General features: G+C 44.1%; 7 protein-coding genes across 9 annotated transcripts in view; 2 read left to right on the forward strand and 5 right to left on the reverse strand.

The window, feature by feature from the left end:
* The window catches only part of LOC311143627 (protein TFG-like), a 58083-nt gene extending 54722 nt beyond the window's left edge, over positions 1 to 3361 (reverse strand). The window contains exon 1 of one of the 3 annotated variants that reach the window (XM_084179490.1): positions 3212 to 3361. The gene's annotated coding sequence lies outside the window, so the exon portion shown is untranslated. The remainder of the gene's footprint in view (positions 1 to 3211) is intronic. The other 2 variants (XM_084179492.1, XM_084179491.1) reach the window with 2 other exon arrangements.
* A 273-nt stretch (positions 3362 to 3634) lies between these two features.
* On the reverse strand, positions 3635 to 6692 carry LOC311143317 (protein jagunal homolog 1-A-like). The gene is made up of 3 exons (XM_084179147.1): positions 6561 to 6692; positions 5566 to 5663; positions 3635 to 5327 (listed from the first exon to the last, which is right to left on the reverse strand). The coding sequence occupies exons 2-3, from the start codon at positions 5652 to 5654 to the stop codon at positions 4865 to 4867; spliced, it is 552 nt and encodes a 183-aa protein (XP_084035273.1). The 5' UTR covers positions 5655 to 5663; positions 6561 to 6692; the 3' UTR covers positions 3635 to 4864.
* A 2233-nt stretch (positions 6693 to 8925) lies between these two features.
* LOC311143463 (uncharacterized protein) lies at positions 8926 to 11360 on the reverse strand (the record flags this gene model as incomplete). Its single annotated transcript, XM_084179280.1, has 2 exons — positions 8926 to 10868; positions 11051 to 11360. The coding sequence occupies 2 exons, from the start codon at positions 11358 to 11360 to the stop codon at positions 8926 to 8928; spliced, it is 2253 nt and encodes a 750-aa protein (XP_084035406.1).
* Positions 11361 to 120763: 109403 nt separating this feature from the next.
* Positions 120764 to 162600, forward strand: LOC311143939 (discoidin, CUB and LCCL domain-containing protein 2-like). The gene is made up of 13 exons (XM_084179834.1): positions 120764 to 121078; positions 123235 to 123459; positions 126765 to 126902; positions 134733 to 134857; positions 152520 to 152653; positions 152752 to 152792; positions 152962 to 153302; positions 154637 to 154784; positions 160066 to 160191; positions 160282 to 160375; positions 160736 to 160785; positions 160859 to 160993; positions 161513 to 162600. Exons 1-13 carry the CDS (start codon positions 120973 to 120975, stop codon positions 161929 to 161931), a joined length of 2082 nt encoding a protein of 693 aa, XP_084035960.1. The 5' UTR covers positions 120764 to 120972; the 3' UTR covers positions 161932 to 162600.
* A 6804-nt stretch (positions 162601 to 169404) lies between these two features.
* Positions 169405 to 175067, reverse strand: LOC311143940 (cell cycle control protein 50A-like). The gene is made up of 8 exons (XM_084179835.1): positions 174969 to 175067; positions 174434 to 174646; positions 171602 to 171718; positions 171351 to 171458; positions 171143 to 171233; positions 170827 to 170979; positions 170380 to 170592; positions 169405 to 169959 (listed from the first exon to the last, which is right to left on the reverse strand). The coding sequence occupies exons 1-8, from the start codon at positions 175008 to 175010 to the stop codon at positions 169772 to 169774; spliced, it is 1125 nt and encodes a 374-aa protein (XP_084035961.1). The 5' UTR covers positions 175011 to 175067; the 3' UTR covers positions 169405 to 169771.
* A 96-nt stretch (positions 175068 to 175163) lies between these two features.
* Positions 175164 to 235203, reverse strand: LOC311144153 (protein CMSS1-like). The gene is made up of 10 exons (XM_084180148.1): positions 235117 to 235203; positions 178834 to 178982; positions 178655 to 178732; positions 178402 to 178540; positions 176775 to 176834; positions 176342 to 176444; positions 176159 to 176219; positions 175964 to 176051; positions 175733 to 175821; positions 175164 to 175588 (listed from the first exon to the last, which is right to left on the reverse strand). Exons 1-10 carry the CDS (start codon positions 235163 to 235165, stop codon positions 175505 to 175507), a joined length of 900 nt encoding a protein of 299 aa, XP_084036274.1. The 5' UTR covers positions 235166 to 235203; the 3' UTR covers positions 175164 to 175504.
* Positions 216991 to 219884, forward strand: LOC311144152 (filamin A-interacting protein 1-like). The gene has a single exon (XM_084180147.1). The coding sequence runs from the start codon at positions 217307 to 217309 to the stop codon at positions 219791 to 219793; it is 2487 nt and encodes an 828-aa protein (XP_084036273.1). The 5' UTR covers positions 216991 to 217306; the 3' UTR covers positions 219794 to 219884.
* Positions 235204 to 288358: the final 53155 nt, after the last annotated feature.

The raw sequence follows: 288358 nt of genomic DNA on the forward strand, positions 1-288358 counted from the left end.
AGGCTGTTGACCCAAGTTAAACAATTTAAAGGCAATGCTACCAAATACTAATTGAGTGTATGTAAACTTCTGACCCACTAGGAATGTGATGAAAGAAATAAAAGCTGAAATAAATAATTCTCTCTACTATTATTCTGACATTTCACATTCTTAAAATAAAGTGGTGATTCTAACTGACCTAAGACAGGGAATTTTTACTAGGATTAAATGTCAGGAATTGTGAAAAACGAAGTTTAAATGTATTTGGCAAAGGTGTATGTAAACTTCCGACTTCAACTGTATCTCCCCAATGAGACTTTGGCCTACATAGGCCAAGTACTGTAACTTTCATTGAAAGAATTAGTTAGTAGAATGTGTTGAGTGGATCATGATTCATGACACACTACTGGTTAATATCATCAGAATAAAATAAGCACCAGCTGAACTGATTAGTTGAACAATCTCTTCCCTATCCAGTCCACACCCAGATAGGCCTATTTATCAGCAAATAGTTACAATATATAGATTAAATCACTTCAAATGCAACTACTTCATTTGATTTTTTATTGGACTTGTTGGTATTGCCTTTGGCTAGCAAACAAGCTAGCTAAATTAGCTACCAGCAAATAGCATAGCATAATTGTTTGATAAAATCAATTTTTATATTCAAATGTGGAAACTGGGTCCTACAGTTTGAACCCCTGTGGTCTCTGGCTCCACACCCACCCCGCCCGGCCTTCAACACCATAGTGCCCTCTAAGCTCACCACTAAGCTAAGGATCCTGGGACTAAACACCTCCCTCTGCAACTGGATCCTGGACTTCCTGACGGGCCGCCCCCAGGTGGTAAGGGTAGGTAACAACACATCTGCCACACTGATCCTCAACACGGGGGCCCCTCAGGGGTGCGTGCTCAGTCCCCTCCTGTACTCTCTGTTCACCCATGACTGCATGGCCAGGCACGACTCCAACACCATCATTAAGTTTGCCGACGACACAACAGTGGTAGGCCTGATCACCGAAAACGATGAGACAGCCTATAGGGAGGAGGTCAGAGACCTGGCCGTGTGGTGCCAGGACAACAACCTCTCCCTCAACGTGACCAAGACAAAGGAGATGATTGTGGACTACAGGAAAAAAAGAGGACTGAGCACGCCCCCATTCTCATCGACGGGGCTGTAGTGGAACAGGTTGAGAGCTTCAAGTTCCTTGGTGTCCACATCACCAACGAACTATCATGGTCCAAACACACCAAGACAGTCGTGAAGAGGGCACGACAAAGCCTATTCCCCCTCAGGAAACTGAAAAGATTTGGCATGGGTCCTCAGATCCTCAAAAAATTCTACAGCTGCACCATCGAGAGCATCCTGACTGGTTGCATCACCGCCTGGTATGGCAACTGCTTGGCCTCCGACCGCAAGGCACTACAGAGGGTAGTGCGTACGGCCCAGTACATCACTGGGGACAAGCTTCCTGCCATCCAGGACCTCTATACCAGGCGGTGTCAGAGGAAGGCCCTCAAAATTGTCAAAGACTCCAGCCACCCTAGTCATAGACTGTTCTCTCTGCTACCGCACGGCAAGCGGTACCGGAGTGCCAAGTCTAGGTCCAAAAGACTTCTCAACAGCTTCTACCCCCAAGCCATAAGACTCCTGAACAGCTAATCATGGCTACCTGGGCTATTTGCACTGCCCCCCCACCCCATCCTTTTTACGCTGCTGCTACTCTGTTAATTATTTATGCATTTAACTCTACCCACATGTACATATTACTTCAACTACCTCAACTAGCCGGTGCCCCCGCACATTGACTCTGCACCGGTACCCCCCTGTATATATAGCCTCCCTACTGTTATTTTATTTTACTTCTGCTCTTTTTTTTCTCAACACTTTTTTTGTTGTTATTTTAACTTTTTTTGTTAAAAATAAATGCACTGTTGGTTAAGGGCTGTAAGTAAGCATTTCACTGTAATGTCTGCACCTGTTGTATTCGGCGCATGTGACCAATAAAATTTGATTTGATTTGATTTGATTTTAGATGTGTGAAAGTTAGTGTATAAGCTAACGATCCATCATGTATGACATTCCTGGGAGTGTGTAAACTTACATTTTGTATTACCATGTCATTTTTGTATGTTCTCTATAGTTATGTACTTGAAAATGTATCAAATTGACCAATTCGGCACATTTGGGCAGACTTGATACAAAATAGTCCAGTATTGCAACGCTTCACTGGATCAATCTGAAACTTTGCACACACACTGCTGCCATCTAGTGGCCATAATCTAAATTGCGGCTAAACTGCAATATTATATTGTGGCCTCTCTCTTTTATTTAAAAGATGATGGAACAAAAAAATAAATAGAAAACGCATGTTTTTTGTTTGTATTATCTTTTACCAGATCTAATGTGTTATATTCTCCTACATTAATTTCACATTTCCACAAACTTCAAAGTGTTTCCTTTCAAATGGTATCAAGAATATGCATATCCTTGCTTCATGTCCTGAGCTACAGGCAGTTAGATTTGTGTGTGTCATTTTAGGCGTAAATTGAAAAAAAGGGTCCGATCCTTAACAGGTTAACTAACTTGCTGACTAATGAAAGGGCGAGGTTCAGGATTGCAGCTTGTTATCTTCTTGGCAGTGATTCATGACATGTCACGATAGCTAGCTAACGTACCTACCTAGCGTGGTAATTTGACAGCTCGTTAGTTTGCGGTTATGCCAATAACTAACTACCTGGCTCAAAATCCGTTGCACTGGCTATATTGTTAGCTAACCTAACTAGATAATTATATCGTTGCTAGAGTTGTCAAAACGAATGTAACTCGCTAACTAGCTAGTAAGAAAGCCAAGTTGGATCATAAACACAGCCCATTTTCCTGTACTTGACAGGATGTAGAGCCATGCCAAATACAGACCAACTCAAAACTCCCATTCATGGTTAAGAATGTTAACTTCCTGCAAAATACTTCTCACAGTTTAGCGTTCTAACCGGCATCAGAGAATGAATGTTCATCGACTTAATTTAACACAAAACCCAAGATCATTGCACCAATACCATCATGTATGCAATTTAAGAGAGATCTTTCTGAAAATTAAACAAATGTGGCTTTAAAAACACAACAAACTCAATGCTAGCATCAATCGTTAGGTAGCATTGAGAATCTGATTCAGGTTGTCAACGTCATCAACATTAGGAATATCGAAACAGACAGGTATATGTATCCCACCTGTAACTGGACGACTTAATCCCGCTGTCGTGTCGGTGTTTCTCGCAAGACCTTGTCAGCCAAAATGTTTAACCAGGGCTGGCAAACACAGAATCTCAGCCTCACATCAGGAAGTCTGCCCGCTTGTCGACGTAAACCTGCACGTGTCATACTGCAGAACGCGCAGTCGTAGTGACAACTATTTGACTGTGATATTATTTCTGCATAGGGGCAGGTTGAGAAATTGAGTTTTAAATGAAAGATGTGACTGTGTTACGTGGTTTCCTCTATACTGTCTTTTGCAGGACGTGTTTTGCTTAATTTTAAAGGTTACTGTGACACATAAGTGATTATGTGGCGTGACTGTAATGAAACTACTCATCAAGCACATCACAAGGTCTGTAACAATCAAGACAACTAAGGACACAATCAAGACAACAATGATTTAATTTCCCTTTTTATTGGTGGTAAAAACATAATCATATAAAGTTAGGGGGCAATGGGTCAAGCATATAGGACATTTAAGAAGTATATGAATGATGAGCACCAGGGTTGGGGTCAATTCAGGAAGTACACTGAAATTCAAATTCTCTTCAATGCTTATCAATGATAATTTGGAATTGATATTTGGTTTACTTTCTGAATTCACTGGAATTGAAATGTTATTGACCACAACCCCGATGAGCACTAGTTTGGCCACATTACAGGGGCAAATCAAGAACCCTTGATAGCTGTCAAGACACAGTGTAACCTGTCAGGCCAATTTAGCGCAATGATGCATCAATTTTTTTGCCATTGAAGCACACCATCCCATGTCTCTCAGTCTCAAGCTTTGGACAGTGCTTGTGCGCATGCCTTACAGGGCTTTCAATATTTGACACACTTGTCACCGGATGTCAATTTACTGAAACCGTGGCAACAAACCTGTCCAGCCCTCATTCCTCCTCTGTTAAGACAAAGAGTTAGTAGAGCGATCCTCCGTCATGCTCCAGTCTCACACACAAGGGCTTGGTTCATACACACGTCTAAATGCTTCACAACAGCAGTAAACATTGCGGTCTCAGAAGGAGCTGCAGTCTCTATCGTTTATTCTCTGAGGCCAGATAAACAAAGTAGAGTTGCTAATGCTAACTGGCTGGCAAAGTTCAGGCTAGATCCAGTAAGATCTAGGACCTGAGATAAAGAGGCTAGTTGATATGGCAACAACGCAAGGTAGTAACACCCCACAATGTTCATGATTCGCCATGAGAAGATAGATGAGATGGAAAGGAAAAACAGCATGGATCCAGAGTAGTGGAACGAGGCTGTGTGTGCGTCACAGCCAGGATCTGAACCCTGGTCTCCCACAGGAGAAACCAACATCTTGACCATTAGACCAAGAGGATATTCCTTCAACACGAGACTACGCGCCCGAATAATGTCCGCTATATGTGTGTAATATAATTATGTGTGTATGTGAGAGAAAATGTACAGGCCTGAGTGTCTTTGAAATGGGAAAGTATGCGTGTTTTGGCAAGAAAATGTGTGTTGGATAGACAATCTGGAAAGCTATAATAGACAGTGATTACATGAGGTAATAAATAAATAACTGAATATACTACTATATGCATCCTAAAGACAGAGAGAAAAACAAAAACACTTTCCCCCAGCCTCAAAACCCACAATACATCCTCATCACTTCTTCTTCTTCTCCTGTGTGGAGTCGAACCATGCGTCCAGCAGCTTCTTGCTGTAGTAGATCTGCCAGGCGTGCACCTGCACCGCCACCACCATCACCAGGTACATGACGGTGACCGCTGCCCAGCCGAAGATGAAGCGGTAAGCCTTGCCGTGGCGGTACAGCTGCTGGGCCTCGCCGAGCATCTCCATGGAGCCATAGAAGAGTGGAGCGATGGAGAACAGGCCTGAGCTGATCATGGAGATCACCAGGTAGCTTATGTTGTTCTTGGGCAGCGACAGGCTGCCGGTGACCAGTGGAAAGAGACTGATCAGGTAGGGGTATTCCCATCTGTAGGGCTCGGACACTGTGTCGCTTGGCACCAGGTCGAGTTTGCTGACGATCACCTGGGCTGCCACCAGGAGCCAGAGCAGCAGGTGGACGAAGTTGAGTTTCCGGATCTCAGACTTTAGTGAGGCGCTGGAGACACAAGGAAAAGGGGGAGAGGGAGTTGAGACAGTATGGTTAATGACCTGAGAGGATTGGATAACTATAAACAAACAATATGGTAATAGACAAGCAGGCAGGCACACTCAGACAGACAGACAGGCAAGTACAGACAGAGAAGCGCAGACAAGCGCAGACAGACAAGCGTACAGACAGATAGACAGACACAGGCATACAGACAGCCAGCCAGCAGACAGGCATGATTGATTACCTCATCTGGTAGTGCGAGGCCACCTTCTCTCTGTGTTTGAAGTCACTCCCATCAGTACCTGCAGCTCGAGGGCCCACACGAGACGTCATGGTAACAACCTGCTTACCCGAAAACCACGCAACAATAATTAGTATTATTTGACTTGGTGTCAATTTTCTAATTTATTTTGCCCACAACTGATTCATTAATAATGAGCATATGTGTTCTTTACATGCATTTCATCCATGACAATGACAAAGAGTTGATACATGCAGACAGACACACTGATGTAATGATCAGGCTTCTATTTCTACACTTAAACAATTGAATATTAGAAGCTCCTCTATTATTTAAGTTGTTTTATCAACCTTATTATAAACTGGGTCATTCGAGCCCTGAATACTGATTGTCTGACAGCCGTGGTATATCAGACCATATACCATGGGTATGACAAAACATTTATTTTTGTTGCTCTAATTACGTTGGTAACCAGTTTATAATAGCAATAAGGCACCTAGGGGGTTTGTGGTATACGGCCAAGGGATGTGTCCAAGCACTCGCGCTTAAGAACAGCCCTTTGCCGTGGTATATTGGCCATATACCACACCTCCTCGGGCCTTATTGCTTAAATATAACATCAATAGATGTAAATAGTAGCTAGCTACATATTTCTCTGCTTCTGGCAGCAGGGACGGCTTTGCTAGCTATTTAACTAGCCTAGCTTTCACAAGCAGTTGGTAACGTTAGCTAGCTAAATTCAGCAGATTCATTCATTGTCCTCTTGGAAAGGAGGTTACCGAGATCACACTATAGCTGCATACAATGTATTTGTATGCAAACATTTCAGCTATTTATTGGTTCATCCATGTTTCATCCATATTTCACCTGCTAATAAATTGTAATGCTAACGTACGTTAGCAGTCGCTTGCTAACTGGCTAGCCTATTGAAAATTGTCTTGAAAGCAGTAATTTACGGTACAGTAGTTTAAAAATAACAATTAATTGAGGATTCTTACCGTTTGTTACTGAGACGCTGAATGAACTTAGCTAGCTAGCTACTACAGTATCTAAATATGCCTAAATGCCGAGATGAATAGAAGGTGGGTGAATAGAGGACAAGACACACGCGTTGTGCGCTCTGCGCACGCGCATCACATCAGTCGCAGCATCCCTTTTTCTCGCAGCATCCTTGGTGAGACTTCTCGAGACTGGTCCATTGATTATTTTGGCTGCTTCATTTGCCATCACAGAAACATAATTGTTGGTAAGACACTAAAAACATTTCATTTTGTGTTTTGAAAGCACCTCTTAAAACGAAGAAATACAAGAATGCATTTGATTAAAATTAAATCATCATTCTGTTTTGCCACACCCTCAAGTGGTACCCTATAGAAGTGCCTAAAAATGTGTGATACAAGAAACTATAGGATGAATCCTATTTACTTTATTCATCCATGTCTTGAGCATATGAGGCCATTTAATAATCATGGTCAGAGTCAAGTTAGAGTATCTGTCTGTCTTTGGCAGCACGGTATTCTCAGCTCTTCTCAATATGGCATATCAGTCAACTGCAATATGATCAAGACAGAGCCAGAGCATATTTACTTGACATCCGGGGCAAGGAAAATTACTTTATTGAATTTGGACTGGTGAACTGGACTAATCTGGTGTGCACTTATCAGTGTCACACAATAAAATAATACCTGTCTTGATATATGTTGAAAGAAGAATAACACATTACCTTTTAGTTAAATCATCTTTATTTAAAAAACAACATCTACAGTATAACAATAAAAACATAAAAACTCAGGGTTTTGTTTGGTTATACTGAATGTTTTGCACCATGGTCTGAAATAAAGAAAGAAAACAGAATTTATACCTGGAGTCAAGGGAGGGGTAGAAGGGTAGGGGAGGGGTAGAAAGGAAGGGCAGAGTAGAGGGGTGAGGTATAGGGACATATGGGTGGGTGAGAGGTGAGGGAGGGGGCATGCAGGAAGAAATTTTCACCCTCTCTCTTTTGACATTCTATTCTTTGTCTATATTCTTTGTGCTCCACAAGGAAACCTTATTTCATAAGTCTCCTCACTAACTTGTAACCACAACCACCTCCTCCTGGTTTGGTTTGGGCATTATTCTCGCTGACTGACATCAAAGTATTTATTAATCTTCAATCTTCACCTCCACATAGAGTACCTTTAACCCAATTACTTAAATTCTGTACTGCTGAGCCCAGAGGGACTAGGCACACACACATTTCACCCCCAAGTCATTCATTCAATCATCTTATTCAAAAGTTATTCAAAAGAATCACAATTGATTATCAGTTGATACCCTACTTACATAACCGTATAGGCCATCTAAATGAGTGTCTAGGTCTTGGTCAAACGTTTTTCATACCTCTATAAGTTTAGCGCTACTGCTTTATTCAGCTGACAACAGACACATACAGCAAGAAAGGGGTTTGTAATGAGAGCAGTGGTTTTCATATTTGTGGGCAAATCAGTGTCTGTTGGAGCATTACTCGTTACGTGCCAGAAGAGGCATCGCTTTGAACCAATACACCCATAATGCATTATATTGCCATCCATTTCATGCAACAAAATCACCCCTATAAACATCACAGATGATGCTTGTCTGCAAAAGTAACAACAACAAGAAATAATCAAACAAATTAAACGAAAACAAAACAACAAAGTTATGTAACAAACTAAAATGTGACATAAATGATAGCACCACTTTATTTGAATCTTGAACTCTCTCTATTGGTTTTCAATTGCCATTTTATAAGTACCCTAATACAAAAGTTCAGGTGCCAATATAGGTATTCAATTTATTTTATTTTGTTTTCTTTTTAAAGTTATCCAATTTACATTCTTTGCCACAGTTTCATTTATGGCAGCTGCCAGTTTGCAAAGGAACATGTAGGAGCTGGGGAAAACACAATACAAAATATATACCTCAGATGTCCCACTCTTTCTTCTACAGTCTCCACATCAGTCTGTGCTGTACTTTAAATCAAACCAATACATATGACCACATTTCACAATAAATGAACCCAGTTGCTGTAATGGCATCTTTTAATGCGGTGTTGTTGTGACAAGTCCTCAGAGCAGTAGATAGATACAGAAATCTTTGTTCTCCAACATAAATTGCTATTAAAAACGGTATATATGTACCCTCACAAACACTCCTCTCTCAGAATTTCCCGGGGACGGTCCGAATTGTCCAACCCATCACTGTCGATCTCAACAGCGTCAATCTCAATAGATAGTTGATGTTTTTAAAACAACATATCAATTTAAAGAATTCTATAATCAATGTTTACATTTCTCCAACACTCTCTCTTTTTGACCGTCTCTTCCTCTCTAAAGTTTGGTGTTCTTACATGGGGTACAACAAGTATCCAGAGAAGGAGGAGTGGACGTATTGGCCAGCGTATAGTCCTGCGGCCTGGTCTGAGGGTAGCTGGAGGTACACAGTGTCCCCGGGCTGTAGAGGTAACACTGCGCTCCCCGACGCCTGATCCAGGAAGCCCTTTTTATACTCGTCATACGTGTACATCACAGGCTCATCGTTCCTCATCAGCGCCACCCACACGTTGGCCCCTTTGCAGCTGATGTGGTAGGCAAAGTAGTAGATCCCGGGCATGTCACAGGTGAACACGCCTGTCTGGGGGTTATAGTTCTGACGGCCGTTGTACAGGATCTTGTCGAACACCACAGGCGTGCCCACAGGTGGGAAGGGCGTGGTCACCAGAGCCGTGAACGCGGGCATCTCCAGGCCGTTGGGGCCCATCACCTCTTCGCCGTTTCCTCCATATTTGCCCTTCTTGCCATAGCCGGCGGTCTTGACTCCGTCCAGCCCAGGAGGAATACCCATCTCAGGGAGGACTGCTCCCATATCGGTGGGTCCGGGAGGGCCTGGGGGACCAGGTGGACCTGGCTGGCCTGGGTTTCCCGGTGGTCCTTCAGGACCTTCTTTACCTGGAGGTCCAAGAGGACCAGGGACACCTGGGTTTCCCTTACCATCAACGCCGAGAAGACCAGGTGGTCCGCTGTCACCTTTAGTTCCAGGGGCACCAGGAGGTCCGATCGGCCCACCTGCACCTCCCAGACCTGGAATGCCTTTTGGACCTTGGGGACCCTTCTCACCTGGAAGTCCTCCCTCTCCCTTTGGCCCAGGTAGGCCTGGAATGCCAGGGCCGCCTGGTAACCCTTTGTGTCCGCCTTCCCCTTGGGGTCCTACAGGCCCGGGGGGACCCCTTGGCCCTGGCTCTCCTCCATCTCCAGGGAAGCCATTCTGACCAGGCAGTCCAGGAGGACCAGGCTTCCCTTGCCCACCAGACAACCCCTTATGCCCTCCCTCTCCAGCCTCGCCTTTTGGCCCTGGTTGGCCCAGACCTCCAGGGGGTCCCATAGGACCAGGAGGACCAGCTGGTCCAATTGGTCCAGGCTGTCCTAGCATACCAGGCAGTCCTCCATGGCCTTTGTCTCCCTTTGGTCCTGGGCCTCCGGGCATCCCACCCATCCCCTTATCTCCCTTTGGTCCTGGGAATCCTGGTTTTCCGAATCCTGGCAATCCAGGTTTCCCCGGCAAACCTGGAGGGCCTGGATGCCCTTTTCCACCGGGCATCCCTGGTTGTCCCGGCAGACCGTTCTGGCCAGGTTTACCCTGGCCGGGCAGCCCTGGTGGACCGGGCTCTCCGCCCTCTCCTGCTGGTCCAGCCAGCCCCTGCTCTCCAGGGGGGCCTGGTTTCCCTGGTACTCCTGGTGGCCCTGACATGCCATTCATTCCAGGCTTGCCCACACCAGGCATCCCTCCCTGGCCTGGAGGTCCAGGAGGTCCTGCTAGTCCTTTGTGGCCTGGCTGTCCTGGCTGTCCGATCCCCTTGTCACCCTTGGGTCCTGGTAATCCTGGTAGTCCTGGCAGGCCCTTGTGTCCTGGGTCTCCTCTGGGTCCTGGTTGTCCTGGAAACCCCCCAGCCCCTGGTTTTCCTATCCCTGGAAGACCTGGAGGACCAGGGGACCCCTGAGGCCCTGGCTGCCCCATTGGACCCTCTCCGCCGCTGGGGCCCAGCTCTCCAGGTAGTCCTGGCTCTCCCATGCCGCCTGGCTTGCCTGGTATTCCCGTGAGTCCTGGTTTTCCTACTGCAGGGAATCCTGGGGGACCAGCGGGGCCTGGTTTTCCTTCACTTCCTGGCTGTCCTTCCCCGGGAGGTCCTGGAGGCCCAAAGGGACCCTCAGGTCCGGGAGGCCCAGCTGGGCCCTGCTCTCCTGGCAGACCTCCAGGGAGACCTCCCACTGCCCCACTGGGGATGGTCTGACCTGTGGGGGATGAAATGTCCATTCAGTCTAAACATTCCAAGATGGCAGTGTGTGTGTGTGTGTCCTAACTAGAGTTGGGTTAGGTAATGAACATTGAAGATTGACATGATCTTAATATAATCAACATACTACTGGCCTACTTTTGACCAGAGCCACATGTAATTTGAGCGCTTCGGTCTCACCTTTGTCCTGTCCACCGTTGACTACTCCACCTTTGTGGGGGTTCGCCTTGCCCATGTGCATGGACATCTGGGGGATCTCTTTTCTGTACTGGGGGTACTGCATGTGGGGTATCTCTTTTCCCGGCCAATGCTGCTGAGGTTGCTGCTCCTTACCCCCTATGCCCATGTGGGACAGGTGTGGCATGGCCTGGTGCTGCTGAGGGTGCTGCTTGTGTCTGTAGTACGCCCCCGCGTGGACAAGAGGTAGTACTGTAAACTGAAGCAGAGCCACGAGGAGAGGGAGGGCGGCGGAGAAGGGAGGCACGGCCATGGCCTAGGGAAGACACCAGAGGAGAAGTCTGTTAGACAATCAGTTAGTTGATCAATTGATCACAAAGTCAATCATTTAATCAAGTGAATCAAATGCACAATGCAAACAATCAAACATTCAGACATGGCAATAAAATCCATAGGCCTATGACTGGTACTATGAAAGTGGATTCATACCCTGGTAGACCTTTGCATTGCTCTGCCTCCACCTGCTGGACACTAAAGTGTAATGCAACCAACATGCATTTTGTGGTTATGAACCACCACCAGTCACTCAACCAATGTGCCATCGTTTTTAAACAATAGAAAATGTAAAATGAATTTATATTGCAGGATGTTCTTTTTAAACATGCTCAATCTTACAACAACACTGCTGACTGACTACGCTTGACCTTGGCTTTCAAACAGCAAAGGGAGCAACATCAGAAAGTGACAAATAGCAATTTTACTCAATCTAGGGAGGCAGGAGCAAGTCTTGGCTGGGCCAACTGTTATCTAGCCCTTTGATGTTAGCTAGGCCTCCTGTAGCTCAGTTGGTAGAGCATGGCGCTTGCAACGCCAGGGTTGTGGGTTCGATTCCCACGGGGGGGCCAGTATGGAAAATGTATGTACTCACTAAGTGTAAGTCGCTCTGGATAAGAGCGTCTGCTAAATAACTAAAATGTAAATGTAGCCCTGACCTTCTACTGCGAACCCTCACACATCTTCCTATGAGGGTGCTCCATCACAGGAGGTTGGTGGCACCTTAATTGGGGAGGATGTGGTAATGGCTGGAGCGGAATAGGAAGAATGGTATCAAACACATGGTTTCCATGTGTTTGATGCAATTCCATTCCAGCCATTATTATGAGCTGTCCACCCCTCAGCAGCCTCTGCTGTGCTCCATTAAGACCCAGCTACAGTATGACATAGAGTATCAGGCCTAAAACTGGGAGATCGTGTATCTTGGCTTGGGCCCTCTTTCGTGTTACTGTAGTCGATTAAGTTTCAACCTATTTAAACCCATTTATAAATTCCATGCTAATGTTTGGGTTTGACTCTAATAGTGAGGATTGTGTGAGAAGTAATACTGACTGATTGGTATGAAGGTTATTATAGCTTTGTGTTTTATATACGTTTTTTTTAAATTCCGTTTAGTTTTCAGACCTGATTTGCTAGTTCTTATTTAGTAGTAGTTGTATAAAAATGCTACTATTTAGTTTTTATATTATATTTTATATATAGTTTGGAATTTTGAACTTCAGATGAACTTGTGGATACCATTTTTATGTATCTACGTCCAGTATGAACGAATTTAAAGCTAGTTTTGCAAGCCAATGCTAACTAGCATTAGCACAAAGCAATTGTGCGAATGCTAGTTAGCAGCTTCCTTCAAACTGCACATAGATGCATAAAAATGGTATTGACAAGTTCATCTGACTCTGGGGAAGTAGATAAAGAGCCTCATGGCCAAAAGTTAATCTAAATGTGACTTAGATTTAAAAGGAATAGAGCCGAGACAGGTGCAAAAAATGTTGTCGAAAGAAACTCTCTCGCCCATGTTTACATTTTAGTCATTTAGCAGACGCTCTTATCCAGAGCAACTTACAGTTAGTGAGTGCATACATTTTCATACTGGCCCCCCTTGAGAAATGAACCCACAACCCTGGCATTGCAAGCGCCATGCTCTACCAACTGAGCTACAGGGGGACTACATTACACCAATCCAATGCTTTTTAACTTTAGTAGTACATGTAAGAAGAATCAAGTTAGCTACCTAGATTTTATCCTCTGTTAGCTAGTGATTGCGATGCACAAGGTAGTCTTATTTGAAACAACACCATCCACATATTAACTCGCCAGATTCAATAGCTTGAAAACTCCCAAAAGCTTAAAACCCCATTGAAACCCCCATTGAAAACCAGATTACATTTTTGCCCAAAGTTTAGAAAAAAACTAAAACTGAACATAATTCATGGTGGTTTTTATTTTTTATTTTAGTTAGTTTTGAAGTCAAAGATAACAATTTCAGTATAGTTTTAGTTTTTCAAACGGGTTTGTTAATTGTTTTATTTCAGTTTACTAAATTGTTTTTTCATGATTCGTTTTTGTTGAAGTTTTAGTTTACTATAATAACCTTGATGCAGTCTCAGAAATATGTTGTTAGAGTGTTATAGTCACTTACTCTAATTTGAATGTTTGATTTCTCTCTCTCTCTCTCTCTCTCTCTCTCACACACACTTTCTCCCTCTCGCTCACTGAATCCCTCTGTCAAATCAAATCAAATCAAATCAAATTGTATTGGTCACATGCGCCGAATACAACAGGTGCAGACATTACAGTGAAATGCTTACTTACAGCCCTTAACCAACAGTGCATTTATTTTAAAAATAAAACAACAACAAAAAAAAGTGTTGAGAAAAAAAAGAGCAGAAGTAAAATAAAGTGACAGTAGGGAGGCTATATATACAGGGGGGTACCGTTGCAGAGTCAATGTGCGGGGGCACCGGCTAGTTGAGGTAGTTGAGGTAATATGTACATGTGGGTAGAGTTAAAGTGACTATGCATAAATACTTAACAGAGTAGCAGCAGCGTAAAAAGGATGGGGTGGGGGGGCAGTGCAAATAGTCCGGGTAGCCATGATTAGCTGTTCAGGAGTCTTATGGCTTGGGGGTAGAAGCTGTTGAGAAGTCTTTTGGACCTAGACTTGGCACTCCGGTACCGCTTGCCGTGCGGTAGCAGAGAGAACAGTCTATGACTAGGGTGGCTGGAGTCTTTGACAATTTTGAGGGCCTTCCTCTGACACCGCCTGGTATAGAGGTATATCCTGGATGGCAGGAAGCTTTGCCCCAGTGATGTACTGGGCCGTACGCACTACCCTCTGTAGTGCCTTGCGGTCGGAGGCCAAGCAGTTGCCATACCAGGCGGTGATGCAACCAGTCAGGATGCTCTCGATGGTGCAGCTGTAGAATTTTTTGAGGATCTGAGGACCCATTCCTCACTGTCTATCCCTCACTCTGTCCGTCTTTCATCCAGAATGTAGAGCTCTGATGGCCCACATCCAGTTAGTCTGATCTGTACTGAAGGCTAAACACCAGTATATTAGAGACCCGCCCTCCAAACCTAAACAGGTGCCTGGTGAGGCAGTCCCTGGGTTTTGGTCGCTGTTTACTTTGTTTGTTTGTTCACTTTTGGATCACAACAAAAATGTGGATTTCTTTCTCCCAGAATGAACTAATGTACAGTTGACGTCAGAAGTTTACATACACTTAGGTTGGAGTCATTAAAACTCGTTTTTCAACCACTCCACAATTTTTTAACAAACTATAGTTTTGGCAAGTCGGTTAGGACATCTACTTTGTGCATGACACAAGTAATTTTTCCAACAATTGTTTACAGACAGATTATTTCACTTAGAATTCACTGTATCACAATTCCAGTGGGTCAGAAGTTTAAATACACTAAGTTGACTGTGCCTTTAAACAGCTTAGAAAATTCCAGAAAATGATGTCATGGCTTTAGAAGCTTCTGATAGGCTAATTGACATCATTTGAGTCAATTGGAGGTGTACCTGTGGATGTATTTCAAAGCCTACTTTCAAACTCAGTGCCTCTTTGCTTGACATCATGGGAAAATCAAAAGAAATCAGCCAAGACCTCAGAAAAATTATTGTAGATCTCCACAACTCTGGTTCATCCTTGGGAGCAATTTCCAAATGCCTGAAGGTACCACGTTCATCTGTGCAAAAAATAGTACGCAAGTATAAACACCATGGGACCACGCAGCCGTCATACCGCTCAGGAAGGAGACGCGTTCTGTCTCCTAGAGATGAGCGTACTTTGGTGCGAAAAGTGCAAATCAATCCCAGAACAATAGCAAAGGACCTTGTGAAGATGCTGGAGGAAACAGGTACAAAAGTATCTATATCCACAGTAAAACGAGTCCTATATCGACATAACCTGAAAGGCTGCTCAGCAAGGAAGAAGCCACTGCTCCAAAATCGCCATAAAAAAGCCAGACTACGGTTTGCAACTGCATATGAGGAAAAATATCTTACTTTTTGGAGAAATGTCCTCTGGTCTGAAATAAATCATTCTCTCTACTATTATTCTGACATTTCATGTTCTTAAAATATAGTGGTGATCCTAACTGACCTAAAACAGGGAATTTTTACTAGGATTAAATGTCAGGTATTGTGAAAAACTGAGTTTAAATGTATTTGGCTAAGGTGAATGTAAACTTCCGACTTCAACTGTATGTACACTTTGTTTGAACTCCACTGTCGGTATTCTGTCTCTAAAAATGGTCTATCACTAGCAGCACCATATCACCAAGTAAAATGTACTTGGCGAATAAATGTGATTCTGATTCTGAGAGCTGGTCTGGACAATATACAGTGGCAAGAAAAAGTATGTGAACCCATTGGAATTACCTGGATGTCTGCATAAGTTGGTCATAGAAGTTGATCTGATCTTCATCTAAGTCACAACAATAGACACACACAGTCTGCTTAAACTAATAACACACAAACAATTATATGTTTTCATGTCTTTATTGAACACACTGTGTAAACATTCACAGTGCAGGGTGGGAAAAGTATGTGAACCCTTGGATTTAATAACTGGTTGACCCTCCTTTGACAGCAATAACCTCAACCAAACGTTTTCTGTAGTTGCGGATCAGACCTGCACAACGGTCAGGAGGAATTTTGGACCATTCCTCTTTACAAAACAGTTTCAGTTCAGCAATATTCTTGGGATGTCTGGTGTGAACCGCTCTCTTGAGGTCATGCCACAGCATCTCAATCGGGTTGAGGTCAGGACTCTAACTGGGCCACTCCAGAAGGTGTATTTTCTTCGGTTGAAGCCATTCTGTTGTTGACTTACTTCTGTGTTTTGGGTTGTTGTCCTGTTGCATCACCTAACTTCTGTTGAGCTTCAATTGGCGGACAGATAGCCTTACATTCTCCTGCAAAATGTCTTGATAAACTTGGGAATTCATTTTTCCGTCGATGATACAAAGCTGTCCAGGCCCTGAGGCAGCACCAAACCATGATGCTTCCTCCACCATACTTTACAGTTTGGATGAGGTTTTGATGTTGGTGTGTTGTGCCTTTTTTTCTCCACACATAGTGTTGTGTGTTCCTTCCAAACAACTCAACTTTAGATTCATCTGATCACAGAATATTTTGCCAGTCGTGCTGTGGAACATCCAGGTGCTCTTTTGCGAACTTCAGACGTGCAGCAATGGGTTTTTTTGGACAGCAGTGGCTTCTTCCGTGGTGTCCTCCCATGAACACCTTTCTTGTTTAGTGTTTTACGTATCGTAGACTCGTCAACAGAAATGTTAGCATGATCCAGAGATTTCTGTAAGTCTTTAGCTGACACTCTAGGATTCTTCTAAACCTCATTGAGCATTCTGCACTGTGCTCTTGCAGTCATCTTTGCAGGACGGCCACTCCTAGGGAGAGTAGCAACAGTGCTGAACTTTCTCCATTTATAGACAATTTGTCGTACCATGGACTGATGAACATCAAGGCTTTTAGAGACACTTTTCTAACCCTTTCCAGCTTTATGCAAGTCAACAATTCTTAATCTTAGGTCTTCTGAGATCTCTTTTGTTCGAGGCATGTTTCACATCAGGCAATGCTTCTTGTGAATAGCAAACTCACATTTTGTGAGTGTTTTTTACAGGGCAGGGCAGCTCTAACCAACATCTCCAATCTCGTCTCATTGATTGGACTCCAGGTTAGCTGACTCCTGACTCCAATTAGCTTTTGGAGAAGTCATTAGCCTAGGGGTTCACATACTTTTTCCAACCTACACTGTGAATGTTTGAATGATGTATTCAATATAGACACGAAAAATACAATAATTTGTGTGTTATTAGTTTAAGCAGACTGTGTTTGTCTATTGTTGTGACTTAGATGAAGATCAGATCAAAATGTATGACACATTTCTGCAGAAATCCAGGTAATTCCAAAGGGTTCATATACTTTTTCTTCCCACTGTATGCAGTAGGAATGACTTATCATTGTTGGCTTGGCCACTTAGGGAGTCAGTTCAATCCAATCAGTTTTGACAGCTGACCTTTGTGAATGAGAAATATTCACGTACTGATGGAAGGATGGAGAGGCTATTATTCATTTTCAATGGTATTTGTCTATCTCACCCTGTTCACCAATTGATGTGTGTGTGTGTGTGTGTGTGTTTGGACACATGTGTCTCTCTCTCCCTCTCTCTCCCTCTCTCTCTCTCTCTCTCTCTCTCTCTCTCTCTAACTCTCAGTCCTTCTCCCCAGGTATTTTACCTGTGTGTGTGTGTGTGATGTTATATTTAGCCCAGACCCTGTGTGTCAGTGGGAGGAGGATTGTGACATTTTTCAGACTAGGGTGAATGGGTCTGTAGGAGTCTACCCAGGCTGGATCGAACACACCTGCACTAACACCCCTCAGCCACAAGGGGAAGACACAGGATATGGCATGGCTCTTTCGCTTTAGCCTGGTTTCAGCAATACCCCAGCAATAGCCCACATTCAAGGTTGTTTCTGTATATTCCAGTGTTGGGAAGTAGTGAGCAACATTAGTAGTGAACTACTAATTCAACTAGTAATTTAGCTACATTTTGCAGTAGCTTGGTGGTAGTTGAACTAAATTCTAATCTAGGTAGTGTTTTCAATAGTTAATTACTTTTTAGCCATGTAGCGGTGTAGCTAATTACTGGAACTACACACTACTTTTTTTGTAAAACAAAATCAGACCACATTCCTAATTCTCACTTGAAACATCATTTTTGTGTTTGATAGGCTGAATTACACATTCTGTTAACATATACAATCATTTCGGACCCCACTGTATGAACACAAAGCGATCTGTTCTTGCAATTTCTAGTCTATAAACCCTATTCACAAGGGATTCGTTTTACTGGGGGATATAGGGTTATTTAAGCCTAATTACGTGCATGACTGTGTCCTATCCGAATCTGCCATGTCGGTCATTTTTACATAGCAGGAGAGTAATAATTCCAGCCGGAAGAACACACTGTTTTTCGTTTACAGTGAGGGGGAAAAAAGTATTTGATCCCCTGCTGATTTTGTACGTTTGCCCACTGACAAAGAGATGATCAGTCTATCATTTTAATGGTAGGTTTATTTGAACAGTGAGAGACAGAATAACAACAATAAAATCCAGAAAAACGCATGTCAAAAATGTTATAAATTGATTTGCATTTTAATGAGGGAAATAAGTATTTGACCCCTCTGCAAAACATGACTCAGTACTTGGTGGCAAAACCCTTGTTGGCAATCACAGAGGTCAAACGTTTCTTGTAGTTGGCCACCAGGTTTGCACACATCTCAGGAGGGATTTTGTTCCACTCCTCTTTGCAGATCTTCTCCAAGTCATTAAGGTTTCGAGGCTGATGTTTGGCAATTCGAACCTTCAGCTCCCTCCACAGATTTTCTATGGGATTAAGGTCTGGAGACTGGCTAGCCCACTCCAGGACCTTAATGTGCTTCTTCTTGAGCGACTCCTTTTTTGCCTTGGCCGTGTGTTTTGGGTTATTGTCATGCTAGAATACCCATCCACGACCCAGTTTCAATGCCCTGGCTAAGGGAAGGAGGTTCTCACCCAAGATTTGACGGTACATGGCCCCGTTAATCGTCCCTTTGATGTGGTAAAGTTGTCCTGTCCCTTTAGCAGAAAAACACCCCCAAAGCATAATGTTTCCACCTCCATGTTTGACAGTGGGGATGATGTTCTTGGGGTCATAGGCAGCATTCCTCCTCCTCCAAACACGGCGAGTTGAGTTGATGCCAAAGAGCTCGATTTTGGTCTCATCTGACCACAACACTTTCACCCAGTTCTCCTCTGAATCATTCAGATGTTCATTGGCAAACTTCAGACAGCCCTGTATATGTGCTTTCTTGAGCAGGGGGACCTTGCGGGCACTGCAGGATTTTAGTCCTTCACGGCGTAGTGTGTTACCAATTGTTTTCTTGGTGACTATGGTCCCAGCTGCCTTGAGATCATTGACAAGATTCTCCCGTGTAGTTCTGGGCTGATTCCTCACCGTTCTCATGATCATTGCAACTCCACGAGGTGAGATCTTGCATGGAGCCCCAGGCCGAGGGAGATTGACAGTTATTTTGTGTTTCTTCCATTTGCGAATAATCGCACCAACTATTGTCACCTTCAGGTCTTGTAGCCCATTCCAGCCTTGTGTAGGTCTACAATCTTGTCCCTGACATCCTTGGAGAGCTCTTTGGTCTTGGCAATGGTGAATAATTTGGAATCTGAATGATTGATTGCTTCTGTGGACAGGTGTCTTTTATACAGGTAACAAACTGAGATTAGGAGCACTCCCTTTAAGAGTGTGCTCCTAATCTCAGCTCGTTACCTGTATAAAAGACACCTGGGAGCCAGAAATCTTTCTCATTGAGAGGGGGTCAAATACTTATTTCCCTCATTAAAATGCAAATCAATTTATAACATTTTTGACATGCGTTATTCTGTCTCTCACTGTTCAAATAAACCTACCATTAAAATTATAGACTGATCATTTATTTGTCAGTGGGCAAACGTACAAAATCAGCAGGGGATCAAATACTTTTTTCCCTCACTGTAACTCCAAGGTCCTCTGAGAATATAGTCCAGTGTGAATCAACATCCCTGTGTTTAGAGAGAAATGTCTGAGTTTGACAGGTGTTGTTCGTTGTTTGAGCAAGAAAACAATAACTGAGTCGATAAATTGATGCTTAAAACGAAGTGCTGCACATAGCCTATATACACTTAGCTAATTTTCTCCCAACATCGGACACCCCCTAACTTCGGACACTCTCTAGCGGTTGGAGGACTAAATCACCTCGAGTTCAACATTTAAATGGACTGGAAAATAATGGTAAGTTTTGCGACTAAAGACACCCTTCTAGCTAGCCGATTTTCAGTGCAATTTTTGTAAGTTAAGTTTGGTTTTGAGAGTTTTCAAAAAAGTTATATACATACATATTTTGTGGGACACGCTGTATATTGTAAAATTCGACTGCGCGACAGACCACACCTAATTTAATATCCAACTTTTTACCTCTGAAATATAGCTAACAGACTTTCTAATGTTGCTGGCTTAGTTGCTAAATGTTGATAGAACTGCTAAGTAAGCAAAAAGGAAAGAAATTGTAAGCATTAGATAATACATATCACGAAAACAGCTGAATGTTGTCAAGCTTGACCTTTTCAGAATTGGAGTCCTTTGACGGCGGCGTTTTAAACAATCTGCAAAAATTTATTTTGAACTTTGAACCATTATCTTTTTGACACCTATCACTGTTGGCTATGTTTAATCTTACAACAGCTACATATAGGCAGTATTTAGTCTGTTACAATCTATGCATCAATATTAAACTAATTGGGACACTAATTTTAATGACCGATAACATCAAACAACTTTCATCACTTTTCAATGCCTTAGCTTTGAAATGTAAATGTTTATACATATTCAGATCGAGTTATCTTTCTAAAATGAATATAGTATGCCAAGTTATTTAGCTACATGTATTTACCACCACAGCATGGAGAAAGTCAAGAGGAAGCAGTGGAGTGAAGTGGACATGTTCCATGCCATGGAGGACTGCGGGGCAGGGATGGCTATCCGCCAGGCTGCCAAGGTTAGGCATCTTTTGTTTTTAGGAGATTACCATGTGTATGTGAATTTTATCTGCTAGTAACAGTTTTCTTTTCTTATCTACCAAGGTGCATGGTGTACCTCAGCAGACCCTGGCGGACAGGCTGAGCGGCCGGGTGACCCATGGTTGTCGCAGTGGACCACCCACATTGCTTGACAATTGTCTGGTGCAGTACTGTATCTACTGCGCCAGCCATGGGTTCCCCTTTACCAGACAGAGGCTGATGAAATACTTCAACAAAATACGCAGGTATTTGGTGTTCTATGTGTTTATGTATGTAGAATGCTGGACTGACTGTTCTCAATGTGTGTGATGTAAATGTGGATGTGTATGGTGATGCCAAAACAAAAATGTTCATCCTGGATGGACAATTACATATTCTCTTCTATTGTAGGTTTCGGCACCCAGGGGAAACAATCCCACCACTGGGGAAGAGGTGGTGGGAAATGTTCAGGAGGAGGCACAAGAACCTGAGCATGAGGAGGCCGGACACCCTGGACAGGGGGAGAGCTGAGTGTGCCACACGTCCGATGATGGACACCTTCTTCACTTCTTATGAGAAGCACTTGGAGGAGAGTGGGTTGAGGGAGAAACCCAGACAAATCTATAACTGCGATGAGTCTGGGGACCAAGGAGCACATCACAGTGCTGGCCTGCTTCAATGCAGCTGGGGTGGATGTCCCCCCATTTATCATCTACCCCAAGTGTTTCCCCGGTGGCCACTGCACACTGGGAGGCCCCCCCCCCCAAGCCTTGTATGGACGGTCAAACAGTGGCTACATTGACAGGGACCTGTTCAGGAAGTGGTTTTAGCACTTCATTAAGCATGCAGTGAAGGAGCGCCCTCTCTTTCTCCTCTTCGATGGGCACAAGAGCCACATGGACCCAGAGGTGCTCGCGGTGGCACTAAGGGAAGGGGTTATACTTCTTTATCTTTCACCACACTGCACCCATGTCCTGCAGCCGTGGGACGTGGCATACTTTGGCCCTTTAAAGAATTTGCCAGAGTATTCCGCTACCCGTACCAGCGCTGCAAGGACATGCGCTATGTGGTGGAAGGGTTTAAGAAGTGTGGCCTCTTCCCTTTTGACCCTTCAGCCATTGAAGGGTCCCGTTTAATGCCATCTCGGTCCCTTCCGGGTCCCACCACCGCCTCTCCTGGAACCAGCAGCACTGTGCCGTCCATCAGCACCTCCTCCCAAGTGACCACAGGAGGACCCTCAGCCCCTGCTCCAGTCCAAGCCCCTGCTCCAGTCCCAGCCCTAGCTCTAGAAGAGCACCCCCCTAATAGAGGGGGGGCTGATAGCGAAGGACCTGGGGCACATCCTTACTGTCCTTAAGTATCGGCTAGATACTCCCTGTGGTCGCCACATGCCTCACCGGGGAGGAATACACGCGCCAGTGACAGGAGAGGGGTGAGAAGGAGAGGGCCGAGGCAGAGGAGAAAGAGCGTTGGGCAGCCCTCAGAACACAGAGGGCACAGGAGAGGGCTGCCATGGATGTGACCATTGACGCCATCGCCTCTGCTGGACCCCCTGCTGGAACCACTCCTGACAGCTGCATCACCACTGCCTGTGCCTCCCAGTGTGCAACACCTGTAGGAGCCGCCGGAGTCCCCAGCTGCAGAAGAAGGCTACGTGCCTACTCTCCCGGCCACACCATCGTCGGCCTCTCAACCCCACCATTACAAACACCAGCTCCTCCAAGCCATCGTCGGCGGTTTTGTCCACCACCACCATGATGCACACCACCCCCCCTGTCTGTCACCACCAACACGGCCTCCTCTGGACCAACTGCCTCCTCCGTCTCCCCTGGTCACAACACCATAGCAGCCTCGTCTGGTGTCCCTGCTCCCTGCAATTTGAATACAGCCACCTCCACAGGTAAACACATGTTAAATTACAAAAAAAATGACTGTTATCTGTTTTATAAAACAGCAATGTAAAAAAAAAAATCTCTCTTTACATACAGTGGGGAAAAAAAGTATTTAGTCAGCCACCAATTGTGCAAGTTCTCCCACTTAAAAAGATGAGAGAGGCCTGTAATTTTCATCGTAGGTACACGTCAACTATGACAGACAAATTGAGGGGAAAAAATCCAGAAAATCACATTGTAGGATTTTTAATGAATTTATTTGCAAATGATGGTGGAAAATAAGTATTTGGTCACCTACAAACAAGCAAGATTTCTGGCTCTCACAGACCTGTAACTTCTTCTTTAAGAGGCTCCTCTGTCCTCCACTCGTTACCTGTATTAATGGCACCTGTTTGAACTTGTTATCAGTATAAAAGACACCTGTCCACAACCTCAAACAGTCACACTCCAAACTCCACTATGGCCAAGACCAAAGAGCTGTCAAAGGACACCAGAAACAAAATTGTAGACCTGCACCAGGCTGGGAAGACTGAATCTGCAATAGGTAAGCAGCTTGGTTTGAAGAAATCAACTGTGGGAGCAATTATTAGGAAATGGAAGACATACAAGACCACTGATAATCTCCCTCGATCTGGGGCTCCACGCAAGATCTCACCCTGTGGGGTCAAAATGATCACAGAACCACACGGGGGGACCTAGTGAATGACCTGCAGAGAGCTGGGACCAAAGTAACAAAGCCTACCATCAGTAACACACTACGCCGCCAGGGACTCAAATCCTGCAGTGCCAGACGTGTCCCCCTGCTTAAGCCAGTACATGTCCAGTCCCGTCTGAAGTTTGCTAGAGTGCATTTGGATGATCCAGAAGAGGATTGGGAGAATGTCATGTCATATGGTCAGATGAAACCAAAATAGAACTTGTCGTGTTTGGAGGACAAAGAATGCTGAGTTGCATCCAAAGAACACCATACCTACTGTGAAGCATGGGGGTGGAAACATCATGCTTTGGGGCTGTTTTTCTGCAATGGGACCAGGACGACTGATACGTGTAAAGGAAATAATGAATGGAGCCATGTATCGTGAGATTTTGAGTGAAAACCTCCTTCCATCAGCAAGGGCATTGAAGATGAAACGTGGCTGGGGCTTTCAGCATGACAATGATCCCAAACACACCGCCCAGGCAACGAAGGAGTGGCTTCGTAAGAAGCATTTCAAGGTCCTGGAGTGGCCTAGCCAGTCTCCAGATTTCAACCCCATAGAAAATCTTTGGAGGGAGTTGAAAGTCTGTGTTGCCCAGCGACAGCCCCAAAACATCACTGCTCTAGAGGAGATCTGCATGGAGGAATGGGCCAAAATGCCAGCAACAGTGTGTGAAAACCTTGTGAAGACTTACAGAAAACATTTGACCTGTGTCATTGCCAACAAAGGGTATATAACAAAGTATTGAGAAACTTTTGTTATTGACTAAATACTTATTTTCCACCATAATTTGCAAATAAATTCATTAAAAATCCTACAATGTGATTTTCTGGATTTTTTTTCCTCAATTTGTCTGTCATAGTTGACGTGTACCTATGATGAAAATTACAGGCCTCTCTCATCTTTTTAAGTGGGAGAACTTGCACAATTGGTGGCTGACTAAATACTTTTTTTCCCCACTGTATTTATTGACCCCATCTTGTGTATTTCTTCCTTTACTTTCCAAGTGCATCTCTGCAACACAAACTCCAACAGTGTTTTCATTGTTTATGTCAATGCACATTACTGAAATTAAAGTTTTATTTGATGTAAATTATTAATACTCATATTTTAGTATTCAACTGTTATCTACTTTCTCAAAACATAAGATTAATCTGTAAAACAAATGATGAGACATTATTTGGTTACAACACTGGTTGGTAAATAACCATTTTTTAAGAGTCCACAGGAGGGCGCACCGGACTACGCAATGAAAAGTTGATAGGCAAGTCATTATTTTTTACCGGAAGGCTAGCCAACTAGTCAACTATCTAGTAAACACTTCGGGTACGTGGTTGGTGTCTCTTTTTTGAACAAACGGATATATCTTGTAATTGAACAAAATAGTAAGGTGGCCAATAACTGGGGGCCGTATGCCGATAATACGGGACGTATTTTTTTGCTAAACCGCTTATCAAAAAACTGATAATAGTAGTATTTCCACTGAAATGTCAAACTTGCTAATTGCTAACCCGTTAGCTAACATCTTTACGACACCAATAATCACATAACATTGATGGCTTGATCACAAGATAACACTGTTGAAGGTAATATATTTCTTAAACGCTGTTGAATATGCCGATAATATGGGGTTCCACGCTAGTGTACAAAACATTAACAACACCTGCTCTTTCCATGACATAGACTGACCAGGTGAATCCAGGTGAAAGCTATGATCCCTTATTGATGCCACTTGTTAAATCCACTTCAATCAGTGTAAATGAAGGGAAGGAGACAAGTTAAAGAAGGATTTTTAAGCCTTGAGACAATTTAGACATGGATTGTGTATGTGTGCCATTCATGAATGGGCAAGACAAAAGATTGACTATAAGAGCCTTTGAACAGGGTATGGTAGTAGGTGCCAGGTGCACCGGTTTTGTCAAGAACTGCAATGCTGCTGGGTTTTTCATGCTCAACAGTTTCCTGAGTGTATCAGGAATGGTCCACCACCCAAAGGATATCCGGCCAACTTGGCACAACTGTGGGAAGCATTGGAGTCAACATGGGCCAGCATCCCTGTAGAACACTTTCGACACCTTGTAGACTCCATGCCCAGACGAATTGAGGCTGTTCTGAGGGCAAAAGTGGAAGGGGGTGGAGAGTGCAACTCTATATTAGGAAGGTCTTAATGATTTGTACATATGAAGGACCTACATGTATCAACTTTCACAGTGAATGCTTTTGTTTATACGTTTTGTGCCGATGAATTGAACATCGCCAAATGCTTCAGTAAAAAAACATTGCGCCTATTTGATGCAACGCTTGCTGTTAATAGATCGCAAAGCAGCATTACAACTGAGCTAAACTTTTGGAGTTCACTTTCTCATCCATAGCCTAAAAACGCATCGCAAGTGCGCTGTTTAGCTCACATCTGCAGGCTGCGGGGCAATTAGAACGTCTTCTACTGTGGATCGCTAAAATACCCTAATGATTATGATCACACTTTATTATGGCAACATTATACTAAAGATGGTTTGGTATGGTTTAGAAACTTGGGAGCCAAGCTCGAGTTATTAGTGTAGCCTGTTATCACCTGGATATGTTGAAATATCTTCACACCTAAAATAAAAACCTGTAGGCTTCCTTCATAATTGTCAAAAAATTTATAATTACAGGGGGCAGTTTTGAAAAAACACACCGTCCGAATCGTCCTCTGGAACAACAGACATTCTGCTGTAAAAATTACATGACCACGTTCTCTAGTAATACTAGTCCCGTGCAAATAGCTATTTCAGATTTAGGCCTACATATTATAATTTTTCCGAAGTAGTTTGGATGTACTGAACTACTTTTTCAAAGTAACTTTAGTTAAAGGTGCAATATGCAGAAATCGTTCCGCCATTTCCTTGTTGCTAAATGTTTTATAGTGTGCCTAATTTCAGTTTATGTGACAAAACAAGCAAGTATAGTGTAGAGAATCATTGTACCATCTAAACCGCTGTGAAATATATTTTCAATAATCAAAAATATGTATTATCAGCTGTTTGAAGCTGGTGTACAAAATCAAAAGTAAAAGAACGGGAAGCATAGAAATAGCGTACATAGAACAGATATACCTCTTCTTAGACTTACTTTCAATAAGAACGACAGATCTATAACGACAGATCTATCTCACATTTCTATGTGAATTTGGTCAGGTCACCCAAAAAGTTAGGTATTGCAGCTTTAAGTAAACTATATATTTCTTAAGGGTAGCTTTAGTGTAGCTAAACTTCTTCCAGTGTGAAGTAATTGCCCAGCTTGGTCTCATAGACTAGACGTAACATAGTAAATGTAAATCTGGGGAACTAAAATGTTTATGATAGGTTACGTTTGTTATGGTTACGTAAGACAGAAGGCTACTTAAGGCAAAACCGAAAGTAGGGTGGTTGGATGGTTGGGCGTATAATGCGAATGTCTAGCAACCCAAAGGTTGCGTGTTCAAATCTCATCACTAACAACTTTAGATAATTAGCAACTTTGCAACTACTTAGCTTGTTAGCTAACCTAACTCCTAACCCTAACCCCTACCCTAGCTAACGTTAACCACCTAGCTAATGTTAGCCACCTAGCTAACGTTAGCCACAACAAATTGGAATTCGTAACATACAGTATCATACGTTTTGTAAATTTGTAACAAATCATACGAAATGGATGATGGACATCCACAAATTAATACATAGCATACAAAGCGTAACATAGCATACTATTTGGAGTATCCCAGAATTACGTTTACTGTGTTACGTCCACCCTGAGTCCAGGTTGCAGCGCCCACTGTGCACACACCAGGGGTTGGAACCGGTTCAGGGAACAGAACAGAAAACTGGAAAATAACAAACATTTTCAAGGAAAATAATCAGAACATGGAACGAAAGTGATCTATACTGTTACGGAACTATTTACCTTTACTTCAACAGGGAAGTCATATTGAGACCAAAGTCTCTTTCACAAATGAGCCCCGCACAATACAAAAACAAGCACATACAACAGGCAAGTATATATAAACATAAATATAGACAATATACACATCAAATACACATTAAGTCAATTAAAACAAACACATTTTTCATTATAAAAATCCTCTGTCAGCTGTCTGAATTGCCCTAAGGACTTCAAAGCATACAATCGAAAGGTATTTTGGAGATTAAAGGCCGATTTACCTAACTCTGTAGACACAAAAGAAGTCTCCAAAGTTAGCCAACCCTGTTAACTTTTTTTTTTATCTAACAGTGGCATTAGGTAAGTCAGAAGCTTGTGGAGCAGGGCTTTGTAAACAAAAAGAGCGTAATGATGTGATCTACTTAACTTTAAAGAGGTCCAGCCAACCTTTTGGTAAAGAATGCAGTGTATAGTAATAAAACTGTCTCCTGTGATAAAGCGAAGGGCGCTATGATAAACGGCCTCCAGGGGTTTAAGAGTAGTAGCAGCTGCACTTTGATAAATAGTATCACCATAATCAACAACAGGTAGAAAGGTTGACTGCACAATCTGCTTCCTGCTGACTAGAGAGAGGCAAGATCTGTTTCTATAAAAAAAAAAACATGCTTTTAAAATAACAGAACCATTATTTTAAAGGCATGGGAACCGGTTAATAATGTTATTTTACGTTCAGGATTTTTTTTCTCCAGTCCCACAAAAAAACGCAACAAAGTGCCTATGCAAAGCCCTCCCTCTGTCAATCAGAATTTCTTCCAGTGTCTGCCTGACACCTGAAAATCTTTGCCAGTGTGTGTGTGTGTAGGCTACCTGCCCCTCCCCCTCCAAAGCATAGCTATAGCCTACTGAGGTTACAAGCGTGATTAAGAAGATAGGGAGAGAGATTTTTAATTAGAGAAGAATGGATTAACTTTTAAATGCTAGTTAGGGATACTATAGTTATTACATTTCACATTGGATTTATTATCTACAAAAAGGTAAGACGTGTTTTTAATTCTGGTTCCGCTCCGCTCCGCACACACAAGCTTGTTAGCAAGTTAGCTTCTCTGGTCCAACATTAAGCCAACTCTGAAGTTCAAAGACATTCAAAGTTCCTCCATAGAAGCCTCTCCTCCATAGGTATAATTCTGTGGGCCTAATTCAGATAATGAATGTCATCACAAGATGCCCAGCGCTTCAAGCCAAGCCTTTTCTTCCTCCTCCCTCTCTCCCTCTCTCCCTCTCTCCCCACCCGAAAAATGGCAGTTGCATCTGGTGCCCTACGTGTCTTCTTCTTCTTCTTCTTCTTCTTCTTCTTCTTCTTCTTCTTCTTCTTCTTCTTCTTCTTCTTCTTCTTCTTCTTCTTCTTCTTCTTCTTCTTCTTCTTCTTCTTCTTCTTCTTCTTCTTCTATGGTATTATGGCGGTCCGCAAACAACGTTAGAGGTGCATGCCGCCACCTACTTGATGGGGTGAGTTCATACTTTCTGAAGAGAAATACAAAATACACTGCTCAAAAAAATATAGGGAACACTTAAACAACACAATGTAACTCCAAGTCAATCACACTTCTGTGAAATCAAACTGTCCACTTAGGAAGCAACACTGATTGACAATACATTTCACATGCTGTTGTGCAAATGGAATAGACAACAGGTGGAAATTATAGGCAATTAGCAAGACACCCCCAATAAAGGAGTGGTTCTGCAGGTGGTGACCACAGACCACTTTTCAGTTCCTATGCTTCCTGGCTGATGTTTTGGTCACTTTTGAATGCTGGCGGTGCTTTCACTCTAGTGGTAGCATGAGACGGAGTCTACAACCCACACAAGTGGCTCAGGTAGTGCAGCTCATCCAGGATGGCACATCAATGCGAGCTGTGGCAAGAAGGTTTGCTGTGTCTGTCAGCGTAGTGTCCAGAGCATGGAGGCGCTACCAGGAGACAGGCCAGTACATCAGGAGACGTGGAGGAGGCCGTAGGAGGGTAACAACCCAGCAGCAGGACCGCTACCTCCGCCTTTGTGCAAGGAGGAGCAGGAGGAGCACTGCCAGAGCCCTGCAAAATGACCTCCAGCAGGCCACAAATGTGCATGTGTCTGCTCAAACGGTCAGAAACAGACTCCATGAGGGTGGTATGAGGGCCCAATGTCCACAGGTGGGGGTTGTGCTTACAGCCGAACACCGTGCAGGACGTTTGGCATTTGCCAGAGAACACCAAGATTGGCAAATTCGCCACTGGCGCCCTGTGCTCTTCACAGATGAAAGCAGGTTCACACTGAGCACATGTGACAGACGTGACAGAGTCTGGAGATGCCGTGGAGAACGTTCTGCTGCCTGCAACATCCTCCAGCATGACCGGTTTGGCGGTGGGTCAGTCATGGTGTGGGGTGGCATTTCTTTGGGGGGCCGCACAGCCCTCTATGTGCTCGCCAGAGGTAGCCTGACTGCCATTAGGTACCGAGATGAGATCCTCAGACCCCTTGTGAGACCATATGCTGGTGCGGTTGGCCCTGGGTTCCTCCTAATGCAAGACAATGCTAGACCTCATGTGGCTGGAGTGTGTCAGCAGTTCCTGCAAGAGGAAGGCATTGATGCTATGGACTGGCCCGCCCATTCCCCAGACCTGAATCCAATTGAGCACATCTGGGACATCATGTCTCGCTCCATCCACCAACGCCACGTTGCACCACAGACTGTGCAGGAGTTGGCGGATGCTTTAGTCCAGGTCTGGGAGGAGATCCCTCAGGAGACCATCCGCCACCTCATCAGGAGCATGCCCAGGCATTGTAGGGAGGTCATACAGGCACGTGGAGGCCACACACACTACTGAGCCTCATTTTGACTTGTTTTAAGGACATTACATCAAAGTTGGATCAGCCTGTAGTGTGGTTTTCCACTTTAATTTTGAGTGTGACTCCAAATCCAGACCTCCATGGGTTGACACATTTGATTTCCATTGATAATTTTTGTGTGATTTTGTTGTCAGCACATTTAACTATGTAAAGAAAAAAGTATTTAATAAGATTAGTTCATTCATTCAGATCTAGGATGTGTTATTTTAGTGTTCCCTTTATTTTTTTGAGCAGTGTAATTGCTGCTTTCTGAGGTTCTCTGGGGTTTACAGTAGGTTTCCTGCCAAGCCTTTGAACCGCAGCAGCTTCATTTATTTACATACCATTTTACAATAGCTAGGCTAGTACTTCAAAGTATTGAATGACTTGATAAGGCAACTCGGAATGGATATCCCTGGTCAGTTCACATGGTTGGGAAAAACTCCTAAGCTAACATAGGTCCTTTTAGGTCCTCCGAGGTTGTGCTGCAATGGTGACATGGTAAACAGGAGTCAACACGGATAGGGACAGGCTACATGGGAAATGTTGGACTATTCTTCCTCAGGGAAGTCCAACAATTCCCAGACTTTTTACAGCAGTGAGTGTGACCCTAGAAGTCCACCAAAAAGAGTGTCCACCTGATCCGTGTGTTTGTGTGTGTGGTGCATTGATGAAGGAGTGCGTGTGTTAGCATGTATCAGGTTGTGTACTGCGTGTCACTCATTGGTCATTTTACAGCAGTGAGAGGTATTTTTCTCACCTCAAAGCTAAGTGGAAATAGGAACACTTCCGTGCCCACAACCTCCGACCCCATCACTCTCTGATCTTGAGTTGCTTTCTTTCCTACAGGTATCTGTTTGAGGCTGCTGTGTGTACATGAGAGGAACAAGAATGCGTCTGTGTGTGTTTTTTTCCTTCTCATTTTCACTCACATCCAGGACCCAGAAGTGCCGTCCAGCAAGCAGAGCTCTGGTCCAACAGACAGAAGAGTGGCCCAATGAGTCTGTCCTCCAGACAAGTCTTCTAGTCTTATACTGTGTTCCCCTCTTAAGGCCAGTAACACAGACAGATGTTTGGGTTTTCTTTGACTTAGTTTAGTTTATTAATTCGACCATTAAAGCACACATAAAACTTGAAAAAGCCATACATGCACATGAGTAAAATCATAGAGGATAACATGCAATAAAGTCTGGGACTTATTTCCATTGTGGTCCTCTGATGCGGCTAGTGTAGGACTCTGTGTGTGTTTCTCTGTCTGTTTCTATTTGAGCTTTAAACAAAGGCAGTCCTGATCCTGTCTAGTTGGGCCAGAGGTACGGGATTCCACTCTGTGGTTGGGTTTGGGTCAGGCCGACTGGTTCTGGGAGAGGTGGTAATGCTATATTTTGCACTCCTATTTCAACACTCTAAGAAAAAAGGCTTCCAAAATAGTTCTTCGGCTGTCCCCATAGGAGAACCCTTTTTGGTTCCAGGTAAAACCCTTTTTGGTTCCATGTCGAACCCTTTCTGGAAAGGGTTCTACATGGAACCCAAAATGGTTCTACCTGGAACCAGAAAGGGTTCTTCAAAGGGTTCTCCTATTGGGACAGCCGAAGAACCCTTTTAGGTTCTAGATAGCACCTTTTTTTCTAAGAGTGAACTGGTATATAGTATTAACTAAGAGATTGTGGGTTCTAGCCCCATGCCTCTATACACCAACACCAGCCCCACTCCAAGCCCTAGCCCCAGCTCCAGCCATATACCTATGCCTCAGGAGGCTGGAGGGGGTGGATGGCTCATAATAATGTCTGGAATGGAGTAAATGTAATGGTATTGAACACATGGAAACCATGTGTGTGATGTATTTGATACCATTCCATTTATTCTATTCCTGCTATTACTATGACCCCTCCTCCCCAATTAAGGTGCCACCAGCCGCCTGTGACCTATACCCATATCCCATCTCCTCTCTCCCAGTTCCAGTTGCAGCCCCTTTCCCCCACAACCATTACTCAGCCCCAGCCTCAGCCTCAGGCCCAGACCTAGCCCTACACCAGACCCAGCTCTATACCCCAGCTCTATACCCCAGCTCTATACCCCAGCTCTATACCCCAGCTCTATACACTAGCTCTATACCCCAGCTCTATACCCCAGCTCTATACCCAGCTCTATACACTAGCTCTATACCCCAGCTCTATACACTAGCTCTATACCCCAGCTCTATACCCCAGTTCTATACACTAGCTCTATACCCCAGCTCTATACCCCAGCTCTATAACCCAGCACTATACCCCAGCTCTATACCCCAGCTCTATACACTAGCTCTATACCCCAGCTCTATACCCCAGCTCTATACACTAGCTCTATACCCCAGCTCTATACACTAGCTATATACCCCAGCTCTATACCCCAGCTCTATACCCCAGCTCTATACCCCAGCTCTATACCCCAGCTCTATACACTAGCTCTATACCCCAGCTCTATACCCCAGCTCTATACCCCAGCTCTATACCACAGTTCTATACACTAGCTCTATACCCCAGTTCTATACCCCAGCTCTATACCCCAGCTCTATACACTAGCTCTATACCCCAGCTCTATACCCCAGCTCTATACCCAGCTCTATACACTAGCTCTATACCCCAGCTCTATACCCCAGCTCTATACCCAGCTCTATACACTAGCTCTATACCCCAGCTCTATACACTAGCTCTATACCCCAGCTCTATACCCCAGCTCTATACCCCAGCTCTATACCCCAGTTCTATACACGAGCTCTATACCCCAGCTCTAAACCCCAGCTCTATACCCCAGCAATATACCACAGCTCTATACCCCAGCTCTATACCCCAGCTCTATACCCCAGTTCTATACACTAGCTCTATACCCCAGCTCTATACCCCAGCTCTATACCCCAGCTCTATACACTAGCTCTATACCCCAGCTCTATACCCCAGCTCTATACCCCAGCTCTATACCCCAGTTCTATACACTAGCTCTATACCCCAGTTCTATACCCCAGCTCTATAACCCAGCTCTATACACTAGCTCTATACCCCAGCTCTATACCCCAGCTCTATACCCCAGCTCTATACACTAGCTCTATACCCCAGCTCTATACCCCAGCTCTATACCCAGCTCTATACACTAGCTCTATACCCCAGCTCTATACACTATCTCTATACCCCAGCTCTATACCCCAGCTCTATACCCCAGCTCTATACCCCAGTTCTATACACTAGCTCTATACCCCAGCTCTAAACCCCAACTCTATACCCCAGCAATATACCACAGCTCTATACCCCAGCTCTATACCCCAGCTCTATACCCCAGTTCTATACACTAGCTCTATACCCCAGCTCTATACCCCAGCTCTATACCCCAGCACTATACCCAGCTCTATACCCCAGCTCTATACCCCAGCTCTATACCCCAGTTCTATACACTAGCTCTATACCCCAGTTCTATACCCCAGCTCAATACCCCAGCTCTATACCCCAGCTCTATACACTAGCTCTATACCCCAGCTCTATACCCCAGCTCTATACCCAGCTCTATACACTAGCTCTACACCCCAGCTCTATACACTAGCTCTATACCCCAGCTCTATATCCCAGCTCTATACCCCAGCTCTATACCCCAGTTCTATACACTAGCTCTATACCCCAGCTCTAAACCCCAGCTCTATACCCCAGCAATATACCACAGCTCTATACCCCAGCTCTATACCCCAGCTCTATACCCCAGTTCTATACACTAGCTCTATACCCCAGCTCTATACCCCAGCTCTATACCCCAGCACTATACCCAGCTCTATACCCCAGCTCTATACCCCAGTTCTATACACTAGCTCTATACCCCAGCTCTATACCCCAGCTCTATACCCCAGCTCTATACCCCAGTTCTATACACTAGCTCTATACCCCAGTTCTATACCCCAGCTCTATACCCCAGCTCTATACACTAGCTCTATACCCCAGCTCTATACCCCAGCTCTATACCCAGCTCTATACACTAGCTCTATACCCCAGCTCTATACACTAGCTCTATACCCCAGCTCTATACCCCAGCTCTATACCCCAGCTCTATACCCCAGCTCTATACACTAGCTCTATACCCCAGCTCTATACCCCAGCTCTATACACTAGCTCTATACCCCAGCTCTATACCCCAGCTCTATACACTAGCTCTATACCCCAGTTCTATACACTAGCTCTATACCCCAGCTCTATACCCCAGCTCTATACCCCAGCTCTATACACTAGCTCTATACCCCAGCTCTATACCCCAGCTCTATACACTAGCTCTATACCCCAGCTCTATACCCCAGCTCTATACCCCAGCTCTATACACTAGCTCTATACCCCAGCTCTATACCCCAGCTCTATACACTAGCTCTATACCCCAGCTCTATACACTAGCTCTATACCCCAGCTCTATACACTAGCTCTATACCCCAGCTCTATACCCCAGCACTATACCCCAGCTCTATACACTAGCTCTATACCCCAGCTCTATACCCCAACACTATACCCCAGCTCTATACACTAGCTCTATACCCCAGCTCTATACACTAGCTCTATACACCAGCTCTATACCCCAGCTCTATACCCCAGCTCTATACACTAGCTCTATACCCCAGCTCTATACACTAGCTCTATACCCCAGCTCTATACCCCAGCTCTATACACTAGCTCTATACCCCAGCTCTATACCCCAGCTCTATACCCCAGTTCTATACCCCAGCTCTATACCCCAGCTCTATACCCCAGCTCTATACACTAGCTCTATACCCCAGCTCTATACCCCAGCTCTATACACTAGCTCTATACCCCAGCTCTATACACTAGCTCTATACCCCAGCTCTATACACTAGCTCTATACCCCAGCTCTATACCCCAGCACTATACCCCAGCTCTATACACTAGCTCTATACCCCAGCTCTATACCCCAGCACTATACCCCAGCTCTATACACTAGCTCTATACCCCAGCTCTATACACTAGCTCTATACCCCAGCTCTATACCCCAGCTCTATACCCCAGCTCTATACACTAGCTCTATACCCCAGCTGTATACACTAGCTCTATACCCCAGCTCTATACCCCAGCTCTATACCCCAGCTCTATACCCCAGCTCTATACCCCAGCTCTATACACTAGCTTGCCTATGATGGATGACAACTGAGTTGACCCTTGACCTTTTCTCAGGCGGCTGGCGATTCTAACACGGCTGTGCCGATTATAAATGGTCATGTATCTTATGTTCAGTTTTGGCCATCCATGCCTGGCCTGGGTCGCTCTGCATATGTATTTTATGATACAGTTACATTTAAGCCATTTAGCAGACTCTTGTATACAGAGTGATTTGGAATGTGTAGTCAAGGAAGAAAGCTGAAACTGCAACATAATACCATCCTTATTGTAGCTTTCCAGGACCAGGGTTGGGAGAAATGCAGAGGTGCTGATACATTCTACAGGCTCACTTTAACTGTCACACACACTTACGTCACCAAATTGCAACTCAGAGAGTAAATAGATTCAGCAAACGTTTTTAAGAGCGTGAAAGTGTTTGGGGGTTTTGTGGGGTGGGTGCAAACTTTCGCTGGCTGTCTAAGCGACAGGCTGAGCTCTCGTTGCCTCATACTAACATCAAATCAACTGTACAAGAACAGCTAGAGTACATACTATCTGAGAGAAAGCATTAAAACGACCCAAAGTGATACATATTTCTAGAGTATATAGGCAGTCTGTAACTTAAACCATAGTGTATGTTTGTGTGTATATCTGCAAACTGTATGTGTGCATATTTGTGCGTGTGTGTGTACGCGTGCGTGTGTGTATGCCCGCGTGTGTGTGTGTACGTGTGTGTGTATGTACACATGGGTGTTTGTACGCGTATTCGCACACGTGTGTGTGTGTGTGTGTCATGGGCCATACTCAGAAGGGTGGGAAAAATGTTGACAGAACATAACAGATACAGAACATGATTTCTGTTTAGTGTCAGACACGCCCTGTTGTCATAGAGACACCATGACAAGTCAGAGTTTGGACACAAATAGAACAATGAGACAGATATTTCACCGGATGTATAAATGTGAAGCATCCGCTTGGCGTTTCCACTCACTACCAAATATGGAACGAGATGGATTTTGGCTGACATTCTGCAAATGTTCTCATCAATTAAACATTTGATTTCAGTACAGTTTTTTGTTCCCAAAACTAAAATATGTTATGAACAGAGTAGACTAAGTTTTGTAGACTTTACCCTTGACAAAAGTTTTTTTAAATGGCGTTGTTTAGAAGAAGTGCAGAAGCGAATTGAGTTATTGCACATGCGCACTTCATAGAGCAAGCGTTCCCTAACGGAAATATGCAGATGCATGCTAGAACGCGCCAATAGGATCTCGCTAGCTCGTGCTTGGCTCTTCTCACCTCCTTGCTTGTTCTGCCCACTAAGACTAATTTGTGCCCATTGGAAATGACAGGCTGTGGTCTATCTTGGTTTAGTTGTAAAAAATCTTTGGTTTGGATGAGCAGCAAAGGTAACCAGGAACAGATAGGATTTCACAGAGTTCCCCCTAGCTGTCAGACACTTGTAGACCTACATCATGTGACTCCTGCTGTATTCAGGAAGGTGTAGGGTAGGCAACCTCAAGACATGATGCAGCTTGGTACCAAAAAGTATAGGCTACACTATGCAAGAGACCCGTCATTCACTGGCATTGTATTTAGCTACAGGATCCACTGAAAAATGACTTTTCAAACTGCTTCTATGAAATCAATGTAAAGAAATGTCAGTTTGGGTTAGAGTAACCTCGGACACCCAGGCTTCGCTCGCGTAGTCGAGTCAACGAGACGTGATTTCGAAGGATGGCCCCGCCCCTCATGACTATAGGGTTTGGAAGGAAGTGCCCCCCTCTCCACCAGACTTACAGGGTTTGGTCACACTAACCTGCTATTAGCTTGTTATTAGACTACAGCCCCCTCAGTTTGTCACTGTCTGAATGATTCCGTGGTGGGTTCAGGGTGGAAAAGTTTTCATGAGATCCTCCTCACCATCACAGAGGATCACACACACACACATACACACACACACACGCGCATGCATGCACACACAGACACACACACACACACACACACACACACACACACAAAGGTTCAATAGGGGGTGCTTATATTAGTTCTGTTTCATAGATGGACAGTGTGTGGTGTGAAATGGAAATGTGTTTTTTGCATATCCCACTCGCCCTGAGACACACGCTGATGCTTTTCTGTTTGATTTCTCACAGCAAATGCTCAAATACAGACTTTTACAGTATATCATCACTGCATGACAACCAAGCAGAATTATTTCAACAGAAAGGGCACTAAAGCAACATTTAGACTTTCATAGTTAAGCCACCACCTTCCCAAACCCCCCTCTGCTCCCCATGGCTAAAAAAGCTGCATGGTGTTACTTCACACACACCACACACACACACACACACACACACACGTGCGCGCACAGTGTTGGCATGCAGGTATGCATACTGTACTTTACTGTAGTAGCTCATTAAATTCAGTCACTCAGTCACCGGCTCACTCACTCAGTCTGTGGTCCTGCCCGTTAACCACATGTGGTTGGCCACACACCACAGAGCTTTCAGCTGCCCTGCCTTCCCCAGACTGACAAAAAAATGATCAAATCTATTCGAAGCTGTCTGATGTGTGCGTGTGTGTGTGTGTACGTAGGTGCCTGTGTGCATGCGTTCATGCATGTGTTTCCCCCCGACTGCTTCCAGATGTCCTCCTTCCTTACGTTCTCCATATACAAACCTGTTAGTAGGCATCAGTTGTGTCTTATGACTGTATATGTAGCAGTTCTAAGAGAAATACCACTCAACAACAGGAGGCCATCAGGAGTTCAGTACAGTTAGCATCAGTTCCACCAAGTCCTACTCTGATCCAGTGTCTCTTTAACCTTTTACTGCAGTGGGCTAAATCAGGGTGTTTCTTGGTAGTCTAAAACAAATCTACTTTGAAACAAAAGTATAAACCTGACACACATTGTTATGGGCTTAACAAAAAGAAGACGCCTGTACCATGTCAGATATAGAGTTAAAATGAATTATATTTTTAATTTGCATCCCAATACTACACTTTATATACATCACAGAAGACTGAAATATAACAAAACCGTTTGACATAGAAACACCAGATTTTCAACGTTTATTTGTAAATAATGTTGATTAATTATGAAATTATGGAAATGATGAGTAACATTCCACCCATGAGGCCACTAGAGGGGGATTTGGTCATTTGACTGCAGGAAAGGGTTACCAGGGTTGTTCAGGTTGCATCAGTTACATAAGTCAGAATGGGGCTAGACAGTAGGAGTAGTGACACGTTTTCCAAAGAGAATGGAAGATGGCTGTTTAGAACTGGGATGCTTTTATTTCAGTAAACATAGACAGAGTTGCTCTCTCTTCCACATAAGATGTGTTTCTGTTGTTTAAAAAGGACAAAACAATCTGTAACAATGACACAGTACTGTCTGACATGCACAAGCTGTGTTTAACAAAGAATGCAAAAAGTATAAGCTATTGCAATATGAACTTTGTTGGTGTGTAGTCAAAACATACATGATATAATTGTTTGCGATGTCCACAGCTGTAATAACAGAACTGACCAGTGGGGAAAGAAGAGAGCAAGGAGAGGAGAAGAAGAGAGAGGAGAGGGAGGAGAAGGAGAGAGAGGAGAGGGAGGAGAAGGAGAAGGAGAGAGAGGAGAGGGAGGAGAAGGAGAAGAAGAGAGAGGAGAGGGAGGAGAAGGAGAAGAAGAGAGAGGAGAGGGAGGAGAAGGAGAAGAAGAGAGAGGAGAGGGAGGAGAGGGAGAAGAAGAGAGAGGAGATGGAGGAGAAGGAGAAGGAGAGAGAGGAGAGGGAGGAGAAGGAGAAGAAGAGAGAGGAGAGGGAGGAGAAGGAGAAGAAGAGAGAGGAGAGGGAGGAGAAGAAGAGAGAGGAGAGGGAGGAGAAGGAGGGGGGGGGGGCAGTATGAAAAAATAAAAATATATAATGTATGCACTCACTAACTGTAAGTCGCTCTGGATAAGAGCGTCTGCTAAATGACTAAAATGTAATGTAAAATGAGAAGGAGAAGGAGAGAGAGGAGAGGGAGGAGAAGGAGAAGAAGAGAGAGGAGAGGGAGGAGAAGGAGAAGAAGAGAGAGGAGAGGGAGGAGAAGGAGAAGAAGAGAGAGGAGAGGGAGGAGAATGAGAAGGAGAGAGAGGAGAGTGAGGAGAAGGAGAAGAAGAGAGAGGAGAGGGAGGAGAAGGAGAAGAAGAGAGAGGAGAGGGAGGAGAAGGAGAAGGAGAAGAAGAGAGAGGAGAGGGAGGAGAATGAGAAGGAGAGAGAGGAGAGCGAGGAGAAGGGGAAGAAGAGAGAGGAGAGGGAGGAGGGGGAAGTGTGTGTTAGTGAGTGTGTAGCATTTTATAGATGTCCATTTATAAATGGTCCCCCATTGCACAAGTGTTTGCGCGTGCACACGCACAGATGTGCGCACACACACACACAAGCACACACACGTGCACACACACACACACACACACACACACAAGCACACACACGTGCACACACACACAAGAGCCAAGTACAAAGCTGAGCACTATAAAACACTCTCTTTCTTCCTCCAGAAAGAGACAGAAATATCTCCATCTACTCCTCCTCCTCTTCCTCTACCTCTAGACACATCTGTCCGTTCTCCTCCCTCCTTCCTTTTGTCTTCCACTCTTCCTCCACAGACATCTTGCTCTTCCCTGTCTCCTGTTCTTCCTCTCTGTCTAAATGAGGGGACACATCTATTCTCCTCCCCTCCCTTCCTTCTTCTCATCCCTCTCTTTTCCTTAGAAAGAGGGGAAGAAAGGGAGAGCAGCAGAGACAGGGTGAGAGGGAAAAGCAGAGGAAGAGAGAGGGGGCTGGTGTGGGAGGTGAGAAAGGGTATGAGTACAGGCATGAGGCACATAGCATGAATCCCTGTCTGTACAACCCTTACTCTGGCAACACTGTGTGATCCTACTGGATGTTGAAAACACTAACCAAGAAACAACTGTCCTACTGAGCATGTCAAAAAAAACACTGGGCCTTCTGATTCCGCTCCCCACCACACACACACACACACACACACACACACACACACACACACACACACACACACACTGGCCCCGTTAGACACAGCTGTGCCGCTAAACAACCAAACTATGTTTACAGATTCTCTCACTCCCTTTGTCTGTCTCTCACTCTCACTTTCTCCTCTGAATGCAGTGAAGTCCTTGTTTAAATATCTCTTAACACTAGAGGTGTATGGTTGCACAAACATGCTCTTTACCTAACGCACACACACACACACCCACACACATACACACACACACACACATACACACACATACACATACACACACACACACACACACACACACACACGTGATCTGATCTGCAGTGATGTGTCGGAGGGGTCATCATTTTAGAACGCTCTTTGACCTTTCTGTTCTTAGTCAGCCATTCTGACCCTGTACCATCTGTGTCCACTTGGAGGGAAGTAGAGGGGGAATCATTGTTTGAGGTTCTCAAGGTACGCTAGAATGTGTTTTTAGTTGATTTGTTAAACGATAGGTGGGTATATACCGTTGCACAGCGAGGTGTCCCACAGGGCAAAAACTGGTTGAATCAACGTTGTTTCCACGTCATTTCAACCCCAAAATGCTATGTGATGACGTTTAATCAACGTGGAAAACTGATTGGATTTGCAAATCCAATGATATGGTGACTTTATTGTTGATTTCACATTGAATTCACGTTAGTCGACAACTCAACCAAATGTAAATCAAAACTAGACGTTGAACTGACGTCTGTACCCAGTGGGGTGTGTGTGTGAGCCAGAGGAAAGGAAACTGCCCTGGTGTCAACAGAAGTAAGTAGAGAGAAGTTCAGAATGAGAGGAGCTGTGGAAAATACGCCCTGACCAAAAGAGACACTGAAACCATCCTTATGATATAAACATCAATGGAACTGATACCAATCAGGTAGCACTGTTTACTGTGATGTTTCTGTTACTATTTCAAGCACCTTTTGGAACAACGTGGACTGTGAAGAGACACAAAGGAACACACACGCATACTCGCATACTAAATTGTAATTATTTTGCACTATGGCCTATTTATTGCCTTACCTCCATAACTTACTACATTTGCACACACTGTATATAGATTTTCTATTGTGTTATTGACTGTACGTTTTGTTTATTCCATTTGTAACTCTGTGTTGTTGTTGTTTTTATCGCACTGCTTTGTTTATCTTGGCCAGGTCGCAGTTGTAAATGAGAACTTGTTCTCAACTGGCTTACCTGGTTAAATAAAGGTTAAATAAATAAAATAAACACACACTCTTCACAAACATACATTAATATTGTTGTATGGTAGTATTGTACATTTTGTGCTGTGGATATGTAGTGGTAAGGTCATGTTATGTGATGTACTGTTTGTTTATCCTGGACTTCCTGACGGGCCGCCCCCAGGTGGTAAGGGTAGGTAACAACACATCTGCCACACTGATCCTCAACACGGGGGCCCCTCAGGGGTGCGTGCTCAGTCCCCTCCTGTACTCTCTGTTCACCCATGACTGCATGGCCAGGCACGACTCCAACACCATCATTAAGTTTGCCGACGACACAACAGTGGTAGGCCTGATCACCGACAACGATGAGACAGCCTATAGGGAGGAGGTCAGAGATCTGGCCGTGTGGTGCCAGGACAACAACCTCTCCCTCAACGTGACCAAGACAAAGGAGATGATTGTGGACTACAGGAAAAAAAAGAGGACTGAGCACGCCCCCATTCTCATCGACGGGGCTGTAGTGGAACAGGTTGAGAGCTTCAAGTTCCTTGGTGTCCACATCACCAACGAACTATCATGGTCCAAACACACCAAGACAGTCGTGAAGAGGGCACGACAAAGCCTATTCCCCCTCAGGAGACTAAAAAGATTTGGCATGGGTCCTCAGATCCTCAAAAAATTCTACAGCTGCACCATCGAGAGCATCCTGACTGGTTGCATCACCGCCTGGTATGGCAACTGCTTGGCCTCTGACCGCAAGGCACTACAGAGGGTAGTGCGTACGGCCCAGTACATCACTGGGGCAAAGCTCCCTGCCATCCAGGACCTCTATACCAGGCGGTGTCAGAGGAAGGCCCTCAAAATTGTCAAAGACTCCAGCCACCCTAGTCATAGACTGTTCTCTCTGCTACCGCACGGCAAGCGGTACCGGAGTGCCAAGTCTAGGTCCAAAAGACTTCTCAACAGCTTCTACCCCCAAGCCATAAGACTCCTGAACAGCTAATCATGGCTACCCGGACTATTTGCACTGCCCCCCCACCCCATCCTTTTTACGCTGCTGCTACTCTGTTAAGTATTTATGCATAGTCACTTTAACTCTACCCACATGTACATATTACCTCAACTACCTCAACTAGCCGGTGCCCCCGCACATTGACTCTGCAACGGTACCCCCCTGTATATATAGCCTCCCTACTGTCACTTTATTTTACTGTATATATAGCCTCCCTACTGTCACTTTATTTTACTTCTGCTCTTTTTTTCTCAACACTTTTTTGTTGTTGTTGTTTTATTCTTACTTTTTTTGTTTAAAATAAATGCACTGTTGGTTAAGGGCTGTAAGTAAGCATTTCACTGCAATGTCTGCACCTGTTGTATTCGGCGCATGTGACCAATAAAATTTGATTTGATTTGATTTGATTTATTGTGTGATGTGCCTTAATGTGTCTGCGCCCCAGGAAGAGTAGCTGCTGCCTTGGCAACAGCTAATGGGGTTCCTTAATAAATACAGATAAATACAAAATGAAGTCCTGTAAAAAGGCTTGTGGTGCCCCCGAGGCACTACCAGTTAGACTAGACAGCGGTCTGGCCACATGACAGGTCAAAGTGGAACATTTCTCCTGGCCGTTTTATTTATTTATATGATGAAGCCATTGTGTGCTTGTGACTGTACAAGCTGAATCTAATCAATTTTGCTCCATGTATTTATGGTTGTTTGTAATTTTGCCTTTTAATCATTATGTGTGTTATTGTTTTTACCATGGAGGACCACTTTGGAAACAAGCATTTTAATTGAAACTTTCAAGTGATATCCTCTGGGTCCACATTGTACATTCTGTTGTATATGTCTGTTACCCAAAATAAATTACATTCAATTCAATTCAGCCATGCAGAAACATATCTGATTCTAATTAACTGATCAGTCTCTAATATTTTTTGTTGTTGTTGATCAGGTGAGCTACTGCTTGGCTGGAGCAAAAGCCAGCACCCACACTGGCCCTCATAGGATAAGATTTCCTGGTCTACATCCACAGAGGCACTTTCAATAACCTGTCTTTCAACCAGATTTCAGCATTAAAAATAATGTTCATGGCTAGCCATCATCTCACACAGCACAAGAGTGAGAGACATTATACCATCCCATATTTTTAGTGACAGCGAATCAGGACTATTCTACTTAGTACAGCGGCTTGCGAAAGTATTCACCTCCCTTGGCATTTTTCCTATTTTGTTGCCTTACAACCTGGAATTAAAATAGACTTTTGGGGGGTTTGTATCATTTGATTTACACAACATGCCTACCACTTTGAAGATGCAAAATATATTCCTTCAATTCTGACCAGTTTCCCAGTCCCTGCCGATGAAAAACATCCCCACAGCATGATGCTGCCACCACCATGCTTCACTGTGGGGATGGTGTTCTCGGGGTGATGAGAGGTGTTGGGGTTGCGCCAGACATAGAGTTTTCCTTGATGGCCAAAAAGCTCAATTTTAATCTCATCTGACCAGAGTGCCTTCTTCCATATGTTTGTGGAGTCTCCCACATGCCTTTTGGTGAACACCAAACGTGTTTGCTTATTTTTTTCTTTGAGGAATGGCTTTTTTCTGGCTACTCTTCCGTAACACCCAGCTCTGTTGAGTGGACGGCTTAAAGTGGTCCTATGGACAGATACTCCAATCTCCGCTTTGGAGCTTTGCAGCTCCTTCAGGGTTATCTTTGGTCTCTTTGTTGCCTCTCTGATTAATGCCCTCCTTGCCTGGTCCATGAGTTTTGGTGAGCGACCCTCTCTTGGCAGGTTTGTTGTGGTGCCATATTCTTTCCATTTTTTTAAATAATGGATTTAATGGTGCTCCGTGGGATGTTCAAAGTTTCTGATATTATTTTATAACACAACCCTGATCTGTACTTCTCCACAACTTTTTGTCCCTGACCTGTTTGGAGAGCTCCTTGGTCTTCATGGTGCCGCTTGCTTGGTGGTGCCCCTTGCTTAGTGGTGTTGCAGACTCTGGGGGCTTTCAGAACAGAACAGGTCATGTGACACTTAGATTGCACACAGGTGGACTTTATTTAACTAATTATGTGACTTCTGAAGGTAATTGGTTGCACCAGATCTTATTTAGGGGCTTCATCGCAAAGGGGGTGAATACATATGCACGCACCACTTTTCCGTTATTATATTATTTATTCATTTCACTTTACCAATTTGGACAATTTTGTGTATGTCCATTACATGAAATCCAAATAAAAATCCATTTAAATTACAGGTTGTAATGCAACAAAATAGGAAAATCGCCAAGGGGGATGAATACTTTTGCAAGGCACTGTACATGTATATATATTCTGTAATGTTGCCTCACTGAATAAGAGCATAACTGGACATTCACTTTGATTGACAGATCAATGGACCAATGAGCTTTCCAGTGAGAGAACACCATCCATTTCAACCAATGACCTGTCATTATTCCAGGGAGCCAGTGACAGTGTTTGCCCTGGGCTCTTTTCTCACCAAACTGCTGCACCTGCCCCCATCACACATACCTGACAGTTTGGCTTCCTCTCTGCCATACACACGTCTCACAGCCTACACACACACACACACACACATGCACGTTCACTCACACACACACATACACACACACATTCTCTTGCATGCACACACACACACAAGTGTGCAAACACAACCACACATGCCTTCCACACAAGCATTCTTTCACAGATACACACATTCCATTTCACTGGGGATGGCAACTTTTTGCAGAAGAGGAGAATTGGACAATCCCACTAGGGGTCACTGTCACTACATACTCTGGGACACGCGCTACCCGCTGCCCAGGCTTCCCCCGGCCCACACCATGTCCACCAATAATACTATGATCTACTTCACTGTTCAAAGCTTTGGTAACATCCTCTGTCTGAAACATGTACTGTATGACAACAAAGCATATTTGAATTTAATGTAAAATGGATCACAGAAATCTCAGTGACCTGTGCTTGTCAAGCAGCCACTGTGAACACAGACAACACTTAAAGATACTTCAGCTTCACAAAGAAAACCAACCCTAATTGTTCAAACAGTCTATTGGGCCTGGCTGACTGATTCCCTTTTACTAAAAAATTCTAAGAGACCCAATAACCTCCAAAAACAACTAACATTGAAGTGGACCAAAATGTATTGGTGCTACCCTAAAACGATTTACTTTCATTGAAATACAAAGGAAGACTTAGATCTTACTGGACTATATAAAGTGCCTTCAGAAATTATTCACACCCCTTGACTTTTTTCACATTTTGTTGTGTTCATTTTTTGTCACTGGCCTACACACAATACCAAAATAGAATTATGTTTTTAGACATTTTTTAAAATTAATTTAAAATGAAAAGGTGAAATGTCTTTTATTTTATTTTATTGATTTTTTCACCTTTATTTAAGCAGGTAGGCTAGTTGAGAACAAGTTCTCATTTACAACTGCGACCTGGATAAAAACAACAACAACACAGAGTTACACATGGGATAAACAACACATACAGTCAATAACACAATAAGTCAATAAGTATTCAACCCGTTTGTCATGGCAAGCCTAAATAAGTTCAGGAGTAAAAATATGCTTAATAAGTTGCATAATAAGTTGCATGGACTCGAGCAGTACATTTCAATCACAGATTCAACCACAAAGACCAAGGAGAGTTTCCAATGCCTCGCAAAGAAGGGCACCTATCGGTAGATGGGTAAAAATAAAAAAGCAGACATTGAATCTCACTTTGAGTATGGTGAAGTTATTAATTACACTTTGGATGGAGTATCAATAGACCTAGTCAACACAAAGATACAGGCGTCCTTCCTAACTCAGTTGCTGGAGAGGAAGGAAACCGCTCAGGGATTTCACCATGAGGCCTATGGTGACTTTAAAACAGTTAGAGTTTAATTAATGGCTGCGATAGGAGAAAACTGAGGATGGATCAACAACCTTGTAGTTACTCCACAATACTAACATAAAGGACAGAGTGAAAAGAAGGAAGCTTGTACAGAATAAACATATTCCAAAACATGCATCTTGTTTGCAATAAGGCACTAAAGTAAAACTGCAAATAATGTGGCAAAGAAATTAACTTTATGTCCTGAATGCAAAGCGTTATGAGTACCACTCTTCATGTTTTCAAGCATGGTGGTGGCTGCATCATGTTATGGGTATGCTTGTCATCGGCAAGGACCAGGGAATTTTTCAGGATAAAAAGTAAAGGAATAAAGCTAAGCATAGGCAAAATCCTTGAGAAAAACCTGGTTCAGTCTGCTTTCCAACAGACACTGGGAGACAAATTCACCTTTCACCAGGACAATAACATAAAACACAAGGCTAAATATTCAATGCAGTTGCTTACCAAGACGACATTGAATGTTCCTGAGTGGCCTGGTTACAGTTTTGATTTAAATCAGCTTGAAAATCTATGGCAAGACTTGAAAATGGCTGTCTAGCAATGATCAACAACCAACTTGACAGAGCTTGAAGAATTTTTAAAGGATAAAGTGCAAATATTGTACAATCCAGGTGTGCAAAGCTCTTAGAGTCTTACCCAGAATGATTCACAGCTGTAATCACTGCCAATGGTGATTCTAACATGCATTGACTTATGTAAATGAAATATTTCTGTATTTCATTTTGTATAAATTTGCTAAAAACATGTTTTCACTTTGTTATTATGGGGTATTGTATGTAGAAGGGTGAGATTTTTTTAAATCCATTTTGAATTCAGGCTGCAACACAACAAAATGTGGAATAAGTCAAGGGTATTAATAATTTCTGAAGGCACTGTACAAGCATGTAAAACCAGTCCATGATATGAAAAACACACTGCGAAAATATTCTGGATATCATCACAGAGCAACAAAAATAAACCACAAGGAACACAACTTCTATACAAAGACTTCCGACTACAACTCTGGTTCTGATCATTCCAGAATACACTCAAAGGCAGTCAACCTGTCCCTAAATGACCAGTGCTTATTGAACAAATACAAACACATTGTATATACAGCCACATAAACCAAGTGCCAAAATGTGTACCATCAGATCAGATGTTACCCTGAATTTAACTACACGTTTTTTGTTTTACATGCATCTAAAAAGCTTCATTTATTACAGCATTCATCCACTGTAATAAACAGGATATTCCTCCATTCTTATAATCTGAAATTCTGAAAAAGATGCTAATGCTGGAGAACTGGAAGGTGCCTTACCTTTGTCTGTGAGTGGCCGTATAAAGGGGGAATAATCACTGCAGTCAGACAGACGGAGAGACAGACAGAACCCTGGGTTATGAGCTCTGAACAGCATCACACGGCATGGACCTGTCTTATATCTACTACTGGGAGGAGTCAGGGGGAGAAGAGTGCAGAGAGAGAGAGAGAGAGAGAGGGCAAGAGAGAGAGAGAGAGAGAGAGAGAGAGAGAGAGAGAGAGAGAGAGAGAGAGAGAGACGGGGAAGCGGGCAAGAGAGAGAGAATGGGGAAAGAGAGAGAGAGAGAGAGAGAGAGAGAGAGAGTGAGAGAGAGAGAGAGAGAGAGAGAGAGAGAGAGAGAGAGAGAGAGAGAGAGAGAGAGAGAGAGAGAGAGAGAGAGAGAGGAAGAGAGACAGAGAGAGAGAGAGAGAGAGAGAGAGAGAGAGAGAGAGAGAGAGAGAGAGAGAGAGAGAGAGAGAGAGAGAGAGGGGGGGGGGGAAAGAAAGTGAGAAAAGGGTAGAGAATAATGGGTGGAAGAGTACAGACTCAATAAGAGCAGTAGGGATTGAAAGAATGTAAGAATTCTCCTATACTGTACAGCCATGACCAGACAATGACAGCAAAAGCTGCCATCTGGGGAAGTGTGTTGGCGGATCCCAGTCACCTGTGTGTTGTGTGTCTAGGGGATGGGGGGGGATTACTAGCTGTGAATTAGCTGTTCCTAGCCACCTGGTCCAGCACACACTGTGGGTCAGCTGCTGAGTCAGGGGCTTCCACAATAGGCCATCACTAGACTTTATCACCCGTCAAACACACATGCACAGACACACACACACACACACACACACACACACACACACACACACACAGACACACGAGTCGGGAGTCCTAAAAGCAAGAACATGACATGTTCTTCCAGGCCAGTTCTGACACCTGTCCTCAACCCTCCACCCCACCTAACTCACTCACTTTGTGGTCTCCAGAGAGGGTCTGTACGTACAAACCACCATTTGTCCACCCCTCCACTACCAGAGCATGTACTCTTTCTTTCAGGGTCTTAGTGAATGGACAGAGACCAGCAGTGTGTCTCTCCCGTGGGTGGCTGAATGCAGTAAGTGTGCGTGACGTGGGTCGTTGAATGCAGTAAGGGTGTGTATGGGGGGACCAAGGTGACAGAGGGGAGTGAAAGGGTGGATGTCCCGTCCTGTCTTCCACAGGCAAGCATCAGCTCTGCCAGCCTTGGCCAACTCTCCTCTGAGGGGACTGTGTGTGTCTGAGAGAGGGGTGAATGTTACCTTAGACATCACCAGCCATGTCCAGCCAGTCACTACTGATGACTAATGACTAATGAATAATGACTAATTATTAATGAGTAATGACTAATGATGAATGATTAAGTACTAATAACTTATGATTAATGACTAATGATTAATGACTAATGACTGATGATTAATGACTAGTGATTAATGATGTATGGGTAAAGTCAAGTAGATAAAAACTGCTGAGTAGCCTCATGTAGCATGTGTTTCTCAACTGCTGTCCAAAGCATTGCACTTTTTTTTGTCTTAGCTCAGCACTAACATGCCTGTGCATTCCTGTGGGACGCTAGGACTGGAGTCAACCACTTAAACACTCTTCTAGTGTGCTTTGTTTTCAGTAGGTGGAGTTGAACTGTTTTATTGGCAAGGATTCCCTGTCATTCTCTGAAAGTGGGCTGTGGGCATTCAGCCTGATAGAGCTCTACTGTACACACACACTTTGAGTGGCAGTGTGAAAGGTACATATTAGTCAGGCTGTAATGAGACCGTGTGTTTGTCCCTGGCCTTCAATTCTCTTCCTGTTCCTTTAATGAAGCCTCAATAAGCCTCAGTCACCTCCCACTGTGTGTGTGTTTGTGTGTGTGTTTGTGTTTGTATGTGTGTGTGTTCCCACTCTAAATAGTGCAAACACCCATCTTTTCTCCATTGTCTGCCAGTAAAAGACCTGTATCTGTAGCAATCCCTGAATCTCTGGTTTATTTAGGACCTGACGCCAAGCCACACAGTCCACACTCATCATGACCACTTCCTATTAGCATTGGCTCACGGACGCACCTCATCACCATCTAGACCCAATTACCAGAGAGATAGAGGGAGAGAGAGAGAGAGAGAGAGAGAGAGAGAGAGAGAGAGAGAGAGAGAGAGAGAGAGAGAGAGAGAGAGAGAACCAGGAAAATACTAAAACCAGCCGACTAAAGGCATGGTGTCCAGTGGGTGTGAGTGGAGGGATATGAAGGACATTACAGGAGGTTTCAGCACCTTATTATCACATTACAGAGCTGGGCCGGTGCTGTGTGTCTCCCACATGGCTACAGACAGACAGACAGACAGACAGACATACATAAAGGGGATTAGAAGCATGTGTGACCTGAAGGAAAATCAGGCAGCCCAGTAACAGTTACTGTACTCTAGACTGGGTGATGGTCTTGCTTTAATCACCCCCCACACACAGCTTAACTTTGCAAAACTCCCACATTGCCACATTCTTCCTTACTTTCCCTTTCACCGTGTGGCAAAACTGGAATTCCATGGGTAAACAAAGGAGCCAACACTACTGTCACACCATCCCAGGGGGACAGAGAGGCACCCAGAGGGTCTAGGCTGGGCCATGTTGGTTTCTCAGCCCTTGGCACAGTGAAAACATGGGTCTGACTTCAAAGAGAGGGCTCCTTCAGAACAGTTCAAATACACAGTGACAAGATTTAATCACCCTCAACTCAGACCACCACAGTCTCAAGCAAGGCTTAAAACAAGGTAGTCAATGGTGTAGCTCACCATCCCTAATCCTGAGTCTGGAGAGCTTTAACAGTGGTCACCAACCTTGGACCTGGGGAACTTTAACAGTGGTCACCAACCTTGGACCTGGGGAACTTTAACAGTGGTCACCAACCTTGGTCCTGGGGAACTTTAACAGTGGTCACAACCCTGGTCCTGTAGAACTTTAACAGTGGTCACAACCCTGGTCCTGGATAACTTTAACAGTGGTCACAATCCTGGTCCTGTAGAACTTTAACAGTGGTCACCAACCCTGGTCCTGGAGAACTTTGACAGTGGTCATCAACCCTGGTCCTGGAGAACTTTGACAGTGGTCATCAACCCTGGTCCTGGAGAACTTTAACAGTGGTCATCAACCCTGGTCCTGGAGAACTTTAACAGTGGTCACCAACCCTGGTCCTGTAGAACTTTAACAGTGGTCACCAACCCTGGTCCTGTAGAACTTTAACAGTGGTCACAACCCTGATCCTGGATAACTTTAACAGTGGTCAACAACCTTGTTTCTGGAGAGCTAAAACAGTGGTCACCAACCCTGGTTCTGGAGAACTTTAACAGTGGTCACGAACCCTGGTCCTGTAGAACATTAACAGTGGTCAACAACCCTGGTCCTGGAGAACTTTAACAGTGGTCACAACCCTGGTCCTGGATAACTTTAACAGTGGTCAACAACCTTGTTCCTGGAGAGCTAAAACAGTGGTCATCAACCCTGGTCCTGGAGAACTTTAACAGTGGTCACGAACCCTGGTCCTGTAGAACTTTAACAGTGGTCAACAACCCTGGTCCTGGAGAGCTACATGGTATGCTGGCTTTTTTTTTTTTTAAATCAGGTTCTTGATGAGAAATTAAGAAAAAAAAAGTGTTTGTTAGTATTTCAAACTATTTGAAACTATTTGAAGTCGTGCTCCCTGTTTTTGCTTGGCTGCAAATGAAGGTTTGCACACCATATTGCTCTCCAGAACCAGGAGAGGGACAAGGGTAAGTTGGTCGGATGAATCTGGGATTCACTAAATCTATCTGACCATACTCGTGAGGGTGTCTCATCCTGGGCTTGACGAGACCTTTCCGCCCTGTCCCTCCCCTGGTTCTCCGCCTGCTTCTTAGGGGCACGTCGTCACACTTCACATCCCACACCTGCTACACCCAGGGCGGGTAGGAACAACTACCCCACGCCCCTACCCCCAACCCTCGGACAGCCAGTAAATCAGTCAAGGTAGAAATGTAAGAGACCCCAGCGGCATGTTAAAAGTGCCACTCTCAACACCAGCAAGGCCCAACATTTGTTTGACTGTTTATGTAAAAACAACCCTGTTACCTGCTCAGTGGGGGCTCACATGACTTCTACATTCCCTCCTCCCAGAACACACACACACACATCAGAGTTGGTGTCCATTTTATTTCAATTCCAGTCAATTCAGAAAGTGGGGTGGGGTAGGACATTATCTTGAGGTCAAAATCCCATAACCTCAGCTTATCTTAAAAATGTGTGTGTTTGTGTGTGAAGTACAGTAATTTCACAGTCACTTAGTTTATACAGCTATGCTACTACCCTCCTAAACCTAAATGCATAATGGATCCATTACTACAGACTCCGATGATTCAGGTTCTCTTAAAGACACCCTCCTCACCCCAGTCAGCTAATAGTCCCATGCCCAGACTATGGAGGAAAGGGAACTAGGTGTCACTATTCCATAACCTTAGTTTGTATCTCCAAATCGTGGAAACGAGTACCACAAACTACAGTATAAGTGAAGTGTGTACTGTGTATTTCCCAGCATGCTCTATTGCAGGTAGATTTTAAAAATGGTTTGTTTCAATATCTATGTGTTTGATTGATTAATGAATCTTATGCTACTCAAATACAAATAACACAAATACAAATAACATAACTATTCCAATCTGTTATTTGGATTTATTGCACCCTTTACTGAAATGGTTGTTCCAGTTTAGATATTTAAGGTAGTCTCATATCTTAATCTTCCCAACCCTGGCAGTCATTCTGAATGCAGGTTGCAGGTGAATAAAAATATATATATATTGGATATCCCAACTCTGGCTGGATTCCAATAGGAATTACACATCCCTTTGCAAGCCAGCCTGATGTGGCCTGTAAATTATGAGTTTCAGGCCTCTGTATTAGGGTCAAACTAAGCCCTCAAAAGAAGGCCTTATGAAATATGTATTATATTGTCTTAAATAATTTAATTTTAAGGACAACATATTCACTTAAGATGTCACTTGGTGAAGGCCACAGGACTGAAAATGAAAGAATGCAACAACCATGTCTCTGTCACTAGCAAACACAGTCATGGGTGGTACTGGTATCTAAAACATCCACTCGAAAGGTCCTGGAGGGCCAAAACATTTCTTCAAAGAACCATCCTATTTATGGTTCTTCAGAGACCCCAAAATGGTTACCCTATGGCATCACTCTCAAGACCCTTATTTGATTCCAACTTTGGGAGTTTACTGTGAATGTACAGGCTGTCCACACACACCCCCGTACACAGCTGGCCCATACACAAAGACCAGGCTTCACACTGCAGTGTCGCAGTAAAGTCCCCCTTCACACACACATGCGCACACAAGCAAGCACATAGGCACACACACACACACTATTCATGCCACTTGACAGGACCCGTCCCATAATCCCTTGCCTCAATCAACAGACTGTAACATTCCTGCTTCTCGCCCAGGGCTGCCAACAGATGACATCACCATCACTGGGGGGTTTACAAGGTTTAGGACTGCGGGGTACAGGGGGCTTGGTAGGGTGACCCCCAGTTCAAAAGAGTGCCTCTCCCATGGGTGGACATCAAAACAGCAGTGTATCCAACTGACAGGTTTTATAGGCCTAAGAACATAAACAGAATAAATCAACTTTGTGAATGACTTGACCCCTGAATGACTTGACCCCATGCTTGTAAATGAAGGTATGTGTGTGTGTGTGTGTGCATCAAATCTAATTTCATTTGACACATGCGCCGAATACAGCAGGTGTAGACCTTACCGTAAAATGCTTACTTACGAGCCCTTAACCAACAATGCAGAGATTTTAAAAAGAAAGCCTCTTGCGGTCGGATGCCGAGCAGTTGCCATACGAAGCGGTGATGCAACTAGTCAGCTGTATAACTTTTTGAGGATCTGAGCCCATGCCAAGTCTTTTCAGCTTCCTGAGGGGGAATAGGCATCGTTGTGCCTTCTTCACGACTGTCTTGGTGTGTTTGGACCATGATAGGTCCTTAGTGATGTGGACACCAAGGAACTTGAAGCTCTCGACCCACTCCACTACAGCCTCGTCGATGTGAATGGGGACATGCTCGGCCCTCCTTTTACTGTAGTCCACAATCAGCTCCTTTTTCTTGCTCACGTTAAGGGAGTGGTTGTTGTCCTGGCACCACACGGCCAGGTCTCTGACCTCCTTCCTATAGGCTGTCTCATCGTCATCGGTGATCAGGCCTGCCACCGTCGTGTGTCGTCTGCAAACGTAATGATGGTGTTGGAGTGGTGCTTGGCCAGGCAGTCGTGGGTGAACAGGGAGTGTGTGAGATTAGGCATAGGGGGGCATTTTAATGATGGTGTTGGAGTGGTGCTTGGCCAGGCAGTCGTGGGTGAACAGGGAGTGTGTGAGATTAGGCATAGGGGGGCATTTTAATGATGGTGTTGGAGTGGTGCTTGGCCAGGCAGTCGTGGGTGAACAGGGAGTGTGTGAGATTAGGCATAGGGGGGCATTTTAATGATGGTGTTGGAGTGGTGCTTGGCCAGGCAGTCGTGGGTGAACAGGGAGTGTGTGAGATTAGGCATAGGGGGGCATTTTAATGATGGTGTTGGAGTGGTGCAGAACAGAGAGGACAGGATGGGACTAAACCCCTGAGGATCAGCGTGGTGGATGTGCTGTTACCTACCCTCACCACCTGGGGGAGGCCCGTCAGGAAGTCCAGGATCCAGTTGCAGTGGGAAGTGTTCTGTCCCAGGGTCCTTAGCTTACTGATGAGGTCGGAGGGCACTGTGGAATTTCATGGCTACAGATGTGAACGAAACGGGGCAGTAGTCATTTAGGCAGGTTACCTTGGCGTTCTTGGGCACAGGGACTATGGTGGTCTGCTTGAAACATGTAGGTATTACAGACTGGGTCAGGGAGAGGTTGAAGATGTCAGTGAAGACACTTACTAGCTGGTCAGCGCATGCTCGGAGTACGCGTCCTGGTAATCCGTCTGGCCCTGCAGCCTTGTGAAATGTAACCTGTTTAAAGGTCTTACTCACATCGGCTACGGAGAGTGCTAGCGAAACAGTCCTGTAGCTTAGCATTCGCTTGATCGGACCACTTCCGTACTGAGAGCGTCACTGATACTTCCTGTTAGAGTTTTTGCTTGTAAGCAGGAATCAGGAGGATAGAGTTATGGATCGATTTGCCAAATGGAGGGCGAGGAAGAGCTTTGTACGCGTCTCTGTGTGTGGAGTAAAGGTGATGTAGACTTTTTTGTTGTTGCTGTTGTACATGTGATATGCTAGTTGAAATTAGGTCAAACCGATTTCAGTTTTCCTACATTAAAGTCCCTGGATGAGAATTTTCTTGTTTGCTTATGGCCTTATTCGGCTTGTGTGTGTGTGTGTGTGTGTGTGTGTGTGTGTGTGTGTGTGTGTGTGTGTGTGTGTGTGTGTGTGTGTGTGTGTGTGTGTGTGTGTGTGTGTGAGCGCGTGCATTGTCATTTGCGACCCCTATGGCCATTTCCAGTCAGGACAAACCTACTTGAGAAGGTAAACTAATTGTATATGAGCCCAAAACACGCCCCATTGCACCATTGTGTGGTACCATCTTCACTCTGACAATGGAAAATGAGTGTACAAAACATTAGGAATACCTGCTCTTTCCATGACATAGACTTACCAGCAATGTTCCCTCCCTGGGACTGCCGTGCAGAAGAAATATCAGCCCGTGCAGAGAAGCACGAGATTGAACTTCACTCAACTTTCTAGAGTTTTTCACCTTAGTTAACCCTATCAACGTTTCCCTTTACTGTGGGAATTGTGATTGAATCAACACCATATTAGCCACTTTGAATGCAACACACTGAAACAAAACGAACTATGCAAGACTTAGTATGCAAAACTAACAATGCAAGAGATTTTGTTGTGGGCAGAACGCATCGGAGTAGGATTCTATTGCATTGACACAACCGTACTCTACACAGACCGGCGCAGCATAACCAATCAGCGCTGCAGTAGGCCTATATGCAAATAGACCATTGCCATATATGGATCTGTGCCATTTACTTTGAACTGGACTGTGTTTACAGCATGAGCGGTCGTGAGTAGATGTGCTTGTTTTCAGATCAAAGTGAGAGCTGCATGTAGCCACGTGTGAACATTTGTTCATATCATCATATTTATTAGTATTATTATATCCTTTGCTAGTATCCATTTTATTTTGTAAAGTGATTTCTTGCATCAAACAACACAACAACATTTTCAGTCACCTCCTTGTCTGAAGGACAAGTGGATAAACAGGTTAATGTCAAGACATAATTAACTACATTGAACACCACACATTGGCTGCTACTGTAGGCTATTTCCATGTTCAAATGTTATGGGATGCAATATCTCCATTGTTTTTGATGGTAGGCCACTCTGGTAGGCCTACATTATGATCAAATAACCACAGTAGCCTACTTGACCACTGTCTGAAACTGTAACTTAAAGTGGGTACAGCCTCAGTGTTCACAGTAAACACACACTGGAAGTTGAACTGAATTTTCACAATGTTCAAGTTTGTGCTCAGCAGACCTGAAATTTGCTCAATGTTGAGGGAACATTGCTGACCAGGTGAATCGAGGTGAAATCAGTGATCCCTTATTGATGTCACTTGTTAAATCCACTTCAATCAGTGTAGATGAAGGGGAGGAGACAGGTTAAAGAAGGATTTTTAAGCCATGAGACAATTGAGACATGGATTGTGTATTTGTGCCATTCAGAGGGTGAATGGGCAAGACAAAATACTGAAGTGCCTTTGAATGGGGTATGGTAGTATGTGCCAGGTGCGCCGGTTTGTGTCAAGAACTGCAACACTGCTGAGTTTTTCATGCGGGAAGCATTGGAGTCGACATGGGCAGGCATACGTGTGGAACGCTTTTGACACCATGTAGAGTCCATGCCCTAACGAATTGAGGCCGTCCTGAAGGCAAAAAGGGGTACAACTCCATATTAGGACGCTGTTCCTAATGTTTTGTACACTCAGTGTATGTATGTCTGTGAGTGACCCAAAAGCACCCTCTCCACCATTTCACCATTTTGTGATAAAACCTTTCCCCAGCCCACTAGCCTTCTGACATCCAGAGCATCATATAGATGATGAGAGGAAAGAAATAAAGACAGAGGGAGGAGACGGGATGTCTGGGACTGGGATAAATATGGCTGAGAAGCAGGCTGACCCTCAGAGAGTAAACACTAGCACCTTCACTGGCTGCATTAAACACCAGGCTACCCAGGCCTATCAGCCCAGCCCTGTTCAACACCTAGTGTTACTGGGCCTCTGTCCAACAGGGGGACCAATCAGAGGCCAGGGAACAGGAGTAGCATTGGGATTGGGACAAGAGTAGTACAGGGTAAAGGGAGAGAGAGGTGATGGGTTAGTGTTGTGATTGAGACTAGTGTTAAGATTGTACCAGAGTGTGGACATGCTAGGGTTAGGGTTCTGGTTGAGGCTAGGGTTAGGGTTAGTGTTGTGGCTGAGGTTAGGGTTAGGGTTGTAGTTGAGACTAAGGTTAAGGTTGATCCAGGATGTGGACAAGCTAGGGTTAGGGTTCTGGTTGAGGCTAGGGTTAGGGTTGAACTGGGATGTGGACAAGCTAGGGTTAGGGTTCTGGTTGAGGCTAGGGTTAGGGTTAGGGTTGAACTGGGATGTGGACAAGCTAGGGTTAGGGTTCTGGTTGAGACTAAGGTTAAGGTTGATCCAGGATGTGGACAAGCTAGGGTTAGGGTTCTGGTTGAGGCTAGGGTTAGGGTTGAACTGGGATGTGGACAAGCTAGGGTTAGGGTTCTGGTTGAGGCTAGGGTTAGGGTTGAACTGGGATGTGGACAAGCTAGGGTTAGGGTTCTGGTTGAGGCTAGGGTTAAGGTTGATCCAGGATGTGGACAAGCTAGGGTTAGGGTTCTGGTTGAGGCTAGGGTTAGGGTTGAACTGGGATGTGGACAAGCTAGGGTTAGGGTTCTGGTTGAGGCTAGGGTTAGGGTTGAACTGGGATGTGGACATGAAGCTAGGGTTAGGGTTAGGGTTGTGGTTGAGGCTAGGGTTAGGGTTGAACTGGGATATGGACATAAAGCTAGGGTTAGGGTTAGGGTTGTGGCTGAGGTTAGGGTTAGGGTTGTGGCTGAGGTTAGGGTTAGGGTTGTGGCTGAGGTTAGGGTTAGGGTTAGGGTTGTGGCTGAGGTTAGGGTTAGGGTTAGGGTTAGGGTTGTGGCTGAGGTTAGGGTTAGGGTTAGGGTTGTGGCTGAGGTTAGGGTTAGAGTTAGGGTTAGGGTTAGGGTTAGGGTTGTGGCTGAGGTTAGGGTTAGGGTTAGGGTTAGGGTTGTGGCTGAGGTTAGGGTTAGGGTTAGGGTTAGGGTTAGGGTTAGGGTTAGGGTTAGGGTTGTGGCTGAGGTTAGGGTTAGGGTTAGGGTTAGGGTTGTGGCTGAGGTTAGGGTTAGGGTTAGGGTTAGGGTTATGATTATGAGGAGAGAATAGGGAGAGCAGAGGGGCTACAGAGGTGAGGGTTGGGAGTGTGTGGGGACAGGACATGGTGTGTGTGGGGGGAAGGGAAGCAATGTGACGAGTGGTGGACAAGCTCCATTTAGTGAAAAGAGACCCCCTTTCTACAAAACCAAAGCACCAGCATTATTACCCCACACCATATCTCCCTGTTCTCCTCTCTTTCCATCTCCCCCTCTCCACCCGATCTGATTTTCTGTCTGTCTTTCTCTCGCACGCACGCACACACATACACACACACACACACACACACACACACACACACACACACACACCATGTGGAATTATATTATATTACATTACATTGTATTGTTTGAGCACGACTCACTCAGTGTAGGTCAGTGGTACTGTGTGTGTTCTGCACGGTTCTATGGGCAATTTCCTCTAGGGTGAACCTGAACCATCTAACCCCTTCTCTCTCAGCGGCCTTGAAGTCCACAGTACTGTTGCCTTTCTTTCTTCCCTGGAACAGAAGCCATGGTACCAGCCATCAGAGCATCGCCAGCAGCTGACCGGTCTGAACCCACATACCTGAATTCTTTGGTCAGTAGACATGATTCATGTTCTTGAGTGAGATCTTGTGTTTCCATCTTATCTTCTTGTTTTGTCTGCCTGATATACAGGAAGCTCATCTGACCGCAGCATCAGCCAGAAGCACATGTTGTGGCATCTTTCCCCTCTAAATCTCATTCACCCCCAGATTTTGGTAATGTATGGTTTTGTTGTTCAGCTGCAGAAATTCAGTTTTGGCTTTATTCAAACCTTCCATACCCATCCCTGGAATTCTGCAGCCTTTTCTTGTCAAATGCTCTTCTCTCCTCCGCTCTCAGTCTGTTTTTGCTCAGCCTCGGTCCATACACACGCGCACACACACAAACACTGACGTCACAGGACTATACCTAAGTGTTTGCCCTGTCCAGGTGATTCACAGCTTTCATAGCCTCCTGCCAATTCTTGCGTTTTGACGCTATGTGAGAATCGATTTCACCTCTCTCAATGGACCATATTTTCTTTGTCTGGCGACAGATCTCACATAATTATGTCATGATTATGGACTGTTTGAACGGGTATATTTCTCTTCTTGTGTCAGAGTGAGGAGACTTTTACAGGGCTTTTTATGAGTTTTATATTCCTCACAGGTTTCTGGCACTTGCTAACCATGGCCTGGCTGGAAGTAAGGTCAAGACTACTGTAGGGGGAGGCAGGGAGAAATCTATTAGTTAGGAGGTAGAAAGCTATCAGTTAGGAGGGAGAAAGCTATGCGTTAGGAGGTAGAAGGAAATCAGTCAATTTCACATGCCTGGAAATAAAGATATGCATCTCCTCTGTGGAGATGGGAGAACCTTCCAGAAGGACAACCATCTCTGCAGCACTCCACCAATCAGGCCTTTATGGTAGAGTGGGCAGAGGGAAGCCACTCCTCAGTAAAAGGCACATAACAGCGCCCTTGGAGTTTGCCAAAAGGCACCTAAAGGACTCTCGGACCATGAGAAACAAGATTCTCTGGTCTGATGAAACCAAGATTGAACTCTTTCGCTTGAATGCCAAGCGTCACGTCTGGAGGAAACCTTTCACCATCACCTACGGTGAAGCATGTTGGTGGCAGCATCATGCTGTGGGGATGTTTTTCAGAGGCAGGGACTGGGAGACTGGTCAGGATCGAGGGAAAGATGAACGGAGCAAAGTACAGAGAGATCCTTGATGAAAACCTGCTCCAGAGTGCTCAGGACCTCAGACTGGGGAAAAGGTTCACCTTCCAACAGGACAACGACCCTAAGCACACAGCCAAGACAACACAGAAGTGGCTTCGGGACAAGTCTTTGAATGTCCTTGAGTTGCCAAGCCAGAGCCCGGAATTGAACCGGATCGAACATCTCTGGAGAGACCTGAAAATAGCTGTGCACCTGACAGAGCTTGAGAGGATCTGCAGAGAAGAATGGGAGAAACTCCCCAAATACAGGTGTGCCAAGCTTGTAGCGTCATACCCAAGAAGACTCGAGGCTGTAATCGCTGCCAAAGGTGCTTCAACAAAGTACTGAGTAAAGAGTCTGAATACTTATGTAAATGTGAAATTTCCGTTTTTTATTTTTGATAAATAAGCAAACTGTTTTGCTTTGTCATTATGGTGTTCTGTGTGTAGATTGATGAGGGGAAAACAATTTAATCCATTTTAGAATAAGGCTGTAAAGTAACAAAATGTAGAAAAAATCAAGGGGTCTTAATACTTTCCGAATGCACTGTATATACAAAAGTATGTGGACAGCCCTTCAAATTAGTGGATTCGGCTATTTCAGTCACACCCGTTGCTGACAGGTATATGAAATCGAACACACAGCCATGCAATCTCCATAGACAAACATAGGCAGTAGAATGGCCTTACTGAAGAGCTCAGTGACTTTCAACTTGGCACCGTCATAGTATGCCACCTTTTCAACAAGTCAGTTAGTCACATTTCTGCCCTGCTAGAGCTTCCCCAGTCAACTGTAGGTGCTGTTATTGTGAAGTGGAAACATCTAGGAGCAACAACGACTCAGCCGCAAAGTGGTATGTCACACAAGCTCACAGAAGGACTGCCGAGTGCTGAAGCGCGTAGCGCGTAAAAATCGTCTTTCCTCGGTTGCGACACTCACTACCGAGTTCCAAACTGCCTCTGGAAGCAACGTCAGGACAATAACTGTTCGTCGGGAGCTTCATGGAATAGGTTTCCATGGCCGAGCAGCTGCACGCAAGCCTAAGATCCCCATGCGCAATGCCAAGCGTCGGCTGGAGTGGTGTAAAGCTAGCCGCCTTTGGAATCACGCTTCACCAAATTGCAGTCCGACGGACAAATCTGGATTTGGCGGATGCCAGGAGAACGCTACCTGCCCCAATGCATAGTGCCAACTGTAAAGTATGGTGGAGGAGGAATAATGGTCTGGGGCTGTTTTTCATGGTTCAGGCTATGCCACTTTGTTCCAGTGAAGGGAAATCTTAACTCTACAACATACAATGACATTCTAGACGATTCTGTGCTTCCAACTTTATGGCAACAGTTTGGGGAAGACCCTTTCCTGTTTCAGCATGACAATGCCCCCGTGCACAAAGAGAGGTCCATATAGAAATAGTTTGTCGAGATTGGTGTGGAAGAACTTGACTGGCCTGCACAGAGCCCTGACCTCAACCCCATCGAACACCTTTGGGATGAATTGGAACGCCGACTGCGAGCCAGGCCTAATCGCCCAACATCAGTGCCCGACCTCACTAATGCTCTTGTGGCTGAATGGAAGCATGTCCTCACAGCAATGTACCAACATCTAGTGGAAAGCCTTCCCAGAAGAGTGGAGGCTGTTATAGCAGCAAAGGGTGACCAACTCCATATTAATGCCCATGATTTTGGATTGAGATGTTCGACAAGCAGGTGTCCACATACTTTTAGTCATGTAGTGTACCTTAAAAAAAAAAAGTAGGGGAGTGGATCAGAAAACCAGTCAGTATCTTGTGTGACCACTATTTGCCTCATGCAGCGTGACACATCTCTTTCGCATATAGTTCATCAGGCTGTTGATTGTGGCCTGTGGAATGTTGTCCCACTTCTCTTCAATGGCTGTGTGAAGTTGCTGGATATTGGTGGGAACTGGAACATGCTGTTGTTCACATCGATCAAGAGCATCCCAAACATGGGTGACATGTCTGGTGAGTATGCAGGCCATGGAAGAACTTTGAAATGTTCAGCTTCTAAAAATTGTGAACAGATCTCATCACAGTATCTCTGTGCATTCAAATTGCCATTTGTAAAATACAATTGTGTTTGTTGTCCATAGCTTATGCCTGCCCATACCATAACCCCACTGCCACCATGGGGCACTCTGTTCACAACATTGATATCAGCAAAACGCTAGCCCACACGACGCCATACTGTCTGCCATCTGCCCGGCACAGTTGAAACCGGGATTCATCCGTAAAGAGCACACTTCTCCAGCGTGCCAGTGGCCATCGAAGGTGAGCATTTGCCCACTGAAGTTGGTTATGACGCCAAACTGCATGCAGGCCAAGACCCTGGTGAGGACGACGAGCACTCAGATGAGCTTACCTGAGACGGTTTCTGGGGCGACAGGTAGCTTAGTGGTTAAGAGCGTTGTGCCAGTTACCGAAAGGTTGCTGGTTCTAATCCCAGAGCCAACTAGGTGAAAAATCTGTCGCTGTGCCCTTGAGCAAGGCACTTAACCCGAATTGCTCCTGTAAGTCGCTCTGGATAAGACCGTCTGCTAAATGAAAAATAAAAAATAAAAAATATTCGATTGTGCAAACCCACAGTTTCATCAACTGTCCAGGTGGCTGGTCTCAGACTATCCCGCAGGTGAGGAAGCCGGATGTGTAGGTCCTGGGTTGGTGTGGTTACACGTGGTCTGCGGTTGTGAGTCCAGTTGGACGTACTGCCAAATTCTCTAAAACGACATTGAAGGCGGCTTATGGTAGAGAAATTAACATTACATTCTCTGGCAACAGCTCTGGTGGACATTACTGCAGTCAGCATGCCAATTCCATGCTCCCTCAAAACTTGAGACATCTGTGGCATTGTGTTGTGTGACAAAACTGCACATTTAAGAGTGGTCTTTTATTGTCCCAAGCACAAGGTGCAACTGTGTAATGATGATGCTGTTTAATCAGCTTCTTGATAAGCCACACCTGTCAGGTATATGGATTATCTTGGCAAAGTAGAAATGCTCACTAACAGGGATATAAACAAATTTGCGCACCAAATTTTAGAGAAATACGCTTTTTGTGCGTATGGAACATTTCTGGGATCTTTTATTTCAGCTCATGAAACATGGGACCAACACTATTCATGTTGCGTTTATATTTTTATTCATTATATACAATCACAGTCAGTATTGGCCCAATCGAGAGATCCCAGCAGAGGGAGCTGTGGGGCAAACATGAAGATCAAATAAAGATACAATATATGTACACACAAATACATTATGTACCGAAATGTTTGCACATTTATTGAAACTCAAATACATAAATATCTAATTTACATAAGTATTCACACCCCTTTGCTATGACACTCCAAATTGAGCTCAGGTGCATCCAATTTCCTTAAGATGCCACTACAACTTGATTGGAGTCCACCTGGGGCCAATTCAATTGTTTGGACATGAAACACACCTGTCTGTATAAAGTCCCAGAGTTGCCATGAATGTCAGAGCAGAAACTATACCAAGAAGTGCAAGGAACTGTCCGTAGATCTCCGAGATAGAATTGTGATGAGGCATTTATTTGGGGAAGGGTATAAAACAATTTCTAGAGTGTTGAAAGTTTCCAAGAGCACAGTGGTCTCCATCATTGGGAAAATATGGAACTACCCAGACTCTGCCTAGAGCTGGCCATCCGACCAAACTGAGCAACCGGGCAAGAAGGACCTTGGTCAGGGAGGTGACCAAGAACCCAATGACCACTCTGACTGAACTACAGAGTTCCTTTGCTGAGATGGGTGAACCTGCCAGTAAGACAACAGTCTTTACAGCACTTCACCAATCTGGGCTACATGGGAGAGTGGCCACTCCTGAGAAAAAGGAACATGACAGCACTCCTTGAATTTGCAAAAAGGCACTTGAAAGATTCTGTGGTCTGATGAGACAACATTTTACTCTTTGGCCTGAATGTCTGGAGAAAACCAGGCACAACTCATCACCCGTCTAACACCATCTCTACCGTGAAGCATGGTGGTGGCAGCACCATGCTATGGGGATGCTTTTCAGCGGCAGGGACTGGGAGACCGGTAAGGATAGAGGGAACAATGAATTAATGGCGCTAAATACAAGCAAAGCTTTGATGAGAACCTGCTTCACAGTGCAAACTACCTTAGACGGGGGTGAAGATTTACATCCCAACAGGGCAATGACCCCAAAGCACTCAGCTAAAGTAATGCTCAGCATATGTGGAAACTCCTTCAAGACTGTTGGAAAAGCATTCCAGGTGAAGCTGGTTGAGAGAATGCCAAGAGTGTGCAAAGCTGTCATCAAGGCAAAAGGTGGCTGTTTGAAGAATCTCAAATATAAAATATCTTTCTTGGTTACTACATGATTCCATATGTGTTATTTCATAGTTGTGATGTCTTCACTATTATTCTACAATGTAACAATAAAGAAAAACTCTTGAATGAGTAGGTGTGTCCAAACTTTTGACTGGTAGTGTATATACTGTATTTTTCTACTGTATTTATTCAGTGCCACTCCGACATAGCTCGTCCTAATATTTATATATTTCTTAATTCCATTCTTTTACTTTTAGATTTGTATATTGTTGTGAATCGTTAGATACAACTGCACTGTTGGTGCTAGGAACACAACCATTTCGCTACACCCACAATAACATCTGCTAAATATGTGTATGTGATCAATAACATTTGATTTGAACTTAACAAAGCTTGAGAGAATCTGCAAGGAAGAATGGGAGTAAGTCCCCAAATCCAGATGTGCAAAGCTGATGCAGGCATACCCAATATGACTCAAAGCTGTAATCGTCGCCAAAGGCACTTTTACAAAGTATTGACTCATGGGTGTTAATACTTATGTCAATGAGATATGTCTGTATTTAATATTCAATAAATTTACAAACATTTCTAACAAAATTATGGAGTATTGTGTGTAATCTATTTTGAATTCAGGCTGTAACACAACAAAATGTTGAATATGTCAAGGGGTAAGAATACTTTCCGAAGACACTGTAGCTGAGACAGACTGACAGACAGACAGACAGATCCACACAGGCACACACAAAATCAGTCTCTACCTATTATGGTAGAGTAGCGGTTGTATTGTGATTAAACTGAGTCTTTTAGATGAGGGATGTGGTGATGAGTCTGAGCGAGAACACTGTGAACAAGTAACACAGGATATGACCAGACCATGACCATAGGATATGACCTAACACACATCACTGCAGCTAGTACCTGGGTGGTCAGGGGTTAACTGAGATGCCAGGCTGGGCTCCAGATGGAGTCCCATCTCTATGTATAGGGAGTGTTGGGTTTACATTTAGTCATAGTAACTCATTGGGTGTCATGCTAAGTACACACACACACACACACGTTTGTTTTTACTATCCTTTTTGGGACCAAAGAATTGATTCCCATTCTAAGTCATATTTTCCCTAACCCATAACCCTAACTCCTAACCCTAACCCTAATTCTAACCCTAACTGTAATTGTAACGCTAAACCTAACCCCTAAGCCTTTTCCTTGTCTGAATTTTCCTTGTTTTACTATCCTTGTGAGGACTTCTGGTCCCCATAAGGAGGAGGACTTCTGGTCCCCACGAGGATAGTAAAACCAAACACACACACACACACAAACAGAGAAACACACACTCAGAGTAACTAGGCGAAACGGGAAGGTAGTGGGCCATAAACATGGCTTCTATTAGCTGGGGGATTGTGGGTAGTGGATTCTGCAGTGAGGTGCAGCTATGTAAGGAATGCGCATGGTGCTCAGTGTTGACCTGAGACAAACAGAGAGCATGCTGGGATTCCTCCCGCTATGGAAGATGGGGAACTCTAATGATTGTTCTTTGTCTCCTTTCCCTTGTTAAGGCAGCGGCTCAATCGTATTTGTCAGGAAGCTGAGTGGCAACATTTACTGGGATGTTTTGAAAGCGTAAAATGCGGATATGTTACTGAAAACTAGCATTTTGCCAGGGATATAATAAATGTTTTGCACCGATCTGCCAACTCGACCCCTCTCAACCCCCAAAAAACAAATGTGTGTGGTAGCTGGGAAAGCATCCATCTTACCAACAACAAGTTATGGATGATGAAAATGCATTTTGGTGTTAAATAATATATTTACATATTTATTCATATTTATTTGCCTAACTGGATTATTGGATGACTTTGGACATGTGGCTATAAACACTAACCAAGACCCATCAACAAAATAATTAAGGAGCATGTTCTGCTCATAATCCTTTGAGATCGTTTATACACTCCAATAATACATTTAAGGGGCAAGGTAGGAACTAAGAAGTGTGTCACATGGTGGTCAATAAACATAACGACACATTAATTAGCTTAATTCACATCACTATTCATTTACAACTAGAAGTCATGCGTTTCATTTCCCTGCCCGCAAACCCCCTCAGTAAATATTTTACATCAACCACACAAAGGTGCTACATAATAGGGTTGGGTTAAATGCTGAAGACACATTTTGGATGAATTCATGGACGTTTGCTACACAACCCAAATAACTTTATAATGTACAGTAGAACTATAGGCAACTGCATGGTTCTCTCTCTCTCTCCTCTCTCTCTCTCTCTCTCTCTCTCTCTCTCTCTCTCTCTCTCTCTCTCTCTCTCTCTCTCTCTCTCTCTCTCTCTCTCTCTCTCTCTCTCTCTCTCTCTCTCTCTCTCTCTCTGTCTCTCTCTCTCTCTCTCTCTCTCTCTCTCTCTCTCTCTCTCTCTCTCACACTCGCTCTCTCTCTCTTGCACTCTCTCTCTGTGTCTCCCCCCTCTCTCTCTCTCTCTCTCTCTCTCTCTCTCTCTCTCTCTCTCTCTCTCTCTCTCTCTCTCTCTCTCTCTCTCGCTCTCTCTCTCTCTCTCTCTCTCCTTTCTCCTCTCTCAACTCTCTCTCTCTCTCTCTCTCTCTCTCTCTGTATCTCTCTCCTCTCTCTCTCCTCTCTCTCTCTCGCTCTCGCTCTCGCTCTCGCTCTCTCTCTCTCTCTCATCTCTCTCGCTCTCTCTCTCATCTCTCGTCTCTCGTCTCTCTCTCTCTCTCTCTCTCTCTCTCTCTCTCTCTCTCTCTCTCTCTCTCTCTCTCTCTCTCTCTCTCTCTCTCTCTCTCTCTCTCCCTCTTTCTCTCTCAGGTGGCATTGATTAAGATGAGTTCTCTCTCTCTCCATATTGACCCAGAGATGAAATGATGGACTGGTATGCTCTCTGGTTCTGATCTACAGTAAACAGTGTGAGTGGTGGCCTGTTTGGAACCATATCTGGATTATTTGTGTCTGTCTAAATGTGACAACTCCAAGACAACAGACTCCTCTACCTTCCCTCAGTTCCATCTGATGTAAGTGTAACAGCGTTTCCACTTGACATTGCAGAAATTTGTATTCAATGTTTATGGTTGGTTCAAGTCAATAAGGTGTTATGTCATTGGCTACGCTTGCATATAGGGGGAGATCTCCCCTGCTCCTCTATGCTACTCCATCATGTGACCAGTGGTGTTGTCACACCCTGATCTGTTTTACCTGTCTTGTGCTTGTCTCCAACCCCCACCAGGTGTCTCCCATTTTCCCCATTATCCCCTGTGTATTTATACCTGCGTTTTCTGTTTGTCTGTTGCCAGTTCATCTTGTTTTGTCAGGTCGTCCCAGGGTGTTTCCTGTTTTTCCCTGCTCTCTAGTCTTTTGTTTCAAGCCTTTCCGGTTCTGACCTGTCTGCCTGCCCTGACCCTGACCCTGAGTCTGTCTGCCGTCCTGTACCTGTCGGACTCTGACCTGGTTACGACCCTCTGCCTGTCCTCAACCTGCCCTTTGCCTGCCCGCTGTGTTAAAATGAATTATCTGAGAACTGAACCATCCGCCTCCTGTGTCTGCATCTGGGTCATATACTGAGTTGTTATAGGTGTAAAGTATTTAAGTAAAAATACTTTAAAGTACTACTTAACTAATTTTTTTGTGTATTTGTACTTTACTTTACTATTTATATTTTTGACAACTTTTACTTTTACTTCATTACATTCCTAAATAAAATAACGTACTTTTTACTCCATACATTTTCCCTGACACCCAAAAGTACTCATTACATTTTGAATGCTTAAGAGGACAGGAAAATGGTCCAGTTCACACACTTATCAAGATAACACCCCTGGTCATATTGCCTCTGATCGGGCTGACTTACTAAATCAAATGCTTAGTTTGTAAATGATGTCAGAGTGTTGGAGTGTGCCCCTGGCTATCGGTAAATAAAAAAAACACAAAACTTGTGCCGTCTGGTTTGCTTAATATAAGACATTGAAAATTATTCATACATTTACTTCTGATACTTAAGTATATTTAAAACCAAATACTTTTATGCATTTACTCAAGTAGTATTTTACTGGGTGACTTTTACTTGAGTCATTTTCTATTAAGTTATCTTTATTTTCACTCAAGTATGACAATTGGCTACTTTTTCCACCACTGCACGTGACCTTGAGCAACCATGACGAACTCATGTCCGCTACATTGTAACAGGTGGGAAATTCACCTGTGTCTACCGCGGGAGAAACCAACGTCTTGACCGTTAGACCAAGAGGAAAAACACTGATTTTGAAGTCACAGGCGGGGCTACCTCATCACGTGACCATGAGTAACCATGACCGACTCGTGTCCGCTACATAAGGGAAGACGATTGTGTGTGTAGCATGTGTTTGCAAATTTCTCTGTGTCTCTCTGTGTACATTTATCTGTGTCTGTATATACAGGTATGTGCATAAGTATCTGTCTCTGTCTGTCTGTCCGTCCCTCCCTCCTTTTGTCTGTCTTTGATCCACAGCCATGTTCTTTCCTCCAGTAGCCTGCACTATAGCAGTGGTTCTGGGCTGCATCCTTGAAGCCTTGACGAGTGTGACTGCTGTTTGTTTGGACTGGAGAGCCCAGGTTCGGTAGCAGCAAATTAACCAATTTAGGAAAACACCCGAAGCGGCCAGCCTCACATGAGTGGAGTCATCATAGGCAAACAGTCTGGTCTGCATCTGAGTGACACTGGGACACTTTGTGTATCCGCTGCCATGCCTGTCTGTGACATATAGGACGGCTACCCCGGTAGTGCTCCAACCATAACACTAAGCACACTGCGACAGAGTGTTTTTTCTACTCCACACAGGAGCACTGGAAGAGGAACCGTAGTCATTGCTCAAAGCATGGCCCAGCTAGCCACTTCTACTTAGTTTCCTCTGGGGAAGTGGAAAGTTTACTGCACCTTTGAGAACAGGCCTATGCATGGCAGACTACTGGAAGGAGTAGGTTCCCTACACTGAGGGCAGACAAAGGGCTTTCTTCAATCCAAATTGGTCACCCACTGTCACGCCCTGACTCAGGGGACTCTTATATGTTGAGTCAGGGTGTGTATATTCCTTGTTGTGCTTTTTCTATGTTGTCGATCTAGCATGTGTGGATCTATGTTGGCCGGTGTGGTTCCCAATCAGAGGCAGCTGTCGCTCGTTGTCTCTGATTGGGGACCATACTTAGGCAGCCTATTGGCACTGTCTAGTTGTGGGATCTTGTTCCGTGTAAGGTATGTTGTGTGTTCTACCTTGGACTTCACGTTTCGTTTCGGTTGTTGTTTTGTCGGTTGTTGATTCAGTGTAAATAAACATGTACGTATATCACGCTGTGCCTTGGTCTGACCCGTCATTCAATGAGCGTGACAGAAGATCCCAACAAACAAGGACCAAGCAACGTGCCGAGAAGGAGCAAACGCCTGGGACTCAACAGGAGGTAACATTAGTAGATGTCCTCCTCGGTTGGGGGAGAATTACAGAGGAGGAGGCCGTCCGTTATTGGAAGGCGATGAAGGAGGAAGCCCGGGTAGGAGAGGAGAAACGGCACCAACAGTGCTGACAACGGAGACCCGAGAGGCAACCCCAAGAAAAATATTTGGGGGCACACGGTGTGGACGATGAGGCAGCAGGAGGCCGTGAAAGGGCGGATCTGCAGGTTAGGAGAGGAGGCCACCATGTTACGGGGGCTGTTGGCTCAGAGGGAGCAGGAGTTATTCGGTCAGAGGGAGGCGCTACAGGAGGCTAAAAGGGAGAAGGAAAAAGTAGAGGCACAGCGAGAGGAGCTGGTTAGGCAGCAGAAGGAGCGGGGGTTAATAAAGGAACCCAGTCCTGCTCCTCGCACCAAGCAAGTGGTGCGTGTCGCCAGTCCAGTCCGGCCCGTTCCTGCTCCCTGCACCAAGCCAGTGGTGCGTGTTCCCAGTCCGGCCCGGCCCGTTCCTGCTCCTCGCACCAAGCGTGTGGTGCGCGTCGCCAGTCCGGCCCGGCCCGTTCCTGCTCCTCGCACCAAGCCTGTGGTGCCCGTCGCCAGTCCGGCCCGGCCCGTTCCTGCACCTCACACCAAGCTAGTGGTGCGCGTCGCCAGTCCGGCCCGGCCCGTTCCTGCTCCTCGCACCAAGCCTGTGGTGCGCATCACCAGTCCGGCCAGGCCCGTTCCTGCTCCTCGCACCAAGCCTGTGGTGCGCGTCGCCAGCCCGGCCCGGCCTATTCCTGCTCCTCGCACCAAGTTAGTGGTGCGTGTGTCCAGTCCGGCACGGCCCGTGCCCGTTCCACCGGTGCCTGGTCCGGTACCGGTCAGCGGCTCCACTCCGGAGCCAGAGCAGTCCGCTCCACCGGGGTCTAGTCCAGCTCCGGTCAGCTGCTCCACTCCGGAGCCAGAGCAGTCTGCTCCACCGGTGCCTGATCCAGCTCCGGTCAGCTGCGCCACTCCGGAGCCAGAGCAGTCCGCTCCACCGGGGTCAAGTCCAGCCCCGGTCAGCGGCTCCACTCCGGATCAGAGGCAGCTGTCGCTCGTTGTCTCTGATTGGGGACCATACTTAGGCAGCCTATTGGCACTGTCTAGTTGTGGGATCTTGTTCCTTGTAAGGTATGTTGTGGGTTCTACCTTGGACTTCACGTTTCGGTTGTTGTTTTGTCGGTTGTTGATTCAGTGTAAATAAACACGTACGTATATCACGCTGCGCCTTGGTCTGACCCGTCATTCAACGAACGTGACACCCACTTTATGAGAGGGATAAGTAATGCAGATGTCGTTCTCTGGTCAAACTGATTTTCAACTAATTTTCATCGAAAGGTAACCGCTTTTATTAGTGATACATTAGCTATTCTTATCTACTGTTTTTCAAAATACCTTGATAGCTAAAAACACATTAAACCACTAATTTATCTACATTCTGCACCGAGCACTGACATTGCTTTTCCAGTCTAGTTTTTCATACCCCTGTCTCCATGTAGCTTTATTAGAAAGGAAACAAAACATTTTCTCCCACTGAATTCACTGAAAGGCACCTCTGGCCAACAGGTGTGGCAACTTTGATACATTAGTGTTAAGACTGGGGTGAAGAGTTTGCTTGTAGCAACTATTTCACAGATTTCCGGCTCTAACTAGTGGCTGCATTACTTCCTGAGCTCTGTATCCACGTGAGTTGGTCTACAGTGTTCTAAAATATTATTAGTAGAAATGGTCGGAAGTTGGGGAGAAAAGGTCAGTTGATAGATTTGCTTAGGTAAACTCTTACTATTGTACATTTGGACCAGGAAGGACATTTTGAAGATAAATGCTTGTCATGTTGCCTTGGAGAATGTGACATACTGTAGCTTCATGACACAAGCTAACCAGTGACACAAGTATGTGTGTGTGTGTGTGTGTGTGTGTGTGTGTGTGTGTGTGTGTGTGTGTGTGTGTGTGTGTGTGTGTGTGTGTGTGTGTGTGTGTGTGTGTGTGTGTGTGTGTGTGTTTAGCCCTGGCTAACTGACAGTGCTAAATATAGTCTTTGTGATACAGAACGGTGAAATTCCTCCAATGTCCGCTGCTTCCATCTCTTAACAGTGTGAGAACACTGTGATCTTTGTGTGAAGGTGTACTGTGTGCGCTTTACAGTATGTGTCTAATGTGTATGTGAGCACACAGCATGCGTGAGACGGTTTTACACCCTTCGTGTACTTTGTGGGAGACCTAGTAATAAAACCACACACACACACACACACACACACACACACACACACACAGTCTACATTCCCTAGGCCCCCATGAAGTCATCTTCTGCCTGTATCAACCCCCTAGAAGTTGAACTCTGACCCCAGTACAGTTAAACCTTCTCTTTACACCGTTAAATACTACTACTGTAAAAAAAAAAAAAACTGACGTCTCAACGACCCCATAAACTGCCAGAGCAGCACAGTTTCAATGAATTATAGCAAAACTGTGCTTCTGAGTGGAAAAGCCTGACATTGCAGTAATTTAGCATGGTATGATTTATACAGTATCTAATGTCTCTCTATGGGTTTAATCCATGTCTATCCCTATAGCTATAATGAGACTGAGTTTGACAGCGTATTTGTGTTTTTGCCAGTTTATTCAGTAGGTGAAGGCTTGATTGAGTTATACTGGTCAAAGGTCACTTGCCTGGTGAGTAGCCTATCCTGACACTTTAACACCTGGATCTTAGATGACTAGACATTAGCTCAGTTGATTAACACAGTACAATTCTGTTAAGTCCATCATATTCCGCACATCTTCTGTCTGTGGTAGGCATTCAACTTAAGCCCCGTTTATACCTGGTGCTAACATGCGTCCTTTGACCTGATCTTGTCCTGATCAGTTTACAATCAGTTTTTAATAGTCTACACCTGTCTCAAAAAGTAGGCACAATCAGAATGTGGACATAATCTGGACACAGGATGCATGTTAGCATCAGGTATAAACAGGGCTTTAGACAACCCATTTTTTTTCAACAAAAAAATACAGAATAAGTCAAATGTTCACACGTTTTATTCCCTGGCCTTCTGAGACAAAATCCCAAATCTCCATTTCACTTTAAATGCTCCTGTTTACGGTAGAAATGAAACCTTTTATTCAGTATTTAGGTAATATATGCATTCGTTCTTTGGGGTTTACATGGGGACTCATGCAGGGTGGAAAGAGTTTACATGGGGACTCATGCAGGGTGGAAATGAAAATACACAGCACCTGGAGCAGGAATGTAAGAGGGGATCCCAGAGAGGATCCTGGAAAGACAGTTACACCCCCACCCCCAGGGGTTCAGAGGGTACACAGTTACACACCCACCCCCAGGGATTCAGAGGGTACACAGTGACACATCCACCCCCAGGGGTTCAGAGGGTACACAGTTACACACCCACCCCCAGGGGTTCAGAGGGTACACAGTTACACATCCAGCCACCGGGGTTCAGAGGGTACACAGTTACACCCCCACCCCCAGGGGTTCAGAGGGTACACAGTGACACATCCACCCCCAGGGGTTCAGAGGGTACACAGTTACACACCCACCCCCAGGGGTTCAGAGGGTACACAGTTACACATCCAGCCACCGGGGTTCAGAGGGTACACAGTTAGATACCCAGACTAAGGTTCAGAGGGTACACAGTTACACAACTACACAGCTACATCATAGCCTCACAGGTCCTAAACTGGCAGCTTCATTAAATAGTACCCGCAAAACACCAGTCTCAACGTCAACAGTGAAGAGGCGACTCCAGGATGCTGACCTTCAGAGTTGCAAAGAAAAAGCCATATCTCAGACTGGCCAATAAAAATAAAAGATTAAGATGGGCAAAAGAACACTGAACTTTTTCTTTGCAACTCTGCCTAGAAGGTCAGCATTCCGGAGTCGCCTCTTCACTGTTGACGTTGAGACTGGTGTTTTGCGGGTACTATTTAATGAAGCTGCCAGTTGAGGACCTGTGAGGCATCTGTTTCTCAAACTAGACACTCTAATGTATTTGTCCTCTTGCTCAGTTGTGCACCGGGGCCTCCCACTTCTCTTTCTATTCTGGTTAGAGCCAGTTTGCGCTGTTCTGTGAAGGGAGTAGTACACAGCGTTGTACGAGATCTTCAGTTTCTTGGCAATTTCTCGCATGGAATAGCCTTCATTTTTCAGAACAAGAATAGACTGATGAGTTTCAGAAGAAAATTCTTTGTTTCTGGCCATTTTGAGCCTGTAATCGAACCCACAATTTCTGATGCTCCAGATACTCAACTAGTCTCAAGAAGGCCAGTTTTATTGCTTCTTTAATCAGCACAACAGTTTTCAGCTGTGCTAACATAATTGCATAAGGGTTTTCTAATGATCAATTAGCCTTTTAAAATGATAAACTTGGATTAGCAAACACAACGTGCCATTGGAACACAGGACTGATGGTTGCTGATAATGGGCCTCTGTACGCCTATGTAGATATTCCATTACAAATCAGCAATTTCCAGCTACAATAGCCATTTACAACATTAACAATGTATACACTGTATTTCTCATCAATTGAATGTTATTTTAATGGACAAAAAAATTGCTTTTCTTTCGAAAACAAGGACATTTCTATGTGACGCCAAACTTTTGAACGGTAGTGTATAACAACAAAAAAAGATTGGCAGGTGGGAACACATACAGTGGATATGTGAAAGGGACATGTGGCAGCGCTGACACAGACTGAGTAAACAGAACAGAGTAACATTCCTCCCCCAGCCGGCACAGGGCAAATACGCCACCCAGGGGAGGGGTCAGAGGTCACACCGGAAGTATACCGGACCAGAGGCTCCCGGTCTGCTGACGTTTATAAGACAAACGCTTCATACTGGAGAGAGAGAGAGAGAGAGAGGAGAGAGAGAGAGAGAGAGAGAGAGAGAGAGAGAGAGAGAGAGAGAGAGAGAGAGAGAGAGAGAGAGAGAGAGAGAGAGAGAGAGAGAGAGAGAGAGAGAGAGAGAGAGAGAGAGAGAGTGAGTTAGAGTTGAGTGGATCCATCTTTGATAGATGTATCACTGTGCTTCCTACTGTTACAAACCAGTGGCATGTCAAAGTGTGTCTCAGTATTTACTACACCCTACTACTGCTTTACTTCACACTGAATGTCTGGAGGACACACTGTTAGATTGGACACACAATGTCTGGGTCATGTTGTATCTCTACTGTTAAATGTTAAATCACATACACACAATGTCTAGGGACCAATGTGTGTGTGTAAGTCACAATGTGTGTGTGTAAGTCACAATGTGTGTGTATAAGTCACAATGTGTGTGTATAAGTCACAATGTGTGTGTATAAGTCACAATGTGTGTGTATAAGTCACAATGTGTGTGTATAAGTCACAATGTGTGTGTAAAACCTGTGTGATCAAACACACTGTCTGGAGAAACAGAACACATCATATGAGAGAGAGAGCGAGAGAGAGAGACAGACAGAGAGAGAGAGAGTCTGAGTCAGCAAACACCAGAGGTGGGACAAAGTCATTGTTATGCAAGTCACAAGTAAGTCTCAAGTCTTTGCCCTCGAGTCCCGAGTCAAGTCGAGTCAAAGATGAGGCAAGTCCCAAGTCGAGTCAAAAGTCAAAGCCATCAAGTCTCAAGTCGAGTCCAAAGTCCTACCATTTTAGTTTCGAGTCATTTCAAGTCCTCTTACCACAGAAATAAAATGTATACAAATCATGTATGTCTGTAAGATTTGTATTTATTTAAACCTTTTTATACAATAACATTAATCAAATACAGCAAAAAACATAACATTTAATTTTCACAAAAAAAATGCTTGTATTTGAACAGCATATTGCACTAGAACAATAGAGAGAGAGAGAGAGAGAGAGAGAGAGAGAGAGAGAGAGAGAGAGAGAGAGAGAGAGAGAGAGAGAGAGAGAGAGAGAGAGAGAGAGAGAGAGAGAGAGAGAGAGAGAGAGAGAGAGAGAGAGAGAGAGAGAGAGAGAGAGAGAGAGAGAGAGAGAGAGAGAGAGAGAGAGAGAGAGAGAGAAAATGGTTTACGGGGAAGGACAAACACCAAAGCTCTGGAAGTAAAAACAGTGTGGGAACCTGCACTGCAAATGAACAGATCTTACTCCATGTGAAACTCCTACCACAGGAGAGAGAGAGCTGTGTGGACAGGTGATGAGCAGAGAGTGAGTGTGTGTGCGCGCATGCGTGCTGTGGACAGGTGGAGGGAGGCCCCTATACTGCATTGCATTTGCAAAAGATCAAATTGGCCAAAAGTCTGTCAGTCATTTGTGCACGATGGGGACGCAGAATGATGCCACCATGGCTGAAAACTCGCTCCACTGGAGCACTAGAAGCAGGCACTGCCAAGACTCGGATGGCTACTTGAAAGAGTGAAGGAAGAGTCTTACTGTTCAGTGCCCAGAACAAAAGGGCATTCTGTCCTTCTGCCATGTCAATGTAGTGACTTAGCTGTACTGCTGGTGGGGTCCCAACATCCCTTTTCTGCCTCTTATGGTATGCAGCAAACAGCCCTTCTCCTTCCATGTCCTCTAGTTCTTCTTCAGCAGGCACCGGCACAGGCTGCTCTGTCTCTGCAGCATCTTGCAGGATCAATTCTAAAAATAAAAATAAAAACGTGTCACAACAGCAGAAACAAAAGAGCCCTTATTTCTGATGTTGATGATACTGTTCAAGACTGAAATTTTTTATTATTGTTAAAGTCAGATTAATATCACATTAGATCCTATATCAGATTAAGATCAAATTATTGTACGTTGCATTTAAGTTGCATTGCAAGTCAATAATATTTACCTTTAACTCGTTGTGCCACCTCTGCCTTGATGTCACGGTTGACCAGCACATGGGGCTCAATCCACAGCAGACAAAAGGCTGGATCCAAGGCAGCTGCTTTCAGGTAGACTGTGTCTGAAAAGGGGGCAGTGATCCCTTCTTGAGACTGGGCCATTTTTACATTAATGAAGATCCCAAGAAATCTTTTTTTCAGGGATGCCTGCAGACCTCTGACCAGGCCACTCAGGAAACGAACTTGAGGCTTCAGCTTCTCAAGATGGTGATTGAGGGACAAGATGGATGGAACAACTGCACTGATTGTAATGACTTTCTCCCCCTGTGTCAAATCAGTTGCTTCTCCGAACGGTTTTAAGATGTCCACCAACTCCTTCAGCAGATTCCACTCTCGTGGTGTGAATGACAGTTCTTTATGCCCGGCCTTCTCAAGAACTGCGCAGAGCTTTTGCTGATCACAATGAAGGACTGCTTTTACCTGCCGCAGTGTGGAATTCCACCTCGTGCTCACTGCAGCAGGGATGCCTCTGTGCTCCCCAAATTCACCATCGAAGATGTCTTTAAACGTTGTGCTTGTGTGGAGCAGGGAGCTAAGTTTTGATAACTTGGAGAGAGAAGGACATGCCGCTTTTCAATCAATCAATCAATTTTATTTTATATAGCCCTTCTTACATCAGCTAATATCTCGAAGTGCTGTACAGAAACCCAGCCTAAAACCCCAAACAGCTAGTAATGCAGGTGTAGAAGCTTTTGTTTCTTTCAAACCGTCTCCCACAACCAGCTGCAATGTGTGTGCAAAACACTGCAGGCGCTGTTTCTTTGCCATAGCAGCATCGACGGTTTGCTGGTCTTCTTGGGTTAAGTCATGCCATAGCTCAGGATCATCAAGATTATCTCCAGCATCTTCATCTTCCTCCTGTTCGCTGGGGAAGCAGACTGTAAATGCCTTGCGCATGTTAGCAGCATTGTCACTAATTATATAGTCCAATTTAGCTTTGATGTTGTATTCATCACATATTGCCTCAAATTGGTCACAGATTCGCTCTGCTGTGTGAGAGCCTTTGAAGTGGTTGCAGGCCAAGAGATTAGTCTTTAGCTGTACCCTCTCTGCATCTCGCTCCATCCAGTGCACAGTGACACCAAGGAATCCCCTCATCTTTCGATCAGACCAAATGTCCACAGTGACTGAAACATGGTCAGTGTTGCTCAATTGAGTTTTTAACTTTGACCGTCTCTCCTCAGCAAGGCTCTCTGTTTTTGTGGTCAGCGTTCGGCGACATACTGGGGTATACTTGCTGTCCAGCACAGCCAGAAAGTGACGAAAGCTCTTATTTTCCACAATAGACAGAGGGAAATTGCAATCAATAATCAAGTCAGACAGTATCGCATTGGAGATGGCCTTCTGCTGTGGGTGGGTCAGGCTGTAACGCCCTACACGAGTGTCAAGGAATTGTGAGATTGAAGGCTGTTGTGGTTCATCTACGATGATTTTGTTCATCTGGTATTCTTCATACCTGTAACAGAGAAGAATATGAAACAGATGTCAGAAAATCCTTTACAGCCACACATGTTGTATTTGAAACTACTCTTTACTCATATCAATGTTGTTGTGTTAATATTCATTGCCTATTGTACACTACGGTTTACGATAATACATTTCAGTGTCAGTGTATGCAATATTAAGAATATTTTCACTGCTTCAAAATTCATAAGAAAGCCCTTTCCCTCAAGAAACTGAAGTCATATGCTTTATAGCAGTGGTTTTCAAAGTGGGGACGGGGACCCTTGGGTGCCGCGAGGGGGTTCTAGGGGGGCCATGGCAAGTTGGCATGAAAAGTATAGAAAAACAAAATAATTGAATAAATTAAATAACTAAAGTAAACCAAATTAAACCAAAAATAAGCTAAACAATATTCCCATTAGTTAAGAACTGCACTATAATAATCTATTGCATCTCTGAACATTACTACTATAATCGTTATTATTTTATTATATACTGTATATATCCCAGTGGTGCGCTGCCTCACAGACCTACTGTAGACTACGGTAGCACTCTGTCCATGCGCTGTCTGCTGTTTGGGCATGATATGAAAAGGGAAGGCTAATGGTGGATCTACTGTGACTGTGTTATCATTTTCCTCTTTACAATGTATACGTCTTACTATGTTTCCTGTTGTACTTGGATGGGTTTAGGGATGCACCAACTACATCCGAGTTGTGAAAGGGGGTGCATTTCATTGTTTAATTGTGATATTTTGTCTTCAGCGACAGTTCAGCTTAGTTGTGATTAACCAAAATTACATAAACGACCTCAATGAGGCAGCACACCAGCAACTCTGAAACTGAATTCTAAAACGCTTAACGTGAAAAACGCTTAACGTTGCTTAATGCTTAATATACTAAGACAGTAATATTATAAGACCAAACTCTGCAAATATCATATTAATAAAGCATACTATGTACAAAACATCAGATGAGCCCAGAATACATAGTAGCCTACATAAGACATGTTAAGCCTTTTCTTATAATGGTTTTCTATGGGAGGAAAACACTTAACGTGTTGTTAAACGTGTTTGCGTTCATATTCTGGCCTCATCTGATGTTTTGTACATTTAGTATACTTTATTAATATGATATTTATAGTTTGGTCTTTTAATATTACTGTCTCAGTATATTAAGACACGTTAAGCCTTTTCTTATAATAGTTTTCTATGGGAGGAAAACGCAACGTGTTATTAAACGTGTTTGCGTTCATATTCTGGGCTCATCTGATGTTTTGTACATAGTATACTTTATTAATATGATATTTACAGAGTTTGGTCTTTTAATAACACTGTCTTAGTACATTAAAGAACGTTAAGCGTTTTTCACGAAAGCGTTTTAGAATGTCCATATAATAGCAGTTCAAAAATCCATATTTTTGTAAGCATGAACCAGCAAGGGAGACGTGCGTTTGTCTCGTTGATACAGTAAATATGCAGCAGCTAGCTAGTAAGTTACGGTACATCCGATAAGGTGCGTAGCATTCGTTCAAAACTTACCTTTCTTTGTGCAACTTCAGGTGTCGAACAAAGTTGGACGTTGTGGCAGCTCCGTCTGTAATCTTCGATCCGCATGTTTTGCAGATTGCAACTCGTTTTTTGTCGACTACCTCGTAATTTTTATAGCCAAACCAAACTATCTTCGGTATCATTTTGACAACTGGCGCGTTGTTGCTTGATGTGCTTTATTGGTTGTCTTGCAATGTGCCTGCTTAGATGCTGTCGAATCAAAACAACGTGGGACTACAGTGATTGGATAACGTGCAGGCAGCGCGCGCTCTCTGTATGCATACAGGTGGATGGTGCACATTTTTTTCACAGATGCAGATAAACGGAGAGCGGCGCGGCCGTGTGAAAAAATTTTTCCCCAGTTTTCATGGGAAGTAGCAAGTCTTCTCGAGTCATAAGGCGCAAGTCCAAGTGAAGTCACGAGTCATTGATGTTAAAGTCCAAGTCGAGTTGCAAGTCTTTGTACATTTTGTCGAGTCGAGTCTGAAGTCATCAAATTCATGACTCGAGTCTGACTCGAGTCCAAGTCACATGACTCGAGTCCACACCTCTGGCAAACACTAACTTCAGGCAGTAGGATCTGTCCATCCATACTGTCACCTATGATGTCATTCTGTCTGATATTTTACAGGGAAAAGTCATCAACAACAAACTTCACCATAATAGGAGCTTCCATCAAATAAAGAACATGCATGATACCAATTGAATGAACCATGACGTGTGTGTGTGCACCAGTGGAGGCTGCTCAGAGGAGGAAGGGGAGGACCATCCTCCTCAGTGAATAATAAAAATAAAAAAACATTTTAAAAGTTATCCTTTTTAGATAAAACTATACTAAATATAATCACGTCACCAACTAATTGATTAAAACACACTATTTTGCAAAGGAGGTCTACAGTAGCCTCAACAACACTCTGTAGGGTAGCACCATGGTGTAGCCGGAGGACAGCTAGCTTCCGTCCTCCTCTGAGTACATTTACTTCAATACAAAACCTAGGAGGCTCATGGTTCTCACCCCCTTACATAGACTTACACAGTAATTATGACAACTTCCGGAGGACGTCCTCCAACCTATCAGAGCTCTTGCAGCATGAACTGACATGTTGTCCACCCAATCAAAGGATCAGAGAATTAATCTAGTACTGAATGTAGCATAAGCTACAGCTAGCTATCACTGCAGTGCATAAAATGCGGTGAGTAGTTGACTCAAAGAGAGAGAAGGAAAATAGTTGAACAGTTCTGAACAAATTAATTTATTCCTAAATGAAGGAGAAGCAAGAGAGAAATAGAGAGAGATTTCGTAATTTTTTTTCAGTTTCACTTACTTAGATAGCAAATGCAGCTAGCTAGTTTAGCCTACTGAAACATCCTGCTCAAACAGAGGGATGCTATGTTAGCTAGCTGGCTATGACTTTCCAACACAACACTGGAACTCTTCCAAGTCAAGTTAAGCTTTTGGTTTCACTAATTTATTGCCACCAGGGCCCGCCGGTGTAACTGCTTACTGACTGTACACTGTAACGTTACTGCATGATTGTAGCGGGTTTACTAAGGCATTAGTTCTATTAGCTATGCTGACTATGACGTTACTTTAGCTAATATGGTGACAACGATGTAGGCTGTGTGTAGCAGTTTGGCTTGGAAAGGTTTTTTCGCCTGGTCACATACAGCTGATGTGTTGTGCATTGAAGTCCACAAGTGAAGGGAAAAGGTGAAAGGAGGAGAGCGCATAACGTAGATGCAAGAAGGAATACAACGTGGCTGCTATGAAACTGTGAACTGTGTTTACGCGTGATCAGGGGTGTATTCATTCCGCCGATTCTGTTGAAAAACGTTTCTTAAACAGAAGCAAATGGAACAAAACGGGGATAAACATACCTGAATTTGTCCAATAAAAACTATTGTTTGCACCCGCTATCAGCTAGATGCAGGCAAGAGTGTGCAAATTTGTACATCAAATTTGTCTCTCAACCTGTGTGCACCTATGTTGTAAACTTTCATTCATAGGCTAGGTTGTAGCAACCTCATGATGGGTAAAGGGAAAATTTGAGAATCATGTAGTAGCCTAAACCTATCGCTGTTACATTGAACTGGGTGAATGGAATATGAATGACAGTCATCAAATATGCTGTAATAGAAATAAGACCATGCTCATGAAAAGAAAATGGTCCTCCCTCATCTGAAAAGGCACTGACCGCCACTGGTGTGCGCATATGTATACCTGTGTGTGTGTGTGGCCTGGAAACGTTTGGGAAGATGGTCCAGTCTTTCATCACCTTTCCTTGCCACCTTTCCTCTATTTGTTGGTGTCTCAGTAAACTATTTATAAAACCTTCTAGATAACAAGAACACACTTCTCTCCAAAATAAACCTGTCTGATAGATAACAAGGATACACACTTCTCTCCAAAATAAACCTGTCACGCCCTGGCTCTGGGGACTCTCGTATGTTGAGCCAGGGTGTTAATTTCTAGGTTTTGTAATTCTATGTTGGCCAGGGTGGCTCCCAATCAGAGACGGCTGTAGCTCGTTGTCTCTGATTGGGAGCCATACTTAGGTAGCCGTTAGGCATTCATTTGGTGTGGTTTCTTGTTCCGTGTTGGTTGGTGTATGTAACCAGGGACGTCACGTTATCGTTTTGTTCGTGTGATAATTATTTAATAAATATGTTCGCATTCCACGCTGCGCCTTGGTCCTCTGTTCCCGACGATCGTGACAAAACCTGTCTGCTAGGCAACAAGGATACACTCTTCTCTCCAAAATAAACGTGTCTGCTAGGCAACAAGGATACACTCTTCTCTCCAAAATAAACCACTGTAAAATATTCATATATATTAGCTAACTTACATTTAAACATAAGCCCACAAACATATGGATTTCTTATACATGGAGTAAAATGTTACAATGGAGCCTGTTTGTGTATGTGTTCGCGCCCATACGTGCGTGTACATGTGTGCGCATATGTGTGTGTGCATTTCATAAGGCGCAAATGTCACAATGTGCTATATGAATACACGTGGAGATCAGGGGTTGTATTTTATACAGAACTGGTGAGAAAATAAAGCTTCAGCCTGAGCAGGTCTGAACTAAACCACTAGAGTATCAGTGAAGAAATATAGTGGGCATATTTCCTCAGTTTTTCTGACAATGTAACCAGACCATGAGTTATAACTAGGGCAGAATGTGACCATGAGTTATAACTAGGGCAGAATGTGACCATGAGTTATAACTAGGTTAAAATGTGACCATGAGTTATAACTAGGTTAAAATGTGACCATGAGTTATTACTAGGGCAGAATGTGACCAGACCATGAGTTATAACTAGGGCAGAATGTGACCATGAGTTATAACTAGGTTAAAATGTGACCATGAGTTATAACTAGGTTAAAATGTGACCATGAGTTATTACTAGGGCAGAATGTGACCAGACCATGAGTTATAACTAGGGCAGAAGGTATTTTCTGGTCAGGGCCTTATGGTCAGGAAAATCTCCTGGGCCTACATACCAACTGAGAAGTGGGGTGAGTAGACCTATTCAAGTAGACATTTTGGGACAGTTTCCTTTTGAATCAGTCACATTAGTAATTGATGTTAACCAGTGAAAGAAAGAAGAACACATTTTAAGAGTTTGTAGTTGGACGACGTCGCTGACATGCATTGGTTTTAGCGAGCAAACCATGTGTTTGTTGCTCTGCTAATATTAACTATTCTAATCATGCCTTTTGTCAATGAATGTTACCACTACATACTACACGTTTTGTTAATTACATCGCTATTTCTATTCTAAGAAATGTTTAGAATTTACCTGTTAATCCTCATTACTGAAGAGGTGAATTGTTTGTTCCTCTGCCATGCTCAGGTAGGGGATTGAATTGCAGAAACAGAGCTGCTTCTCTGGGAATGCCAATAATGCTGGGACCTAGTTGGGTACCGTGCTGAAATAAAACATCACAGACCAGCATATGCTGGTGACTAGTGCTGGTTTTGCTGGTGACCAGCCTTCGTTGTGTTCAGGACACTTTCATGCTGGTTTGCTGGTTACCAGTTTATGCTGGTATACTGGTATGCTGGTGATGCTGGCCAGCATAAGCTGGTGACCAGCGTACCAGCATATCAGCATAAACTGTTCACCAGAGTACCAGCATATGCTGGTCACCAGAAAAAACAGTATCAAAGTGCTTAGTTATTTAAGACAATACATTACATACAGTGTCTTCACAAAATACTCTATCAAAGTGGAAGAAAAATGTTAACATTTGTAAAAATGTATCAAAAATAAAAACCGTAATATATCTTGATTAGATAAGTATTCAACTCCCTGAGTCAATACAGGTTAATCACCTTTGGCAGCGATTACAGCTGTGAGTCTTTCTGGGTAAATCTCTAAGAGCTTTCCACACCTGGATTGTGCAACATTTTCCCATTATTATTTTAAAAATTCTTAAAGTTCTGTCAAATTGGTCATTGATCATTGCTGGACAAACATTTCCGGGTCTTGCCTTAGATTTTCAAGCAGATTTAAGTCAAAACTGTAACTCAGCCACTGTCTTCTTTCTAAGAAACTCCAGTGTAGATTTGGCCTTGTGTTTTAGGTTATTGTCCTGCTGAAAGGTGAATTAATCTCCCAGTGTCTCTGGTTTTCCTTTAGGATTTTATGTATGCTTAGCTCCATTCCGTTTCTTTATTAACCTGAAAAACTCCCCAGTCCTTAACGATTACAAGCATATCCATAACATGATGCAGCCACCACTATGTGTTATATTAGTTTTGCCCCAAACATAACACTTTATATTCAGGACAAAAAGTGTTTTACTTTGCCACGTTTTTTGCAGTATTACTTTAGTGCCTTGATGCAAACGGGATGCATGTTTTGGAATATTTTTTATTCTGTACAGGCTTCTTTATTTTCACTATGTCAGTTAGGTTAGTATTGTGGAGTAACTACAATGTTGTTGATCCAGCCTCAGTTTTCTCCTATCACAGCCATTAAACTCTGTAACCGTTTTAAACTGTAACTGTTTTGAAATCCCTGAGCGGTTCCCTTCCTCTCCGGCAACTGAGTTAGGAAGGACGCCTGTATCTTTGTAGCGACTGGGTGTATTGATACACCATCCAAAGTGCAATTAATAACTTTACAATGCTCAAATAGATATTCAATGCCCCCCTGGTTCTACCTTCCCACGGGGGCACATCTACCCTCTCTCACATGCAGAGACCGAAGCCATGGAGGTCTACATCCAGGAGGCGCTGGCCCAAGGATTCCTCCGTCCGTCCACCTCTCCGGCCTCTTCCAGCTTCTTTTTAATGAAGAAGGACAGAGGTCTCCGCCCCTGTATCGATTACCGGACACTGAATAAGACTACGGTTAAATTCAGTTATCCCCTGCCTCTCATACCCACTGTGATCGAACAGATGCACGGTGCAAAGTACTTTACCAAGGGCAACATGTCTCTCATGTCAGGTCCGTTTTGGAGAGGCTGATAGGGCATCACCTGTCCGTCAAGGCGGAGAAGTGTATTTTCTTCCAGCAGGCGGTCTCCTTCCTGGGCTATCGGATATCCACCGCGGGAGTGAAGATGGAAGAACAGAGGGTCAGTGCAGTACGGTCGTGGCCTGTTCCCTCCAACATCAAGGCGGTGCAGCGCTTCCTAGGTTTTGCCAACTATTTCAGGCGCTTCATTAGGGTTTTCAGCACAGTGGTGGCCCCTCTCACCTCCCTGCTGAAGAGTGGTCCTCGATAGCTGCGTTGGACTGGGGAGGCCAACAAAGCCTTTCGTGCGCTCAAGGAACGGTTTACGAACGCACCGGTTCTGGCTCGCCCTGACCCGTCTCTGCCCTTCATCGTGGAGGTGGACGCCTCCGAGGTTGGAGTAGGGGCTGTTCTCTCCCAACGTACTAGATCGCCGCCTAAACTCCATCCATGCACCTTCTACTCACGGAAGCTGTCTCCCGCGGAGCGGAATTATGACGTGGGGGATCGTGAGTTGTTGGCCGTCAAGAAGGCGCTGAAGGCATGGCGGCACTGGCTGGAGGGTGCTCAACACCCATTCCTTGTCTGGACGGACCACCGGAGCCTAGAGTACATTCGAGCAGCGAAGAGGCTGAACCCGTGTCAGGCCAAGTGGGCCCTATTCTTCACAGGTTTTACTTTACCCTCTCCTACCGGACGGGATCTAAAAATGTTAAGGCTGATACGTTGTCCCGGGTGCATGACACAAAGGATTGGAGGGAGGAAGTTCACCCATTATTCCCCTGTCAAGCATTGTGGCTTCTGTCGTGTGGAATGTGGACACGGACATCCGTTGAGCCCTGCGACAGGAGCCCTCACCTGCTCACTGTCCCGAGGGGCGTATCTACATGCCCTCTGATGGGCGGGACCGTCTCCTCACCTGGGCACACACAGCACCTGTGTCGGGGCACCCGAGTATAGCCCGTACTATCGACTGTCTCTCTGCCAAGTACTGGTGGCCCACCTTGGCCCGGGACGTCCGGGTTTATGTCTCTTCCTGCACCACCTGCGCACAGAGCAAGACACCGAGACACATCCCCTATGGCAAACTCCACCCGCTGCCGGTTCCAAAACAACCCTGGTCCCATCTCTCCATGGACTTTGTCACAGACCTTCCCCCATCGGAGGGGCACACCACCGTCCTGGTCGTTGTGGGCAAGTTTTCCAAAGCCTGTCGTTTGATTCCTCTGCCTGGTCTCCCTACGGCCATGCAGACCGCGGAGGCTCTCTTCTCTCACATCTTCCGGCACTTCGGGATCCCGGAGGACATCGTGTCTGACTGTGGTCCTCAGTTCACCTCCCGTGTCTGGAAGGCCTTCATGGAACGACTGGGGGTCATGTTCAGCCTCACCTCCGGGTACTGTCCCCAATCAAATGGGCAGGTGGAAAGAGTAAATCAGGAACTGGGTAGGTACTTTCGTAGTTACTGTCAGGACCGGCCGGGGGAGTGGGCTGTGTTTCTGCCTTGGGCAGAATACGCACAAAACTCCCTCCGTCAATCCTCCACTAACCTCACACCCTTTCAGCCGGCCCTGATACCCTGGCACCGGAGTCAGATCGAGGCTCCTGTGGTGGACGATTGGTTCCGGCGCGCCGAGGAGGAAATGGAACACAGCGCACACCCGTCTCCAGGGCGTCCTCCCCCGGCAGATTGCGCAGGCCGATCGTCACCGCAGTTTGGCCCCGGTCTTTCACCCCGGTGACAGGGTCTGGCTTTCTGCGAAGGACCTGCCCCTCTGCCTGCCCTACCGGAAGCTGAGCCCGCAGCTTGTGGGGCCGTTCAAAGTCCTGAGGAGAATCAATGAGGTGACGTACAGAATACAGCTCCCCGTCAATTACCATATCTCACCCTCATTTCATGTATTCTCCTCAGGCCGGTGGCAGCTGGTCCCTTGGCTAGTGTGGGGGGGTGGGGGTACTGTCACACCAGCCTTCGCTTTGGCTCCCCCTCCTGTCCAGCTCAGGCATTCGGCGTTGCCGGCCTTCTAGCGGCTGCCGAACCTGCTGCTGGCAAACGCCCTTCTCTCATCAACCCTGGACTTGTCTCGTCATCATTACCCACACCTGGTTCCAATCCCCACTCTATCACTGTATATATACTCCCTCTGTCATTTGTCTTTGTCAGTCATTGTAAATGTTGCTTGTTTTCCTGAGAGGAATCTTTCCTACTATTCCTGAGTACTTTATATTTTGCACTGTGGGTTTCGTCCCGCTTTAAGCTATGGTGTTTTAATAAATTCAGTAGTTCTAAACCTACGACAGCCTCCTGCCCTTTCCTCTCTACACTTGTAACAGATAATTGTATATGTGGGGTACAGAGATGAGGTAGTCATTCAAAAATCATGATAAACACTATTATTGCACACAGAGTGAGTCCATGCAATTTATTATGTGAGTTGTTAAGCACATTTTTACTTCTGAACTTATTTAGGATTGCCATAACAAAAGGGGTTGAATACTTTTTTATTGACTCAAGACATTTCAGCATTTCAATTGTAAAAATTTCGAAAAACATCATTCTGCTTTGACATTATGGGGTATTATGTGTAGGCCATTGACACAATATATCAGTTTAATCCATTTTAAATTCAGGCTGTAACACAACAAAATGTGGAAAAAGTCAAGGTGTGTGAATACTTTCATAAGGCCTTTGAGTGCCTAGTTTTTCCCTAATTCAGTGGCCACATCAGGCCTGCAAGTCACATTATACTGGCTTGCAAAGTGATGTTTAATTCCTAATCCAGCCAGAGAGAGGATATCCAACAATTGTAACTTTTATTCACCCACAATCTACATTCAGAATGACTGGTTAGAAAGATTAATAAATGAGACTACCTAAACCATCTAAACTGGAACAACCATTTCAGTAATGGATGCAATAAATCCAAGTAACAGATTGTTATCTTTATTTTTTTACTTTTTATTTAACACTTATTTAACCAGGTAAATTGGCTGAGAACACATTCTCATTTACAGCAACGACCTGGGGGATAGTTGCAGGGGAGAGGAAGGGGGATGAATGAGCCCATTGGAAGCTGGGGATGATTAGGTGGCCATGATGGTATAAAGGCCAGATTGGGAATTTAGCCAGGACAACTGCAATAGAGCATGCTGGGAAATATGATAATGATGCGCATGGTTTTGCCAGATAGACCATGCTGGTCAGACCAGCTTGACCAGCTAGACCAGTATAGACCAGCAGAGACCAGCTTGGTTAGCAGCATACCAGTATCACCAGCATGAGCTGGTCAGCAGCATCACCAGTTTGACCAGCTAGTCAGCCAGCTTAAGCAGCTAGACCATGCTGGTAAACCAGCATAACCAGCTAAATCATGCTGGTTGGCTAGCATAACCAGCTAGACCATGCTGGTCAGACCAGCTTGACCAGCATCAGACCAGCACTGACCAGCAGGGTAGTGCCAAGGTGGCCAAGTCCCAAGGTGGAGAAAAATGTGTACCCTGGTATATTTCTGCTTAATGTAGGGTTCTACACTATTATTGAAAGTGTGTATATTTATGGTCATTGAGATTGTATTAACCAAATATGTTGATGTGCATTTAATGCCTTTCTTTATGACCAGTAATTGCACTGGGACCATATTTTCTGCCTCCCCACTACTTCACCGCAACAGTCTCCCAAACAATTGGAAATCTCAATTGAGGGAGAATAGGGTGGAATTGAGTCCATCTCTAGTTGAACTAACTTCTAATTATGTGTCATATCAGCACTCACGTACAAGAGGTAAATCACACTGCTGTCCAACGCTTCACCTCAACTTGGACCGCCACCCCCATCCCCCTCCTTCTGCCACCCTCACCTTCATACCAGCCCCCCGATGTGTCTGTTTAGGCTACCGTTGCTACAAAAAGCACGGTAGTTTAACGGAACACATATTAAGACAGACACACATGGTTAAGCGGACAGACGGTACAGTAGACCACAGGACATGGAACCCGCAGGTCTGGATATGGTTCACACACAGATGGAACAAATATTCCTTGAGTTCCTTCCATGACCGTGAACATACTGTACCGAATAACCATGTCTGTCTAATGTTAGTGTTTCTGTCTCAACATATACAGTACGTCTCCACAACGTGTGAATGCATGACGTGTGTCTGTCTATTCACTGATGTGTGTGTGTGTGTGTGTGCAGTCTTTCCCGCACTGTGTGTTTTGCGCTTGTGTCTGTGCATCTGTATGTATAGATGTGAAGGTGTGTGTATAGATGTGTGTGTATGTGTGTGTGTGTGAATGGGCCCTTTGTCTTGTTTAGCTGTGTGTGTTCCCCTGTGCAGAAGGGAGGCCAGCTGAGACATAATGGTACCCCCCCCCCCCATTTACGGTCACCCCTGATTTTGAGGATCTGCTGCTTGTTATTCAGTTCCCTGGGAAAAAAGGCTGTCTCCCAAGGTTCCGGGCCACACGGGGGCTCCAAGGAAACAGACAAACATCTGTGCAGTGTGTGTATGTGTGTGTGTCCTCCATGTGCAGAGTTTGTTGTCTGTTTTGTGTGGCTTTCCTTCGTAGTTTGAGGGTGTTTTGCATGTCTTTCATATGCAGTGTGTTTGAGGGTCTGCGAGCCCCATTCTTTCCAGCGGACGGCGGTATGGTATGGAAGAGGTGGTTAATGGACGGAGAGCGTCAGACCACCGGCCATGGTCAACCATTAGAAGCTGGGTGGCTTCACTGAGTCTGACTCAGCAAGGAGCAGACGTTTATTTATGGAACAAAAATGGAACATACATATAGGTAGCTAGACCCCCACCCCAAAACCCTCTCACTGCACCTCTTAACCCCCAATGACTCACTGTGACGGTGGTCTGGAGTGCCTACAACCACACACACACATACACACACGTCCCAGCCTCACAGGTGTGACTCATTGCCCCTGTTAATTCATCAAGCACTGTCGTGGAAAATGTACAAATGAATAGAACACCTGGCATGTATTTAAACCCTGTTCTAGACGGCTGCCATGGGGAGGCGATGCAGTCCAGAGGTATGGTGGTTGCATGGTTTGTGAATGTGTTCCCAGGCCAGAGAGTTAGGCCACGCTGAAAAGGTGAACTTGTGAAACCATGAATTAATTTATTAAATGTTTGAAAATTGTCTGCCTCTACTTCACTCTAAAGAACCTGTCACTTTTCCACCCTGTTACACACTCACACATACACACACCAAACACACACACACAAACACACACACACATCACACTTCTATGCACCTACTGTATGATGAAAGCTACACCATCCAAAGCAATGCCCCTCTTGTTCCTGCCTCCACTGTGCTTTCTTTCAAGGAATTCTTAAGCACTCTTTTTTTCCACCAAAACCCGTTAGACTTGAATCATTAGACTTCCCTCACCTGGAGGTTAGTCGCACCTCGCCACCTCTATTCTAATGGGGTGTAGTGATACATACACTACTAATGTCAGGCCAGAGACCTACGTGCTGAAGCTCATGGCTCCAACCACTAACTAAAAATACTTAAATCAGTTATAGAACACATTGCCCTTTATGGTTGTGAGGTCTGGGGTCCGCTCACTAACCAAGAATTCACTAAATGGGACAAACACCAAATTAAGACTCTGCATGCAGAATTCTGCAAAAATATCCTCTGTGTACAACGAAAAACACCAAATATTGCATGCAGAGCACAATTAGGCCGATACCCGCTAATTATCAAAATCCAGAAAGAGCCGTTAAATTCTATAACCACTTAAAAGGAAGCGATTCCCAAACCTTCCATAACAAAGCCATCACCTACAGAGAGATGCACTTGGAGAAGAGTCCCCTAAGTAAGCTGGTCCTGGGGCTCTGTTCACAAACACAAACAGACCCCACAGAGCCCCAGGTCAACAACAACAACACAATTACACCCAACCAAATCATGAGAAAACTAAAATAGAATTACTTGACATATTGGAAAGAATTAACAAAAAAACAGAGTTAACGTACGTTTCCCATGCCAATAAAGCCCTTAAATTGAATTGAATTGAATTGAGAGAGAGAGAGAGAGATAGAGAGAGAGAGCGAGAGAGAGAGAAAAAAAAGGTTAGAGGAATCGCTGAATGTGTAGAGGTAAAAAAGGTTTGTTATTCAAGAGTCAATCTTCTGGACCAGACATCTGTAGCTTTATAAATCTTCCCTAACAGTATGTACCATATGTCCATCTGCCTGTCTGCCGGCCACGACAGCACACACTTATCAGCACACACACAAATACACACACACATAGACACATGCACACACACATACACACACACATGCTCGTACACATGAAGTTAAATTCTCCAGGTCGTCAGAGCCTGTAGCTCAGTAGATGTGACCCTCCAACTCCCTGACCCTTGACCTGGTCACTGCCAGGACCTTCCAGAAAGTCCACTCTCCCTCATACAGGTCAGTGTGGAAGAATGTCTGTGGAAGACACCAGCATTCCACCATGTCTAGCCTACTGACGCTTGTGGAACATTCTGCTCAGAACATTCTAATGTCAGAGAATACTAATGTTTCTGGGGCATTCGTCTGATTGGTCAGAGATATTTAGGTACTTTATCACCTGATTCTCATATCTGCATCCTTACCATCTCTGTCCTAATGCACTATAGGATTGAATGGTGTGGTTTAATGAAACTATTCCATTTACGTATGTAGCCCATGGCCTACATTAGGAGCTCTAATACATGTCTTTTTCTGGCACTCATCTGCTACAGTCTACAGTCGTTGAAGGCCACAGTCTTGCTGGGTTTCCTCTCTCCCTGACACTGATTAACTAAATATCATTGATGTGGCTCTCAACAAATTGACCAGTGCACCCCTGCTCTACACACACTCCCATGTCATGTGTCTAACGTATGTGTGCAGTTGGATAGGTCTTTTTTCTATTAGCTAACCACATCATATGTTATAGAAATTTGTCAGTCGATGACACCACAGTCGATGACACCACAGTCGATGACACCACAGTCGATGACGGGGCTAACAACCATGGTTGTTGCGTCGCCTCGCCTTAGCTGTGGATTGCGGCCAAACACTAATCCATCTTCACAGTGATGTCATCAAATGGGGAAACTGGCAATCAAGCAGAAGCGCTTAACAAAAGCTCAAAGCATGTGCTGACAGATCAGATTCCATTCCTTCTCACTCTTTACCCTTAAAGTCGTGACCAGGTGGGAGTAGTGGACTGATATGGTTGTCTTTTGAAGTGTGAGGCAGAGGGACGGTTCAGTGGTCTCCCTGTTGGTTAATGTCTAGACTGAGAGAGAGAGAGAGAGAGAGAGAGAGAGAGAGAGAGAGAGAGAGAGAGAGAGAGAGAGAGAGAGAGAGAGAGAGAGAGAGAGAGAGAGAGAGAGAGAGAGAGAGAGAGAGAGAGAGAGAGAGAGAGAGAGAGAGAGAGAGAGAGAGAGAGAGAGAGAGAAAATGACTGGCTCTCCCAGTTTCCAGTTTACTCATCTGAGGAGCACAGAGACACACACAGATGTCCGTCAACCTCAGACAAACTCTCAGATCCCTGTAACCACGGAGCCACATTCTCACCCTGCCAGCTGTATCAATCACAAGTGACTTACATGCCTTGGTAACCTGGATGAGTATACTGCCATTAAGGTACAGTTGAAGTCGGAAGTTTACATACACCTTAGCCAAATACATTTAAACTCAGTTTTTCACAATTCCTGACATTTAATCCTAGTACAAATTCCCTGTCTTAGGTCAGTTAGGATCACCACTTTATTTTAAGAATGTGTAATGTCAGACTAATAGTAGAGAGAAAGCTTTTATTTCTTTCATCACATTCCCAGTGGGTCAGAAGTTTACATACACTCAATTAGTATTTGGTAGCATTGCCTTTAAATTGTTTAACTTGGGTCAAACGTTTCGGGTAGCCTTCCACAAGCTTCCCACAATAGGTTGGGTGAATTTTGGCCCATTCCTCCTGACAGAGCTGGTGTAACTGAGTCAGGTTTGTAGGCCTCCTTGCTCGCACACACCAAAACTACACACACACACACACATACACACACACAGATGAATGCATACACATGCACACACACACACACACGTATACATGCACACACACACGAGCTTACGTGTCTTTTTGTCGAGCTAACTTTTTGTGGAAGGTACTACGCTGCGCACAGACCCCCTCGCGCAATTAACTTCGTCTAGATACATTGAGTGTCCTTGTAGGCCTATTTAACAACAATTGTTAACTGACAGATTATTTCACAACAATGTTGTGTCTGTTTGCTGCTTTTCATTAAGTCATGCATAGGTGTTCTTTATATAGCCTAAGGAATCTGGTAAAAAGGCAGCAAATGTCATTTAAGTTTGTCACATCACTATAGAAATGGAAACATTGTGATTTTAGAGACACAAAGTAACAATAGCCTATGATTAAAGGGTTAGGCTATACAGTACTGGGCTCTCACCTTCATCATCTTAATCATAATCATTCCAATTCAATCAAGTCACAATTATCAGCTTTGGTATTGACGTCACTGAGCAGGCTCTCCGAGTGAGGAGAGACATGGGTAGGCCTACCAACGGAAAACATTTTCATGAAATTCGGACCAAAGAAATCCAATGTTTATATAAAATGACTGCCTTAACTGCTACATTTTAATAGTCTAATAAGTCAACTTAATATAGGACAACATCACAAAATCAATTTGGTCTATGTAGTTTCATTTAGTCTCATTATGATACAGAAAATGTAAACTATTTCAAAAGAACAGAATACCATATTTTGAGTTGACTGTGTAGGCTATTATACTCACTGGCAGGGCAGAGCCCGACCTGTTTGGCAAAAAAATATATATATTTATATACAGTACCAGTCAATAGTTTGGACACACCTACTCATTCAAGGGTTTGTCTTTATTTTTACTATTTTCTACCAGTCAAAATTTAGAGAGGACCTCTGCCCTCACTCCGCCGCATAGTTACTGTTGCTACGACTAACAGGCGCGTGCAAGTAATTCTCGGGAAAAGGGGCGACAGATCAGGCAAACAGGGTGCTGAAACAAAAGCTAGCAATATGATGGCTAATGTATAGCTGGCTATGGTGAGAGACAACAATTTGTTCTGCTAACTGGCTAGCAACCCGTTTTACTGTATAATTTAGCTTGATCAACAAGTGATGTGTCTTGTCAAATTTTAAGAGGACTTGAGTATATAGCTAGTCCACTAAAGTCTGCTTGCTTACAACTGGTCATCATCTCTTCCACACAGTTTGCGCCAATCAGAGTATATCCATCCAGTGATCTCCACAGATGGATTAAGCCCACCTGCTTGCTCTGCCCCTCCAGTACTGTTACACTGTTTACCATATTTGCTTGACTCAATACTTATAAAGATACACCTTACTTCACAAGGGTGAAAATCCTTCATTCAATGCGTATTGAGGTTTTCCTTCCCACCATCAACAGGAAAAGTTTGTGTGAGGTATAAAGTAAATATCAATGTCGATATCACTAGTTCATTGATATGTCATGCCAATGTTATACCAATTACTCTGAACATGTAACCATCACAGGTGATCTTGTAACCCGAGGACCTGTGATAGAGACATTCTCTAAAGCTTACACAGTCATTCTTGTCATAAGAAATCACTGGTGTTCAAGAAACAGGTTATAATTTACATAAGGAATGTGCAACTAGGTTTCTTTGAATATGGTTTCCAACATAAGATTGCTAGACCTTTACTGAAGAGCAAGTGCATTACTGTATTGTAATTATTTTTTACAAAATACATTATTCATCTATGACTAGTGGCTGCAAACAAATTAGCACTGGTAATTATGACTGGAAAGTTTTAGCAGTATAGCAACAAGTTCCGTACAGTTTTATTTCATTGGTTCAGGGTAGTACTGCCACCATGGCGCATCGGTGTGAATGCAATGAAGTCAAAAGGAAAGGGTTCCAGTATTGGATATTTATTACACAGATAAAACAGGAACACAGAGCACATGAGGGGTTTGAATGGAGGGGTTGGAGAGGAGGCTTAGTAGTTTCAAGTGTGTAGGATGGTTGTGGTAGGTAGGAAGGTTTGTGGTTTCTGGAAGGGAGATAAAAGCGCATATTAGGATACACATAATATAAAAAGTAAATGTATGATAAAGTAGTGGCAAATATAGTGACTAATATGTAGGGAGAGTGTCAGAACTGAGCAGAACTGTAAAATAGTGGACCCAAAGTGGCCAATGTGTGAGAGTGTGATTTGAAGGAGTCAGGCGCAGGAGAATAAATCACAGAATACAGAGTTTATTCCGTAGTACACAGTTACGCTGGATAGCGTCAACAGTCCAGTGCGCAAAACAGGCGCACTGGAACAAATACAGGCACACAGGGAAAATATACCCCGGTAATACAAAGTACAGGTAGCTCCACGAGCTACACTCATCTCACATGAAACAATCACCCACAAGGACAAGGGGGCAGAGGGAACGCTTAAACACATACTAATGAGGGGAATATGAACCAGGTGTGTGTAATTGACAAGACAAGACAAATGGAATGATGAGATGAGGAGCGGCAGTGGCTAGAAGGCCGGTGACGACGAACGCCGAAGCCTGCCCGAACAAGGAGAGGAGGCAGCTTCGGAGGAAGTCGTGACACAAGGTGGGAATGAAAAGTATTCTAACTTGTAGGGGAAAAAAGCCCTCTCTGGATTTCCAACCAACGACATTGAGGCCAATGTTCAATGAAAAGAGCATTGCATTGTATTTGCAGAGAGTCTGAAATATTTATATTCTAGGATGAATAGTCTGGTCTTTAGTACTGAGAAGGATGAGCTGCTGTCTGAACTCCTATTATTAGCACAAGAGGGGAAACAAATGATATTGTTGCATTAAAGGGTCAATAAGCAGTTGCTACATCCTTTTTTTAAATTATACATTTATTTTTACATTTTTTATTTAACCTGTAGACACACTGAGACCTAGGTCTCTTTTACAAATGTGCACTGTATGTACAACATAAATATACACATTATACCCAAACTATATACAGTACCAGTCAAAAGTTTGGATACACCTACTCATTCAACGGTTTGTCTTTATTTTTACTATTTTCTACATTGAATAATAATAGTGAAGACATCAAAACTATGAAATAACACATAAGGAATCATGTAGTAACCAAAAGAAAGTATAGAACAAGAAGGCCCGCACACTCTTAAAGCTCCCAATTCACCGGTTTATTGACGTTTCCATCCTAAACGGATCTTCGTCAGGTCAAACAAACAAACTGAGTGCTCACATCCCAAAATATACACATTTCACCTCACATTGCGGACATGACGCATGGTGGGTGCAAAAACAATGTGAATCTCTAATAATTTAATAACAATGAGATGGGTACAGAAAATAATATATATTTACAAAATGACCAAGTAGGTGACCTGGAAGGCAAGACAAATCAAAGTGACATATTCATGTAAGAAATTGTCTGATATCAAACTCTTGGTTCAGACCTCTAGGAGACATGGTACACAAACGGTGAATCCAATACAATTCTCTTCTCAATAATTGATTATCAGTATCTCCCCCCTCCTAGGAGTCTTAACATGTTCGATGCCAATGTATCTCAAAGAGCTAATGTTGTGACGAGCCTCAATGAAATGCGCAGCCACAGGGTTTCACTGGTCAAGGGTCCTGATAATACTCCTGTGTTCTGCTATCCTTGTTTTCAGAGCTCATTTCATTTTTCCTACATAACATAGACCACAAATACACTTGATCAGGTATATCAATTTTTTTGTAGAACAGAATGATGCCCTTAATCTTAATGGCCTTGCCCGTAATAGGTCGATTGAACATTGTGTATTTGTTCGTAAAGTTACACTGGGTACATCCGCCACATCTATAGTTACCGTCCGGCACATTGTCTAGAAAGGTACTACGTGACACTGGTGGAAGATCAGACCTCACTACCATTTGACTGATGTTGGGGGGTGTCTGAAGTCTACCCGCGGGGGTTCTTTAAACGTCTTTTCCAGTTGTGGATCAGTGCTCAAGATGTGCCAGTGTTTTTTTAATGATTTGGTCGAACTGTTTACCAATTGTGGAGTATTGAAGGAAGCATTGAAAGCGTTGGTCAGGAGGGCGGGGAGGTTTAGGCGTGAGGCTGTCATCCTGGCTCATATTTTTATAACGTTCCCTTGCATCATGCAGCCATTCCTCTGGGTAATCCCGCTGTCTGAAACACTCATCCAGATAGTCGGCTTGTTTGTCATAGTCACTCTGTGTACTGCAAATCCTGCGTATGCGACTGTATTGGCTAATGGGGAGGCTCTTTTTTAGGGGTGTAGGGTGGAAGCTGTCCGCGTAACAGGGAATTCCTGTCCATCGGCTTCCTGTATAGATCCGTGCTAAAACCACCCCCCTCCCTCTTAATCAAAATGTCAAGAAAACTTGTTTCATGCGCATCAAAGGTGAGGGTGAATTTCAAATGTTCAGGAGTGGAATCGATGAAGTTCCTCTGCTATGCCCTGGAATAGAACGAATACATCATCAATGAAGCATTTCCAGAGTCTGATATGGCACAATAATGGATTATTAGGGCTGAAAATCACATTCTTCTCAAACAACCCCACATACAGATTGGCATAATTCGGATCCATTTTACTACCCATAGCAGTTCCCTTCTGTTGAATGAACATGTCATTTTCAAACATGAAAAAGTTCTTAGTCAGAACAATCTCAGAAAGTTCAACACTACAGTTAGTGCTAGGGAGTGTGCCAGTGGGTCGTTGACTAAGATAGTGTGCCATGGCTTCTAGGCCTCCCTGATGGGGGATATTAGTATACAGGGATTCAACATCAAAACAAGCCATAAACGTCTCCCCAACATTACAAATCACCCATTCCTCCACAAATAAATTCCCAATCAATACTTAAAATTGCCCGAACGGCACCAGAACATCAAGATGAAATGTATTTTGAATTTTGTTCCAGACATACGGTGCATTAAAACTAAAAGTAGATTTACCTAGCTCGGTGGAGACCCTAGGAACCTCAAGAGTTAACCAATCCTGTGAACGGGTTAGGCAACTCAGGTGTCTATACTTCAACAGTAAAGTTAGATAAGACAGACGTTTACGGCCATGTAAACAAAAAGGGAGTAATGTAGAGATCTACAGGCCTTTAGCGAAGTCCAGCCAACCTTTTGATACAGGATGCAGTGATGGGTATCAAAACTGTCACCTGTAACAAAGCGAAGGGCACTATGGTAGATGGCATCCAAAGGTTTAAGAGTGGTAGCAGCTGCATTTTGATGAATAATATTACCATAATCAATAACAGATAAAAAGGTTGACTGAATAATCTGCTTCCTACTGCTTATAGAAAGGCACGATCTGTTTCTGTAGAAAAAGCCTACTTTAAATCTTAGCTTCTTAACCAGCTCATCTACAGTACCAGTCAAAAGTTTGGACACACCTACTCATTCCAGGGTTTTTCTTTATTTTTACTATTTTCTACATTGTAAAATAATAGTGAAGACATCAAAACTATGAAATAACACTTATGGAATCATGTAGTAAACAAACAAGTGTTAAACAAATCAAAATATATTTTATATGTAAATCCGGAAAATGTCAAGAACTTTGAAAGTTTCTTCAAGAGCAGTTGCAAAACCCATCAAGCGCTATGATGAAACTGGCTCTCTTGAGGACCGCCACAGGAAAGGAAGACCCAGTTACCTCTGCTGCAGAGGATAAGTTCATTAGAGTTACCAGCCTCAGAAATTGCAGCCCAAATAAATGGTTCATAGTTCAAGTAACAGACACATCTCAACATCAACTGTTCAGAGGAGACTGCATGAATCAGGCCTTCTTTACGTTTTACATTTTAGTCATTTAGCAGACGCTCTTATCCAGAGTGACTTACAGGAGCAATTAGGGTTAAGTACCTTACTCTTAACCACTAAGCTACCTGCCGCCCTGTTTGAATTATATGGTTGAATTGCTGCAAAGAAACCACGTCTAAAGGACACCAATAAGAAGAAGAGACTTGCTTGGGCCAAGAAACACGAGCAATTGACATTAGACCGGTGGAAATCTGTCATTTGGTCTGATGAGTCCAAATTTGAGATTTTTGGTTCCAACCGCCGTGTCTTTGTGAGATGCAGATTAGGTGAACTGATGATCTCTGCATGTGTGGTTCCCACCGTGAAGCATGGAGGAGGAGGTGTGATGGTGTGGGGGTGCTTTACTGGTGACACTGTCTGTGATTTATTTAGAATTCAAGGCACACTTAACCAGCATGGCTACCACAGCATTCTGCAGTGATACGCCATCCCATCTGGTTTGCGCTTAGTGGGACTATCATTTCTTTTTCAACAGGACAATGACCCAACACACATCCAGGCTGTGTAAGGGCTATTTGACCAAGAAGGAGAGTCATGGAGTGCTGCATCAGATGACCTGGCCTCCTCAATCACCCAATCTCAACCCAATTAAGATGGTTTGGGATGAGTTGGACCGCAGAGTGAAGGAAAAGTAGCCAACAAGTGCTCAGCATATGTGGGAACTCCTTCAAGACTGTTGGAAAAGCATTCTAGGTGAAGCTGGTTGAGAGAATGCCAAAAGTGTGCAAAGCTGTCATCAATGCAAAGGGTGGCTACTTCGAAGAATCTAAAATCGAAAATATATTTTGATTTGTTTAACACTTTTTGGTTACTACATGATTCCATGTGTGTTATTTCATTGTTTTGATATCTTCACTATTATTCTACAATGTAGAAAATAGTTTAAAAAATAAAGAAAAACCCTTTGATTGAGTAGGTGTGTCAAAACTTTTGACCTGTACTGTATATGTTTTTTAAACATCAAATCCATATAAATCCAAAAGCCTAAGTATTTGTATGCTGGAACACGTTCGATTGGAGAACCATCAGTTCAACTGTCATACCCAATCAGCACCCAAAATATAAGCTTATTTTACTCCAATGTTTGTAAACAAAGTAAATGTAAAAATAAAATAAAAAAACTACTCTCAAAACATGGTTAAAGCTATAATTTGGATATCATGGACGGTCAGTCCTTGCATCCATAGAATTTGAGAACGGTTACATTTCTCCAGCCCCAACCCTTAGCTTTTTAAGAGTTTTGAGCGCATATGAACCCAGTCCAAAACCTAGTCTGTGGATCTTATCTTTGTTGTCAATGAGACCGCAATGGGTGAGATTCAACAGTGAGTGCAGCACATATAAATACATCTAAACTGGATCACCACAGTTCTTAGTCATCTCTCCAATGTCCTATTTACACTATATACGGATGACTGTAGGAGCAGCTGCCTTGAGATAACATACAGTGTATATCAAATACTCAGATGACAGTGTTATTCTTGATACATTGAATTCTAGGGTGGAGACAGGGGTAGATGTATGGGAGGCAACGGGAGAGAGAGGGGGGTATCTGTGAGTAGAGGGCTGTCAATTAAGGTAAAGTCAAATGTGAGTGTGTTTGTCTCTGCTTGCTTGCTCGCCTGCCTGCCTGCCTGCCTGCCCGCCTGCCTGTCAGTCAGTCAGTCAGTCAGTCAGTCAGTCAGTCAGTCAGTGAGTCACATGTTTGGGCTGTTAAGATTAAAAAATACTATTTGATCTCTTAGAGTGGGTTGCACCAACATGGTTTCAATTAATCTAGGATTAGAGCTAATTTAGGTTTAGTAAATCTAGGTTTATAATTAATCCGAGATTTGTTGCACCACTTAATTTTAAATCTGGGTCAGTAAATCTATGATTAACAGTTTTAAACTATGATTAGTGACGTTACACCAATATATGAGGTATTTCACAAGTTGAAACAAAGTAGCTAGCCTACTTGACAAAAGAGGCAACAAAGTTGCTGTTCCTTGATAAAATAATAACAATGTAGCACTACTGCAACTCCATCGTGAAAGGTTCTCATGGGTTGGCTGATTTGAAATTAAATCCGTTATTTGCCCTTTATTATTTGTTCGCTAGCCACCTGATCATGGCACGTCAAAGAGTTTCACATTTCTCCGCTTATGAAAAAAACCTCTTGTCGGAGCTGATGGAGGAATTTAGTAAAGTACTGGAGTATAAAAAGACAGACAACACGACTGTCAAAAAGAAGGAAGACACCTGGGCCGTTTATTGCGACAGATTAAATGGATCGACACGGATTAAAGAGAAGAGGGACCCAAATCGGATGAAGGTGTGCTGGAAAAATATAAAAGCCAAAAAGGATGCGGCAGAGGAGAGGCGGGGGCTATTTCAGACCGGAGGGGGGCCTCCGTCCAAGGGAATTGATCCTCTCTCCCAGAAGATATGCGAGATGATTCCCCAGCTGTTTGCCCCTCTCCTTAACCCCTATGATGACGACGGACAACTCGACCCACCAATATTTAGAAAGCATAAATAACTGGTAAATAACAATTACTATAATGCACGTTAAAAATAACGTTAATTCTACTTCACTACAATGTTACCTTTATCAGTCCCGTTACAGCATGTTGCATAACGTCACCATTCGTACCAAGGATGGGCATATCATAAGTCCCAATTAAATTGTTGTACAACATGGGCATGTAAATAGCTTACTAATAATGAGTTAATTTTCTTTTTTTCCTATCCTTTAGTTGAGCCCGCACCGTGGAGAAACAGCAGTGCCTGGATCTTGCACCAGCAGCAAAAACACCAGGCTGGCCAAGCAAACGCCCCAGAACTGACATGAACCAAGCTCATATGGATGTTTTGGAGCTGGAGAGAGAGAAAAATCTACTGCAGATTGAGGTCCTGAATTTACAAAAAGAGCTACTGCAAATTCAGAAACAGAAACTCCTTCAGGGAAACAAATGCCCACTGTGTAAAGAATGCTGATCTTTTTATTTATTAAAACAATCATGTATTAAAACAATGCTTTCCCAAGCAATTTGTTGTCCTCCAGTCTTGTCCCCACTCTTGTGTTCTGGTGCTTCCAGTTCCACCCTGTATGGTATTGAGAATAACAAAGTCTTAATAATACATTTTAATACAGATAGCCTAATTAGGAATTGTACGTGTCAATCAAAATATTATATTGGTTTTTACATGTTACCAATGTTACATTATACACACCTTAGGCAGCAAAATGGTTCTCAATCAAGGTTCTCCTCACAGCATTCCCATTTTCATTGGCAGCATGTTGCACCTGGCCATCTTCTCCATTCTCCTCAGGTAGGACCTCCTCAGCCTCCTCAGGTAGCTCGTCTTCTTGTCTCTTGCCAAAGTTATACAGAACTGCCACTGCAATAATGATTGTCAGTGTAGTGTCCATCTGTGTGCCAAGCCCCTCCTGTAGGCACGGGAATCTTGTTTTCCACACTCCAAAAACTCTCTATGAGACCTCTTGCCAGGATATGAGAGGTGTTGTATTCTCTCTCTTCAGGTGTCTGGGGGTTTAAAAGGGATGTCATAAGGTACCCATGACAGGCATACCCGTTGTCACCTAGTAGGTGGCCTTCATATGCCCCCCTTTCGAGCATTGCACACAGACGACTATTGTCAAAGATTCAATCGCCTTAGTTGATGGCATATCACTAACTAAGGCAGAAGATAAATAAAAACAAGGGCCTGCCATCAGTAGAAGGTGAGAGGTGGATTGTGACTCGGGTATCCCTCTGTAGAAGGTAAGAGGTGGATTGTGACTCAGGTATCCCTCTGTAGAAGGTAAGAGGTGGATTGGGACTCGGATATGCCTCTGTAGAAGGTGAGAGGTGGATTGTGACTCAGGTATCCCTCTGTAGAAGGTGAGAGTTGGATTGTGACTTGGGTATCCCTCTGTAGAAGGTGAGAGGTGGATTGTGACTCGGGTATCCCTCTGTAGAAGGTGAGAGGTGGATTGTGACTCGGGTATGCCTCTGTAGAAGGTGAGAGGTGGATTGTGACTCGGGTATGCCTCTGTAGAAGGTGAGAGGTGGATTGTGACTCAGGTATCCCTCTGTAGAAGGTGAGAGTTGGATTGTGACTTGGGTATCCCTCTGTAGAAGGTGAGAGGTGGATTGTGACTCGGGTATCCCTCTGTAGAAGGTGAGAGGTGGATTGTGACTCGGGTATGCCTCTGTAGAAGGTGAGAGGTGGATTGTGACTCGGGTATGCCTCTGTAGAAGGTGAGAGGTGGATTGTGACTCGGGTATGCCTCTGTAGAAGGTGAGAGGTGGATTGTGACTCGGGTATCCCTCTGTATAAGGTGAGAGGTGGATTGTGACTCGGGTATGCCTCTGTAGAAGGTGAGAGGTGGATTGTGACTCGGGTATCCCTCTGTAGAAGGTGGATTGTGACTCGGGTATCCCTCTGTATAAGGTGAGAGGTGGATTGTGACTCGGGTATCCCTCTGTAGAAGGAAAGAGGTGGATTGTGACTCGGGTATCCCTCTGTAGAAGGTGGATTGTGACTCGGGTATCCCTCTGTAGAAGGTGAGAGGTGGATTGTGACTCGGGTATGCCTCTGTAGAAGGTGAGAGGTGGATTGTGACTCAGGTGCCTCTGTAGAAGGTGAGAGGTGGATTGTGACTCGGGTATGCCTCTGTAGAAGGTGAGAGGTGGATTGTGACTCGGGTATCCCTCTGTAGAAGGTGAGAGGTGGATTGTGACTCGGGTGCCTCTGTAGAAGGTGAGAGGTGGATTGTGACTCAGGTGCCTCTGTAGAAGGTGAGAGGTGGATTGTGACTCAGGTGCCTCTGTAGAAGGTGAGAGGTGGATTGTGACTTGGGTATCCCTCTGTAGAAGGTGAGAGGTGGATTGTGACTCGGGTATCCCTCTGTAGAAGGTGAGAGGTGGATTGTGACTCAGGTATCCCTCTGTAGAAGGTGAGAGGTGGATTGTGACTCGGGTATCCCTCTGTAGAAGGTGAGAGGTGGATTGTGACTCAGGTATCCCTCTGTAGAAGGTGAGAGGTGGATTGTGACTCGGGTATCCCTCTGTAGAAGGTGAGAGGTGGATTGTGACTCGGGTGCCTCTGTAGAAGGTGAGAGGTGGATTGTGACTCGGGTATCCCTCTGTAGAAGGTGAGAGGTGGATTGTGACTCAGGTGCCTCTGTAGAAGGTGAGAGGTGGATTGTGACTCGGGTGCCTCTGTAGAAGGTGAGAGGTGGATTGTGACTCGGGTGCCTCTGTAGAAGGTGAGAGGTGGATTGTGACTCGGGTATCCCTCTGTAGAAGGTGAGAGGTGGATTGTGACTCGGGTATGCCTCTGTAGAAGGTGAGAGGTGGATTGTGACTCAGGTGCCTCTGTAGAAGGTGAGAGGTGGATTGTGACTCGGGTATGCCTCTGTAGAAGGTGAGAGGTGGATTGTGACTCAGGTGCCTCTGTAGAAGGTGAGAGGTGGATTGTGACTCGGGTGCCTCTGTAGAAGGTGAGAGGTGGATTGTGACTCGGGTATCCCTCTGTAGAAGGTGAGAGGTGGATTGTGACTCGGGTATGCCTCTGTAGAAGGTGAGAGGTGGATTGTGACTCGGGTATCCCTCTGTAGAAGGTGAGAGGTGGATTGTGACTTGGGTATCCCTCTGTAGAAGGTGAGAGGTGGATTGTGACTCAGGTGCCTCTGTAGAAGGTGAGAGGTGGATTGTGACTCGGGTATGCCTGTGTAGAAGGTGAGAGGTGGATTGTGACTCAGGTGCCTCTGTAGAAGGTGAGAGGTGGATTGTGACTCGGGTATGCCTCTGTAGAAGGTGAGAGGTGGATTGTGACTCGGGTGCCTGTGTAGAAGGTGAGAGGTGGATTGTGACTCAGGTGCCTCTGTAGAAGGTGAGAGGTGGATTGTGACTCAGGTATGCCTCTGTAGAAGGTAAGAGGTGGATTGTGACTCAGGTGCCTCTGTGATACTTTGGTGATGTTCTAGCTGGATCTTTTCTTGTTTCTTATTTGCCAATATGATTTAGATTTAGATGTATTTCTTTTTTATCTCAGAGAGCACAAGGCCTTTGAAGAGAATCGTAGGCATGACATGAAGTTGGACTAAAGGCTCATGACTCTACAAGGTTTCTGTCCTTGCCAAACACCAAACCTGCTCCCACTGTTGCTGATATCACCATCCTCCATTAGTTTTGAAAATACCGCTTACATCAGAAAAATGCGCCAAAACAATTGAAAGAATATATAACCGTAAACATCTGTATCCTGAAACTGTTTTCCAATAAAAGCTATTTACTGTATGTACTGACCGAGGGGCTTTTTAATTGTTGTTTCTGTAATGTACCTTATAATATAGGAGACCTCCTTCGCTGGAGTAGATGGACGTCACAAGGATAGGCTCCTTCCTACATGTGCTCATCGATGTTGCCCTCCAGTGGGTACACCCCCACCTGGAAGTCCTAGGACACATATACAAACAAATGCATACCAATGTAGCTCTCCAGGAGCAGGGTAAGAAAATGGAGTTGGTGAACAAGACCCAAAGACTCTCCTACTAGGAGGGCTGATCTAGGATCAGATCCCCTCTGTCCTTATAATATTGTTCATTATGATCTTACCTTTTGCAAATTCTTAGTCTGAATTGTTCTCTTGGGTCAAAGTGAACGTTGCACCAAAGTTCAAACGGATGGTTTTCTTAATGTTCTTTGAACGTTCTCTTTTGGTTGTATGAAGGTAGCGGGAAACGTTCTGGGAACGTTTTTTGAAGGATACAAAGTTAGGAACGTTCTGGAAATGTTCTCTGAAGGTTCTGTGAATGTTCTCTGAAGGTTACCAATGTTCGCTAAAGGTTCAAACGGATGCTTTTCTTAACGTTCTTTGAACGTTCTCTTTTGGATGTATGAAGGTAGCTGGGAACATTCTGGGAACGTTCTCTGAAGGTTACAAAATTGGGAACACATACACCCAGGATTACACAATTAAATATGAACAATTAACACTATTATAATTTGAGTTATCAATTTGTTTTATAAAACAGGTTCGGAGAAATCTGTAATCTGATTGGCACACACCTTTACATCCACAACTTTACATCCTCGAACCGAGGCCCGAACTCGGCGGTCCTCACTGAAGATAGATTGTAACTTCCATCAATGTAATTCTCTGCATCACTTCCAATCCCCCATATGGGTTTTTTCTCGCAAATATTTATATATATGTACACATACATACATACATACATACATACATACATACATACATACATACATACATACATACATACATACATACATACATACATACATACATACATACATACATACATACATATATACACATACATATACATATCCTTTAAAAATATATATTTCCCTTTATTACCCTCCAACCCCACCACCCCTTCCCTAATTGGAGCAAACTAGTGAACAACAATGCTTAGGCCTCTACTTCCAGCTTATACATACTATATACACTTTATGGACACAGTCAATTTTACAATAATTCTATTTAGTTTGTTTTTACTCCTGAACTTCCTCTACCCTCAACCTCTCCGATCATTTTCATGATGTCCATCCGGTTTGCTTCTATATGCCATATCTTTCTAACTGTGCTCTTTCACAAAAGCTCTCAACCTATAACCTATATACTTATTATGGACACAATATGCTTACATTATTAGTTATCTTGTTGTTATTAGCTGTTGTTAGTTGTTATTAGTCCCATCCTTCAACTCCATTCAACACCACCCATCTATCTCTTAACACCATCCATATTGGATTTCTATTTGCCATATATTTTTCAACTGTACTGTGATGTTTTACAAAAGTTCTGAACCTTTCTATTCTCATTGTTTCTACAGATTGTAAATTGAAAATAAAATGTTTTGCTAAAAGTATTATTATATTATTGATCGATTGACTATAACTTTTCAGATCACCCAGTAATGCTATCTGCAGGGTTAGCTCCAGGTAAATATTGTAATTCTTTAGCCATTCCTGGACCTGTGTCCAAAAACAAGCTACAAATGGACAGTACCAAAACAAATGATCTAATGATTCTGTCTCTTCGCAGCAAAATCTGCAGAGCTGGGAAGATTGTACCCCCCATATAAATAACATTCTATTGGTAGCAAGAATTGTATATAATAATTTAAATTGAAAGATTCAAAGTTTTGAATGCGGCGTCGTTTTGCGTATCAGTTCATAAACACTATGCCATGGGATCGGTACATCAAAAATCTCTTCCCAACTATTTTGCAATCTATATGGGATGGCTGTCAATCCTTTGGTCCTTAAATGAAACTGGTATACTTTTTTATTTATCACAGTTCTATATCGTGGAGCTCCGCCCCATAGGGGAGCTCTGCTCCTATTGGTTTACCCTCTGCCCTAAGGCAGCATCAGCCTGAGACAAAATTATGCACACACCTGCAGCCAATAGGAGTACAGGTGTCCCTATAAGAGGGGATGCCTCCCCTCAGTCTGCCTCCCTTTATCTTCAGCGACTGGACTAGACTGAAGAAGCCAAGAAGAGACGAAGAGAAGACTCAGGACGAAGAAAACGCAGTCGATTTTCCAGATCATCGACGTCGTCCTACAATGAGCACACCAAGCTTATCCATAGGGTAAGTATTTAACAAAAGCTCTTTTCAGAGCTCAATGTCGCTGTTCCCCTTGGCGGCTGTCACCCCCCCCCCGACATATGTTTCGTGGGTCGAGGGACACAGCACGCCAGGGACGGCCTCATTAATCCCCCACTATGCGCCAGCTGCGCCCTCCTTTTTTGAAGGAGTGGAAGCAGCGTTGGGCATTTTTAGGGAGGATATTCCTCTTGAGGATGTGCTATCAGTGTTAGTCTCAGCTTCTGAGGCATCATCTGAAGGCGCTGACTCAGGAGATGACAGGGCTATTGGGGAAGAAATGAATATTCTATTGGAACAATTCATTACACTGACCCAGATGTTTAACACCCCTTTTCCTATAGGAAATTGTGAGGTCATTACATCCCTGGATGATGACGCCACAGCCTCTCTGTGCTCTGAATTCTCAGGTCTCATTGAGTGGGCTGCTAAACAGCGGGAGATTAAGCTGCCCCCCATTCCCTCCAACCCGGAAGTGGATATGATGAAGGGCGGCCGTTACTCTCGCTACAGCTTGGCGTCAGACGGCGGCCTCCAGCAGCAAGGGAGCGGGCCTCGCCCCCCCCCTGCAGCGCCAGAGGTGCCGGCGAGAGAGGTCATTAAAGCGTCATCCTGGCATCACCCGAAGGGCGGCCAGAAGAGACGCCGTTTATGACAGGCGAGGGGGAGAGAACGGAAGACGGCGCAGCGCCTGCTGTGACCGAGCCCACTGTCCCCCCCCCACCCTACCGTTGAGTGTATGGAGGAGAATGTTTTTTGTTGATGTGTGTAATAAAGAGTTGGCTCTACTTGACACTGTCAAAAAAGAGCCCCTTTTCCATAATACATCCGAGAGCGTTCGACCTTCCTCACTCTCGCTCTCTCTCTTACCACTATGAGTGCAGCTCAGCCCACCATGGTGCGTTGCTGAACGCACACATAAGGCAGGTATATAAAAGGTATTAAGTGTACCTTATAAAGACCTCACTTTACAGACTCCTAGGAGTGCTGTAGTGAGTGTCTCACATAGCAGGCTGCAGTCTCAGCCAGATAATGGCATGATGACGCGACCGCTATTCGGGACGGCGCTCTGTCTCAGGCTAACGCCTCAGTCAGTGCAGTTCAGACCCGTGCTGCGTTCACGGAGGGCCTGATTACTACGGTTACGGGCGTAACCAACGTATCGGCGCCCCCGTTTCTCTCAGAACGCGCTGATAATAACCACATTGGGGATGGCGCACTATCACAGACTAAGGTCTCTGTTAGTACGACCCAGACCCATGCTGAGTTCAAGAAGGGCCCGATTACCACGGTCACGAAGGTGCCCAGTGTATCGGCGCCCCCACCTTTTTCTGAACGCGCCCAGGCTCACCACACTGAGTGTAGTTCAGCCCACCAGAGGTGCAGAGCTGAACGCACACAGGAGGTGAAAGGAGGAATAATACCTAGACGCCGTCTTGGTTTATCTCAAAGAGACCTCACATTACAGACTCCAAGGAGTACTGTAGTGAGTGCCTCTCATAGCAGGCTGCAGTCTCAGTCAGGAGACATGATGACGCAGCCGCTAGTTGGGGATGGCGCACTATCGCAGACTAAGGTCTCGGTTAGTGCGATTCAGACCCATGCTGCGTTCACGGAGGGCCCGATTACCACTGTCACGAAGGTGCCCAGTGTATCGGCGCCCCCACTTCTTTCTGAACGCGCTAATACTCACCACACTGAGCGTAGTTCAGCCCACCAGAGGTGCAGAGCTGAACGCACACAGGAGGTGAAGGGAGGAAAGATACCAAGACTCCGTCTTGGCTTATCTCAAAGAGACCTCACATTACAGACCCCAAGGAGTACTGTAGTGAGTGTCTCTCATAGCAGGCTGCAGTCTCAGTCAGGAGACATGATGACGCAGCCGCTATTTGGGGATGGCGCACTATCGCAGACTAAGGTCTCGGTTAGTGCGATTCAGACCCATGCTGCGTTCACGGAGGGCCCGATTACCACGGTCACGAAGGTGCCCAGTGTATCGGCGCCCCCACTTTCCTTTGAACGCGCTAATACTCACCACACTGAGCGTGACTCAACCCACCAGAGGTGAACACACACAGAAGGTGAAGGGTAAGACGGTATCAAGGCGCTGCCTTGTGTTACCTCATAGAGACCTCATATTACAGACTTCGAGGAGTATTGTAGTGAGTGGCTCTAATAACGGTTTGCAATCACCTACGATGACGCAATCGCTTGCTGGGGATGGTGCCCTGTCGCAGGCTGTGGCCTCGGTCAGTGCAATTCAGACCCACGTTGCGTTCACGGAGGACAGGAATACGACGGTTACAGGTTTAACTGACGTTTCTGCCCCCCCTTTTGGTTCAGAACGCACTAATGTTTCCTCTCCCTTTCTTGGGCGGCCCGCCTTGGCTGTTCCACCACCTCAGTGTTGGAGAACAGCGGCGGCAAGGGCCATAGAGGAATACAGGTCCTTCCTACTGGATGCACCACAGCTTCGTGCTCAGCCGCTTTCTCTGCATTGCTGGCAGTGGCGAAGAAGCTGCACCCTCTCACGCTGGCTAGAACAGACGTTGCAGAAGGGTTATGCTCTCCAATTCCACCGGACCCCACCCCCGTTCAGGGGAGTGGTGGAGACGATGATGAAAACGCCAGACAAAGTGGCCGCTCTGATGACAGAGATTACGGAACTTTTGGCGAAGGAGGCGGTGACAGTAGTTCCCCGGGAGCAAAGGAACAAAGGGCTATATTCGCCTTATTTCCTAGTGCCCAAAAAGACGGGGGGAGTGAGGACGATTTTGGACTTACGCATTCTCAACGAGAGCATAACCAAACGGCCCTTCCGAATGCTAACGACAAAACGTCTGCTGGAATGTGTCCAGAGAGGGGACTTTTGTACGAGCATAGACCTAAAGGACGCGTACTTTCATGTGCCGGTTCAGCCGCGTCACAGGAAGTTTCTGCGGTTCGCCTTTCAAGGGGTGGCGTACGAATACACGAGGATGCCATTTGGGTACGCCCTGGCACCTCGCACATTTTCCAAGTGTGTGGAGGCGGCATTGAAACCGTTCCGTCGTCAGGGAATACGGCTACTAGCCTACCTGGACGATCTACTGGTTCTCGCCCCGTCAGCAGAGCTGGCGATCACTCACACAACACAGACAGTGATGCATCTCACAAGTCTGGGGTTTGCTGTGAATTGGAAAAAGAGCGCGCCCTGGCCCACTCATCAGATTGTCTACCTGGGGATAAAGCTAGACACTGTGAGGATGAGGGCTCGAATTTCGGACCCCCGAAGGGTAGCCTTGTTGCTAGCCCTGAGGAAGTGTCGTCCGAATCACACGGTGACGGCGCTGTCGATCATGTCACTTTTGGGTCTCATGTCGTCAGCCCACTCTGTGGTTCCGCTGGGACTCCTGCATATGCGCAGGATGCAGCGATGGTTCGCCCAACTAAGACTAGACCCATTGCGTCAACGTCATCGGTTGGTGGTGGTTCCCCTCTCGCTCAGTGCAGATCTGAACTATTGGAGAAACCCGCGCGTTCTCACGCACGGAGTCCCGATAGGAAAGGTGTCCTCTCACATCCCAGTATTCACGGATGCGTCCCTGACGGGATGGGGAGGGACATGTCAGACCCAAGCGATAGGAGGTGTGTGGCCTCAATCAGGTCGTCATATCAACCTCTTGGAGTTGGAAACGGTTCGACTGGTTCTGACCCACTTCGCGTCTACCCTTCGGGGTCGCGATGTGCTGGTCTGGTCAGACAACCGGACCACAGTAGCTCACATAAATCGCCAGGGAGGAGTCAGGTCTCCTGCTCTCCATCGGGCGGCAGAGGAATTGTGGCTGTGGGCTCACGAGCACCTTCGCTCATTGAGAGCAGCACACATTCCGGGCTACTTGAACGTAGGAGCAGACCTCATGTCAAGAGGGGGTCCTCGAGACGACGAGTGGTGTCTGCATCCGGACATTGTTCTCCAGATATGGGAACAATTCGGGAGAGCCGAGGTGGACCTATTCGCGTCACGCGTGAATGCGCAATGTCCTCTGTGGTTCTCTCTGAGGGAACAGGACGAACCACCACTGGGAAGGGACGCCTTTGCGCACCAACCGTGGCCGAGAGTTCTCCTGTATGCATTCCCTCCGCTGTCCTGCATTCTCCCACTGCTAGCCAGGGTGAGGTCAGGGGGGCTGTCAGTGATACTGATAGCGCCCGATCGCCCGGGGGCTCCTTGGTTTGCGGAGATGAGTCAGATGTTGATTGCGCCACCTTGGCCAATTCCACATCGACGGGACGCGTTGTCTCAGGCGGGAGGCACGATAGGGAAATTGCCCATAATCGGCCAACCACTGAAGGCCTGGCTGCTGAGAGGGACAGGCTAGAGCGCCGTGGGTTATCTGATGCAGTGATCAGGACCATACAGGGTTCACGTGCCAGTTCCACTTCTAAGATGTATGCCAGTAGATGGAACGTGTTTTCACGATGGTGTGTCACACAAGGTGTAGACCCCATGAGCTGTCAGGTGGAGAGTATTCTCTCTTTTCTACAGCTCATGTTTGATAAGCAAAAATCGCCTGCCACTATTAGGGTGTTTGCAGCAGCGATTTCAGCTTGTCATGAGGGGTTTGGCAGAGACAATGTCTTTAGCCACCCTCTAGTGAAACGCTTCCTATTAGGAACGCGGCGACTTAGGCTAACACCTAGAGTCACGCTTCCTCAGTGGGATTTGGCTTTGGTACTCGAAGCGTTATGTAAGTCGCCGTTCGAGCCATTGAATCAAATACCCCTCAAGATGCTGTCTATGAAGACAGCACTGTTGCTCGCTTTGACTACAGCTAAGCGGGTCAGTGATTTGTGTGCTCTTTCGACGAGACCTGACTGCCTGGCCATCAATGGTGACCTGAGCAGAGCAGTGTTACGTCCTAACCCGGCATTTGTGCCGAAGGTTATTAAGAGTTCATATAGGTCACAGACCGTGGAGCTGTGGGCTTTTTCTCCTCCTCCTCATAGAGAGAGGAGTGAGGAAAAGCTCCATCGCCTGTGCCCGGTACGCGTTTTGGCGTGTTACGTCGAGTGCACAGCAGCGATTAGGTCATCGCCTCAGTTGTTTGTGTGTCACGGTGCGGCTGCACTAGGTAGACCATTTTCAAAACAGCGGTTGTCTCACTGGCTTTGTGAAGGCATTGAGACAGCTTATGAGGCAGCGGGGCGGCAATTGCCTCAGGGTATCAGAGCTCACTCCACTCGTGGAGTAGCGGCTTCTACTGCCCTTTTCAGAGGAACAGGGGTAGAGGATATCTGTAGAGCAGCATCCTGGTCGACGCCGTCTCCATTTATCCGTTTCTATCTCTTAGATATGTCTTCTAACTCTCTGGCTCGATCTGTACTCAGCGTGGCTGAAGGGAGATCTTGAGCAAGAAAGAGAGGAGAAGCAGGACTGTGGACACAGGTTTCCTTCAGGTCCGCTTTGGTTAGGAAGACGTGTTTTTGACAGATATGTTTTCTAACTCTTTGGTTCGGTCTGTACTCAGCATAGCTGAAGGGAGATCTTGAGCTAGGAAGAGAGGAGAAAGCAGGACTATGGACAAGGTTTCCATCAGGTCCGCTTTGGATAAGAAAACATATTTTGTGGCATGACTCCTGACTGACAGGTTCAGTACAGTAGAGGCATGTGTTGATTGACAGAATGTGAGGTCATCTATCTGCTTGTTCAGTTTTAGTATGACCCATGTTTTGTTCCCGCCCACTAATCTCTGGGAGTCCATTGAGTGAGTGAGGCGGTCTACCGCGTTCACAATGTAGAGTGACACTTGGTGTCATTCCATTAGTGGTCGGTAGTGTTTTCACAGGATATTGAGGCACATCTATCTGCTAGTACAGATTAGTATGGCTTCTATTCTGGTGATCTGCCCACTAGTCATTGGCATTGCCATTGGACTAGGTGGGGCGGGTCTTTTACCGATGACGCGGTATATTGTGACGCCCGTAGGGGTTTTTAGTTGCAGTACTGCGGGACTTGGGTGCAGCCATTGCTAGGCCTGACCTTTCCGTTTCGATGGGAAGTGTTGGGCTCGGCAGGGAGTACATTTTGGAGCGCTACGCTCCGCCTTAAACCAATAGGAGCAGAGCTCCCCTATGGGGCGGAGCTCCACGATATATAGAACGATTAGTTACCGGAGTGTAACTCCAGTTCTATGAGTGGAGCGGAGCCCCATAGGACTTAAGGCCCTGCCGACCCTCTCTAGTCTCGCTGAAGATAAATATCTCAGGAGGCAGATTGAGGGGAGGCATCCCCTCTTATAGGGACACCTGTACTCCTATTGGCTGCAGGTGAGTGCATAATTTTGTCTCAGGCTGATGCTGCCTTAGGGCAGAGGGTAAACCAATAGGAGCAGAGCTCCCCTATGGGGCTCCGCTCCACTCATAGAACTGGAGTTACACTCCGGTAACTAATCGTTTTCTGTAACCAATTATGTTCTTTAATGCAAGGCCGACAGACAAGTTCCTTACATTTCCCCCTTCCACTTTCCTCTTCCATTTTTGCGGTAATGCTGCAATTATTTGGTTGTAATTTTGGGTAGAGCAGACATTTCCATATGTTTTTGATAGCTGCATGTGCGACATAAATCCACCAGTCCTACCGATGATATCATTTACGAAGATTTAACTTTTTTTTTTTTTTTTTTTTTTTTTTTTAAAGGTTTTTTATCAATTTGTATATTTGAGTTTAACCACAATATTTGTTGCATTATTTGTTCTGTCGTTTCTGGAGGATTAAATTGAAATTGCAACCAACTTTATATGGCTTGTTTTAGAAATAGTGATATTTGGGAGATTATTTCCTTTTCAAATAACTGAAAGTGAGAGGTTGTAATCTGAATAAAGGGAAAAAGGCCATTCTTGAACATTGGTTGAGACAATCTTACTAATTTGCTAGAGAACCAGTTCGGATTTAAGTATAACTTTTGTATGACTGAAGCTTTTAGTGATAGGTCTAATGCTTTAATATTTAATCATTTCTGTCCTCCGAATTCATATTCATTATATAAATAGGCCCGTTTAATTTTGTCTGGCTTGCCGTTCCAAATAAAATTGAATATTTTTTTCTCATATAATTTCAAAAAACTGTTCGCTAGGCGTAGGCAAGACCATAAGCAAATAGGTAAACTGGGATTTTACATTTACGTCATTTAGCAGACGCTCTTATCCAGAGAGACTCACCAGTGAGTGCATACATTTTCATACTGGCCCCCCGTGGGAAACTAACCCACAACCCTGGCGTTGCAAGCGCCATGCTCTACCAACTGAGCTACAGGGGACTGATACTAAAGAGTTAATCAGGGTGATTTTTCCACAAATTGACAGGTATTTACCTTTCCATGGTAACAAGATCTTATCTATTTTTGCAAACTTTCTATTAAAATGTATTGGAGTCAGATCATTTATTTAATTTGGGATATGTATTCCGAGTATATCCACATCACCATCAGACCATTTTATTGGAAAACTACATAGTAATGTAAAAATTGTATTTTTTAGTGATCCTATACGTAATATAGTACATTTATCATAATTTGGTTGTAATCCAGAGAGGTTAGAAAATGTATCTAGATCCTCTATGAGGCTGTGGAGGGATTCAAGTTGTGGATTTAAAAGAAAACATGAATCATCAGCGTACAACGACACCTTTGTTTTTAAGCCCTGGATTTCTAATCCCTTGATATTATTGCTGGATCTGATTTTAATAGCTAACATCTCGATGGCCATAATAAATAGATATGCCGATAGTGGACAACCTTATTTCACTCCTCTTGACAGTTTAAAACTTTCTGAGAAATAGCCATTTTATGCTCCACTTTCTTCCTTATTTCCTTTTCCGCCACCTTCTCCAATCGCTCCCTTCTCCAAACATTTCTCCCTGTGCAACCTTTCCAATGCCATCTGCCATCTTGACAACAGCTCAAGGTGTCACATTACCTTTTGTCTTGTAATAAAATTGTAAAGGAGAGTTCCCCCAAAACCATTTGGCCGGGGAATAAAAAACTAGTTAGCTATTTACAAAATGATGTGTACTGACCTCCACACACACTATCTTCTCTTTCAGCCTTTTGATCCAATATGGCCTTTAGCTATGAAACGTTCCCAGAACTTTTTTTCTTCCAACAACCAAACGGGAACCACAGGGGAACATTAAGTAAAAGTTTGAATTCACCAAAAAATTACGTTATTTTATGAGGTTATTTGAACGACCTCCAAACAATGTTTCTACCTTATCAAAATAGCAATGTTCCCTAAAGATTCCCCTTTGTTTTTTCGAAAAATACTTTCACTCAACGTTCCCAAAACATTCTGTGAAAGTTATTTTCTAAGAACCAAAGGAGAACCTTTAGGGAACGTTACAGGAACGTTATGTGCTAGCTGGGCTAGGCTACTTGTATCAACTGGTATAGATTAACTTCATGCTAATGAGCTTCTAGGTGTGCTCAGTGAAGTTGCTTGCCCTCCAGTGGCCACCACCATTTTACATTCACATTTTAGTCATTTAGCAGACGCTCTTATCCAGAGCGACTTACATTTAGTGAGTGCATACATTTTCATACTGCCTGGTACTGGAAATCCAAGGTGGACAGGCAGACATTTTTTACATTTTAGTCATTTAGCAGACACTCTTATCCAGAGCGACTTACAGTTAGTGAGCGCATACATTTGTTTTTATTTTATTTTTTTCACACAGACAGAAACAGAAACAGAATCAAATGCAAATGTTGTAGCTAATGGTGTAATTACCTTGACATGCTTTTCAGATAGTGGCTACCCAGAAGGCACTGAGTCTTCTTTATTCTAAATGGAAAAGTAAAATAAATAGAACCTAATCAAACTAATTTATACAGTAAAATGGGTTGCTAGCCAGTTAGCAGAACACACTGTTGCCTCTCACCATAGCCAGCTATCTAAGATAGGTAGCCATCCAGCTAGCTAGCTACATATTAGCCATCATATTGCTAGCTTTCGTTTTAGCACCTTGCTTGCCCGATCTGTCTCCACTTTTCCTGGGACTGCTCGCACGCCCCTGTTAGTCATAGCAACAGTAACTATCGGGCAAGTTGTTGGAGAGAAGCAGCTGATCACAACAATACCCAGATTGTCCACCAGAGAGCATCAGTGTCACAGCACAGAGCACATGCTACTAGTAGAAGCTGCCCTGACGCCTTAGCCACAGATCTAGGATCAGATTACCCTAATACTAATTTTACCATTAGGGGGTGGAATAATATATGACTCTGTATTAGAGTTTAAAGGCTACTTACTCCAGATTAACTGAGGCCAGAATGTTAATCAGAAACAATATTTCTGCTATTTAAATCATTGAAACGTTGATTTACTTTTAGACAATGCATTTGGTCAATGTGAGAAGTTAGCTGGTTGGAGAGGAGGATTTCAGCAAAATACAATGCCTAGAAAGGCCTGAAGCAGGAGGGCTTCTACTGATAAGAATACTAATAACACACGTTACTGGAATTCCACAAATGTATCCACTAAGGAGAGAGGGAGAGAGAGAGAGAGAGAGAGAGAGAGAGAGAGAGAGAGAGAGAGAGAGAGAGAGAGAGAGAGAGAGAGAGAGAGAGAGAGAGAGAGAGAGAGAGAGAGAGAGAGAGATTACATAATATTCAATAACGAGACAATTTCGGGCTGCTCCTCTACATAGCAGAAATGTATGTCCCCGTAGAAAACATCTGTATGCATTCAGATTCCTCAACTGTCAAGGTTTTTACAGTTGTGTGTTTTTATACTCGTTTTTACTTCTATTAGTTTAAAGATTTTTCAGTTTAGTTTATATTAGTTTTCAGAACTGATTTGCTAGTGTCTATTTACTTTAAGTTGTATAAAGATATTTTGTTTTTGTTTTTATATTATTTAATTTCTGTTTTAGTGTTAGGAGCTAGGTTTCCATCCTATTGGCGACAGATTTCTATCCAAATATTCTATAATCCGCATAAAAAAACAGGGTAGGTTACATGATGAGATATGGATATAATATTTTTATATATATAACGTTATATATATATATATATATATATATATATATAATTGGCAGTCAAGCACCGATCATCATGTCACCAGCATTCAAATAATACCCTTGATATTTATTGGAAATGTGCATGAAGCTCATCACTGTGCACTTAAGTTCACCATAAATTATGAAGTTATTAAATAAATTATAACTTATCATCACAACTTATTTTAACTGGCTATAAAGTCTTAATGCCTTTCCATGTCGTAACATATCCTTGTGTGACTTCATGTTTACTTCAACGTGATGGTTATTAATTATAGAAATATTTGCGCATAAATACATTTCCACCGCAATTGTTCCATATTCTATTTCACAGACAAAAAAACATTATCCACACTTGTCCAGCGTATATTGCTTAGTATTTGTGTATATTTGCCTGTTAATTATGTTATTTTAGTTTACTAAATAGTTTTTTCATGATTCGTTTTCGTTTTAGTTTCAGATTTAGTTTATTAAAATAACCTTGGTGTGTGCGTCATAAAGGTAGAAATAAACTAATGCACCACTGGGACTCAGGAACATCTGGACACTGGACAGGGACCAAAATGTAGACGTTCATTAATAATAGATTATTACTGGCATACAATCTACTAACTACAACAGACAGTCAATAACTAGGCCACTTTGTGTTATATCTCTTCAAAAAAAAAGAGTATGCGTCTATCTTTATGTAAAAGCTAAGTACTGACTAAGTACTGACTCTGTGGCTGGTTCATGGGTCATGGGCCTGGGCATTGGGCAGGTATGGCAGTATGTGCTAGGGAGGTAGCTCAGTTGGTAGAGCATGGCGTTTGCAATGCCAGGGTTGTGGGTTCGATTCCCACGGGGGCCCAGTATGTAAGTCGCTCTGGATAAGAGCGTCTGCTAAATGACTAAAATGTAAATATAGGTTGTAGGCCTATGACAACTTGTCCTCCAATGAATGTTGATTACCTGGTTCATCCCAATCACCAGGGCCGGCTCCATAAGCAACATAAGCACCGTGTCGGGGTCTCAACTTACAATTGAAAGTTAGAATAGTAGAATACACAAGGTGCAAGTTCGAAATTTGGTTGTACATCAGCAATTTTTCTCTTGCTATGTCATCACTGACAGTCACTCAATTAACCATGTCAGCTAACAATTTTTAGATCGGTAAATTAGTCTAGCAAGCTGTCTTCTAAATGGCATATTATATTATTATCTAAACTTGTCGTAATCATGGCCGACTACCGACCGACCGGGCATGCAGGGCACGTGCCCAGGGGCCCTGAGCTCCAGGTGGCCCCCATTGATTTTGGTAGTCACTCTCACTCAGATATCATTAACATTGCATAAGTCATGGAAAAATGTGTAGAATTGCAGGAAATGTACTTTAAAACTGAAAACAATTATCTCCACCACATGGCAAAATGTGTAGAATTGCAGGAAATGTACTTTAAAACTGAAAACAATTATCTCCACCACATGGCAAAAGGGGTAGAATTGAAGAAAATGTGCTGTAAAACAGGATACATTTTTCTCTTTGCCCCATGGCAAAAGAAGTAGAACTGCAGAAAAAGTGCTTTTAAATTGCAACATTTTCTATACAGTTTGTCAATGTTAAATCAACACTTAGAGTTTTACCACTACCTCAGATAACATATGGTCCCACTCTACAGAGTGTATAAAGTACTCTGATTATAGTGTTATACATTTTGAGTGTTAATGTACCACTTCACAGTGTAAAACACTGCATCAGACTTGCCAGTGTTACTCAAATTTAACACTGTGGGGTAATTAACACTCACAGTGTTATTTCTATTCAAAACTAGTGTTAATCTAGAGTTAACTCCTATTAGTGTTATGCAAAAACACTGTTACAGTAAGTGATTTGGGGTGTTGTTTTAACACTATATGGTGTGAATCCTCATTTGCATATTTCCCATGGTGCCTTTTCTTTTAGAGTGAATTGTAGAGTTACCACCCATGACTGTATTTGTTAGTGACAGAGACATGGTTGTTGAATGCTTTCCTTTTAAAGACCTGTGGCTTTCACCAAATGAGTACCTAAGTGAATGTTATCATACACATTTTTAATTTATGACAATACATGACATATATCATAAGGCGTTACTTGGATGGCCTAGTTTTACCCTACCAGAGTGGTGTTAGGAAAATCCTGGTTTACAAATACAGGCCACATCAGGCCTGCAAGTCAAATTATGCTAGCTGGCAAAGTTGATGTGTAATTCCTTTTGGAATCCAGCCAGAGTTGGGATATCCAACAGTTGGAATTTGTGTTCATCCGCAAGCTGCATTCAGAATGACTACCAGGGTTAGGACATCTGGAAAAGGAGACTACCTAAACCATTTAAACCGGAACAACCATTTCAGTGCAATAAATCTAAGTAAATGATTGGATTAGTTTAGAAACATTTATGTTATTTATCTCACTTTATATACAAAAACACAGATATTAAAAACAATCCTAAAAAAACTACCTGCATAACATGCTGGGAAATATGATAATGATGGGTGTGGTTTTGATGGGACTCTCCACAGTGTAAAACAATAATTCTGGTTATTAACACCAACACTGGGGTTATTTTACACCACTACGTGTTAATTTCACTCTAACAGAGTGAATTTAACTCCTGAATTAACACAGTGTTGGTGTTACAGTGAAAAATGAACACTGGCCAATTTGCTGTGTACACACATGGAACAATTTGTAGAATTGCAGGAAATTACCTTTAAAACTTAAAATGTTCTCTCAGCTCTCAAGAGGGGGGCCACTAAATGTTTTTTCCCACGAGGTGGAGGAGGGCAACCAAATCTTGCTTAGGGCCCCCAAAAGGCTAGAGCCGGCCCTGCCTATCACGTCCAACGGTGGACTAGGGGATCCTACTGAATCCTATTGCAATGTGGGAGGAGGGGCGGAAGTCGATCCACAGCCGATTGGCTTCAGATTCAGTTGTGGAAACGAAGCTAACCGCGGCGGTGCAGTGTTTTCAGAGAGAGCGGAGAGCGTCGGAGGTTTCCAAGCGCAGAAGGAAGCAGGGGTTTATTTGACGGAGCACGGAGGTTTTGGGAAGCGGCGTTTTAAACTGCTTGTACGGACTAAACTTGGAGTTCACCGGTGTGAAAGCGTGCATTATGCATTCGGACTGCAGGCTGCTATGGGCAGAGCGGTAATGGTGGGCAGGGGACCGACAGGGACCGGGCTTTTCTTCTTGTCGACTCTCATCATCCTCCTCACCGCCAGAAGCAGTCGAGCGCAGAAAGGTTGGTGTTGGTCGGTGCCACTCAATGTAATCAAGTGTAATACAAGTGTTACAAACTCGATACATATAGTATGCTCCTAGCTATACGTCCTTATGACGCAGTGGTCATATGACTTTTGGCTACTCGGTTGCACTCGGGATAGTCAGCGGCAGATATTATGATGCTGTTGTCTTCAGCAAGGGGAGCAGTGCAGTGACTATATCGCCAGATAGCCTACCTTACATGGCTCGTTCTCTCCTCTATCCCAAATATGTAGCCAGAATCACAGACTGCAAAAGTTCCTATTTTCTCCAAGTAGTTTGTTAGTCATTGAAATTGGTTATTGAAGTGTAGCCTACAGCCTATATATAAAGGGTAGACAGTGCAAAAGAAACACTAGTCATTTGTGCGCAGGATTTCAGGTAATGAAAGAGACAGCGATATCATAATTTTTGCCGAGGGGGGAGGGGTTGAAGTGGTAGAGGGGAAACAGACTCATATCAACTTCTCGTGGCATTACAGGTAGTAACTAGTTAACAAGTCTTCTTAACCCCGTGAACTAGGTTAATGTGCACTTGGTTTAGAGACATATTACACTTCTCCAACTGACACTTTGGAAAGGGGTTTTGAGCATTTGGAAACATTGGTGGCTGAGGACAGTGTTTGGTTAGTGTAGGTGTAAACTGATCCGAAAGCTGCTTCTCTCCAGGTCCAGAGGGATGGGAGGCCACTGCGTTTTTGTCCAGTTCATCTGGTTATAATGTCCAGCCAGTGTCAGTGATGTTACATAACACCAGCCAGGCCGCCATGATGCATGACTGTCCACTGTTATCTCTGGTCTGAAAAAAAGCCCTAGCCCATTCCCCTATAACCCCTAGCCTGTTCCCCTATAGCCCCTAACCCCTAGCCTGTTCCCCTATAGCCCCTAACCCCTAGCCTGTTCCCCTATAGCCCCTAACCCCTAGCCTGTTCCCCTATAGCCCCTAACCCCTAGCCTGTTCCCCTATAGCCCCTAACCCCTAGCCTGTTCCCCTATAGCCCCTAACCCCTAGCCTGTTCCCCTATAGCCCCTAACCCCTAGCCTGTTACCCTATAGCCCCTAACCCCTAGCCTGTTCCCCTATAGCCCCTAACCCCTAGCCTGTTCCCCTATAGCCCCTAACCCCTAGCCTGTTCCCCTATAGCCCCTAACCCCTAGCCTGTTCCCCTATAGCCCCTAACCCCTAGCCTGTTCCCCTATAGCCCCTAACCCCTAGCCTGTTCCCCTATAGCCCCTAACCCCTAGCCTGTTCCCCTATAGCCCCTAACTCCTAGCCTGTTCCCCTATAGCCCCTAACCCCTAGCCTGTTCCCCTATAGCACATAACCCTAGCCTGTTCCCCTATATCTCCTAGCTCCTAACCCCTAGCCTGTTCCCCTATATCTCCTAGCTCCTAACCCCTAGCCTGTTCCCCTATATCTCCTAGCTCCTAACCCCTAGCCCATTCCCCGATAGCTCCTAACCCCCCAATGTTTGCACATCTGTAAAGTGTAGCAAAATGGGGCAGACTCCAGCTTGACTTTAAATGGATTAAAGGAAGCTTATGCCATATTGCAACACCTACTTGGTCAAGGGATTTTCGGATAAGGCCTCTGACTGGTACAGTATAGGACAGGGTCAAAGGTCAAGCCAAAAAACAGGGTTCCGATTGGACTAAGTCAGCTGCAGTAGATTTGTTCACAAGAACTCTGTTGGAATCCTGATAACTAAACTAAACAGTGATGGTGAAATCCTTACCCGTCATCCTCTCCTGTCCAAACAACTGTTCAAAGTCTGAACATGTTTACGTCCATCCCACTGATATCTACAGCTCTACATTTACCCATAATGTGTGTGTACAGTATGTGTGTAACACAACCCTTGTGTGCATATTGGCTACGTTCACCCATGATGTGTGGATAGATGCATGTATGTCAGAGGCGGCTGGTAGAACCTTAATTGGAGAGGACGGCTCATAGTAATGGCAGGAATGGAGTTAATGGAATGGTATCAAACACATACAACACATAGTTGCTTGATACCATTCCATTCACTCCATTTCAGCCATCATTATGAGCCGTCCTCCCCTCACCAGCCTCCTGTGATGTATGTATATGTGTCCGGCCATCACTCATTGTGTTTGTGTGTGTGTCTCTGCAGGCGATGGCTGTGGCCTCAGTGTTTTGGGCCCCTGCAGTGGGAGCCTGTCGTCTCTGGGTTACCCTGGTACGTACCCTAACCACACTGTGTGTGAGTGGGAGATCAGCGTGTCGCAGGGCCAGAGGCTCCACTTCCGCTTCGCTGACCTGGACATAGAGGAAAACAACTGTCAGGTCAACTACCTCAGGATCTACAATGGTGTAGGACCGCATAGGACCCAGATAGGTGAGAGAGGGAGATGGGGAGGGAGGGAGGTCATCAGGAAGGGGGAGATGGGGTATGAAATATACTGTACACAACAGTGGAGGCTGCTGAGGGAAGGATGGCTTATAATAATGGCTGGAACATTATTATAATGGAATGTCATCAAACACATGGAAACCATGTACAATGGCGCCGGAGGGGATGGCTGATGTTTTATGGACTCTTAACCAACTGTGCTATTTTGTGTGTTTTTTTTTTACATTGTTTGTAACTTATTTTGTACATAATGTTGCTGCTACTGTCTCTTATGACCGAAAAGAGCTTCTGGACATCAGAACAGCGATTACTCACCTTGAACTGGACTAATACTTTTTCTTTGATGAGTCGGACAAGAGGTTTTTGCTCCAGACACCCAACAGGGCCCTCATCCCCGTCATTCGCAGTAGAAAGAAAATGAGATATTGAGGAAGGAGATCAGGGTGCCTGGTAGGAAGCCGGCGATGAGTGGCTAATCTGCCTTTGCCATTGATACTATTGACCAATTTACAATCGCTTGATAATAAATTGGACGAACTACAAGCACGTATATCCTACCAACAGGAAATTAAAAACAGTAATATCTTATGTTTCACCGAGTCGTGGCTGAACGAAGACATGAATGACATACAGCTGGCGGGTTATACACTATTGGCAGGATAGAACAGCAGCCTCTGGTATGACAAGGGGTGGCAGTCTATATATATTTGTAAACAACAGCTGGTGCACGATACCATTTGGCAAATCTGACCATAATTACAAGCAAAAACTAAAGCAGGAAGCACCATTGACTCTGTCAATAAAAAAGTGGTCAGATGAAGCAGATGCTAAGCTATAGGACTGTTTTGCTAGCACAGACTGGAATATGTTCTGGGATTCTTCCGATAGCATTGAGGAGTACACCACATCAGTCACTGGCTTCATCAATAAGTGCATCGATGACGTCGTCCCCACTGTGACTGTACGTACATACCCCAACCAGAAGCCATGGATTACAGGCAACATCCGCACTGAGCTAAAGGGTAGAGCTGCTACTTTCAAGGAGCGGGACTCTAACCCGGAAGCTTATAAGAAATCCCGCTATGCCCTCCGACGAACCATCAAACAGGCAAAGCGTCAATACAGGACTAAGATCGAATCGTACTACACCGGCTCCGACGCTCGTCGGATGTGGCAGGGCTTGCAAACTATTACAGTATACAAAGGGAAGCACAGCCACGAGCTGCCCAGTGACACGAGCCTACCAGACGAGCTAAATTACTTCTATGCTCGCTTCGAGGCATGTAACACTGAAATATGCATGAGAGCATCAGCTGTTCCGGACGACTGTGTGATCACGCTCTCCGTAGCCGATGTGAGTAAGACCTTTAAACAGGTCAATATTCACAAGGCTGCTGGGCCAGACGGATTACCAGGACATGTACTCCGAGCATGCGCTGACCAACTAGCAAGTGTCTTCACTGACATTTTCAACCTCTCCCTGTCTGAGTCTGTAATACCAACATGTCTCAAGCAGACCCAAGAACACTAAGGTAACCTGCCTAAATGAATACCGACCCGTAGCACTCACGTCTGTAGCCATGAAGTGCTTTGAAAGGCTGGTCATGGCTCACATTAACACCATTATCCCAGAAACCCTAGACCCACTCCAATTTGCATACCACCCCAACAGATCCACAGATGATGCAATCTCTATAGCGCTCCACACTGCCCTTTCACACCTGGACAAAAGGAACACCTATGTGAGAATGCTATTCATTGACTACAGCTCTGTGTTCAACACCATAGTGCCCTCAAAGCTCATCACTAAGTTAAGGACCCTAGGACTAAACACCTCCCTCTGCAACTGGATCCTGGACTTCCTGACGGGCTGCCCCCAGGTGGTAAGGGTAGGAAACAACACATCCGCCACGCTGATCCTCAACACAGGGGCCCCTCAGGGGTGCGTGCTCATTCCCCTCCTGTACTCCCTGTTCACCCATGACTGCATGTCCAGGCACGACTCCAACACCATCATTAAGTTTGCCAATGACACAACAGTGGTAGGCCTGATCACTGACAATGACGAGACAGCCTAAAGGGAGGAGGTCAGAGACCTGGCCATGTAGTGCCAGGACAACAACCTCTCCCCTCAACGTGATCAAGACAAAGGAGATGATTGTGGACTACAGGAAAAAGAAGAGGACCGAGCACGCCCCCATTCTCATTGACGGGGCTGTAGTGGAGCAGGTTGAGAGGTTCCTTGGTGTCCACATCACCAACAAACTAACATGGTCCAAGCACACCAAGACAGCAGTGAAGAGGGCACGACAAAACCTATTCCCCCTAAGGAGACTGAAAATATTTGGCATGGGTCCTCAGATCCTCAAAAGGTTCTACAGCTGCACCATCGAGAGCATCCTGACTGGTTGCATCGCTACCTGGTATGGCACTGCTCGGCCTCCGACCGCAAGGCACTACAGAGGGTAGTGCATACGGCCCAGTACATCACTGGGGCCAAGCTTCCTGCCATCTAGGACCTCTATACCAGGCGGTGTCAGAGGATGGCCCTAAAAATTGTCAAATACTTCAGCCACCCTAGTCATAGACTGTTCCCTCTGCTACCACACGGCAAGCGGTACCGGAGTGCCAAGTCTAGGTCCAAGAGGCTTCTAAACAGCTTTTACCCCAAGCCATAAGACTCCCGAACATCTAATCAAATGGCTACCCAGACTATATTCAATGCACCTTCCCCCTCTTTTAGACTAACCGGTGCCCCCACACATTGACTCGGTACCGGTACCCCCTGTATATAGCCTCGCCATTGTTATTTTTACTGCTGCTCTTTAATTATTTGTTACTTTTATTTCTTATTATATTGTATTTTTTGAGTGATTTTTTTTGTTGGTGGTATTCTTTCTTAAAACTGCATTGTTGGTTAAGGGCTTGTAAGTAAGCATTTCACTGTAAGGTCTACACCTGTTGTATTCGGCGCATGTGACAAATAAAATGTGATTTGATTTGTTTGATGTATTTGATACCATTCCACCAATTCCGCTCCAGTCATTACCACAAGCCCATTCTCCCCAATTAAGGTGCCACCAACCTCCTCTGATACATAATCAATAGCAGTCATTATTTGACAGTCAGTATATGACAGACACATCAATAGAATAACACTGTCTGTACCACTATCTGAATGTAGATAATAACCTCTAGTTCAGAGTGCAAGATTAAGTTGTAATGCCAAGGTAGGATCATGAAACTAGTGAGTACAATGTTACTGAATTGACCCTCTCCCCCTCCTCTAGTAAAGTTCTGTGGTCTGGGTCTGAAGGTTCCTGATCTCATCCAGTCCAGTGGGAACCAGGTCACTGTCCAGTTCATGAGTGGGACCCACCGCAGTGGTCGGGGCTTCTCCCTGTCCTACTCCACCACTGAACACACAGGTACCAGGGGTTAAAAGTCAGGGGGCAGGTTCTGAGCCGAGCTGCATCCAACCTGTGTTTGAGAGCATGAGCTGCTGCTGGTGTCCAAACTTTCAGATATGACAATGTCACTAAGGGCCCAATCATAGGCCGTGTTGACTCTTAGTTGAGATTACGATAGATTGTTTTACAGTAACATTGTGCCCCCATGACTAAGAGAGTTGCCTAGGTTACAGTGTGTATGTATGTGTTTGCATGATTAGGGGTCTCATGTGAATTATATTAAAGATGCATCTCTTCTCCCTCTCTTTTCTCTTTACTCCTCCTCTTTACCTCTCTCTTCCTTTTCCTCCTTCCTCCTCTCCCTTACTGGAGAAATAACTATTCTACCTATATTACAGTGACCGTGGCGTCTGTAAGTGGTGTCTCTTGCTGCTCTCTCTGTCAGTGAGTGGGAGATATATGGAATGAATTCAGTTACAGGGAGACGTGAGGGAAGTGATCTGCTTTAACATGACAGACATGGGGCATGCCAGGAGAGTATTACAGCTGGCTGGCATTTACTTCTACATATAGCTGTGTTTGTGTGTTACTGCGGTTTTGGTTTGACTTTCCTTGTGGGGACCAGAAGTCGTCATAAGGATAGTAAAATAATGAAAATTCGGACAAGTGGGGACATGTCGCCAGTCCCCACAAGGAAAAAGGCTATTTTAGGCAAAGGGGTTAGGGTTACAATTAGGGTTAGGTTTAGGGTTAGAGTTAAGGTTAGGTTAAGGGTTAGGGAAAATATGATTTTGAATGGGAATCAATTGATTAGTCCTCACAAGGATAGTAAAACAAACATGTGTTTGTTTGTGTGTGTGTTTGAATGCAGAGGTTTTTAATCTAGACATACTTCAGCTCTGTGTGAGCATCGTGTCTGTGTGTTTTAATGCTGATTTGAATCTAGACATACTTCAGCTCTGTGTGAGCATCGTGTGTGTGTGCACGTGAGCATGCGGCATAGTGAGAGATGGGGAGGTGAATAGAGAAGGAAGTTAGTGGAGAGTTTTGGTGGAGGGCAGATGGAAGGACAGGGAGGTTTAGGCTGGGATTCAATGCAAAACCGTGCTATATAGCGCGCTTGACATTTAAAGGGATTTTTCCAATTGAGCCGACATTGGCATTGTTACCTTGAATGCAATCTCCTGCGAACGCGGTAACATTGCCTTTAAAAGTCGCCTTATCTACAAGCTCAATCGGATTGTATCACAGCCTTAATGATGGGGTGTGCTGTAAACTCACCTCTGAACAGACACGCACACATGCCCGTACACACACTAGAATTATATGGTGCACCGCTGTTGGAATTCCAGAGCTTTGTACCATTTTGTGCAGAGCACCTTCTTATCTCTCTGTGTGTGTTACACATTTCTAACAGTGTGTGTGCATTACAATGAGAGTGTCAGGAACAGTGTGTGATGTGTGTGTGTCCACATCACCAACAAACTAGTTGTGAAGTTGTGAAGAGGGCACGACAACGCCTTTTCCCCCTCAGGAGACTGAAAAGATTTGGCACGGGTCCCCAGATCCTCAAAAGGTTCTACAGCAGCACCATCGAGAGCATCCTGACCGGTTGCATCACCGCCTGGTATGGCAACTGCTCGGTATCCGACCGTAAGGCGCTACAGAGGGTAGTGCGTACGGCCCAGTACATCACTGGGGCCAAATTCCTGCCATCCAGGACCTATATACTAGGCGGTGTCAGAGGAAGGGCCAAAAAATTGTCAAATACTCCAGCCACCCTAGTCATAGACTGATCTCTCTGCTACTGCATTGGCAAGTGGTACCGGAGCGCCAAGTCTAGGTCCAAAAGGCTCCTTAACAGCTTCTACCCCGAAGCCATAAGACTGCTGAACAATTAATCAAATGCCCCCCCCCCCCTCTGTTTTTACACTGCTGCTACTTGCTGTTTATTATCTATGCATAGTCATTATACCCCTACCTACATGTACAAATTACCTCGACTAACCTGTATCCCCACACATTGACTCGGTAACGGTACCCCTTGTATATAGCCTCATTATTGTTATTTTATTGTGTAACTTTTAATTTTTTTATTTAGTAAATATTTTCTTAACTCTATTTTCTTAAAACTACATTGTTGGTTAAGGGCTTGTAAGTAAGCATTTCACGGTAAGGTCTACACCTGTTGTATTAGATTTTGATTTGATCTAGAACCCTTAGATTAATCCTACCCTGTCTCTGTGTGTCTGGGCTTTGTCACACACCACTCCAAAGAGCTGTACATCTCTGCAGACTACAAGAGCCGGTGTGTGTATGTGTGCTGACTTACACAGAAGTGTCCAGAGACTCTGTGTGTGTGTGTGTGTGTGTGTGTGTGTGTGTGTGTGTGTGTGTGTGTGTGTGTGTGTGTGTGTGTGTGTGTGTGTGTGTGTGTGTGTGTGTGTGTGTGTGTGTGTGTGTGTGTGTGTGTGTGTGTACTGAGAGCCATTAGGGCAGTGCAGATCCAGCGTGTGTGGTCACACTTCTGTTGTGTCAGGAGTCTGTCTACATCACCAGTCTCCCTGGAGTACTGTGGGGAGGGAAGAGACAGATGAGTGGATTGACAGCAAAGGAAGATAAGAGGATACTAAAGGGGGAAGCAGGGTTATTGAGATAATGGCCTTATATTGAATTGAATTGAAATTGAGAGAGAGAGAAAGGTGGGAGAAGGGAGGAGTCCATTTGAATTGAAGAGACAAAGAAGAGAGAGAGAGAGAGGGGGAGGGGGGTTGGAGATTGATCCTGTCCAAGTTTTTTTTATTCGCATACTCTGAAAGAAATATATCAAATTACTGAAGAGAGAGAAAGAGATGGGGTGAAAGACAGATGGATTTGTTATTGCACATTCATACGTTAGAGTGTTATATTGAGATAACATCACTGTGAGCTCCAGTATAGAGGCAGGAATGAGCTAATGTGGGCTCCTGAGTGGCGCAGCGGTCTAAGGCACTGCATCTCAGTGCATCTCGGCTGTATCCAGGCTGTATCACAATCCGATTGGGAGTCGCATAGGGCGGCGCACAATTGGCCCAGCGTCGGGGTAGGCCGTCATTGTAAATAAGAATTTGTTCTTAACTGACTTGCCTGGTTAAATAAATAAAATAATGTAGACCCGGCCTACACATCATCCTCTGGGGTTAGCATAGCCACCTAGCAGAGCAGGCCAAGCCTATCTACCTAGAATAGCCATCTAGGATGTCAACCGACTGACGGAAGTCATTTTCGCCCGCTTCTACATGTAGAATCGGTTTGCAAATTACAGGCGGCACTTTGTTTAGAGGTGCGTGGGCTAATAAGGGTGTCTGACAACGTTACTGCCGGTGTAAATGTCCAATGTTTACTTCGCCATTACCATTTCATACATGGTACATCATGTGTCACACTTAATGATGTCCCCATACACCCCACTTATAGTGTACTAGTTCCGGTTTAACACCCACCCATCTACACTTTCGGCCGGCAGACACTCGACAATCCTACCGGTCTGTCCGTGCCTTGACAATGCCTGGGCCAGCGTGCTGCATCACCAGTATAGGAAAGGCAAGCAAATCAATCAAGAGAGGGACTCATCTGTTTTTAGAGGGGGAGGGGTGAGTGTTGGGATGTTGGTTAGCAGTTTGCACAACCACTCTGCTCAAAATCAAATCAAATGTTATTTGTCAAATGCCTTGTAATAGTGAAATGCTTACTGACGGGCCCATCCCAACAATGAGAGAAAAATAGAAAAATAATAACACAATGAAATAAATACACAATGAGTAACGATAACTTGGCTATATACACAGGGTACCAGTACTGAGTCTATGTGCAGGGGTACGAGGTAATTGAGGTAGATATGTACGTATAGGCAGAGGTAAAGTGACGAGGCAACAGGATAGATAATAAACAGTAGCAGCAGCGTATGTGATGAGTCAAAAGAGTTAGTGCGAAGGGGGGGTCAATGCAGATAGTCTGGGTATCTATTTGGTTAACTATTTAACTACACTACCGGTCAAAAGTTTTAGAACACCTACTCATTCAAGGGTTTTTCTTTATTTTTACTATTTTCTACATTGTAGAATAATAGTGAAGACATCAAAACTATTAAATAATACATATGGAATCATGTAGTAACCAACAAAGTGTTAAACAAATGAAAATATATTTTATATTTGAGATTCTTCAAATAGCCACCCTTTGCCTTGATGACAACTTTGCACACTCTTGGCATTCTCTCAACCAGCTTCACCTGGAATGCTTTTCCAACAGTTTTGAAGGAGTTCCCACATATGCTGAGCACTTGTTGGCTGCTTTTCCTTCACTCTGCGGTCCGACTAATCCCAAACCATCTCAATTTGGTTGAGGTCGGGTGATTGTGGAGGCCAGGTCATCTGATGCAGCACTCCATCACTCTCCTTCCTGGTAGAATAGCCCTTACACAGCCTGGAGGACAATAAAAGTGATAAAATCAATTTTAAAAAAATTATATTGTACCAGTGCAAAAAGTGTCCGGATTCTCTCCAATTCAATTTGTTTTCCCTTGTTTTTGAGGTATTTTTTTACTCTCCCAGTGAATGTCTGGCACATGGCCATCTTAAGGGAAAAAAACATGTGGTTCTGCTCTGTTGTCGTATTTGCCCTTACATTGTCCTGTTGAAAAACAAATGATAGGCCCACTAAGCCCAAACCAGATTGGATGGCGTATCACTGCAGAATGCGTGTGAGTGTGCCTTTAATTCTAAATAAATCACAGACAGTGTCACCAGTAAAGTACCCCCACACCATAACACCTCCTCCTCCATGCTTTACGGTGGGAACTACACATGCAGAGATCATCTGTTCACCCACACCGCATCTCACAAAGAAACGGTGGTTGGAACCAAAAATCTCAAATTTGGACTCCAGACCAAAGGACACATTTCCACCGGTCTAATGTCCATTGCTTGTGTTTCTTGGCCCAAGCAAGTCTCCTCTTCTTATTGGTGTCCTTTAGTAGTGGTTTCTTGACAGCAATTCGACCATGAAGGCCTGATTCACACAGTCTCCTCTGAACAGTTGATGTTGAAATGTGTCTGTTAGTTGAACTCTGTGAAGCATTTATTTGGGCTGCAAATTCTGAGGCTGGTAACTAATGAACTTATCCTCTGCAGCAAAGGTAACTCTGGGTCTTCCATTCCTGTGGCGGTCCTCATGAGAGCCAGTTTCATCATAGCGCTTGATGGTTTTTGCGACTGCACTTGAAGAAACTTTTCAGGATTTACTGACCTTCATGTCTTAAATTAATGATGGACTGTCGTTTCTCTTTGCTTATTTGAGCTGTTCTTGCCATAATATGGACTTGGTCTTTTACCAAATAGGGCTATCTTCTGTATACCCCCCCCCCCTACCTTGTCACAACACAACTGATTGGCTCAAACACATTAAGAAGGAAAGAAATTCCACAAATTAACTTTTAAGAAGGCACACCTGTTAATTTAAATGCATTCCAGGTGACTACCTCAAATCAAATCAAATTTTATTTGCCACATGCACAGAATACAATAGGTGTAGACATTACCGTGAAATTCTTACTTACAGCCCTTAACCAACAATGCATTTTTTTTTATAAAGAAGTAAAATAAAACAACAACAACAAAAAAGTGTTGAGATAAAAAGAGCAGAAGTAAAATAAAATAACAGTAGGGAGTCTATATACAGGGGGGTACCGGTGCAGAGTCAATGTGCAGGGGCACCGGCTAGTTGAGGTAGTTGAGGTAATATGTACATGTGGGTAGAGTTAAATGACTATGCATAAATAATTAACAGAGTAGCAGCAGCGTAAAAAGATGGGGTGGGGGGCAGTGCAAATTGTCTGGGTAGCCATGATTAGCTGTTCAGGAGTCTTATGGCTTGGGGGTAGAAGCTGTTGAGAAGCCTTTTGGACCTAGACTTGGCACTCCGGTACCGCTGCCGTGCGGTAGCAGAGAGAACAGTCTGACTAGGGTGGCTGGAGTCTTTGACAATTTTGAGGGTCTTCCTCTGACCACCTGGTATAGAGGTCCTGGATGGCAGGAAGCTTGGCCCCAGTGATGTACTGGGCCGTACGCACTACCCTCTGTAGTGCCTTGCGGTCGGAGGCCGAGCAGGTGCCATACCAGGCGGTGATGCAACCGGTCAGGAGGACCCATGCCAAATCTTTTCAGTCTCCTGAAGGGGAATAGGCTTTGTCGTGCCCTCTTCACGACTGTCTTGGTGTGTTTGGACCATGATAGTTCGTTGGTGATGTGGACACCAAGGAACTTGAAGCTCTCAACCTGTTCCACTACAGCCCCGTCGATGAGAATGGGGGCGTGCTCAGTCCTCTTTTTTTTCCTGTAGTCCACAATCATCTCCTTTGTCTTGGTCACGTTGAGGGAGAGGTTGTTATCCTGGCACCACACGGCCAGGTCTCTGACCTCCTCCCTATAGGCTGTCTCATCGTTATCGGTGATCAGGCCTACCACTGTTGTGTCGTCGGCAAACTTAATGATGGTGTTGGAGTCGTGCCTGGTCATGCAGTCATGGGTGAACAGGGAGTACAGGAGGGGACTGAGCATGCACCCCTGAGGGGCCCCCGTGTTGAGGATCACCGTGGCAGATGTGTTGTTACCTACCCTTACCACCTGGGGGCGGCCCGTCAGGAAGTCCAGGATCCAGTTGCAGAGGGAGGTGTTTAGTCCCAGGATCCTTAGCTTAGTGATGAGCTTTGAGGGCACTATGGTGTTGAACGCTGAGCTGTAGTCAATGAACAGCATTCTCACATAGGTGTTCCTCTTGTCCAGGTGGGAGAGAGCAGTGTGGAGTGTAATAGAGATTGCGTAATCTGTGGATCTGTTGGGGTGGTATGTGAATTGGAGTGGGTCCAGGGTGTCTGGGGTGGCGATGTTGATGTGAGCCAAGACCAACCTTTCAAAGCATTTCATGGCTATAGATGTGAGTGCTTCGGGGCGATAGTCATTTAGGTAGGTTACCTTGGCGTTCTTGGGCACAGGGACTATGGTGGTCTGCGTGAAACATGTAGATATTACAGACTGGGTCAGGGAGAGTTTGAAAATGTCATTGAAGACACTTTCCAGCTGGTCAGCATATGCTCTGAGTACGCATCCTGATAATCCGTCTGGCCCCCTGGCCTTGTGAATGTTAACCTGTTTAAAGGTGTTAAAAGTCCTACTCACATCGGCTATGGAAAGCAAGATCACACAGTCGCCCGGAACAGCTGGTGCTCTCATGCATGGTTCAGTGTTGCTTGCCTCAAAGCGAGCGTAGAAGGCAATGAGCATAGAAGGCATTTAGCTCGTCTGGTAGGCTCACGTCACTGGGCAGCTCGCGGCTGGGTTTCCCTTTGAATCTGTGATCGTTTGCAATCCCTGCCAAATCCGACGAGCGTCAGAGCCAATGCTGTCCTTGGTGACTGGCAGTTGCTTTGGTTACACAACAGGTTGAATCACTGCTTGATCATGACATGACCAATACCCACCACGGTCCAGTGTGGTCAAACCAGGCCTTAGCATGGTCAGGCGGGGGAGTTTTCCAGTTGTCACCCTCAGTGACTGGATGGGGATTTCTAACCTTGTGGTCATCCCCTCAGTGTTTGTCTAGAACGTTATCCCCTTGGGTGTGTGTGTGTCTGCCTGTGTCCATGCGTACGTGTCTGTCCATATGTGTCTGTCTGTCCGTGCGTATCTGTTCCACTTGTGTCCGTGTGTGTGTGTGTGTGTGTGTGTGTGTGTGTGTGTGTGTCTACCTAGACAGGGTGTAGTACAGAGCGAGAGCTGAGTTAATGTGATCTGTGTGTGTATGTCTTTATAGATCTGATCACCTGTCTAGACAAAGGAATCCACTTCATTGAGGCAGAGTTCACCAGATACTGTCCAGCAGGATGCCTGACTTCTGTTGGGGAGATCTCTGGGACCATACCCCACGGCTACAGAGATGTGAGTATATGCACATTACACAGATAAGGGTTTCAAATCAAATTTTATTTGACACAAATGTGCCGAATACAACAGGTGTAGACCTTATAGTGAAACGCTTACTTACAAGCCCTTAACAAACAATGCAGTTTTAAGAAAAATAAGTATTTGCACACGTAAATCGTGCCTGTGTTCGTGTGAGTGTGTGTCTGTGGGCCTGCATGTGTGTGCAGGCGCCAGTGTATGTCTGTGTGTGTGGGGGTCTGAGTGTGCCAGTCATTGTGGTGTGCGCACGGTTCCCAGATGATTCACACTGCCCCCCTTCACCCACCACACACACACCAAGTCTGTCTCTCTGTCCTGCTGAACCCTCAATACCTAGCAGCACCTCCACCACTACCCCACAGGAACTAACTGGCCACAAAGCCATGACTCACTTCATGGTTATGTTCCCTTCTCTCTCTTGTTCTGTATCTCTTTTTTTCTCTCTCTCTCTCTCTCTCTCTCTCTCTCTCTCTCTCTCTCTCTCTCTCTCTCTCTCTCTCTCTCTCTCTCTCTCTCTCTCTCTCTCTCTCTCTCTCTCTCTCTCTCTCTCTCTCTCTCTCTCTCTCTCTCTCTCTCTCTCTCTCTCTCTCTCTCTCTCTCTCTCTCTCTCTCTCTCTCTCTCTCTCTCTCTCTCTCTCTCTCTCTCTCTCTGGACTATGTAAACAGGCCCTCTCTCAGCAGTATGTATGCACGTCCCAGGGTGATGACATCACAATGCCCCGGCTGTGTCTGAGGTCATGGGGGCTGAGGTAGTCTCTGGCTGATGACCTCATACCTGGGTGGGTCGGGGGGCCCATGGGGGTGGGGAGGGAGGCTAGATGGAGAATGAGGGTGTTATTGATGAGGGGAGGCCCAGGGGTGGCTCAGAGGCATAGTAGAGGGGAAGGGGGTGTGTTTGTGTGTGTCGGCGGGTGTCTCAAAAGCACAGAGGAGGGGAAGGGGTTGTAGGGAGGTGAGCTAATTGTTTGGCCGAAGGAATGGTCTGCTAATTCAGCCCAGCTGGAGGAGGGTGCTGAGCGGACTGGTGTGTGTGTGTGTGTGTGTGTTTGTGACTGGTGGTGTGTGTGTGTCTCTGAGCTTGTGTAGGCGGTGTTGCAGATTACATAGCAGAAAAGGATCCCTGGTTGTCCATGTTCAGCCAAACAGGGGTTACAACCATTACACCCAGAGTCAGTCTGACATTAGTTGCCATGGAGCGTTGCTATCTGCTGCTCATTGGACCAGACCCAAAATTCTGAGATCCGACCTGGGACCCGAGCGGGTCCGGGTCCTAAATTCTGACTTTTGTCTCGGATCTGGGTCGGGTCTGATATACAGTGCATTCGGAAAGCATTCAGACCCCTTTACTTTTTTCATATTTTTTTTACGTTACAGCCTTATTCTAAAATTGATTCAATAGTTTTTTCCCCTCATCAATGTACACACGATACCCCATAATGACAAAGCAAAAACTGGTTTTTAGAAATTTTAACAAATGTATTTAAAATAGAAAAAACGTAAATATCACATTTACATACAGTACCAGTCAAAAGTTTGGACACACCTACACATTCAAGGGTTTTTCTTTATTTTTGCCATTTTCTATATTGTAGAATAATAGTGAAGACATCAAAACTATAAAATAACACATATGGAATCATGTAGTAAGCAAAAAAGTGTTAAACAAATTAAAATATATGTTATATTTTAGATTCTTCAAAGTAGCCTTGATGACAGCTTTGCACACTCTTGGCATTCTCTCAACCAGCTTCACCTGTAATGCTTTTCCAACAGTCTTGAAGGAGTTCCCACATACGCTGAGCAGTTGTTGACTGCTTTTCCTTCACTCTGCGGTCCAACTCATCCCAAACCATCTCAATTGGGTTGAGGTCTGTTGATTGTGGAGGCCATGTCATCTCCTCCCGAGTGGCACAGTGGTCTAAGGTTGCTAGCTGTGCCACTAGAGATCCTGGTTCAAATCTAGGCTCTGTCGTAGCTGGCCGCGACCGGGAGACCCATGGGGCGGCGCACAATTGGCCCAGTGTCGTCCAGGGTATGGGGAGGGAATGGCCGGCAGGGATGTAGCTCAGTTGGTAGAGCATGGCGTTTGCAACGCCAGGGTTGTGGGTTCAATTCCCACGGGGGGCCAGTGTAAAAAATAATGTATGCACTCACTAACTGTAAGTCGCTCTGGATAAGAGCGTCTGCTAAATGACTAAAATGTAAATGTAAATCTGATGCAGCACTCCATCACTCTCCTTCTTGGTAAAATAGCACTTACACAGCCTGGAGGTGTGTTGGGTCATTGTCCTGTTGAAAAACAAATGATAGTCCCACTAAGCGCAAACCAGGTTGGATGGTTTATCGCTGCAGAATGCTGTGGTAGCCATGCTGGTTAAGTGTGCCTTGAATTCTAAATTAATCACAGACAGTGTCACCAGCAAAGCACCATCACACCGCCTCCTCCATGCTTCACGGTGGGAACCACACATGCGGAGATCATCCGTTCACCTGCTCTGCGTCTCACAAAGACATGGCGTTTGGAACCAAAAATCTCAAATCTGGATTTCCACTGGTCTAATGTCCATTGCTTGTGTTTCTTGGCCCAAGCAAGTCTCTTCTTCTAATTGGTGTCCTTTAGTAGTGGTTTCTTTGCAGCAATTCGACAATGAAGGCCTGATTCACGCAGTCTCCTCTGAACAGTGTCAGAAGGCGTGGATGTGGTGTAGGAATCAATCGCAGGACACAGAGGCTAGTCCAAAAGTCTTTAGTCAAGACAAAATGACACGGCTACAAAACAGAGCCGGAGGCACGAGAAAATTACGCACACTGCGTAAACGAGCAAAATGCAACAAATGCGCACAACAAGTGCGGACTCTCTATAAACAAAACAAATAGAGAAAAATTTACTGACTGCTCCAGCTGACAAAAGAACAACTACACACAAACAAATGCCAGAAACAACGAGAACTTAAAGGACACATAATCAACACTAAACGAGAACAGGTGTACCAAACAGACCAAACCAAACAAACATCGAAAACAAAGAACGGTGGCAGCTAGTACTCCGGAGACGACGACCGCCGAAGCCTGCCCGAACAAGAAGAAGGAGCAGCCTCGGCCGAAACCGTGACAAACAGTTGATGTTGAAATGTGTCTGTTAGTTGAACTCTGTGAAGCATTTATTTGGGCTGCAATTTCTGAGGCTGGTAACTCTAATGAACTTATCCTCTGCAGCAGAGGTAACTCTGGGTCTTCCTTTCCTGTGGCAGTCCTCATGAGAGCCAGTTTCATCATAGCACTTGATGGTTTTTGTGACTGCACTTGAAGAAACTTTCAAAGTTCTTGAAATGTTCCGTATTGACTGACCTTCATGTCTTAAAGTAATGGACTGTAGTTTCTCTTTTCTTATTTGAGCTGTTCTTGCCATAATATGGACTTGGTCTTTTACCAAATAGGGCTATCTTCTGTATACCCCCCTACCTTCACTGACCACCTTCCGGAGACACTTGAAACCCTACCTCTTTGTCACGCTCTGGCTCCGGGACTGTGTTGTTTGAGCCAGGGTGTATTCATTTGGTTGTGTTGGGTATAGGGTGTGTTCATTTGTTGTGTTTGGTATTGGTTTTGTTTTCCGTGTTTGGTCAGGTGACTCCCAATCGGAGGTAACGAGTGTCAGCTGTCGGCTCGTTATCTCTGATTGGGAGCCATATTTAAACTGTGTGTTTTCACCTTGTGGTTGTGGGTTATTGTTCTATGTTCAGTCGGTGTACTGAGGACTTTACGGATCGTGTTTTGTTTTGTCGTGTATTCAACATTAAAGTCATCATGTTCACTCCCAACGCTGCGCTTTGGTCCTACTTCATTGGCGATCGTGACAGAATAACCCACCATCAAAGGACCAAGCAGCGTGTCCAGGAGTCGGCAGCCTGGATGTGGGAGCAGCGTCGGAGGGACGAGAGGCACCCCCAAGAAATTTTTAGGGGGGGGCACAGGGCATGGACGACGGGGCTGACGGAGGCAGAGAAGGGGCGAATTCAAAAGGCCACCAGGTTACGGGGGCCACTGGTCAAAGTAGGGAGAGGAGATGTAGAGGCACGGCGAGTGGTACTGGGGTGTATTACCAGTCCGGTCCGGCCCGTTCCAGTTCCCGGGGTAGAGCCAGTGGTGTGTGTCCCCAGTACGGTCCGGCCTGTTACGACCCCTCGCACCAAATGGACGGTGCGCGTCGCCAGCCCAGCCCGGCCTGTTCCTGCTCCACGTACGAAGCCTACGGTGTGCGTCGCCAGCCCAGCCCGGCCTGTTCCTGCCACCCGCACCAAGTGTACGGTGCGCGTCGCCAGCCCGACCCGGCCTGTTCCTGCCACTCGCACCAAACCTACGGTGCGCGTCGCCAGCCCGGTCCGGCCTGTTCCTGCCACCCGCACCAAGTCTACGGTGCGCGTCGCCAGCCCGGTCCGGCCTGTTCCTGCCACTCGCACCAAGCCAAGGGTGCGAGTCGTCAGCCTGGTTCAGCTCGTCCCTGCTACTCGCACCAAGCCAAGGGTGCGAGTCGTCAGCCTGGTTCAGCTCGTCCCTGCTACTCGCACCAAGCCAAGGGTGCGAGCCGTCAGCCTGATCCAGCCCACTCCTGCTACTCGCACCAAGCCAGGGATGCGAGTCGTCAGCCTGGGGAGGCTCGTTCCGGCTCCACGCATCAAGCCTAGGGTGCGTTTCGTCGGCCCTGTCCGGCCCGTTCCTGCTCCCCGCACCAAGTCTGTGGTGCGTTTCGTCAGCCCTGTCCGGCCCGGTCCCGCTCTCCGCACCAAGTCAAGGGTGCGCTTCGTCAGCCCGGTCCGGCCCGTTCCTGCTCCCCGCGCCAAGGCAGTGGTGCGCGTCGTCAGCCTGGTAAGGCCCGTTCGTCCTCCACGCACCAAGCCAGGGGCGCGCGTTGGAGGTCCTGATCCAGCAAGCTGGGTCAGATCGGACCGGGGGCACTACGGGGGGAGTGAAGTGGGGTGGTGGTCAAGCCCGGAGCCGCCTCCGAGGAGCAACACCCACCCAGCCCTCCCCTATTTTGGGGTGTAGGCGCGGTCGGAGTCCGCGCCTTTAGGGGGGGGTACTGTCACGCTCTGGCTCCGGGACTGTGTTGTTTGAGCCAGGGTGTATTCATTTGGTTGTGTTGGGTATAGGGTGTGTTCATTTGTTGTGTTTGGTATTGGTTTTGTTTTCCGTGTTTGGTCAGGTGACTCCCAATCGGAGGTAACGAGTGTCAGCTGTCGGCTCGTTATCTCTGATTGGGAGCCATATTTAAACTGTGTGTTTTCACCTTGTGGTTGTGGGTTATTGTTCTATGTTCAGTCGGTGTACTGAGGACTTTACGGATCGTGTTTTGTTTTGTCGTGTATTCAACATTAAAGTCATCATGTTCACTCCCAACGCTGCGCTTTGGTCCTACTTCATTGGCGATCGTGACACTCTTTAAGGAATACCTGGAATAGTATAACAGTAATCGTTAAAAAAAAAGAAAAGAAAAAAAGGAATGGTTGTCCCACTGGCTATCCTAAATTGAATGCACCAATTTGTAAGTCGCTCTCGATAAGAGCGTCTGCTAAATGACTTAAATGTAAATGTATCTTGTCACAACACAACTGATTGGCTCAAACACATTGAGAAGGAAAGAAATTCCACAAATTAACTTTTAACAAGGCACACCTGTTAATTTAAATGCATTCCAGGTGACTACCTCATGAAGCTGGCGTAGAGTGTGCAAAGCTGTCATCAAGGCAAAGGGTGGCTACTTAAAATAATCTCAAATATAAAATATAGTTTGATTTGTTTAACACTTTTTTGGTTACTACATGATTCCATATGTGTTATTTCATAGTTTTGATGTCTTCACTATTATTCTACAATGTAGAACATTGTAAAAAATAAAGAAAAACCCTTGAATGAGTAGGTGTGTCCAAACTTTTGACTGGTACTGTAAGTATTCAGACCCTTTACTCAGTACTTTGTTGAAGCACCTTTGGCAGCGATTACAGCCTTGAGTCTTCTTGGGTATGACGCTTGTGGTAGAATTACTACATTCTGTTAATCACATTACTTTTATATTAGAATGTATTCTTATATTAGTACTTTCACAATGTCTGTTCTTCCGAGAGGAGCCTCTGAGGCTCAACGCTGACAGTAGATTTACGATGGCTTGGTGATAAGACAACACTCCAATCCATGAGTAGTGTCTGTGAAATGCTGGTCTATCTGCCAGGGTGAGGAGAACCCTCCCTCCAGGTTATTAACCAACACCGGTCTGCCAGGGTGAGGAGAACCCTCCCTCCAGGTTATTAATGAACACTGGACTGCCAGGGTGAGGAGAACCCTCCCTCCAGGTTATTAACAAACACTGGTCTGCCAGGGTGAGGAGAACCCTCCCTCCAGGTTATTAATGAACACTGGACTGCCAGGGTGAGGAGAACCCTCCCTCCAGGTTATTAACGAACACCGGTCTGCCAGGGTGAGGAGAACCCTCCCTCCAGGTTATTAATGAACACTGGACTGCCAGGGTGAGGAGAACCCTCCCTCCAGGTTATTAACGAACACTGGTCTGCCAGGGTGAGGAGAACCCTCCCTCCAGGTTATTAACGAACACCGGTCTCCCAGGGTGAGGAGAACCCTCCCTCCAGGTTATTAATGAACACTGGACTGCCAGGGTGAGGAGAACCCTCCCTCCAGGTTATTAATGAACACTGGACTGCCAGGGTGAGGAGAACCCTCCCTCCAGGTTATTAACGAACACTGGACTGCCAGGGTGAGGAGAACCCTCCCTCCAGGTTATTAACGAACACTGGACTTCATAAATTCAGGGAAGGACCTAGTGTCCCATGTTGCATTAGTATTTCTGTATAAACAAGTAGTAAATGACCTATAGACAGATATTTGGCGCCATGTAAATCTTGCTGTCTGTTGCATGAGAGCACAATGTACCTTTTGTATAAATTCACAAATCTGTTCTTTGTCACGAGGACTCAAAGACTATAAAGAGTTGTAGCCTAACCCTGCTTATTTGGGCCTTAACTCTACACCATTGGGTGACCATTAACGCTCCATTATTGGAGTAATTATTAATAAAGTTGGATGGTTTTGAAGAAATCTAAAAGTCTCTCCTTTGATTAGAATAATTACTACGACACGCTACAAGCTTGGCACACCTGTATTTGGGGAGTTTCTCCCATTCTTCTCTGCAGATCCTCTCAAGCTCTGTCAGTTTGGATGAGGACTGTCACTGCACAGCTATTTTCAGGTCTCTCCAGAGATGTTCGATCGGGTTCAAGTCTGGGCTCTGGCTGGGTCACTCAAGGACATTCAGAGACATGTCCCGAAGCCACCTGTACCCTGTAACATGTACCCTTCCGCAGATCTGTGCCTCGACACAATCCTGTCTCGGAGCACTACGGACAATTACTTCGACCTTATGGCTTGGTTTTTGCTCTGACATGAACTGTCAACTGTGGGACCTTATACAGTGGGGAGAACAAGTATTTGATACACTGCCGATTTTGCAGGTTTTCCTACTTACAAAGCATGTAGAGGTCTGTAATTTTTATCATAGGTACACTTCAACTGTGAGAGATGGAATCTAAAACAAAAATCCAGAAAATCACATTGTATGATTTTTAAGTAATTAAGTATTTGATCACCTACCAACCAGTAAGAATTCCGGCTCTCACAGACCTGTTAGTTTTTCTTTAAGAAGCCCTCCCGTTCTCCACTCATTACCTGTATTAACTGCACCTGTTTGAACTCGTTACCTGTATAAAAGACACCTGTCCACACACTCAATCAAACAGACTCCAACCTCTCCACAATGGCCAAGACCAGAGAGCTGTGTAAGGACATCAGGGATAAAATTGTAGACCTGCACAAGGCTGGGATGGGCTACAGGACAATAGGCAAGCAGCTTGGTGAGAAGGCAACAACTGTTGGTGCAATTATTAGAACATGGAAGAAGTTCAAGATGACGGTCAATCACCCTCGGTCTGGGGCTCCATGCAAGATCTCACCACGTGGGGCATCAATGATCATGAGGAAGGTCAGGGATCAGCCCAGAACTACATGGCAGGACCTGGTCAATGACCTGAAGAGAGCTGGGACCACAGTCTCAAAGAAAACCATTAGTAACACACTACGCCGTCATAGATTAAAATCCTGCAGCGCACGCAAGGTCCCCCTGCTCAAGCCAGCGCGTGTCCAGGCCCGTCTGAAGTTTGCCAATGACCATCTGGATGATCCAGAGGAGGAATGGGAGAAGATAATGTGGTCTGATGAGACAAAAATAGAGCTTTTTGGTCTAAACTCCACTCGCCGTGTTTGGAGGAAGAAGAAGGATGAGTACAACCCCAAGAACACCATCCTAACAGTGAAGCATGGAGGTGGAAACATAATTCTTTGGGGATGCTTTTCTGCAAAGGGGACAGGACAACTGCACCGTATTGAGGGGAGGATGGAAGGGGCCATGTATCGCGAGATCTTGGCCAACAACCTCCTTCCCTCAGTAAGAGCATTGAAGATGGGTCGTGGCTGGGTCTTCCAGCATGACAACGACCCGAAACACACAGCCAGGGCAACTAAGGAGTGGCTCCGTAAGAAGCATCTCAAAGTCCTGGAGTGGCCTAGCAAGTCTCCAGACCTGAACCCAATAGAACATCTTTGGAGGGAGCTGAAAGTCCGTATTGCCCAGCGACAGCCCCGAAACCTGAAGGATCTAGAGAAGTTCTGTATGGAGGAGTGGGCCAAAATCCCTGCTGCAGTGTGTGCAAACCTGGTCAAGACCTACAGGAAACGTATGATCTCTGTAATTGCAAACAAAGGTTTCTGTACCAAATATTAAGTTCTGCTTTTCTGATGTATCAAATACTTATGTCATGCAATAAAATGCAAATTAATTACTTAAAAATCATACAATGTGATTTTCTGGATTTTTGTTTTAGATTCCGTATTTCACAGTTGAAGTGTACCTATGATAAAAATTACAGACCTCTACATGCTTTGTAAGTAGGAAAACCTGCAAAATCGGCAGTGTATCAAATACTTGTTCTCCCCACTGTATAGACAGGTGTGTGCCTTTCCAAATCATGTCCAATCAATTGAATTTACCACTGGTGGACTCCAATCAAGTTGTAGAAACATCTCAAGGATGATCAATGGAAACAGGATGCACCTGAGCTCAATTTCGAGTCTCAAAGCAAAGGGCCTGAAAATCTTATCTAATTTGGCTAACTTTCTATTCAAATGTATAGTAGTGAGATCATTTCCTTCTTTCGGGATATAAATGCTGAGTATGTCCACTTTTTGTTGGTAATTTTAGTGGTAAACTACACAATAATGTAAAAGTTGTGTTTTTGAGAGATCCAATACGTAATATGGTGCACTTATCATAATTAGGTTTTAATCCAGGGAGGTTAGTCAAATTATCTAGATCTTCTATGAGGCTGTGCAGGGATCCAAATTGCGTATTTAAAAGAAACATGAATTGTCAGCGTACAATGACACCTTTGTTTTTGAGGCGTGGATTTCTAGCCCCTTGATATTATTGTTGGATCTAATTTTAATACAGTATTTGATTCTAAAAGTATTTGATCCCCTGCTGATTTTGTACGCTTGCCCACTGACAAAGAAATGATCAGTCTATAATTTTAATGGTAGGTTTATTTGAACAGTGAGAGACAGAATAACAAACAAAAAAATCCAGAAAAACGCATGTCAAAAATGTTATAAATTGATTTGCAATTTAATGAGGGAAATAAGTATTTGACCCCTCTGCAAACATGACTTAGTACTTGGTGGCAAAACCCTTGTTGGCAATCACAGAGGTCAGACGTTTCTTGTAGTTGGCCACCAGGTTTGCACACATCTCAGGAAGGATTTTGTCCCACTCCTCTTTGCTGGAATACCCATCCACAAACAATTTTCAATGCCCTGGCTGAGGGAAGGAGGTTCTCACCCAAGATTTGACGGTACATGGCCCTGTTCATCGTCCCTTTGATGCGGTGAAGTTGTCCTGTCCCCTTAGCAGAAACCCCCCCCCCCCAAAGCATAATGTTTCCACCTCCATGTTTGACGGCGGGGATGGTGTTCTTGGGTCATAGGCAGAATTCCTCCTCCTCCAAACACGGCGAGTTGAGTTGATGCCAAAGAGCTCCATTTTGGTCTCATCTGACCACAACACTTTCACCCAGTTCTCCTCTGAATCATTCAGATGTTCATTGGCAAACTTCAGACGGGCCTGTATATGTGCTTTCTTGAGCAGGGGGACCTTGCGGGCGCTGCAGGATTTCAGTCCTTCACGGCGTAGTGTGTTACCAATTGTTTTCTTGGTGACTATGGTCCCAGCTGCCTTGAGATCATTGAAAAGATCCTCCCGTGTAGTTCTGGCCTGATTCCTCACCGTTCTCATGATCATGATCAATCATTGCAACTCCACGAGGTGAAATCTTGCATGGAGCCCCAGGCTGAGGGAGATTGACAGTTATTTTGTGTTTCTTCCATGTGCGAATAATTGCACCAACTGTTGTCACCTTCTCACCAAGCTGGTTGGCGATGGTCTTGTAGCCCATTCCAGCCTTTTGTAGGTCTACAATCTTGTCCCTGACATCCTTGGAGAGCTCTTTGGTCTTGGCCATTGTGGAGAGTTTGGAATTTGATTGATTGATTGCTTCTGTGGACAGGTGTCTTTTATACAGGTAACAAGCTGAGATTAGGAGCTCCCTTTAAGAGTGTGCTCCTAATCTCAACTCGTTACCTGTATAAAATACACATGGGAGCCAGAAATCTTTCTGATTGAGAGCGGGTTAAATATTTATTTCCCTCATTAAAATGCAAATCAATTTATAACATTTTTGACATTCGTCAAATTCAGCAGGGGATCAAATACTTTTTTCCCTCACTTTAGCTAACATTTCGATGGCCGTAATAAATAAATATGCCAATAGTGGACAACCTTGTTTTACTCCTCTTGACAATTTAATACTTTCTGAGAAGAAGCCATTATTTACTATTTTACACCTGGTATTACTATAAATAACTTAAACCATTGTATAAGAGATTCTCCAAAATGTAAATATTCCAGGCATTTATATATACATTCCAGTCGTACTTTATCAAAGGCCTTTTCAAAGTCAGCTATGAATACCAGGCCTGATTTCCCAGATTTTTCATAGTGTCTGATTAGGATGAATAATATCCGACAATACCTTTTTGATTCTATGCACTATGCATTTTGCTAGGATTTTGGCATCACAACACTGAAGTGTAAGGGGTCTCCAGTTATTTAGGTGGACTGGATCTTTATATTTACCACCTGGGTCCTGATTCAGTAATAGTGAAATCCGACCTTCTTGCTGAGTATCTGATAGTCTACCATTTTCAAATAATAGTGGTTAAATCATGTTAATAATGGACCTTTGAGTACATCGAAAAAGCTTTGATATACCTCAACTGGTATGCCATCCAGCCCTGGAGTTTTCCCGGACTTGAAGGCTTTAATTGCATCCAGAAGTTCCTCCTCTGTAATTACGCCCTCACATGAGTCTGTCTGTATAGCTGTTAATTTCACACTATTAATAGAAAAAAAATCCTTACAATTAACTTCAGATAGTGGAGATAGAGGAGAATGAAATGAAAACATATGCTTAAAGTACTTTGCTTCCTCTTTCAAAATATAATTTGGTGAATCATGGATGACTCTGTCATTTGTAACAAGTTTCTGTAAATTATTCTTGGTAGCATTTCTATGTTAAACCTTAAAAACATTTTTTGTGCATTTTTCCCCATATTCCATCCAGTTCGCTATGTTTGTATAATATATTACACTTCATCTTTCTGGCTCAGTGGCGCAGTGGTCACTACAGACCCCCTGGTTCGATTCCAGGCTGTATCACAACCGGCCGTGATTGGGAGTCCCATAGGGCGGCGCACAATTGGCCCAGCATCGTCCGGGTTTGGCCGGTGTAGGCCGTCATTGTAAATAAGAATTTGTTCATAACTGACTTGCCTAGTTAAATAAAGGTAAAATAAAAAATTCTGTGCCTCTATGTTACAGTTTTATTTCTGTCTGTACTGTTAGTTCCTCTATTACTTTTTGTAAGATGAACTCTTTTGACCTAAATTGTTTTTGTTTTAAAGATGAGTATTGAATTGCATGGCCTATAAAGGCACATTTAAAAGTGTGCCATACAATAAGGGGATCTGCTGTACCTATGTTATGTAGGAAAAAGTATGTTATAAATTCTTCTGTCTTGGTTAAAAACAAGTTGTCATCCAGTAGGCTTTGATTACATTTCCAATATCCTCGCCCTCACAGAAATTCTGTATTAGTAATGTATATACCAATTATTTGATGGTCCAACCGCATTCTGTCCCCTATCAACACGCTTTTAACTTTTGGTGCCAGCGAAAATTACATAAGATAGTAGTCAAGACGACTAGCTTGATTGAGCCTCCGCCATGTTTATCTCACTAGGTCAGGATATTTAAGCCTCCATATATCTACTAGTTCCAATATATCCATAATATTTGTAATTTCCTTAAGAGCATGAGGGTGATTGTTTGTAGTGTGATTTCCTTTATGGTCCATTGAGGCAATCACCTTTGTTGGTAATACAGTGGGGGGAAAAGTATTTAGTCAGCCACCAATTGTGCAAGTTCTCCCACTTAAAAAGATGAGAGAGGCCTGTAATTTTCATCATAGGTACACGTCAACTATGACAGACAAAATGAGGAAAATAAATCCAGAAAATCACATTGTAGGATTTTTTATGAATTAATTTGCAAATTATGGTGGAAAATAAGTATTTGGTTAATAACAAAAGTTTCTCAATACTTTGTTATATACCCTTTGTTGGCAATGACACAGGTCAAACGTTTTCTGTAAGTCTTCACAAGGTTTTCACACACTGTTGCTGGTATTTTGGCCCATTCCTCCATGCAGATCTCCTCTAGAGCAGTGATGTTTTGGGGCTGTCGTTGGGCAACACGGACTTTCAACTCCCTCCAAAGATTTTCTATGGGGTTGAGATCTGGAGACTGGCTAGGCCACTCCAGGACCTTGAAATGCTTCTTACGAAGCCACTCCTTCGTTGCCCGGGCGGTGTGTTTGGGATCATTGTCATGCTGAAAGACCCAGCCACGTTTCATCTTCAATGCCCTTGCTGATGGAAGGAGGTTTTCACTCAAAATCTCACGATACATGGCCCCATTCATTCTTTCCTTTACACGGATCAGTCGTCCTGGTCCCTTTGCAGAAAAACAGCCCCAAAGCATGATGTTTCCACCCCCATGCTTCACAGTAGGTATGGTGTTCTTTGGATGCAACTCAGCATTCTTTGTCCTCCAAACACGACGAGTTGAGTTTTTACCAAAAAGTTTCAATTTTGGTTTCATCTGACCATATGACATTCTCCCAATCCTCTTCTGGATCATCCAAATGCACTCTAGCAAACTTCAGACGGGCCTGGACATGTACTGGCTTAAGCAGGGGGACACGTCTGGCACTGCAGGATTTGAGTCCCTGGCGGCGTAGTGTGTTACTGATGGTAGGCTTTGTTACTTTGGTCCCAGCTCTCTGCAGGTCATTCACTAGGTCCCCCCGTGTGGTTCTGGGATTTTTGCTCACCGTTCTTGTGATCATTTTGACCCCACGGGGTGAGATCTTGCGTGGAGCCCCAGATCGAGGGAGATTATCAGTGGTCTTGTATGTCTTCCATTTCCTAATAATTGCTCCCACAGTTGATTTCTTCAAACCAAGCTGCTTACCTATTGCAGATTCAGTCTTCCCAGCCTGGTGCAGGTCTACAATTTTGTTTCTGGTGTCCTTTGACAGCTCTTTGGTCTTGGCCATAGTGGAGTTTGGAGTGTGACTGTTTGAGGTTGTGGACAGGTGTCGTTTATACTGATAACAAGTTCAAACAGGTGCCATTAATACAGGTAACGAGTGGAGGACAGAGGAGCCTCTTAAAGAAGAAGTTACAGGTCTGTGAGAGCCAGAAATCTTGCTTGTTTGTAGGTGACCAAATACTTATTTTCCACCATAATTTGCAAATAAATTCATTAAAAATCCTACAATGTGATTTTCTGGATTTTTTTTCCACAATTTGTCTGTCATAGTTGACGTGTACCTATGATGAAAATTACAGGCCTCTCTCATCTTTTTAAGTGGGAGAACTTGCACAATTGGTGGCTGACTAAATACTTTTTTTCCCCATTGTAGCTCCTAGCCTGTTTTAAAACCTTTTTTAAGATTTCATTCTGTTGAGCCATTTTCGTTGGCCAAATTAAGTTCCAGCTGTAATGTTGTTTGCCACAATATAATATAATTACCGATAGGCGTACTATGATACTCACACTCAAACCATTACATTTTTAAATGTTAGCCATTTATCAGACGCTCTTATCCAGAGCGACTTACAGTTAGTGCATTCATCTTAAGATAGCTAGGTGGGACAACCACATATCACAGGCATAGTAAGTACACTATGACTGTAAGTCGCTTTGGATAAAAGCGTCTGCTAAATGGCATATTATTATTATTATTATTACACTTTTCCTCAATAAAGTAGTTGGTTTAGGATTCACAAGTGGGGAGCCCAGCCAACAGCGAGTTGCAGTAGTCCAGATGGGAGATGACAAGCGCCTGGATTAAGACCTGCGCCGCATCCTGTGTTAGGTAGGGTCATACTCTACGGATGATGTAGAGCATGAACCTGCAGGAGCGAGTCAATGCTTTGATGTTTGTCGAGAACGACAGGGTGTTGTCCAGGATCACGCAAAGGTTCTTTGCACTCTGAGAGAGATAACCAAAGAGTTGGTCAGAGACCGCATGCTCAAGTGTTTTGGAATAAAAGAAAGAAGGGATACCGGTCTGTAGTGTTTGACATCAGAGGGGTCGGGTGTTGGTTTCTTGAGGAGGGGAGCGACTCGGGCCATTTTGAAGACAGGGGGACGCAGCCAGTGGTCAGGGATGAGTTGATGAGGGAAGTGAGGAATGGGAGACGGTCTGGAGAAGGGAGGAGGGGATGGGCTTGATCGGGCAGGTTGTAGGGCGGCTAGACCTCACTAGTCGCAGGATTTCATCTGGAGAGAGAGGGGAGGAAGAGGTCAAGGCGTAGGGTAGTTCTGTGTGAGTGGGACCAGTGGACTCAATAGGCTGAGTGAATGTCGTCAGAGGAGCGGATGTCGTCAACCTTCTTTTCAAAGTGGTTGACAAAGTCGTCTGCAGAGAGGGAGGGGGTGGAGGATTAAAGGCGTCAGCATGCTTCAGTTCGGCTGTGGCTAGGTGAACCGAATGAGTGTCCTCGCATACTCCCTTAAAATACCTTCCTTTGAAAAACAAGAAAAAATGCGGCAATAGTACTGTTTGTCCATTTTGAGACGCTGTAGTCAGTATACACTTCCTCAAAATATAATTAATCTAAGATAACTCAAGAAATCTGTCATTACTTTTGAAGTTTTTGCAGAGGAGATCTTAGTCGCTGAATTTTACATCTAACTAAGATGTTTTTTCTCAATGAAAAAAATTGCATGAAAACAAGTCATCTCTCATTGAATGACGACAAAGACTTTACTGACTCCGAGAGTTGAACTTGAGGTGAGGAAGAATGTTTTAGGCCTACCAGAGTTACTCCTTTAATCTAACAATATAATGCTTATCTTTCTAAAATATATTCTGATCTAAAATTAACGAATTAGCCTTCTTCTGTACGCCTATATCTGTATAGCAGTAGTAGCCTATCTGACAAGTTTAAAGAAATCCATGTCGATGTCGGGAACATGGCGTATCTCCATCTTTCTCTCGGTCTCTCTAAGCCTAAGCTTGTCTCCTTTAATATGTATTTTTTAAATATGAATATCACACAGTGGAAGCCTAGGTCTGTGCCTATATGCATGCAATGCCCTGATGCATTTAGCCCTCAAATCTCCGACAGCTGAACCGTGTTGTAGACAATTATTGTTTTAGGAAAGTAAAAACCAATAAAACAATAGACTATAAAGTGTTGAATATGCTACACATCGAAACACAACAAATCGTTTTTTTGTAATTTGTTATTGGCAGTTTTTAAGGACAAGTAACTGTGGATAATATCGCATGGCCAATATCGCATGTTTGTTGATGGCGCTGGCAGCACCCAGTTGGAGGTTTCTTTCTCTCGCTCTCTCTCTCTTTCTACACCCACGGATCTGAACGGGTCTCTTGGATCCGAACCAGCACGGGTCAGTTTGGGTCTGTTTTCCACGGTCCTTTTCGGAACGGGTCTGACTGTCCTCGGGTCCATTTGGAACGGGTCTCCGTTTTTTAGAAAATGTATTTATGCATATCGGGTCGGGTAGGAAAGCCACGGTTTCATTTCAGAACGAGTCCAACTTTTTGGACCCGTGAAGACCTCTAGACCACACCTTAAGTCACAGGGGGGTCAGTGCACCTCACCCATTCCCTCTATCAATGCTCTTCTCCTTTACTCTGTCACACTTTCTCAGTCTGTCAACTTTCTCAGTCTGAATTTGTCCCTCTCTAGTTCTACCTGTTCTACCATCCCTTTGGATTGGTGTGTGATGTGTTGTAATGAGAGAGAGAGTTTGTTGTGTGCATGCATTGTGTGTGTGTAAGTGGTCTGTGCTCCGAGTGGCTGGGTTTGGAGCAGTGCAGTGTGTTTGTGTTAGTGGTTTGGTGGGGTGCTGCTTCGGATGTGGTGTGTGTTACTGGGATGTTTTAGAGCTGAGAGGGCAAGTGTTCAGTACTTGTGGGTGCCTTGACTATGTGGTTAAAGTCTGTTTGTGTGTGTGTGTATGTCTTTATCGTGTGTGTGTGTGTGTGTGTGTGTGTGTGTGTGTGTGTGTGTGTGTGTGTGTGTGTGTGTGTGTGTGTGTAAAACCATCCGACTTCCCACTTCACTCAACCAGCTAGCTGCCACTGCTGGGAACTGGTCTCACTAAATGTGTGTTCACTGGTGTGTGTGTTTTGCTAATATATGCATGGATGGATCCATTTTATGATGTCAGTAAATTACTGAGTCAGTTACTGGAAAGCTAAGGGAATACTAAAGGGAAATAAGGAATGAGTGAGAAATGTTTCAACAATCCAAACTTTTAATTGACAGGAGGGAAGGAATTAAGGAAGGAAGTATAGATCGATATCTCTGGAAGGATGCATTTCTAAAGGCTTGAAACAGACCTTGGATCAGCGTTCTTTTCTTCATGCTACTCAGTGTTCCCCCTGCCAGGAAGTGACAACATCATCATGCTGACTTATTTCCTGTTATCTGTGGGGCTGAGAGCTGTCCTCTGTGATCTATCTCACTGTAAAATCTTATACAACCCATTACTGTCCCTCACTGGGCCTCTCAGCTGACACTGGAATAATCACAACCACCGACTCACTGCTCCCTTCCTCTATCTCTGCATCCTTCTCTCTCCTTTCTCTCTACCTCTGTCACTCTCTTATCTACCCCTCTCATCATCTCTCTCTTTCTATCTCTCTCTCGCTCTCTCTGTTCTAACCCCCTCTCTGCAACAGCAGGGATTCAATTGACATAGCAGTCATTTTATGAAGATGGCCATACATCTAAATGTACATTTTCTAAACAGTCATGAATGGATCATAATCAATATCTCATTCTCCTCGCTCCCTCAGTCGTCTCCAGTGTGTCTAGCAGCCATACATGCAGGTGTGGTGTCTAACTCTGTGGGCGGTCAGATCAGTGTGGTCAACAGTAAGGGCATCCCTCACTATGATGGCTCGCTGGCTAACAACGTCTCCTCCACTGTGTAAGTACACCTGTCTGTCTGGGAGAATACATCTGCTTTCTCTTCCCTTTCCATCTCTCTCCATCATTATGTCTATCTCTCTCTCCCGCTCTCTCCAGTGGTCCCTTGTCCAACAGCCTCTTCACTTTCAAGACCAGTGGTGAGTTCAATAAGCTACAATACAAAAACAGACCATGATACCACCACAGCCACACATGCTTCTGTAAACTTTTCAACTACACCTGCCACCACAATCACTTCTACAATCTCCTAAAACAGCCATGTGTCCTCCCACTTCAATACAGACTCACAGTTTCTCTCTCTCTCAGGTTGCTATGGGACACTAGGTCTAGAGTCGGGCGTTGTTAGGGACTCCCAGCTCTTTGCTTCCTCGGTGTGGGAATGGAGTGACGTGATTGGCCAACCCAGCGAGTGGAGCCCGTCTGGGGCCCGCCTAAATGGGGCGAGGCTTCCCTGGGCGTCGGCTCACAGCAACCAGCAGCAGTGGATACAGGTGGACCTGAAGAAGGAGCAGAGGATCACAGGCATCACCACTACAGGCTCCTCCCTCCTGGAGTACCAGTTCTACGTGTCAGCCTATCGGGTCCTCTACAGCAATGACGGACAGCACTGGAACGTCTATCGGGAGGCAGATGCTACTCAGGACAAGGTGATGCCTCTCATCAATAACCTTAAAGGTCCTGAACAGTCATTCTGAAAACTACTTTTTCTCTCATGGCTAACTACCAGGAAGTTTGAAAAGACAGGCAGAGTGGGCGGGGAGCTTATATTCATGAGCTTACCTTGACTGACAGATCTTTGCAACGCCTATGTCAAGCAACTTGGATGCAGTGAGCAGTGTTGCAGTAAAATCATCTCAAGCTAATTTGGTGATACACAAAGCAACTGGAACAACATTGAAATTGCATCAATGATATAATTTTTATTTTATACATGTCCCATTTGGCATGTCTCTTGTGATGCGGTTCACAGCAGCACTGACGGATGTGTTGACTTGACAAATGCGTGGGAGTTTTGAAAGACCCTTACCCCCCTTTGGTTCCATGCTGGCTGAAGCCCTAGCTAGCCAGTAACTAGCTAACACCAGACACAGATGAAAGGGGAAACATATAAGTATCTTGCCATAGATGAATAGGGTAAGCTTTTAATTATATTTGCTGACACCCTACAGTTACATTTAGGCACCAGTAGAGTATCTTTCTAGCTATATAAATCACGCCCCTTTGCAAACGCCTTCTCCGACGTGATTACAACGCTGTACTTATTTAAATTAGGTTAGAGAATATCATGTTAACATTGGTGGATTAAAATTAGAGTTAAGGTGATGTCCCCTTAATAATGAATCCAAGTGTTTGACATGGGGGAGGGGACCAGTAACTTTATGATTAAACTTTATCAATGTAGAAGCAAGTCATTTTTCATACTTAGGTCATCATACATTGATCTGGTTTCCTTCAAATATCAAATTTCATGAAAAACGATTGAAATTGATTTGACTGTTCATTACCTTTTTAAGGAGAGAGAAAGCCTCTTTAGACTAGAGGAGGGGAGTGCAAGGTGGAGTCATTTGTTTCTATGGCAACAGTGATTGATTGTGGTTGTTTATGGCAGGAAACATGAGAGCTGACTGTGGTTGTTAAGTGCTGTGTTCAGTCAGACTCAGTCAGATGGATGGAGATTGATTGAGTCCTTGTGTTAGTCAGGCTCTGTAATCAGGGCTTTTAACCCTTACTTATACTAGTGATGCCATTGAGATTGAACATCTATTTTACAAGAGAGACCTGTCCCAAGAAGGCAGCAATCAAACATTTGTTATACACCATACATACAATTAACAATACAGTAGGCCTGTTGGCAGTAGGCACAGGCAAGATAACATGAGAAATAATTTGGAAACATAGCTTCAGTGTATTATTATTATTTTATTAAGATCCCCATTAGCTATTGCTACAGAAGACTGTCTCTGTTTGTGTTTCCTGATAGATTTTTCAAGGGAACACCAATTATCACCAGGAGGTGCGCAATAACTTCATCCCACCAATCGAGGCGCGGTATGTGAGGATAAGCCCCACCCAGTGGCACCAGCGAATTGCCCTCAAGTTTGAGCTGCTCGGATGCCAGTTCCATCAAGGTAACCAAACCAGCCAATCAGATGCAGATGTTTTGACTTTGTAGCCAATCAGTGAATTTCAATTATTTTATCATTGTGTGTCACTAACCACGTTTCCATACAGTTTTTATGCGAGTAAAGTCATACCTTATGAAAAAAATTCACGACAGCTGTGATAGGAGCCGGAAGTTTCGGTACAATTTTATAAATGCCGACAGTTAATTTGTTCGTTCGACATGGTGGGATCTTTTTGTGTCTGTAAAATGAATTATGTGAGAAATGGTGGTGGAAATGCCTTTATGCACAAATATTGATATAATAACCATCATATCGAAATAAACTTGGAGTCACGCATTGATATGGTGTGTGGTCCGCCCACTACGACTCACTTATGAACTTCACAGGGTGGTGAAAGTGCATGCTGATCTTGACGCTCCTTTCCAATAAATATCGAGTGTCTTATTCTGGTGACATGATGATCGATGCTTGACTAGGGCTGTAGCAGTGACCTTATTACCGCCACACTGGCGGTCACGAGTCATGAAGGCAGTCAAATTCCACATGACCGTTTAGTCACGGTAATTAGGCTTCTCCAAGCTCTGATGCTGCTGCTGGTCATTAGTAGCCTACCAAACGTGCTAACTGCCTGGCACTCAGCACTCTATTGTCCCTCTAATCACTCTGACATCAATGCAAATGTTTTCGAAAATCTAATCAAACACTTCCTGAGCTCATGTTGCGCAACATTTCTATAAGCTATGCAATTGCGTGAGAAAACAGAGTGATGGCCTCTATTAAAAAGAGGAGGATCCCATCAGCTTTCTATAGGCTAGGCCTACTATATTTACTTCTCAACTTTCCTAATATTAAGCACACTGCTTCTCTTTACAACAGGAGTATAGCCTACCTGGCTGGCATGAAAATAAACCACGGGGAAAAGTGTCCTCCATTCGCTATTTTAAGTGCATAGATGACATGTATTTTTACCCGCTGCCCCTGTTTCGATATAGGTGCATGATAATGGTCCATTCTAAATCAAAACAAATGTCACACATATATTATTTAGTACATGTAAAGACAAGATTATATCAAGAATAGTCTGATGGGGGACAATTTTAGCCTATCACTTATTATATATTATCACTTGTGAATGATGCCCAGCATAAGAAACAATGCGACTTTTTCGAATCATAGTGGCACACCTCATGTAGCCTAGCCCATAGGCCTACAGTGGGTAAAAAAAGTATTTAGTCAGCCACCAATTGTGCAAGTTCTCCCACTTAAAAAGATGAGAGAGGCCTGTAATTTTCATCATAGGTACACGTCAACTAAAAAAATCCAGAAAATCACATTGTAGGATTTTTTATGAATTTATTTGCAAATTATGCTGGAAAATAAGTATTTGGTCAGCTACAAACAAGCAAGATTTCTGGCTCTCACAGACCTGTAACTTCTTCTTTAAGAGGCTCCTCTGTCCTCCACTCGTTACCTGTATTAATGGCACCTGTTTGAACTTGTTATCAGTATAAACGACACCTGTCCACAACCTCAAACAGTCACACTCCAAACTCCACTATGGCCAAGACCAAAGAGCTGTCAAAGGACACCAGAAACAAAATTGTAGACCTGCACCAGGCTGGGAAGACTGAATCTGCAATAGGTAAGCAGCTTGGTTTGAAGAAATCAACTGTGGGAGCAATTATTAGGAAATGGAAGACATACAAGACCACTGGTAATCTCCCTCGATCTGGGGCTCCACGCAAGATCTCACCCCGTGGGGTCAAAATGATCACAAGAACGGTGAGCAAAAATCCCAGAACCACACGGGGGGACCTAGTGAATGACCTGCAGAGAGCTGGGACCAAAGTAACAAAGCCTACCATCAGTAACACACTACGCCGCGCCAGGGACTCAAATCCTGCAGTGCCAGACGTGTCCCCCTGCTTAAGCCAGTACATGTCCAGGCCCGTCTGAAGTTTGCTAGAGTGCATTTGGATGATCCAGAAGAGGATTGGGAGAATGTCATATGGTCAGATTTAACCAAAATTGAAACTTTTTGGTAAAAACTCAACTCGTCGTGTTTGGAGGACAAAGAATGCTGAGTTGCATCCAAAGAACACCATACCTACTGTGAAGCATGGGGGTGGAAACATCATGCTTTGGGGCTGTTTTTCTGCAAAGGGACCAGGACGACTGATCCGTGTAAAGGAAAGAATGAATGGGGCCATGTATCGTGAGATTTTGAGTGAAAACCTCCTTCCATCAGCAAGGGCATTGAAGATGAAACGTGGCTGGGTCTTTCAGCATGACAATGATCCCAAACACACCGCCCGGGCAACGAAGGAGTGGCTTCGTAAGAAGCATTTCATGGTCCTGTAGTGGCCTAGCCAGTCTCCAGATCTCAACCCCATAGAAAATCTTTGGAGGGAGTTGAAAGTCTGTGTTGCCCAGCGACAGCCCCAAAACATCACTGCTCTAGAGGAGATCTGCATGGAGGAATGGGCCAAAATACCAGCAACAGTGTGTGAAAACCTTGTGAAGACTTACAGAAAACGTTTGACCTGTGTCATTGCCAACAAAGGGTATATAACAAAGTATTGAGAAACTTTTGTTATTGACCAAATACTTATTTTCCACCATAATTTGCAAATAAAGTCATTAAAAATCCTACAATGTGATTTTCTGGATTTTTTTTTCTCATTTTGTCTGTCATAGTTGACGTGTACCTATGATGAAAATTACAGGCCTCTCTCATCTTTTTAAGTGGGAGAACTTGCACAATTGGTGGCTGACTAAATACTTTTTTCCCCCACTGTACACCAGCTCTGTCAGGAGGAATGGGCCAAAATTCACCCAACTTATTGTGGGAAGCTTGTGGAAGGCTACCTGAAACATTTGACCCAAGTTAAACAATTTAAAGGCAATGCTACCAAATACTAATTGAGTGTATGTAAACTTCAGACCCACTGGGAATGTGATGAAAGAAATAAAAGCTGAAATAAATCATTCTCTCTACTATTATTCTGACATTTCACATTCTTAAAATAAAGTGGTGATCCTAACTGACCTAAGACAGGGAATTTTTACTAGGATTAAATGTCAGGAATTGTGAAAAACTGAGTTTAAATGTATTTGGCTAAGGTGTATGTAAACTTCTGACATCAACTGTAGGAGTACCTATTTCTTTGTTAACCGCTCAACACAGAATAGCAACATGTGCACACTCCCTCAAATCGTTTGGAGAAGATATTTATATTTTATTCTTTGTTCAATTGTATACTTCATACTATACAATAATATAAAATAATGTCACGGAATTACAAGTATAAAAAAAAAAAAAAAAAAAATACATGCTCTGGATAAGAGCGTCTGCTAAATGACTAAAATGTAAAATGTAAAAATAAGCAAATCTTGTCTGCTAAATGAACAAGTGTAGCCCACAGCCATTTGGCATAGCCACATCAGGACCTAACATAAGGACAACTCAGAGTATGCTATTCTGTTCTTCTGAAATAGACTACATTTTCTTCATATCATGCTTCTTTAGACCTGTCTAAAATAAATAATGGATTTATTGTGAAGGTGTAGGCTATATTAAATGGATTTATTATACTTTTTAAAATGGCTTGTAGGCTGTGTGTGGAAGCCAGGGGATGCTGAATGTGTTTATGTTAATTAATGGTCAATTACCGTGAGACCGACAGTTATTTGGTTGACAATCACCGGCTGACGAAATGTTGTGACCGCCACAGCCCTCTGCTTGACTGCTGTTTGACAAATACGAATATTCTGGCTCTTATCCATAATAATCTCATCATGTAGACTAGCCTACCCTCACAGCCTACCCACACTGTATCTACGAGCTGTTGGCTAGAGTGCATGTACCAAGACCAGAGTAGGCACATGTAGCTATTTAACGCAACAGCTTTTGTGAAAAACTATTGCTAGAGTTGAAAATGCGATGGAAACACATTGAACTTTACATTTTTATTCGGTACATGAAAACTTAAGTGTGTGCACTACATCATCACACACTGATCTTTATCTGCAACAAGTCAGTTTGGAGGAAACACACCACTGGTGGGAAAAGGCTGCCTATTGAAATCACTGGCCACTTTAAGGAATGGAACACTAGTCACTTTAATAATGTTTACATATCTTGCGCTACTCATCTCATATGTATATACTGCATTCTATTCTATAATATTCTACTGTATCTTAGTCCATGCCGCTCTGTCATTGCTTGTCCATATATGTATATATTCTTAAATCCCATTCCTTACTTTTTTGTGTGTATTGGGTATATGTAGTGAAATTGTTAGATATTACTGCACTGTCGGAGCTAGAAGCACAAGCATTTCGCTACACCCGCTATAACATCTGCTAAATAAATAAAATCTGTGACAAATAAAATTCGATTTGAAAATGCGCCTATTTTCTTTATGCGGATTTTAGAATATTGCTCTCCGTTACTGTTTTTTAAAATCGTCATCAGTACAGTATACATCCCAATTTTAGCTCTAAGACGCCGGCAATTGTGATCGCCAAAATGTGATTGTGCTGATTTATAGGTGCATTGAACCATGTCGTGCGCTGTAGTTTAAAAACTCTGGATAGTGCTAAAACAATGACGTCATATCTGAATTCCGACATTTTTATGCACCTTCGCCATTGGATGGCAACGTAGCTATTGGTATTGAGGGATCCTATTGAGGCCAATGTGGATGCTATCTGTGCAAAGGGAAATCAGCGCCTGTTCTTCCTGAGGAAACACAGCAGTTTCAGGGTGGATAGGATGCTGATGACCATCTTTTACAGATCGTATATTGAATCCATTTTAACATTCAATATGATCTGCTGTTTTGGCAATATAAACTTAAAGCGTAAGAACAGGCTGGGTAACATTGTTAAACTAAGTAGCAGGATCATTGGTATGAACTTAACTGACATTTCTCACCTGTGTCAGACACTAGTAATACGCAAGGAGCCATCCATTTTGAAGGACTCCCAGCATCCCCTGTTCGATGAATATACGATGCTTCCCTCAGAGCGTAGATAAAGGCTCCCTAAGTTTAAAACTAACAGGTGTAAACTGTCCTTCATCCCAGCTGCTATCATCTTCCTCAACAAGCTGTGTATATATTGCTGTGTATACTGTTAGTTTTCTATTTGTATTTGGTGTATATTTATTATCATGTGTTCATTGTGTTTTACCTCGTGCCGCAAAATACATAATAAAGACTAGTCTACTCTATTGGAGTAGAGTGATCCTAACCGTTCTGTCTCTTTTCCCATTGGACAGCGAGGCCCCGGATATACCACCCCCCTCGGCCTCCCCCAGTGGCCACGGACACCCCCCCAATGTACGGCCGGACCACCCACACCCCCGACATCAGAAACACCACCATGCCTCCACGCACCAGCAACGGTGAGCAAGAGGAGAGAGGGAAAAGAGTTAGTGTCTAGTTGATGTGTTGTTGATTGTGGTTGGTTCACACTGGTTGTGTTGTGGTCGTAGACGTGGCGTTGGCAACAGTGTTGGTGCCAGTGTTGGTCATGATTCTGACCGCCCTCATCTTGACCATTGTCTGTGCCTGGCACTGGAAGAACAGGTGAGGATGAACTATAACTAGTAACAACTAAATAGACATCCACTCAGTAGCTCCCAACAAACTATGACACTTACATGCTGACTAGACCGGGCACGTGCGTGGGCCATTGCGCTCATGTTGATTTTGTCCAATCACACCAGACGCGATCAGGACACGCAGGTTGAAGTATCAAAACGAACTCTGAACCAACTATATTAATTTGGGGACAGGTCAAAAACATGAAACATTCATGGACATTTAGCTAGCTAATTTGTCCTGGGATATAAACATTGGGTTGTAATTTTACCTGAAATGCACAAGGCCATTTATTTTGCAACGCTCGCGGCGTGGTCAGCATGTTACATTTCCTTCTCTCCTCAGGAAGAAGAGTTCAGAGGGAGCTTATGACCTGTCTCACTGGGACCGTACAGGTAAACACAACACTCTGTGTGTGTGTGTGTGTGTGTGTGTGTTTAGATGTTTATTGTGTGTGTCTCTGTCCAGACTGGTGGAAGAGTATGAAGCAGTTCCTGCCGTCCAAGATAGCGGAGGGGGAGGAGTCAGTCCGCTACAGCAGCAGTGAGGTGGGCCGGCTCAGAGTGAGAGGGAACACCCCCAGACTACAGACTGAACCTGCAGGTACACACACACACAGGCGGTCCCAAATTTGTCATGCCTACTACTTACTAAAAATAAATACTGTATAATAATTGTACTATATACTATTTAGAAAGTTCTGTTTAGTAAAAACTAACGCAGTAAACAACAAATAAACATACAAGTCTCCTGAGAATGTGTAATCTAATGCACAATTGTGTTGATTCCTGCTTTTCGTTGACTTGGGTACAGCACATCCCCTTATCTCCTCAGCTGATTGTCAAACACACGTGAGTCTGAGAAGACTATTCTCTTCCTCAAAAGTGTGCAGCGAATTCTACTAGAAGAAAGGCCAAAATGTCCTGGCATTTAAAGCGTCCTCGAAATTTCACATACTATAAACCTTTCTATTTTTGCATACTTAAAATGCCTACTATTTAGATCGCAAGTATGGGTATTCGGATACGGCCACACACACACGATGTACACGGATACACAGACACACACAGTGTGAACTGAGTGTTTGTATGTGGAACACACCCTCTTCATCTCTTCCATTAGAGTATGCACAGCCCCTGGTCAGCGGTGTGGTGACATCACTAGGTCAGAGGTCAACCTTCAAGCCAGAGGAAGGCTATGACCCTGGCTACATGGACCCTGACCTGTACGATGCTCCCATGGCAACAGACATCTACCACGCCTACGCTGAACCCCTGCCCGCCTCCGGCGTCGAGTACGCCACGCCCATCATGATTGACATTGCAAGCCACCTATCAGGGAGCTCCGCACTGAACCAGCCAACCACAGTCTCCAGCTTCATGGGCCGTGGCCCCGCCTCCCTTCTCGCACGAACAGACAGCGGGCAATCGGGGAAGTCAATGTACGACACGCCCAAGAGTACAGGACAGGCCACGCCCACTGAGGATTTAGCCTATCAGGTGCCTCAGAGCAACTCTCAGAAGCCAGTGGGGCAGAGCTGAAGAGGTGGAGTGAGGACTGTGATTGACAAGGCCGTAACCATAAACCCCCCCCAATGGACAGAGAGAGGGGGATGATGGAGAGAGTAACCTGTAAAGAACACTACCTTAAAGTTAGTTCCCTTTGGAGATGTCTGTATGTGAGCGTGTCTACAGAGGACTCAGTATATGTGTGTCTACCTGTACGTGCATGGCCGGAGAGTGCTAGCATAGTACCATACCAGTCCTATCACTGAAACCACAAAGATGAATGTCTACATGAGAGAGAGAACAGAAAGAGAGCAGAAACAAGGAGAGATGGAGAGCTCTACTGTTTCAGCCAGGCTATGTCCCCTCTGTGTGTCTCTTCATTTGATGTTTTGTCAAACTGAGTATATATATTAGTTCGTTTCGTGTCAATCTAAAAGTGAAATAATTCTCAAAACAATAGGTTCTCTGAAGTGGTTGCCTTCTATAGAAAGTCAATGTTTCTACCACTGAAGTGTTCTCTGCATAAAGGCCAAAGGTCACTTATGTCTAAAGAGGAGCTTCCTCAGTTTTACTACGGTACGCTTTGATTGGAGGCTTGTACTATTTCAGCTTCTAGATCTCAATATCAGACCTGTCAAAATGTTTGAGTTTAACCAATCACCTTATACATAAAGCTAGAGTGAAATCCACACCAAAAACCTGTTGAAGTTTCAGAAAAATTATTTTTATAATTCCTGCTGAAAACGACATACTCTCACTTAAAAAAATAATAATAATCCCAACCACTATGGAAAGCGGTGATGAATCGGCTTCAAAGAATTATGGTTGCACTGTTTTCATGGTTACACTGTTGTTGTCATGGACACCTCGTTTAGGTGCCATTTGTATTTGCCCGATTGGATTCACACACTGACAGATTAGGACCAGTGACTTGAAGAGGAAGAATCTGCCCTCATGGTGAACCTAGAGGAGCTGCCCAACAGAAGGGCTGTCTCTACAGTACTGTGGCTTGCGAAAGTATTCACCCCCCCCCCCCGGCATTTTTCCTATTTTCCTAAATTAAAATTGATTTTTTGGGGGTTTGTATCATTTGATTTACACAACATGTCTACCATTTTGAAGATGCAAAAAACTTTTTGGGGTGTGAAATAAGACAAAAAAACAGAACTTGAGCGTGCATAACTATTCACCCCCCATTACAGCTGCAAGTCTGTTGGAGTATGTCTCTATAAGCTTGGCACATCTAGCCACTGGGATTTTTGCCCATTCTTCAAGGAAAAACTGCTCTATCTCCATCAAGTTGGACGGGTTCTGCTGGTGTACAGCAATCTTTAAGTCATACCACAGATTCTCAATTAGATTGAGATCTGGGCTTTGACTAGGCCATTCCAAGACATTTCAATGTTTCCCCTTAAACCACTCAAGTGTTGCTTGGCCTGCTGGAAGGTTAACCTCCGTCACAGTCTCAAATCTCTGGAAGACTGAAAAAGGTTTCCTTCAAGAATTTCCCTGTATTTAGCGCCATCCATCATTCATTCAATTCTGACCAGTTTTCCAGTCCCTGCTGATGAAAAACATCCCCACAGCATGATGCTGCCACCACCATGCTTCACTGTGGGGATGGTGTTCTCGGGGTGATGAGAGGTGTTGGGTTTGTCCAGACATGGTGTTTTCCTTGATGGCCAAAAAGCTCAATGTTAGTCTCATCTGACCAGAGTACCTTCTTCCATATGTTTGGGGAGCCTCCCACATGCCTTTTGCCGAACACCAAACGTGTTTGCTTATTTTTTTCTTTAAGCAATGGCTTGTTTCTGGCCACTCTTCCGTAAAGCCCAGCTCTGTGGAGTGGATGGCTTAAAGTGGTCCTATGGACAGATACTCCAATCTCCGCTGTGGAGCTTTGCAGCTCCTTCAGGGTTATCTTTGGTCTCTTTGTTGCCTCTCTGATTAATGCCCTCCTTGCCTGGTCCGTGAGTTTTGGTGGGCGGCCCTCTCTTGGCAGGTTTGTTGTGGTGCTATATTCTTTCCATTATTTAATAATGGATTTACAGTTTTTTTCAATTGCTTAAGCACAATTTTGAAAACAGGGCCCGGTTTTTCAAACCCCTTCACACAATTAGCACAACACTACACCAAAGTAGCACAACACCTCAGATAATTTGCAAAATGGAACACTTTTGTCAAAACTATACAATGTCTTATAAAAACCTTATTTTGTTGTCATAACATGAACCCAACCATCATATGGTCTGATTCTGTTTGAATCAGTTAAACACTCCAGTGCTCAACCTAAAACACTTTTAGCATTTACACAGAGAAAGTGTAAAAATAAATTCACCAACACCACATGACACCAATTGTGCAGACTAATGAAAATATGTATTTATTTTCATGTACTCAAGTCAGTCAATACTGAACATTTCACCAAAACATTCATAACAAAACATTTTCCAGTTTTCATACAGTATTACTGAACGTACCATTGTACTGTAAGCTTACAGTAATACTGTAACATAAATTACATATCCAGTTCAGTACCGACTAAAAAAGAAAAACAACCTAAACATCTCTCCGCCTAGCTGGATCTGGCCACAGGGCTTCGTCAACATCACAGGCTATATTTTCATTTGCAAGGCAACGTGGGAAGAATATTTTGGAGTGACGAATCCACCCTTGTATGGATGCTGCTTCAATTTGATCACATGCTTCCACCATAGCTTGAATGAGGGCCATCTGGACATAGGGCCGGAGATCATAAACCTTCCACCGCCATGCTGAGAATAACTCCTCGATGGGGTTTAGGAAGGGGGAGTATGGTGGAAGGTTTTGAACTGTAAATTGTGGGTGTTGATGAAACCAGTTTTGGACCAGTTCAGAACGATGGAAAGCTACATTGTCCCAGACGACAATGTATTGCATCTGGTCCCTTTGGTTTGCTGCTGTGATAATATTGTGTAATCTGTCTAAAGATGTAAGAATGAGGTCAGTGTTGTAAGGACCCAAGTTGGCATGGCGGTGGAGGACCTCATTCTGTGTAATGGCAGCACAAAGGGTAATGTTACCCCCACGTTGCCCTGGTACATTGACAATAGCCCTGTGGCCAATTATGTTTCTTCCCCTTCTTCTCACTGTTGTCAGGTTAAATCCAGCCTCATCAATGTATATAAACTAATGCGGGACTTCCTCCGCATCCATTTGCAAAACTCTCTGAAATACAGCAAAAGATCACATTGTGTAGATCAATTTACTGTAGGACTGCTATACAGTAAAATGACATGTACAGTAAAAAGGTTATGTGTGCAGTACACAATACTACAGTCAGTGAACAAAACGTACCACCACATATTCACGCCGCAGGCCTTTCACCCTGTCTGAATTTCTTTCAAATGGCACTTTATAGTTGTTTAATCAGAACTTGATGTTTTTTAAGGATACGGGCTATTGTGGACAGAGAGACCTGTTGGACATTATTGAACATTTGGTGATCATTGACAATATGGGCTTGAATATCTCTAAGTCTGATTGCATTATTGGCCAAAACAAGGTTAATGATCTCTCTCTCTTGCTCCTGTGTGAATATGGGGCCCCTCCCTCCTTGGTGTTCTCAACGTTCAATCCTATGTTGGCCAAACAAAATACATGTAGCTTACTGTAAAATGATACAGGAATAGATACCAAAACTGTTGATATAGTACATGCAGTAAGCTATGGATTTTCTGTTGACAGAAGATACGTTTCTCACCTGTGCTCTTGACGAAATGTCCGAACTATTGATGCCACCGTGTACCTGCTTAGGTTAGGCTGTACTCTCAGTCCAGCCTCCCTCAGTGGTAGTCCGTGGTTTATTACATGGTCCACAATTGTAGCACGAATTTCGTTACACAGATTTGGTTGTCTTCTTTGAGCATGTCCTACCCCTCCTCCAGGTCTTCCTCTCCCTCTTCCTCTGACACCGTCCATTTTTTTTGAAGACAGGTGAACTTATCTGTTGCCTTTTTATAGTGCTTAAACCTGATTGGTGTCTCTACAAATAAGCACCAGTGTGTGTGCACACCTGGTGGCTGTGTTTAACCAATTGGTTCATGGTTGTGTTCATTTGAAAGCCTTTGCTTTGAAATTGCAAGGAAATGACATCATGATACATTTCTGTGTCAAATGCATAAAAATGTGTTTTGAAAATCTTTGCTGGACATCATTGGAAAATCAAATGAAATCAGCCAAGACCTCAGAAAAATTAATTGTAGACCTCCACAAGTCTGGTTCATCATTGGGAGCAATTTCCAAATGCCTGAAGGTACCACGTTCATCTGTACAAACAATAGTGCGCAAGTATAAACACCATGGGACCACGCAGCCATCATACCGCTCAGGAAGGAGACGGATCTGTCTCCTAGAGATGAACGTACTTTGGTGCGAAAAGTGCAAATCAATCCCAGAACAACAGCAAAGGACCTTGTGAAGATGCTGGAGGAAACAGGTACAAAAGTATCTATATCCACAGTAAAACGAGTCCTATATCGACATAACCTGAAAGGCCGCTCAGCAAGGAAGAAGCCACTGCTCCAAAACCGCCATAAAAAAGCCAGACTACGGTTTGCAACTGCACATGGGGACAAAGATCGTACTTTTTGGAGAAATATCCTCTGGTCTGATGAAACAAAAATAGAACTGTTTGGCCATCGTTATGTTTGGAGGAAAAAGGGGGTTGCTTGCAAGCCGAAGAACACCATCCCAACCGTGAAGCACGGGGGTGGCAGCATCATGCTGTGGGGGTGCTTTGCTGCAGGAGGGACTGGTGCACTTCACAAAATAGATGGTATCATGAGGAAGGAAAATTATGTGGATATATTGAAGCAACATCTTAAGACATCAGTCAGGAAGTTAAAACTTGGTCGCAAATGGGTCTTCAAAATTGACAATGACCCCAAGCATACTTCAAAGTTGTGGCAAACTGGCTTAAGGACAACAAAGTCAAGGTATTGGAGGGGCCATCACAAAGCCCTGATCTGAATCCTATAGAAAATGTGTGGGCAGAACTGAAAAAGCATGTGCGAGCAAGGAGGCCTACAAACCTGACTCAGCTCTGTCAGGAGGAATGGGCCAAAATTCACCCAACTTATTGTGGGAAGCTTGTGGAAGGCTACACGAAACGTTTGACCCAAGTTAAACAATTTAAAGGCAATGCTACCAAATACTAATTGAGTGTATGTAAACTTCTGACCCACTGGGAATGTGATGAAAGAAATAAAAGCTGAAATAAATAATTCCCTCTACTATTATTCTGACATTTCACATTCTTAAAATAAAGTGGTGATCCTAACTGACCTAAGACAGGGAATTTTTATTAGGATTAAATGTCAGGAATTGTAAAAAACTGAGTTTAAATGTATTTGGCTAAGGTGTATGTAAACTTCCGACTTCAACTGTATAATAACTGTCCACATTTACTTTTCCTCAGCCAACAAGAGGAGTAACAAACAGCAAAATTACTAGCCTGTCAATCTACTATAGTAGAAAAGATTAGGCTACCTCTTCTATTGGTCAGCTTGTCGAGAAATAAATAGCCTATTCCAAACAGACTCTGGGACAGTTGTGGGATGATAGAGCCAAATCCATCCAACCAGTAGGCCTAGGCTACATAAAAACAACGTTAAAAAAGCAATGAGGCTGACGCAACAGATGAGAACGTTTAGCTTAAAATGTTGATAAACTATTATTTCTTCGCATTAAAAGTGCGCAATGTGTACAAGGCAGTAGACTAGCGCGAATGTTCGTTCCATAATTCAATTTGTGGGAAAACACTGTTGTCAAAAGGGCATTGCACATGCGAGCGGTTTCATGTGACAGAGATTAAAATATCTGTTAGAGAGGAGATCTAACTTCGAAGCAAAGTAAGACAGGGAATTTTTACTAGGATTAAATGTCAGGAATTGTGAAAAACTAAGTTTAAATATATTTGGCTAAGGTGTATGTAAACTTCCGACTTCAACTGTAATTGGTTGCACCAGATCTTATTTAGGGGCTTCATAGCAAAGGGGGTGAATACATATGCATGCACCACTTTTCCGTTATTTATTTTTTGAATTTTTTGAAACAAGTTATTTTTTTCATTTCACTTCACCAATTTGGAATATTTTGTGTATGCCCATTACATGAAATCCAAATAAAAATCTATTTAAATTACAGGTTGTAATGCAACAAAATAGGAAAAACGCCAAGGGGGATGAATACTTTTGCAAGGACCTGTATGTCAGTGAGACTAAACGGTGCCTTGTGTTTTAATATTATGCATCATTTAGCCAACCATTCCCACAGAATCCAGAGGTTGTAGGACTTCTGTGTGTGCTAGAGGAAGATGGTCCTCTCTAGCCAAACACACTGGAGTAGTCTAGGTTACCACGTCAGGTGTGTGTATGGTACGGATCCTGACAAAGACGCTATGGCGAGAAGAGACGGTGAGCAAACATTATCACTAGTGACCAATCAGCATGCAGAAGTTAATATTTACAGAAACACCTCAAATTCCAATATGTGTGTGTATCCGTGTATGTGAATTGCTGTCTCTGTTTATTTCTTGGACATTGACTGTCTCTACTGTATGACTTATGTCTCATCAATGTGTCTGTAATGGCTTTCCGTAGTATCTTTGTGTGAGTAGCTGTGTCTGTGTATCGGAGTGTCTGTCTTCGTATGGCTGTCCTAAAGAGAGTATCTGTGTGCGGCTAGCTATGTCTGTACGACTGTCCCTGTAAGTGTACTGTATCTGTGTTTGATTAGTCATGTCTGTAGTCAGTGGAGCTCATTAGTCTGGTCACTCCCCGTCTTGAACTCAAATCTGAACCTGGACCAGTTGAACTTTAGGTTAAAGGTTAGGACTTCAGTAGGTAAGGCTGGCCCTAGGTCCGTGTGTTCCCTGGTCACTATGTGCGTTTCTATGACCACAGATTGTACAAGGAGAAATAAAGCATTTTTAAAAAGTAATGTTTTTAAAAAACTTCTACACATTCATATGATCTAGAGTGAAGAAAAAAAAAACTTCAATGATTTCTTCATATTTCACATTACTTAATAATATCTTGAAGATCATATCTTAAAGGGATTCTCCGGTACTTTTGTATACCTTTTAGCCAGTAGTTCTGAAAGTAGCACTCACCAGCCAAAGGTGGTCCCCGAAAATTGCATACTACGTCACATGTGCAGATATGTGCACCATGTCATTGCTCTCTCTCTCTCGCTCTGCTGTGGTGCATCATGCGCATCTTGCTGGCTGTCACACATCGAGCGAGAGGCTGAAGCTCATTGGTTGAACTCAAATTGCTAGAGGGCTGGAACACGTAGAGGAAAATGTAGGGAAAATGGCGTAGCACAGTTTCCAGAAAAACAGTTGCTAGGGATTTCGTGGCTAATTGAGGTAAAACAGTAATTCTGCTCAGAGATTATGCATGTATGAACTACACATTGACACATCCAGTGGGAGGTTTAAAAAATACTTAGTAGTCACCAAAGTTCCCGGAGCATGTCTTTAATCGATATTCAAGCACTGACATAAATTATCACAACTGAAAACATAATTTCCTATGGTTACCCACCTCATTTCATTCTAACAGCACTACTGCCACCACATGGTCATGTAGGGAAATTAAACCAAGCACAAGCATTCATGATGATCAAATGCTGAAAACACAAACCCCATCTCTAATCTAGAACTACATACATTTAAGACCATTGAACATTTTAATAATCACATTCACTGTATTTACAGTATTATGAATTAATCTTAAATACATTAAGATTGATAGGTTGATAGAATTCTCTTTCATGATTCACTCCATATGTCTCCTCTTCGTCACCTTTTCACATCGCTCCTTTTCCATCATTCCTCCATATTCCGTCCGTTCTTACCAAACTTCCACCAGACTGCGGTGAGGATGACAGCGAGAAGCAGGATGAGACAGCCTGTGACCAGGTAGGCTACGGGCAGGAAGTTGTTCTGACCCCCGAACCAGCTGACTGTGGACAGGACCACTTCCTTTCTGCCCTGGAAGTACTCCACTGGGAAGTCTGGAGAGGGGGCAGAGGTCAAGGATAAACATAGCCACATACGGTGAACACAAACCTTTAATGTAAACATAGAGGCTTTAAATAGTCAGTAGGCATACTATTAGTGGGCTACCATCATTTTTTCACACAGATAAAGGAAATAGATGTTTTTGTGCTTCATGTGCTGTGACTTTCCATTGTTCTTGAAACTGATCAAATAAACAAATCCAATAATCCAAGCCACAACCTACTGTTTCACTACCATCCAAAGAGAAACTAGCTACACTAACCCCAATCCACCTAAGGGTTGGAAATAGGAGCATGCAATTGGGAAATACAGTAAAAAATATATATATATAGTTTTGATTCAATTGACTCAAATCTCAATGTGATCTCCCTGGTAAGACAATCATTAATAACCATATGCATAACAAAGGATACTGTAGGAGATATGGACGCTGTAGTTTCCAGCCGGCAGCCCCTCGGTGAAGGGTTCTATGGCTCGGTTCAGGACCCCGTAGAGCTTCTTGAAGTTGGGGAAGGCAGCCTCCCTCATCCACACAATCAGGTCCTCGTTGATGAAGCCGTTGTTGTTACGGTCCCAGGGGTCCAGGTCATACACTGGCTTCTGCCAGTACAGAGGCTGGGCCGTGCCTGACAACACATAGATAACGGTTAGATCTAGAGTCCAGACAATGTTTTGACAACAGTAATACAACATTTAGACAACATTGAGACATGATTTGGAAAAGGTTTTGACAACAGTCATACAACATTTGGAAAGGTAAGAGGAAGCAGTGATAGAAATGTCTATTAATGTGGTATTAATAATAGTGATGGCCATGAACGATGAACATGCCATGAACACACTCTGGGTGTGAGACACACCTTCAAACACCTGTGCTAATGTTTGGGTCTTGTTCGCCTGTGGGTTGCGGAACTTGACGTTCTTGTCGGTGTACCAGGTGATGCCCTTCCTGAACAGAGGAACATGGACCACCGGACCGCTCGCTGCGGAGTGGTACACCAGAGTGAAGGAGTCTGGGACAAACACAAACAAAACTCGTCAATTAATCAAAACCAGGTATTTCATGTCAGAGAGAGATTTGATCATATCACTGGATATTAAAAGGTGCTTAATACAGTCACATTATTAGCAGAGACTCATAACATAAACTGATATTGTTGAGTAATGGTGTAATACCGTTGAACATGCTGTTGGCCACAGCCCCACAGGGGGCGATAGGTAGTCCGTTCTTATCCTTTATGAAGGGCTTGCAATAGGAGCTGGGGTTCTGTAGAGACAGACAGGAAGAATTTGATGGGGCAGAAGTTGTAAAAGTTTAGAATGAACCAGAGAATTAAGAGGATGAAGACAGAGAAGAATAGATTGATAGATAAACAGTAGCTACCTTGAGGTTTTCCTTTCTCCCAATCATCTGTCCATCGTCCCTGGAGTCCATGTATTGCCGGAGGTTCTGGTGGAAGTTGATCAGGCCGTAGTAGAAGAACACATCTCCCTGGGACAGGAAATGCATCATCACTGTGCGTCTTAAAGGACTTGGATTTCGCTTCCAACATTTTGAACACTGACACATACAGTACATTAGCGTGTGGTCTTGCCGAAGTGTACACAACAAGGCAAACACACATACTCACACACCTTGAACATGTTTTCGATGTTAAACACCACAGTGCAGTTGCAGCTCTGGTTCGCATTGGCACGGTCTTTACGCTTCTCAAAACACTTATCACATGAACCTGCGTGTGTGTAGTCTACCTGTAGAGGGACGGAAGGAGAGATAGCAGGAGGGAGAGAAATAGATACTGTGCATTCGGAAAGTATTCAGACCCCTTCACTTTTTCCACATTTTGTTACGTTACAGCCTTAATCTAAAATTGATTAAATAAAACATTATCCTCATCAATCTACACACAATACCCCATAATGACAAAGCGAACAGGTTTAGAAATTTTAGCAAATGTATTAAAAATAAAAACACAGATATCTTATTTACGTAAGTATTCAGACCCTTTGCTATGAGACTCGAAATTGAGCTCAGGTGCATCCTGTTTCCATTGATCATCCTTGAGATGTTTCTACAACTTTATTGGAGTCCACCTGTGGTAAATTCAATTGATTGGACATGATTTGGAAAGGTACACACCTGTCTATATAAGGTCCCACAGTTGACAGTGCATGTCAGAGCAAAAACCAAGCCATGAGGTCGAAGGAATTGTCCGTAGAGCTCCAAGACAGGATTGTGTCGAGGCACAGATCTGGGGAAGGGTACCAACAAATGTCTGCAGCATTGAAGGACCCCAAGAACACAGTGGCCTCCATCATTCTTAAATGGAAGAAGTTTGGAACCACCAAGACTCTTCCTAGAGCTGACCGCCCGGCTAAACTGAGCAATCGGGGGAGAAGGGCCTTGGTCAGGGAGGTGACCAAGAACCCGATGGCCACTCTGACAGAGCTCCAGAGTTCCTCTGTGGAGATGGGAGAACCTTCCAGAAGGACAACCATCTCTGCAGCACTCCACCAATCAGGCCTTTATGGCCGAGTGGCCAGACGGAAGCCACTCCTCAGTAAAAGGCACATGACAGCCCGCGTGGAGTTTGCCAAAAGCCACCTAAAGGACTCTGTGACCATGAGAAACAAGATTATCTGGTCTGATGAAACCAAGATTGAACTCTTTGGCCTGAATGCCAAGCTTCACGCTGGGAGGAAACATGGCACCATCCCTACGGTGAAGCATGGTGGTGGCAGCATCATGCTGTGGTAATGTTTTTCAGCGGCAGGGACTGGGAAACTAGTCAGGATCGAGGGACAGATGAACGGAGCAAAGTACAGAGAGATCCTGATGAAATACTGATCCAGAGCGCTCAGGACCTCAGACTGGGGTGAAGGTTCACTTTCCAACAGGACAACAACCCTAAGCATACAGCCAAGACAACGCAGGAGTGGCTTCGGGACAAGTCTCTGAATATCCTTGAGTGGCCCAGCCAGAGCCTGGACTTGAACACGATCGAACATCTTTGGAGAGACCTGAAAATAGCTGTGCAGCGACGCTCCCCATCCAACCTGACAGAGCTTGAGAGGATCTGCAGAGAAGAATGGGAGAAACTCCCCAAATACAGGTGTGCCAAGCGTCATACCCAAGAAAACTCTAGGCTGTAATCGCTGCCAAAGGTTTTTTATAAATTAGATAACATTCCTAAAAACCTGTTTTTGCTTTGTCATTATGGGGTATTGTGTGTAGATTGAGAGAAAAAAAATAAAAAAATAATCCATGTTCGAATAAGGCTGTAATGTAACAAAATGTGTCAAAAGTCAAGGGGTCTGAATACTTACCGAATGCACTCTATAGCAAACACATTAAAATCTATATGAATCTCAGAATGTTTGTTTCCCACAGCCTTGTTATACTGTAGCTACACATTCTCAGAATACCCTGGAACTGTTCCCTCTCATAGTCTCTACCTCTCTATCAGAATACCCTGGAACTGTTCCCTCTCATAGTCTCTACCTCTCTATCAGAATACCCTGGAACTGTTCCCTTTCATAGTCTCTACCTCTCTATCAGAATACCCTGGAACTGTTCCCTCTCATAGTCTCTACCTCTCTATCAGAATACCCTGGAACTGTTCCCTCTCATAGTCTCTACCTCTCTATCAGAATACCCTGGAACTGTTCCCTCTCATAGTCTCTACCTCTCTATCAGAATACCCTGGAACTGTTCCCTCTCATAGTCTCTACCTCTCTATCAGAATACCCTGGAACTGTTCCCTCTCATAGTCTCTACCTCTCTATCAGAATACCCTGGAACTGTTCCCTCTCATAGTCTCTACCTCTCTATCAGAATACCCTGGAACGGTTCCCTCTCATAGTCTCTACCTCTCTATCAGAATACCCTGGAACTGTTCCCTCTCAGTCTCTACCTCTCTATCAGAATACCCTGGAACTGTTCCCTCTCATAGTCTCTACCTCTCTATCAGAATACCCTGGAACGGTTCCCTCTCATAGTCTCTACCTCTCTATCAGAATACCCTGGAACTGTTCCCTCTCATAGTCTCTACCTCTCTATCAGAATACCCTGGAACTGTTCCCTCTCATAGTCTCTACCTCTCTATCAGAATACCCTGGAACGGTTCCCTCTCATAGTCTCTACCTCTCTATCAGAATACCCTGGAATTGTTCCCTCTCAGTCTCTACCTCTCTATCAGAATACCCTGGAATTGTTCCCTCTCATAGTCTCTACCTCTCTATCAGAATACCCTGGAACTGTTCCCTCTCATATTGTCTCTACCTCTCTATCAGAATATCCTGGATCTGCTCTTATTGTCTCCTACCTATCCCTCTGTCTTGTGTTCATGGTTAGATAAGCTATGCACTCTGGAGGGTGTTACCTGCTCCATTTCAAGTGATTGTGTGTGTGTGTGTATCGGTAGAGGAAAAAAGTATTAGTTTTATTCGAAAGGATCGCTTACTCACCTTCAGTTCGTGTGTATTCTGCACGGTGACAAGTAGCCACACCCCCAGCAGCACACACACAGCGGCCATACTGTAGAAGAAAGGCAGGACGGTTTGAGCTGTGAGCATTGGGGACCAGGCAGGCAGTCTCTGCTGTTTGAAAGCAGAGTTATCAGGCCTCCGGGCCAGGGGCCCAGCGTTTGCCTTCGCCTTGCCCATGACAGAGAGCTCCGGCTGGGGAAGGGAGAGGAGTACGGGAAAGTCAGACAACCAGAGAACAAGCAGGGGAGAGGAGTCTTCCCTCTCTTCTCTTCTGGTCTTCTTTAACGCGGTCTTATCAAAAACATTTCTCTCCCTCGACTAGGGTGGGGAAGACCTTTGAGACAGGCTGCTGGCCGTTACTCATTAACCAGAATCCTCCGCTCTACTTGCTCTTTTTCTACTGTTCTTTGCTCACTCCTTCCCTAGCGATTCAGTCCTACATACATACTGATGTATTTCAGTCGATCATATCATCTAAGTACTAAAATATCTCCGGTTTATTTTCCGACAGTACCTTACGATCAGTTATTTCTTCCCCACTAAAACTAGTTGCCATTGTCTGTTCCAGCTTCCTAGTTGTAGAACACACTCACATACAGGATGTTATGATAAACCAGACTTCCTACTGGGCGAAACAACTCATGACATCTCAGGCTCAGTGGGAGGGGCTTCCCGCTAGTGTGGGTGAACAAACAGAGAGAGAGTCTGGTTCCATTCAGAATGTCTTTATTCAAACCATCACACGGTCGGGTGGTGTTGAACTACAACACTGTATAAACCATATCAGACATTTTACACGGTCACTTAAAATAGAACAAGAACAACACAGTGTCACATAGAGAGGGTAAAAGCAGGATAGGGAAGATGGTTGAAATGTCCAGCAGTCTCACTGTCTGTTATGGAGACAGGATTGGTTTGAGGGGCCCTACTTAACTTTGTTGCGTGTGAAAGAGAGCATGATCAGAAGAGGTCCAGTTTGACTTGGTTGGGTGTGTGTTTGTGTCAGTCTAAGGCGTAGTATGACACTAGGTGTGTGTATGTGTATCTGTATCAGAACAGTCCCACTTTGACTTTTCCTTCCCTACAACCTTTCAAGATCCCCGTATCCAGCAGCTTCAGCAAGTCACCTTTGACCTGGAAGTGAAAAAGAGGGCTGTGTTATTAAGAAACCCCATATATAGTCTGTCTGGCAGAAAGCCCATGTAATACTAGTGTACATTTTCCGTGCTGTGTAAAGTATGACTGTTACTGGACCAGCAGGGGGCCTTGTAGTCTCACCTCAGGGACGTCCACCATCCTGCGAAGCTTCTGGTCCCTCCAGTTCCAGTCCAGAACCAGGAAGCGCAGCGGCGGAAGGGTCAGACCCTCTGGAAAAGGTCAGAGGTCAGATAGGGGTCAGATGGGGGTTAAATCCCTGAGGGGGAGTGAATTAGTGCACACCTCAGGTTGAAGGTTAGACGATCAGAACAAAGTCACAGTATATTAAGCCACACTAAGGACAAGCTGTACCTTTCTCTATGAGGGCGCTCAGTCTCCCTGGTGTCCCCACCCCGATGTGTGTCACCCCCTTCTGTAGGAGCTTCACCTGCTCCTCTACCTGGGGACAGAAAGAGTACAGTCACGCTTGGCTTTACTCACTCACAGAACGGCTCATCTGTATCCATTAATATTCATAGGAATCTATTGTACAGTAAGGTCTGTTACCTTGATGTGCTTTGCAAACAGCTTCAGCACTTTGGCCTCTCCCTTGAAGGTGGTCAACTGTCTGGTGAAGAGGTAAAAACAAGGGAACATTATATTGAGCTGAGAAGTGCCATAAAGTATACACAATAAAAGGAAATAAAAGATGATAAATGGTAAACGAGGGAGATGTGTGTTGTTACTCACTTGATGAGCTCGATAACTCTTAGGGCGGAGCTACAGACGATTAGCATAACCACAGAACTCTTCTCTGTGTGCTGTTTCTGGACCTTAGCCCATTTGGGACAAACTGAGCGAAAAGAGAAAGGGAAAAACATATACAGTGATACAAGGGACGGATGTCAATAGTCTAAAGTGGCTTCCTCTCCTCATTTCCTCTACTAAAGCAGTGCAGATGAAGGAGAGGCGATTAGGAGGGGAAGCCAACACCAGACTGAGTTAATACCCAAGAACACATCTCGGAACATGACAGAAGACTTACAGCACATATGGGATAGCAGTCCTATTAGTGTAACATTGAGGTTAAAAAGGAGTAATTTATGGGTGAGAGGTATCTAATGTAAATGTAAAATGTTATGTATTTAGGTATGTAAGGTGTGATGGTTTGATTTGAACTCACTTTCTTTCAGGTAGGAGGAGAGGCTGTGTGTGAGGTCATTACTCGTCACAAAGCAGGAATCTGTGACCAATCAGAGAAGAAAGTCACATTAGGAAATTCAGAGAAAGTGAGTGAGTAAGAGAGAGAGACTAAAGGCGTCCGCATGCTTCAGTTCGGCTGGCACCTATCCGAACTCGGCTAGGCAAACCGAACGAGTGTGCTCGCATACTCCCTTAAAAGACCGCTTGAAAAACAAGACAAAAAGCGGCAATATTACTGTTTGTCCATTTTGAGACGCCGTAGCCAGTATACACTTCCTCAATAGTCAGAATGAATCTAAGATAACTCAAGAAATCTGTCACTCATTTTGACGTTTTTGCCGAGGAGATCGTAATCACACAATTCTACATCTAACTAAGATGTTGGGTGCAGTATTTCTTAATGAAAAAATGTGCATGAAAATGAGTCGTCTCTCGGTGAATGACAACAAATCCCTACTGTTGACCAATCACCGACGAAGGGGCGTCAACTTCGGCTATCGACTTCGGCTTGCCTAAGAAAAAATGGTGTGCTTGAACAGACGAAAAAACCCTTAACGAAGTTGAAAATGAACAAAAAAACGTCACAAAATGTTATCAAAATATACTGTATGAAAGACCTCTTACGAAATATTTCGGCTGGGAAGCATGCAGACGCCTTTAGACAGACAGACTGATGGTCCTTAAACTCAGATACACCGGTAGGTTTGTCCAACGTTTACCTGCCGACAATACTTAGCACCTCTGAACAGTGTCGGCAGTCAATCTCTTTTGTGTTCACACAGCAAAGACCTTTGAAGTCGTCAGCCCTCAGCCTTGTTAAAATACTCCAAACCAGAAGGTGGCAGTAGCGTTTTTTACATTTACATTTTAGTCATTATGGTTATGGTCTAAATTCCAAGCTATCTGCGCTAATGTTGCCATTTTGTAGAAAGCCCTTGTTGATACTAGCCAGATGGCCACAGCTAGATACCTACCTAGCAATTTAATTCACTCTCCATAATCCCATACTGCGAATGCCAGCTCATAGCCAAATGTTCAGCTAGCTAGCTAACGTTAGCATATTCGCTAGCTAGCTAAGAACACTGCACGAATTCGGCAGCTAACACAGGCAGCTGTTTCATGGAAACTAGCTAACCAATTGTGATTTAATTATAATGTCAATACTAGCTACAGTGGTTAGCTAGCTTGGAGGAAGTATTTAGTGTTGTGTGCATTGCGTCTGTGCACTTACCTAGCTACTATTACATAGCCTACTGTATATTGCATATGAAGTGTGACTGGCTCATCCGTGGATGTATGGAGAAAATGCCCTCTTTTCTTCATTTTTTGTTGTTGTTGGCTCCCCCACGTGGGGGTTCATGCTCTCTGATTGGCTCAAAGTCAAGTTGTTGGCCACTGACGAGCATTGCGATTCTACAAGTAGAATCGGTAGGTTCATCGCTACCGGGTCAGCACGGAGCAGGTACCGCTTTTGTTCTAGCAAGAGAAGGAACGGCCTCCCACTGTGATAAGTACCTATCGGCAGTGAGTACCGGTGTGTTTCATGTTTTAGACCTAACAGCAGACAGAAGTCAGGTGTGATAGTTGAAAGGTCAAAGGTGACTCACCCTGTAGTTTGAGCTCCTCCAGCTCGATGACGGAGCGCTTGTCTTTGAAGTGTTCTAGAACCAGGCTCTGCAGGTCACCTGGAGAGCCCGGTTTGGGTTCCGAGGTGGCGAGGACGTCTGTGATCGTCTTCTTCTTCTTCTGAATACTCACAAAGCCACAATTCCCACTTTATAACACCAATGCGACTGAATTTATGCACATTTTAACTGCAGTTCCTCTTTGGAACAGCAGGTGTCTCTTCAATGATCTTACCTTCCTCTTTTTCTTGGGCTTTTTTTCTCCCTCATCCTCTTTCTTCTCCTGAGCCATAAAACACTCAGTCTGTGATTTCTGTGTAGACAAATAGATTTGAGACAGAAGCAGTACACTTGTACACCAAACAAAACACATTGAAGTCAGAAGTGTGACGTTTACAACAAACTATTACATACCAGTGCAGTCTTCTTCTTGGCCGGGACTGGTTTTTCTGTTACACTCTTCCTCTTCTTTCCTTTCTTCTCCTGTGGGGATGCTTGATCTGTGGGCTGTTTCTCCTCCTCTTTCTCTGGTTCTTCTCTCTCCTCCTCTCCCCCTGGGGCATCTGAAAGAGCACAAAGTGCAAGTTCTAGTTGGACTTTGCTCAACCTCACTGGACAGGCATAGTTACAAGGTGCATTGTCACCAAGATGAGTATACTTTATAGTCACCTTGGAAGCCAATGTTGTAACATACAGCCACACCAAATGCCTGGCTAGCTCTCATCCCCCCGTCCCATCACTCTCATACCCTCCCTCCCATCTCTCCCCCCTCGCCTCTCACCCTAATGTTGTGAAGTCATGCCCAGGCCCCATGGGAACGGCGCAGAGGAGAATGTCCGCTCGTAAATACCTCTGGTTTAATTTAAACAGGCAAACACCACGGTCCCACCTCTAAATCTGGACATTTCACAACACTGGCCCCACTGGCCACGAGCAGAGGAGGTGGAGGACAGTCAGGACACACTGTCTAGTGTCTAACCGTAGATCTAGAACGTAAAGAACAGACTGTCTGACATATTCCACAGGGTAGCATGTCATGAACCCATATTCACGTAGATGTTCATTCTATCTATTCCATATCTGTGGTTGTCTGGTCGAACCTCACACTTGCCCCAGAGAACATTCCCTCCCCTAAGCCTGCATTGGGACATGTCCTTAACAAAGCCATGTACAGTGCATTCGGAAAGTATTCAGACCCCGTCCCCTTTTCCACATTTTGTTACGTTACAGCCTTATTCTAAAATGGATTATATATATTTTATTCTCATCAATCTACACACAATAGTCACCTGTATTGTAGAGGGAGGAGTTATTATCACCTCCGCACCTTATAGGCTTATGAATCCATGGGAATTAGGACTTAACTATTGGTGTCCTATTGGTGGTATTTATGAGGGTCACATGAAGAGGGAATCAGGCGTTGGAGTCTTATAAACATATTATAAACTGAAACCCTTCAGCCTACACATTCAGTCTGGAAAAAAACTCTGCTCGGGTTAATCTCTTAAAATCCAGCCATGCCTCATGTCACCAGATCCCCAAAATGCCCTGGATACATTATCATTACAACCCTGGAAAGTATTCTGACCCCTTGACTTTTTCCACATTTTGTTACGTTTCAGCCTTATTCTAAAATTGATTAAATCTTTTTTTTCCCCTCATCAATCTACACACAATACCCCATAATGACAAAGCAAAAACAGGTTTCAACTGTATTTGGGGAGTTTCTCCCATTCTTCTCTGCAGATCCTCTCAAGCTCTGTCAGGTTGAATGGGGAGCGTCGCTGCACAGCTTTTTTCAGGTCTCTCCAGAGATGTTCGATCGGGTTCAAGTCCGGGCTCTGGCTGGGCCACTCAAGGACATTCAGAGACTTGTCCCAAAGCAACTCCTGCGTTGTCTTGGCTGTGTGCTTAGGGTCGTTGTTCTGTTCGAAGGTGAACCTTCGCCCCAGTCTGAGGTCCTGAGCGCTCTGTAGAAGGTTTTCATCAGGATCTCTCTGTACTTTGCTCCAATCATCTTTCCCTTGATCCGGACTAGTCTCCAAGTCCCTGCCTCTGAAAAACATCCCCACAGCATGATGCTGCCACCACCATGCCTCACCGTAGGGATGGTGCCAGGTTTCCTCCAGACATGACGCTTGGCAATCAGACCAAAGAGTTTAGTCTTGGTTTCATCAGACCAGAGAATCTTGTTTCTCATGGTCTGAGAGTCCTTTTGGTGCCTTTTGGCAAATTCCAAGTGGTCTGTCATGTGCCTTTTACTGAGGAGTGGCTTCCATCTTGCCACTCTACCATAAACGGCTGCATCGCAGTAGCGGCTCCTGATTGGCTGAGTAGGTGGGGCGGGGCCGAGTGCGGGTGGACTTTTACAAATTCAACAGACATGCATTGTATTAACCAGCCTGATAATAGCTCATTTCCAATTTGATTAATTTCTCTAAACTCTGAATAGAATAGGAATAGAGTTATAGCCCTATTCAGGCTGGTTATAGGCAGACTATCACATTCGACCTATATCGTACTAGACCATGTAGCCCATCTATCCTATTGAAAAAGGACTGAAGACAGAAACAGATCATTTGGTTCCATTTCAACATATTTATTAGTGAAACCAAAGTGCTGTAACATACACTGCTCAAAAAAATAAAGGGAACACTAAAATAACATCCTAGATCTGAATGAATGAAATAATCTTATTAAATACTTTTTTCTTTACATAGTTGAATGTGCTGACAACAAAATCACGCAAAAATTATCAATGGAAATCAAATTTATCAACCCATGGAGGTCTGGATTTGGAGTCACACTCAAAATTAAAGTGGAAAACCACACTACAGGCTGATCCAACTTTGATGTAATGTCCTTAAAACAAGTCAAAATGAGGCTCAGTAGTGTGTGTGGCCTCCACGTGCCTGTATGACCTCCCTACAACGCCTGGGCATGCTCCTGATGAGGTGGCGGATGGTCTCCTGAGGGATCTCCTCCCAGACCTGGACTAAAGCATCCGCCAACTCCTGGACAGTCTGTGGTGCAACGTGGCGTTGGTGGATGGAGCGAGACATGATGTCCCAGATGTGCTCAATTGGATTCAGGTCTAGGGAATGGGCGGGCCAGTCCATAGCATCAATGCCTTCCTCTTGCAGGAACTGCTGACACACTCCAGCCACATGAGGTCTAGCATTGTCTTGCATTAGGAGGAACCAAGGGCCAACCGCACCAGCATATGGTCTCACAAGGGGTCTGAGGATCTCATTTCGGTACCTAATGGCAGTCAGGCTACCTCTGGCGAGACCATGACTGACCCACCGCCAAACCGGTCATGCTGGAGGATGTTGCAGGCAGCAGAACGTTCTCCACGGCGTCTCCAGACTCTGTCACGTCTGTCACATGTGCTCAGTGTGAACCTGCTTTCATCTGTGAAGAGCACAGGGCGCCAGTGGCGAATTTGCCAATCTTGGTGTTCTCTGGCAAATGCCAAACGTCCTGCACGGTGTTGGGCTGTAAGCACAACCCCCACCTGTGGACGTTGGGCCCTCATACCACCCTCATGGAGTCTGTTTCTGACCGTTTGAGCTGCTGGAGGTCATTTTGCAGGGCTCTGGCAGTGCTCCTCCTGCTCATCCTTGCACAAAGGCGGAGGTAGCGGTCCTGCTGCTGGGTTGTTGCCCTCCTACGGCCTCCTCCACGTCTCCTGATGTACTGGCCTGTCTCCTGGTAGCGCCTCCATGCTTTAGTTTACTATGTTGCTGTCCAGCAGTTCTGAATTTGCGATGCACCCGGCTGTCCACATTTGTCTGTGCAAAAGTGTTTTGATTTGAACATTTAAAAAGTGTTGGTGTGTGTACTAGGCTATTTTATTTAATTTATATACACTGCTCAAAAAAATAAAAGGGAACACTTAAACAACACAATGTAACTCCAAGTCAATCACACTTCTGTGAAATCAAACTGTCCACTTAGGAAGCAACACTGATTGACAATACATTTCACATGCTGTTGTGCAAATGGAATAGACAACAGGTGGAAATTATAGGCAATTAGCAAGACACCCCCAATAAAGGAGTGGTTCTGCAGGTGGTGACCACAGACCACTTCTCAGTTCCTATGCTTCCTGGCTGATGTTTTGGTCACTTTTGAATGCTGGCGGTGCTTTCACTCTAGTGGTAGCATGAGACGGAGTCTACAACCCACACAAGTGGCTCAGGTAGTGCAGCTCATCCAGGATGGCACATCAATGCGAGCTGTGGCAAGAAGGTTTGCTGTGTCTGTCAACGTAGTGTCCAGAGCATGGAGGCGCTACCAGGAGACAGGCCAGTACATCAGGAAACGTGGAGGAGGCCGTAGGAGGGCAACAACCCAGCAGCAGGACTGCTACCTCCGCCTTTGTGCAAGGAGGAGCAGGAGGAGCACTGCCAGAGCCCTGCAAAATGACCTCCAGCAGGCCACAAATGTGCATGTGTCTGCTCAAACGGTCAGAAACAGACTCCATGAGGGTGGTATGAGGGCCCGACGTCCACAGGTGGGGGTTGTGTTTACAGCCCAACACTGTGCAGGACGTTTGGCATTTGCCAGAGAACACCAAGATTGGCAAATTCGCCACTGGCGCCCTGTGCTCTTCACAGATGAAAGCAGGTTCACACTGAGCACGTGACAGACGTGACAGAGTCTGGAGACGCCGTGGAGAACGTTCTGTTGCCTGCAACATCCTCCAGCATGACCGGTTTGGCGGTGGGTCAGTCATGGTGTGGGGTGGCATTTCTTTGGGGGGCCGCACAGCCCTCCATGTGCTCTCCAGAGGTAGCCTGACTGCCATTAGGTACCGAGATGAGATCCTCAGACCCCTTGTGAGACCATATGCTGGTGCGGTTGGCCCTGGGTTCCTCCTAATGCAAGACAATGCTAGACCTCATGTGGCTGGAGTGTGTCAGCAGTTCCTGCAAGAGGAAGGCATTGATGCTATGGACTGGCCCGCCCGTTCCCCAGACCTGAATCCAATTGAGCACATCTGGGACATCATGTCTCGCTCCATCCACCAACGCCACGTTGCACCACAGACTGTCCAGGAGTTGGCGGATGCTTTAGTCCAGGTCTGGGAGGAGATCCCTCAGGAGAACATCCGCCACCTCATCAGGAGCATGCCCAGGTGTTGTAGGGAGGTCATACAGGCACGTGGAGGCCACACACACTACTGAGCCTCATTTTGACTTGTTTTAAGGACATTACATCAAAGTTGGATCAGCCTGTAGTGTGGTTTTCCATTTTAATTTTGAGGGTGACTCCAAATCCAGACCTCCATGGGTTGATAAATTTGATTTCCATTGATCATTTTTGTGTGATTTTGTTGTCAGCACATTCAACTATGTAAAGAAAAAAGTATTTAATAAGATTATTTCATTCATTCAGATCTAGGATGTGTTATTTTAGTGTTCCCTTTATTTTTTTGAGCAGTGTATTTTCACCCACCGTGGTGAAGAAGGCACGATAGCAACTCTTCAACCTCAGGATGTGGCTTGTCCCAGAGGGGCCTCACATTGTTCTACAGGAACACCATTGAGAGCATACTGTCGGGCTGCATCACAGCGTGTTACGACAACTCCACCACCGCGGACCGCAAGGCACTACAAAGGATGGTACGCTTAGCCGAACGCACCACTGGGTGCACACTGCCTGCCCTACAGGACAGCTACAACACCAGGTGTCGCAGGAAGGCCAAGAAGATCATCAGGGACCCCAGCCACCCGAGTCACGGCCTGTTCTCCCCACTTCCATCACTAAGACGTGGGCAGTACAGGAGCATCATGGCAAAAACTGGAAGACTGAGCAAGAGCTTCTACCCCCAGACCATCAGGCTGCTGAATATCCACCACTAGGCAGCTACCTGCTCCTCCTGTCCCCACTAACAAATTGATTTTTGAGTGTCCTTCCCCATTTAATTGCGCATCGGACCTTTTAATTGTGCGTCTAGCGATGTTTCTGTACTGCTGCTGCTCAGTTCATGGCAAAGTTTGCAAATAAAAAAAGAATAGATAGAAATTGTATACACTTACTCATGATATACTTCTGCCAGGTAAGCCTACTTTGCAGTTAACATTTCATTGAGAAGGTTTTGGGGAAAGTATTTCTTTCAACCCACAAGACGGTTACCTCATCAACTGGCTACACACAGAGTGATAGACATTTACATTTTAGTCATTTAGCAGACGCTCTTATCCAGAGCGACTTACAGCTAGTGAGTGCATACATTTTCATACTGGCCCCCCTGGCCCCCGGTGGGAATCGAAACCCACAACCCTGGCATTGCAAGCGCCATGCTCTACCAACTGAGCTACACGGGGCCACTACACAGACAGACAGGGACAATATTGCTGAAAATGTATTGGCAGATATTGTGTTAGGTTTGGCTTTTTAAGCCAATAGTGGCTAACCAGGGGTGGGATCATGTAAACGTTCAGTTGATTAGATAGTAGCTGGGAGCTTGCTGTGTCTGATACTTGTGAGATTTGTTAATGACAGTTTGCGATGGAACACATGAAACATTCCATGTGCTTTCAGAATTGTTTGGTGAGCTACTCATGGGTGAGCTATGGTAGAGACCTCTGATTTAGAGTAATGCAGTAGTATATTTGCAGTAACACATGGGCGTCCACTGATCTTTTTAGTACACTCACAGGACACTTTGGAGGATGGTTGTGTCATGCTCTGAGTGTCCAGCATAGCTGACAATGACGTCCATTAGCCAGAGGTGCAGCTCAATATACCACAATGACAAACTGCACTCAACACACTGTCGACCAACTGCGGACCAACCGGAGAGTGTGTGAAGGTTATCAGCCATCTTATTTCTCCATCTTGGTCACCCTGTCTTTTCCTCCCTGCCACCATCTCTCCATCTCTCTCTCTATCCCTCCCTTCCCTATCTTGATCTGTCCCTCTTTTACTCCCTCCATCACTTTTCAGTCAGTCCATCTGTCCAGGGGAGAGAGGGTGAGGGGTTTGTGGGTTTAGGCACTGGGGGTTGTAGCAGGAAAGAGGGTGGGTGTGTGTGTGCGCATGTTACATTTAATTATCGCCAACTCATTTCTGCATGGTAGGTCTGATCCTATCCACTCCTGCCTGGCCCCACCCCTTCACTCTATCTTTCTTTATAGTCATCTGTCAGGGCAATCGCTCCCTCTCTCCGTCCGTCCACCATCCCCTCTAAGGCCCCCTCCATCCCGTCTTTAAGGACCAAACCACTCACAATCTCGCCTTCTATCTGGACTTCTTTGAGGAAATGTGAGGACACAAAAGAGAGAGAAAAGAGAATAAAGGAGAAGAGAAACGGAGAGGAGAGCATAAAGGTGGGGGAAAAGGAGGAGGTGTACCGGACGGAGCAGCACAACCAAGTCCTGACAGAATCACCCGTCTGGTCCATTAGTCCTGCAGGTACATCTGTCTGTTAACTGGTCTGTCTGTCTGTCAGTCAGTCAGTCAACTGGTCTGTCTGTCTGTCAGTCAGTCAGTCAACTGGTCGGTCTGTCTGTCAGTCAGTCAGTCAACTGGTCTGTCTGTCTGTCAGTCAGTCAGTCAACTGGTCTGTCTGTCTGTCAGTCAGTCAGTCAACTGGTCTGTCTGTCTGTCAGTCAGTCAGTCAACTGGTCTGTCTGTCTGTCAGTCAGTCAGTCAACTGGTCTGTCTGTCTGTCAGTCAGTCAGTCAACTGGTCTGTCTGTCAGTCAGTCAGTCAGTCAACTGGTCTGTCTGTCAGTCAGTCAGTCAACTGGTCTGTCTGTCAGTCAGTCAGTCAACTGGTCTGTCTGTCAGTCAGTCAGTCAACTGGTCTGTCTGTCAGTCAGTCAGTCAACTGGTCTGTCTGTCAGTCAGTCAGTCAACTGGTCTGTCTGTCTGTCTGTCAGTCAGTCAACTGGTCTGTCTGTCTGTCAGTCAGTCTGTCAACCGGTCTGTCTGTCTGTCTGTTAACCTGGGTTAACTGGTCTGTTTGTCTGTCGGTCGGTCTACTGGTCTGGCTGTGTGAACACTTGCTTTGTAGACAGAGTTTCTCTCTTAGAAATAGAACCTTCTAGTTCTGTGGTTGCTCTGGGCTGGTTTGGATGAGACAGTTTTAGCTGCTGTTTTATTCTCAGTTTGACTGACTTCATACTTCTGAGACAGTCTAGATGTGTGAGGATCTGAGTGTGTGACTGACTGTGTGAAACTGAAATAATGCCCATTCTTCTGTACAGTCGGGTGCTGGGAAACAAGGACCGACTCACCAAACACCAGTCCCTGGTTGACTTTATCAACAACCCAGACTATTTGTGCGCCAAGGGAATGTAGGATAAATGATGAGCCAAGAACTGTATGACTAATGAGTGCTGAGAGACAGATGGGGGGCTTAAACCTAAACTTTAATCGCTTTAAACCACAAAGACCACCCTGACAACCTGTCAAGTGTCTGACTGATTTTAGGATTATGAGGAGGTCATGTTTACCTTGACAAACCAAACACTAAAACAGTGGGGGTCTAATTATTCAAATAACATGTCATTTTTTCTGATATCCGGATAGTCAAAATTTGGGGGAGAGGTGCCACTCTGCTTGCTTGCATCAGTGACCACAGGGGCCGGTGAGTTTGACACAGGGGCCGGTGAGTTTGACACAGGAGGGAGAGAGAGAGTAGCCATACAGACTCACATTAGTAAGACAAAATGTGTAGATGCCATAGGTTATCTATCATTCCATCTGGTAGTGCCTGTCTTGACAGCATCAAATCGATGTAAAAAAGCTAGCTAAGATAGCCCGCTATGTTAGCCAGCTAGCTAGCTCGCTACCTAGGCTCAAATGATGGCTATTTTGCTGCGCTTCCCGTCTTTGTCTACAACAACTCCATTCAGATGAAACAGCCTACCTGATGGTTGCTCGTATTTGTAGCCTACTCCTCATTTAACTAACTTAATTCTGTAATTTTAATTCCATTTAGCATTGATTAAAGATCTCCCATGTTGCTGGCTACACATGGAGCCACTGACTGTAGACAGTGCCACGACAATAACAATAAACGCGTGAAACCCGTGTAGGCTACTACCGTATGTCTTTTTATGGGGCGCACGTCATAAACACTACATTCAAAAGTTTGTTGTTTTATTGAATTAAGAATGTCCAAATGTCATGTGTACAAATGTCACATAATTGTATTTAATTCAATCAAAGCCTTTTCATTGTTAAAATAGGCCTATGTATGGAGGACTAAAAGTGCCACAATTAAATAAATAAATACACCATTAAATAATTACTTAAATGTGTCATTAATTAATTCAAATTAGAATTAAATACATAAATGTGTAATTAAATGTATCATTAATTAATTCAAATACCGATTCATTTTATGTAAAATACATATATAATTATTTCACTATTTACATTTACATTTCATGATCCTGCATTGCAGTGATTCATGAATTACTTAAAACTGTCAAACTGACCCATCAAAGTCAGTGGGCGGGGCTAACGCGAATCTAGTCTGATCCATTGCTTTGGTCTGAAGTAGAGTAGGCCAACCTGGATAGAGACAATGGAGGATCTCCGTGAACTTTCCAGGGAGTTGGTTAGAGACATTTTAAACTTAGCAGAGGATGTAGAAGCAGGACCTGCTGACATTATCCGGAATTGATTTGTCTTGGCTTGATGCAGAGGGTAACCAATCAGGCGTTAGGTTCCGCCTACCAACTTTTGATGGGTCAGTTTGACAGTTTTAAGTAATTCAGGAAGCACTCCAACGCAGGACCATGAAATGTAAATGTAAATAGTGAAATTATTATATATGTATTTTACATAAAATGAATCGGTATTTGAATTAATTAATGACACATTTAATAACACATTTATGTATTTAATTCTAATTTTAATTAATTAATGACACATTTAAGTAATTATTTAATGGTGTATTTATTTATTTAATTGTGGCACTTTTAGTCCTCCATACCTATGATCCCCAAAATGTATTATGAATGCTCTTGCAAATATTCGAATACTAATGTCCGTTCGAATATTTGAATCTTCGAATAACCGTGACCATCTCTAGGTGTGTGTCTGTATGTGTGTTTGCATGTTTTAATGTGTGCGTGTGTGAATGTGTGTGTGTAGTATGTTCAGTAGGGTAACTGAGGGCCTCGGGTGCAAAGGATACATTTCCCCCCCCATGGAACAGCGGAGGGATCAAATTTCCCTCCAGAATATCTGGCGGTGACTCTAGGAAAAGATCTCTATTAATACAACATTCTAATGCTAGAACACACTATGCTAATGCTAGCACAAAACCCCCTCAGAGCAGCTGGACTGCTAAAGCTAATCAGATTTAAAGCCACTAGCGAGGATGCTATCAATGATCAAATTACATTTACGTCATTTAGCAGACGCTCTTATCCAGAGCGATTTTTTAAAATATTTAAAATATTTATTTTTTTTTTTTTTGGGGGGGGGGGTGGGGTAAGGGGGGGGGTTAGAAGAATTACTTTATCCTATCCCAGGTGTTCCTTAAAGAGGTGGAATACATGCAGTACACACTATAGCTACACAACTACTGTAGCCTAGTATGTAAATATGCTAATAAAGATCAAAATATAGCCTAGGTGTACATAACAGCTCACAAAAAGACCAACATTGCCATAAAAAGCAAACCTGTTTCTTCAGACTATTGCTTCGGAGGCCTTTTGTGCCCCACCAAGGGAGAAACAAGCTAGGGGAAACACTGCTAGGCTATGTGTACAGTTGAAGTCGGAAGTTTACATACACCTTAGCCAAATACATTTAAACTCAGTTTTTCACAATTCCTGACATTTAATCCTAATAAAAATTCCCTGTCTTAGGTCAGTTAGGATCACCACTTTATTTTAAGGATGTGAAATGTCAGAATAATAGTAGAGGGAATGATTTATTTCAGCTTTTATTTCTTTCATCACATTCCCAGTGGGTCAGAAGTTTACATACACTCAATTAGTATTTGGTAGCATTGCTTTTAAATTGTTTAACTTGGGTCAAACGTTTCGGGTAGCCTTCCACAAGCTTCCCACAATAAATTGGGTGAATTTTGGCCCATTCCTCCTTAAAGAGCTGGTGTAACTGAGTCAGGTTTGTAGGCCTCCTTGCTCGCACATGCCTATTCAGTTCTTCTCTCAAATTTTCTATAGGATTGAGGTCAGGGCTTTGTGATGGCCACTCCAATACCTTGACTTTGTTGTCCTTAAGCCATTTTGCCACAACTTTGGAAGTATGCTTGGGGTCATTGTTCATTTGGAAGACCCATTTGCGACCAAGCTTTAACTTCCTGACTGATGTCTTGAGATGTTGCTTCAATATATCCACATAATTTTCCTTCCTCATTATGCCATCTATTTTGTGAAGTGCACCAGTCCCTCCTGCAGCAAAGCACCCCCACAGCATGATGCTGCCACCCCCGTGCTTCACAGTTGGGATGGTGTTCTGCGGCTTGCAAGCAGCCTCCTTTTTCCTCCAAACATAACGATGGTCCTTATGGCCAAACAGTTCTATTTTTGTTTCATCAGACCAGAGGACATTTCTCCAAAAAGTACGATCTTTGTCCCCATGTGCAGTTGCAAACCGTAGTCTGGCTTTTTTATGGCGGTTTTGGAGCAGTGGCTTCTTCCTTGCTGAGCGGCCTTTTATAGGTTACGTCGATATAGGACTAGTTTTACTGTGGATATAGATACTTTTGTACCTGTTTCCTCCAGCATCTTCACAAGGTCCTTTGCTGTTGTTCTGGGATTGATTTGCACTTTTCGCTCCAAAGTACGTTCATCTCTAGGAGACAGAACGCATCTCCTTCCTGAGTGGTATGACGGCTGCGTGGTCCCATGGTGTTTATACTTGCGTACTATTGTTTGTACAGATGAACGTGGTACCTTCAGGCGTTTGGAAATTGCTCCCAAGGATGAACCAGACTTGTGGAGTTCTTGGCTGATTTCTTTTCATTTTCCCATGATGTCAAGCAAAGAGGCACTGAGTTTGAAGGTAGGCCTTGAAATACATCCACAGGTACACCTCCAATTGAGTCGAATGATGTCAATTTGCCTATCAGAAGCTTCTAAAGCTATGACATCATTTTCTGGAATTTTCCAAGCTGTTTAAAGGCACAATCAACTTACTGACCCACTGGAATTGTGATACAGTGAATTATAAGTGAAATAATCTGTCTGTAAACAATTGTTGGAAAAATTACTTGTGTCATGCACGAAGTAGATGTCCTAACCGACTTGCCAAAACTATAGTTTGTTAACAAGAAATTTGTGCAGTGGTTGAAAAACGAGTTTTAATGACCAACCTAAGTGTATGTAAACTTCCGACTTCAACTGTATGTATGCCTGTGTTCTCGCCAAAAGTACTGATGGGCATTGGGCACATTAAATCTCTCATTTACACAGAGTGACGTGTGAACAGTAAAAATACCCCCAATGATGCATCACACAGAGGTCGCTCCTAAAAGTCACTGCCATTTTGGGACCAACGACTTTCACACATCTGGGCCCGTCCCGCTACACACACACACACCGCACGGACGCGCACACACTTCTAGGCCAGTCCTACCAAACACACACAGGTCGGTCCAGGCTGGAAAGGTGAAAAGGTCAGAGGGGGGTGATAATTGGCTGACACATTCCCATCGCTCTCCGTCATGTCATGTTGCTTATTGGGACACAGGGGGGCTTAGAGCCCTAAAGAACCTCATAACACAAGATTAGAGGGTCTATTTTACACCCAGGACCACATTCTGACCCCAACAACGAGAGAGAGAGAGAGAGAGAGAGAGAGAGAGAGAGAGAGAGAGAGATGATGTGAAGGAGAACATGAGAAAAATAATGGGAGAGCAGAGTTAGTGGACGGGGAAGAGAGAGACACACACATTGCCCAAGTTCATTCCAGACAATATCCTACACAGAGTTGAGGGGTAGGGAAAATTACCCACAACATTTACATTTTAGTCATTTAGCATATGCTCTTATCCAGTGCATACATTTTCATACTTTTTTCATACTGGTCCCCCGTGGGAGCCCTGGCGTTGCAAGAGCCATTCTCTACCAACTGTGCCACACGGGACCACATTAAAGCCCTCATTGCCCTAACCCCTGATCCTTCCTGGTCAGACCAGATGGTTAGAGGCTGATCTTGTCACAGAAAAGGCTAACAGGTGAATGAGTTCACAGGAGGGAGAGACAGGGATCAATTGAGATGTCTGGTTTAAATGGGAATCAATAAAGTTGATTTGTTTAGGAGATGATCAATAGATTGGTTTCAGCTGATTTCTGCCTCAGACAGGCACCATGTTATTCACTGACACACCACTGACACTGTCTCTGAAGTCCAACATACCCTATTGATGTTGTAAAGTCATGATCAAATCATGGACTGGTTTTGAGTAAAAACCAGGTGGACTCTTGAAAATACACACACACGCATGCACCAAAAACACGTGCGCACACACACACACACACACACACACACACCAAAAACACGCGCACGCACACACCAAAAACACACGCACACCAAAAACACATGCGCACACACACACTAAAAATGCGCGCGCACGCACACACACACCAAAAACACGCCCGCACACACCAAAAACACGCGCACACACACGCCAAAAACACGCGCACACACACACACTCCCTGGGTGATTATCCCAGCAGGGCAGATAGGCCTAAGTGCCCTGAGTAAAGCTCTTAAATCACTAACAGGGCTAACTATTAGTCTGATTAAAGATACCACTCAGCCCTGCAGGATAGCATCAACCCCTGTGTGTGTGCGCAATTTCAACACGATTAATCTCACTTGCGATAGTGTATGCGTAACTTCCACATCCATTAGTAGTGGACGAGGTGAGTAACCTCCTAATACAATATAAATCAACCTAAGCACCTGCAAAAGAGGTGTATAAAGCCTAACTCATCAACACAATTCCTTTTAAAGCATCTTTCTGTCTTCCACTCTCCTGGCTAGACTACATGTCCACACAGCTGCCAGGTAAACTGGCTACCGGTATGTCAGTAGCTTAGCTAAGTCCAGGGATGGTTATGAAGGCTACAGTACCACTGAGCACTATGATATCACCTCAGGCCCATTTTGACCAGACTACATTTCTCATCTCTTTTTTCATCATGTTTTATGTTCACTTTGACCTTTCAGGTCAGCAAAACAACATGTTTCCGTGTTTCCGAAATTCTAGCAGACCTTTTAATCAATTTTAAGTGGTTAAAAATCTATACTTCATCCCAGGTCAAGTAGAACTGGCCTATTTTGCAGTCCAGAGGATATATTGATGACACTGAGGCCTGTTCTTTCTTCCTCCTTAAGACACTATTGAACATCCGTTATTGTTAAATCAATAGTGAATTTAGCCTCCTACAGGTACAAAGTAAACAACCATTTTAAATGTGTCAGTGAAAGACGTCTGAGATTGAGGAAACGTGTTTGGAGAGATTTTCAGCTCATATGAGGTCAAGAGACATTTTCCTCCCCATTTGAAAAGGGGTAAAACATTTGTTGACTATATTGATGTAGTTTAAAGGGTAGCAATCCATTTTAATGGGGCGTTAGGAATTGACACAAGTTCAGGAAAGAGGGGCACAGGTTTTAGACTGTGAAATGGATCAACCACTAGCCTACGCTCTATTTAGAACAGTGGATGATAAGAGTTCCCTATTCACTAGTGTAGTCACAGCAGACTTAGGCGAAATGCTGCCCCCTATTGGATTGACCAACACATCAGCTCTCACCTGCAACTCAGAGAGATAGTAATGACCTGGAGCAAGCCCTTTAATTCAGGCAAGTGTCAAAACACCCCAATGATTCATACTGAATAAGAAACACCCCAATGACACAATGAGTAACGATAACTTGCCTATATACACGGGGTACCAGTACTGCACATCGACTGTGATGGTACACCATGTATATAGTTATCGTTACTCATTGTGTATTTTTCCTCATGTTATTATTTTTCTATAGTTTCTCTTTTTTTCTCTCTGCATTGTTGGGAAGGGCCCGTCAGTCAGCATTTCACTGTTAGTCTACCACACCTGTTGATTACGAAGCATTTGACAAATACATTTGATTTACTTGTATTTTTTAAGTAAGACATATCGGCAGTTATACAACACACACACACTTAAGTGCACAAAGTGTGTGTGGGTGTGTGTGTGTACCGTCATTACCCAGCTGGTTATTTTGCCCTCTCTCGTGATGTAACATCCAGGATAGTTAGCCTTGGGTTTTCACAACGCAGAGGTACAGAGTCATATAACCATTGACCTGTGATGTCAGAGCGGTTGCATGTGATATCTATGTGTCTAGGAGGGCCAAAGCGCATCTCTGAGCTCTCTCTTTCCCCCTGACAGATAGTGTGTCTGATGTTTAAGATCACTCCATCCTCTCTCTATCAATCATCTCTGTAGCACTCTGATGCAATGCCAGAAGAATATACAATCTGATAGCTGTGGATGGACGGCAAACGTGTGTGAGTGAATGTGATTTGCGCAAACTGCAAATCTGACTCTACCTTGCAAGCAGACTGTATCCATCTCACAGACATACACAAATCTGTCTCACATGTGAGCTTGCAAACACACACACACACACATACACACACACACACACACACACACACACACACACACACACAAAGACACACACACCAGTGGACTTTCACATGCTTCCCCTATCCAGAGATTGTACTAAGCTCAGTCAGTCTTTATTTTGCAGGAGAGGACTCAAACCCCATCTTATATCCTCGGTCCAAAATGTAAACCACATTTCATTACATCACAATGACCTTCAAATGGACTCTGCTTTTCTTTCCACACTAGAGTCCATGTTCCAGTGTTATGGTTGACAGGCTTATATACTGTATTTCTTCAGTCTGAAAGAGTGGTTTTAAGTCTGTTTAAAGCCAAGAGACTACACCCAGCCAAGAAAATAACCACTAAAATTGTAAAAAGATTTGACCCACTGAGGGCAGTTTTGCCAAAATAATAACAATAAATAACGCACATTAAGCTGACAGGAAGTTTCAAATGGATCAGTCATATGAGTATGTGAGAGCGTAGCACTAGCCATACATGTGTGAAACACCAGAGGTCAGTAGTTGGAACGCTCTGAAGACAAGAAACAGAGACAAACCCCACAAAGAAAGAACGGTAAAAAGCCTATAGAATGTCTAACCACTGTAGCAAATTATCATCTAGCAGTATGAGACTAGTAAAACCTACACTTTGTGGGCTCCCGAGTGGCGCAGTGGTCTAAGGCACTGCATCTCAGACCCCCTGGTTCGATTCCAGGCTGTATCACAACCGGCCGTGATTGGGAGTCCCATAGGGCGGCGCACAATTGGCCCCAGCGCCGTCCGGGTTTGGCCGGTGTAGGCCGTCATTGTAAATAAAAATGTGTTCTTAACTGACTTGCCTAGTTAAATAAAGGTAAAATAAATAAAAACACAGCAAACCTCTTGTGCAAGGCGACTCATCACAATGGCAGCAATTTATTTAATTCCCATGAATTGTGATTTTCTCTCGTACTGTTTCAAAAAGGTAGAAGGAGGTTCACAACATTCACCATAGACAATTCCTGGACTGTATCCCAATAGCTCCCTTCCTCATCACCTTTCCTTCATGCACACTGATTTGAAAGAATTGGACAGGTGAGGGGGATATGGTGGAGTAGAGCTATCAGTGGCTATGAAGGGAGGGGGACGAGGTTGGCCAACCCAAATATTGAACACTTTCTGACAGCAGCTCAAAAACAAACGCATCAGAAGATGGAAGGGAAGTGAAGGGGATGTTAAAAAAGGTTTTAAATTATCTGGTGGGCGTGTCATTAGACGTAAACAGCTATCACAGTTGCAAACCCAATGCTTAATGTTAAATATTTGGAAAAACTTTATTGCTCATGAACAGGATATTGTAAAACTTAATATCTTTGAAAGCTGCCTCACCCCAAGACTCCATAAAACCTTACTTCTCTGAGGGCCGCTGAATACTAACTTGTCAGCTAACATGAGTGAACATAGCTTTAGTAATTCAAGGACTGAAGTCAAGGCATAGACCCAACCTGAGACTCCCCTGGATCCGAATGATTAACCACATCAATAGGCATAAACAGCTCCCCTACTAATCAACATATGACTCCATAAGGGTCAATAGGGTTCAGCTAATTCCTTTGCTGTGTTTTCCCATCAGAGCTGACTCAGTAGGCCACAGTGTGTAAAGCAGTGCTGAGCTTTAAGGCTTTGATCTATGTGGTAATGGTTGGCTGTCTGAAACGTAACTCGGACTCATGTCACTAATATAAGTGTTTTACGATCAGTAGAAAACCTTAAGATAACAAGTTTTTGGCGTCAGTTGTAACAAGTTCTGATGTAATCTATATTGTGCTAGGTCTATGGCACAGAAACTATGCCTAATTTGAAGTTGATTCCAACAATGTCATGTAAACAAGCCATGCAGGATGATGTTTACTAAACAAGCAAGAATAATGGTAGAGTTGGGAGAGTCATTACTTTCCCTTTGTTGTGTTGGTTGTGGATAATAGAGCTCCTGGAACAAAGCCTGTTGTTGGGTTCTAGAAATTCTGCCCTTGGAACCAAATGTGTTGTTGGGTTCTAGAACTACTGATTTTGGAATCAAATGTGCTGTTGGGTTCTAGAACTTCTGCTCCTGGAACCAAAAGTGTTGTTGGGTTCTAGAACTCCTGCTCCTGGAACCAAATGTGCTGTTGGGTTCTAGAACTTCTGCTCCTGGAACCAAAGGGGTTGTTGGGTTCTAGAACTCCTGCTCCTGGAACAAAACGTGTTGTTGGGTTCTAGAAACTCCTTCTGTTGGAACCAAAGGTGCTGTTGGGTTCTAGAACTGCAGCTGTAACCAAGACTGTTGGGTTCTAGAACTTCTGCTCCAAACAGGTGCTCTACTGCACAGCTGTTCCAATATGTCTGACGCGTTTACTAGCGCTCTATAAAAGCAGAAAACTGAGAAAGAGAGAAATAAAAGAGAGAGGTGAAGGACTCTCCTGCTGAGAAAGAGGTAACTGAGCCATTTTCTAACAGAGTAGAGGTTAAGGGAAGGTGATGACAGCTTTGTTCCATTTGGTGAGGAGCTGAGCAGAAAACTGACAGAGGGAACAAACCCATCCATCCTCCCTAGACAGTGACCACAGTAGGGCATAATCTTGACCATGGCACCTACAAGTAGCCACCTACACCCCAAAACCCCTATTCCCCAAAGTGTAGGCCAGGTCATAATCCCGACCATCTACCAGTATCTACTCTTGAGGATCAATAACACTCTTCCATTTAACTCCAAGGTTGTCTGAATGTCTTGCACATTCAGTTTGTTCTTTAACTCATGCACTAGCTTGGTTGGACTGTGAGGTAGCAGCTGTATAATTTCTCCTTCACAATAAGTCTTACAACCAGGCATCCAGTCACCAACATGTCCGTTTTTATAAAACACTCTGATTTAAGGAACATTGATGTGTGCCAACTTAACCCTGGCACGAGGGGAGCGGGAGGGAACCTCAACCTGAACCCAAGCCTCCCATAACAGGTGGATATTATCGGTCTATTGGGAGTGAATGGGTAGCGACAGGTTGGACAAACCAGGCCTTCTCTCAGCCTTTTAGTAATGGTTTATTAAACATGTACTAGACCTTTCCATGGTTTATTAGCTTAATGGTTACATAACAGGGTTCAGAATGTCAGTGAATAAATGTGCATTCATAGACTGAAGTCATGTTTATATTAATCAAGCTTTAAGATGGCATCTGGGCTTAAGGTGGTATTTAAGAGGGCAGGCGAGTGGTGAAACTGTGTGTGTGTGTGTGTGTGTGTGTGCGTATCACCATGTACAATATCGGAGTTATTTAAGGGTTGGGTGCTGAAAGGGTGTGTGTACACATGTGACCATGTTTTTATTTGGAAGTTTTAATGATTTTGGATCCCGGGGCAGCCTGTAGAAGGGATAGACCGGGTCGATGTGGGCAGCTCTCCATGGTTAAGAAAATAAACCAAGGAGCCAATGGGCACTTGGCGCTGCCATTCTGTCTGCCAGGAGAAAGCCCTCAACTGGGTCCGTGACTGACACCGACATGTACTGGGCAGAATTTACACTTAGGTGTGTATGAGCAAATGAGTCTGCATTTGTCTAGAGATTAAGCCTATAGACCTAGGCCATGTTTATAAGCCAGAGTGCATATCTGTGAGTGTGTCCAGATGAGTACTTAGGCCTGGCCTAAGTCCTGTGTGTGTGTGCAGACCTCAGCTGAGTGTCTGTTATCATTAGGCACAGGGAACACAGAAGTGCAGGTGTATTGGATAGCAGGATAGACAGGGCAAGAGAACATCAACTAGTCCAAGTGAAACAAAGATCAGGTCAGCAGATAGAACATCAGTCAAAATATCATTTCTATTAACATACCCCGTTAAAATGTTCAGCTCAAAAACCCCAAAGACATCTACTGACAATGTAGGCCTGTGTGTGATGGTTGCTTGTGTCCTCCTAGATGGCACCTGTTCACTCAGCCCACTCCTGTGGTAACAGATGGAGTGTGTGATGGTTGCTTGTGTCCTCCTAGATGGCACCTGTTCACTCAGCCCACTCCTGTGGTAACAGATGGAGTGTGTGATGGTTGCTTGTGTCCTCCTAGATGGCACCTGTTCACTCAGCCCACTCCTGTGGTAACAGATGGAGTGTGTGATGGTTGCTTGTGTCCTCCTAGATGGCACCTGTTCACTCAGCCCACTCCTGTGGTAACAGATGGAGTGTGTGATGGTTGCTTGTGTCCTCCTAGATGGTACCTGTCCACTCAGCCCACTCCTGTGGTAACAGATGGAGTGTGTGATGGTTGCTTGTGTCCTCCTAGATGGCACCTGTTCACTCAGCCCACTCCTGTGGTAACAGATGGAGTGTGTGATGGTTGCTTGTGTCCTCCTAGATGGCACCTGTCCACTCAGCCCACTCCTGTGGTAACAGATGGAGTGTGTGATGGTTGCTTGTGTCCTCCTAGATGGCACCTGTTCACTCAGCCCACTCCTGTGGTAACAGATGGAGTGTGTGATGGTTGCTTGTGTCCTCCTAGATGGTACCTGTTCACTCAGCCCACTCCTGTGGTAACAGATGGAGTGTGTGATGGTTGCTTGTGTCCTCCTAGATGGTACCTGTTCACTCAGCCCACTCCTGTGGTAACAGATGGAGTGTGTGATGGTTGCTTGTGTCCTCCTAGATGGTACCTGTTCACTCAGCCCATTCCTGTGGTAACAGATGGAGTGTGTGATGGTTGCTTGTGTCCTCCTAGATGGTACCTGTTCACTCAGCCCACTCCTGTGGTAACAGATGGAGTGTGTGATGGTTGCTTGTGTCCTCCTAGATGGCACCTGTTCACTCAGCCCACTCCTGTGGTAACAGATGGAGTGTGTGATGGTTGCTTGTGTCCTCCTAGATGGTACCTGTTCACTCAGCCCACTCCTGTGGTAACAGATGGAGTGTGTGATGGTTGCTTGTGTCCTCCTAGATGGTACCTGTTCACTCAGCCCACTCCTGTGGTAACAGATGGAGTGTGTGATGGTTGCTTGTGTCCTCCTAGATGGTACCTGTTCACTCAGCCCACTCCTGTGGTAACAGATGGAGTGTGTGATGGTTGCTTGTGTCCTCCTAGATGGCACCTGTTCACTCAGCCCACTCCTGTGGTAACAGATGGAGTGTGTGATGGTTGCTTGTGTCCTCCTAGATGGCACCTGTCCACTCAGCCCACTCCTGTGGTAACAGATGGAGTGTGTGATGGTTGCTTGTGTCCTCCTAGATGGTACCTGTTCACTCAGCCCACTCCTGTGGTAACAGATGGAGTGTGTGATGGTTGCTTGTGTCCTCCTAGATGGCACCTGTTCACTCAGCCCACTCCTGTGGTAACAGATGGAGTGTGTGATGGTTGCTTGTGTCCTCCTAGATGGTACCTGTTCACTCAGCCCACTCCTGTGGTAACAGATGGAGTGTGTGATGGTTGCTTGTGTCCTCCTAGATGGCACCTGTTCACTCAGCCCACTCCTGTGGTAACAGATGGAGTGTGTGATGGTTGCTTGTGTCCTCCTAGATGGTACCTGTTCACTCAGCCCACTCCTGTGGTAACAGATGGAGTGTGTGATGGTTGCTTGTGTCCTCCTAGATGGTACCTGTTCACTCAGCCCACTCCTGTGGTAACAGATGGAGTGTGTGATGGTTGCTTGTGTCCTCCTAGATGGTACCTGTTCACTCAGCCCAGTCCTGTGGTAACAGATGGAGTGTGTGTAGAGCTGTGACGGTCATGGAATTTCAGGTGTCGGTGATTGGCGTGTCATCGACATAAGCGACAGCCGATGGGGGGGGGGCACAACATTAGCAAAGGAACAACATTAGTGCATTTAGGCCTAACTGTCTTGCTCATAGGCAGCATGCGAGTCTCAAGTTTGGGGAAGCAAATTTTCACCATAAAAACTGTAAAGCATCAAATCAAATTTTATTGGCCACGTGCGCCGAATACAACAGGTGTAGACATTACAGTGAAATGCTTACTTACAGCCCTTAACCAACAGTGCATTTATTTTTTTATAAAAAGGTCAAATAAAACAACAAAAAAGTGTTGAGAAAAAAATGAGCAGAAGTAAAATAAAATAACAGTAGGGAGGCTATATACAGGGGGGTACTGGGGCAGAGTCAATGTGCGGGGGCACCGGCTAGTTGAGGTAATATGTACATGTGGGTAGAGTTAAAGTGACTATGCATAAATAATTAACAGAGTAGCAGCAGCGTAAAAAGATGGGGTGGGGGTGGGGGGGCAGTGCAAATAGTCCGGGTAGCCATGATTCCATGCATCATCACATTTGCAAACTTATGTAAAATAGCTGATTATTCCTAATGTGATTAGTAAATTGGAAAGTCATAATTTAGACTAATAAACATAACTCAATCACTATTCGCAAATAATGCAGCAGATGGTGGAGTAGGCTAGGCTATATCAGATAGTGTATGTTTCTTCCTTTGCACGGGAAAAATGTGGCCTTTTATAAAAACATTTTATGTAATTCTACTACACTTTGTGTGACTGGAGAGATTAGCAGAATATTTTTTTATACGACTATCAAGTGGCACTGACCCAATGATAAAGACAGTAAATATGCACACTCGCCGGGGATATGGCCAATGCTCTGCTGGGGCCAATAATACTGTTTGCTCAATTAAGTTTGCCAACAATATCTGTATTCCCAGTCATGTGAAATCCATAGATTAGGGCCTAATGAATTTATTTAAATTGACCAATTTCCTTATATGAACTGTAACTCAGTAAAATCTTTGAAATTGTTGCATGTTGCGTTTATATTTTTGCTCATTATATACAGTGAGGGAAAAAAGTATTTGATCCCCTGCTGATTTTGTACGTTTGCCCACTGACAAATAAATTATCAGTCTATAATTTTAATGGTAGGTTTATTTGAACAGTGAGAGACAGAATAACAACAAAAAAATCCAGAAAAATGCATGTCAAAAATGTTATAAATTGATTTGCATTTTAATGAGGGAAATAAGTATTTGAACCCCTCTCAATCAGAAAGATTTCTGGCTCCCAGGTGTCTTTTATACAGGTAATGAGCTGAGATTAGGAGCACACTCTTAAAGGGAGTGCTCCTAATCTCATCTTGTTACCTGTATAAAAGACACCTGTCCACAGAAGCAATCAATCAATCAATCAGATTCCAAACTCTCCACCATGGCCAAGACCAAAGAGCTCTCCAAGGATGTCAGGGACAAGATTGTAGACCTACACAAGGCTGGAATGGGCTACAAGACCATCGCCAAGCAGCTTGGTGAGAAGATGACAACAGTTGGTGCGATTATTCGCAAATGGAAGAAACACAAAAGAACTGTCAATCTCCCTCGGCCTGGGGCTCCATGCAACATCTCACCTCGTGGAGTTGCAATGATCATGAGAACGGTGAGGAATCAGCCCAGAACTACACGGGAGGATCTTGTCAATGATCTCAAGGCAGCTGGGACCATAGTCACCAAGAAAACAATTGGTAACACACTACGCCGTGAAGGACTGAAATCCTGCAGCGCCCGCAAATTCCCCCTGCTCAAGAAAGCACATATACAGGGCCGTCTGAAGTTTGCCAATGAACATCTGAATGATTCAGAGGAGAACTGGGTGAAAGTGTTGTGGTCAGATGAGACCAAAATGGAGCTCTTTGGCATCAACTCAACTCTCCATGTTTGGAGGAGGAGGAATGCTGCCTATGACCCCAAGAACACCATCCCCACCGTCAAACATGGAGGTGGAAACATTATGCTTTGGGGGTGTTTTTCTGCTAAGGGGACAGGACAACTTCACCGCATCAAAGGGACGATGGATGGGGCCATGTACCGTCAAATCTTGTGTGAGAACCTCGTTCCCTCAGCCAGGGCATTGAAAATGGGTCGTGGATGGGTATTCCAGCATGACAATGACCCAAAACACACGGCCAAGGCAACAAAGGAGTGGCTCAAGAAGAAGCACATTAAGGTCCTGGAGTGGCCTAGCCAGTCTCCAGACCTTAATCCCATAGAAAATCTGTGGAGGGAGCTGAAGGTTCGAGTTGCCAAACATCAGCCTCGAAACCTTAATGACTTGGAGAAGATATGCAAAGAGGAGTGGGACAAAATCCCTCCTGAGATGTGTGCAAACCTGATGACCAACTACAAGAAACGTCTGACCTCTGTGATTGCCAACAAGGGTTTTGCCACCAAGTACTAAGTCATGTTTTGCAGAGGGGTCAAACACTTATTTCCCTCATTAAAATGCAAATCAATTTATAACATTTTTGACATGCGTTTTTCTGGATTTTTTTGTTGTTATTCTGTCTCTCACTGTTCAAATAAACCTACCATTTAAATTATAGACTGATCATGTCTTTGTCAGTGGGCAAACATACAAAATCAGCAGGGGATCAAATACTTTTTTCCCCCTCACTGTATGCTACTATGCTAGCTAGCTACTATTTTCGGCAACGGGCCTTCTGTCTTGCGGTGTAACGTTAGCTATTTACTGCTGTGCTGATCTGACCAGCCACAATCGTATCCGTAAATTGACAGTTGATAGTCGGATTAGATGACTGTCGTAATAAGCAAAGAAGGAAGTGTTTTAAAATGCCTAAATAAAAAGTTGGCAATAGGTTTAGTTACCTACGTTACCTGTAGATCAGCGTGCGTGTGTGTTGTCGCTGTAGATCAGCGTGTGTACATGTTCTCAGTAAAACAGAACGTGCATCGTCATTTAATCTGTTTTCCTACCCTCGCTCTCCTTGTTAGATATTATGTACATTTATGGCTTGGTAGCAAACGTCATCGCAATTGAGCTAGTTAACATAGTATCAGTAAACAGCAGCAAGTGATATGAGCGATGGAGAGAGATGTGAGATGTGAAAGGGAGTGGAGTTACAGCCTTGCTCTATCCAATTGTAGCAGTAGGATCAAGTTACAATCTGCCCATTTCAGATAGCTGAACTATCTGAAAATGACTAAAAATACAACTTTCATAAGCCTCTGTGGTCACAAATCATGACGTTATGTTGGACCCATTTGCATTGAATAGATGTTCTTTTATATTCTCAAACTAACAGCAGTGCCTGTATGATGTCCTTCCATACAGGCATGACATGCTGGAGTGATGCTTCTATTCAAATGTTGTTGATCAGTAGGCTAATGTAAGTCCCAAATGGAAGGCAAACAGACTGTAATCTTTAACACCATAGACTCCACTGATCAGCCAAAACAAGCTTAATAACACAATGTATGCACACACTTGAATATGCATTCACCTGTATTGTGAGTATGCCTATGCCATCTTGATTTACCCAGTTTATCAAGAGATTTACAGTTCAAAAAATGATTACCATTATGTTATGTAGTTAGATTGTTTTATACCAAAGGAAAATGTATTGTTTGATTTTAAAATGTATGCATTAATGCATATATGGCTGTCTCTGGGAAATGTCATCAACATTTTCTAACTTAATTATATTGAATATCGGCATCCTTGACCCCCCCAAAAAAATTGGTATTGGCATCGGACATAAAATAATGGTTCTCTAATAGGTGCTATAGGTACCGCCGGGCCACACTTTTCATCCCACCCCCTCCAATGAACTGAATTGACCTTCAAAGATTCTCCTATCTGCGCATATAGCGGATTTTCTGATCAAAAGATCTATACAGTTTAATAGAAGGACTAAGTTAGCAAAACAATATCATATAATCAATAGTTAACACTCCCGCTTTGGGTAAAGTATATCTACATAAAAATAACATTGATAAAACAACAGTTTCACAAAAAAATCTACAGTTTTGACTGATTTTATTTTCATGATGGTCTTCATCCAAAACCGTCAATGTCATGGTTATCCAATTACCGACACAGCCCTATGTGTGTGAGCGTTATGGACTGGCGTTTGCGGCTGTGAGTCCTAGATTGGAAGTACTTGGCGTTAGAATGGGATCTCATTAAAGGCTTACTTTATCATTCCTTCCATCCCAGTAAACGAGTGGAGAGAGGGAGGCCAGAGGAAAGGAAGTCCAGATATCTCCATCTGTCTTAGTAATTGATAAGGAGAGGATAACAACTTAGACAGACAGCTCTGACAAACACACACTTGGATTCGTCACAACTTGTTTTTCGCTGTACTTTTTTACATTTTAATTATTTGTGTACTTGTTTGACATTTTACTGCATTGTTAGGAGCTAGTAACATAAACATTTCGCTGCACCTGCTATAACATCTGCTAAACTGTGTATGCGACCAATAAACTTTGATTTGACACACCACACACGCACACACAAAACCACCTTTAGTAATCTGTCTACTTTGGCTTCCTCTTTCCAAAGAGCTTATTGTAGGCATTCTGTTTGTTCCTGCTGCACTAGCTGTGTTTGTCCTGTTTAGAAAGATGGGCTGTTTTGATGACAACATCCAGCTGTAGCCTAAATCCCTACTCCCCCATTCTTGTGTTGTTGGGACATCGGACTCATCTTTCACTGCTGTGTTACTCTGGAAACTCTTGTCCTGTTTATAGTGTATTTTTGTGTTTGTGTACGTGCGTTAGCGTGTGTTACCAGGCCTATCTTGTGTACATACGTGTGTGTTCTGTGTATGCGCTCACCTACTGGCTACAGCTGTGTGTGACCCTTTATAATTCTAAAAATAGTTAGAATGATTTGGCTGGGTATTTGATTCTCTCATAGATGCTTTAATGTTTCTCCTTCTAAATTGGTATGTGCAGAGATACTATTAGGCCTAAATATCCTACTTTATTAATAGGATATTCTGCGGTTGGACCAGCATTGTTTGCCGTTGCTGTAACCTGTTGGAGTTAGCGTTGAGAACACGCACACACAGACAGATGCGCAGTTCATCTCCTCATATGGTCTGTAATTAAGCCCTTGGTCAAGCAGACAGCCAGCCCTCCCAGTCAATAATGTGCTAACAGAAAAACAACAGATGACCTAAGAAACATAAGCAAACATGCTGAAGCTATATTTTTATCCCTGGGCGGCTGGTTATGACTAGGTGCCTGTGTTTATATTAGCTGTAATACATTCATTAAAGCTGTAACTGACACACACAGGCACTAGTTCATTCAAACAAGAAATAGGCCTACTTGAGTGCTCAGCTTCAATTGATATCACCGTCCCGGTCACTGCACTAACCTTCCTTTACTCTCTCCCTCTTTTTCCCTCCCTCTCTCTTTCACTTCCTCTCCATGTCCCTAAATCTCTCACTATCTCTCTCGCTCCTTCACTTACTCACTCTCCCTCCCAGGTGCTTCCACATATGCGTTCCCGTAGCAACAGCCCTAACATGGCTGCCCGGAACGGCGATGGTTCACAGAACTCTGTGGTCCACCTAGACCCCCTCAAGGGCACCGTCCTGAGGGACAGCATGGGAGGAGAGAGAGGGAAAGACCTGTCCAGGGATGACCTTGTGTTCCTCCTCAGTATAATGGAGGGAGAGTTGCAGGTGAGGACAGGACAGAACAGACGTGTCCTAGTATATCTGGATCTAGGTTTATAGTAGAGGAGTTAGCCTATTAGCCTGATCCACAGTCATGACCGCTGCACTCTGTAAGGTCGCCAGATCAGGATGGTCGTACGAGGCTAGTAGCATATAGCTCAGACTTGGCCATGTTCAAAACTACACTATGGTCAAATCCTTATATGCACAAATATGAGTCATACATGGTTTCCACTAGATACAACAGCCACAAAGTCAAAAATGGCTATAGCGTAAAAATTCATGAACAAAAATGTAAGATTAGGCTTAGGAATAAGGTTAGCAGTGTGGTTAAAGTTAAGGTCAGGTTTAAAATCACATTTGAATAAGAGAAATTGTAGAAATAGGCAGGGTTTATGACTTTGTGGCTGTGGTAACTAGTCATACATCACGCAATGACGTCATCACTGGGAGATTTGTTCCAAACTGAGTTGAGCCCAGCTGTAGGTGAGCTGTAGAGGAGACAGAATGATTCAGACTAACAGAGGAATCTATTGTGACTAAAACCAGGAGTAGAACACTCCTAGACATACCTCACAGAGCATGAGACACACACAGCCAACACCACAGCTGTATAGGAAATATTTTCTCCTTCTGTTGGGAGTCCAATCTCTTCATCTCTATCATTCTTCATCCCTCATTTTTATTATATCTGTCCATCTCACCAGGCAAGAGACGAGGTGATCGCGGTCCTGAAAGCAAAGAAAATGGATCTGGCTCTGCTGGAGGCCCAGTATGGCTTTGTCATCCCAGGAGAGGTGCTTCGAGCCCTGCAGAGAGACTCACTCACGGCCCAAGCTTCTGAAGCCCAACAGCAGGATGTCTATGAGAAACCCATGGCTGAGGTAACAGGAGATAAACACTATCTCTATTAAAGCCATCATTCACAGTTAGGAGTGTGTATGCTTTGAGGCATGGGTTTTGCAGTAGAGATAGCGAATGATAAACCAACCAACATATTCATCCATTGCCAGTTTCAAACGACACAATGAGAACCAGTGTCTTAAGTTTAACCCAGTCTTCATGTGGTCCTCTGTAGCTCAGCTGGTAGAGCATGGCGCTTGTAACACCAGGGTAGTGGGTTCGATCCCCGGGACCACCCATACGTAAAAATGTATGCACGCATGACTGTAAGTCGCTTTGGATAAAAGCGTCTGCTAAATGGCATATTATTATTATTATTATTATTATGTCTCTCTCTCGCTCGGTGTTAGCTGGACCGGCTGGTGGAGACTGGGAACCAGAGCTACAGGCGGATGCTCGAGCAGCTGCTGCTGGTGGAGCGTTCCCACAGTTGCGCCCTCTGCAGGCTGGAGGAGCAGGACCAGCAGCACCGTGCCTTCATGCAGCGTAGTGACGACCTCACCTGTCTATTGGAGCAGGACCGCGAGAGGTCAGTGACACCGACCGACCGCTAGCTAGCAAGCACATTTTAGCAATATTAATGTAACATCAGCCAAAACACCTCAAAACAAGACATGGAATCAAGATCAAACAAGCCACTTACGATTCCCTACATGGCAGTTTCTTGTCATTGTTGCTAGCTATCTGGCCATCCAGAATTACAACAACACACGGCCTTCTGCCCCTTTGAAGTGCACCCATCGTTTTCATGACGTTGTCAGCTAACCCGTCTATAATTTCTCTACTTTAGCTTCCTCTCTCCCAAGAGCTCATTCTAGGCATGAGGACAAGTAAGAGATTCTAGGTGAGGGTGAGATGAGGACAGGCAAGAGGACAGGTGTCATGTTAATGCAGAATTCTGCCCTTTTCACACACAAAAAAGACAACGCATAAGAAATATCTTGATGCGTTTTGTAAACGCAGATCTAAAATGATTCTTATTGTAATTTCTGCTCAGCAGACTAATTTTGTGCTTCAGTTGCACTTCTCCACTCCCATAATAATTCATGAACGGGCATTCTATCAGCAGACAGCACACTGACTGATATGTAGACTTTTCTCCGGTAATTTTCTCAGTGTAGACTACTTTTCTCTGGTAAAATGCTAGATTAACTTCAAGCAAAACATTAGGAAGAATGTAGCCAGCTACAGTGAGGGAAAAAAGTATTTGATCCTTGCTGATTTTGTACGTTTGCCCACTGACAAAGAAATGATCAGTCTATAATTTTAATGGTAGGTTTATTTGAACAGTGAGAGACAGAATAACAACAAAAATCCAGAAAAACGCATGTCAAAAATGTTATAAATTGATTTGCATTTTAATGAGGGAAATAAGTATTTGACCCCTCTGCAAAACATGACTTAGTACTTGGTGGCAAAACCCTTGTTGGCAATCAGAGGTCAGACGTTTCTTGTAGTTGGCCACCAGGTTTGCACACATCTCAGGAGGGATTTTGTCCCACTCCTCTTTGCAGATCTTCTCCAAGTCATTAAGGTTGAGGCTGACGTTTGGCAACTCGAACCTTCAGCTCCCTCCACAGATTTTCTATGGGATTAAGGTCTGGAGACTGGCTAGGCCACTCCAGGACCTTAATGTGCTTCTTCTTGAGCCACTCCTTTGTTGCCTTGGCCGTGTGTTTTGGGTCATTGTCATGCTGGAATACCCATCCACGACCCATTTTCAATGCCCTGGCTGAGGAGGTTCTCACCCAAGATTTGACGGTACAAGGCCCCGTCCATCGTCCCTTTGATGCGGTGAAGTTGTCCTGTCCCCTTAGCAGAAAAACACCCCCAAAGCATAATGTTTCCACCTCCATGTTTGACGGTGGGGATGGTGTTCTTGGGGTCATAGGCAGCATTCCTCCTCCTCCAAACACGGCGAGTTGAGTTGATGCCAAAGAGCTCCATTTATGTCTCATCTGACCACAACACTTTCACCCAGTTCTCCTCTGAATCATTCAGATGTTCATTGGCAAACTTCAGACGGCCCTGTATATGTGCTTTCTTGAGCAGGGGGACCTTGCGGGCGCTGCAGGATTTCAGTTCTTCACGGTGTATTGTTTTCTTGGTGACTATGGTCCCAGTTGCCTTGAGATCATTGACAAGATCCTCCCGTGTAGTTCTGGGCTGATTCCTCACCGTTCTCATGATCATTGCAACTCCACGAGGTGAGATTTTGCATGGAGCCCCAGGCCGAGGGAGATTGATAGTTATTTTGTGTTTCTTCCATTTGCGAATAATCGCACCAACTGTTGTCACCTTCTCACCAAGCTGCTTGGTGATGGTCTTGTAGCCCATTCCAGCCTTGTGTAGGTCTACAATCGTGTCCCTGACATCCTTGGAGAGCTCTTTGGTCTTGGTGGAGAGTTTGGAATCTGATTGATTGATTGCTTCTGTGGACAGGTGTCTTTTATACAGGTAACAAGTTGAGATTAGGAGCACTCCCTTTAAGAGTGTGCTCCTAATCTCAGCTCGTTAACTGTATAAAAGACACCTGGGAGCCAGAAATCTTTCTGATTGAGAGGGGGTCAAATACTTATTTCCCTCATTAAAATGCAAATCAATTTATAACAATTTTTACTGATAATTTCTTTGTCAGTGGGCAAACATACAAAATCAGCAGGGGATCAAATACTTTTTTCCCCTCACATTATTAATATGATGACCATACATAGTTTTCGCAAAACATACCTTGTTTTTTCCTTGTAAGCTCATTTACTTGTGTGGCTGCTACAGTTACAGTTCTGTTATCATCTGATGAAAATGAAGCTATTTTCTGCCGGATGTGTTGCACTAATGTATTGCACGCAAAAAGCAAAGCAAAAAAAAACAAAAAAAACATTCAATATAAAATGTAGGATGCTTATGGTTTTAAACACAGATTTTTTTGATGGTCTGCGCTTTGAAAATGCAGATTTCTGAACTGTAACTTGACCCCTGGAGTGTTCTCTCTCAAACGAGTGAGATCACACACGCACTTCTAAGCCTCACAATGCTTACATTTTATCTGCCATGTTTATCTTTGATATCAGACACACTCCTTCAATATGACTGTCTTTACTGCATTATTTATCCTCTCGGCTTCTCTCCCTTTCTAAAAATACACACACAGGCTACTCCTTGGAGCTTGACAGGGAGAACATTGAGTTTGTGATACGCTCTCAAAACATTACAGCAAGAGAAAAATCTCCACGCTTTGACAAGAGACTACAAATGGTTGTAAGTGCTGGAGAGGAAAAACGAAATACTGGAAGTAGGAGATGAGACACTGAGCAGGGAACGTATCTCAAATTTAAATCTGCCCTTTATCGCTCACGCTCTCCCTTTCTTTAGTCATCACTCAATCCCATCTCCTGCGTAATGAAGACACTGATCTTACGTCTCTCTCTCTCCCTCTCATAATACACAGTGCCTCAGTGAGGAATGTCTCCCACTTCTCCTCTTTTAATCGCACTCCTCATTCTCTCAATCCACCCACTCGGGGTTTAAAGCCATCCACTTAATATCGGTCCCCCCTTCCCTCCCTCGTTCCCAATCCTCTGGTAAATAAAACAGAGATGAAGGATGATGTAGTCTCAGCGTGTTATAGCATGATTTAGGGTTTTCATACTGTTTCTGTACCATACCGGGGTATCCGGTATAGGCCCCGTTTAACATTTTTTTTTAAATCGACTGGTCGATTGTTTGGTCGATAGGCTGTTGGTCGACTGAGATTTCTTTAGTTGAGCAGTCACAAATATATATACAGTGAGGGAAAAAAGTATTTGATCCCCTGCTGATTTTGTACATTTGCCCACTGATAAAGAAATGATCAGTCTATAATTGTAATGGTAGGCTTATTTGAACAGTGAGAGACAGAATAACAACAACAAAATCCAGAAAAATGCATGTCAAAAATGTTATAAATTGATTTGCATTTTAATGAGGGAAATAAGTATTTGACCCCCTCTCAAAACAGAAAGATTTCTGGCTCCCAGGTGTCTTTTATACAGGTAACGAGCTGAGATTAGGAGCACACTCTTAAAGGGAGTGCTCCTAATCTCAGCGTGTTACCTGTATAAAAGACACCTGTCCACAGAAGCAATCAATCAGATTCCAAACTCTCCACCATGGCCAAGACCAAAGAGCTCTCCAAGGATGTCAGGGACAAGATTGTAGACCTACACAAGGCTGGAATGGGCTACAAGACCATCGCCAAGCAGCTTAGTGAGAAGGTGACAACAGTTGGTGCGATTATTCGCAAATGGAAAAAACACAAAATAACTGTCAATCTCCCTCGGCCTGGGGCTCCATGCAAGATCTCACCTCGTGGAGTTGCAATGATCATGAGAACGGTGAGGAATCAGCCCAGAACTACACGGGAGGATCTTGTCAATGATCTCAAGGCAGCTGGGACCATAGTCACCAAGAAAACAATTGGTAACACACTACGCCGTGAAGGACTGAAATCCTGCAGTGCCCGCAAATTCCCCCTGCTCAAGAAAGCACATATACAGGGCCGTCTGAAGTTTGCCAATGAACATCTGAATGATTCAGAGGAGAACTGGGTGAAAGTGTTGTGGTCAGATGAGACCAAAATGGAGCTCTTTGGCATCAACTCAACTCGCCGTGTTTGGAGGAGGAGGAATGCTGCCTATGACCCCAAGAACACCATCCCCACCGTCAAACATGGAGGTGGAAACATTATGCTTTGGGGGTGTTTTTCTGCTAAGGGGACAGGACAACTTCACCGCATCAAAGGGACGATGGACGGCGCCATGTACCGTCAAATCTTGGGTGAGAACCTCCTTCCCTCAGCCAGTGCATTGAAAATGGGTCGTGGATGGGTATTCCAGCATGACAATGACCCAAAACACACGGCCAAGGCAACAAAGGAGTGGCCTAGCCAGTCTCCAGACCTTAATCCCATAGAAAATCTGTGGAGGGAGCTGAAGGTTTGAGTTGCCAAACGTCAGGCTCGAAACCTTAATGACTTGGAGAAGATCTGCAAAGAGGAGTGGGACAAAATCCCTCCTGAGATGTGTGCAAACCTGGTGGCAAACTACAAGAAACGTCTGACCTCTGTGATTGCCAACAAGGGTTTTGCCACCAAGTACTAAGTCATGTTTTGTAGAGGGGTCAAATACTTATTTCCCTCATTAAAATGCAAATCAATTTATAACATTTTAGACATGCGTTTTTCTGGGTTTTTGTGTTGTTATTCTGTCTCTCACTGTTCAAATAAACCTACCATTAAAATGATAGACTGAAAATTGCTTTGTCAGTGGGCAAACGTACAAAATCAGCAGGGGATCAAATACTTTTTTCCCCTCACTGTACACTGCTCAAAAAAATAAAAGGGAACACTTAAACAACACAATGTAACTCCAAGTCAATCACACTTCTGTGAAATCAAACTGTCCACTTAGGAAGCAACACTGATTGACAATACATTTCACATGCTGTTGTGCAAATGGAATAGACAACAGGTGGAAATTATAGGCAATTAGCAAGACACCCCCAATAAAGAAGTGGTTCTGCAGGTGGTGACCACAGACCACTTCTCAGTTACTATGCTTCCTGGCTGATGTTTTGGTCACTTTTGAATGCTGGCGGTGCTTTCACTCTAGTGGTAGCATGAGACGGAGTCTACAACCCACACAAGTGGCTCAGGTAGTGCAGCTCATCCAGGATGGCACATCAATGCGAGCTGTGGCAAGAAGGTTTGCTGTGTCTGTCAGCGTAGTGTCCAGAGCATGGAGGCGCTACCAGGAGACAGGCCAGTACATCAGGAGACTGTCTTTTTTATTTTTTTTACACAGCGCGGCAAGCACACACACACATGCATTATTTAGGACTCACTAACACCTCAAACGTCCCCAACTCTTTCATGTTCTCAAACGCCCATCCCCAAATGTATGATATTTATTGATCAGATGATCTTCTCAACAAAACCCTCTGAAAGTAAGGAAGTCTTGTGGCAACATCACATAACAGATGGCCACTCCAAGCAAGTCCCCAAGGGTGATGGAAAGAGAGACAGTGAGTGCGAGAAAGGATTTCCCCCTTTTAAATCAGTGCTGGGTTAGATATCCCAAAGAAAATGTTTTGCTTGGTCATCCCGAGGGACTGGACAGTGTGAACTTGGCCGAGTTGTCGTGGAAACAGCCAGCTGTTCTGTCCGTCCAACATGGTCATGTATCCATCGGCCCAGCCAGTAATGTGTGAGGGACGTGGGGATCTTGCACTGCAAATTCACTGTTGGTACGGTCTAAACTGCTGCGTTCATTCAGAATTATACTAGTATGGCCTAAAATATTGGTTAATGATTTGATTCAGGCAACAAATTCAAAATATGTGCATCCATAGTCTGAACTGCTGGGCTCATTCATGGTCTGCTATAGTACCATTGAGAGGGGAAAATAAGTGGATACGGCAGTCCCAGAGGACTCTGAGAACAGGCTCTGGAATGTGTGCCACACTCAAAGTACACAGCCCCAATCCACTAAATAGTTTTGTCACAAAAACAGATCAGTTATGAATCACAACTGAACTCCTCTGGAGAAGTTTGGCATGACTCGATGGAGAGTCGGTTCTTATTAGAGAAAGAGCAGATTAGAGGCACTTAGAACAGCAGGGAGGCCTCGTCTGGCTCAACACTGATGGGAGTAAAACCCCAGATGCACACGCACACACTGCTCACTAAGGCCTACTACCACTGGCAGGGACATAAGAGACGTACATACAGATAATTGCAAACAGCAACTGCATTGTCACAAACATCTATTGATTTCATAAAAACCCATTTAAAACCCATTCTGTCCAATTGCTTGAGTTCTAGTATTATGTTGAATAGGGTGCACAACATGCAGCTATGGTAGTGTAGCAGTGTACGATAACTAGTGAACAGTAGTTCACTGTGCATATCTGTTCGGCCTTCCTAGAAATTATACCTCTCAGTGGAGAGAAGGCGAGAGAGAGAGAGAACGCGCGAGAGAGAGAGAGCTCTTCTCATAACAGGCCTATTACGAGGAAGCCATGTTTGAGGGCTTTCCTGGAAATGCCTTTGAGGGATCCAATCATCCGTGTAATTGTGGACAGCCAATGAGGCAGCAAGCCCCTCCTTGAAGGGAAACAGGACCCCATTAAACCCTGTGCTTAGAGTTAGTGGTCCTCTGAATACTTTTAAAAAAATACATCCTTCCTTCCTTCCTTCTTCCTCCCTTCCTAGATTTTTATGTGTCACGATCAGGCTACTTCAAGGGAGTCAAGGAAGGAACGATGTATTCCTGAAGTATTACAGGACTGTGGATTGAATGAGGAGCACTGTCTGATCCACACCACATTCATTCAGTTTCCAAATCATTGATTATGCAGTACTCATAGTTAGGGACCAGGTAAATGCCTAGGCTAAAAGGTCCAGACCAAGTTACCACAACAGGTTATAAAAAATAAATAAAAACGTCCGGCTCTAGTTAAACAGTAGTAACACAACATCCAGTAGTTCCTGCCTTCAGAGTAAACTACTACCTGAAAGCATCATGGCTATTACAGTGCTGTAGCTGCAGGATCTACACATACTGGAATTGGAACCACATGCTGCTAATCAGATTGGTCCAGGTTTAATGGATGTCACATGAGCGACTTCCTCCTGTGTGTGTGTGTGTGGCCATTGACCAGAGTTTTAATCCTATGTTGACTAATTTGCATACATACACACTCACCAACAGTTTCCAGAGAACTGTGGGCCTTCAGGCTGTTTTGGAAATGCTTGTGTGATGACGGCATGTCACAGGGGACATATTTCACCCTTAATTGGGGACTTGAGGCTTTCTCCCTTGAAAAACATCTATTTCCTCCTCAGAGTAGATTGAGCAGTGCTCCTCTAGAGCAACAGTTCCCATGAGAAACAGAGAGCTCCAAATGCATCTTTCTGTGTGAGTGAATGAGGGGGAGATAATGTGTGTGTGTGAGTATATGTAAGCGTATGTGTGTTTGAGTACGTGTGTGTGTGTGTGTGTGTGTGTGTGTCAGTATACAACAGAGTGTACAAAACATTAGGAACACCTTTCCATGACACAGAAGGTGTTCCTAATGTTTTGTACACTCAGTGTATGTAAGCGTATGTGTTTTTGAGTACATGTGACCGTGTGTGTGTGTGCGCACAGTGTATTTTTTGCGCACGTGCGTGTTGTTCCTTAGCCAGTGTTCCTGAGGAGACAGCATTTCTGTACACCTATAGAACACCTTATACGGATTAGAGCTGCCATAGGCCTCAATGCATCTGTCCCATATATCAGAAAGAGGGTGAGAGAGAAAGAGAGAGACCATACCTATATACACGTGGATGTGATTGCAGACCTACGATGTCATCTCTCAGTCAGGTTATCATGCTCGGCGGCTAGCACCAACGTGTGGCTCCACACACACAGCACTGTCCTTATTGTACACTAATGTGAGTGCTGCCAAGTAACTGGTTAGAACTGAGATGGTGTGTGAGGTCCCTCGTCTATCTTTCTATCTCTTCCTCTGTCCTTCCCTTCAGCCTCTGGCATGGCTGCAACATGACCTCATCTGGAATGGGCTGATATCCAACACACATAAATATATGTTTGAACACAGAGTTCAAAAAGTAGCAAACATGACAAACACACATTTTTCAAAATGCGTTCACACACACACACAACATACACTAGAGGCTGTCAGAGCCCCGTATAAGGTCTTGTGATGATGTAATGTGCTGTTGGGCTGTGCTGTCTGGCTGGGAGTGTGTGGAGAACACTTCTCATAATGTTAGTTTTCTGCCTGGAATGCCCACATTGCTAGGAACGCCTGGAAGGAGAGATGGGTGAGCGGAGGGAATAGGATTTGATCCGAGACTTTACGGACGTACAGATCAGGTAGGAACAAACCCAGATGAACTAAGGAAAACGCTATAGAAGTCCCTTTAGTGTGTATGAGTGGGTGAAATGGTTTAGCCTACTTTTAGGTTCTGCAAATTACTCCTAAAATTGCAAGTAATTATTTAGCTATACAGGGATGGATTTAGGTCTGCTCTTATTAGCCTACACATAGCCTAAAGTTATGACACAAAATAATGATAAAATGCTAAATTAGGCTTAAAGTATTTGGCAAACACTCAAATTAAATTGCACCCATAAGTCTATTTGGATAACGTGCCTCAACAACATTTATTGATTTATCAGAGAAGTCTAGAAAAGAATACATCCTTCAGTTAGCCTAACATCTAAAAGCAGGTAAAGGTAACAGTAATAAGGCTGCCAAATCATGATCAAATATTCCTCTTAATTTATATTACTAGAAATTATAGGCTACATTAGCCTACATATTCACACACAGACACACAAAATGTTGAGTATGGTTACTATTACTAATCACATTTACGGGTAGAACAATGAGCTAATCCCAAACTCAGTTCACATTTCCCACAACGCTCCAGGCATGGATTTTACAGCACTCTGAACCATGTTGCTGATAAATCAGTTGGGAATTTTCAGTGAGAAGATGTGCCAAGTTGAAACTTATTAAGTGAAATAGCACTATTTGAACACAGCATTCAGTTTTTCAATGAAGGAATGCTGTAAGCATGCAAAATGCAGGGTCAACTTTATGACCAGTTTGTCCAGAATTGGGATTAGGCTGTGTTTTGGGCCTGTGTGTGTGTAAGAAAATTCCCATTGAGTACTGACAGTCATCAAGCTCAATGCAAGACCTTACATCATTGAGTGTTTTTGATGTTTTCTGTAACTCGGCACGCTAGCCCTGCCCTACAGAAACCCTATAGGCATCAGTCACTAGGCTATAAATTGGAACACATCTTTACAACACAAACAATGAATATCAAATTAATGTCAAAATAATGTAAACTTACATCAGCTTTGTGCGTGCTAATGTCAGTGTGTGTTTTCCAACATGTTTATGCTGGTGTGTATGATGAAATCTGGAGGACTATGTAAATGTTGCCAGTCTGTAATTGCCTGTGGAACAAGGGGGAATTCCTATCAGAGTAGGTACACGGGCAGGAGGGCAGGAGGAGCCGCAGTAGGGAGGGTACTAAGGGGTAGAGGAACCCCTTTAATTAACCAACTGCTCCCTGACAAAGCACCATCTGTGATGCCAGTCAAACATCCTCGCAAAACACCAGAGGGACAGGGCCATGGAGACTGGAGGAAAAGGAGATGGACAACACGCGGTTCAGTACAGTACATGGAGGTGAAGGAACAGAGTTTGTTCCTAGAGAGAGCACGGAGGGCCAGGGAACAGGGAGGAAATTATGTCTCCGTCATGGACATGGTACATTTCCTGTCTGAACGTTTGCTCACCAGCTCAGCAGTGTACTGTAGTAGACAGAGGGAAGAGCGTGTGGGGGACTTCCACATTGGAAAACATTGCATTCAGATGAGAGGCAAATGCAGGCAGCCATTGCATATCTTGATTTGATTGAATGTAAAGGCTCGTAAACATTGAACAGAAGTCTAGTTGTTGTAGACTTTTAAATATATGTTAGCCTACATCACTAAGTTAAACCACACCTTTCAATATAAATTACATTTTCTTTGTCTCCCTCTTCTACAGGCTGAAGTTGCTGCTCATCCAGGAGAAAACCTACTGTGAAAGAAAGGAGGAGAAGAGCGAGATAGAGGTCTCTGCTTTAAAGGAAGAGCTGACTAAACTCAAGTATTTTGCATTGTTGGTCGTTGACGAGCAGCAGCGCCTGACAGATCAGCTTTCACAGCAGAGCAAACGTGTCCAGGAACTGACGGACATTGTCGACCACGCCCAACAGGAGCTAAACTCCACCCATTCCAGGGCAAAGGAGGGGGAGCTTAAAGTCATTCGCTTGGAAGCGGAGTTACTCGAACAAGCTTCTCACTTCCGCCTCAACCAGGAAGCCATGATGGCCAAACTGGCCAATGAGGACACCCAGAACCGACAGCTGCGGCAGCAGTTGGCCGCCCTCAGCCGACAGCTGGATGAGCTGGAGGGGACCAGGAGCACCCTCCAGAGGGCAGAGGAGGAACTGCAGGAGCTGAGGGACAGGCTAAGCCACAGGGGAGAAGGGTGTGCAACAACCCCTGGCTTGCTCTCAGAAGTGGAACAGCTGAGGAGGAGGGTGGTGGAGATGGAAGGAAAGGACGAGGAACTGATCCGCATGGGAGACCAATGCCGGGACCTGGACCGCAAACTGGGGAGGGAGTCCAGCCAGAGCCGAAGCCTGAAGGCCGAGGTGGACAAGTTGAATGATCGGATCAGTGAGCTGGACAGACTGGAGGAGGCTCTGGGAAAAAGCAAGCAGGAGTGCAGCGCTCTGAAGGGCAGCCTGGAGAAGGAGAGGGCCAGCACCAAGCAGCTGTCTGGAGAGCTGGATACCCTCAAGGTGCGGGTGATGGAACTGGAAGTCATCGAGGGCCAGCTGGAAAGATCAGAGGGGGCGTTGAGACTGGACTTTGCCAAGTTGAGAACACTCACAGTGGTGCTGGTTGAAGAGAGGAAGAACATGGCCGAGAGATTCAGGCAAACAGAGGAGAAACTCCAGGAGAAGAAGGATGGGAAACTGCAGGCTGAACGCGACAGCGTGTCGACAGCCACAGAGAAACTCATTGAGGAGAGCCGCAAGGTGCTGAGGTCTAAAGCAGAGCTGGAGGAGAGGATTCAGAGCGTTGTGAAAGAGCGGGACGAGCTGCGGGTGAGGCTGAGGGCAGAGGAGGATAGGAGCGGGGATCTGCAGAGCAAAGTTAGCGCCATGAAAAAGAGGATTCAGGTCCTGGAGGTCAAAGACGGGGAGTTCTGTCGAGAAGTCAAGAGCCCCCTGCTGGACAACACTAACCACTGCTACCAACAAGAAGAGAACAAAGTCAAAGAACTCACCCAGGAGGTAGACAGACTGAGCAGGAGACTCATGCAGAAGGGAGTGGTGGAGGGTGAGCTGATGAAGGCAGAGGAGGACTTTGAGTCCCTGGAGAGGAGGTGGTCCAAGGAGCAGGAGAGAGCCAGGGCCCTGACAGTGGAGCTGGAGGAGTCCAGGAAGGAACTCTCTAAGTACCAGCTGGCAGAGAAGGAGGTGAAAAACCAGGAGCACCTCCTCCTCAGGCGACTCCAGGAGGAGCAGGTCAAGTCTGTCCTCCTCAAAAGGGAGGTGGAGGCTCTCAAGGAGAAGGTCCAGTGGCTGATGGGAACAGAGGAGTCCATCTGTCACATGCAAATGGACAGCTCCACCCTGCAGAAGAGGCTGACCCAGCAGGAGGTCAGGAACAGGGAGCTGGCCAGGGAGATGGAGGGACTGACCCATGAGCTGGACAGGTACCGGCGATTCAGCAAGAGCCTCCGGCCCGGCATAACTGGCCGACGCTTCTCAGACCTCCACCTGTCCACCAAGGAGGTGCAGACAGAGCCCGCAGACACCCTGCCACCGGACTACAGGAGCCCGGCTCCGCTGGCGCTGAGCGGTAAACCGTATGAGGTGATCGATGGAGAGGACCCAAATCAAAACGAGGATCTTGTCCTTAACAAGTGCAACTCGCCTCTGTTAACAAGCATTGAAAGCTTGAACCACCAAAACAATAATGTGAGGCGATTCAGCATACTTTCACCCAATGGCAAGGACAATCAACATCCCATTAACAGCAAATTGTTAAAGGGTAACTTTGACCAGAAAGGAGATGTGAGGCTTGCACACACGCCAGGGCAGCCCTTACACATCAAGGTAACGCCAGACCATGGGCTCAACACGGCCACACTGGAGATCAGCAGCCCCACCGCCGACAATGCCACATCCTATACCAGCACCGCCGTCATCCCCACCAGTGGAGCCCCACCAAAACAGAGAATCACCATCATCCCAAACGCTGCAATCTCCCCAGTGGCCAGAACAAAGAGCTCCCCGCCCCCAGAGAGGTTTGGCAGCCCAGACAAAGCCCTCTCCCCTCTCACCATGACCCCCATCTCTGTAAAGTCCCCAGACTACTCCAGAACAGTGTCGCCTGACCACACCGGCTCTCCCATCCAAATGGTAACAGTCAGTACTGGATCGCTCGAATCCACTGAGGTCATAGGTCAAGCCATGTTCCATGTGAGCCCGGAGAGGCGGAACGGCTGGCAGCTCCAGAGGTCTAACAGCACTGGTCCCAGCGTCATCACCACAGAGGACAACAAGATCCACATCCATCTTGGGAGCCCATATATCCAGTCTATAAATGGTATAACCCAGAGCCAGTCTGGGGGACCGTACCACACCCCCGGACAGGAACCAATGACACCGGTACTGACCAATGGCTGCCACATCAAAGGCGGCAGTAAGATCACCAGTAGCATCACCATAACCCCTGCCAACACCCCTGTCGCACGACCCTCACAGATTACAGTAAGTGGCCCTTATGTTTGAAACGCCCACCTCCATCCAGTCTCTAGTGACCTAGATTCCCTTACTCAACCCGGAGTCCCTTTCACCACAAAAGCAACAGAGAATCAGCCCAAACCAGCCTGCCTGAACAGCCACATCATCATCATAATAAGTGTATTGTTACATTACTGTGTGCACGAGAAAGCACTTATCTAATCCTGTCTGGACTCACACCTGCACGGACTGTAAACGGTCACCTAAAGCCATTCAAGCCTACTACTTACAAATATAGCCTCCCACATTTCTGATATGTGCATTTAACAATTCACTATACTTTGTGTGCATTACATTTTTTAACCATTAAAAACAGTTTGGTTTCTTTTGTTGTTTCCCTGTTGTCCATTTACTAAAGGCTAATTCCTAATTAATATTTTGACTATAAATCTAAAATACCATGTTTTTTGATTAGGTTATATTCTTTCTGATGGGTCTCATTCACTGTAAAAGACTTTAAGAAATGGCAATGTTTACATGCGCACCAATATCCCATTATTATTCGGGATACTCAAGTATTCAGTTTTTGAGTTGACGCATCTAAAAAAACATCATATCCCCTTTACAATAATCAGAAAAGGCTTGTATCCCAGTTATGAGAAACCCGGATACATTTGTGGGTTTTACGCACCAGCCAAGCTTCTGGGAGAGTGCGATGGATCCCTTTTGATTAGTTATTAAACCCGGATAAGATGCCTGTGATATGCTGATCTTAGACGGGATACTGTGGCATGTAAACATATTATCCCGTTTACTGTTGTTTTTCGCGGTCTGCACAGGCTCAGTTTCGCATATCATGGATGTTGTGTGAGGATGTTGTCATCTGATTGTCAAACAAATGACTTCAAAAAGTAGGCTACCTGCGCAGTTCGATCCTCCAAAATAATTTATTTTGCTGATACTCCATACTGGACTTTATAGCCTACTGGCTACTTTCACCCCTAATTTAGACAAGTTTCTGCTAATAATTTCTGACATTTGGTAGGCCATATAATTTTTTAACATTTAAGTAATTTAGCAGACGCTCTTATCCAAAGCGACTTACTAATTGGTGCATTCAATTTAGGATAGCCAGTGGGACAACCACCACTGGGGGAGGGGGATGTAGAATGATTACTGTTATACTATTCCAGGTATTCCTTAAAAGAGGTAGGGTTTCAAGTGTCTCCGGAAGGGGGTCAGTGACTCCGCTGTCCTGGCATCGTGGGGGAGCTTGTTCCACCATTGGGGTGCCAGAGCAGCGAATAGCTTTGACTGGGCTGAGCGGGAACTGTGCTTCCATAGAGGTAGGGGGGCTAGCAGGCCAGAGGTGGATGAACGTAGTACCCTCGTTTAGGTGTAGGGTCTGATCAGAGCCTGAAGGTAAGGGAGGTGCCGTTCCCCTCACAGCTCCGTAGGCAAGCACCATGGTTTTGTAGTACAGGTCCCCTGTAGCTCAGTTGGTAGAACATGGCGCTTGCAACGCCAGGGTTGTGGGTTCGTTTCCCACAGGGGCCAGTATGAAAATGTATGCACTCACTAACTGTAAGTCGCTCTGGATAAGAGCGTCTGCTAAATGACTAAAATGTTAAATGTAAATGTAGTAGATGCGAGCTTCAACAGGAAGCCAGTGGAGTGTGCGGAGGAGCGGGGTGACATGAGAGAACTTGGGAAGGTTGAACACCAGACGGGCTGCAGCGTTCTGGATAAGTTGTAGGGGTTTAATGGCACAGGAAGGGAGCCCAGCCAACAGCGAGTTGCAGTAATCCAGACGGGAGATGACAAGTGCCTGGATTAGGACCTGTGCCGCTTTCTGTGTAAGGTAGGGTCGTACTCTGCGAATGTTGTAGAGCATGAACCTGCAGGATCGGGTCACCGCTTTGATGTTAGCGGCGAACGACAGGTTGTTGTCCAGGGTCACGCCAAGGTTCTTTGCACTCTGGGAGGAGGACACAATGGAGTTGTCAACCGTGATGGCGAGATCATGGAGCGGGCAGTCCTTCCCCGGGAGGAAGAGCAGCTCTGTCTTGCCGAGGTTCAGCTTGAGGTGGTGATCCGACATCCACACTGATATGTCTGCCAGACATGCAGAGATGCGATTCGCCACCTGGTTATCAGAAGGGGGAAAGGAGAAAATGTATTGTGTGTCGTCTGCGTGGCAATGATAGGAGAGACCATGTGAGGATATGACAGAGCCAAGTGACTTGGTGTATAGAGAGAATAGGAGAGGGCCTAGAACTGAGCCCTGGGGGACACCAGTGGTGAGAGCAAGTGGTACGGAGACAGATTCTCGCCACACCACCTGATAGGAGCGACCTGTCAGGTAGGACGCAATCCAAGAGTGAGTAGCGCCGGAGATGCCCAACTCGGAGAGGGTGGAGAGGAGGATCTGATGGTTCACAGTATCAAAGGCAGCAGATAGGTCTAGAAGGATAAGAGCAGAGGAGAGAGAGTTAGCTTTGGCAGTGCGGAGAGCCTCCGTGACACAGAGAAGAGCAGTCTCAGTTGAATGACCAGTCTTGAAACCTGACTGGTTTGGATCAAGAAGGTCATTCTGAGAGAGATAGCAGGATTGTTGGCTAGAGACGGCACGCTCAAGAGTTTGAGAGAAAAGAAAGAAGGGATACTGGTCTGTAGGTGTTGACATCGGAGGGATCGAGTGTAGGTTTTCTGAGGAGGGGTGCAACTCTCGCTCTCTTGAAGACGGAAGGGACATAGCCAGCGGTCAAGGATGAGTTGATGAGCGAGGTGAGGTAAGGAAGGTCTCCGGAAATGGTCTGGAGAAGAGAGGAGGGGATAGGGTCAAGCGGGCAGGTTGTTGGGCGGCCGGCTGTCACAAGTCGCAAGATTTCATCTGGAGAGAGAGGGGGGAAAGAAGTCAAAGCATAGGGTAGGGCAGTGTGAGCAGGACCAGCGGTGTCATTTGACTTAATAAATGAGGATCGGATGTCATCAACCTTCTTTTCAAAATGGTTGACGAAGTCATCCACAGAGAGGGAGGAGGAGGAGGAGGAGGATTCAGCAGGGAGGAGGTGGCAAAGAGCTTCCTAGGGTTAGAGGCTTGAAATGAAGAGTGGTAGAAAGTGGCTTTAGCAGCAGAAACAGAGGAATAAAATGTAGAGAGGAGGGAGTGAAAAGATGACAGGTCTGCAGGGAGTCTAGTTTTCCTAAATTTTCCGCTCCATTACCAACATTTGGTAGGCCATTGTTTGTCAACTATAGTTGGATACATGCAGCTTCCCTTCTGTCATAACTTGTTGCCCTCTGAGACTAAATAACGTAGTGCTCACCAGAATAATGTCTTACATTGATAGAATGTAAAGTTGTCTGTTTTGAATCTCATCACGGACAACTTTAGCATTTTAGCTAATTAGCAACTTTTGAACTACATACTACTTTGCAACTACTTAGCATGTTAGCTAACCCTTCCCCGAACCCTTTTAGCTAACCCTTCCCCTAACCCTTTTAGCTAACCCTTTAACCTAACTTAACCCATTGCCTAGCTAACATTAGCCAGCTAGCCACCTAGCTAGAATACGTAACATATCATACGTTTTGCAAATTCGTAACATATCATACGAAATGGAGTGTCCTGGGTTACGTACAGAATAATACGAAATGCTCTGAGACCAGGTTGTTTATGCGGTTGAAATACTGTCTGTTTGCATAAGTGTCAAAGACAACACATTATAGGCACATTCACATTTTCTCAAGAGCTGCTGAAAGAAAGAAATCATATTTCCCCACTCCTGTTCCCGAGACAAAATTAACATTTGATCTATAATTTTACTGCAAGAAATGCATAATTCTGCAGAAGTTAATATTATATTACGCTTCATGTGGAGGTTATAGGCCTCCATATTTCAGTTACTATTCCATTTAACCGATATGAATTTAAATTAGGAATATTCTGTTTATTCATGGCTACAGGGATACTCGCGAGCGGGATATCAAGTAAACAGCTTATCCCGAATAAGACCTTAAGCGGAATATGAGTTACTATACAGAATACGGTGTGCATGTAAACGTGGACATTGTAACTTCGAACTGGTTGAAAATAGCAGTTGGAAGTTGGATATTTTTTAAATGCTGTCATTTTTAATACTCACTGAGACCTAAAAGGCAACTCCACCACTTTTCAACCTCATGTTCATTATCTCCAGCACAATATCAGTGTCAAAAAGTTAGTAAAATCTAGTAAAAAGTTCTGTCCGATAAACAGCGATTTTCAAACACTATGACATTAGCGGTAACGTGGGGAGCAAGAAAATACCCTCCCTTGTGCTAGAAACTTAAAATATTTTATTTTTTTCCTTTTAATCCTACCCTGTGATGTCACAGAGAAGCATTTTTTTAGGACCTTTCTTCTCATCTTTTTAACCACATATCATAGAAACGCGCTGTTTTCACATATGTAGACAACGGTTTGGTGCTGGAGATGATGAATAAGGTTGAAAAGTGGCAGAATTGCTTTTTAATACAGAGGATTTTACCATGAACACAGAGGATCTTACCATGAACACAGAGGATCTTACCATGAACTAGAGGCTCACAAATTAATAGAGATTAAATGGGACAGAAAAATTTGCAGTAAATTCCAACATGTGTGTGCTTGGATCAGTGAGATTCACAGGCTGATGTCATCACCAATTCATCTCTACCACACCACAACCCCAGCATGAGCATATGCCTGTATTCTCTGTAGGCCTGTGTGTGTGTGTGTGTGTGTGTGTGGCGGCTGCAGTCTTACCAAATGATACACAGGAAAACTCAGCTCAGATAAAAAGCACTGTGAAGCACAGTAGAGCAAAGGAAGGGGGGAAGCACTGTGAAGTAGACTAGAGAGAAGGGGGAAGCACTGTGAAGTAGACTAGAGAGAAGGGAAGAGGGAAGCACTGTGAAGTAGACTAGAGAGAAGGGAAGAGGGAAGCACTGTGAAGTAGACTAGAGAGAAGGGAAGTGGGGAAGCACTGTGAAGTAGACTAGAGAGAAGGGAAGTGGGGAAGCACTGTGAAGTAGACTAGAGAGAAGGGAAGAGGGAAGCACTGTGAAGTAGCCTAGAGAGAAGGGAAGAGGGAAGCACTGTGAAGTAGACTAGAGAGAAGGGAAGAGGGAAGCACTGTGAAGTAGACTAGAGAGAAGGGAAGTGGGGAAGCACTGTGAAGTAGACTAGAGAGAAGGGAAGTGGGGAAGCACTGTGAAGTAGACTAGAGAGAAGGGAAGTGGGGAAGCACTGTGAAGTAGACTAGAGAGAAGGGAAGAGGGAAGCACTGTGAAGTAGACTAGAGAGAAGGGAAGTGGGGAAGCACTGTGGGGAACTTCAACTGAGTACTCAGTGAAGTTAGGCCTACTTTATATGGTAAAAAATTTCCCCAAACGTGAACTATTTCGAGGATCAGTGTTCCAATGTGAAAATAAATAAATTGAGTCCATAGCCTTATTTGGGCAAGCAATTCAACCGCAAACAAACATATTGCCTAAGCCGAGATGGTCAAGGATAACACGGGTCAGATAAACTGCCAGCCTCTCTTTTTAGAAGCACAAACACACACAAAGTTGTGACGGAGACAGACACAAAGCATACATACTCTACAGAGGGAAGTAAGGAATAGTACTTTTAAGCTTCAAAAGAAAAGACTTCAGCTGAAGAACAGAGAAACAGACTTCTAATGCAGTATCCTGTACCTATGGTGACAAGCTGAATCTCACCATTATAACACCAGAGGAGATTGAGGTAGGAGAAGGCTGGCTGGGAGCCATCAGGAGCAGACAGACAGAACCTGACAAACATTGAGCGTTTCTTGTGCTGATGATATCCCTTGGCGAGGCTGTGACCAGGTGATTGCCTGATGACATTTTGGAACGATTATGGCGTAACAGAGGCCACACGGGAGTGTGACTTCGGAGAGAGCCTTACGGCCACAAACTCTCACAAACACAGGTTACACTCACACGCCTCTCTCCATCTCTGCAGTGCTTCCGCTCCTCAGCCTCTTTCTCTCAGTAGTGCATCCCCCAGCCATTGCTCTCCTGCCTCCCACTCCCATGGCTGATACTCTTGTGATCATAGGGACATTCCCTCGATGACACATACACACAGGATGGGACTCATTAACGTATGGAGAGAGTCAGTCATGCTCTTCTCATAAAACCCCATTTTCCAAAGTACTCCATCAGCTCATTCACAGCCATCACTTCAGAGTAGAGCAGATTCACTCATGTGGATGCATCAATGAGTAACTGGTTCAGTGCTAGGCCATCACTAAGCCATCACTAGGCCAACACTTCAGACATCACTAGGACAACACTATCATCATCAATTCCTGGTCCTAGTCTACAAAAACGATGTTTAGTTATCTCAACAGCAGTGGATGAAGTAATAGTCCAGTGCTTTGAAGTGAAGAAGAGGGGGAAACAAGGAGATGGAATGGGGGTAAAGGAGGGGGAGGGATACAGGGAGATGGATGGGGGGGGTAAAGGAGGGGGATATAGACAGGGAGATGGAAGGAGGGTAAAGGAGGGGGAGATGGGGGGTAAAGGAGAGGAGGTATAGACACAGGGAGATGGAAGGAGGGTAAAGGAGAGGGAGATGGGGGGTAAAGGAGAGGAGGTATAGACACAGGGAGATGGAAGGAGGGTAAAGGAGAGGGAGATGGGGGGTAAAGGAGAGGAGGTATAGACACAGGGAGATGGAGGGGTAAAGAAGAGGGACCTAGACACAGGGAGATGGAGGGGGAGTAAAGGAGAGGGAAGGAGGGTAAAGGAGGGGGAGATGGGGGGGTAAAGGAGAGGAGGTATAGACACAGGGAGATGGAAGGAGGGTAAAGGAGGGGGAGATGGGGGGTAAGGAGAGGAGGTATAGACACAGGGAGATGGAAGGAGGGTAAAGGAGGGGGAGATGGGGGGTAAGGAGAGGAGGTATAGACACAGGGAGATGGAGGGGTAAAGAAGAGGGACCTAGACACAGGGAGATGGAGGGGGGTAAAGGAGAGCATGTAAGAGCACCTTCCTCAGGTACTCAGTCATGTTGATGTGACTGAAGTGACAGTTATTGGGTCTCTTTGAAGCATCAGATCAAACACTGATTGAACTCTACTTTGGCAGTGTGTGATGATGCAAAGCCCCACAATGGCAGCGCTAGTGGGTGATGTCAGAGCTATGGCAGCCAGAATGGTTCAGCTGCACCCCTACTGACAGACTGTCAAAGTCAAGCAATGGAATAAATGAGAGAGAGAGAGATTATACATTAGTTTTTTTCTATTTTCATTCAGTGCAGAAACCAACATTACTGTGTGTATGTGTGTCAGGGTTTGGTCCAATAAAAATAAATTTTAAAAGCAGATAATATAATTGGAGCAGGCCAATTGTCCCGGAGAAGAAGAAAAATCCCATTGTGAAATAAAGCTTTATAGCCTATTCATGGATGGAAATACATTTGACTGGTCATGCTTATCGGTCTATAGGTTAATTAGCATACTTTAGTGGAATTAAATTAACGCATTTACTATACATGACGCGCATGTACCTTTTTATCACAAATTGTACAGCATACAGATACAGAGTGAGTGGAAAATCTGTCAGAAAGCACAAGAGCTGATGCTGCAGCATCTTGTGGTGCTTTCAAGACCACTGGGAACTATGAAAAATACGAGGTCAAATCATGACCTCAGTGATCTTCAGGTCGGAAAAGTCGGAGCTCTAGAAAGAGGCCCGAGTTCCCGAGTTGGAATTCCGACTTGGATGACCGTTCAAAACGATTTTTCCTAGTCATGGCTAATTTTTTTCCCAGTCCCCAGTTGTCTTGAACGCACTGAAGTCGGAAGTCTGAGATTTCCGAATTCCCAGTTGTTTTAAACGCAGCAAACAGCAACGGAAGGCAGGCTTCATCAGCGCTTCACACATCACTTTGCAATGAGCTGAAGGCAGCATGCATTTTGAAAACATACTTAATTGTTCGAAGCCTGAACGTTTTAATACATATTATGAGGCATGTCTTACTTTGCTTCAAAGTTAGATCTCCTCTATCTACATTTCTAACAGATATTTTCATCTCTGTCACATGAAACCGCTCGCATGTGCAATGCCCTTTTGACAACAGTGTTTTCCCACAAATTGAACTATGGAACGAACATTCGCGCTAGCCTACTGCCTTGTAGGCATTGCGCACTTTTAATGTGAAGAAATAATAGTTTATCAACATTTTAAGCTAAACGTTCATCTGTTGCATCAGCCTCATTGCTTTTTAACGTTGTTTTTATGTAGCCTAGGCCTACTGGTTGGATGGATTTGGGATCTATCGTCCCACAACTGTCCCAGAGTCTGTTTGGAAGAGGCTATTTCTCACTAAACAAGCTGACCAATAGAATAGGTAGCCTAATCTTTTCTACTATAGTAGATTGACATAGGCTAGTAATTTTGCTGTTTGTTACTCCTCTTGTTGGCTGAGGAAAAGTAAATGTGGACAGTTATTATACCTTACCTGGTTAAATAAAGGTTAAATAAAAAATTAAGAAAATAATTCAGTTGAAGTCAGAAGTTTACATACACCTTAGCCAAATACATTTAAACTCAATTTTTTTTTTTTTTTTACAATTCCTGACATTTAATCCTAGTAAAAATTCCATGTCTTTGGTCAGTTAGGATCACCACTTTATTTTAAGAATGTGAAATGTCAGAATAATAGTAGAGAGAATTATTTATTTCAGCTTTTATTTCTTTCATCACATTCCCAGTGGGTCAGACGTTTACATACACTCAATTAGTATTTGGTAGCATTGCCTTTAAATTGTTTAACTTGGGTCAAACGTTTCGTGTAGCCTTCCACAAGCTTCCCACAATAAATTGGGTGCATTTTGGCCCATTCCTCCTGACAGAGCTGGGTGTAACTGAGTCAGGTTTGTAGGCCTCCTTGCTTGCACACGCTTTTTCAGTTCTGCCCACAAATTCTCTATAGGATTGAGGTCAGGGCTTTGTTATGGCCACTCCAATACCTTGACTTTGTTGTCCTTAAGCCATTTTGCCACAACTTTGGAAGAATGCTTGGGGTCATTGTCCATTTGGAAGACCCATTTGCGACCAAGCTTTAACTTCCTGAATGATGTCTTGAGATGTTGCTTCAATATATCCACATAATTTTCCTTCCTCATGATGCCATCTATTTTGTGAAGTGCACCAGTCCTTCCTGCAGCAAAGCACCCCCACAGCATGATGCTGCCACCCCCGTGCTTCACGGTTGGGATAGTGTTCTTCGGCTTGCAAGCGTCCCCATTTTCCTCCAAACATAACGATGGTCATTATGGCCAAACAGTTCTATTTTTGTTTCATCAGACCAGAGGATATTTTTCCAAAAAGTACGATCTTTGTCCATATGTGCAGTTGCAAACCGTAGTCTGGCTTTTTATGGCGGTTTTGGAGCAGTGGCTTCTTCCTTGCTGAGCGGCCTTTCAGATTATGTTGATATAGGACTCGTTTTACTGTGGATATAGATACTTTTGTAACCGTTTCCTCCAGCATCTTCACAAGGTCCTTTGCTGTTGTTCTGGGATTGATTTGCACTTTTCACACCAAAGTACGTTCATCTCTAGGAGACAGAATGCGTCTCCTTCCTGAGCAGTATGACGGCTGCGTGGTCCCATGGTGTTTATAGTTGCGTACTATTGTTTGTACAGATGAACGTGGTACCTTCAGGCGTTTGTAAATTGCTCCCAAGGATGAACTAGACTTGTGGAGGTCTACAATTTTTTCCTGAGGTCTTGGCTGATTTCTTTTGATTTTCCCATGATGTCAAGCAAAGAGGCACCGAGTTTGAAGGTAGGCCTTGAAATACATCCACAGGTACACCTCCAACTGACTGAAATTATGTCAATTAGCCTATCAGAAGCTTCTAAAGCCATGACATCATTTTCTGGAATTTTCCAAGCTGTTTAAAGGCACAGTAAACAGTGTATGTAAACTTCTGACCCACTGGAATTGTGCTACAGGGAATTATAAGTGAAATAATCTGTCTGTAAACAATTGTTGGAAAAATTACTTGTGTCATGCACAAAGTAGATGTCCTAACCGACTTGCCAAAACTATAGTTTGTTAACAAGAAATTTGTGGAGTGGTTGAAAAACGCATTTTAAATGACTCCAACCTAAGTGTATGTAAACTTCCGACTTGAACTGTACGTTTAAAGTGCACATCAGAATTCGGTAAGAAGGATCGCACATCGTTGCATCCTTGACTTGCATGTTCTGTTAATATGAATTACCATATTCTAAATGGGATTTCTGTCATTCTGAGCACCGTGGGTGGACGCCCTAATCAGCTTATGCACCCAAAGCATATGGGTCCAGTAAATATCTCAAATGCCCGGTAAATTAAAATGTTGCCGGTCAAATGTCCGGCGTCACATTTTCCTAACGGAAACCCTGGTGTGTGTGTACCTGGTCAAGAAAGACTCCTGGCCCTAATAATAACTTTGTGTGACTGCTGTTGAGACATGTTTCATGTTGATTCGCCAAACCCACTGGCTCCAGGTCATCTATAAATCACTTCTAGGCAAATCCCCGCCTTATCTTAGCTCATTGGTCACCATAGCAACACCCACCCGTAGTATGCGCTCCAGCAGGTATATCTCACTGGTCATCCCCAAAGCCAACACCTCCTTTGGCTGCCATTCCTTCCAGTTCTTTGCTGCCAATGACTGGAACGAACTGCAGAAATCTCTGAAGCTGGAGACACTTATCTCCCTCACTAACTTTAAGCATCAGTTGTCAGAGCAGCTTACCGATCACTGCACCTGTACACAGCCCATCTGTAATTAGCCCACCCAACTACCTCATCCCCATATTGTTATTTATTTTGCTCATTTGCACCCCAGTATCTCTACTTGCACATCATCTTCTGCACATCTATCACTCCAGTGATAATACTAAATTGTAAATATTTTGCACTATGGCCTATTTATTGCCTTACCTCCATAACTTACTACATTTGCACACACTGTATATAGATTTTCTATTGTGTTATTGACTGTACGTTTTGTTTATTCCATATGTAACTCTGTGTTGTTGTTTTTATTGCACTGCTTTGCTTTATCTTGGCCAGGTCGCAGTTGTAAATGAGAACTTGTTCTCAACTGGCTTACCTGGTTAAATAAAAGGTGAAATATTTTTTTTTTTGAAAATTAACATTTTCCTCCCGCCAGGTTCCTGAGTTTCTGAAGCCCGGCCCCACCAGGATCCCCAAACCAAAGGCTACGGTACGCCGAGAGGGACAAACAGCACTATTAAACACTGGACAGAGCAAAGGACAGCCGCCTGCCGCCGCCATGCACTCTGGGAAAAACACTGTGAATGGTCAGACTGTTTTCAACAGGAGAAACGCTCCAACCACATTCTGAGCCACACGATAGACACGGTTGGGGTGTATTCAGTGGAAACGTTCAGAACATATGGAAATGAAGATGGAAATGAAATAACTACATCTGTGACACAATTCCCTATTTTACTGACTAGGGAAAGAACACATTGCAGGTGCTATAATATTTGAGACCAACTGATTGCACTAGTGCTGTGTAAATCAATAAAGAATGTATTTTTATGTCATTGTGTGCAATCTGTCAATTTCCTGGTGGTCTATTGAAACGTTCAAATTCTCCTTTACAGATGCTACACATGGGATTTTTGTTAATTTTTGAATTGTAATTTCAGAAAACGTCCATAATATATATATGGTTCTAACAGTGTTACTTACCCGCCAGTGTTGTGATTGGCGGTGATATTTGTCTATTGATTTCTGCAGCCAGAGCAGCATCTGTTGTCAAACTGGGAAAGCTGTTCGGACTTTGTGGCTGCGTTATCTAGTGGAAATCGCTCAGTCATTTCCTGGTTGCTAATATTCTACACTGTTCGCTCAATTTCAGTTTGTGAGAAAACAAGCACTGAATAGTGTATATAATCATCGTACCATCTAAATCGCTGTGACATATTTTCAATAACAAAAAATATCGTTTTTACAGCTGTTTCAAGTTGGTGGACCAAAACCGCTGTTTGAAGCTGGTGGACCAAAACCGAAAGTAACTTTTATTTTGGTCCACCCGCTTCAAACAGCTGTAAAAAGTATATTTTTGGTTATCGAAAAGATATGTCACAGTGATTTGATGGTACAATGATTCCCTTCACTATGCAAAAATGACGGTGCAAAAAAAATCAAAAAAATCCTATGTGTAGTAACGTTGGACGATATTTGGGGAGACATCTTCTACGATATGCTACTCCAAATATCACAATATCCAATATAATCTCTTTCCACCGTTAATGACAATCATTCCAGACTGTGCATTTTTTTTTGCTTATTTACAATATTATAGTTGCATTCTCATTAAATAATATTTGTGTGGAGAAGAAATAAGGCTTAGTTAATTCATTTACAACATATTGATACAGCCCAACTGATAAAACTGCAAAGTTTTGATTTGTAAACTTCAAATAGAGTATAGTCTTGCACATCACAATATATCATCTTGCACTTCATGATATATCAATGTCAAATATCACAATTTTCAATTTAATAATACTGTATATCGACCCAACCCCAAATGTGTAGCACCTTTAAAGTTGTCAAGGTAGGAGCATGAGGAAACTATTCAAATGTTCATACTCGACAAGTATGTTCCCCCCCCCGCTAAACTAGCTTTCCAGAAACAAGTATGATTTCAAATTCAAAAGAGAAAGTGCAAATTTCTACATGTACATTGTTATACGAATGAGAGTGATCAAATACAGACACTATTTTGTATGTAAACTTTGTCTGTAATCAGTCTCTAAATGTTGTCTATCACTAACTGCACCATAGACCCAGTCGGTATTAGATAGAACGTCGCGACCCTACCCGCCTGTGGGGAAAACAACCTGTGGTTACGTAGGTTAACCCATTCGCTCACAGCAAAACCTTGACCTTGTTCAAACGCAATTTTCTTGTTGTCTGCTTGTTTTAGTCAATTGCAAAACAACATTTAAGAAAAGCACAACATGACTAAAGATTACTTTTCAACATTTGCCTGCTCCCTAGCATTCTCACTACTTAGAAAAACGTAATATTGTACGGCTTCCCTCATGCCCCTTTTCATGACGATGCTAGCAGCCATTTGAGTGAGTGAGTGCTAGCTACCGACCGGAACATTAAGCTAGCCAATGTAACAGTTTTGATTCTGTCCCTCTCCTCGCCCCAACCTGGGCTTGACCAGGGACCCTCTGCACACATCGACAACAGTCACCCTCGAAGCACCATTATCCGTCGTAGAGCAAGGGGAACAACTACTTCAAGGTCTCAGAGCGAGTGACGTCACCGATTGAAACGCTACTGGCGCGCAACGCTAACTAGCTAGCCATTTCACACCAATTACACCAAGACCAACAACACAAACAAACAGACTATACAGCTACAATTAGTGAGTGGAGTTACAAACGGAATGCACTAAAGAAGTTAAAATGTCTTACCTGTGATTAAATGTTTTCCACACACATGGCTACGTGTGGCCTACTTGGACACCGTGTCCCCACATTTCCCACGCTCCCACACCGAATAGCCTGCAGCCACAGGGCTCTTCTCGCAGGCTCTATTTCTCTACGTGGGATCATTGCGAACCATAGGTTGGGATTTGACCTGGCTACATGTACATTAAACAACACAGCAGCTTTTCGGCATGTTTTGTTATTTCTGTATAACTAAAAACCTACGACGAAGTTGCCTCTTTTACAACGGGGGTCAATGGGAAAGAATGTTGGTTCCCCCCAATTTGTGGTCGAGGGGAATTCCTTATTATTACGTGAATACAGACTGAGAATATAGTCTGAGTACAAGTCTCTTTAGCTAACATTCCATTCTTTGCCACTGTCATTGCCAAAGAGACTGGCCTTTCGTCAATCTCAACATGCAATATGCGCTGGATTTACAGCGGAGTTGCTCATTGGTTGTTGGAAATAACATTAATATTTTCCATGACCATATGTGAAGCCTGGAAAATAGAGTTAGAATTATAACAAAGTCAAAAACAATAATTTAGCTGTTAGCTAGGCAAGTTGTTGTATTTTGACGCTTAAAATCAAAACTAAGACATTTTGTGGTTGGAACTGAAGTATGTATTTAGTTTGAGAATTTAGATGTGAGCTAGCAACTTTTGACAGACTGGTTTCATCTGGACAAACACAAAATGGTTGCTTAGCAACTGGATACCAACATGTTCTGTGGAGAATTTTTTTTCAAATATTTGCATAATCATTGTGATTGGAGGATAGCTTTGAGGGTGATCGAATCAGGATAAAATCCTCTGTTCTCCTCAAGCTCATTAACATTAATGATAGAATGTTCATATTTGAAGATGGCAGAAAGGCCAGTCTCTTTGGCACATGACAAGTACAGAGAGTGGATTAGCTAAAGAGACTGGTACCCAGGCAATTTTTTTTTACTAACCCAAGATAGACCACAGCCTGTCGTTTCCAATGGGAGCAAATTAATCATAGTCCGCAGAACAAGCAAGGAGGTGGGCAGAACCCAAGCACAATATTGGCAAGTTCTATAAATATTTGCATATTTCTGTTAGGGAACGCCTACTCTGAACTGCGTGTGTGCAATAACAAGTCGCTCTTGCGCTCCTAAACAACGCAAAAAAATAATAATTGTTTACTTTGGCAAAGGGTAAAGACTACAAAACTTAGTCCAACCTGTTCGTAACAGATTTTAGTTTTGGAAACAGAAAACTGCATCGAGATCAAATGTTTCATCAATGAGAAAATTTGCAGAATATCGGCCAAAATCAATCTCGCTCCATCTTCTCTCACTGCCGGCTACTGGGCTTCCTCTCACCACCATATTTGGTAGTGAGTGGAACCGCCAACCGGATGCTTCACATTTACACATTCGGTGAAATATCTGCCTCATTGCTCTATCTGTGGTACAGGTCTAAAAACACGCCGAACTTCAACTACCACAATCCACCTCGGTGTGCGCGCCATCAGCTGGACACATGTGGAAAACAGAACAGACACGCATGTTGCTTTGGCTAACTAACTAAAATGTATGAACAAACACAGCGCAGGCATACGATTAAAATACCCGAAACGTACTCTGAAGAGGACAGTAGAGCAATTGCTTTGAATACAAGCTTGTTATGCAGGACTTCAGCTAAACATGGACAGAATAGCCAAGCATGGGAGTCCAGTTAGCTAGCTATCTATATTAGCTGTCCTACAGATAAAAACACCCAGTGCAATGACAGATATGAGACGGTATTTTGCTCAATCAAAGGCACACAGATACTTCCAGCTGTTAGAAATATTATAACTTACCCGAATTGCCCTTTTGTTCCCACCAATCATCACCTAAATCGTCCCCCATCTTCAAATCCAAAACTACCGCTGCGTTGTGACTTCTGGTTGTTCACAATCGCATGACATTTGTGAACAGTTTAACCGGAAGTGTTACTGGGAAATTATTAAGCCATCAACTCTATACTTGCTGCGTTGCGTTAGGTTAAGTCTACACCGACAAAGCCCCTGCAAAAGAAACAGTCACCAAAGGGGCATCTGTTATTATGTCAAGCTTTCAAGGTGGCTGCAAGAAATAATTGCTGGACCGCTGAGAATCGGTATGTGACATTGCGGTATGTAACATAGCTCAAATATTAGTATCTTAACATTCAAATCTACAGATTCAAGAGAAATGGACGCAATTAAAGCACGGCACGTGTCATGACAAGTTTCTGCATAAATTACAATGTTTTAAAATGTAACGTAGGCTGTTATTAAGAGAGAATGTATTTCTGATTGATTTCTTTTATGGGGAATCTGCAACTTGAGCCCTATTCTATTCAGACTTTATTATATCTAGGCTTGCCTAAACATCAGACAGTTACCTTGGTTACTCCATGGATTTTCAGTCTGACCAAAGTTGCTCTAAAAAGACGCAATAGTCTCTACAAGACAGAATGTTGAATAAAAGTATATTTACACTTACTTTACTGGTTGTTGGCTACATGCTATTGGTCCTTTTGGCAGTAGGAGTTAGGCTCGGCCATATTGTGCAAGTGTTTGTCACATGCAAATTGTATCAGTATTGACAATAAAACGGAAATACAAACCGATATACAGACCAGCGTACTGAAGGTCGCGTTGATAACACTTCCATGTGGATATTTTGTATCAGATTACCTCCGACATAGGGACAACATTTGTGGACAACAGGTAAAGTTGAAATGAAGTTTTTTCAACATTCTGACTTGTAATGGGACTGTTTGGGAAAGCTGAGCCTACATGTTAGAGACAAGTGTATAAGTATTTCACTCTCGGATTCTAACAGAGGCTGTATCTAGGCCTACTCTATTCTATTCTGTATTTAATCCAGACTATTTTGTACAATCAATGTGTAATCTATGTCTGGGTGAAATTTTTCAAAAGCCCCAAAGGGTACATTTCTTAAAGAGGAAATACGCATATTTTACTTTCTAAGTGGAGGTTTTGGGCAAATTACCCTGTTGAAAAGAAGGTTGTCCTAATCAGAACACATCGTCCCAGGGTGGCCTCCTATAGGCCTACTTCATCATCTGAGTAGAGATAGTGGCTTTTGTTTCACATGCAGTGGAGCTATATCTCAAAAGACGAGGCTTGCCATAATACAGGTCCACTTTCTGACCTTTGGGAGATGACAGATGCAATTACAGAAGAGTACAATACCACTACACATGCATTAGTCATCATCATCAGAGGTAATGCCTCCTCAGGGCATTGGGCTGCAGCGGCTTGTTCCCTGGAGTGTCTTTCTCTGCAGTTCACATTACACACTCTCTGTTCTGTCATCATCACAGAGATGGGCCTTCTCATCAGTTTTGCACACAGAGAGAAAGAAAGAAGGGGGGGAAAGACAAGAAGAAAAAGGAGGATGTGATTGGAATGGTGCCCTCCTTTCTGCAGCTGTGGAGGAGAGAAGAGAGGGAGGGAGGGAGGGACAAGCCTTCTGGGAGTAATTGTGTGTTTCTGTCGGAATAACACATTTTCTGCCTGGGAGAGGCTGCGAGACGTTTGATTAAAGCTTTGCCACCGAGTGGCGAGAACAGGCTGATTACTGAGGAAATTATACAGGGTCAGGATGGCTATGCTGTGGTAACCCCAGAAAGCAGAGATAAAGAAAAGAGAAGAGGGAAAGAAAGGAAGGACAAAGTGAACACATTGCGCTGAGTGCAGCCAACATTCAGATGAGGCAATGGGTCGGAAATGGCAGCTCCACATGTAATTAACTGGTCTATCATCCCAAGAAAGAGACAGACGTCTGCCTCAGCTCTCCTCCTCTCTGGTAGTGTTGGCTGTGTGTTAGTGAGGTTCAATGAATCTACAGCTTCTAGTTACTGTATGTCTGTGTGTAAAGGAACAATCCTGCTCTCTGTGCCACTGGGAACAATAGGGAAATAAACTTTTTTTTCAAAGTTCATCAGCCATTTTTATTGTTTGGCACAACAGCTGATATGATTAGTTTTGAAGAAAACATCTGTTAACTCATATGAGAAGAGAGAGAAAAAGACTCTTGCCAAAACATGAGCAGATGACTCTCCTGATACAGACAATATCAATAAGAAACTGTGGGAATTAAAAAGATCCCCAGACGTTCTCCTGAAAGCTTGTTTTTGTGTGTGAGAGAGAGAATTGGAGCGAGAGAGAGAATTGGAGAGAGAGAGAGAGAATTGGAGCGAGAGAGAGAGCGAGCGAGAGAGAGAGAGAGAGAGAGAGAGAGAGAGAGAGAGAGAGAGAGAGAGAGAGAGAGAATTGGAGAGAGAGCGAGAGAGGATGAAAGTCTTTAAGACTAGGTGCTCTAGCAGCTGTGTCTGTGGGCCTGTGTGTGATTGCAGACTGCGGTGTGTCTGTGTTAATGTGTTGATTTTGTTGGATGCATCTGTTCCTCGCTTTCCCTTTTTAATGATCACAAGGAGACGTGTTATATTTGGAATATCGTCCTCTCTGATGCTGGGCGTTTCTCCACTGAACACTAAGAGAGAACGACAGCGGAGCAAATGAGGAGAAGGAGAAAGAGGGCGAGAGAGAGAAAGAGGGAGAGAGAGAGAAGTCTAATTAGCAATGAAATCGTTCAGTGCTAATTACTGTGCGCCCACAAATGTCTCTCTCTCGCTCGTTTTTCTCTCCCAGAACTTTAACTATAACACTCTCTATTCTGATTTTCTCTCTGACCCTCATACTCCATTTTGTCCCCCTCCCTCCCTCCCTTTCTCTTTCCTTACTCTCATTGAGCCTCTACATACAAAGTGATAATCCCCTCCACACAAATGGAATGGGAACCACACAGAAATCAATTTCAGTTCCATTTCCATGACACTTTAAGTGTGTAGCAGCATACACTAGGTTTTTAATGAGGTAGATTAGTGTTTACTGTTGTCTCTGTTTGTTTTTTCTTGTTTTTCTCCTAACTGCAGCATTGAGACACTCGTACTCAGTCAAGAGGCACTCGTTCACACTCACTCTATCTCTCACTCAATTAAATTATATTCAAAGGCATGGGAAACATATGTTTACATTGCCAAAGCAAGTGAAATCGATAATAAACAAAAGTGAAATAAACTATCAGAAATTAACAGTAAACATTACACTCAAAAAAGTTTCTAAAGATTAGAGACATTTCAAATGTTATATTATCTCTCTGTCTCTGTCTCTGTCTCTCTCTCTGTCTCTCTCTCTCTTTCATATGAAATAGTCCCATAAGAATGGTCATTTAAAATTATCCGGTTCAAAACTGTTTACTATTATGTGGTCAGGCCATTACTCTGGCTGACCACATTACGCCCTGGTCACTTCGGGCCTACTAGGTGTGGAGGGGTCAGGGGTCAGCAGTGACATCCCTGATTGGACAGCTGTGTCTGAGGAAGAACAAACAAACAGGAAGTGACCTTGAGCTCCACTAAACTTTGCCACAAACAACTTCCTGTGTCTCCAAATTCCCTCTGTATTCATGAGCATCTGGTTGAGCTTAACCCACAAGGAGCCGAGCTGCATTCTAAAGACATGGCAGGGATCTTTATTGTTTTCGCATTCCTCGTGTTTTATATTTGACGTTCTTTTGGCTTGGCAGACTCAGTGGCACTCTGCTGTTCAATAATTATGCTATTCGACGGATTGCAGTACCTGACCTGTGTGTGTGTGTGTGTATGTGTTTGTGTGCGTACATGTGTGCGTGTGTGCATGTGTGTTTGCCTCTATGCATTCGTGTGCACGTGTGTCCACAGATGGGTTGACCTAGAGAGACAGAGCTCTCCTGTGGACGTGTGTCTTGGGGTTATAAGAGAGACAGAAGGTGTGCCAGTGCAGGCCTGTGTATGCTGTATGGCACTGGCCCCAGTTCCTGTCAGCCTCATCAAATGTTTAAGCACATGGGTCAGGTCAGCTCAGCAATCAGGGCTGGAACTCACAGGTCAACACTTCAGGTCTAACAGCCTTTTGACTGCAATCTATTCACTATAAACTGATTTATTTACTTTGAGGCTACATCCACTATGTGGTAAGGTATTAGATATTAGGTACTGGTGTAGTTTCCACATAATAGGAAATGAGTATAGGTATTAATTGTTGATTAATAAATGTATCATAATAAAGGTTCCATCTTCCATGGTTATTCCAGCCATTCACATTCTCATACAGAGTGTGTGTGTGTGTGTCTTCAGGTGTATCTAGGGTTGCTTGTTGACAATGCAGTTTAGAGAGGTGAGCCAAGACCTTTCAAAAACCTGATCAGAGTGCCAGTGATATTTTGTCCCATACAGCGCTCACCGTCATTAAATGAGGAAGTGACATCGCTAAAGACCAAAGACCCTTCAAAGACCCTCCACAGCTGCGAAGCTGTGCTCTGAGTGACACCAACATCGCCAAGGTGACAACTGAGTCAGAACACCTGTGTCAGGTTATACGTACACGCCGTGAGACTCCCGGGTGAGAGGGGGCTGATGGGTAATGCTCCTTTCAGGTGGGAGCTTGTCGTCCACGTGGCATTTAATTACACAACACCGACAGGTCAGGAAATAAACAGGAAGTAAATAAATGCTGATGGTGTTGAAATGAACGAGACTGGTGTGCCAATTGGCCACTGTTTCAAAACTATATTCCATAGAGTGTCAGAATGGTTTCTTAACTTTTAATGTATTATTTTCCTCATCCATTCTTCCTGCATCCAATATTGCCATATCCTCAAAGCATGATGTTTCTATTTCTTACTAAATCTTCAAATATGAAAGAACACACAGAGAGGTGTAGCCTTGGTATTGGCATTTCAGCTTCTCACAGCTCGTGCAATAACATCCTGAGTGACATATGCAAATGAGGATGATAATACCGTGGCAACACAGGACCCCTTGCCCCCAGTACAACACCAAGACAGAGAATAGTTTCATAATCTTACTTATTAATTGTAATTTCTGCAGAAATCCATCAAATATAATTTGGAAAACAATCCCCTGGCATCTATTCAGACTGGGGGTTATTGGGATTTACACTGAGTGTTTGCTTGACGGAGGACAATAAAGCTGCAAGTTAATTGTGCTATTATCAGAAGTTTCAGCCTCACTGCGTGGCTGGCTTCTCTTTTCATGCAAATATTTGACATCTAAACTTTTCGGTGATGGAGGCAAATTCAGTTGTCCTGCAGATTCTCTACATTTCCTTGCAGGTTGGTACAGACGCACAGATACACATGCATAGACACATGCACACAGACACACACACTTAAGATGAAGTAAGATGGCGGAGCTGATGAGGGGCGCCTCTTGTTAATTATTACTTTGTTTGCTCAGAATGATTGTGCAATAATTTCTTACGACTGACAAACACTTCTGGGTCATGAATCGGAAGCTACACACCCTCCCAGATCTGGAATACTACATACATTCGCTCCTTACCTGTTGCTGCTGACCAAGATGACCGAAGGCAACGGTGGAGACGAAGAAGAGGCAGGAAAGGGAGACTCCAAGCCTGGCTGAAAAGACGGGCTACACGGCCTCCTCTTCTTAGTATCCTGATGGCTACCGAGCCATCCAGGAAGACTCTCACTGCTCCGGACGACCAGGTGTTTTTGCTCTCCGAGGCTGACGTGAGGAAAAATCTCAAGAGTGAATACTCACAAAGCTATTATTGTAGAATAATAGTGAAGACATCAAAACCATGAAATAACACATGGAATCATGTAGTAACCAAAAAAGTGTTAAATCATATTTTATATTTCAAATTCTTCAAATAGCCACCCTTTACCTTAATGACAGCTTTGCACACTCTTGGCATTCTCTCAACCAACTTCACCTTGAATGCTTTTCCAACAGTCTTGAAGGAGTTCCCACATATGCTGAGCACTTGTTGACTGCTTTTCCTTCACTCTGCGGTCCAACTCATCACAAACCATCTCAATTGGGTTGAGGTCAGGGGATTGTGGAGGCCAGGTCATCTGATGCAGCACTCCATCACTCTCTCCTTCTTGGTAAAATAGCCCATACACAGCCTGGAGGTGTGTTGGGTCATTGTCCTGTTGAAAAACAAATGATAGTCCCACTAACCCCAAACCAGATGGGATGGCGTATCGCTGCAGGATGCTGTGGTAGCCATGCTGGTTAAGTGTGCCTTGAATTCTAAATAAATCACAGACAGTTTCACCAGCAAAGCACCCCCACACCATAACACCTCCTCCTCCATGCTTTACGGTGGCCGGTTGGACGTACTGCCAAATTCTCTAAAACAATGTTGGAGGTGGCAAAAGCTCTGGTGGACATTCCTGCAATCAGCATGCCAATTGCACGCTCCCTCAAAACTTGAGACTTCTGTGGCATTGTGTTGTGTGACAAAACTGCACATTTTAGAGTGGCCTTTTATTGTCCCCATTACAAGTTGCACCTGTAATGATGATAATGCTATTTAATCAGCTTCTTGATATGCCACACCTGTCAGGTAGATGGATTATCTTGGCAAAGCAGAAATGCTCACTAACAGGGATGTAAACAAATTTGTGCACAACATTTTAGAGAAATAAGCTTCCTGCACCTGAGGACTGACAAAATTGTCCATGTAACTTAATTGTCAACATATCAATCCCAATGTATGAAAGAGAGAGAGAGAGAGAATAATGTTTGAAATGTCTCAAATCTTTTGAAAGAGAGATTCGCCTGCAGGTTTCGACTCCTTCACAACTGCTATTTACACTCCCACACTCTCATTGTCTCCTTTACTACAGAGAGGAGTTTGTGTTCTCTCTCTCTTTTCACTTATTAATTTACCCTTATCTCACCAGGTCGATTAGACTGATCGTTCCAAACAGTAAATGTCATGAATAGATCTGACATGATTCCTACACCTACATGTCAGAAAGGTTAGTGCTATCCGGGATCCTTGGGACGTCCCTACCCTAAACCCTAACCTTAACCCCTACCCTTCCCTAACCCTAACATTAACCCTTACCTTAACAGTTTTAAGGAAGTTGGGACGTTCCAAGGACCCCTTTTAGACTTTTCCATGTCAGAGAGGCATGTTTGCGGTCAGGGAAAAGTAGGGAAAAATGTCAATGTATGGAGTTCTAGAAACCGCATCAGTAGAAAAAGAAGGAGAGCAGAAAAACACAGCTGAACTGTCATTAGTATGGGTTCCTCGTCATGGCTGGCTCACAGCTCTATAGCTGGAGCACCAGGGGGGAGCAGCATGGTGCAAATTAGGTTGGATTTCATCTTAAAGAAGCTCGAAGCCCCTTACTCCCACCACAGGGCCGGTGTGTGTGTGTGTGTGTGTGGGGGGGTGGGTACATGCTTGCGTGTGTGTGTGTGTGTGTGAGACAGAGAGCGAGAAGAGAGAGCGAGAGATTCCTCTCTCTCTCTACTTTGTTCTATGCCTGTACATCTCATTCTGAGAACAGGAGTAGATATTTTTCACCTATCTCTACAAAATGAATTATTACCTATTTCACAATATGTAAATGACTCTAACTAGTAGTTACTGGTTATTAGTAAGGACAGTAGCCACTGGGCAAAAACTGGTTGAATCAAAGTTGTTTCCATGTAATTTCAACAAAAATAAATACATGTGATGATTTTGAATCAACATTGAAAACTGATTGGATTAGAAAAAAAATATCACTTAAGGGATTTCTTTTTTTTCCAGCTTTTAACCTAAATCCAATGACATGGTGACATGTTTTTTTTTTTTTCTTCAAGTTGGATTCAGGTTAGTTGACAACTCAACCAAATATAGATTAAAACTATGCCCAGTGGGTAGTTTTATGTTTTATGTTCAGGAGGTGGGGAAAGCAAATCCTCAGTTAAAGTAAGGGATCCCATTCTGGTCTGTATTATAAGAAAAGGCTGTGAGAGGCGAGCCAGTCTAGTTGTTCTGTTTAGTCCAGCTTGCTGTGCTGCTTCACCAGTTTCACTGCTTGTTATCGTTTGAAGAGGCTGAGTGATGTCACATTCCAAACAGCTGTGTGTATTGATAGTGAACAGTAGAAATACTGCCTATACGTGGCAGTGGGGAGTCTTTTTCTGATGCCTCTCTGGTATTTTGTGCCTAAAGATAGGAGACCTCACACACAGTGACACATGCAGCATGCTGCCTTTATGTCCTCTCCAGATAATCAGAGAGAGAGAGAGAGAGAGTTTTTTTTGTTGAGTTTTTATAAAACCTTTATTTTATACTCAAGTGTTAACATAAATAATGGCACACTGCCTTTTCAGAAATGAAACAACAAATGTCATTCCTAAATAAAAATGAAAACAAAAATAAAAATAAATTAAATAAAAATACAAAAAAAACATACATTCAAGTCATTTCATCAACAAAAAATAGTTTCCCCTCCTCCACAAAACAAACCACTCTTTCGTAGGCCCACTTCTCCTCAAACAATGGGAGATCTTTTACAGCCGAGAAGAACTCAAAATCCACTTTTATTCTCGCTTTCACTAATCCTTTAAAAACACATCTTACATCCTGCCCATATCCCGTTTCTATCTTATGTTTCCTACTCAGAAAAATTGATATCTTAGCTTGTCCCAAAATAAAATTTGACATTTTCTTTTCTGTTGCTTACTATACTGAAACCCCAAAATAAAAACAGTGTTATTGAAAATCTCCTCTACAGCTTTAAACAAAGACTCCAGCATTTCCAAGAGAGGTTTTATCCTCTCACACTCCATAAAACAGTAAAAAATTGTTTATCTTATATTACAAAAAGGACATCCATCTCCAACATCTGAGTTAATAACAGATACAAAAGCATTAACTGCAATGATGCCATGCAAAACCCTCCATTGCATATCCCCAGTACCCTTTTGTAACGGTGGCTTGAACAGTGCTCTCCATGCTGGCTTTACCTTGTCATCAATGTCCAATTTTACCCTCCATGGAGTGTCTTTTCTATTTTTCAATGTATCTTTATTCAACACCTTGACACACCCCCTATATGTCTTTCCCATTCACCTCATCCAAACCCACCTCTTCCAACCCTCACAAATCCAGTAATAACGCCTTTCTTTCTGACTCTGGGATATTGGGTGTAATCCCTAGTCTTGGAAATGAGACGTTTTCATCTTGTACCTCCTTCTTGTGACTCTTCAGCATACCCCACTCTTCTGCTGACAGAGCCTTCCTGCAGCTTCCCAGCGGTTGTCCGACAATCCTTTCCGACCTCACCCCCAAATGTTCAGCCACCCATCTTCCATCCATTAAGGCGGGCCCAGCCATGGCCATTAACTGTTTTAAGGTGATGATTTTGCCCTTCACCAGAATCTTGGAGAAATGTGGAACAGCTGCAGTTGTACAATCCAGTCTTGCCCCATACACCAGAGGTTCCTCCAACAGCCAATGCACTGACTCCGCTGAAGTTCGTCTGGACACCTTCATTATGCTCCACACCCTAAGAAGGCCTCTGTAAAACGGAGGTACTCCCTCCCTAGAAATCTGGCTACTATCAACCAAAAATAAAGCCTTCTTTAAACCTAATCCCCAAACCTGCTGTAATACAAGACCTGCCACCCCTCTCCAAACCACATTTTCCGGTCCATAAAGCAACCTTTGAATAAACTGAAACCGGAAAGCAGCAGCCCTACTAGCAAGATGTACAAGACCTTGTCCCCCCTCCTCTTTTGACAAATACAAAACACTTTGTGGAACCCAATTATATTCATCCCAAAAGAAATCCACAATAATTGCCTGTATCTTAGCCAGAAGGCCAGATGGTGGCTCTAAAACTGACAACCGATGCCACAGTGCAGAGGCAACCACATTGTTAACTATAATAGTGCACCCCCTATATGCCATACGAGATAACAACCAACGCCATCTCCTCATCCTCCCTTCCACCATTTCAACCACCCCAATCCAATTTTTTTCCATTGTCCCCTAATCTCCTAGGTACACTCCAAGATACTTAAAACCTCCCTTACACCATTCCAGCCCCCCTGGCAAAGCCATGATCCCTCCAGACCATTATCCAATCTGTAAAGCACAACATTTTCCCCAATTTACCTTTGCAGTGGATATTCCCCTAAAACGATCAACCATTAGACTCAAAGTATCCACCTCCGCTTGATTTTTCACTAAAACAACTACATCATCAGCATAGGCTGAGAGACGAATAGGAGGAATATCCTCTGAAAGGTACACCCCTTCAATGCGACTTCTAATGCTATTTAGTAGTGTCTCTATAGCAATGGCATATAACATTCCCGACAAAGAACATCCCTGCCTAATACCTCTACACCCTTTAAAAGGAGCACTCAAACCACCGTTAACTTTCAATACACTTTCAATGTCACCATATATCACCTTTATCATGGCAATAAAACCAGAGCTGAACCCAAACGCCTCAAAAGTGTGCCATAAGTATTGATGTTCAACTCGGTCAAATGCCTTTTCCTGATCAATTGAAATTAGACCAGCATCCAACCCAATAGCCATAGAGACGTCCAAAAAATCACGAATCAGAGAAATGTTATCCCCTATCTGCCTGCCAGGAACACAGTAGGACTGGTCCGTATGTATGATTTGCCCCATCACCTCCCTCAGCCTGTTGGACAAAGCCTTTGACAGGATCTTATAATCAGTGCACAATAAAGCCACCGGCCTCCAGTTCTTCACCTCCCTGGGTTACCCTTTTTGGGCAGTAGGGTGAGGACAGCCCTTCTGCAGCTTATTGGTAGTAACCCTCCGGTTAAACTATCATTAACTACTGCTAGCCAATCCTCTCCCAACATAGCCCAAAAAGACATTAAAAAGTCAACGGGAAGCCCATAAATGCCTGGTGCCCTTCCATTTTCCATGCATTTTAATGCAGTGTATAGCTCCTGCAAAGACAATGGTTGCTCTAAATCAACCTGAGCTTCTGCAGCCACCTGTGGGAGCTCATCAAGGAACTGCCGTGTCACTGTTTTATCCTCTTTGTACTCACACTTGTAGAGCTCAGCATAGAACTCTACTGTCCTCTTTCTAATTTCACTAGGGCTAGTGAGCTCCTGTCCAACAGCTGATTTGAGACAATTAATAATTATTCTTTGTCCATTCTTTTTCTCTAAACCAAAGAAAAATTTGGATGAGGCATCCATTTCAGAGATTCCCTGAAACTTACTTCTCACCAATGCCCCCTGTGCTCTGATACCCAGCAAGTCTGCCAATGCAGCTTTTTTCTCCTGTGGTCTCAACCAAGTCATGAGTTCCACTATTTCAGTCTCTAGGGCTTTCATTGATCTGGTGATATCCTTGGTGACATTCCTTGTGTATTGATTACAGAATTGTTGAATCTGGATTTTCTCTATATCCCACCACTGTTGAAGGGATACAAAACTGGCCTTTTGAGACCTCCACCTCTCCCAGAAAAAACTAAAACATTTCCTGAAGTGAGCATCACTCACAAAAGTTTTATTAAAAAGCCAGTATGCGCTTTTGGGTTTTACATCGTTAATGAACACCACCTCTGTTATTAAACAATGATCAGAAAATCCCACTGGGGCTATCACACACTTGATTTACAGACCTGAGATTGATGCTCAAAACAATAAAACCTATCTAACCTGGCCATAGAGATGGTGTTCTCTCTCACATGCGCCCAGGTGTACTGTCTCGTGCCTCCATGTTGACTCCGCCAAATATCACACAGTTCATGTGTTACAATGAGGCGTTTTTAAAAAAGTCCTTGAGGCTATATGAGGTTCTTTGTGATTTCTATCTAAATCACTGACTGTGCAGTTAAAATCCCCAGCAATAAATAAATAATCTTCATTATTACATTTCTCAATGGTATTTGATAATGTCTCTAAAAAACATACCCTCTCAACTGCCACCACTGGGGCATATACATTTATCAGACACATAGTGATGTTTTCATATCTTGCTCTAACTTTTAATAACCTCCCCTCAACTACCTCTTCAACCTCATATGACAAAGGCAAAAACCCTTTTGAGAACAAGATGGCCACTTTTTGAGTTTTTATGACTACACACCACTGTCCCCCCCCCCCCCCCCCCCCACCACTCCTGTTGCCACATAACTTCATTTTCCAAATTACTATGCGTTTCTTGTAGAAAATGTATGTCACTTCCCTTTCCCCTAATTAACTCATACACTATGGCTCTTTTTTTAACGTCTCTTGCCCCATTTACGTTTAAAGAAGAAATCTTAAAACTGCTCATGGATGGAAAAAAAAATACAGAGGAAGACACAGAAACCACATCTCTTTACAGAGTTAAGGCTGCGACTGAACTCTTTCATTTTCTTTAGAATTTCCATCACTTATCACTCTCGTGACCACTTTCTTGAGTCTAGCAATTTCAAGGCTTGTCAAACCTCCCCCTGTTATTTTTGACATCAGAAACTTTGCTGATTCAATAATTCACTTTCAGGGAAAAAATCTGTTACATTATAACCCTGCATATATTTCTTCCCTTTTGTCAACTTCAGAAATTGATGTACCTTCTCAATCCCATACCTCCCTTCCACCCCATTTATCTCACTATTTTGTTGTGACGCATCAGATGACTCACTCTCGCTATCCTCCCCAGAAGAAAACTCCACCATCTCTACAACCTGTTTATCTTCAACTGATTTATCAGTCTCTACCTTCCTCTTGGAATTAGACCCTTCACCACCCCTTACATTCTTCCTCTTACTCCTCTGTACTTTGAAAACAGCTGCTTCCTTTTCCATTATTTCAATCTCCTCTTGACCTCCAATTTCATTTTCCAGCACCACCTCAGCGATGGCAGTCGCAATCTCACCAACTTTTTCCCCTCCTTCTTTGTTCTGATCTACCACAATTGCCCCCGTATCCACACTGCCTTCCTCTCCTACTTTTCCAACCACATCTGCCCACCTTCTCCCTTCCCCTGCACCCTTAGCATGTTCATCTCTTCGCGGTGGTGCATTAGCTGCACCAGCACTAGAGCTGCTACCAGACTCTGCTCGCTCGTTCTCGGGACAATTACGTACCAAATGCCCCTCTCTTCCACAGCCAAAGCATTTCATTGATTCAGTAGAAGCGTAGAAGACATAATCAAATCCATCAATCTTAAAACTGAATGCTAAATTCAGTTACATTTTTGTCATTTAGCAGACACTCTTATCCAGAGCGACTTACAGTTAGTGCATACATTATATTTTTTATACTGGCCCCCCGTGGGATTCGAACCCACAACCCCCAAAAAGGACCTTCTTTATTGTAGATACAATTTGACCATGACGAGATAACTCTCGCTCCAACACTTCATCTCTAACAAATGGTGGCACGTTAGAAAGTATAACTTTCTTCGCCGGATTCATAAGCGGACATACCAGCGTCTATGTCTCCCGCAACACAACACCACTCTCAACTATCTTATTTACCTTTTCAATGGAATCTAAAAATATCACTACAGCGCTATTCATCCTTGAGGCTGATTTGATGCTATCATACCCAATGATAGCACCCACTGCCAAGCTACATTCTTCCACTGAACACCCGGCCGCAGCAGGAATCTTTTTCAAACTCCAAACTTCCGCGAGTGGCCATTGAAACCAGCCCCACCCGCTGGTTGTGCCCTCGCGAAAAACAACCTCAACGATCCCACCACCCCTATATGTGATAGTTAGACAAGATAACCTTAAAACAACTAAACTAATCAATATATATATATATATATATATATATATATATATATATATATATATATATATATATATATATATATATACACACACCAAAACCCAATAGAGTGAAAATAATTCCAGTCGCTCTCACAATCACTCCTGCTTCACAACTCACTCCCAGCATGCACTCCGACGAGAGAGAGAGAGAGAGAGAGAGAGAGAGAGAGAGAGAGAGAGAGAGAGAGAGAGAGAGAGAGAGAGAGAGAGAGAGAGAGGATGAAAGTCTTTAAGACTAGGTGCTCTAGAAGCTTTGAACACCAGTCTGCTGAGAGAAGGATTCATCTCTTATCAGTATAATGCTCTGAGAACTATATAGGGCTATATACTGTATGTATACCTTCTAGCTGATGTAATGTGTGTTTTCAAGCTGAACAATAGATAGATAGCACACTGTGGTTGAATGTACAGTTAGATTAGCAACACAATATATTCTCTAATACCCATGTCTTCAGCAGTGGTAAGCCTTTGGCAAAAACATACAGTGCTAGGTTGGAAAATGGTACAATAGCCCACCATATGATACTTCCAGATGGTTGCACAGTAGAACAGTGGTCCTAGTACCCCTGGTTGGGAATCACTGCAGTAGAACACTCAGATTGAACTCAACATGGGTGTACCGGTGGTCCGGAAGCCATATTTGAGGTACCATTTCAACTAGCTCTCACAGTCTCACGTCAGAATTAGACGTTCATCCATGTTTCTCAAATGTCCAATTTCGAAGTTGTTCCAAAAATCAAATGTCGACGTTTTTAAGGTTAGGTTTAGGCATTAACTCTGTATTTTTTAGGTTAGGGTTAAGTTCAGGAATGAACTCCGAAATCATAAGGTTAGGTATTAACTCTGAATGGTTAATGGTAATGGTTAAGGTTTGGGATGGGCTTAAAAAATTAAATAAAATGTTATATCGCTGGATTCGGACATGCAACCTTTGGCACCAGAGGCAGATGCTTACGCCCATCCGCCATCCCGGTCCACAATGCCCTGCCAAAACCAAAACCTACTTGAAGGTAACAGCACTCACTGTTGTTCCAAGTAGCCGGTTTCCACATCATCTCTCAACATCCTCAGACATGGATGGATGTCGAATACTGCCTTGTATCACGGGTGACCTGGCTGACCATTTTGGGATTGTTCAATCAAAAGAATTAACAATTATAGAAACTGGATTTAAGGAAGGATGGACAGAAGCAGGAAGCCCTACTCATCTCGTCTGTGCCCTCAGTCCTGCAGGTTGCACAACCACCAGTAGATGGTGCTGTCCACTGTATCTGCAGATATACTGTATCTGGCTCTAAAGTGTTTGTGTGCGTGGATTCATGCATTTGCTCACTCATATCTGAGTGTGTGTGTGTGTGTTTGGGATTAATCTCTTTGAGAGCACATTTTGAAGTTTTCCTCTTTGAGATGTGAGATAGGCAGAGCTGTTTCCAGTATTGGAGGTCAGAGGAGGAGCACTGCACGGAGACTGGCTTTAAGAGAGAGCTGCTCTCAAGTTCCTCTGGTGAGCCAGCACTTCAGAGGAGAGTTCAGAGCTACACTCTTCTCTGTTGGGGAGACTGGACTTAGGAAGGAAGGTTGGACAGTTCCTTGCTTCTCTCTCTCTCTGCTCATCCTCTGCATTTAACTCCATATCTCTCTCTCTCTCTCTCTCATTCTAAAACTCTCTTTCGCTCTCCCTCTTCTTTTTCATTCAACCCCTCTCTCTCCCATCACTCCCCCGATTTCTCTACCTCTCCTACACTCTGTCAGCATCCCCATATCTATTTATTACCAATGATCCCTCTGGCCCTGAGGAGCATCTGACCCCCCCCCCCCCCCCCCCCCCCGCCCACCATATACCATATGCCCTGTGCCTCCGAGCCAGGCCCCCTAACTCTGAAGTTAATCACTTATTCAACAGCAACATTAATTAACAATAGTTCATTTCCCATCCCACCAACAATCTGACGTCTAATCTAATCTTAGTCCTGAACTGCTTCTGCCTAGATGAGCCCGGTTACGTCACACAAACACATTGCCACTAAGACAAGCTACTAGAGGGTGACGATGGGCTTATACGAACATCGCTGAACTCCAGACATCAGATCCAAGCGGCTGCCAGAGCCGCTAACCTTTCAGAGGTGAATCCTTTAAAGGGAATGGACAGTGAAAACTGTATTTATATTTAATTTAATTTACATTTGAACTAAGGCAGATCTCACCAAAGTCTGAAAAATCAATATTATTGCTCTGTCTGGTGAGCTGTATCTGAAAATCCAATCACGTGACATGAGTCTCGGTTTTGCTTTGCCTCAGGTGAGGTGACATCAGCTAACCTACTAATTTTAATACGTCCAATGATATGCTTTGCATACACTTCACTCCCCGACCTAATTTGAATGTGTACAGTGCATAACCAGTCAGTCCCCGCCATATCTTCGGATTCAGCAAGCAACAGGATTCAGCAAGCAACATGAGTGCTTCGGGAATCTGCTGCACAAAAAAATGGGGTATGCCAAGTTTCTTATACTGAAGCCCGATGCAGTTCCAACACTTGAATTGCCACTGACAGTCCCAGTAGCAAGCGTGAATCACCATGTACCAGTAAGTAACTCAAGTGTGGATCACCATGTACCGGTAAGTAACTAGCTAACATGGAATAATAGAGATTATCTAGTTCACTAACTTTAACTCATTTATTTGTCAATGTTGAACCTCCATATCTTTGCTTTCACTGAGCTAACATTAGCGGGCTAGCTAGCTGTTAGCCAAATATCTGACTAACGAGAATGTTTTACAATCAGATTTTTATGCATCTGTTTTGCTGCATAACTGATCGAAGTCGGATTATAAAGCATTTTCTCTTTTGAATCATAGGGCTAGCTAATGCCATTAGCTGTATGATGATAGAGATACAGTTGAAGTCGGAAGTTTACATGCACCTTAGCCAAATACATTTAAACTCAGTTTTTCACAATTCCTGACATTTAATGCCAAAAGGCTCCTTAAGGACTCAGACGATGAGAAACAAGATTCTCTGGTCTGATGAAACTCTTTGGCCTGAATGCCAAGTGTCACGTCTGGAGGATACCAGGCACCGCTCATCACCTGGCCAATACCATTTTAGAATAAAGATGTAACGTAACAAAATGTGGAAAAAGTGAAGGGGTCTGAATACTTTCCCAATGCGCTGTATGTATGGTGGATGCTGCATGATGTAGCTAATCGTTGATGTTCTAGTTTCTAGTGGTTGATTAGGTAAGAGATTAGAGTCATGGATAAGATTATAGTAATCCAAAATAGATTACAATTAGATATATTTTGGAAGGAAACATGTTGGAGGGAAACCGGTAACATTATAACGTTGGAGGGACAAATTAAAGGGAAACGACAAGTATGTTGGAGGGAAACTGACAGATATAATGTTGGAGGAAAACGGTATAACGTTGAGTTGGCTATCTTCCAGAGATATCATAACATGCTAGTTAACAAATACGTCAAGGTATTCTCCCATTTGGTAAAGTTATTATGTGTTATTTTTGTGTCAAACCGAGTGAGTGAAGAAGGTGATAACTATTTTACAAGTCACATAGCTAGAGATTTGGGATTTGTCTGAGGGAATGTACATAATTTCGTCAATGTAACTTAATAAAGGATCAATTTGAGATTTCTGTGTTCGTTTTACATGTTATTGGTTTTGTGTAAAAATTTATAATCTTAGGAGCTGTTAAAATGGCGTCGTCCATTCTGATGTTCATTTAAAGGCCACGTAGAAGATAATTGCCCCTATCAGATATTTATGTAGTTGGTGCAGTATATTATTTTACTGTAGTAAATATACATCGGGTGGTCGGGGTTGTTCGAGCCCTGAATGCTGATTGGCTGAAAGCCGTGGTATATCAGACGTACACCACAGGTATGACATTATTTTATTTTTTTACTGTTTACTGTAACCAGTTTATAATTGCAATTAGGCGACTCAGGCATTGCATCGTGCCTAAAAGCCCTTAGCCGTGGTATATTGGCCATATAACACACCTCCTCGGGCATTATTGCATAAATATACATGAGTTCTAACTTGGGAAAGTATTTATTAGCTTACAATGGTACAATTTATGCTTCCCGCATATAACCACGAAGACGGCCAGAAAGGCCCTAAAGCAAGATCGTAATTTTGATGACTCAGACGGTGAGCCTACTGTAGCCTACAGTCCATGGTATGAAAAATGTATGCACTCACCTAACTGTAAGTCGCTCTGGATAAGAGCGTCTGCTAAATGACTAAAATGTAAAAATGTTAATTAGGCCTAGTTAGCCAGCATTTAGCCTGTGATGAATACATTATACAAATGTATTGATAAAAAATGTAAGGTTACACCAAAGTCTCCCACACTGCCCACTACAAGAGACATGGGTTGTCAATGGGTCATCGCTAGTTACCACAGCCACAAAATCAGAAGGGCCGCCTACTTGATCAATCAGATGAGGGAATGTGATGACGCATATGCCGGCTCGGAAGGCCCTGACTAATCAGAAGAGGGATTGTGATGATGCGTATTCCGGTTCGTGAGAAACACCTCATGTTCGAAATGGCATATCTCGAGTTCAAGTTTGAGGACAAAATAACTAAATACATTTGGGAACAAGAATTGGTAACGTCACTAAAATTCATAACATTGAGAAAGGACAAAAGTTTTGGGCAAAAGGTTAAGTTGTCTTTTCTTTTTTAGATTTCTAGTAGCTAACTTGTGCTTCACTCATCTCATTCCCGAAGCACAAAGGAGTTATTCTATTTGACAGAGCAATGTTGTTAGTTTCCCTACAAGCCTTCATTCTAATAGTAATACATAATATTCTTGACTTTTAACAGATGCACAGCCTTTGGCAGGAAATAAACTCAGTTGTGAGAGTAAAAGTCTCCCATTCAATGGTATTCCGTTTCATGTTGTGGGCACAAAGACGTGTGAATGCCACCAGGGGAAAGATAGGCAAACAAAAGCCAAAGAGAAATACACTGCAGAAATGAACAAGAGGGCAGTGAGTTCAAAGACAGATCACTGTAATTGATAACATACACTTTTACAAAAAAATGTATAAGTTGAATTACTAACAATGAAATGTTCTTCAGTAAAATTGAAGAAGACAGGACTTTAAACGGGTAGGGCTATCCCAAATATCCCATTGGGGGGTGTTTATATTTGTCCTGTTTACTCTGCATGTGTATATCAAACTGTATTCCTAATAATACTGTTTATAAAAGTACCATGTATGTAAAGTGTATGAACAATGTATTTGTAACAAAATATCTGTAAAAAAACAAAAAAGTAAAATAAAGTTACTTTTGTCCTCTGAAGACGGGGGTGGATGACCCAATAAAATAAATGCAAATAAAGACTATGTAAGTGGGGTAAGGGTGGTGAGTTTCTCCTTACATTTTAAGTAAATGACTATAGTAAGTGCCTAGGTGCTGTTGGAGACCGTTATGACCTAAGCAACTTTTCTTGTATAATTAGCGTATCACTAGTAATTATCCTGTTATAGGTTAGGTTGAATAATATCAAAATCTAATAAAAAATGTATTCTCACATGCTTCGTAAACAACAGGTGTAGACTAACAGTGAAATGCTTACTTACGGGTCCTTCCCAACAATGCAGAATATATATATATATACAGTGGGGAAAAAAAGTATTTAGTCAGCCACCAATTGTGCAAGTTCTCCCACTTAAAAATATGAGAGAGGCCTGTAATTTTCATCATAGGTACACGTCAACTATGACAGACAAATTGAGATTTTTTTTCTCCAGAAAATCACATTGTAGGATTTGTTATGAATTTATTTGCAAATTATGGTGGAAAAATAAGTATTTGGTCACCTACAAACAAGCAAGATTTCTGGCTCTCACAGACCTGTAACTTCTTCTTTAAGAGGCTCCTCTGTCCTCCACTCGTTACCTGTATTAATGGCACCTGTTTGAACTTGTTATCAGTATAAAAGACACCTGTCCACAACCTCAAACAGTCACACTCCAAACTCCACTATGGCCAAGACCAAAGAGCTGTCAAAGGACACCAGAAACAAAATTGTAGACCTGCACCAGGCTGGAAAGACTGAATCTGCAATAGGTAAGCAGCTTGGTTTGAAGAAATCAACTGTGGGAGCAATTATTAGGAAATGGAAGACATACAAGACCACTGATAATCTCCCTCGATCTGGGGCTCCACGCAAGATCTCACCCCGTGGGGTCAAAATGATCACAAGAACGGTGAGCAAAAATCCCAGAACCACACGGGGGGACCTAGTGAATGACCTGCAGAGAGCTGGGACCAAAGTAACAAAGACTACCATCAGTAACACACTACGCCGCCAGGGACTCAAATCCTGCAGTGCCAGACGTGTCCCCCTGCTTAAGCCAGTACATGTCCAGGCCCGTCTGAAGTTTGCTAGAGTGCATTTGGATGATCCAGAAGAGGATTGGGAGAATGTCATATGGTCAGATGAAACCAAAATAGAACTTTTTGGTAAAAACTCAACTCGTATTGTTTGGAGGACAAAGAATGCTGAGTTGCATCCAAAGAACACCATACCTACTGTGAAGCATGGGGGTGGAAACATCAAGCTTTGGGGCTGTTTTTCTGCAAAGGGACCAGGACGACTGATCCGTGTAAAGGAAAGAATGAATGGGGCCATGTATCGTGAGATTTTGAGTGAAAACCTCCTTCCATCAGCAAGGGCATTGAAGATGAAACGTGGCTGGGTCTTTCAGCATGACAATGATCCCAAACACACCGCCCGGGCAACGAAGGAGTGGCTTCGTAAGAAGCATTTCAAGGTCCTGGAGTGGCCTAGCCAGTCTCCAGATCTCAACCCCATAGAAAATCTTTGGAGGGAGTTGAAAGTCCGTGTTGCCCAGCGACAGCCCCAAAACATCACTGCTCTAGAGGAGATCTGCATGGAGGAATGGGCCAAAATACCAGCAACAGTGTGTGAAAACCTTGTGAAGACTTACAGAAAACGTTTGACCTGTGTCATTGCCAACAAAGGGTATATAACAAAGTATTGAGAAACTTTTGTTATTGACCAAATACTTATTTTCCACCATAATTTGCAAATAAATTCATAAAAAATCCTACAATGTGATTTTCTGGATTTTTTTTTCCTCATTTTGTCTGTCATAGTTGACGTGTACCTATGATGAAAATTACAGGCCTCTCTCATCTTTTTAAGTGGGAGAACTTGCACAATTAGTGGCTGACTAAATACTTTTTTCCCCCACTGTATATATATATATATATATATATATATATATATATATATATATATATATATACAGTGGGGAGAACAAGTATTTGATACACTGCCGATTTTGCAGGTTTTCCTACTTACAAAGCATGTAGAGGGCTGTACTTTTTATCATAGGTACACTTCAACTGTGAGAGACGGAATCTAAAACAAAAATCCAGAAAATCACATTGTATGATTTTTAAGTAATGAATTTGCATTTTATTGCATGACATAAGTATTTGATACATCAGAAAAGCAGAACTTAATATGTGGTACAGAAACCTTTGTTTGCAATTACAGAGATCATACGTTTCCTGTAGGTCTTGACCAGGTTTGCACACACTGCAGCAGGGATTTTGGCCCACTCCTCCATACAGACCTACTCCAGATCCTTCAGGTTTCGGGGCTGTCGCTGGGCAATACGGACTTTCAGCTCCCTCCAAAGATTTTGTATTGGGATCAGGTCTGGAGACTGGCTAGGCCACTCCAGGACCTTGAGATGCTTCTTACGGAGCCACTCCTTAGTTGCCCTGGCTGTGTGTTTCGGGTCGTTGTCATGCTGGAAGACCCAGCCACGACCCATCTTCAATGCTCTTACTGAGGGAAGGAGGTTGTTGGCCAAGATCTCGAGATACATGGCCCCATCCATCCTCCCCTCAATACGGTGCAGTCGTCCTGTCCCCTTTGCAGAAAAGCATCCCCAAAGAATTATGTTTCCACCTCCATGCTTCACGGTTGGGATGGTGTTCTTGGGGTTGTACTCATCCTTCTTCTTCCTCCAAACACAGCGAGTGGAGTTTAGACCAAAAAGCTCTATTTTTGTCTCATCAGACCACATGACCTTCTCCCATTCCTCCTCTGGATCATCCAGATGGTCATTGGCAAACTTCAGACGGGCCTGGACATGCGCTGGCTTGAGCAGGGGGACCTTGCGTGTGCTGCAGGATATTAATCCATGACGGCATAGTGTGTTACTAATGGTTTTCTTTGAGACTGTGGTCCCAGCTCTCTTCAGGTCATTGACCAGATCCTGCCGTGTAGTTCTGGGCTGATCCCTCACCTTCCTCATGATCATTGATGCCCCACGAGGTGAGATCTTGCATGGAGCCCCAGACCGAGGGTGATTGACCGTCATCTTGAACTTCTTCCAATTTCTAATAATTGCGGCAACAGTTGTTGCCTTCTCACCAAGATGCGTGCCTATTGTCCTGTAGCCCATCCCAGCCTTGTGCAGGTCTACAATTGTATCCCTGATGTCCTTACACAGCTCTCTGGTCTTGGCCATTGTGGAGAGGTTGGAGTCTGTTTGATTGAGTGTGTGGACAGGTGTCTTTTATAAAGGTAACGAGTTCAAACAGGTGCAGTTAATACAGGTAATGAGTGGAGAACAGGAGTGCTTCTTAAAGAAAAACTAATAGGTTTGTGAGAGCCGGAATTCTTACTGGTTGGTAGGTGATCAAAAACTTATGTCATGCAATAAAATGCAAATTAATTACTTAAAAATCATACAATATGATTTTCTGGATTTTTGTTTTAGATTCCGTCTCTCACATTTGAAGTGTACCTATGATAAAAATTACAGACCTCTACATGCTTTGTAAGTAGGAAAACCTGCAAAATCGGCAGTGTATCAAATACTTGTTCTCCCCACTGTATATATATATATATGATAAAACATTACAGATATATATTTATATATAATAATATATATAATAATATATATATATATATATATATATATATATATATATATATATATATAAATACAGTATATATAAAAAAATTATAATAGAAAGAAAATAACACAAGGAATAATTACACAATGAGTAATGATAACTTGACTATATACATGGGTACCAGTACTAAGTCGATGTGTAGGGGTACGAGGTAATTGAGGTAGATATGGACATATAGGTATGGGTAAAGTGACTAGGCAACAGGATAGATAATAGACAGTAGCAACAGCGTAGGTGATGAGTGTGGAAGTGTGGAAGGGTGTGTGTGTACGTGTTGTGTGTGTGTGTGTTGGAATGTCAGTGTAAGTATGTGTGAGTGCATATAGTCAAAAATAGTTAGTGCAAAAAGGGTCAATGCAAATAGTCTGGCTAGCTATTTGGTAAACTGTTTAGCAGTCTTATGGTTTGGGGGTAGAAGCTGTTCAGGCACCTTTTGGTCCCAGACTTGGCGCTCCGGTACCGCTTGCCGTGCGGTAGCAGAGAGAACAGTCTATGACTTGGGTCATAGACTGTCTGGGGTTAGAACATGTTTTGCAGAAATGAATAGAAACCAGCTGTCTGAGTTATGGTAAGGTTGAGGTTGAGTTACTGTCTTAGTTTCTGTGGAAAGTGAGGAGATGGCTTTCAACGTCAGAGTTGGGGAGTGGAGTGAGAATAACAGGATGCAGATAGCGGAATCATATCTCAAGAAGGGAGAACAGAGCCAGACAGCCACCTGGCCCAGCCTGGGTCATCCTACTGAGACTTTTACCCCATGTATTGTAGATAAAAGACGGTGTGACTCTGTATGACTATGCTATTGAGCTGAAGCATCCAGTTGGGTGAATAAATCTAGTTTAAGCAGACTAGAACCTAACAGTGCCAAATAAAGTAACAGGGTTGGAAGTTTTCATCTTAAATCAGCCCAAAAAATCAGCCAATTTAAAAAAAATGACATTTCTATGAGACTGTGTACGTTTTACTTGTGGATTTTGAAAATAAAAATCTAAACTCAAGCTAAGTCAATTTGTTTGTCTACATGCCATTTTAAAAACAATGCAGATATTGGAGTAAACCGATTTTGGGTTAAGACAAGTAACTATGAGTAGGGGCAAACATCATGATAAGCTTGCAAGCTGAGTTTGAATAAGACATCCGATTAACACTTTGCATTTATAACGGTTGGTTTTACTTTATCTAATAAATAACCAAATCATTGATGGATCAGTAGATAAAAGAAATGCATGTCTCATCTGCCCCTGCAAACCTGTCGGCATACACGTCATCATCACACTCCCTCAGCTGATTGGTCGAGTACGCTGGCCTTCTGGCTTTGTGGCTGTGGTAACTAGTGAAAACCTTGTCGATGGGCACCCAGACCAAAGACAACCCGAGATATGGGCTCACAGACCGACCCCAAGACTCAGAGAGGAAGAAGAACAGTTGGCACTCAGCTTTCCATGGTAACTCTACTGCCGAAGACAAGGATTTGAGGTGGGTTGCTGCTAAAAAAAAACTGTTTCTGCACGATCACCCTATGATGATAGTATAATTATGTTCAAAATCTCCTCTGCACAGCTTCCCAGGCAAGTCCACCAAAAATGTGGCAGTTGGCACCACCATGCCAGTAGATAACTTCCTCCAGCCTGGTCTCATAGACTAGACGTAACATAGTGAACGTTAATCCGAAACACTCAAATTCGTATGATATGCATTACCATTTTAGGTCATTATAAACTTTTCAACTACTTACTACTTTTTAGCTACTTTGCATGTTAGCTAACCCTTCCCCTAACCCTAACCTTTACACTTTTAGCTATCCCTTCCCCTAACCCTAACCTTAACCCTTTAATAACCTAACTCCTAAACTTAACCCTAACCTTAACCGGCAGGGATGTTGGTAGAGCATGGCGTTTGCAACGCCAGGATTGTGGGTTCGATTCCCACGGGGGGCAAGTATGAAAATTTTTAAATATATAATGTATGCACTCACTAACTGTAAGTCGCTCTGGATAAGAGCGTCTGCTAAATGACTAAAATGTAAATGTAAATGTAGATGAAGGAGAAGAGGTGAGGAGAGGAAGCCAGCCTGATCCCTCATCAACACTCTTGGCATGTACAGTAAAGTTATTACTCCATCACAACGTCAGCAAAAGATAATCCCCTGGTCTCCTGCCCTCTGAAGAACTGAAGCCTTCTTCATTACTGTGTGTAGACTAGATTACATTTTCAGTTCTGATTCATGTGTAACTCCATGTATCTGCTGTTTGTGTTTACAGCTAAGACTTATCATGTTCCATGATTATGAGGTGATGACCACTCTACTACCAGTGTCAACTCTCTCCTGACATGAACTGAACCCATGTCCCATGTGCCCTCATCCACTGGAGCATTGAATGTTTCCTCTCTAAGCACTGTGAGTAGCCCTGTGAATTTTATTTCATTACTATATGAACAGTTAATGAAATTCACTAACACAATCACATTATTACACATCAATGAGAGTTTACCCCTTGCTTGGACTAAGTCATTCATTCGTAGTTTTTTTTGTGTTCCCAGTCAAATCCTGTCCTGCCCTCAGCGTAAGAGTTGAGCTCTTCTCCAACACCGTCCAGCCTCTGAAAACATCAACCCCTGTCCTGTCGTGTCCTGAAGTCAAGCCTCTGAAGACATCAACCCCTGTCCTGTCGTGTCCTGAAGTCAAGCCTCTGAAGACATCAAGTCTTGCCTCATATCCTCATTCAATCACTGCTGTGATCCCATCCCAACCCTGTGTGTGTAAGCAGCCCTCTCATGTTTGGATAAATACCATAGTAAACCAGCAACTAAATCAATATGTCATATTAATATACATATATTTCACTCTCTGCTTGGTCTAAGTCATTCATTCATAGCTCTTTTGTCTAACTGTGTTGTGCACTTGTTTTTTTGTGTTTCCAGTCAAATCCTGTCCTGCCCTCAGCAGAAGAGTTGAGGTCTTCTCCAACACCCTCCATCCATGATGAGCCTGTCTTGCACGACTACTTCCTAGATGAACTGACCTTGTCCCATCCCCCTTTTTTTAAAACTCAGGAGTGATCCCTCCCCTCTCAACACCGAGTCTGTCAGGATTGAGTGCCTATCTAATAATAATAATAATAAGCCATTTAGCAGACGCTTTTATCCAAAGCGACTTACAGTCATGCGTGCATACATTTTTGTGTATGGGTGGTCCCGGGCATCGAACCCACTACCTTGGCGTTACAAGCGCCGTGCTCTACCAGCTGAGCTACAGAGGACCACTGTATCTCTCTCCCAGCACTCAGACTGGTCAGACACCAAAGGATATCCTGTACCCTGCAGTAGCTTCCATGGTCAACTTGGACAGCCTGATCCCCCAACATCTGCCCATACAATACCACCTGCTAACTTGTGAAAAATAAAGACTCATTGTACCTTGTTTTCACTCATTATGTGATGAACCTGTCCATTACTGTTTGTTTACATGAGTATGCAACAGACTACAAATGATTACTTTTACCATAAGATCAATATTTTATTCTAGATTTAATACATTGACTATACTTGCTTATTCAGTCCTCTAAGACGCAGTTATGTGAACAACCTGTTCATTTAGTTACATCGAGGATCATGGATGAAACATAAAAACAAAAAAAAGGATTACCTTTACCATAACATCAATATTGTATTCTATTCAATACATTCATTATACTTATGTATTCAGTCCTCCCAGATGCAGTTCTCAATAATCTGCCCTGTATATGTTCATGACATGTTGTAATGCATACCCATTGACACAGACTGTCACAAGACCAGGGTGATCTGCCATACAATGGCATGGCTCTTCTGGAGGCACCTGCTGACATCTATTGTAATAAATGATGCTGTAATATTGCACGGTAATGCTGATAAAGTATCTCTTACAATGAACTACAAAGTATCCTACACAAACCTGTGGAATCTCCTGGCAGCAGACCTCGGTTGGATTGTCTGACAATGCCCACAGGTACACCTTCAAAAAGAAAATGAACATCAGACGAAAGACAGCATGTCTGTCACTCACTGTCCACAATCTCCGGTAAGGACGCTAAAATTCCAGGCAATATCGTCCTATAACACTGCTGTCCACCAAATGCTCAAATTACAATCAGGTACAGTAAAGTATAGTTTCCTATGGAAGGATATTCAGCCGAAATCATATCTAGCCAAGATGATAGCTAGCTAGCTGTAACGTTAGCTTATTGATTGCGATCTAGAAAAGCTTATTTGTTGAGACATCAAACATCTGCAGCGGACAGCGCAGACAGGAGAGGAGAGGAATAACATCTCCCCTATCACAGAGGTATCTTGGACAGGACAGTTTAGCTCCAGCTCTGAAATGTTGAATAGGGCAGGATGTGCACGTTGATAATTGGTTTATTGCCCTCCGTTGTGACGCAGTGGTTTTGCTGACAGATGCACACTAAGCACAGGTGGCCAATAAAGGACTGCTACTCATCTGGAGAGGCGACGCCAACTTTAACCCCCTCAGTGCCGTGATCATGCCGTGGTGACATGAGAGACGCCAAAGGAAAGTGTCAGATCGAGAGAGAGAGAAAGTGTGTGTTTGTTCTGCATGTTTGAACTACAGTGTGTGTGTGTGTGTGTGTGTGTGTGTGCGCACAAGTCTATCTCTGTGTGTGCGTGTGTGTGTGTGTGTGTGTGCGTGCGTGCGTGCGTACATGCGTGCGTACGTGAGATTGTCTCTTTGCTGTTTCTCTGCGTGACACTTCAAGGCCCAGCTCAAGGACATCATTCAAAGCCCTACCAGGTATCAGCCAGTCAGTCAGTCAGTCAGTCAGGCCCAGAAAGACTGGCCTTTGAAGTTTATCCTCTTCACCCTTCAGACTCTCAGAGGAGGAGGAGGTGGAGAGGAGGAAGAGGAGGTGGAGAGGAGGTGAAAGGGAATCAGTGTTTTAACATGCTGCCATGCATCAAGAACTGTGTTTAAATTGCCCTGCTTTTAGCCGTGAGAGATTGTATGCTGCCTTCAAAGAGCCGTCTCTCTCACCACTCTCACATGCATACGTGATCACACACACACACACACACACAGCAGTGTAAAGGCAGGGCAGAGGTGCCCAGAGCCATATTAGCATGGCAAACTCACCGTGACAGCAGTTTTGCTACAGTGCTATTAGTGATGGAGACAATATGCTCTTTGCTTGGGATGCTCCGGGGCAAGAGCTGCCTTCAAAAGTTTGTTATCATGTAGCCCCGGGTGGAAGCTAGAGGGAGAAGTATAGGTTCTGAATGGAATGGGAGGAGAGAGAAGGGTGGGGTGAAAAGATGAGAGGAGAGAGAAGGGTGGGGTGAAAAGATGAGAGGAGAGAGAAGGGTGGGGTGAAAAGATGGGAGGAGAGAGAAGGGTGGGGTGAAAAGATGAGAGGAGAGAGAAGGGTGGGGTGAAAAGATGAGAGGAGAGAGAAGGGTGGGGTGAAAAGATGAGAGGAGAGAGAAGGGTGGGGTGAAAAGATGGGAGGAAAAAGATGGAAGGTGGTGGGAGATGGGTAGGGGAGATGGAAGGGAGGGAGGTGGGAAGATGGGTAGAGGAGATGGAGGGGAGGGAGGTGGGGAGATGGAGGGGAGATGGGTAGGGGAGATAGAGGGGATATGGGTAGGGGAGATGGAGGGGAGATGGATAGGGGAGAAGGAGGGGAGATGGAGGGGAGGGAGGTGGGGAGAAGGAGGGGAGATGGGTATGGGAGATGGAGGGGAGGGAGGTGGGGAGATGGAGGGGAGATGGAGGGCAGATGGAGGGGAGATGGGTAGGGGAGATGGGTAGGGGAGATGGAGGGGAGATGGGTAGGGGAGATGGAGGGGAGGGAGGGGGGGAGATGTAGGAGAGATGGAGGGGAGATGGGTAGGGGAGATGGAGGGGAGGGAGGTGGGGACTGGAGAAGGGATGGCCTAAAAGGATGGTAGTGACAGCCAGCTCAGTGAGAGCCTAGGAACCATAGTGAGTTTGGGGAAGTGGACTTCGTGTTAGAATGAATGGTTTCTGGCCACTAACTGGTTGACAGTCAGTCCATAAACACACACACACACAGACACACACACACACACACACACACACACACACACACACACACACAGGTTTGAGGGAGAGAGGAGGTGACAGAGTTGGACTGATTGGAAAAGACAGAGCTGGGCTGATTGAAAAAGACAGAGAGACAGCAGCAATCAGCTCCTCCCCTCCTGTGAGAGAGTACAAAGTCACATCTTATAAACACTGACGGAGAACACAGCTAGCCTCTGCAGAATACAGCCCCATGGCTGCCTGGAACACACAACACATTTTAAAACATAGATTTACTGTGTTCACTCATGTATTCGCTTATATATTCACTCACATATTTAATTATATTGTCACTCTCCTATTCATTCATACAGTACATGCATGTATATGTTCACTAATATTCCCTTTTGACAAATATTTTGCTCTGTAACCTCAGACCACTCCCCTATTATTGATCATCATTCTGTGTGTTCCATTGTCATAGTAACTGACACTCCACTTGTCATCCTCTCACTTATTCCTGGCATTCTATCATCTTCTCTTCTTGTCTTCTTCTCATCACTCCATCCTGTAATTATTCTCCTATAGAAAAAAAGTTTGAGGAAAATGACATATTTTCACAGATGGGAGGAGAGGAGGAGAGAGAGACCCAACCTGCTAAACTGTCTAATCAAATTCAGCAATCAGTAGAACATCATTATTTCTATACAGTCTAAAAACAACAATTGAGCAGCATAAGGATAACTTTTTCCCTTGTCAGCGTAGCAACGCGCAAGGAGACAGGTGTTCTTGCTGGCAGAGAAGAGGGAAGAATAAGTATTGTGATGAAATATAGTCTAATGAATATTACCAACATCACCAGTAAAATTCTAATACAACTACATCCTCTCAACATCACTGGAAACAGCTACTATAACTTTTATCGTTTGCAATGATATCAGGTGATTGGCTGTAGCAAAGATTGGCAGATGATTCAAATACCTGTACTTGCCAGTCCAAACTAGGTTGCCACACACAGACACACACACGCACACACACGCACCCACACACATACATACAGTACGTACATACAAAAGTATGTGGACACCCCTTCAAATTAGTGGATTCGGCTATTTCAGTCACACCCGTTGCTGACAGGTGTAGAAAATAGAGCTCACAGCCATGCAATCTCCATAGACAAACATTGGCAGTAGAATGGCCTTACTGAAGAGCTCAGTGACTTTCAACGTGGCACTGTCATAAGATGCCACCTTTCCAACAAGTCAGTTTGTAAAAATGTCTGCCTTGCTAGAGCTGCCCTGGTCAACTGTAAGTGCTGTTATTGTGAAGTGGAAAGGTCCAGGAGCAACAACGGCTCAGCCGTGAAGTGGTAGACCACACAAGCTCACAGAACAGGACCGCCGAGTGCTGAAGCGAACTCAGTTGCAAGTGCAACACTCAGTACTGAGTTCCAAACTGCCTCTGGAAGCAACGTCAGCAGAAAAACTGTTTGTCGGGAGCTTCATGAAATGGGTTTCCATGGCGAGCAGCCGCACACAAGCAAGCCTAAGATGCTAAATGCCAAGCGACGGCTGGAGTGGTGTAAAGTTCGCCGCCATTGGACTCTGGAGCAGTGGAAACGCGTTCTCTGGAGTGATGAATCACGCTTCACCACCTGGCAGTCCGACGGACGAATCTGGGTTTGGTGGATGCCAGGAAAAAGCTACCTGCCCCAATGCATAGTGCCAACTGTATAGTTTGGTGGAGGAGGAATAATGGTCTGGGGCTGTTTTTCATGGTTCGGGCTAGGGCCCTTAGTTCCAGTGAAGGGAAATCTTAATGCTATAGCATACAATTACATTCTAGATGATTCTGTGCTTCCAACTTTGTGGCAACAGTTTGGGGAAGTCCCTTTCCTGTTTCAGCATGACAATGCCCCAATGCACAAAGCGAGGTCCATACAGAAATGGTTTGTCGAGATCGGTGTGGAAGAACTTGACTGGCCTGCACAGAGCACTGACCTCAACCCCATCGAACACCTTTGGGATGAATTGGAACGCAGACTGCGAGCCCCCGCAGCATTGTTCCAACATCTAGTGGAAAGCCTTCCAAGAAGAGTGGAGGCTGTTATAGCAGCAAAGGGGGGACCAACTCCATATTAATGCCCATGATTTTGGAATGAGATGTTTGACGAGCAGGTGTCCACATATTTTTGGTCATGTAGTGTACATCCATACATCCATCCATCCATCCATTCATACTGTACATACATACATACAGTACATCCATTCATCCATCATCCATCCATCCATCCATTCATACTGTACATACATACATACAGTACATCCATTCATCCATCATCCATCCATCCATCTCATCCATCCCTAATTCTGACTCTTCTTATTTCTATCCAATATTGTCCCCAGCCACATGGCTGTAGCTAAAGGCTGTCTGTACCTTTCAGTGGGCACTCTGCCCATTCAATTCATTTACAGCAGAGAGGATATTTTACCGCCACGACCCATCGCCACGGAGATGGATGCCCGACCGTTTCCATGGCAGCACTCAATTAGCTTACTGCCGAGCATCCATGGTCTGTTAGTGATCCATTATTTACCCAGTGATGTCATCATTAAGGGACAACAAAGAGTGACATGTACCTAGGTTGAAGTTACCAAGGTTAGGACATGTATACACACGACTGTAAATCGCTTTGGATAAAAGCATCTGCTAAGTGGCATATATTATATTATATTTTATTATTACTCTGCATAAATGCGGAAGACTTCTAAACAAAGGGACCAGCGATGCTAGTTATAAATGTTGCTGGTCCCATGAATCTGTTTCTTTTCGAACGCTTGCGCACGTGAATACAACTAACGTTTAATATATTTAACCTAGACAGGTACTTGCCTGTCAGGGCCTGTGGTGAAGGAGTACACCTCTAACCACAGATCTAAGATCAAACCATCCTTCCCCAATGTTCATCTATAGCCATTAGAAAATGAAATCTAAAACTGACCTTAGATCAGTGTTAAAGGGTAACGTTATCCTGGCCAAACACTGAAAGCCTGGTTAGAAGCCAACAAAGAGTTATTAGTGCCTGAGTCAATCTCTCACAAATGTGCAGTTTGCACATCAAAAGACTCCCTCTTGTACTCAACATCAGGGTCAAGCTGATTCATTATTTTATTTTTTACGTTTTCAAAAGGAGTACAGTTTGAGCTCGTTGAATACATGCACTTACTGTCACTATACCCAAGGTTAAATACCAGGGTAAGCATTGATTTGAGGAGTTGAACAGACCAAATTCACCCCTCTTGGGTTACAATCTGTCTGCACACAGAAGTACGCACGCACACACTTACTCAGTCACACACACACACAAATATGTGCACGTACGCGCACACACAAACACACACACCCAGGGCAATTATGAAGTAGTTATAAAGTGGCCCTGAGGGGGTCGGTCAGTCCGTTCGTCCTTCCCAATATCCTGTTTGTTTACAGCCGTCAACATAAAAAAACTAAATCAACTCATAAAAGTACCAGACAGACAGATGGATAGACAAATATAAAATAAAGTTTTGGATGGCCTGACGACTGAAATCTAGGACTTCAAAGGGCTTCAGTCTTTTTTAATGAAGTGGTTCTCTGAAGGGAGCAGAGCATCCACATCTTTATTAGAGCACAGCCGCTAAGGGCCCCCTGTGGACCTACATAACAAAGTGTGTCATTAAAAATTAACTCTGGGTGGAAGAGACTCATCCACAGAGGACAGGAGGAGAAAAGAAGCTGCGGCCGAGAATTGCCTGTGCTGGGGCTCCAAGGGCTGGGGAGCCAGCGGAGCGTGGCTGGGTCTGCACTTGGAGCTCCAGGCTCTTATCACGACCATGCCAGACCCAGGCCCACTGTCTCACCAGCCCCTAGCTGACCCTATTGACCTTTGAAGCAGACAATCAAAGAGGCTTGGACCATCCAGACCATAGGAATGAATGTATATATAAATTAATATATGAATATCCTCTCTACTGCTGGTTTCCCTCTGAGATGGGCCTGGCGGGCACGGCAGGACTGTGAGGCAATGCTGTACTGCACACTCAGACTGTGGGGAGAATGTAGAAGTGTTGGGTTCTGATTCATAGGACCTTATGGAGAAGTGTTGGGTTCTGATTCAGGCCTCCTGTAGCTCAGTTGGTAGAGCATGGCGCTTGCAACGCCAGGGTTGTGGGTTCGTATTCCCACAGGGGGCCAGTGTGAAAAATTTATGCACTCACTAACTGTAAGTCGCTCTGGATAAGTGTCACGATCGTCAGGGAGAGAAGTAAACCAATGCGCAGCGTGTTGAATGAACATACTTTAATTAGTTAAAGTGTCAAACAAAATACAAAACAAGAAACGACTCGTGAAGTCCACGGTGACAATGACCGAACACAGAACAAAAACCCACAAACACAAAGTGAAAAACAGACAGTTTAAATATGGCTCCCAATCAGAGACAACCAGCCTACAGCTGACACTCGTTGCCTCTGATTGGGAGTCACACAGGCAAACATAGAAAAACACAACCTAGAACACCCAACATAGAAACAGAACACATAGAATGAACACACCCTGGCTCAACATATAGAGTCCCAGAGCCAGGGTGTGACAATAAGAGCGTCTGCTAAATGACTAAAATGTAAAAAATAGGACCTTATGGAGAAGTACTGGGTTCTGATCAATAGAAAGAATTTGGGTGTTGTGTTTTGACTCATAACCCTGGGTAATGTCTGTGCAATGTGATGAGGATACAGGCCCTGATTCATTGTAAAGTCCTGACTGCACAATTCATTTTCCTACTGGGGCTATAAAGCCAATTATTGATTGATTGATTGATTGGTTGGTTGGTTGGTTGGTTGGTTGATTGATAAGATCCCATAGAGAAGCAGTGGATGCTGATTCATAAGGCCTTATGAAAAACACAGCCTCATCACGTGGTAATGCACCTAATACTTGAATGCACACCGGCATAAAGCCCCAACGAAGAAGAACAGCCTCATCACCCAGGGGAATTCTTCGGACCCCAACCCAGCATCAATCACAGAGTATTTCAGCCCAAAACACTCTCTCCATGACTGCTCACAGTCACACTGCCGGGGGCAGTTTTTATGGACGATTACATGCATATTCATTAGAGCATATTAGATTTGGTATGGATTTTTTTCACTCTTTCTTAAATGCCATCTGAGCAATTTGGCTGAGATTTAGATTTAGCATTCCAAAAGGGAATGGATGCACTCTAAGTTGATTTGATTTCTAAACATCCTGATTGGCTAAAGCTGACCTCAATGAGTCAAGCATAGTTCAAAAGGTCATCTCTTTTGGACCCTGCGATGACCTCTGACCTCTAATATGAATCCAATGTGTTTCACAGATGGTTCTCTAGAGAGAGATTATGGGGAATGAATAGACTGTGTTGACCCTTGTTACATGATTTACCATATTTATATACAGTATAAGTGTACCGTCTGAAAATGTTCCTGCTTATCTTATTATAATAATATGCCATTTAGCAGACACTTTTATCCAAAGCGACTTACAGTCATGCGTGCATACATTTCTTTTTTTTGTGTATGGGTGGTCCCGGGGATCGAACCCACTACCTTGGCGTTACAAGCTACCAGCTGAGCTACAGAGGACCACGATCTTAGATCTTAAGTGAGGAATTATATAAGAATAAATAACTTTGAATGAATCCTGTTGATTTAAACATGACAGAACCAGTGTCACAGATACCTCTCATAACTGGACACTGATATTATCTACTGAAATCTAAGCTCTGTCCCCGCCTCCACCTCTGATGAAAGAGTGTTATTGTGTGTATGTGTGTGTGTGTGTGTACTTGCGTGTGCGTGCATGTATGATACTATGTGGCAGGTGTATGGCTCCTTGGTCCTTACCACAGAGCGATAGCGTCTGGTGTGGACCGGAGAGAAAGAGGCAATTTGGATCCTCATTACATTTTCAAAAGTTCTAATGGTCTACTGAAAATTGAACCAACTGTTCCAAAGCAACCTTAATTTTATGCTACAGTAAGGGCAAATTAGTTTCACAAAAATTATTTTTAATCACACTCTGCCGAGTTAATTTGCTACTTGCTCCCCTTAACCCTCGCTCTAGCACATCGAGCATGACGACTTTTACTGTGATCGGTGTTAGCCCTATGTCTGATACTATTCCAAACTTCTCCCTTGTTACCAATGCTTTCTCTTGTCCATCTCTCGTTCCCCCCTATATACAGTGCCTTCGGAAAGTATTCAGACCCCTTGACTTTTTCCACATTTTGTTACTTTGCATTTAATCGTGGGCAGATGTGACAATGCAGCTGGGAGATATTGGAAACGCTAATTGGCTTTTAGTGCTGGGCTGAATGGGCGAGCTCTTTTGTGCCTTGCTCACTGGGGCTAAATGTTTTTCCCTCACTCGCAGATGGATATAGAGTCGATAGAGTCGATGTCCCTCACTGGTGGGTTTCTGTGCAGAGTTGGGACAGAAACTGTCCAGACCGATCCTTTTTTATTGGAAACAGAGCCTCCTGGTATCGTCAGAGGGCTTCAGACTGATACGATGTGCTGTCTGGCTGTTCGGATGTGTAGTAGGCTATGATTTGGGCTCTTTGATTTGAAGATTACAATGATGATAATAATGATAATAATAATACTAATAATAATGATAATAATACCGTTTTTTACAATCACTCTGGAACTAGTTTCAGAACCTTGACGTCATTTTTCAAAACTCTAGACACAAAACTCAAAACGGTCATCACTTGTAACACAGGCTGTCCAATGTTCAAAACATTGCATTGTGCATTCATATCTTTAAAGAAATCTTGCACTTGCACAATCATTGGTTCAAAAAACAAATTTATTGTGAAATACCAATGAAACGTTAATTTAGATCACCCACACACAAGCAACCGATAGTTTCACTGTGTCATTGTTCGTACAATCATGAAATATTGTAGTACAAAATAGGTGATACATGTTTCATTATGGTACTACATGTAAATACATCCCTGTAAAAGTATTACAGTAGTAGAGAGAATACTACAGACACAGTGGAATCATTGAACAAAATCTGAAATATATTGATGAAAAACAATACAGTACTGTAAAACATCAAAATGCAGTGTTCCTCAACATGCTTGCTTGTACTGTAAAAAGCAAAACATAGGAGTGATTACTGTACTTCTACATTTTCATCAACTTTGTCTTGTGGATTTGGCCACATGATCTCATCTACATCACAATGGATGTTTTCATTAGCCAAACATTTTGGAAAAAACCTTCGGGCATGGCGAATCCAGGCCTGACACTGGTCTGCCGTGATGTCATTGCATGCGTCATCCATGGCCTGGAGAAGAGTGACTTGTTCATGAGGGCGCCTATCATAAACATGTATCACCTATTTTGTACTACAATATTTCATGATTGTACGAAAAATGACACAGTGAAACTATCGGTTGCTTGTGTGTGGGTGATCTAAATTAACGTTTCATTGGTATTTCACAATAAATTTGTTTTTTGAACCAATGATTGTGCAAGTGCAAGATTTCTTTAAAGATATGAATGCACAATGCAATGTTTTGAACATTGGACAGCCTGTGTTACAAGTGATGACCGTTTTGAGTTTTGTGTCTAGAGTTTTGAAAAATGACGTCAAGGTTCTGAAATTAGTGCCAAAGTGATTGTAAAAAACTGTAATAATGATGATGATAATAATTATAATTATAATAATGATCATGATTATAATAATAATAACCACCACAGGGTGTGAGTTATAAGAGGAGAGCCGTATGAGAAGACATAAGCCACCAGAAGGGTGTGTTAATTAATTTATAACGTACATGTACACCTTGTTGTACATTAATGCTTACTACTACAATACAAGTTTGATTGATTTTGTTTGTTTGAGTCCTGGGTCTTTATTGCATGGTCACTGAAGAGAGTCCCATCGGTGAAGTCCCATTGGCAAAGAGTCCACAGAAGGCAGCTCAAAATAATATAAATTATTCGGGAAAACCGCCAAATTCCAAAATTGGCCCTACTCCGAGATGCTACACTTCCTTCAAGAAGCAGTACATATGTTCCCCCGGGGCAGGATGCTCGAGTCTACTTTGGAGTGAGTACGGAGAGGAAGAGAAGAAGAAGAGGAGGAGGGGGAGGAGGAGGAGGAGGAGGAGGAGGAGGAGGAGGAGAAGAGGAGTGGCTCCATCTGTCCATGGATCTGACCATTGCAAGTCCCCCAGGAGGAAGAGGGAGTCCTGGGCAGGACTCATCCAACACAACCCTCTCTCTGCCATCTCGCTGGCTCTGTTTGCCAACAATGGGATGGACAACAAAACCACATATGGCTTCCAAAAACATACACATATGGCTCAGAAGTTTTTAAAGCCAGGAAAAATGTAAAATTGTCGGGAAAAACTCCTAGCCAAATATTCCATGTAGATTACTTGGATCTGATTGCTAGACGCTAAATAGTCTGTTTATGTGTCTCTTTCTCTTGTCTTGCATTTCACATGAAAATAGCGCAAATTAAACAAATAATATTTTTTAACATATCAAAGTATGTGCTATCCATCTGGGGTTCTGTAGGGGCAGTGTGCGTGCGTGTAAGCTTGTGTGTGTTTGTATGTATTTAGATATGAGTGTGTGTGTTTGTATGTATTTAGGTATGAGTGTGTGTGTTTGTAATGTATTTAGATATGAGTGTGTGTGTTTGTATGTATTTAGGTATGCGTGTGTGTGTTTGTAATGTAATTAGATATGAGTGTGTGTGTGTTTTGTATGTATTTAGATATGAGTGTGTGTGTTTGTATGTATTTAGATATGAGTGTGTGTGTCTGAATGCATTTAGATATGAGTGTGTTTGTTTGTATGTATTTAGATATGAGTGTGTGTGTGTGTGTTTGTATGTATTTAGATATTAGTGTGTGTTTGTGTGTGTTTGTATATATGTGTATAGTGTGTGTGTGTTTGTATATGTGTGTATTGTGTGTGTGTGTAGAGGGGGTCCTGCTTTGCTCCTCTCCCTGGCAGACAGTGACCATCTGGACGAGGGGGTTTGAGTCAGACACTCTCCGTCGAGAGCTGTGACCCTTATCCTCACGCCACCCCAGATGCCCGCTGCCCGCTGCCCCCTTCCTCCTGCCCCCCTGCCCCCTCTCTGGGGTCCCCCTTAACACAGGAAGACCAACAGCCCCTAAACCCAACAGAAAACCAGTGAAAGTGTCAAAAGACAACAGAAGGGACATCTGGCAGGGCTGATATTGACCAGAAAACAAAAACAAGGACAAAAAAGTTTCAAACACCCCCGACACCCATCATCAACATTCATGTCCAAATCTATATCTTATTATCGACTAGTGTCCAAATCGATATCTTATTATCGACGAGGGTCCAAATCGATATCTTATTATCGACGAGGGTTCAAATCGATATCTTATTATCGACGAGGGTTCAAATCGATATCTTATTATCGACGAGGGTTCAAATCGATATCTTATTATCGACGAGGGTTCAAATCGATATCTTATTATCGACGAGGGTTCAAATCGATATCTTATTATCGACGAGGGAAGGGAGGAGTTTAATGGATTTTGTTGTTATGCAGCAAGTCAGGTTTCCTCATACATCATTGGCTTTGAGTGTGAGGGACTGTGGTGACATTAGTAGTGAGGGGATGAGGTACTGGGTCAGGGTTGGGTAGTTTGGGGAGGGGATGAGGTACTGGGTCAGGGTTGGGTAGTTTGGGGAGGGGATGAGGTACTGGGTCAGGTTTGGGTAGTTTGGGGAGGGGATGAGGTACTGGGTCAGGGTTGGGTAGTTTGGGGAGGGGATGAGGTACTGGGTCAGGGTTGGGTAGTTTGGGGAGGGGATGAGGTACTGGGTCAGGGTTGGGTAGTTTGGGGAGGGGATGAGGTACTGGGTCAGGGTTGGGTAGTTTGGGAAGGGGATGAGGTACTGGGTCAGGGTTGGGTAGTTTGGGGAGGGAATGAGGTACTGGGTCAGGGTTGAGTAGTTTGGGGAGGGGATGAGGTACTGGGTCAGGGTTGGGTAGTTTGGGGAGGGGATGAGGTACTGGGTCAGGGTTGAGTAGTTTGGGGAGGGGATGAGGTACTGGGTCAGGGTTGGGTAGTTTGGGGAGGGGATGAGGTACTGGGTCAGGGTTGGGTAGTTTGGGGAGGGGATGAGGTACTGGGTCAGGGTTGGGTAGTTTGGGGAGGGAATGAGGTACTGGGTCAGGGTTGGGTACTGTTGAGGAGATGAGGTACTGGGTCATGGTTGGGTACTGTTGAGGGGATGAGGTACTGGGTCATGGTTGGGTACTGGTGAGGGGATGAGGTACTGGGTCATGGTTGGGTACTGGTGAGGAGATTAAGTACTGGGTCATGGTTGGGTACTGGTGAGGGGATGAGGTACTGGGTCATGGTTGGGTACTGTTGAGGGGATGAGGTACTGGGTCATGGTTGGGTACTGGTGAGGGGATGAGGTACTGGGTCATGGTTGGGTACTGGTGAGGGGATAAGGTACTGGGTCATGGTTGGGTACTGGTGAGGGGATAAGGTACTGGGTCATGGTTGGGTACTGTTGAGGAGATGAGGTACTGGGTCATGGTTGGGTACTGTTGAGGGGATGAGGTACTGGGTCATGGTTGGGTACTGGTGAGGGGATGAGGTACTGGGTCATGGTTGGGTACTGGTGAGGGGATGAGGTACTGGGTCATGGTTGGGTACTGGTGAGGGGATGAGGTACTGGGTCATGGTCGGGTACTGGTGAGGGGATGAGGTACTGGGTCATGGTCGGGTACTGGTGAGGGGATGAGGTACTGGGTCATGGTCGGGTACTGGTGAGGGGATGAGGTACTGGGTCATGGTCGGGTACTGGTGAGGGGATGAGGTACTGGGTCATGGTCGGGTACTGGTGAGGGGATGAGGTACTGGGTCATGGTCGGGTACTGGTGAGGGGATGAGGTACTGGGTCATGGTTGGGTACTGGTGAGGGGATGAGGTACTGGGTCATGGTTGGGTACTGGTGAGGGGATGAGGTACTGGGTCATGGTTGGGTACTGGTGAGGGGATGAGGTACTGGGTCATGGTTGGGTACTGGTGAGGGGATGAGGTACTGGTCATGGTTGGGTACTGGTGAGGGGATGAGGTACTGGGTCATGGTTGGGTACTGGTGAGGGGATGAGGTACTGGGTCATGGTTGGGTACTGGTGAGGGGATAAGGTACTGGGTCATGGTTGGGTACTGGTGAGGGGATGAGGTACTGGGTCATGGTTGGGTGCTGCAGAGTGGTGGTAGAGCATTTCCCAACTTTGTTATGGTTCTCTCTCAGTTGTTTTGGGTGACAGATGATATATCACTCACGCACACAAACTCACAAATACACACAGACAGAGGGAAATTGAGGCAAATGAAAGTGAAAGAAGGAGAGATGAGAGGAGATGGAGGTGCTAAGGGGAGAAGGTATATGTATGGCAGGGAAGGACTGGCATGGGGAGCGATGAGAGACAAGGAGTGAGGCTCAGATAGGACAGGGCTAGAAAAGCTATAAAAACTGTTTCATCATTGAAATTATGTTTAGCTGACAGAGATGATGTTGTATATTTACTGTAATCATCCAGAGGACTATCAGTGTCTCTCAGCAACAAATGCTGCTTTTGTGAAGGATACGGCCTCCCTAAAACTAAAGGGGAGCATCAATAAAATGGACTCCACACAGTTTGTCAAGGCTGAGTAGCCATTAAATGAGAAAGACTAATTAACTGAAACAATCAAGATACGATATCTGGTTCTGGTTGCCTTGTACAGTGTGTAGAAGACACAATGTACCAGACATTAGTTCATGGTAATGGCCACACATTAAGGTAGTATATACACTGTGGGGGTGGAATTGATGGTAAATTGCTGGGTTAGTTTGGGCCGATGTGATTGGTTGGCACAGCCAACATGATTACAGGTCTGACCATGAGGGTTCTAATGGACCCAACAACCTTTCCAGTGATTCTGGGTTATTTTCTCTTTGCTGTAAAATGTTATATGTATGTGTGTGTAGCTCTCCATTACGGTCTTTATCTCATTGTAATTACTCTGGTTACCATGGTGACAATTCCTCGGTTTCCAGGAACTAGACAGGCCTAATCAAGGTGTGAACTGCAGAGGTCATGTTCTTACTCGTTCTCTTTCTGTCAGGATTAAAATACCCCCCGCCTCCTCCGCTCATTCTGACAGTAATGATCTGTATCAGTCATCATTCTCAGGGTCCTCATCCTACACACTAGTCCCAGTGGTGAGTGAGCTATGGACAGTGTATGTCTAGGGAGGTTCAGGGACAAACAGTGGACTGTGTGTGTGTGTGTGTGTGTGTGTGTGTGTGTGCGTGCGTGCGTTGGTGTGTGTGTGTGTGTGTGTGTGTGTTTGCGTGCATACCCAGGGAGGGTCAGAGAGGAAAATAAAGACTGAAGATGTAGGGCAGCTCTTCTTGCTCAGGTCAACATTACACAAGTTCCCCTCCCTCCCTCCCTCCCTCTTTCACTCCATCCCTCCTTTCTTCCCTCCCTCCTGACAAGCTGATGAATAGACCAGCCAGGTCACCCGTGCTAGAAGACAGTATTCAATGTCCATCCACGTCTGAGAACTTCGGGAGATGACGCAGAAACCGGCCACTAGGGGCAACAGTGAGCTCTGTTACCTTCAGGTAAGTTTAGGACGGGGATGGCGGATGGGCTAAGCACCTGCCTCTGGTGGATGAAAGTACCTCCCCCCTCCCCCCTCCTCCCCTCATTCTGACAGTAATGATCTGTATCAGTCATCATTCTCAGGGTCCTCATCCTACATGCTATTCCCAGCGGTGAGTGAGCATCTGCCTCTGGTGCCAAAGGTTGCATGTTCAAATCCAGCGATAGGCAGTTAATTTTTAGATTTTGGTTTTAAGCCTATCCCAAACCTTATCTCTTACCTTACCATTCATAGTTAATGCCTAACCTTAAGATTTTTGAGATAATCAATAAACTTAACCCTAACCTAAAAAATTTGGAGTTAATGCCTAAACTTAACCTTAAACACTTCGAAATTTGACATTTGGAAGAACGTCGAAATTTGAGAAACATGGATGAACGTCTAATTCTGACGTGAGACTGTGAGAGCTAGTTGGGATAGACATGATTTGGAGGAAGAGAAGGAATGAAGGACAGAAGGACGACGTCAAAGATCCCCCTTGATATTAACGTGACATTACCCTTTAACATCAGCCCATGTCAAAGCCTACCTCTCGTCATCAAAATTATATGGTCCGTGTAACATTTGACCTTTCCATCCAGAAGAGCTTATGAACCCTGGGCTGCTCCTCACGTCTTATTCGAAGACATCAATTGGAATGTGAAAACATGTTGTATTAATGTCAGAGAGAGAGAGCTGTGAGAGCATCAGAGCATTGGGAGAGTGCCTTGGCGTTATTTATAAAGCATATACACAAATGTTGTATTATTGAGCTGCGCTGCCAACATTCACTGACTGTCAAGCCCTTCGAACAGAAGAGAGGAGGAGGGGGATAATGCTGCAGAATGGTACTGGGCTTTACTTTTGGATGCATGACCCTGGTTTCTATACAGGTATACTATACTGAGGTAATGAGGTGTGATATTGGCAAATTGTGAGGCTAGAATCAAAGAGATGCTCATGATCCACGACAGGCAAGCACGCACGCACGTACGCACACACAGTGGGGGATTGGGGTAAGTGCCGTGAAGAGGGTTTCATCCAGCCCATATTAGTGGATGCAGAGCACAGACCGTCCTTTCTTTCTATCTGTGTACATCAGGTCACACAGTGTGGGAGAAGGGCAAACATTCGTTCTACTGCTGGGAGAAAAATTTGTCAATCCAAACCTTCTCATAATAATCTTTATGAAAAGTAATCATTTGAACAAAAATAACTCCTTTGGCCATATTGTACTGTACTTTAGAGCATATACTGTCTACATATGGGGATACTCTGACATTTTGATCTGTGTCACTAAAGGAGATACCCCAAAGGAGTACTAAGAAATGAGTCAACATGGATTGTGTAAGCAGCCATCCGTCGCCCCTGTATAAAATCAGAGTGGGAGCTGCAATGCAGTGTGGATGCCCTGCCTCCTTATTCTATAGCAATTCATTATCAGTGGATGGTAGTCCTTAGGGTGAACAAGACTATCAATACTGCGTCTACACGCTGCAATCAATAAACAAGTTATTCAGGGAATTCGTACTCTCTCTCTCTCTCTCTCTCTCTCTCTCTCTCTCTCTCTCTCTCTCTCTCTCTCTCTCTCTCTCTCTCTCTCTCTCTCTCTCTCTCTCTCTCTCTTGTCTTTAGCTCCCTTTAATTCTCACCCTCTTTCTCTCTCCCTACCTCTCTCCTGCATCGGAGTGAACAGTTCATTAGCAGATGCCAATAAGCCCTACACTGTAAACCCCAAGGCATTTTTAACAAATACTTTCTAGTAAGTTGAACTCAAAGTCAATGAAAAGTCATCATTACTGTTTGTGGTACTCACTCAAAACTAAATGAGAAGTGACATTACCATAAAAATTATGTTATTTATAACAAATTAACTTTCTTTCCCAGAATGGCTTTTAATATATGTGTTTTTGCATGTACATTGAGTGATTGATTGATTAATATTTTGCTACACAAAGATAACATACATTTCTAAACTAATCCAATCATTTAGTTAGATACTTTGCACCCGTTACTGAAATTGTTGTTCAAGTTTAAATGGCTTAGGTAGTCTCCTCACTCAGTTCCTAATCCTGGCAGTCATTATTAATGCAGGCTTCGGTTGAATACAATTCCAACTGTTAGATATCCTAACTCTGGCTGGATTCCAATAGGAATTACCCATCACTTTGCAAACCAGCATAATGTAACTTGCAGGTATGGTTGCAAAATTCAGGTACATTTCCCAGGTTTTTCAGAAATCCCAGTTGGAAAATTCCAGGAAATCCTTTAACCAGTATATTTAGAAAATCTGATTAGCCTAGGAACTCACTTGGGTAAGGCCACAAGACTGAAAAGGAATGAACCATGTCTCTGTCACTAACAAATGCAGTCATGGGTGGTAACTACAATTCACTCGAAAAGGCAAGGCACACTGGGAAATTATATTGAAAGTGTTGCTTAGTGGGGGCGTTACACTTTTTCTTCAAGCTGATACAACTCAATTCTGGACCTCCCTACAGTGACTCTATCGGTTTGAGTAATGACTACAAAATCACTTGAAGTAACTGTACTCAGACACAGTGCCTTCTTAAAGTATTCAAACCCCTTGACCTTTTCCATAGGTGGTTTAAAATTGATTGGATTGTCATTTTTTTGGTCAACAATCTACACAACATACTCTGTAATGTCAAAGTGGAAGAAAAATTCTAACATAAAATAATATATAGATATGGAAAATAAAACACTAATATATCTTGATTAGATAAGTATTCAATCCCCTTAGTCAATACATGTTAGAATCCCATTTGGAAGCAATTACAGCTGTGAGTCTTTCTGGTTAAGTCGCTAAGAGCTTTGCACACCTGGATTGTGCAATATTTGCCATTGTTCTTTTAGATATTCTTCAAGCTCTGTCATATTGGTTATTGATCATTGCTAGACATCCATTTTCAAATCTTGCCATAGATTTTCAAGCTGATTTAAGTCAAAACTGTAAATAGGCCACTCAGAAACATTCAATGACGTCTTGATAAGCAACTCCAGTGTATATTTGGGCTTGTGTTTTAGGTAATTGTCCTGCTGAAAGGTGAATTTGTCTCCTAGTGTTTGTTGGATAACAGACTAAACCACGTTTTCCTCTAGGATTGCCTGTGCTTAGCTCTAACTAACATGATGCAGCCACCACCATGCTTGAAAATATGAAGAGTGGTACTCAGTGATGTGTTGTGCTGGATTTGCCCCAAACACAACGCTTTGTATTCCGAACAGAAAGTTAGTCTTTGCCACATTTTTTGCAGTATTAATTTAGTGCCTTATTGCAAACAGGATGCATGTTTTGGAATAGTTGTATTCTGTACAGGCTTCCTTCTTTTCACTCTGTCATTTCTGTTAGTATTGTGGAATAACTACAATGTTGTTGATCCATCCTCAGTTATGTCCTATCACAGCCATTAAACTCTGTAACTGTTTTAAGATCAACATTTGCCTCATGTTGAAATCCTTGAGCGGTTTCCTTCCTCTCCTGAAACTAAGTTAGGAAGGGCGCCTGTATCTTTGTAGTGACTGGGTGTATTGATACACCATCCAAAGTGTAATTAATAACTGCACCATACTCAAAGGGAAATTCAATCTCTGCTTTTTTTACCCATCTATATTAGATGCCCTTCTTTGCGAACCATTGGGAAAATGTCCCTGGTCTTTGTAGTTGAATCTGTGCTTGAAATTCACTGCTCAACTGAGGGACCTTACAGATAATTGTATATGTGGGGTAGAGATGGGGTAGTCATTTAAAAATCATGTTAAACACTGTTATTGCACACAGAGTGAGTCCATGCAACTTATTATGTGACTTGTTAAGCACATTTCCTGAACTTATTTATGCTTGCCATAACAAAATAGTTAAATACTTATTGACTCGAGACATTCCAGCTTTTGATTTTATATTAATTTGTACACATCTCTAAAAACATAATTCCCCTTTGACATCAGTGACACAAAATCTCAATTTAATCCATTGTAAATTCAGGCTGTAACAAAACATAATGTGGAAAAAGTCAAGAGGTGTGAATACTTTCTGAAGTGCAATGGGTTTCGTCAAAACTTCTGAGTAATGAAAGCACATTGGGGTTACAGTGTATGTACAGACATAGGATCATAATTTGATCACCCTGTTGCAGTGGAACTTTCCTACAATGCAGGAAATGTTAAACTTGTAGTGTATTTGAGGTTTTAAAAGGCTTCTATAGTTTGTATTTCCACTTTAAAATATCAGACTTGATTTTCCCTTATGAAAATTATAATCAACTTAATATTTAACATTTCCTGTTGCTGCATAATTTATTTTCCAGCTGTAGCAAACTGGCTCAAATTAAGATCCTACATCTGTAGCGTGACAACATGTTCTCAAACAAGTTAGAGCCCTAAAGACAACTGGAATATTGTTATTTTCAATTCGCCATCATGTGTTCATTCATCTTCATTTGGATGTGATTAGTGTGGCAATCAAATGAAATTATATCCTGGCTTTGGCCTATTGTGAATACCACACGCACACACACACACACACACTGCCTATCCCGCTCCCCCAAGCTATCGCAGCGAAATAAGATGTTAAATGCCTTTAGATTTATTTAGGTGATTATGTCCTTAATATATCACCAGCTCTCTAAAAAGTAATTAACAGTCACAACAAAATCAGCAAATCATCAAACAGTCAACACGATGTCGTCCACTGGCAGAATTGGTTTGTTGTTATCCATGACACATACAGTAATATGTTCTCAATTCTTACCTGGCTAAATAAAGGATGAATAAATCAGTATATAAATAGATCACAAGCAAGACATTGAGAATTGTCCATGTTTGATTGTGCAGCCAGGTGCTCGTGCAGTGAGCAGAACACGTGCCAGTCCGTCAGATCTGTCACTGCTACAACCATGTGATCTAACATCTGTAATACAGTTTTTCCCAATTGCTAAAACACAATTTTGCAAACTAGGCTGGTTTTATCAAAATACTTAACACAATTCACAAATGAAAATTTCAGAAAAAATTTGCAGAAAAAAAATATATATATAAAAAAAAGAGGCAAGAAAAATAATTAGGCAGCATCTTGCCGCACAGCTGGGTCTGGCCACAACGCCTCGTCCACATCACAGGCAATATCTTCCCTTGCCAGACATTGAGGGAAGAAGCGCGTTGAGTGCCTTATCCATCCCTGAATCGCACCCACATCAATCTCTTTGCATGCCTCTTCCATAGCCTGCACAAGAGGCATGCGCACAAAGGGCTGCCGGTAGTATACCTTCCACCGCCATGCCGAAAATAACTATTCTATGGGGTTCAGAAATGGTGAGTATGGTGGGAGGTATTGCACGAGAAATGGTGGGTGGTAAGCAAACCAGTTTTGGACTGGGGCTGCATGATGAAAGCTCACGTTGTCCCATACTACAACGTACCAGGTTCTTTGATGGTCTGCATCATTCATACGCTCTGGTGGTATGAGTTGTGGAGTCTGTCCAGAAATGTGAGAATATGGGCTGTGTTGTATAGTCCAAGGTTGGCATGACGGTGGAGGACACCATGCGTATTGGAGATGGCAGCGCACATTGTGATGTTCCCACCACGTTGGCCAGGAACATCTATAATGGCTCTGTGGCCAATGACGTTTCTCCCCCTTCTTCTGGTCTTTGCTAGGTTGAACCCAGCCTCATCTATAAAGATGAACTCATGTGGGATTGCATGAGCATCCATTTCCAGTACTCCCTGAAAACAAAGAACAAAAGCAGTCAATATGGTGTTATCCAGTACACTGGGAAACAATGTTGCGTGTAGTGCACTGCAGTCAATATTGTACTTACATCCAAGTATGCTCATCTGACCTCTTTGTTTCTTTGAGAGTTTCTCTCAAACGGCACCTTATAAAGTTGTTTCATTCTGATTTGGTTTTGCTTGAGAATGCGAGCCAATGTGGACAGACTGACTCGTTGAATGTTGTTGAATATGGTGTTGTCTTGGATGATGTGGCTTTGAATTTCTCGTAATCTGATTTCATAATTTTCCAAAACCAAGTTTACAATGGCAGCTTCCTGTACCCTGGTGAACATTTGGACCCTTCCTCCACCATGGTTGCGTCTCTCAGTCCTTTAGAAAAACAAAAAAACAAAAATATAGGGCTTGGACAATGCAGCCTAAAGATATTTCCCCCACAGTAGAGTAAAATGTACAGGAAACTTGTGCAGTTAGAGTATGACATCAGCCATTCATGAAGTAAACAGGTGTCACCCAACTGATACACTATGACATGGGGTGTACAACATAGTGTGAAATACATTTTGGTTACATACCTGTACTCCAGTCTAAATGTCCGGATGACACAGGCGACAGTAAAACGGCTCAAGTTGGGCTGCACTCTCTGTCCAGCCTCTCGCATTGTCAGCCCATGGTTGATGACATGATCAACTAAGGTTGCTCTGATTTCATTTGAAAGTTGTTGTCTTCTTTGGCCATGAACTCCTCTACCAGCTCTACCCCTACCTCTCACTCTTCCTCCCCCTCTCATTCTCACCCTCCCTCTTCCTCTTCCTCTCTCTGCAACGTCTTCCATTGTTGTTGTAAAACCAAAGGTGCTCACCTGTGGTCTTTTCATAGTGCTTACTTCCTGATTGAAGTGGTAACAATTAACCATTGAGGTGTTTGGCCAGGTGGCACATGTATTGGCCAATTAGCTCATGTAGTGTCATTTTGAATGGTAGTGTTTTGAAATGGCAAACGTGACTTTATGTCAGATTGTTGTGTCTTATGCAGAGAACTGTGTGCAGTGCATTTAAAAAGTGCCATTTTGAATTGCAAAATGTGTGTTTAGACTTTTGGAGACTTGAGAAGAGGTTTTGCTCTGTGTGTCAGTTTAAATAATTGTGCTGTGCATGTCATTATAGTGTGTTAGCAATTGGAAAAAACTGTAATTAGAAGTTGTGTTTCAGAGCCTGGCTTCATGCCTCTTAATCACTGTGATTGCCTCTGATCTCCTCTTAAAACACCACTATTTATCCCCAGCAATTACCGGAGCATCTGTGGGAGCACAACGCATACACACCCCTGTCCTGTTCCCCCATGACATCACTCCATCGCCTGCTCGTGTCCACTGACAGGGCCGTGGAGAAGAACCTTGATGAAGGCTTTCTTTATGTAACATATTGAATTTGTATAATAAAGAAACACTTTCTCTCTCTCTCTATTTCTCTCTCACACATAATAATAATAATATATTTATTTTATATAGCTCTTTTCATTATACAGATAATCTCAAAAACGCTTAAAAACAAAGCACAGTACATATAGTAATTGGGCTTGACAATGGTCTTCTTCAGAGGCTGGCGCATCCAGGTCACATCAACTCTTGTGGGCTGCACTTAGGCCAAGCCTTCAACAGTCTCCTGATAGTCAGTCAATAACCTTCACTCGCCACCCTCAGCACTCTCCTCCGCAACGCTCACTGTTTTCTCAGCTCCTCTGATGCCCTGAAGCGGGATCCACTCAAAAGTATAATAAGCCTCTGTGATGTCCTAACCTGTGCCATCTCCAGTTAAAAAACAAACAAATGCTAACTAACTATCCTCTGGGCTATCTTGACAAAACTAACTGACTTGCCGGTTTTATGACACCATTGAATCGATATATAAATAATCAAAACTTACTAAGCTAACAAAATAAAAAGTTGATACAAAATAAATATTCACTGCTCAAAAAAATAAAGGGAACACTTAAATAACACAATGTAACTCCAAGTCAATCACACTTCTGTGAAATCAAACTGTCCACTTAGGAAGCAACACTGATTGACAATAAATGTCACATGCTGTTGTGCAAATGGAATAGACAACAGGTGGAAATTATAGGCAATTAGCAAGACACCCCCAATAACGGACTGGTTTTGCAGGTGGTGACCACAGACCACTTCTCAGTTCCTATGCTTCCTGGCTGATGTTTTGGTCACTTTTGAATGCTGGCGGTGCTTTCACTCTAGTGGTAGCATGAGACGGAGTCTACAACCCACACAAGTGGCTCAGGTAGTGCAGCTCATCCAGGATGGCACATCAATGCGAGCTGTGGCAAGAAGGTTTGCTGTGTCTGTCAGCGTAGTGTCCAGAGCATGGAGGCGCTACCAGGAGTCAGGCCAGTACATCAGGAGATGTGGAGGAGGCTGTAGGAGGGCAACAACCCAGCAGCAGGACTGCTACCTCCGCCTTTGTGCAAGGAGGAGCAGGAGGAGCACTGCCAGAGCCCTGCAAAATGACCTCCAGCAGGCCACAAATGTGCATGTGTCTGCTCAAACGGTCAGAAACAGACTCCATGAGGGTGGTATGAGGGCCCGAAGTCCACAGGTGGGGGTTGTGCTTACAGCCCAACACCGTGCAGGACGTTTGGCATTTGCCAGAGAACACCAAGATTGGCAAATTCGCCACTGGCACCCTGTGCTCTTCACAGATGAAAGCAGGTTCACACTGAGCACATGTGACAGACGTGACAGAGTCTGGAGACGCCGTGGAGAACGTTCTGCTGCCTGCAACATCCTCCAGCATGACCGGTTTGGCGGTGGGTCAGTCATGGTGTGGGGTGGCATTTCTTTGGGGGGCCGCACAGCCCTCCATGTGCTCGCCAGAGGTAGCCTGACTGCCATTAGGTACCGAGATGAGATCCTCAGACCCCTTGTGAGACCATATGCTGGTGCGGTTGGCCCTGGGTTCCTCCTAATGCAAGACAATGCTAGACCTCATGTGGCTGGAGTGTGTCAGCAGTTCCTGCAAGAGGAAGGCATTGATGCTATGGACTGGCCCACCCGTTCCCCAGACCTGAATCCAATTGAGCACATCTGGGACATCATGTCTCACTCCATCCACCAACGCCACGTTGCACCACAGACTGTCCAGGAGTTGGCGGATGCTTTAGTCCAGGTCTGGGAGGAGATCCCTCAGGAGACCATCCGCCACCTCATCAGGAGCATGCCCAGGCGTTGTAGGGAGGTCATACAGGCACGTGGAGGCCACACACACTACTGAGCCTCATTTTGACTTGTTTTAAGGACATTACATCAAAGTTGGATCAGCCTGTAGTGTGGTTTTCCACTTTAATTTTGAGGGTGACTCCAAATCCAGACCTCCATGGGTTGATACATTTGATTTCCATTGATACTTTTTGTGTGATTTTGTTGTCAGCACATTCAACTATGTAAAGAAAAAAGTATTTAATAAGATTATTTCATTCATTCAGATCTAGGATGTGTTATTTTAGTGTTCCCTTAATTTCTTTGAGCAGTGTATATAAAAAACCACATAAAAACAATAAAATATTTACACATTTACAGCAACTCTCTGCCTGACCTCATGTTGCCATGGCAACCACAGAACTTATCAACGTCTCTCTCTCTCTCTCTATCCACAAATGACACTGATCTACATCCTTTCACCCATTGCTGACGCTACATAGGAACACCAGGAAGGTGAGGGAATGAGTGCTTGGCCCTCCTATGTTGAACATAATTAACGGCTCCCTATCCTCTGGATGTGTACCAAACTCACTAAAAGTGGCAGTAATAAAGCCTCTCTTAAAAAAGCCAAAACTTGACCCGGAAATTTTTCCAAACTATCGGCCTATATCAAATCTCCCATTCCTCTCAATTTCTTTTGAAAAAGCTGTTGCTCAGCAACTCACTGCATTCCTGGAGACAAATAATGTATACGAAACGCTCCAGGCTGGTTTTAGACCCCATCATAGCACTGAGACCGCACTCGTGAAGGTGGTAAATTACCTTTTAATGGCGTCAGACCAAGACTCTGTGTCTGTCCTCGTGCTTCTAGACCTTAGTGCTGCTTTCGACACCATCGATCACCACATTGTTTTGGAGAGATTAATTGGAGAGAAACCGTAATTGGTCTATGCAGAAAAGTTCTTGCCTGGTTTAGATCTTGTCTGTCGGAAAGATATCAGTTCATCTTTGTGGATGGTTTGTCCTCTGACAAATAGATGGTAAGTTTCAGTGTTCCTCAAGGTTCTGTTCTAGGACCACTATTGTTTTCACAATATACACTACCGTTCAAAAGTTTGGGGTCACTTAGAAATGTCCTTGTTTTCCATGAAAACATACATAAAATGAGTTTGAATAGGAAATATAGCAAAATGAATAGGAAATGTAGTTATTGACAAGGTAAAAAATAATGATTGTTTATTGAAATAACTTTGCTTTCGTCAAAGAATACTCAATTTGCAGCAATTACAGCCTTGCAGACCTTTGGCATTCTAGTTGTCAATTTGTTGAGGTAATCTGATGAGATTTCACCCCATGCTTCCTGAAGCACCTCCCACAAGTTGGATTGGCTTGATGGGCACTTCTTATGTACCATATGGTCAAGCTGCTCCCACAACAGCTCAATAGGGTTGAGATCCGGTGACTGTGCTGGCCACTCCATTATAGACAGAATACCAGCTGACTGCTTCTTCCCTAAATAGTTATTGCATAGTTTGGAGCTGTGCTTTAGGTCATTGTCCTGTTGTAGGAGGAAATTGGCTCCAATCAAGCGCCGTCCACAGGGTATGGCAAAATGGAGTGATAGCCTTCCTTCTTCAAGATCCCTTTTACCCTGTACACATCTCCCACTTTACCACCACCAAAGCACCCCAAGACCATCACATTGCCTCCACCATGCTTGACAGATGGCATCAAGCACTCCTCCAGCATCTTTTCATTTGGTCTGCATCTCACAAATGTTTTCTCTGTGATCCGAACACCTCAAACTTCGATTCGTCTGTCCATAACACTTTTTTCCAATCTTCCTCTATCCAGTGTCTGTGTTCTTTTATTGGCCAGTCTGAGATATGGCTTTTTCTTTGCAACTCTGTCTAGAAGGTCAGCATTCCGGAGTCGCCTCTTCACTGTTGACATTGAGACTGGTGTTTTGCGGGTACTATTTAATGAAGCTGCCAGTTGAGGACCTGTGAGGTGTCTGTTTCTCAAACTAGACACTCTAATGTATTTGTCCTCTTGCTCAGTTGTGCACCGGGGCCTCCCACTCCTCTTTCTATTCTGGTTAGAGCCAGTTTGCGCTGTTCTGTGAAGGGAGTAGTACACAGCGTTGTACGAGTTCTTCAGTTTCTTGGCAATTTCTCGCATGGAATAACCTTCATTTCTCAGAACAAGAATAGACTGACGAGTTTCAGAAGAAAGTTATTTGTTTCTGGCCATTTTGATTCTGTAATCGAACCCACAATTGCTGATGCTCCAGATACTCAACTAGTCTCAAGAAGGCCAGTTTTTTTGCTTCTTTAATCAGCACAACAGTTTTCAGCTGTGCTAACATAATTGCAAAAGGGTTTTCTAATGATCAATTAGCCTTTTAAAATGATAAACTTGGATTAGCAAGCACAACATGCCATTGGAACACAGGACTGATGGTTGCTGATAATGGTCCTCTGTACGCCTATGTAGATATTCCATTAGAAAATCAGCCATTTCCAGCTACAATAGCCATTTACAACATTAACAATGTCTACACTGTATTTCTGATCAATTTTATGTTATTTTAATGGACAAAAAATTGCTTTTCTTTCGAAAACAAGGACATTTCTAAGTGACTCCAAACTTTT

This window comes from Coregonus lavaretus, assembly GCF_964263955.1.
Source record: "Coregonus lavaretus genome assembly, chromosome: 16".
Taxonomy (NCBI): domain Eukaryota; kingdom Metazoa; phylum Chordata; class Actinopteri; order Salmoniformes; family Salmonidae; genus Coregonus; species Coregonus lavaretus.

Excerpts from the sequence above, each read along its gene's own strand:
- LOC311143317 (XM_084179147.1), bottom strand. The coding sequence starts at position 5,654 with ATGACGTCTCGTGTGGGCCCTCGAGCTGCAGGTACTGATGGGAGTGAC. Across the intron at positions 5,328-5,565 it reads GCCTCGCACTACCAGATGAG|CGCCTCACTAAAGTCTGAGA; the intron begins GTAATCAATCAT and ends TTGTGTCTCCAG.
- LOC311144153 (XM_084180148.1), bottom strand. The coding sequence starts at position 235,165 with ATGGGGGACGATTTAGGTGATGATTGGTGGGAACAAAAGGGCAATTCG. Across the intron at positions 178,983-235,116 it reads GGAACAAAAGGGCAATTCGG|ATGCCCCAGGGGGAGAGGAG; the intron begins GTAAGTTATAAT and ends GTGCTCTTTCAG. Across the intron at positions 176,445-176,774 it reads CTCCTCCTACCTGAAAGAAA|TTTGTCCCAAATGGGCTAAG; the intron begins GTGAGTTCAAAT and ends CTTTTCGCTCAG.
- LOC311143939 (XM_084179834.1), top strand. The coding sequence starts at position 120,973 with ATGGGCAGAGCGGTAATGGTGGGCAGGGGACCGACAGGGACCGGGCTT. Across the intron at positions 126,903-134,732 it reads CTCCACCACTGAACACACAG|ATCTGATCACCTGTCTAGAC; the intron begins GTACCAGGGGTT and ends ATGTCTTTATAG. Across the intron at positions 134,858-152,519 it reads TACCCCACGGCTACAGAGAT|TCGTCTCCAGTGTGTCTAGC; the intron begins GTGAGTATATGC and ends TCGCTCCCTCAG.
- LOC311143940 (XM_084179835.1), bottom strand. The coding sequence starts at position 175,010 with ATGGCAACTAGTTTTAGTGGGGAAGAAATAACTGATCGTAAG. Across the intron at positions 170,593-170,826 it reads ATTAGCACAGGTGTTTGAAG|GCACGGCCCAGCCTCTGTAC; the intron begins GTGTGTCTCACA and ends ATGTGTTGTCAG. Across the intron at positions 169,960-170,379 it reads CAGCGTCCATATCTCCTACA|ACTTCCCAGTGGAGTACTTC; the intron begins GTATCCTTTGTT and ends CCCCCTCTCCAG.
- LOC311144152 (XM_084180147.1), top strand. The coding sequence starts at position 217,307 with ATGATGGCCAAACTGGCCAATGAGGACACCCAGAACCGACAGCTGCGG.